The sequence below is a fragment of the Monodelphis domestica genome, chromosome 5, assembly GCF_027887165.1.
Source record: "Monodelphis domestica isolate mMonDom1 chromosome 5, mMonDom1.pri, whole genome shotgun sequence".
Lineage (NCBI taxonomy): Eukaryota > Metazoa > Chordata > Mammalia > Didelphimorphia > Didelphidae > Monodelphis > Monodelphis domestica.
In genome coordinates this window covers 1,028,625-1,312,540 of record NC_077231.1, presented here as the reverse complement: position 1 = coordinate 1,312,540, position 283,916 = coordinate 1,028,625, and the positions used below count along the sequence as shown (strand labels likewise).

The 283,916-nt window shown below is 49.0% G+C and overlaps 3 protein-coding genes and 1 long non-coding RNA gene across 14 annotated transcripts; 2 read left to right on the top strand and 2 right to left on the bottom strand.

Annotated features, from left to right (window-relative positions):
- Positions 1–65,258: 65,258 nt before the first annotated feature.
- LOC103106857 (uncharacterized) lies at positions 65,259–68,581 on the bottom strand. Its single transcript, XR_472219.3, has 2 exons — positions 68,449–68,581; positions 65,259–65,565 (listed from the first exon to the last, which is right to left on the bottom strand). It is a non-coding gene; the product is annotated as an uncharacterized LOC103106857 (long non-coding RNA).
- On the top strand, positions 67,958–102,223 carry AMN1 (antagonist of mitotic exit network 1 homolog). 5 transcript variants are annotated; one of them, XM_056797368.1, is made up of 8 exons: positions 68,019–68,129; positions 76,887–77,001; positions 77,429–77,561; positions 79,175–79,319; positions 81,389–81,606; positions 82,088–82,144; positions 87,381–87,492; positions 97,140–102,223. In XM_056797368.1, the coding sequence occupies exons 3-8, from the start codon at positions 77,508–77,510 to the stop codon at positions 97,211–97,213; spliced, it is 660 nt and encodes a 219-aa protein (XP_056653346.1). In that variant the 5' UTR covers positions 68,019–68,129; positions 76,887–77,001; positions 77,429–77,507; the 3' UTR covers positions 97,214–102,223. The 5 variants fall into 5 exon arrangements, with proteins under 5 accessions (XP_001376799.2, XP_056653344.1, XP_056653346.1 ...); XM_001376762.5 differs by lacking the exon at positions 76,887–77,001 and having other exon boundaries at positions 67,958–68,129; XM_056797367.1 differs by lacking the exons at positions 68,019–68,129; positions 76,887–77,001 and adding an exon at positions 68,680–68,808.
- Positions 102,224–103,988: 1,765 nt separating this feature from the next.
- Positions 103,989–138,936, bottom strand: ETFBKMT (electron transfer flavoprotein subunit beta lysine methyltransferase). 5 transcript variants are annotated; one of them, XM_056797370.1, is made up of 5 exons: positions 138,806–138,936; positions 138,305–138,389; positions 124,670–125,008; positions 119,502–119,632; positions 103,989–112,797 (listed from the first exon to the last, which is right to left on the bottom strand). In XM_056797370.1, the coding sequence occupies exons 3-5, from the start codon at positions 124,993–124,995 to the stop codon at positions 112,454–112,456; spliced, it is 801 nt and encodes a 266-aa protein (XP_056653348.1). In that variant the 5' UTR covers positions 124,996–125,008; positions 138,305–138,389; positions 138,806–138,936; the 3' UTR covers positions 103,989–112,453. The 5 variants fall into 5 exon arrangements, with proteins under 5 accessions (XP_056653348.1, XP_007502595.1, XP_007502596.1 ...); XM_007502533.3 differs by lacking the exons at positions 138,305–138,389; positions 138,806–138,936 and adding an exon at positions 130,403–131,160; XM_007502534.3 differs by lacking the exons at positions 138,305–138,389; positions 138,806–138,936 and adding an exon at positions 130,487–131,160.
- Positions 138,937–149,996: 11,060 nt separating this feature from the next.
- Positions 149,997–268,387, top strand: DENND5B (DENN domain containing 5B). 3 transcript variants are annotated; one of them, XM_007502530.3, is made up of 21 exons: positions 149,997–151,477; positions 183,074–183,183; positions 197,089–197,755; positions 207,214–207,401; positions 216,047–216,577; positions 219,902–220,133; positions 229,107–229,248; positions 236,027–236,120; positions 240,909–241,040; positions 241,399–241,551; positions 242,092–242,170; positions 246,197–246,278; positions 249,456–249,584; positions 249,665–249,786; positions 250,983–251,128; positions 257,998–258,116; positions 258,473–258,663; positions 259,073–259,155; positions 259,555–259,681; positions 265,633–265,807; positions 266,382–268,387. In XM_007502530.3, the coding sequence occupies exons 1-21, from the start codon at positions 151,363–151,365 to the stop codon at positions 266,563–266,565; spliced, it is 3,801 nt and encodes a 1,266-aa protein (XP_007502592.2). In that variant the 5' UTR covers positions 149,997–151,362; the 3' UTR covers positions 266,566–268,387. The 3 variants fall into 3 exon arrangements, with proteins under 3 accessions (XP_007502592.2, XP_007502591.2, XP_007502593.2); XM_007502529.3 differs by having other exon boundaries at positions 151,015–151,477; positions 246,194–246,278; XM_007502531.3 differs by lacking the exon at positions 149,997–151,477 and adding an exon at positions 172,253–172,496 and having other exon boundaries at positions 246,194–246,278.
- Positions 268,388–283,916: the final 15,529 nt, after the last annotated feature.

The window sequence follows — 283,916 nt, the reverse complement described above, 5'->3', positions numbered from 1 at the left end:
GTGACGCGGGACTCTGGTCAGAACCAAAGGCCTCGCACCTCCGAGTGGCCTCCTTTCTGGCTCAAAAGAAGTGTCAGGACGTCTGGATGGAGGTAAAAATAATGCAGGAAAAAGGGAAGTGGGTCCTTGCAGAGGTCAGTCACGTGGGGTTGTGGGAGGTCAGGCGCCCACGTGCAGGAGCAGCCTGACAGTCACAAGGCGGATGCTTGTGGTGGACGCGTCCCGCGGGTTCAGGCTCCCAGCTCAGGGATGGGCGTACTGAGAGGCGGTCAGCGCCCAGGCCAGAGCGGGGGCCTCAGGAGAGCCTTTATTAGGTCTGGTGACACGGGCCAGGAAACAGAACAGTCCTCCCCATAGGCGGGTCCTAACCCCGGCCGCCTGGGCTCAGTGAGCTGCAAAGGGTAAAAGCACCACCCGGGCGGAGGCTTATGTCTATTATAGAGCCGACCTTGGCAAGGCGGACAATTGGGGCGTCATGTTGGGAGTCAGCGGTTGGGTGACTAATGTCTGGCCCGACAGCAGCCCTCCACCTCCTGTCTGGCTGCTCTGCCATGCAGAGGAGGAGGATGTGGGCTGACCAGAAGCTTTGGGGCTCCGGGCTTACCGTCAAAATGGCTGTCAGCCCGATGGGGCTGCGCCTGAGCTGCGCTTTCTTAGCGAACGCTTACAATCCACGCAAACGAACTGTGTTGCTTGACTCTTGACTTGCAGCTAATGACGGTGTTAGGATCACCCAGAGGCGTCCTCACTTCCCACTCCCGCGCTGCAGGGCTGGGGCCATGGTCAACAGAAGCACCATGTGAAGAAGGCCGACCTACAGAGTCCCTCGGCTTGTCATTTGCCCGGCAGGGAGGTGGGGGACACCCAACCTGAGGACAGTCGGGGGGATCAGCCGTGGAAGCTCCCGCAGAGGCCCATCTCCATGAGGTCACTGACCGATGCCTGTTGCTGGAGTACCTCACGCTAGCCTGGGCGGGTGAGGCTGAAAATGAACAGCATGTCAAGATGGTGAACTCTTCTTCCCTGGCCAGGGCCAACAGAGCTGCGGGTTTCTCTGCCCTCCATTGGGGGAGCTTTTTCCTGGGAGAGAAAAATAAGGCTGCCAAAAGGACATTTTGTAAATGTATTTATTTTGAAGTATTTTCTCATGATTCATGTTCTCTCCTCCCAGTCTTCTCTCCCCTTTCCCAGAGCTGACCACAAATTCCACTGGATTATACGGGTATCATCACTCTATACCTATTCCCATGCTTTTGTAATAGACTCGGCTCAAAAAGGAAATTTTGAAGACGGCAAGTAGAGATAATGCTGAATTGTATTTTTCCTAGTGTCTCTACATCCTGGCAGATTGAGGTTTAAAATGAATGAATCGGGGAATTCCTTTTGAGGCATGATTATTTTCTAGTTGTGAGCAGCGCCTTGCTCTGCTATTAAATCATGATTTAAGGGAAATGTTTTGCTGAAGACAATTGGTAAACAGAAAACTGGGTAGGAGAGGTAGTTCCCCATCTGGAGTTCCCCTCTTTTATCTTGTCAGAGCCTGTTTCCCTATTGGAGGTTCCCCATTCCTGTCATGGGCTGCCATAACTTGCCCTTGTAAAATATTCCATTAATCAATACTGTGAAATTTAAATTTATCATCAATAATTGGTTAAGAACTATATCTAATCATAATACATGAAAAACCCAATGGAACTGCTAGTCAACACCTGGAGAGGTGAGGGAAGAAGAGAAGGAGACAACCCGAATCTAGTAACCTTGGAAAACTTATGTGTAATTTATTACTGGAACAAAATAAAGGAAAGAACCCCAGAAGAATATATAAGTAACAACAACAAAAAGAATCCTATCTAATCAGTGTTATCTGAGTATATCTAATTAGATTGAATATTTGTGAACCCTTAGATAGGCCAAGTCCAACCACAAAAACTCTTTTATCTGTGAGTCTTTACTGATCCTAGTGGGGAGAGTCCATCTGGTGATATGATGTTTGCCTACCAAGGAACTTCCCAGGGTGAGGAGATCAGAACTGAGAATCCTGTGATGACAAACATGGTCAAAACTGATCCTAGTGAATAATGAACTGGAGGAATTCCATGCGAATGGGAAAGATCTCCAAGAACTGATGCAGAGTGAAAAGAGCAGAACCAGGAGAACATTGTACACAGAGACTTATACACTGTGGTACAATCAAATGTAATGGATTTCTTTACAAGTAGCAATGCAATGATCCAGGACAATTCTGAGGGACCTATGAGAAAGAAGCTCTCCATATCCAGAGAAAGAACTTTGGGAGCAGAAACAGGAGGAAAATCATTTGCTTGATCACATGGTTTGATGGGGATATGATTGGGGATGTAGACTCTAAACCAGTGATGGGCAACCTTTTGAGCTTGGTGTGTCAAAATCTGCCCAAAAAATGAGCATAATTCAGGTGGCGTGTCACTTGAAGAAAAAATATATATATAATTTCACAATATTTATAGTTTAAATAACAAAAATGTATAATTGTAATATATAATTGTATTTAATAAACCAAAAACTAATTATTTAACTTACCTGCTTAGTGACTTATTTGTTCATCTGACAGTTGGTTTCTTTTATTGGTCTTGATATTATTTAACTTTTGTGGGGTGCCATGAACTAAGATAAGTGAGGAGGAGGGGAAATTCTTTAACTAACCTGCCTTTTAGTGATGTTTTTGTTGTTGAATTTCATTGGCTAAATCTTCAATTGAAGGTTGGTATTTTGTACACTTCAAGCCCAAGCAAGCATTGCTAACTTCATCTGTCAATCTGTTTCTTTAGTTGGTTTTGATATTATTTAACTCTGAGAATAAGGTCTCACAAAAATACATAAAGGGAAAAATTGTGTGTAAAGACATTGCTGTATTTTTCAGGGTGCTAAAAGTGTCTGGTAATCATTTCCAGGCACTCCTCCACTGCACTTGGACCAGAGCCCTGCCCAGTCTTCCACTGGCCCAGCTGTGCCCCTCCTCATCCCTCCCTCGGCAGCTGGCTCAGGGGCAATGTGAGAGCAGAGGCTGCTGCCTGCCAGCCTGCCTGCCCGCATGCACACTCCTCCTCCCCACCCCCATGAGAGCCCCACGCACCCCAGTTGCCTGGCACACGCTGCCCACCACTCGCCCCCCTGCCCCCAAGGCCAGGCCAGGGCATGGCCATGGCTGTGGGCATGTGGCTCCCCAGGCAACTCCTAGGCCCTGAGGTGCACTGAGCCCACACGTGGCCGTGTGTCATCGAAAATGGTTACACGTGTCAGTGCTGATAAGCATGTCATAGGTTCACCATCACAGCTCTAAACAATCACACTAGTGCAAATATTAATAATATGGAAATAGGTCTTGATCAATGATATACGTAAAACCCAGTTGAAATAGCTTATTGGCTATGGAAGGGGCTAGGGATGAGGGGAGGGAAAGAATATGAATCATGTAAGCATAGAAAACATTCTAAATTAATAAAAAAAATTTTTTTTTCAAAAAAAACTGATCCTAGTGGCAATGGTCAAGGAACAGTTAAAGCAAGATATAATGGCAAAGGCAATTTTCTTGTTGTGGCCATATTAGGAATCTATAGGATTAATAAGTACTGAAACCTTCAATAAAAGAACTGATTTGGGGTTTAAAGGCTAAATTCAGGAGGTAGGAAACACGTTTAATTTAGCTCTCTCAAAAAGGCACAGCCTCTGCAGCTTTGTTATCTACATAACATACATACCACCCTCACAGCAGGAAAAGGACACTATAGATAAGATCCATTTAGAGGAAGCTCAATGAGGCCCATACAACAGCCATACTTTCCAGGAAGCATCCGTATCTTTTGTGCCACATTTCCAGGACCAAAAAAGTTATGAATGAGCAGCCCGCCAGCCATTTCCCTCCTGGGCTCAGAACCCAGGTGCGTATGTGTTGTGTGGGCCGTAGCACCAGGAAACGTTAACCAACTCTGTGACACTGTTTTTCCTGCCGCCCTGAGTTCTGAAGGAACCTGTTCTGCATGGGATCAAGCAGAGCCCATCCTCCACCTCGGGGTCAAACCCGTCGCAGGTTCAGATGTGATTCGTGACATCAGACTATTTTTGTCCCCTGTGCGACCTCTGCATCATCAGTCACATGAAAAGGCTCCTGGGCCTGTCAGATGCATCCATGGATACCGAGAAGTCTTGGATCTCCTTTATTGGGGTCTATTAACCACACTAATAAATCGATTGTGCTTGGACTCTAGTGCTGCCTTTCTTGATTGGAGCTTTTCACCGTGAAAATGCCTCTATCTATGGGGTGTTCAGAGAAAAGTAGTACCTCTGGAGGGAGGACTTGCCAAGCTCTTTTAGTGGCCACTTTCCTCCTTTGCTGTCTACCTGCCACCCAACTCTCATCTGTGGCTCCAAAAAGCTGTAGCGTTCCCAGTGGCCACAACATGATAAAATTGTCTCAGCAGGTGGGCTAAACCGGGGTGAGGCACCCCTCAAACCCACTGGGGAATTAGGGAGTGGCTGCTCCAAGCATGCGAAGACTTCTGGTGGAAGTGGAGGGTGAGAACAGTTTGTTCCAATAGCCAAGAAGGTGGTGGAAGCAGGTGCTGTGGAGCTCTTAGAGCTCAGTTAGACATCAAAGATTCCAGCATCATCTGCTGCTTTCCAAGCCGTCACTAGTCATTTTGACTCTTGTCTTGCCATTGGACTTGGACGACTCTGGAAGAGAGAGTGAGGCTGTCTTTGTGCAGCTCTGTTCACTTCATGCAATTTGTGCACTAGTCAAAAGATATCACCAGGGGGAAGCTGGGTGGCTCAGTGGATTGAGAGTCGGGCCCAGAGACTTGAGGTCCTGGGTTCTAATCTGGCCTCAGACACATTTCAGCTGTGTGACCCTGGGCAAGTCACTTGACCCGCAATGCCTAGCCCTGACCACTCTTCTGCCTTGGAGCCAATACACAGTATTGACTCCAAGACGGAAGGTGAGGGTTTAAAAAAAAAAAGATATCACCAGTCACGTCATTTTGGTCCTTTGGTACAAAGGACAACCACTAGCCCACCAACCTATGTATCAGTCAATCAGAAAGAAAGACTGCTTGCTTCTCAGGAGCCAAAATAATGTTCTAATTCCTCATTCTCTCCCTAGTTTGGAAATAAACTAACATTATTAACTTCTATCCAATCAGAAAGCTTCAAAAACAGGTTATGCAAGATGGTGTAAATTAGTTTATTCCTCATTATTAAGAATGCTCTGTATCTGATCAAGGGCAAGCAATACCCAATGAAATCGCACATGGGCTCTGGGAAGGGTGGGTGGAGGGGAGGGAGGCAGATAATGTGATTATTGTAACCAAGGAATAATATTCTAAATTGACTAAATAAACTAATTAAAAAAAATAGAATGCTCTGTAAATGCCCAGCTGATATTCTTGGTTCCTTGGATCTCCTTTAGTGGCAATTGCTAGCTTTATTAATAAATTGATCATGCTCAAACCTCTGTCACCTCCATTTATCTTGATGACAAATTTCAATTGCAACAGTAGTACAAAAGAGATCTAATGTATGATCATGCCAAACCACACACACAACCATTTAATACAGATTCCTTAACTGGGAATTCATAAGAATGGCCAAACATAATTATGTCTAAGCCACCCCCGTCCCTAGCACATAGTGCATCAAAGGTTAAACTAGGAACTTTGCCTCCACTGTGCTAGAAGGTATGTACTGTGAATCTTAAGAACTACTAAGACTGTACTTTAGAAGAGTTGATTTAGCTATTCCTTTATTGTAACAATGGAGATACTTGGTCTAAGAGAATCAGGAATGTCTTGGGAACTTTACATTACTCCACCCTACTTAGACCATACTTTAGGGGAAGATAAAGTTGTAAGCTCCTGATTGAACAATGAAGGTACTTAACTCATACCTTATAGTGAAGCTAGGGGTGTATGGGGTACTCAGGGAGGAGTAACATCTTTGGTATGGAGGGCTTGTCGTGCCCTCCTAGGGCAGCTCTCCAGCCTCGGACCCTCACCTGACACCCAGCTCTCACTGGTGGCTCCCAGTAGCTGCTAGCATGCGGCAGCGGCCACACCCCGGGCAACGGCTTTGACAGGCTGGCTAAACCTTGTGAGGGTAGCCATCGGGTCATCGCCGACCCCTGGTGAACCAGGGCTTTGCTCACCCAGCACATGAAGACTGCTTTGGCTGAACAGATGGAAGAATCCAACAAGAAGGTTCAACGGCTGAGAGGGCGACGCAGCAAAGCACTGTGGAGTGCTCAGGGCGGGTTGGAGCACAAAAGACAACACGGCCATCCCATGCAGCTGAGGAAGTCTCCAGGTGTAATGATTCTTCGTGCCACTGGACCCAGGCTTCCAACGCCGAGTGTGGGACTGTCTCTGTGCATCGACTTTTCCAATTAAATCTACAAACACAGGTGTCTTTGTGCACAAAAACACACGAAGACAATCGTCATCCTCGGTTACCGAGAGACTACTACCACCATAGTGAAGCTAGAACTTTAAGCTAAGTCTATTTTTAGATCTAATATAAAAGGGTGTTAAGTATCTGTAAAGGTTAAATTAATCACAAAAAGGTCAAGTAACTCACAATAGGCAAGCTTAACAAAGAAGTATGAAATACTCAGAAGATATAATCTAACCAGAGAAGGTGAGAACTAAAGAGTGGTGAGAACTAAGAATGAGCAGTCCTGGATAAAGTGTCTACTGTGATTGGTAGATGTAAACATCTAGGGGAGGTGACATAAGAGAAAATTCTCTTTAAAAGGAGGCTAAAATTCAGTTCGGAGGGGAATTGGATTCAGAACTCAGTTCAGGAGACTGAGTTCAGTGGAGGACTGGAACTTCCTTGGAGACACGGTTTTGTGGTGAGTGGTAAGACTGACTCCCTTTCCTTAGTCTCAGGAAGGCCACTTTGGCCAAGGCCTTTAACTACTGCCTGGCTCAGCCTGAGCCAGAGCGCAATTTAAATTAATTAATTCTCTCTGTCTCTGTCTCTGTCTCTCTCTCTCCCCCTTAATTCCTTCTCTCTATATTAATTAAAATCTCCATAATTCCCAGCTGTCTTGGGCATTTTATTATTTGGGAATCATCCCTGGTGGCCAGTTTTTTAGATTTAAGACAAAACACTAAAATTAGCTTTACAGTACTGTGTAATTTGACTCAGTTATGCTGAAGATTATGATCCCCAGCAAAACTGTGATTCCCAGCCCCCTACTCTCTTCCTGTCGTTACATGCTGAAGGAGACAGGAGATAAATTTGATGGATTTCATCTCTTGGACTCTTTTTCCTTCCTGTGGTGGGAGCAGGCAGAAAACTTAGTCACGTGGTTCTATTTTGTCAGATAATAAACTTTATAAATATAATACTTGAAATATTGCTCATTCATTTAGCTCCTACAGAACTGACTCCAGGAAGCAAAGCAGGGGGACAGGTAACCACTCCACAGTGGAAGAAAGTTGTAGAGCTGGATTCTGAGAATCTGGGTTCAGCTCCAGTGCTTACTTCATCCCCCTGGGCCTTAGTTTCTCGTTTGTAAAATTAAGAAATTACATTCTAAGATCCATCCGGCCTCCTTTGACTAGAAGCCCTAAGACAGCTGGTGTCTAGTTCTGACTCTGCCCGGAATTCATGCTGTTGAACCTTTGGCCATATACTCTGACACGCCTAGAAGTCTACTCCAAGCCCTAATGGTGTGGTGGCCACAGTCCTAGGTTTGCTGTGTCAGTAGGACACAAGCTCAAAAAGCTGTGAGTTTAGGGCTGGTATGGATCCAGAATGATGGCAGGTTTGGGGCCAGTGCGGCCAAGTTCAGAGAAGTTTCTCAACAGAAAGCTGACAGCAGTGAGATGAGTTTTCCAACGTTCACGATGCTGGCAGACTATCTACTAATCTGTCCAGGATTTTCAACGAATGGAATCCCCAGACTGGGTTGGCAAAGATGTGGCGATGGGCAGAGCTGGCACTCAGGAGCTTCTCTGTCCCCCTCTTCTCAGCTCCAGAGGACATTTTTTTGCATGCCCAAAGCAAACCCTCCCTCCCTTAGTTCTCTCCAGGAAGGGGGGAGGAGGGAAAGGTTCACCAATGCTATCCTAGACCAGGGAAATCATGAAGCCTTGCAATGCTGAAGTACTTGGTCTGGACGTGGGCAAATGGCCCAGCTTCTCGGGGTCTCAGGGTCTTCACTTGTAAAAGGAGAGGACGGGCTTGCAGGGTCTCTAAAGCATCTGCCCATTCTAAGACTGGTCCATGCACATGTAAACCTTAAAATTTCTTAGACTTATGAATGTTGGAAATTTCCCCATTGGGAAATTTCATACTGGAAAAAATTTCCTACTGATAGTAAGAAACTCTATTGGAATGTGAAACCCTAGGCATGAGAGGATCCTTCTCCTCCCTACCTAAGACTACTTTAGGACAGAAACCTTTTGCTAAACAATGGAAAGGGCTTTGACCTATGCTTAAGCATAGAACAGGAAGTTCTTTGAGTCATGATTGATTTTAGAATTGATACAATAGAGATACTTGGAATGACAGAACCAGGTCTTGGAACTACAATCTCCACCCTACTCAGAGTAACAGGATTTAGGAAGGGCTGTAGCAAAAGATCAAGATTTAATTATTTGAGAATATGACCTTCAACAGACATGTGCAAAGGGGCCAGACCTCTGGGTGGTCCTGGGTTAAGCTAGAGCCACCATTGGCACAGGGAAGACATCGACAGTGATTGGTAGATGTGAGAATTGAGGGGAGGGAACTTAGATGGTTTCCTTAAAGATAGTGGGGTCTGAGGACTGAGGGGTTGGAGAGGTTTTTGTAGCCTCCCGGCCTGCGAGAGGCTGCAAGGGGTGAAAGAGAGGATAGAGATAGAGTAGAAGTATTGATCCCGCGAAGGGCGTGAACGAGCCGACTTTAGAGATGTGAATAACCGAGTCAGTAGACAAATATTATTTGTATGAGCCACAGCTAAGCTCCGACCACTGAGTGTGACTATTCAGGCTAAAACCACCCAATGATCTCAACTTAACACCATACTGGTCAGAGGATAAAGCTAGCTCAGATGGAAAGGAGATCAGAAACTACAGGAGGTAGATAATGCTAGGTAGCATTAGGAGAAAGAGAGGAAGTAAGGCAGGCCTGGCCTAAAGGCCAGGCCTTAGTGAGAAAGATAGAGAAGAGAGAGAGAGAGACAGGCAGGGGAGAAGATCTCCAAGTGGGCGGAGCTGGCTTTGGCTCGTTTATTTATAGTCTTGACAGCTCAATACATATTGAACAGTTATATGATACCTCAATACATATGGATGAGTTACCTGGGGTATTCCCATTGGATAATGCAACTTATGACAAGGTGAAGGTGGGGTTATTATCCCCGGGAGAGTGAGACAAAGGAAAGCCAGGTTTCGCGCCTAAACTTCAGCCACGCTGGCAATAAAATTTATTGCCATGCACAGGATGGCCATGAGCTCACTCACATTCCTTGTCTCTCCATAATGCCTATGGTCTGGACTGCTACAGTTTTGCTCTGAGAGGTTGTGCTCTGAGTAGTTTGGCTCTGAAGGAGGCTGGAGGTGGAGGCCCCTGAGATTGTTTCTCCATTTTGGTCATGTGAGTGATAGGGACTGATCTCTTTTCTTTGCCTCAGCTATCTAAGGGCTTGGGCCTTTTGGCCCAGCCTAAACAGAGGGGGTATTGAAGCCCTATTCCCTTCTCTCCCCTTTCTCTCTCCCTCTCTCTCTCTCTATCTCTAATACCTTTCTTCCTCCTGTTTGTAATTAAAAACTCCATAAAAGGTTGACTGCTGACTTGAGTTTTCATTTAGGAATTACATAGCTGAATTCCTTGGTGACCTTAAATTAATACATATCAGTCTTTTAAAGTGATTTCCTTGTCACACACACAATTAACTTGTCACTGCCCAGGCACTTCTCTGGAGGCAAATGAGGTCGAGATAGGCTCTGGTCCCTCTTGTGATTTCTGCTTTAGTGATGCTCTTCTTATACTTGAGGTATAATTGAGTTTGGAGCTGAGCCCTCGAAAAAGAGTCGGCAAGAAACACCCCCGGCCCTCAGGAGGACTTGGACTTGTGTGTGGGCCCAGAGAGCAGAAAGTCTCCAAGTTCTGGGCCCCCCACTCGGCCCGAGGGATGCTTTGTGCCCCCAGTGGAGGATTTCCAGCTGGCTTAGAGGATCCACATCATGCATTTTAGCTCTTGCTGCACAAGAGGCAGATGCAATGGCCAAAAGCTGAACAACAAATAGCATGGTGGAGAGAAGAGCTGGATGTCTTCCTTCATCAACTCTTCACTTATCGCAGAGCTTTCTTTTACCGTTGGCTCAGCAACTACGCAGAGGTCCCGAGATAAAGCAAAAGAGTCTTGATTTGGCTAGCCAGGTGGAAGCCAGGTGGGCACAAGGTAAAGGCCCTCCTCTATGGCCCACCTTTAGAAAGCGTTCTGCAAGAATTTAGGCCTGTCCCCGCAGAAGTGGGCTTTGCTAAAGTCAGCTGGATCTCAGGACCTAGCCACCACTCTGAGGGCCCTGGGAAGCCTGTTTTAGGAACGGGCATTCCCTCCGAACTTGAGGGTGTGTGCGTGTGCATGTGCATGTGCATGTGTGTGCGTGCGTATGTATGTGCGCATGTGTGTGCACGCGTGTGTGCGCATGTGCGTGTGTGCGCGTGCGTGTGTTTACATGTATTTATTTATACACCTTGGAGAGTGTAGACAGAGGCACGGTTCCATAAAGGGTAGGGACGGAAGATGGTCAGAAGCTCGAATAACGAGGAGTGGGCCTGGACACCAGAAGAGAAGCTAAGAAGACAAAGGGGGACTACGCAGTTGGTCGTATCTGCTAATCCTCCGGAGGGTGACAGACGGCTGCCTGGCGGCTAATTCTTCAGGCTGAGATGAGGATCTGACGGGTCCATAAGCGCCCCCCGGACCCACGGAGGCGAAGGAGCCAGAAAGGCCACCTTTGCAAGGCTTTACGCCAGCCCCTGGGCACGGCAGGCCACGGCCCTTGTCGGGGCAGCCGGCCTTGGACTCTACTGGGGCAGAAGAGCCCGCACTTCTCCTGTCCGCGCTGCTGTACACTCTCCGCCCCGGAGCTCCTGACCAGTGACCAGGAGCTTCGGGGGACGTGGCAGGGACGGAGGGGCCTTCTCTGCCCCGCCACCAGCCCGCCTGACGTCTCGGGGAGCCACCAAAGAGAATCTTGGCGTTGATGAATGCGTTTTCTCCCTTGTGAGGCTGCCTCCCTTCACTGACTTGCATATGCTGGTAACGCAGCACCGTGTAGAAAGCGAGCGCATGATCTGTTCCAGCCTCCGGCTTTGTGTGACGCTCCTGCCATTCTGTTGGTCCTCGCGCCCCATCCCTGGGGCTCCTGCTAGTCGGACGCAGTGGTTCTCCGCGTGTCCGTCCGTCCGTCCGTCGGCCTCTGGCTCGTTGGCCCCCAGGCACACGCCTCTCGCCCAGAGCTTAGCCTGCTCCAAGAGTCGGACGCCCCCGTGGCTGTCCGAACAGCCCGGCGGAGGGCCAAGGGTCCCTCGGGATGATTGGCGATTAGGGCCGATTCGAGGAGGTTGTCGCCTTCAAGGGGAGAGCGAGGAGCTGGGAATCCCATCAGCTGAGCTTCCCTGTCCTTTGCTCCGCGAGGACATCAGGCCCCTCCAGCTCCTTGGAAAACCCCGGCCTTCCCGAGCCCTTGTCCCGGGCGGCCAGATCGGGGGTGCCGCTCTTGTCCCCACTAAGGACTCGCCCCTTCGACCTGCTCCGGCGGTTCTGCGCCTTCCAAGGCCGACATCGCACAGGCGGCTGTAAGGAGCTTGGGCTGCTTCTCCCCTACGGAGGCGAACCTCGCCTGCACCTGCCTTTGTGGGGGGGGGCGGGGGGTGCTCCCACCACAAAGCTAGGCCGCTGGCTAAGACTAGAAGGACCCTGAGCGCTGTGAGAGACCCCAAAGAATCCGTCAACTTTTAGGCCGGCACAAAGACAGCCCAAGAAAAGAGTCCCACTCGTGCAGGAGCAGAGCCACCCGGAAGCAAGGCCCGTGGGTCGGGTCGTCCAGGAAGCACCCGGATTCAGCGAGAGAAGCCTTTGGACTTGGGAGTCACAGGATGGATATGGGGGAGGGGGGAGGCGGATGTCCCCAGGCTATTGACTCAGTGAGGAGAGTGAGAGTGGGCGGTGATGGATAGTCCCTGAGCCAGGCCTCGGACCCATGCAGAGGCCAAGGGAGGGGAGGATGCATCAGCCGAGAAGGGCGGGGCTGACACCAAGGCCCAGGCTAAAGCGTTGATTTGCTGAATTCAGAACCGTAATTCTTAGACTAGAACATTCCCCCAAAGCCTGCTAAACCTTCCGATTAGGATGAACGCGGAGCGACGGCTAACAATAAAATCCGGCCCTCGCGTAAGGGGCCGAGGGGTCTTCTCTCACACTTTTCCAGCCATTCACTCAAGAAATTCCTGTACTTTCAAGATGCATTGGCTGACTCATGTAAAACCCAGTGCAATCGCCTGTTGACCAACGGAGGAGGGGAGGGAAAGAACACAATTCATGTAACTGGAAAAAGATTCTAAATAAATGAACTTTTAAAAAAAGATGCAGGGGGCCGCTGGGGGGTTCAGTGGATTGAGTCAGACCCAGAGAGGGGAGGTCCTGGGTTCCAATCTGGCCTCAGACACTTCCCAGCTGGGTGACCCTGGGCAAGTCCCTTGACCCCCATGGCCTAGCCCTGACCGCTCTTCTGCCTTGGAGCCATTACACAGTATTGAAGGTGAGGGTTCTTTAAAAAAAGATGCATTAGAGCCTAATAATTCTTTAAGAGAATGGTTTCCTCAGTGAACCAGGTACCACTGAGCTCTCCCACAACATCCCTATTAAAGATGTAACTGTTTTCGTGGTTCTGTGCTTTTCCAGGTTGACACTAGCTTGGTGACAGAAGATCTCACATAACATTCAGAGGAATGTTGAACCGTGTATCGTGGGAGAAATGTCTTCTTTTTTGAGTTCAGGTCTTTGATGATTGCTACAGAATTAGAGAAGTACAAATTTGGGCTTTATTATGCCTAAGCATGAAGTAGAGTAAACAAAGTAGGTGCACCTATGCCTTCACTCTCTAGGAAACTGCTCCAGGCCCACAAGTTAGGTAACATGTAATTAGAATCTAAGTAAGATATGATTAAATGTGTGTGTCAGGCTGGTGAAATGAAAATCCTTCCTTGATGGATGGGAGATGATAAAACCCCACCTAGGTAACTCCCCAGGGTCAGTAAAGCACAGCCCTTGAAATGATTTTAAAAAAAGTTTATTAAGGGTAGGGAAATGATAAAAAAGTCCAAATCTACACAGCTATAGCTCCTCCCACCAACCTACACTCCCCCTCACAAGTGTAAGGGGTAAACTTGGGTTTTTTGACTGAAATATACATTTAATTGGTTGCCAGGGATTAAATTCAATCCCAATAAAAATACTCAAGTCAGTTTAGAAAATTATGGTGGTTTAATTAATATAGAGGGAAGGAATTAAGAAGAAGAGAGAGGGAAAAGGATGTAAGATTTCTCTGGCCTTTCCAGCCACAAGGCCTCCTCTGAGATGAGGGGCCTCCTAGGAGGATGGTGTTTTAGGAAAGGTAAAGGAAAAAAAGGCATCAGCCTAAACTCCAAGAGAGCTCAGGGAAGATGCCTCACCTGAACTACACTACTAAGTTTCTCCCAGTATTGTATCAAGGACACTCACCGCCAATCCCAGACAATAGCTGCAGGCACACCAAGATGCCAAGATGCCCAGCATGCTGCCACCAGCCACCTCTCTGCCAAAAAAGAGCTGGCAAGAGGAAGTCCCACAAATATATGGACTTTTTAAAAATCACTTCCTGCATCTCACATGTACCCATGGTAGCTTAAGCTTAACTTTGGACATCCCAGGGGGTCTGTCAGTTGTTTCTTATTTGTCACTTGCTAGCACATGTTGTTCATAGGCCATCTTCCTCAACACTTAATCCTTACATAGGCGTGTAGACACTCCTTTTTTGTTAGACTAAGCAGGGTGGAGTAAATCTAAAATTCATACAGGGTTTGCTCTTCTGATCTTCTCAAGCCCTTCCTATAGCTCCCTTCTCTTATCTAAGACCCCAAAAGTTATCTGACTATAAACTAACCTAATTAAGATGGATTATCAAAAAGATAAAGAAGGAAGGGCTCAAAGGTATATTTGAGTCCTTAGCTAAAGTCTGGGGTTGGATTCACTAGGTAACCAGAGTCCCAGGTGACAAACCCTTGGGATTACCTTAGCCAAGTGTATTTCCAGCAAGAGAGTTTCTGTGCTTCAGGGAAAAGCAGTCCACTCCAAGGCAAACTCTCAAACCAAGGAATCACTAACCTCTCCACAAGATTAGGATTGTCAAGGGAAAATGCCAGAACAAAGACCTCCTTCCAGCTCAGTCAAAAGCAGGAGAGAGTGACTGTTAATGCCAGTAAATTCCTACAGTCCTTTTCTCCTTGTCAGAATCTTCTCCCAGGGCTTGTTCCCAAATTCTCTTCTTTTCCTCTTCAAGCTATTCCATGAAATGTACTCTATCCCTTACCTACATTCCTACAATGGCATCCACGTTACATCTGGATGTAACTTGTCAGGTTGGAATGCAAAGTAACATATGGCTGAAATATGTTTGAGTGGTATATGGAGAAATAACATCTGTTTTTGTGAGATAAGGTTTCTTTTGCTAAGATATACCTTATGTGGAAAGGAATGTATGGTCTTTGTATCCTGCACGTTTGTAACCCTATAGAAACCGACTTATAACTTCAGTCCAGTTCAGCTTCCACTAGGGGAGTCTGTCACGGCTGGTAGACTCCTTATTCATCGATAGATCAATAAATAACAGTTCCAGTAATTGAACGTCGGGGTGTCCAGACTCACTTCATGAAGTGCCCCACTTCAAGCCTAGGTTCAGATCTGAGATCAAATAAAAAAAAACTTTGTCAACATGGAATCTAGAAACCCCGAACTTGTAGCCTAGTGAGATCTGATGGACCCCAAGTTTTAGGACTAGCTTGTAAGTGGAGACCCCAAAGCTTGTCCTTGTTCCCTGTTCCTGTGAGAATCCACCCTGAAGGGAATCTCAGGCTAGCAGTTTCAGACTGAATAATGGATCCCAAGGTAAAAGACAATCAAACCACTTGAGGAAGAGGCTAAGACCAAACTGAGTGACTCTTTAGAGCAGCAGGCAGTGTGTCAGTCTGGAAAGCTGAAAGTCCTGAGGTTGCTCTCAGAAGGAGGTTGTGATATGCCGGGAGAGGCTTCTGGAACCAAAAAAAAGATTCCCTTCAGGGTGGATTCTTACAGGAACAGGGAACAAGGACAAGCTTTGGGGTCTCCAAATCTAGTCCTAAAACTTGGGGTTCATCAGATCTTACTAGGCTACAAGTCTGGGGTTTCTAGATCCCACGTTGACAACCTGAACCAAGATTAGAATTCTCGCAAGGCCTCCGATAGATAAAATTACATCAGAGACAACATTCTTTTACATACTGCAATAGGACAGAAAAGTTCAGGAAAAGACGGATTCATTATCCCCTGCTTCTTTGAATGACATCTAAACTGAACAGGCCTAGTTAGGCAGAGTCCTGGTCTCCACCTTCCTGAAGGAAACGAAGTCAGGTCACAGATTAAGCTATAGTAAAGGCTTCACACGTCTACCCGTTGCCAAGGAGTCTAGAACAGCTAGGACAGTAGATGCTTCTAATCGAAGGAATGTTCCAGGTTTGAAGTAAATTCTCGCTGCCCCATTATTTTGTCGGAGGACCTACCTTATCTGGTGGGGGAGAGTGCTCGCCTAAGGAATTATCAGGCTCCAATAGAATCCTCGAAGATAAAGTGCCGGTGGAAGCCGCCTCGGTGAGGGACAGCGGGTGCAGCATTGTTATACCTTCGAGCCTACCTGACCAGAAATAAAGGTGAGAAGGGGGACAAAGGAGGACGGGGAGGCATTCAATGGCATTCCTGTGCCAGGTGGCGTCCGAGCAAAGGTCCACTCTGTACCGTTAGGGGAGAGCTGTCCCGATGATTCTCAAGGATTTCCCATCAAAGAACCACAGAGGTGCCCCAATAAAGTTAAGAAGGTTTATTAGTGAGGGACAATTGTGTTTTATGGGACCCCCAAATTTACCTTTGTCCCTTGGGAACTCTCAGACTGACCCTTGTCCCAGACTGAACAGAACACCCTGAAGAGGAGTGAGTAAGAGAGTCCACCAAATCCTTTTTTTGTCTTGGAAGTTTTAGCCATTGTATCTAGGCCTCTCCCAGCTAGTCCAGTCCTCCTACCCTAGTCTCCATGCAAGTCAATGAGTGATCCAAGTTCTTCAGTTCCTGGGGAATTCCCTTGATGGACATTCCTGTGAGCGACTAGAATAACAAGAACTGCTTAGGATAAGCCAGCCTTTTGTTCCCCTGAGGAGGCAGTAGAGCATCTTTCTCTCTTCTGGCTGCTCAAAGGGCTACAGGATCTGTAGAGGGATAAGACTGAACTAGGCCTGAGAGAACCTTTGCTCGGATCGGTTAAAGGGCTAGAGGCTGACTGCAGAGAAACAGGATTGAAACAGTCCCTATTCGGACGGAACAACTCACTTGAATAATCAGGATCTTTGGTGCGTGTAAACTGCATGTTCTGATTGGTTAGCTTTCGGGATAAGTCTCAATTAGTCGGCCAATGGTAAAGAAGGAGAGGACCATTTCTGCATCAGGGACCAGGATAAAAGAAAGGGCCGGGAGCCAGGATTTTGCACTTGCTCTTGACTGTATCTACACTGCCTAGACTGACCTAGAACGCCGGTCTAGTGAGAATGAAAGAAACGATCCTTTGACACATTGAGCCTGCGTTGAAGATTTCTTTGAGCGGGTGGACAGTTCCTCTCACGCCCAATTCCTCCTTGTAGTGCTGTCTTCCTTGTCCTGATTAAGGACTTGTTTTTCTTAACTGCTTTAGTGGTTCTGTGTTTATGCAGGTTGGCAGGAGATTGATGGCCAAGAGGCAGCTCCCCAGTGGGAGTCTGCCTGCCTCAAGTGACAAAAGTGGGGTTTTTATTGGTTTTATAGGAGAGCTAAATACTTGACAAGCAAGGGGGCTGGAGACACGTGATTTATGGGTGACTTGGAGGGGAGAGCTGGAGACCGTGACTTCTGGGGTTTGGGGAAGGGCTTGAGGTTGACATGGGACCTCAAGGATGGCAAAGGGCAGGTCACTGGGGACAAGGTCTGGAGTTAAGGTTGTTTATCAGGAGATGGTGGAACTCGCCTGCCATTTTTATCCATTATCCCTTTAGAGATGGTCTTCTCTGGTTACACTGCGAAGCAGACAAAGATCTATAAGGCTTGTGCTTAATATAGCCTATGGTCTGTACCTCCACAATAGAATGTATCCCAATTGACCTGAATGTCTAATGGCACATCTGCTTCTGTCAGAAAAAGCTTGCTTGCTTCTGCAAACCCAATAAGGAAATGTATGTAGGAAAATGTTTGAGTCCACCCGTTTCCTGCCTATCCAAAGTCCTATAAAAGCTGCGTGCAACTTCCGTTCAGGGCACTCCTCACTAGGAGAGAACCCTAGTGAGCAATAAACAAATAATTAAGTAAAGGTTCCAATAATTTAAACTCCTGGGTGTCTGGATGTTGTTGCTTGAAATGTCCCACTTCAATCAGTTATGGGGAATCCTTCATTTGTCCCTTCAAACTTCTGGGCTTTTGGCACCCCGCAACATTACCATCTTCATGAAGGTACCTATCCTGCTTAAGTTCTCATCATAAACGTGAGGGAAATGCATATGTTTGCGAATTTTAGATTTACTCCACCCTGCTTAGTCTAGCAACCAGGAACGTCTACACCCCTACTTAAGGATTAAGTGTTGAGAAGGATGGCCTATGACGGACATGTGCTAGTAAATGACAAATCAGAAATAACTGACAGACCCCCTGGGCTACCCAAAGTCAAGCTTAAGCTTGGTACATGTGAGACACAGGAAGTGATGTAAAAAAAAGTCTATATATTCGTGTCACTTCTTCTTGCTGGACTCCCTTTTGGTGGCAGAGGTGTTGAGCTTGGGGTCTCACTCTCAAAGACTTTGGGTTCAACTTGCTGTGTGGCTCGTGGCAGCGTTTTGGCATCTTGGCGTAGCTCAGATGAGGTGTCTTCCCTGAGCTCTTTCAGAGTTTGGGCTGATTTTTTTTCCTTGACCCTTCCTAAAACATTATCTTCCTAGGAGGACCCTCATCTCAGAGGAGGCCTCCTGGCTGGAAGACAAGGTAGATTCAATCTTGGAAGAGACCTTGTGACTGAGGTCTCTGAACTCCACTTGGCTCAGGCTAGGCTGGAGAAATCTTGTACTCCTTTCTCTCTCTCTTCTTCTTAATTCTTAATTCCTTCCCTCTATATTAATTAAACCACCATAAAATTCCCAAACTGACTTGAGTATTTTTAATTGGTATTGAATTAATCCCTGGTGATCATAAGCATAATATATTAGTCAAAACCCCCTAAATTTACCCCTGACATGTTGAAGGATCTATTGATATTTAAGGTACAAACAGCCGGGCTGAAGGCCTCATCATAAAAGCAGGGAAATGCATGTCTCTGAGAATCTCTTGATCTTGTGGTTGTCTCTAATTGCACCACAGTCTTCTTCCTCCCCTCCCATTCCTGGGGTTAGGGCCAGAGGAGTTTCTTTATGGCCCAGGGTCTCTCTAGTGACTTGGGGGTCTTCAGTTTCAGCCAACTCAATAACTTCCTAACAAGGAGAAATGGCTCCAACCTCCCCAAATAATAAAAATTAATGACAGGCTAGAAAGGATCCAAAATTCCCCAAATAAAAGGAGAGAGATCCCAAGATATAGCCTGAGTCCAGAATTGAGTGAGCAAATCACTATCCCATTCTCCCCAAAGGTGCACTCCCCATTCTTTGGGGTGAAATAAAGAGATCGCCTTCCCTCCATTGAGGTGTTGAAGGACCAGCCTGGAACCTATTTTCTCCCTGACCCCCTTGCTCCTAGAGCCCCTGCAGCCAAGTTAATCAAGAACCAGTTACCATACCTGGAAAGTGCTAGGAGCCATAATGACCCCCAACCCCAGGAGTTTCATCCTTGGGCTCAATAACCAGGCACTTCAGTCAGAGTTCAATCCTCGAACTCTGTGCAGCCGTGTGTGGCGCAGCTGTGTCAAGGCCTCCTAGCGCTGAACCCCTTTTTGCCCTAGATTAAAGAGTGATTTTGACTCGTCAATGGTTCTGTGTTTTTTCCCAGGCGACATGACTCTCCTGGTCTCCAGAAGCCTTTCCCAGTATATCACACCCTTCTTCCGAGGATCGAACTGGGGACCTTCTGCTTGGAGACTGGCAGGCTACCTTCTGTGCCAAATCTTAGTCTGTTGTTAGTCTGAGATCAGGGAAGGAGGACCTCTCCTGCGACCAGCTCTAACCTGGGGTTTCTGCCTCCCAACTAAATAAACTGGGGTTCACCAAATCCCTCCAAGCTACAAGTCTGGGGACCACTAGATTCCCTGTTGACAGGCGTTATTAGCAAGCTGGCCATTTAAAAAGCACCGCCGCCGCCTGAATCTTCCTTAGATCCCCAGCTGGGTAAGGAGGTTTGGGAACTGTAGCCCCTAAACCTTATGGAAAGGCTAAGGGAGCCACGGAGAGGGCGCTTTGGCTACTAGCAAGAGTTACATCATGACTAGTAGGGGATTCTTCTGGAGGATGCATCCCAGAGAGAATTACATGGTGTGGCCCTTCCTTATACTCCCAACCTATATATGGAACTGCTGATTTCATGAATGTGTGATTTTATGGCAATTGTGGATTGAACAGCTTCACAAGTTCTTCACACTGTGCAACTCGTATTCATAGCTTTTTGTTTATTCTTGAAAGGTCCAGAGAGAAAGAGAAGGAAGGGAAGGAAGGAAGGGAAGGAAGGGGGGGAGGGAGGAAGGGAGGGAGGAAGGGAAGGAAGGAAGGAAGGAAGGAAGGAAGGAAGGAAGGAAGGAAGGAAGGAAGGAAGGAAGGAAGGAAGGAAGGAAGGAAGGAAGGAAGGAAGGAAAGGAAGGAAGGAAAGGAAGGAAAGGAAGGAAAGGAAGGAAGGAAGGAGGGAGGGAGGGAAGGAAGGAAGGAAGGAAGGAAGGAAGGAAGGAAGGAAGAAAGGAAGGAAGGAAGGAAGGAAGGAAGGAAGGAAGGAAGGAAGGAAAGGAAGGAAGGAAAGGAAGGAAAGGAAGGAAGGAAGGAAGGAAGGAAGGAAGGAAGGAGGGAGGGAGGGAAGGAAGGAAGGGTCCCATGCCATCAAGAGGAGCCATTTGCCCAATCCTGTTCACTGTCTCTGAGATGAATTAGTGTGAGGCATTACATTGTTTTGTACCTGTCGGGGACCAGCCCCTTACGACCCCTAGAAGGGAAAGGGGGAAGAGAGAAAGAGGACACGGACAACTCTCACATGGTATGCAGAGAGGAGTCGTTTATTGAGGCAAAAGCATGGTATATATATACTGTGGCTAGGGGAAGTAAGCATATCCTGGCTAGGGGGAAGTAAGCAGGGGGAAGTAAGCATATCCTGTTTTTAGAGGGGCCCAGGGAGATGGGTTTTTTGTGAATTTTACTAGCATCTGGTTCTAATTTGGGGGACAACATCCTGTTCTGAAGGAGGGGGGTAGGGCATGTTGTTTGCACAATTTCAGTCTGTCACCAGGTCCTGTACAATTCCTCCCTTTTTCTTTTTTAAAAGAGGGGAGAGAAGGGGGGGGGGCTATCTAGTATAGTATCACAGGGAAATAACCCGACTCCTTGGCATCCCTAAAGGATCCTTCCGATCGGAAGGAAGGAAGGAAGGAGGGAGGGAGGGAAGGAAGGAAGGGAGGAAGGAAGGAGGGAGGGAGGGAGGGAAGGAGGAAGGAAGGGACGAAGGGAGGGAGGAAGGGAGGGAGGGAGGGAAGGGAGGAAGGAAGGAGGGAGGGAGGGAGGGAGGAAGGGAGGAAGGAAGGAAGGAGGGAGGGAGGGAGGAAGGGAGGAAGGAAGGAGGGAGGAAGGGAGGGAGGGAGGAAGGGAGGAAGGAAGGAGGGAGGAAGGGAGGGAGGAAGGAAGGGAGGAAGGAAGGAGGGAGGAAGGGAGGGAGGAAGGAAGGAAGGAAGGAAAGAAGGAAGGAAAGGAAGGAAGGAAGGAAGGAAGGAAGGAAGGAAGGAAGGAAGGAAGGAAGGAAGGAAGGAAGGAAGGAAGGAAGGAAAGGAAGGAAAGGAAGGAAAGGAAGGAAGGAAGGAAGGAGGGAGGGAGGGAGGGAAGGAAGGGAGGAAGGAAGGAGGGAGGGAGGGAGGGAGGGAGGAAGGAAGGGACGAAGGGAGGGAGGAAGGGAGGAAGGGAGGGAGGGAAGGGAGGAAGGAAGGAGGGAGGGAGGGAGGGAGGAAGGGAGGAAGGAAGGAGGGAGGAAGGGAGGGAGGGAGGAAGGGAGTAAGGAAGGAGGGAGGAAGGGAGGGAGGGAGGAAGGGAGGAAGGAAGGAGGGAGGAAGGGAGGGAGGAAGGAAGGAAGGAAGGAAGGAAGGAAGGAAGGAAGGAAGGAAGGAAGGAAGGAAGGAAGGAAGGAAGGAAGGAAGGAAAGGAAGGAAAGGAAGGAAGGAAGGAAGGAAGGAAAGAAGGAAGGAAGGAAGGAAGGAAGGAAGGAAGGAAAGGAAGGAAAGGAAGGAAAGGAAGGAAGGAAGAAAGGAAGGAAGGAAGGAGGGAGGGAGGGAAGGAAGGGAGGAAGGAAGGAGGGAGGGAAGGAGGGAGGGAGGAAGGAAGGGACGAAGGGAGGGAGGAAGGGAGGGAGGGAGGGAGGGAGGGAAGAAGTCCTTCTAGTATTCAAAGGCATTGCTCTGTTTGTGGACATATTGTGGACATCAACAGAGTTCACACTCTGTTTTTGTTATATCTCTTTCTCCTGTTATAGTCCGTCTCCTTTTCAAGTTCTACACGTCTTTGTCTATTTTTTGTTGGTAATATGCTGCAACATATTCATCCCGGCCTCTCCATTGCCCTTCGTGTGACTTTCAACTGGAAGCCTTCAGAGACTGATATTCCAAGGTTTTTGATGCTCTCTGGGAGCCTTAGTTTTAGTAAAGTTGGTATCATTAAGGCATCAGGCCATTTCCCTGTTTAATTCTTGCTTTACTCCACTGAGCGGAATATGTGTACAAATGAATACATACGCATATGAACACACATGCATATATACTGATGATGAACCAGTTCTCTGTTGGTTTTTCCAACTGCACAACACAGCCTGGTGTTCTCCATCTCCTTTGTTTTTCCTATGCAAATAGCTAGATGGAATCCTTTGCGATCCCTATGTAGCTTAGGTAGAAGGCTCCTGGCCTTGGCTGAGTATGTTGTCTGAGAACAGGAAAACTGATTTACTCTCCTTTTCAATCAGCATCCCAAGTTATTAGCGCCCTACTGTAAGCAGAGACGTCCTGGCTGGCCCTGCATGGCATAGCTTAGAGCTTCATTGAGTTATGTCAGCCCCTCCACTGTGACAAGGCAGTGGGAGAAATTCAGAGAAGTCAATAGGAGCCACTGGATCAGAGAAGATCAGGTTATGTCCCAAATCTACAAAAGGGTAATGCCAAAGAACGTGCCAATTGCTGAATGATTGCATTCATTTCACGCGCTCACACGGTTATATACAGTTAAGATTCTGTAAGCGACGTTTCAGCAATATGCGATCTGAGAATTGCCACAAGAAAGCCTTTGACAAAATGTGGCGAGTGCTCAGAGAAATGGGAGTACCACATCATCTTACTTGTCTTGCAAGGAAACTGTGTGTCCGTAGAGAAGCAGTAGTTCCAACTAAACTTGGAACCATTGATTGGTTTAAGGTTGGAAAAGGAGTACAAAAGGCTCTCTATTGTGGGTGATAACAGGAGGAGCTTGGAGAATAAGAGGAGGTAAAAGAGATAAGGAAGAATGAGACCCAACTCGCCAGTATGGTAAATAAGAGAAAGAGGTTGCTCAAAGACAACTTACATGTGGGTAGTCCATGATGGCCTACCTGTGGACAAAGTGGATCCCCCTGCCCCCTACTGTAAGAAGCACCTTTTTATGGGAGGGAGGAACAAATAAAGCATGCATGAGAGAAACCAAGGATGCCCACATGTTTTTGAGATTATGCTGACAAGGATGTTCTAAGAGCTGGCAAGGACAGTTCCAAGGCAATCAAGATACGGCAAGGTGTCTGAAGGAGGTACATGCATAGGTAACTTCCCTTTATATGATGGGGCAAATGGGAGGTCAGATTTCTTTGTGTGACCTGGCCATGTGGCTAAGGCCCTACTACTTTACCATCTACCCCTGGCTGGGTCGCCTTTCATACTTTCTGATTTACCTTTCAAAAGGTTCTCCAGACATACAAGAGCATATTGTAACAACATTCCACAGAGATAATACAAAGAACACATGCCAATGATTATTAAAATTACACAAGCAAGTGTGGCCACTCCTGAGGGCACATTGACTGCTTTGGACAAGAGTATTGCTAAGTAGATGTGTCGCCATTCAATAATCTTGATGTTACCAAGTAATTATAAACATCAAAAAAGTCATTAGAAATCTATTAACCCTTAACATTTCCCCATTACCTCAACACAATGTCTTTGGCCAAGAGGCTATTTGCCCCATGGCTAAAAAAAAAAGCAGAAGAAAAACTTGATAGGACATAGTTTTTGGTCACAATCCATTGTGATAGCCACGATACATTAAGAAACAAAAGAACTTAATGTATAACTACAGTAAAGCAAAAGGTCAAAATAATATTTTAATGAATATCAACATTAACATCAAGTCTTTTTGCATTTTTGCAGCCCATTCCCAGTGTCTACAAATTTCATTTCAGATGTCAGATGTCCTTTGTGATTGTTTGATCTTCAAAAACGTTTTCCTTGGGCATCTCAAGGGAGGTCTCATCTCTTTTAGATGTGCTACTTTGGTTCTACATTGCTTGTAAAGATTCCTCCAACAAGTACAGTTTTAAAATTTTTACGTCTTCAATAATGAGTTGAGGTAGTAAAAACCATCTAAAACTTTGTGTTTCTGATCTTATTAACTATAACAAATCGATTAAAATGAATAATTTTAGGTTTTTATGTCCATGAGAATCATTTACATTTAACATGTAGAATGATCTAATCTGTTGCTTTCTAGGAGGGTCAGATGCTATTAGGGGTCTAATCCTATAGATTAAAACATAAACAACAACACTTTTTAAAACCCTGACCTTCCATCTTGGAATCAATACTATGTATTGGTTCCAAGGCAGAAGAGTGGTAAGGGCTAGGCAATGGGGGTCAAGTGACTTGCCCAGGGTCACACAGCTAGGAAGTGTCTGAGATCTGAACCCAGGGTCTCCAGTCTCTAGGCCTCCAATGCCCCCCAGCCAACAACCCTTTTTTGCAAATAAATTTCTCCACTTAGGTTCAATGATTACACAAATGAATTAACTTAACAGAAACTAATTATGCTCCAACTGAAAGGAAATCTTGGGATGGGGTACAAATACACTTAAGTAATTCCCAGTTGTATAGTGAGAGCAGTGCATACCAAGATGGTTTGCCTATAGTGTAAGGGGGGAAAGGGGCTAATTTTTAAGGGGTTGGAATTGATTATTTAAAAGTTTGGTCACCAGGGACTTAATTAATTCCAAAGAGATTTTATTTATAATTTATTTACAAAATGTAGAAAGAGTAAAGCAAGAAATCAGAGAGAGAATAAGGTAAGGTATCTGGCCTGAACACTAATTAATTTATTCCTGGCCCCTCTGGGTAGGGAGAATTAGTTTCAGCTGGCCTCTGCAAAGTCAAGGACTTGGGAAGTCTCTTCAGAAAAATCCAGCAGTTCAGAGTCAGCTTTTACTCACCAAGTGTCAGTCCAGTCAGCAGATCCTTCTGCCCCTCTTCACCAGCCTCAACTCAAAAGCATGAAGAATTGAATTCCAGCAGAAGTGGAAATCCAAATTGAACTCTGCTCTTAGAATCCCAAACTCTGTAGTACTGTCTCTTTTAAAGGCTTTTTCTGTTGCATCACCCCCCAGTTGATTCTGATTTGTTACCCACTATCGCATATGTGAGTCACAGACCTCCTAGTTCACAATTAAGTGGGATATTTGCACTTTTGGTGATTGAATCAAAAAATAGGCAGATCTCCATATTTAACTTTTAAGTATGTTGATTACACTTAAGGGCATTAAAATCTAAAAATAGACATGAGTTACAATTTAAATCTTCACAATCAGGGAAGAGCTAAGTGTTACAATTGTTACAATCAGGGGAGAGCCAAATCCAATCTTCACAACAGTCAAACATCCAAATGGATTTAATCTAATGAACTAGCCAATGACAAGTCCAAATACTAAGTTGTTTGGGATGTGGAGTGACTACACATTCAGATTGAAAATAGCTTACACAGTTGCACTGTGCTCCTACCTTCTATTAACTACTTGCTCCAATTATAGGAAGTTGCTCTAAAAGAAAAAAGCAGGGACAGGATTCTAACAGCATCAATACGGGTCCCTTAAGGCATAAGCCTTAAAGGCACAGAGTGAGTCATCACATGTACAGCAGCACCCTCAACTCCCTTTAAGTTCAGGCAAGAGTAACAGTGGACAATCGACCATGCAGTAACAATTCCACGTCCTGGCCAGACTCGGGAATAATGGGGTGGGAACATGCTGACTCCCATAGGTTGGAAGGAGCCCATCTCAGCCGTGCTCCGGGCGCCCTCTTCACTTTCCCCGGAAAAGGAGCTTCATGTGTGCCAGCAGATCACAGTCCTTGGTATCCTGAGACTTTTTCTCTTACGGTGGCTTCGTGAATGAACCAAGCTGTCTCTACCTGAATTCCCAGTTCCCAATACTGTCAGTTCGGGTGCCAGAGCTTAGACCTCCAGTGGCCGATTTCACTAACCACAGCCAAGGGCTGAGTACAATGAAGCTTCCTCTCCTGGAGCGGCAATAATGAGCTAAGCGCATGGGAGAAATTTCACTTTGTTCTCTCTCTTCTCTTCTCCTTAATCATAAAACCAGTCAGGTATCATTTCTCTACTAGCGAGAGGCTGGCCCACTCTCAGTCATCAGTTTCAGAGTTTAGAAATTCCGTAATCCCATCAAGCTCCCCCCCACAGGGCTGGCCATCTTGCTTACACAGACAGAGAACTAGCAGATAAAGGAATCTACGCGGGGTGTGGGTGTGGGTGGGTGGGTGTGTTTAGCTTGTCCACACAGTTAATTATCCATTTTCTTTCTTCTCTCTTTTCCCAAGATTTTCCAGGCCTTAAGGAGTCTCATCACTCACTAGTGGACCTAAATGAGAGGATTTGTCAACACTATTAACATTGGTCTGTCTTGGATTTCTGAGGAGGGCTCAGGCTTTGCCCTTCTTTTTCCTTAAAACAAGTCTTTTGCAAAGTAGGGACACTAATGCATTGCTGGTGGAGTTGTGAACTGATCCAACCATTCTGGAGGGCAATTTGGAACTATGCCCAAAGGGCGCTAAAAGACTGTCTACCCTTTGATCCAGCCACAGCACTGCTGGGTTTGTACCCCAAAGAGATAATAAGGAAAAAGACACATACAAGAATATTCATAGCTGCGCTCTTTGTGGTGGCCAAAAATTGGACAATGAGGGGATGCCCTTCGATTGGGGAATGGCTGAACACATTGTGGTATCTGTTGGCGATGGAATACTATTGTGCTCAAAGGAATAATGAACTGGAGGGATTCCATGTGAACTGGAAAGACATCCAGGAAGTGATGCAGAGCGAGAGGAGCAGATTCAGGAGAACATTGTACACAGAGACTGATGCACTGTGGTACAATCGAAGGTGATGGACTTCTCTATTAGTGGCGGTGTAATGTCCCTGAACAATCTGCAGGGATCTAGGAGAAAAAACACTATTCACAAGCAGAGGATAAACTATGGGAGTGGAAACACCGAGAAAAAGCAACTGCCTGAATACAGAGGTTGAGGGGACATGACAGAGGAGAGACTTTAAATGAACACTCTAATGCAAATACTATCAACAAAGCGATGGGTTCAAATCAAGAAAACATCTAATGCCCAGTGGACTTACGCGTCGGCCATGGGGGGTGGGGGGAGGAAAAGAAAATGATCTATGTCTTTAACGAATAATGCTTGGAAATGATCAAATAAAATATAATTTTTAAAAAAAACCAAGTCTTTTTTTGGAGCGGGGAAATAAGAACGTTTGTAAAACTGCATTAACTGACTCAAACACTAGGTCAGAGTTTACAAATGAGCCCTCGCTCAACGCTTATGTCAGCACTGAGAGAACATTCAGACTTTTCAACCAGAGTACCACCGAGTCACGGTTTTTCTCAGAATGCCGCAGGTTAAAAATTCCTGGCCTATCCTGTCCATTTTCTGGCCAGAGCTGCCCAGTTGGAGAGCTTTCCATGCAATCAGTCAATGGTCCACAAGGCACGGGTACGGCGTTCTGAGGTCTCGGGCTCATGTCGGACAATCCACACTCGGCGAGGTAGTCTTCCTCTATCCCGATTAGGCCTCCTCTTCGGAGCACAGCTACGTTTGGTTCGGATCTAACTCTTGCTTTCGGGGCGGTCCTCACTCAACACACTTTGCCCCTAATGATAGCCCCAAACCAAACCGCAATCCTGAACAGGACTGTGGGGGGAGCGGCGATGGCTGCAGAACCCTTTGCTTTGACCCGAGACCCTGGGCTTTGTACGTTAGCAAATACCGCAAAATAGGAGGAAGAAAGCCCCAGTCATGTGCTTTGTACCCCTGAGACGCCACCCTGGGCCCTCCCTGGGCCTAACATTCCAAACCGTAGAGGAGAGTGAGGGAGACACTTAGCCGTTCGACAGGTGATGCTAAGCCACTGAACGTGCTCCATACTCCGGAGGACGATGCCGTGAGGGCCAATTCCCCAAACATGCACTCGCACTCTTTGCCTTGGGTGTGGGTGCGTGTCCTAAATCCACCTCATGAGGGGGGGACCCTCCAGGCCCCGCCTGAAAGAGTCCCCGCCCCCAGGTTTTTATCCTGGAACCTTCTGAAACACGGAGGAGAGGAGAATTGTGAGAAAGAGCGCAGAATTCCGAGCAGGGGACGAGGCAACCTCCCTCGGAGACCTCAATAAATCTCGAAACCGATCTGTGGCCTCCTTGAACAAACACTTCCATGGCTCCGGATGAATAGAGTCTGGCTTTCCAGTTCACCGGGCAAGCACTTGCTTTCATGTTTTGAAGAATAACACATGCATAACCCAGTGGAACTGCTTGTCAGCTCCAGGAGTGGGGAGGGACACAACACGAGTCATGGCACCATGGAAAATAGCCTCAATAAAGCATGTTTTTAAGATAAAAAAAGAAGCTTCCTTCACGTCCCCACACCAAACCCACTGTCCCACAGCGGTACTGTTCCCGTAACACAAACACATTCCATGCCGCACTTGCCCAGGTCGAACCTTCTTCCTTCAATGGTACTCCTCTCAGGAGCCTTTCCATGAGCCGATGGTTACTGGTCTCCTTCCTCGCAAAGCTGCTGTACAATCCTATCTTGTGCCTTGTCTCACTTCCATGCTCCACGATGGGATGGAAGAATCACCAATCCCTTAAGGACCCTTCTAGCAAATAGAAAGACCCCTCAAAGAACAATGAAGTTCCCAAAACGCATCACCTGCAGTAACAGGAAAAGCTTCTCTGGGGAAACATCACACGTGGCTGCCGTGGCCCAAGTTGAACACAGGCCTGTCCCTTTAGGGGAAGAAATTCCCAAGAGTATTTAAGAGCCGTGTGACTTGCAGCGAATTTTCTGAAAAATTCAGGAGCCATTTCTGCTTGTGGGGAAGCGGGGGAAATGTCCTTCGCTTGTCATCCCCAGGCCACACAAGCCTTTCCTGAATATTTCTGCCAAGTCCCAAGAATGATCTGGTTTCCTGGCTGTTAAAACAGAAAATGCAGTATTCTGAGAGAGTCTATATTCCCCTCTCAAAATCTGTTACTACTGCTAATTAATTAAACTAACTGACACCCTGAGGAGCTGGCCTTTCCTCAGTTTGAGTTTAAGGAATATCAATTCGGAATTCACTGCCTGATGCCTCCAATTTGAGGATTTACGGCTTCCTCCGGGAGTTCTTCTTGATCCCTTATCTTGCCTCAGCATCTCAGCCTCCAGCTATGGTCAGCATTCAGGAATGCCCTGGGGAGCCCGGGGAGAGCTCGAAAAGCAGGCCACAAAGCACAGAGGCCGGCTTTCCTAACATCCTAGCTGGTGCACGTAGGCATGCCAAAAGCCAGATTCATTTTGAAGTGAATAAGATGCTTTATTTATCTGGAATGCCAGCGTTTGAGGAAAGGCAAATTGAAGAAAGATTAAGGAGGGGAGTGAGGCCTTTTGTGGACAGACTAGACAGTCTTTGGAGTTTGAGCGTCCCGATTCCTTATCACGCTTAATTGTGTTCCAAAACGTCCAGCTTTACATTTCCCTGGGCAAGGGCCCAATCTCTCACGTGCCCTTTAAGTTTTTCTGTCACAATCGCGGACATATTTTGGCTCACAAATGCAATTAGAACGAAAGGAGAAACGGGAGAAGGTTTTTCCGAGGTAATTGGGCCATATTTGGCAGGAAGTCCATGCGGCAACTGGCCTGAAGCAAAGCCAACATGTGGTTACTGTGGCCTGGCAAGCTTCAAAACAGAGCGAATGGCAATCCGTACCTGAAGATAGGAGGAAAATGTCTGAATTAATCCTGGGGCAAACCACAGATTTATGAAGACAGACACAAAACAGTTCATCCTCTCCCAAGACCGACTTGCCTGATTTACTATTTCTTAGAAAAAAATTTGGCTGGCCATTTCCACAGGCTAAAACAAATTTACACAGAGACCCAGACAGACAGACAGACAGACATGAAACCAGGGTTCGTTTGTTTTTATTTCCAGGATTAATGAGGGACAGAGAACAAAGTAGACCCCAGTGGGGAGGCAAATAGAGGTGCTTACCAGGAACACCCATCTGTTTTCTTGGAATTATTCTGACAAGGATGTTCCCAGGGCAATAGCATATGGGGATGTGCCTGAAGGAGGTGCGAGCACACATGCCTTTCCCTTATAAAATGAGGTGAATGGAAGGCCATGTGGCTACGCCCTAACATTCCCCATATTGTTACTGTATTTATTTAGATTATACGCAGAATACGTCCTGCATAATGCCAGGCTGGATGACTTAGAAGCCAGAATCAAGGTGGCTGGGAGAAATAGCAATCACCCCAGGTATGGAGAAGACATCACTGATGGCAGAAAGTAAAGCAGAATTGATAAGCTTCTGGATGGAGACGAAGGAGGAGAGCATCAAGGCTGGTTTGAAGCTTCACGTGGAAAGCCCTAAGATCATGACCACTGGTCTGTCTCATCACTTCCAGGCAAATAGAGGGAGAAGAATTGGAAGCAGTGTCAGATTTCTTTGATGTTCTTGGGCTTCATCGCAGATGGAAACTACAGCCATGAAATTAAAAGATGCTCGGATGGGGGTAGATAGGCGGCTCAAGGCAATGAGCCTACTTTCAGTGCTACTTTTGGCCTGGGACTCATATGATTCCACTTCAACTCTTCATTATTACTGACAGTACAGTTTATTTCTTTACTTCTGACAAGATATCAATGATCACACAATAGTGTGATCCACCTGTAGTCCAAAAAGGTCTCCCATATCGAATAATCTTATTGATCCTATCAGAAGTATTCTTTTTAGGGGCAGCTGGGGAGCTCAGTGGATTGAGAGCCAGGCCTAGAGGCAGGAGGTCCTGGGTTCAAATCTGCCCTCAGACACTTCCCAGCTGGGTGACCCTGGGCAAGTCACTTGACCCCCATTGCCTAGCCCTTACCACTCTTCTGTCTTGGAGCCAATACACAGTATTGACTCCAAGACGGAAGGTGAGGGTTATTTAAAAAAAAAAAAGTATTCTTTCTCCTTGGCTTCTTCTGAGCACTCTATCACTTGAGCCTAGTGCCTGCACCAGAATGAGGAGGATAGCGAGTCAGTCTTTATCACTCACCACAAGATCATCTCCAAGCAAACACCAGTCCTCCACCAAATCTCCTGAACTGAGTTCAGAGTCTAACTCCACACTGAATTCAATTTGCAACTCAATTCAAAAGCTCCTCACTTCAACTCAGAACTCCAACCCTTCCAAATTACCTCTTACTCCTTCCTTTTAAAGAGAATTTTCTCTTATGTCACCTCCCCTAAATTTTCACATCTACCAATCACACACAGTAGACGCTTTTTCTCAGGACTGCCCATTCTTAGTTCACATCTTCTTTGGTTCTCACCTTCTCTGCTTAGATTAAATCCTCTGAGTACTTCACACCTCTTTGTTAAGCTTGCCTTTTGTAAGTTGTTTGACCTTTTAGGTACTAATTTAACCTTTATAGGTACTTAGCACCCTTTTGTATTAGATCTAAAAATAGACCACCTAGCTTAAGGTTTTAGATTTACTATAAGGTGTGAGTTGGGGACTTTTATTGTTCAATCAGGAGTTTATAACTTTATCTACCCCTAAGGCACTGTCTGAGTAGGGTGGAGTAATTTTAAAAGTTCTCAATACATTCCTGACCAAGTATGTCCATTGTTTAAAGTGGGGAATAGCTTAATCAAATATTCTTTTTTTTAACATCAATTTATTTGGTCGTTTCCAAGCATTATTCATTGGAGACAAAGATCATTTTCTCCCCCTTCCCCCCACCTATCCCATAGCTGACATGCGATTCCACTGGTTATCACAAGTGTTCTTGATTCGAACCCATTTCCATGTTGTTGGTATTTGCATTAGAGTGTTCATTTAGAGTCTCTCCTCAGTCATATCCCCTCCACCCCTGTAGTCAGGCAGTTGCTTTTCCTCGGTGTTTTTATTCCCACAGTTTGTCTTCTGCTTGTGGATAGTGTTTTTCTCCTAGATCCCTGCAGATTGTTCAGGGACACTGCATTGCCATTACTGGAGAAGTCCATTATGTTCTCTTGTACCACAGTGTGTTAGTCTCTGTGTACAATGTTCTCCTGGTTCTGCTCCTTTCTCTCTGCATCACTTCCTGGAGGTTGTTCCAGTTCACATGGAATCCCTCCACTTTATTATTCCTTTGAGCACAATAGTATTCCATCTTAATCAAATATTCTAAAGTAGAGTCTGAGTAGTTTTAAGATTCACACCTCCTACAGGAAGCCCCTCTACTAAGTACATCCACTCTGTTAGCATCAGGAATTTCCATCACATGAGCTCATTGCCATCTAATAGAAGGAAACCGCAAACAGATAATCCAAGCCCTCTTTATTACTATTTTACGAGGAGTATATTTCACTATTCGACAAGCCATAGAACACTAGGAGGCCCCATTCATAGTCTCTGATGGGACTTATGGCTCAACATTCCTTGTAGCCACAGTCTTTCATGGCTTACATGTCGAATCTACATTCCTAATCTTACGCCTCTTCTACTCCTTTTGACTTCAACGTACCGTTTTGCTTTGGAAGCAGCAGCTTGATGCTGGCCCTTTGTACGTGCTCCATAACTGTTCCTGTACATCTCCATCTCCTGATGAGGCTCGGATCATTAGTGCCACTGATCTCCAATCATTCCGTTCTGGGAAAAACCAGAGAATCTCATTGTTACACTGATTACCAATTCACTTCCAGCAACATTGTAGTTATCGCCGCCTTCACCCATCCCTGGGGAAATCCAAAACTACACTGACTGGACAACCGTTACGCGTTGAGATAGAGAAGGTAAACTGAGGGGAAACTGCTGTTCTCTGGCTTTGACTTGAGAGGGCTGCTACTGGGACTTGAACCTGCTTATTGGTAATGGATGTAAAACAAGGAAATGCCGAGGGAGGCCACCCCACAGATGCTCTGGGGTTTACTCTGGTCTTTGCCCTGGGGTTTACTCTAGGGTTTATTCTGGGGTCTGCCTATTGATCCCTACTGATGGCTGATGGATCAATCTACTTCCGAAACCCTTTGCTCCCTCACTCCCTCCCTTACCAACCTCTCCCTTTTGCCTCCCTCACCTCCCAGATCTTCCTTGAAGCCTTTGCTTCTTCCCTCCCTCCTGAGTGAACTATAAAGAGACTCTAGTTGCTTTCTCAGTCAAGGGGTTTATTGGGATAACAGGACGGGAAACCGAGGTAAGAGGGATGAGGATTTCCCTAATATAAATGAGGCAAAATTGAGGGTTTGGGGAGTCACAAGCGTGTCTCCTAGACAGTTAAAAGATGGAGGTCAATGGCTTTTCAAGCTCTTCCTTCTTCTTCTTCACAACTCAGCCAGATCTCTCAGTTCAAAGTCTCTCAATTGCGTCTTGGCCGGCTCAACTCTCCAATAGACCACCAACCCCAAAGCTTCTCCCCTGGTCAGCTCCCACTGCTCCGAGCCAGAGACAAAGTCCAAAAGCCAAGCCAGCCTCACAAAAGGCTCTCAGCCAGCTTCAACCTCCAGAGAGCAAGTGTGTGTCCCCCAGTCGGAGGCCCAGAGACCAAAAGCCCCCACCCCCGGAGACCAAGTTCAGGAACCCAGTTTGCCCCTCCAAGTGTTATGCAGTAAAACATCAACTGGCCCTCACTCTGGAAGGGACAACAGAATGTTCCGTGCAAGGTCCCAGGAACTACAGGGCCCCTGGGGGTGCCAGCATCCCCCACCTGTTATGCTAAACAGCCAACATCATTAACAGAATGTTCCAGGTGTCCCCCCCAAGTGACTCGACTCTGACTGCTTTAGCCAATATAAACTCCACTGCCTCTGCCTCTTCGGAACCCCTTGCTTGGGCTCCCCCAGCGCTGCCAGGAATAAACTTCCCCTTGCCTGAACTGCATGGTCTCCGTGTGCTCCTTGGGGTGGTCTTCCACTCGGACCCCAACATAAGGTCCTTTCAGCCAGCTTCAAACCTCCAATCAGAGACACAGAGACCAGCAGCCCCTCCCCCTGTCAGCTCAACTGCCACCAACCGGGACACTCCGTTGGAATCCTGGCTTTTGCATCGTTTGCATCTTGGTCCACAAGTCCGGCAAAGCTCTCTCTTCCTGGCTCTCTCACACGGAGTCCCTGTGAATGTGCTTTTGGCCCACTCGGTTCAGCCCAGCCACCATTCTCTAGAGTAACAGTAACACCCCTCCTATTGGATCTGGAAATTGCTCTTCCCACGAGCTCCGCTCCGCGACTCCCAACCCAAGCACCATATTACCATTGGCATATTACCTAATGAATCCAAACAGGCTTAGAAGAGACTGAATAGGTTTTCAGTCTAATCTAGAGAATTGATTTTGACTCAATTAATCATATTTTAAATCCATGAATTCCTTAGAGCACCAATTCACCTTAATTTAACTATAGCCTTTATTTTGCTCTAATAGCAGTTCTTACCTATCGGGCCCACTTAATATTCACTTTATTATGTCTAGAAGGTATAATACTATCACTATTTATTTATTTATTTAAACCCTTACCTACCTTCTGTGTATTGGTTCCAAGGCAGAAGAGTGGTAAGGGCTAGGCAATGGGGGTAAACTGACTTGCCCAGGGTCACCCAGCTGGGAAGTGTCTGAGGCCAGATTTGAACCTAGGACCTCCCATCTCTAGGCCTGGCTCTCCCTCCACTGAGCTACCCAGCTTCCCCCTACACTATTTATTCTTATTTTTTTAACATTATTTTATTTGGTCATTTCCAAACATTATTCATTGGAAACAAAGATCATTTTCTTTTCTTCCCTCCCCCACCACCACCTCTCCCATAGCCGACGTGCAATTCCACTGGGTATCACATGTGTTCTTGCTTCGAACCCATTTCCATGTTGTTGGTATTTGCACTAGAGTGTTCATTTAGAGTCTCTCCTCAGTCGTATCCCCTCCACCCCTGTAGTCAGGCAGTTGCTTTTTCTCGGTGTTTCCAGTCCCATAGTTTATCCTTTGCTTATGAATGGTGTTTTTTTTTCTCCTAGATCACTGCAGATTGTTCAGGGACATTACACCGCCCCTAATGGAGAAGTCCATCACCTTCGATTGTACCACAGTGTATCCGTCTCTGTGTACAGTGTTCTCTTGGTTCTGCTCCTCTCGCTCTGCATCACTTCCTGGAGGTTGTTCCAGTCTCCATGGAATTCCTCCACTTTATTATTCCTTTTTGCACAATAATATTCCATCAGCAACATATACCACAGTGTGCTCAGCCATTCCCCAATCAAAGGGCATCCCCTCGTTTTCCAATGTTTTGCCACCACAAAGAGAGCAGCTATGAATGTTCTTGTACAAGTCTTTTTCCTTATGATCTCTTTGGGGTACAAACCCAGCAGTGCTATGCCTGGATCAAAGGGCAGACAGTCTTTTAGCACCCTTTGGGCATAGTTCCAAATTGCCCTCCAGAATGGTTGGATCAGTTCACAACTCCACCAGCAATGCATTAATGTTCAACTTTGCCACACCCCCTCCAGCATCCATTACTTTCCTTTGCTGTCATGTTAGCCAATCTGCTAGGTGTGAGGTGATACCTCAGAGATGTTTTGATTTGCATCTCTCTGATTATAAGAGATTTAGAACACTTTTCATGTCCTTATTAATAGTTTTGATTTCTTTAACTGAACACTGCCTGTTCATGTCCCTTGCCTATATGCTATTTATTCTTATAACCCTCTTAATTTCCCATATCTACATATTTTCTACTTCTATAACACTTCTAATCCTACTAGTCTTCTCCTATAAAGTAGTATTAGGACTATCTCTACTGTCACCGTTAGAATGCTTATGGAAATTATCATATTCAAAACCTTAACCTTCTACAATGCTAAAAAATTTCATCCCAATGTCTGTACAAATTCCACTAATCTGGTACTCCAAAAAACCCTGAGTATGAATTAGCCCAATAGCTCATAACCTTATAATCAGCTTTATCAGCCTATCACCATTATATTACAACACAGATATAGACTATAACTTTAATAACTCCTTCTCTTTAGTCATACTATCAGGCTCTCTACTAATCTTATAGGCCCAGAGATGGGAGGTCTTGGGTTCAAAACTGGTCTTAGACACTTTCTACCTCTGTAACCCTGGGCAAGTCATTTAACCTAGCCCTTACCACTCTTCTGCCTTGGAACCAATACCCAGTATTGATTCTAAGATGGAAGGGAAGAGTTTTTAAATTTCAATCTGGAAAGAATGCTCCATCAAATTCAGATAGCATACTGAAAGGCAGAAATATCACCTTATTGACCAAGTTTCATTCAAATAGAGAGATCAATGTTTTTTTCCACTGCAATGTATGACTGTAAGAATTGGATCGTAAGGAAAGCTGAGTAACATGGAATCAATGCTTTAAAAATTATGAGCCAAGAGAAGACTTTTGAGAATCCCTTGAGCAGTAAGGAGATCAAATCAGTCATTACTTAAAGAAATTAATTCAGACTATTTACCGCATAATTGAATTCCATAGGTAAAGCTTAAATACTTTGGCCACATAACGAGAAGACAAAACTCATTGGAAAAGAGCTGATTTGGGGAAAGACCAAAGACAAAAGGATCTGAAAATGGCAAAGAATGAGATAGGGATAGTGTCATGGAAACAATGAAAATGAACTTGGATGGAAAATGAAAGATAGTGGAGGCCTGGCATGCTATGGTCCATGGGGTCACAACGGGTTGAACACAACTGAATAACTGAACAACAAAAAAATAGCAGATTCGGTTGGTATGTGATATTCTTTATGAACTCCTGTCAAAACTCTTTTGAGAATATCCCAATATTATCTCATTTTGCATCCTTAAAAAAAGTTGTATGATTTTAATATATTCATGGGACACTGAATCAAATGTTTGAAAAATAGTCAAGAATAAATACTAAAATGAAGTGGAGCCAAGGTGGTGAAGTAGGGCACAGGTTCATTTAAACTCTGCAAATTCCTCTCCAAACAAAATTAAAATGATGCCTCAAAATGAATTTTGAAACAACAGAACCAACAAAAGGATGGAGTGAAATAATTTCTAATTCAAGACAACTTAGAAGTTTGGCAGGAAAGGTCTATCTCACTAGGGGAGACACTAAAAGTAGAACACAGTCCAGCAAATTCTGTGCCCAGGCAAGCCAGCATCAAGCTTTAGGAGCAACTGAATTAGTTGTGATGAGTTCCAGATGTTATATTTAAAATAGTTTTGAGCGTTAAATAGTTGTAGATAAGATAAATTAAAATGTCTTAAGTAGGGAGGAGAAGGATCCTCCCATGCCAAGGAGTTTCATATTCCAATAGAGTTCTTACTATCAGTAGGAGATTTTTTCAAGTATGAAATTTCCCAATGGGGAGATTTCCAACATTCATAAGTCTAAGAAATTTTAAGGTTTACACAGAGTTCTTAGCTCAGACTTAAAGAAGACAACTAGCAGGAGCAAGGGTTCTAGTCAAAGTTCTAGGGTAGAGAGTCCTTGTGGGTGTTCACAGACCAGACCCCAGGCCAGGAGAACAGTGATCACATCTCTCCTTACATCATATGATCCTGGAAGACTTAAAAACTTATAAACCACTAGAACTAGTTCTGAAAAAGTTAATAGGAAAAACCTTGAAGCTTGGGACATGATCCCCTCCATTCCAGGGGCAGAACTCAATTTTAATATAAAAAAATAAATAACTTGACCATAGGAAGTAACTTGGGTGATAGGGAAGATTAAAATAAAACTCAGAAAAAGACAGCAGTGTCAAAACAGCTACATCTAAATCCTCAGAGAAAAATGTGTATTTGTCCCAGGCCCAAAAAGAATCCCTGGAAGAGCTCAAAGGGGATTTTAGAAATAAGATAAGTAGAGAAAAATTGAAATAAGATATGAGAGAGATGCAGGAAAAATAATGAAAAAAGAAGCAGAAGATTGATAAAGGAGACACCAAAAAAAAATCCTGAAGATAATACCTTAAAAAACAGAATTTGCTAAATGTTAAAGAGGCACAAAAATACTTCAAAGAGAAGAATTCTTTGAAAGAAGAATTGGTCACACGGGAAAAGCAGTACAAAAGCTCACTAATGAAAAATAATTCCTTAAAAATTAGAATTGAGTAAATGGAAGCTAATGACTTTAGTGGGACATCAAGAAACAATGAAACAAAACCAAAGGAATGGAAAACATGGAAGAAAATGTGAAATATCTCATTGGAAAAACAACTGACCTAGAAAATAGATCCATGAGGGACAGCTAGAAGGTTCAATAGATAGAAAACCAGGCCTGTAGAAGGGAGATCCTGGGTTCAAATCTGGTGTCACTTCTTAGTTATGAGAACCTGTTCAAGTCACTTAACCCCAATTGTCTAGCTCTTACTACTCCTCTGCCTTGGAACCAATACTTTGCAATGATTCTAAGACAGAAAGTAAGGTTTGTGTTTTTTGTTTTGTTTTTTTTTAAGAAAAAGAAACTAGATTTAGGAGAGAAGATTTAAGAATTTTTGAACTACCTGAATGCTATGATCTAAAAAAGAGCCTAGAAATCATCTTTCAGGAAATTATTAAGGAAAACTGCTGATATTCTAGAACCAAAAGTGAAGTAGAAATTGAAAGAATCCATTGCTCACCTCCTGAAATAAATCCCAAAAGAAAAACTCCAGGGAATATTATAGCCTGATTCCAGAGCTCCTGGGTCAAAGAGAAAATACTTCAAGGAATTAGAAAAAAAATAAGTCAAAGTTTGTGGAGCCACAGTCAGGCTGACACAAGATTTAGTCGTTTCTACGTTAAAGGATTGGAATATGATATTCCAGAGAATAAACCCACCAACAAAACTAATGACAATATTTCAAAGGAAAAATGAATATTTAATGAAATCAAGGGCTTTAGAGCATTTTTGATGAAAAGACAAGAGCTGAATAGAAAATCTGTCTTTCAAATATGACTCAAGAGGAGCATAAGAAAGAAAGAGAAATCAAAAAAGATGGAATATAGGTAAACTGTTTACATTCCTCCTTAGGATTCCTAAGTACTTTATCATTATTAGGACAGTGCAGGAGTATATGTAGATGGAGGGCATGGGTTTGAGTTAAATATTCTGGCATGTAACCAAAAAATAAAATAAAGGGGTGAGAAATGATAAAGCAGTGTGAGATGGGGGAAGGGAGAGGCAGAATCGAGTGAGTTCTCTCACATACCAGAGAGACAAAAACGCTCCTACAGTGGAGGAGGAGATGGGCGTGGGGCAGTCCTGGTAGACAGCACTTGAACCCTAATCTCATTAGAACTGGCTTAAAGAGGGACTAACATCCACATTCAGGTGGACATAGAAATCTCTTACCTCTCAGAGAAATAGGAGCAAAGAGGATAAGAGAAAGGGGGTGGGGGTGGGGGCGGCAAATCAAGAAAGCCGGCTTAAAAGCCAAGTACTTTTGTGGAGGGACACAGGGAAAAGAGAGAGAGAAGGATGAATGGGAAAACAAGATGGAGAAAAACGCCCAATTGGTAAGAGCTCACTCATTAAAAGGAAGCAGGTAGCCAAGTGGATTAAAAGCCAGAATCCTACCAAAACCTGGGGGGGGGGGGCGATTTAAAAGAGGTTTCTCACATAAAGACCGAACTTCTCAAATACATGAAGAACGGAGTCAAATTTCAAAGAAAAAGAGCCCTCCCCAAATTGAGAAAAGGAGACAAGAAGGCAATTTTCAGATAAAAAATCAAAGCCAGCTCGAGTCATATGAAAAAATCGTAAAGCACGGCATTGAGACGTGCCTGTTTAGACGATTCTGCAATACCACCTCCCGGCTATCAGAGTGGCTAATGTGCAAACGGTAGATGTTGGAGACGACGTGAAGCGATTGAGACACGAATGCCCTTTTGGTCGAGTTGTGAACTCATCTGACCATTCCGGAGAGCTACCTGGAACAGTGTCCCAAGCACTAGAAACCTGCATCCCTTTTGACCCAGCAGCACCACTGCTAATTCTGTATTCCAACGGGAGAAAAAGAAAAGGAGCCCCGAGTACAAAACTAGCTGGAGCAGCTCTTTTTGCTGTAGAAAGAAAGGACAAAGAGCACTAAGGAAACAGTTAAAAATGCAGCGCAGAGCACTTTCTTTCTTCCATCTCCCGCCTCCCTCTCTCCCTCTCTCCTTTAACTCCCCGCCAAATAAAAGCCCTCTCTTCCAACTAATACAAATAGTTCAACAAAAACTATGTTTGTTTTGAATAACAGGAATTGTCTCTCTCTTATATCGCCCTAAATCCTGTTCGAACATTTTTTAACTGTGAGGACGGCTTACAACTTTCTTTGCACTTCAATTTCCTGTTAGTCAGAAAGTATTGCCATGGCAAAAATAGTAGCCAATCAAATCCGAGCACGCATTTCCTTTCCTTTTTAAAACAATCATGATTTTACCTTTAAAAAGTAAAGGCTCTGACTGAGCCTCTCAGATCATCTTAGTGTACGTTTTTCTTGCTTTTTAGCACGAATCCGCCCTTGGTGACCACTTTGGAGTTCTGTTCCAAATCCCACAATGGCGCCGTAACTGTCTATTTCAATGAATTGTCTGACTATGAAAATATAGTAGACTGCACAATATTGTTGGGGAAAGGCTTTCCTTTTCCTTTTTCATAGCTTCAACAAAAACGCTCTTCCCCAAGCGAAAGATAAAGAATTGAGGGGGCAGCTGGGTGGCTCAGTGAATGGAGAGCCAGGCCTCGAGATGGGAGGTCCTGGGTTCCAATCTGGCCTAGCACGCCACTTAATCCCCATTGCCTAGCTCTTACCACTCTTCTGTCTTAGAACCAATATTGGTTCTAAGACAGAAGGGAAGGGTTAAAAAAAGAAAGATCAAGAACTGAAAGCCATCCTCTGTAAATCTGCTGCCGCCATTAAGTCCCCATATAGCGATTGGAGAGAACCCATGATTTCATGAGTAGTAACACTCCCAGGAAGGAAGAACTCCATTTACCAATGCAAAGTAAGAACTGTGCAGCCATCTGAGGTCTTGGAGAGTTGGCTGGAGCCCTGAATAGTAAGTGACTTATTCAGTGTCCCAGGGCCAGGAAGCCTCTGAAGTACGCCTCGAATCTGGGTCTCTCTCGGCCTGAGGTCTAAGGCCTTTACTTTGCCAACATGCCCCTCATTGGCCTGTTCTACAGGCAGAGGTGAGCAGCGTGTCAAACTTCGCTTCGTTGTCACCTAAGCAGAAGGTCTCACCCTGCTCTGATCCAATGGAAGCCGTGCAGGGCCTTTTCTGTGGCAGATCTAGAGAGCGTCGGACCAGCCAAGCCACTGAGGCCCTCCAAGAGAGCTCACTAAAGGGCAGAATAGCCCCACACTCTCAGTTCTCCTGCCATCTGTCAGTAGCCCAACCACCTGGGTATCACATATACCCTTCACATCTTCCTTAGTTATCATCAGAGCTTCAGTTTCACATACCTTTGGGACAGATAAGCTGAACCCAAATTACTTTTACTTGTCCAGTGTGAACTTTAGATTTACTCCACCCTGCTTAGTCTAACAAAACAGGAATGTCTACACCCCTACTTAAGGATTAAGTATTGAGAAAGATGGCCTATGACAGACATGTGCTAGCAAATGACAAATCAAAAACAACTGACAGACCCCTGGGTTATCCTAAGTCAAGCTTAAGCTACCATTGCTACATGTGAAACACAGGAAGTGATGTAAAACCCTCTATATATTTCGCATCACTTCCTCTCTCTGGTTTCTCTTATGGTGGAGAGTTGCCTCTGGCAGCAGCGTGCTGAGCATCTTGGCATCTTGGTGTGGCGGCAGCTATTGTCCAGGTTTGGCAGTGAGAGTCCTTGATACACTACTGGGGAAGCTTAGTAACCTAGTTCAGGTGAGGTGTCTTCTCTAAGCTCTCTTGGAGTTTAGGCTGATTCTTTTCTCCTTTATCTTCCAAAACACTATCCTCTTAGGAAAGCCTCTAATCTTCTGAAGAGACTTCATGGAGAAGGTCTTTGAACTCCCCCTGGAACAGGCTAGGCTGGAGAAATCCTAAACCCCTTTCCTCTCTCTTCTCCTTAATTCCCTCCCTCTAAATTAATTAAACCAACATAAATAAATAAATAAATTTCCAAACTGACTTGGATATTTTATTTGGGATATTCCCTGGTGACCAATTAAATTTAGATTAAGTCACAACCCTAAAATTTCCCCTTACGCCAGTAGAATACAATATACTGAATTTTGAGTTGGCTAAAAGAACAAAGCCTTTATGCAGTAGCAAAATAACCCAAACTCTGCTCCTAAAAAGGACAGATTCAAGTCTCTCCAAGCCACGGCGCAGCGTGAGATCAGGAAGATGCAAGACCGATGGTGGGAAAAAAAGGCAGAAGAAATCCAGCGCTTTGCTGATACGAAAAACTACAAACAATTTTTCAGTGCCCTCAAGACTGTCTATGGGCCATTAAAACCCACCACCACTCCCTTGCTATCCTCTGATGGTGACACTCTCATAAAAGATAAAAAAGGCATCAGCAACAGGTGGAAAGAACACTTCAGTCAGCTTCTCAAACGATCCTCTTCAGTCAACCAAAGCGCCCTTGACCAGATCCCCCAAAACCGCTCCACTGAACAACTTAATGTCCCTCCTTCAATAGAGGAAGTCCAAAAAGCCATTCAACAAATGAGTGCAGGCAAGGCACCCAGTAAAGATGGGATCCCAACCGAGGTGTACAAGGTCTTAAATGGAAAGGTGCTCCAGGAATTCCACATAGTACTGACCAGCATATGGGAAGAGGAAGACATACCCCCAGAACTCAGAGATGCCTCCATCATAGCCCTATACAAGAACAAAGGCACACGAGCAGCCTGTGACAACTACAGAGGCATCTCACTACTCTCCACTGCCAGAAAGATCCTCACCCGTGTTATACTCAACAGACTCCTGTCATCTGTTTCAGAGCAGAACCTGCCTGAATCACAATGTGGCTTCCGACCAGATTGCAGCACCATCGACATGGTCTTCACGGTGAGGCAAATGCAGGAAAAATGCCTTGAGCAGAACCTGAGTCTCTACATTGTCTTCATAGACCTGACAAAGATGTTCGATGCAGTGAACAGGGATGCATGGTGGGTGATCCTTAGCAAGCTTGGCTGCCCAGCAAAATTCATCAAACTGATCCAGCTCTTTCATGTCGACATGACATGGGAAGTCCTATCTGGTGGAGAGACTTCCGATCGCTTCAACATCTCCAATGGTGTGAAACAAGGCTGTGTCCTCGCTCCAGTACTATTCAACCTATACTTCACCCAAGTATTATGACATGCTATGATGGACCTAGACCTGGGCATCTACATCAAATACCGACTGGAAGGCTCACTATTCGACCTTCGCCTCCTGACCGCAAAAACAGACAACAGAGAGACTCATCCTGGAAGCTCTCTTTGCAGATGACTGTGCTCTCATGGCCCACCAAGAAAATCATCTCCAAACCATTGTGGACAGGTTCTCCACCGCAACAAAACTGTTTGGCCTGACGATCAGCCTCAGCAAAACAGAGGTGCTGTTCTAACCTGCACCAGGGAGGCCAACGAACCAGCCGTGCATTACAATCGACGGCACGCAGCTTTCTAACGTCAACACTTTCAAGTACCTGGGCAGCACCATCGCCAATGACGGGTCCCTAGACCATGAGATCAATGCCAGGGTCCAAAAGGCCAGCCAGGCACTCGGGCGGCTGCGCTGCAAAGTCCTCCAACACAGAGGTGTAAGCACTGCGACGAAGCTCAAAGTGTACAATGCAGTGGTCCTCAGCTCGCTCCTGTACGGTGTGAGACATGGACACTGTACCGGAAGCACATGAAACAGCTGGAGCAACTCCACCAACGCTCCCTCTGGTCAATCATGAGGATCCGATGGCAGGACCGAATCACCCACCAGGAAGTCCTCGACAGAGCCAACTCCACCAGCATCGAAGTCCTGGTCCTCAAAACCCAGCTATGATGGTCTGGACACGTCATCTGCATGGACCCACCGCGAATACCAAGACAGGTATTCTATGGGGAACTGTCAGCTGGACTCAGGAAACAAGGCCGACCAAAGAAAGGATTCAAGGATCAGCCAAAGTCCAACTTGAAGTGGGCTGGCATGACAGCAAAGCAACTAGAACTCGCTGCCTCTGACAGAAGCAGCTGGCGAACCCCCATTCACCATGCCGCCTCCATCTTTGAAGATGAGCAACGTCGACGTCTTGCCGCTGCGCGTGATCGCTGACACCAGGCCACAGCCGCACCTCCCGTAACAACGGGCGTCCCAGGCCCCGTGTGCCACAAACTGTGCGCCTCAGCCTTTGGACTTCAAAGCCACATGAGGGTACACCGTAGATGAAAATGCACAAAGACAATCGTCATTCTCGGTCACCGAGAGACTACCACCACTATACTATACTATTCTAGCCCCTAACTTGACACTCTTCAAAATACTTCAGGAAATTAATAGCTCACGCTTGCTATTTCAATTCATACGTGTGGGTTTAACTTTGTTATGGCTTAGTGAGACTTGCGAGAACTAAACTTTCTACTGGAAATAGCGATTGGTCTCTGGTGCCCATCCTTCTCTTGCTATAGCATTGCTACCAATGTAAAAATAGACTCGAATTCAGGACTTCCATCCCCAGAATCCTTTGCTCCACTTCCCCAGAGTGCTTTGTAATGACACTGAATTCTCGCCTGGGTGAGAACACAAATGATTATTTAAAGGAGTTCTCCGCCTACTGAGGGGCTTTTGGACTTCCGTTTTGGAGCAGAGGTGGCTCATTTCATAATGTAGGTGAGGTTGTGTCTAGGCCTCTCTGTGGCCTAGACACGTGTTTTCTTATTCTGTATTTTCTTTAATCCTTAATCTTTAATAAACCTCATAAATATAGAATACTCCTTGCAGAGAGAAACTAATTTCTGCCTGCCTCAGTTTCCCTAATTTTAATCTTGACACCAAGTCCTCAAGAACCACTTCTATGTATAGGACAAAAGACGTGTACGGATATGCACAGGTCAATGCCAGTGTATGTGTAAGGCAGTCAGCGAAGTCTTTCAACGTTTGTTTATCTTTGCCCATCTGCTGGTTTCCAAAAGGCCGCGTATATTTAAAAACATTTTAAATGTAACATGCATTTGATTTTCACAGACTTCTGCTTTCTCTCTCCTCCCCTCCGCCACGCCAAGATTGCATAGCGCCCCTCATCTCATCCTCTTCCATCATTTGTAGCAGAGGGCGCCCACCTTCTAGCACCCTCATTCCATCTCTCACTTTTCAAAAACAATTTCATTGGGTTTTGTTTTTAGAGTACTGAAATCATCCCGCACTACACAAGAACTCTCTTGTCATGAAGTAAACAGTCAGCAAAACTGATGAGGCAGTGACCGTTTGGAAGCCCGCGCAATAATCCACGTCTGTAGCGTCCTTTGGCTCAGCCAGAGGGCTACCTGGTGCGAGAAGTTCTTCCTTTTTCCTTTTCCTCTGCAATCTGAGTGCCTCCTCTAAGACTCTCCGTCCCTATTTTATCTAGGACACGTCCTGCTTGGGCTAAGCTGGCTCCTACTTCTGCCCCACGAGGCTGTGAGCTCCTTGAAAGGAGGACTGCCCTCGCCTCTCGCTGTATCTCCAGCACTTAGCTCAGTACCTCCATATGGGAGATGCGTAGTGATTTTTGCTCACTGATTTGCTTTATCTGCGTAACCCAAAGATGTGGGTTAACAGATTTCCTCATCTTTTCTCCCAGTTTCCTCTGATCTATTCTTACTCCACTCTTCCTTTTCCTTGATGAGTCTTCAAAATACCACAAAATGATTTGTAGATCTTCTGTTTCAATTGACTACCCATACAACCTCTTACGATGTCAGGGGGGTTTATGTCGGTGCTAGATTTGGAAAGAACCCTTGGAACATCCTGCCTTCTATTTGAGGGAGCCCCAAGCAGGGAGCTACTCAGTACAACACGTATCACTGTAGAGCATCTGGCCAACAGACCCCTGTCAGGGAACATGGACGTGTCAACACCCAACACGTAGATTCCAGGAGAAACTCGTACCGACGCCCAAAACATAGATTCCAGGAGAACTTGTGGGCCACGTATGGTGGCTGGTGATATGGTGTCAGGCTTCGGGTAGAAAAGAGTCTGCACTCACAACTGCAGGCGGAACTCCTGTGCTGAGCTTCCCCTGGCGCGTACCAGAATAAAGGACCCTTCTGCTTAATTGCATTGTCTGTGGGTCTTTCCTTGGTGGTGGGCGACGTACTGGACCCTAACACTATTAAAATATAAGCAATTCATTCATGTGAAGCCCCTTTTGATTGGTCCCTTGTTTTAAACTTTTCCTTTTCCTTTTGACTCCTAATTTCTCCTTTGATTTTTAGGATTTCCAATTTCATTTTTATCTGAGGATTTTTAATTTGTTCTCTTTCTAGTTTTTAAGTTGCATGCCCAATTCCTTGACCTCTGCCCTCTCTGATTTGTTGATATATGCGCTCAGGGATATAAATTTCCCCCTGAGTACTGTTTTGCATCATTCCACAGATTTTTATTTGTTGTTTCCTCGTTGTCATTTTCTTCCATGAAATCAGTAATTGTTTCTTTGATTTGTTCTTTGACCCACCAGTTTTGAGGAATTTGATTATTTAGTTTTCAATTAATTTTAAATTTGACTTTCCATAAGCCCTCATTGGTTATGATTTTTATTTTATTATGTTCTGAAAAATCACATTTATTATTTCTGCTTTCCTACATTTCATTTAGTTTCCTTACTTCTTTTTGTTTTTTGGTTTGATTTATCTAGTTCTAGAGCGGAAGGTTGAGGTCCCCCACTCCTATGGTTTTCGGTTTTATTTTCTCCTTAAGCGTTAGTATTTCTCCTTTAGGAATTGGAATGCTGTACCATTCAGTGCACACGTGCTTAATATTAATATTTCTTCATTATTTATACCGCCTTTCATCAAGGCGGAACTACCTTCTTTATCTCTTTAATAGTATTCCATCACCAACACACAGCACAGTCTGTGCAGCCATTCCCCAACGGAAGGGCAGCCCCTCCTTTTCCAGGTTTTTACCAGCACAAAGAGCGCAGCCAGGAATATTCTTGTACAACCATTTTTATTTCTCTTTGAGGTGCAGACCAGGAGGTACGGGAGGCTTAAAGGGCCTGCAGCCTCTCAGCGCCCCTTTGGGCAGGACTTCAAATCGCCCAGAAGGCTGGAATCTGGAATCACGGCACCGCTATCTCCTCTCCAAGGTCATGTGGCGGTAACAGCTACCAAAGGTCTGTTTGTCGAAATTCATAAATGACGGCAGTGTCAGGGCCCGAGTGGACGCGCCGCCCAAAGGAGCCCCGGGCGGTGCAGCAGGCAGCAGGGACAGGTTCATTCCGGGTTCCCCAAAAGAACCGTCCTGGGGCAACCCGAGAGTGCGCGTTTATGGAGAGCAGCTTGATGGGAGGACTCAACCGCTGCCGCCTGGGCAGTCTTACAGGTTTCCTAGGATACCTGGCGCCACTGGCGGCCGGCACTTTTCCCAGGACGCCCATCTACTGGAGCTTGGGCGTTGGGACCTGGTGCGGCCCCTCCCTTCAGAAGGACCAAGGCAGGTTGGTTCACATATTTAAGCACTGCTTCAGAGCCCAGAGACCCAAACACTCAGGACTTCTTAGAGGGAAAATGATGCTTATCTGCGCTTCTTGGGCCATGAAGGCTAGAGATGAGAGACTCATAATCCTCCCTCCCTTCAGTGCTATGAAGGGGAGCGAATTTGGGCGAGTCGTAATCTCATTCATGCTAAGCTCAGGCTAAGAAGCTCCGTCAAGTAAAGTTTACCAGCTAAGTACATTGAAAGGGTTCACAATAGGTTGGTTGGGGAGGAGGGGGAGGGGGAGGAGGAAGGGGAGGAGGAGGAGGGGAAGGTGGAAGAGGAGGGGTAGGAGGAGGAGGAGGAGGAGGAGAAGGAGGAGGGGAAGAGGAGGGGAAGGAGGAGGAGGGGGAGGAGGGAGAGGAGGAGGAGGGGGAGGAGAAGGGGGAGGAGGAAGAAAGGAAGGAGGAGGAGGGGAGGAGGAGGGGGAGGAGGAAGGGAGGGAGGAGGAGGGGGGGAGGAGGAGGGGAAGGAAGAAGAGGAGGGGGGAGGAGGAGGGGAAGGAGGAAGAGGAGGAGAAGGAGGAGGGGGAGGGGAAGGAGGAGGGGTAGGGGTAGGAGGAGGAGAAGGAGGAGGGGGAGGGGAAGGAGGAAGAGGAGGGGGGAGGAGGAGGGGAAGGAAGAGGAGGAGGAGGAGGAGGGAGAGGAGGAGGGGGAGGAGGAAGAGAGGGAGGAGGAGGGGGGAGGAGGAGGGGGAGGAGGAAGAAGAGGGGGGAAGAGGAGGGGGAGGGGGAGGAGGGGAAGGAGGAGGGGGAGGGGAGGGAGGGAGAGGAGGAGGGGGAGGAGGAAAAGGAGGAGGGGGAGGAGGGGAAGGAGGAGGAGGGGGGAAGAGAGGGGGAGGGGGAGGAGTCAGGAATACTTGAGATTCTTTTTCTGGCTTCTTATCTAAAGAATGTTTGAGGCTCTTAAGGAAATTTCCCCATCCTCTGGACAGGTTGTGGTTGGATGAGGTTAATATTAACTAAAGAAGAAGGATGAATGGCCCTGGGCAAGTCCCAAAGATAGTTCCAATAAAACCACAGGGGAAGCATATCTGTTCTCATCCACGCAGGAAGTGGGGTTAGGCAACATTGTTCGTGGATGCGTGGGACGTATAGACTTTGTAGCAAAGATGTTCATTTTCACGGAGAGACCCACCCTGGAGACTGGGGGAGGGGACAGGCTTATCTGTGTATCCCGAAAGGGGGGAGGGGACCTTCAGGGTTAGGTAATGAGAAACTTCTCCCCATCAGTCTTTGGGAGTGTATGTAAGGAGGGGCTCCGAGAAGATAAAGCGGAAGCAAGGACCCGTTGGACGCTGGACGGGCTATTTGCCCAATGGCCACAAAAAGAGCTCTTTGGTGGAACACAACTAGCCACGATGTCCAAGAAAACATTCAGAAAAAGAACTCACTACCCAAGGGCAGAGCAATACCGGAATGAATCTTAACATTAATCAACATCAGCCCTTTCGGCGTGGAGTAGCCGGATCCCTCTATCCAGAAAGTCCACGCTGGGTCTCAAACATCCTGGATGCTTCAGAAACACCTCCTGGACCTCTTGGGGCAGGTCTCCTCCGGACCGCCTGTGCTTCTTTGGTTCCAAGTTACTTGTATATTTATATATATGCTTAATATAATTAATAAAATAATAATTATTATCATATAATTAATATACTTTGCATAATAATATACTTAAATGTTTCTGCTAAAATAAAAACAAATTAAAAAATAACAAGCAGATCTTAATACAATTATTTCAACTCCTAAAACATTTTGCCTCATCAGAAACTAGTTGGGGTGCTGGAAACCATTCAAGAGTGTGCTTCTGGTTCTAGTAGCATTAGAAGAAGTCGTTTAAAATTCTGCGAGTTGAGGATTTTAGGTGCCCCTTGGAATCACTTACATTCAACCTTCAGGATTATCCTCCAACTTTTCCCAGATTTCCCCCCCTCCACCCATGACAGTGGCTCCTCGTCCTTCTCAGGAACTTGCGGCTTTTTCTCTTTTGCTCAATGCCTGACGTAATGATCCATCAGAGGACTCGAGCTGAATTCAAAACTCAAAACAGCATTCCTTACCGTGGCAGGAGATAAAAAATGATAAGAAGTGCCCCAATCAGAAAGGAACCCAATCCCAGCTGTGTGCCCCTGAGTAAGCCACTACAGCTCCATTGCCTGGCTCTTGCCGCTCTTCTGCCTCGGGCTCAATATGTTGTATGGAATCTAAGGTGGGAGGTAAGGGTTAAAAATAATTTCTTAAAAAACGAGCCCAAGTGCCTCTCTCCCTCGAAGAAGCAAGACCTGGAGTCAGGAGGCTCTCGGGAAAAGAGGCTCGTGTGTTCCCTTCATGGAGGAGAGCACTTCAGTGACGGGCCAAGAAGTGCTGGCTGTGGACCAGGCAGCAAACAGGCAAGCTCTACCAGCTCCCCACACAAGGCTGAAGGGAGGAGAATGAAGTCATTGACCGGAAATCCTGTTTTTCCCTGGGAAAGTGGAAATCAGACCTGGGCTTTCCTGTGAGGGTGAATCAGCTCAGAACCAAGACAAGGTACAGTCATGCTCCGTAAGAAGGTAACTCCCAGGCCAGGATGCGATCTACAATGGAAGGTCCCGGACCCCACGCCACGGACCAGTGTAGCTTCTGGACAATAAGGCTGCTCGCTCCATCAAGGTTAAGTCTCCTAATGAACATGGTTTGCTCTGAAGCTCGCGCCCTCTAAAAACTGCCTCGTAACTTCAGTCCGGTGCAGCTTTCACTAGGAAGGTTGCCGTGGCCAGTAATAAATGAACTTTGGTTCCATGAATTTGAACTTCTGGGTGTCAGGACTCGCTTCATGATGTGCTCGATCCCCAACCCCGTGTGCTGTGACAGAGGCACCCACGTGCCGAGGGACCACATCCTGAAGGTGCTCGCCCCAACCTTACTTCCCAGAAGACTGCCTAAGCCCTCGTGCTTCAGAAATGTCCCCTGTTCTGAGAAATAGCCATTTCCTCCACCTCCGAGCTTTAGAAATGCAACACCTGCATCACCGCATCCCTTCGCTTGGGTAGCCTCACACTTCCAGGAAAAGCAGAATCTGGGACTCGACCCGTCTGCTGACATCGTAAAGCACCGCAGCCCGGCTTTGAGAACGTGTCCATGCTCTGTTCTTACCCGGCGAAGGGGCTACTCTCTGAGAGCAGGGGCAATAAAGGAAGCTCCAACCTGGGTCCGTGTGGTGACAGACCAAGTGGCCCCTCACATGGCCTTCCAAGCCAGGTCACTAAGGTAAGGGGAGCCACCAAGTTATTGCCAGAAAGTGGCCCTGTCTGTCCTGCATGAGCTTCCCCCTCAAGCTTGTCCCCACGTCCTGGGTCGGCAAACGGTAGGAAAGTAGCCTTGGTGAGCTAAACGTTCTCGCTGACACCAGCTCTGTTCCGCTCATCTTCCCAAGGCTTTGACCTCCAGAGCCCCGTTTCCCCACCGAGTTTCGGCCGAACACAAAGCTTACTCTCGTGGCATGGCGCCCATAATCAGAGTTTGCGGGGGCTCACACAGAGGAGACGTTTGTTCTGTTCTCTTCTTTTGCATTATAAACTCATCCTGGAGCAAAAGGTTGTTAGGGTCCGAGGTGTAGCCCACCAAGGAAGACCACCAGACAATGCAATAAGGCAAAAAGGGTTGTTTATTAACTGGTGCGCGCCAGGGGAGCTCCATATACACTCCCTGCTAACACCCGCAGCCCTTCCTGGAACATTCTGTGGTTTCTTGTTCTGCCTAGGGCCCAATGACAGGTGTTTGCAGCTCGGGGGAAAGGGCCGCTGTCCTAGCTTCTGGTCTGTAAGGGTAGCTGCTCCCTCCATTCCCCACTTCTTGTCTTTAGGAGGCCTATACGTCTCGGGTTGGGGCTCGACAGTGGCTAGGGGTTGGTACTGCTGGCGTAGGGTTATACTTGCATGGCATTTAGGCGATCCTTTACCCAATGGACGAGGTGGTCGAGGATGCAGCGTCCAAAGGTTGGAATCCAAACTAGGAGTAGGACGGGCCTATTAGGGATGAGACCGAGGTGGTAAGCCCAGGGGAGGAGTGAAAGCTGGGCGTACCAGGGCTGGCAGTTTCCCTCTCCTTCTTACGAGCCTCCGGACCTTCCGTAGTGTGGCCAGGGAGTCCCTAATAACCCCTGAATGGTTGGCGTAGAAGCAACATTCCTCGCCCAGGGCCGCACAGAGGCCTCCCTCTTTAAGGAAGAGGAGGTCGAGGCCACGTCAGCGAGGGAAGCGTGGGGTTTCTCTAGCAGGGCCATGGAGGACTCCAGCCTGGCAACGTCCTCATCAGTTGTTTTCCGGAGGCGAGACAGACCTTGGGCCTGAGACGCCAGGGCGGCCCAAGAGGTGGCCACAGTAACAGCGATAGTAACTGGCTGTCGCTTCCAACGTCGGGACGATGTACGGTCCCGTGCCCGGAGGAGGTCCTGACCAGAGTGGTAGGTCCCCCGGGGTACTGTTTGGACCGGCACGCAGAATTCCCGACGGCTAGTCAAGGAGGGTGGGGAGACACAGGGCTGTAGGCCCGAGCGGGAATAAAGCCAGTGCGCTCCTACAGCTGGGATAAGGCACTTTCCGCTTAAGGAGTGGGCCGTGGTTGAGCAGAGGCGGGGATCGGGGGGCTGGAGCTTCCTGCGCCGCGGTGGTGGGGCCCGATGACTGCAGACATGGTCAGCGGGGTCCCGGGGCTCGAGTCGCCCCAGCGGCACTGCGGTGGATTGTCCCCTGTGAAGCACTATAAGTAATATCCAGACTAATAGGGCGGAGATGCGACAAGGCAGAGCCAGCGGTGTTCGGGGAGGTTAGGGGAGCAGTGGCCGAGGGCTGCAAAGGAGGCTCGCAGCAGGGGAAGAGAGAGCTTGCTTGCCATAGGGTGCTCGAGGCCGAGGTCCAGGGGTAGTGGAGGGAGGGAGGGTGGTGAACCGGGGCTTGGCGGGGGAGGGTGGGGAACCCCTGGGTCAGGAGATAGGCAAGCGGCCCTCAGGGGCATGAGTGGGCCTAGCGGGGTTGGGGTTGCGTATGGGGTTGGGTCCCAAGGATACCGGGGTGATGGCGGGCTCTTTGCGGATCATGAAGAAGCCTCCCTGCTCGTGTCCGGACTCCTATCTGCGGACTCCCCAGGTGCGCCCTAAGAGCCACTGTAGCATCCCGAGCATATTCACATCCATGAATCATAAATGACTGTATGGCGACTGTCTCCAAGCATGAGGTGATACCAAGGAGGCTTGTGAGTGTAACCTTGACCTGGCCATGCGGCCCTTGGCTCACACAAACTCATTAACATGCTCGGGCTCAATTCCCCGGGAAAGCGCGGTTTCCCATCTACACGCCCAAAGGTGTTCCCTCTACCTTGCCACCCAATCTTAAGTGTCTATACTTTGTGATGTGGGTACTATGGGCTTGGGAGAACTGCCCAAGCAGGACATGAATAAATTCAGAGGCAAACCCATGAACTTCCTCTTGGCCTTTCTCCCTTCCATGGAGCTCCACTGGGCTCCTCAATGACTCTGTCTCTCTCCTCTTGACCTTCTCCTTCCCGAGGCTGTAACCATCTCGGCCTGCATTCCCTACCTTAATCTCCTCCTCCTCCTCGTGTTCCTTTGTGCTCATACTCTCCTATCAAAGGGAGTATCATAGGGGTTGCCTGCCCTGTCCAACCACTGACTTGTCCTTGTCTTTCATTTCCACCCTGGTTCTCGGTTCCTACCTCTCCTCGGGTCCCATCACAAAGGGGAGCCCCTTCCCTTGTGGGACCCTGCTGGTCAGGGAAGTCTATCCGGGACCAGCCGGATACTATCGCAGGGCCTGTAGAGCAGCCACCTAAAAGACCATAGGGGGAGAGAGGGGAGACCAAGCACGCAACAAAGACAGAGTCAGTCTAATGGTGTCAAGGCTCCTTTACTGCAGAAGCAGGGTAAGAATTTATACGTTTGAGATGGGGAGGGGCGGTCAAGGAAGGAATGTAAAAACTTTTATGGTTTTTGGCCGTTGCTCTTGCCAGACCTGGTTCCGGGCTTGTTAAACAGATCTTAATCATTCGGAAAGTCCCTTTTCTAGTTCCGGGTTCTCATGTCCTGTTCGGTCTCTGACAATTCCCCCTTTTTTACTTTATTAAAGGACCACGCTGTGTCCTGGGGGTAATTATCAGGACAGCAGTGACGGCCCCTGTCTTAGGCTACACAGGGGGAGTTGCACGGTCCCTAAGGGGCCAAGGACCCGTGCTATTCCCGTCATTGGGTAGCCGCCCTGCCATTGAAGTGGAGACGCTCGCCATTTGGCCGCGTGTATGGTTGTTCGATATCTGATATCTCGACACGGTGGTACTGAACCATGGGGACCTTAGTAAGGGCCTATTTGTAATAAACCCGGTCAGGCGCCGGAAAGCCCAAGGGCCGAAAGTAAGAACTAGGAGAAAAATAATAAGAGGGGCAAGGATGGCGGGGATTAGGGTAGAGAGCCAAGGAGAGCCTCTCAATAAATTATTAAGCCATCCTTCCTCGGCTTCTGCCTCCCTCTTCCTTAGAGCAAGGCGTTCTCTTAGCTTTGCCATGGATTCTCTGACAATACCGGTGTGGTCAGCGTAGAAGCCACATTCTTCTTTGAGGGCTGCGCAGAGCCCTCCTTCTTTCAGAAAGAGGAGGTCAAGACCGCGCCTATGTTGGAGAACCACCTCTGAAAGAGAGGCGAGAGCGCTCGAGGGCTGTGACAGATTTTTCAAGAGCCTCCAAGTCAGCTGTCATGGCCGTTTGAAGGGCGGTCAGATGTTGGGCCTGTAGGAGGGCGGTAGTACCGGTGCCAATGCCGGCGGCTAGACCGCCGACCCCAAGTAGAATGGCGAGGGCAGTGAAGGGCTCGCTAACCATCCTAGGGGCTGAGGAAAAGAGTGAAAAAACACTGAGGTCCGTACGGCAGGAGACGCGGGGCCACCATTGGACAAGGACGCAAAATTCCGAGGAGGTATTGAAAGGCTGTAAAGAGATGCAGGGCGTAAGGTGGGTGTTACAAGCCCAAAAGGTGTTATTGGGGGCTTCCAAATAGTGAGGGGAGTGGGAGATGGGAAGGGTAGCATTACAAAGATGGGAGTGAGAGGAAGGGGGTGACCTAGGCAGAGGCCTTTGCCGGAGACTTCGGCAAGGGTGAGGCGGTGGGGGGAGGGCACAGCGAGGGGAAGGGGCAGAGGTGCTGTGAGGGTGATCAGTAAAGACGATTCCTTCATAGTAAGGGGGCTGCGGGCAGAGACACAGCCAACAGCTGATCGTAAGGTTCGGGGCGGTAACATTCAGGGCTAAATAGGAGCTGTCAACAAGGTCGAGAAGTCTATCAGTTGTGCCAGGGGCCTCGGGGACGTGGGGTAACAGGGAAACGGGAAGAGGAATTTGTAGAGAAGGGATGTGACAGGGTGGGAAGCCTGGGGGGTAGTGGCTGAGGGCGTTGGACAGAGGGGTGACGCTGGTCAGTGAGAACAAGGTTAGGACCCACGGGAGTGGTTATAGGGGTCGCCCGTAATCAGATAGTAAAGAGAAGGACGTCGTCAGTGCCGGTCTTATAGAGGCGCAAACCCCAGGTGAGCCCATCTGTCCAGCGAGTATCTGCTTTCCCTTTGTTGGTAAACCCGATAATAAGGGGGTTACAATTGGGGGGATCAAAGGAGCAGGTCTGAGGGCGGGAGGGATTTCGGGCGATGGTAATCAAATCTTTGTTGGTGATCCAATAAGCAGTACCAAAGGTCTCACAGCCCCAGGTGGCACAGAATCCATCCGATTGGCCCCCACAGCGGTCTGGCTGGCCGAATCCAGGGAAGCTGTATAGAGGGAACTGGGTATATTGGGCCCAATGGTCCTGAATCGCGAGGTGGGCACATTCGGGGCGCAGTAGTGCACTGATGACTGGTACGGGATGCCGAGGACACAAAGGTCGATGGCGCGGCCACTGGGAACTGGAGACAGAGGCAAGAACGGCTTGATTAACTGGATTGACCATCTCCCATACTTGATGAACGGGGATGTGTGGACTTCCTGATCTGGCGGCTGGTAGCAGGATACAGATGAGGGTTACTGTCAGAACTGTCGCCATCTGTTCCGTTGTGAGGTAGCTGAAAGAGAACAGAAGACTTCTCAGGGATGGGCCCTGGAAGGTGGTTAAGGGGAGGGGATGAGCGCGTGGGGGCATTCGTGGTTTTGATCAGTTGAGACGGGACCCAGCGGGCGTTGTTCTCGGAGGGTTCTCATGTCCTGTTCGGTCTCTGACAGAAGTCCGTTAAGGAAAACCCCACATTTGGCACCCCGGATTTGGGAGCGAAATTCCTTTGTCCCAGGCATTCGAGCACGTGCAACTGGAGGAGCGACCATCGAGGTACGGAATCACAAAGGCGTGACCTTGCAGGTGGCCTCTGAAGGTGAGAGACGTCTTTTATTTCAATTTCTCATCTTAGAAATTATCTAGAGCCGGGTCTATGAGCCTCGTCATATACTCGTCACCTCAGACGGTTACTGTCTCTGACTGAACAGAAAGGTATTGAGGTCTCTGAAACATTGCTTAAGTGGGCACTGAAGCAAAGCCTGAATTCCCAGCAAGGGGAGTCCCCAACGTGCAGCTCTGAGATCTGATGGGTGCAAGAAGAAACGAGGCCGTGTCAGAAAGAGAGACAGAAAGTATCGCAGGTCAGCTGGGACACTTGGGACACTACAAGGATGGCCTCGAGGGCACAACCTGTGCAGACTTCAGGCATCACAGGGGCTGGAAAGCCAAGCCTCAGTCTGACCCTAATTCTCAGAATGCCGAAGGTCCCTCCACCTGTGGAGGAAGAAGCCTTTGCTCGAACCCATCTCTTAGGGCAGATGGCCGAGAGAGCGCCATGGGCACATCTAAAGCTTTCTCCTAATCTTTTCACGATGGAGGATTCCATTCTAAAAAGTGCCAAAGCCATGACGTTCCATGCTTTTGGCTCACGGCTCCCTCCTCTACCTTTTAAAACGTGGGAAATGAGGCAAAGGGCGTTCAACGCAAAGCCATGTCAGCATCCCGATCATGAGGTAGAAGAATCTTTCCAAACGCAAGAGGAAGTCCCGTCCTCGGAAGCTTTCAGCCTTCTCCAGCCACCTTCATCCTTTAGGGCTTCTTGTCTTGTGCAGCCCGCCCCCTCCCCCGCAGAACTCTGCAAGCCAAAAGGGCAATAAGGAGGCCACAGAGAGCCCCCTGCACAGGAGAAGCAGGATTTCTAGATTGTGCCAAAGCATGCAAAAATATGGGAAGCTCCCAGCATTGCAGAGCTGATCAAAACTCTTTAGCAACAAATTCTACACCAGATGATTGGACATTAAGACAAATATTACCTGCTAAGAGCATGTGGATTCTGATTAAAGTGCTACATTAAACAAGGAGGATTGACTTCTCTCAGTCTCTTGCCCTTCCTTTCACTAAAGATACTAACAATCTACTTAACTCAGTTCCTTCAACTGACTGATCTGTCCTTGCTATCTCTCCCCTGTCTGTTGCTGCAGAAACAGACAGAAATATTCAACGTCAACCTCTGCCTCCACCCCTGCTCAATGTAGTATTATGACCATTTTAAATGTACAGAAATAAGCAGGTAGAAATGGTTCTCCTACAAAACTTAGAAATGATTCCAATAGCACAGACGGAAGTTTAATTCAGCCTCTGGCCATTGAAATCCCGACTCTTATAGAAATCCAAAGCAGAGTATGGAGCTTCTGGCTAAAGCATACGGGGCTAGAGAAGACTAACACTGACAAGTCCTAGAACCAAACCGTTCTCATCAATTAAATATAAGTTCATGGCGAGAAATTTCTTTACTTAAACATTGCTTATTGCAAAAGTGAGGCAAGAAAAAAGCCAAAAGTCATAACTCTGTGCCATAACACTGTCACCTACCAGAAGTTACCCGGCACAGGTGAATGGGGAAAGCTCAATGAGCAACGCTTAAACTTAGAGCAAACCTTTCATCACGTTGGGCTACTAGCGTAAGGTTAAAGTGCTGTGAGGAGACGATCCCTCCCATAAGGACCATAAGATCATATCAAAGCATGAAAATATTCCTTAAGCACCTAAAGGAAGACCAGTTTAAAAAGCAGAGCACATGTTTGCCCTAACTAGGAAGCAAACAGACATTTTGCTCTCATGAGGACAAATGGAGCAAAAAGACTTTCTTATCAGCAAACCTCTCCACCAGTTTAGCATTTCTAAAAGGAACAGGCCTTTTGAAGCAGCACCAGAGAAGGCAGGAGGACTATTATTTAAATGTAAAGGTATAAACCAGCTATGTCTTTCAAACAGATCTTTGCTAAGAGATGGTATTATTATGAAGCAAAATTTAAAAATTAAATTGTCTTAATTTGGATTGGACATGGCAAAATCACATAAGAAGGTCCAATTGTATTTCTTATAAGGTAAAGTTTTAAAGTTAAAAATCTTTCTCTGACTTTTGTCATGCTTCAGGAGATATTTTATCTGTAATAATATTTTTAAATGAATTATTGTATAACGGTAGGCCAAAAACCAAGGTATAAACACAAATTTATCAAGGTTTTCAGAGGTAAATCCTCATGGACTCTTGCAACCATGTGACTCACTACCAAAACTATTTGGATCTGGAAAGGAAACTTAATTCAGCAGTTTCATCAATTGATCCTGCCATATAGAAGGCAATGCATCTACACCTCAGGCTACAAGTTTTTATGGTAAGTATTGAATATTATCAAAAGCAAAATGAATAATCAGTGCAATTTTTTAATTGACTAGCATCCATTGGCATATGCTTTAGAAAACTTTCCTATATATTCCAATTTTAAAGATGTAGGAATCATTAAAATTTTAAACAGGACATAAGGTCAATGGGGATAAAAATTAGCAGCCATTATTTAAAAACCTGTATAAAGTTAAAAATTGTATGTAAAGCACATTACTGCTACTTTATCCAAAAAGCAAATTAATTAGAATGACTCAATATCAAAATAATATAGCATCAATTCTAAATAGGAGACACATTCTCAGCATTGCAAGGCATCAGAGTAAAAACAGTGCTGATAGGATTCAAATTGTTAATCAGTAGTAAATTGTTAAGGTTATTAATTAATTTGTTAACCAGTAACAGTGACCTATGTGTGGTTTAGAATGGGCAACACCACCACTCATTCAAATTGCATATATCAATCCTGATCATTACTGCAGTATAAAACCAATTACTAGTGTCCAAGCTCAAATGTTACTTGCACAGCGTGGTCCATTTTGGCAACAGAATCTTATAAAACTCTTAGGTAAAATTGATAATTCCATTCATATTATCAAAATCCTTTCAGTCATGAATTTAAATTTGACAGTTTAAAAATAAAAACATCACGGCAATCGCTATGCTCACACTTACTGCATCTATTTAGGGTCCAGCAGATATTGATGCCTGCACAGCATAAGTTGATACAAAAGCAAAAGCTACATGCAGACAGGCTACTGCTCAGGATCACAGCACAAGCTGGTAAAATCGAATGTGATGTATGGTATAATGCTTTTATGAGTATGGGTTCAGAACGTGAATATTAAACAGCTACGCAGACCTCATTGCAAAGCCAAGGTGGAATCATTCTCAAAGGCAAATGGCCTGGAGGACACGGCTTTGGGCAGACACAGATCACTCGCACTCTCTGACACATCAGAGTGCCGCGTCCAGCATTCCTCCATAGTTTATGCACACAAGTGAAGTTACCGACCAGGGCAAAATCCTGTGAATGTTATCATGTCACTCGCGCACCTCAAACAGGTGTCCGAACTGGACATTGTGGACTAAGGGAGGCATTACTACGTGCTCCTGTGGTATAAAAACCTAAAAGCTAACATGTGATGGGAGACAATCACTCTCCTGACGTACAGGATCAAGCTCAAAACGATAAAGTGTGCAAAGTTATTACAGATCTTTTAAATAATTGGGCATCTCTAACTATTCCAAAACAATTGTGGAGTAACAGTGCTTGTAACAGCAGTACATGGGCTGAATGGGATAATCCATGGCCTAAATGCAGGCAATTTCAAAAGGGCTCAAAGGAATGGATAAGCCCCAAACTCCAAACACAAGAAGGAGATATTTTCAGCCACTTTCTAATTTAACAAGACCCAATAAGGCTTTCTGCTCGGGTCGAGATTTCTGTTTATTTTCTCAGATACCAGAAGTCCATGGAGGAAAACTGAAATGATCCAGCTGAAAGACAGTCTGCCCAGAAAGTCAATGCAGACGTGCCTGGCACCATCCACAACATGGCACCGACGCCAGACAACAGGAAAAGCAGCCAATGAACTGGGAAAAACCATCTATAGGCAGGTCTAATGCAATATCCACACAAATGTACTTGTATGAAAGACAATACCTAGAGAAAAATATCATTGTTACTCACAAGCACTCTATTATGCCAGTATATGGGTATTTGTTGTAAGATCTGGGTTGATCATGTACCTGAAAACTTCACGTGGAAATCTGACTCCCCTGTCTGGATTGATCAGTGGCCTTTGACATCTGAGAAGGTTCAGGCTGCCATAACGCTGGTGCAGGAGCAACTTTCCTTGGGCCACCTCGAACCTTCTACCTCCCCCTGGAACACACCCATTTTCGTCATCAAAAAGAAATCTGGGGCATGGAGGCTCTTGCAGGACCTAAGAGAGGTCAATAAGACCATGCTTCCCATGGGGGCTTTACAACCAGGCCTTCCATCTCCAACTGCCATCCCAAAAGGTTTCAGTAAAATAGTCATCGATATCAAGGACTGTTTCTTTCCCATTCCCCTTGACCCAGCCGACAGTCCCCGCTTTGCATTTTCTATCCCCGTAGTTAATCACATTGGGCCCAACCCTCGGTTCCAATGGCGTGTGCTCCCCCAGGGCATGGCTAACTCCCCCACCTTATGTCAAAAGTTTATAGCCCAGTCCATTGACCCTGTAAGGACACGATACCCTTCAGCTTACTTCATCCATCATATGGATGATCTCCTGATAGCAGCTCCATCCTCCCCCTTAGCACAAACTATAGCTCAGACCATCGTATGCGCACTTCAGGCCCGCAGCTTCAGAATAGCCCCTGACAAGGTCCAGACCCAGTACCCCTTCACCTTCCTGGGGTTCCACCTTGAGCTTGACTCCTTATTTTCACAGAAGGTTTCACTCTCAAAACCCTTAATGATTTCCAGAAACTTCTAGGGGACATTAATTGGCTCCGCCCCTATCTACAACTCGCCAAGGCGGACCTTCGCCCTCTGGAAGACATCCTTCGAGGGGATGCTGACCCCTCCTCCCCTCGTTCCCTGACCCCAGCAGGCGAAGCTTCCCTTAAGAAAGTAGAGCAAGCTATAGCTACACAGAACATTGGGTATTTTTCTCCCCACCTTCCCCTTTACCTTCTCATCTTTCCCACTGAATTCTCCCCCACGGGACTTCTATGGCAAGATCCCTCTCCCCTCGTTTGGATCCACCTCCCTATGTATAACCAGAAGATTCTCACCCCTTATCCTGACCTGATTGCCCGATTAGCAATGGTGGGCATCCGTCTCTCCACCTGGCATTTCGGCCGCTCCCCTGACCATGTGGTTTCCCCCTATAACAAGGAGCAGCTTGACTGGCTCAGATCTCAAAATGATAATTGGGCTATACTCATCTCTACCTACCAGGGCATCTTGGACAACCACATGCCCAGCAATAAATTGTTGCAGTTTTTCACCCTTACCCCCTTCATACTCTCACGCCAAACCCGATCCTCGCCTATCCCGGGGGCACCCACGGTCTTCGTGGACGGCTCCAGGACCGGCCTTGCCGCCATAGTCATGAATAACCACCCCCGCTCTATCAAAACCCCCTATGAGTCTGCATAGCTGGTAGAGCTTTATGCTGCTCTAACTGTCTTCCATTCCCTGCCCGATACCCCATTTAACCTCTACTCGGATAGCAGATACGTTGTTCCATCCCTGCTCCGACTCGCGATTGTTCCCTCTGTTCAGCCAACAACCGCCACCTTTTCCCTTTTTTCCCAGCTTCAACAAGCCATCAGACGGTGGTCCCGACCCTTTTTTGCGGGTCACATACGTGCCCACTCCGGCCTCCCGGGCCCTTTGTCTTTCGGGAACGATCTTGCGGATCAACACACTCGTTTAGCAGCCGTGGTTACTGCGACTACCCCCTCTCCCCATCCCTCAACCGATCCTGTCTCCCTCGCAACAGAGGCACACAGGCTCCACCACCTCAACTCTCAAACCCTTCGCCTGGCCTACAAAATCACCAGGGAACAGGCCAGGTCAATCGTTAAAGGTTGCAAGAACTGTGTTACTCTCTTGCCTGAACCCCATCTGGGGACCAACCCCCGAGGTCTTCTCCCCGGCCGCCTATGGCAGATGGACGTTACCCACGTCCCCTCCTTCGCCAGACTCAAGTACGTCCATGTCTCCATCGATGCGTTTAGCGGCTTTCTTTTTGCATCTGCGCAACCCGGCGAAGCCACAAAGCACGTCATCAAACATATGTTCCTTGCTGTGTCCATGATGGGGAAACCCCTCTCCATCAAGACATAATGGCCCCGGCTACACCAGCCAGGCCTTTAAACAATTCTGTCCCCAGTTAGGCATAAAACATGTCACGGGTATCCCTACAACCCACAGGGACAAGGCATTGTCGAACGAGCTCACCAAACCCTCAAGAACACCCCTCTCAAACTCAAGTCCCAGGAGACCCTTTACCCACTGTGTGGCAATCAGACCCTGCTCCTCGCACATGCACTTTTTGTTCTTAACTTCCTCACTCTGGACGAGGAGGGGCGCTCCGCCGCGGATCGCCACTGGCATCCGCACACCACATCTGATCTGGCAAAAGTCCTTTGGCGCGACCCCCTCACAGGCCTTTGGCAAGGCCCTGACCCTGTCCTCACTTGGGGAAAAGGCTCAGCTTGTATCTTTGATGCCAAGGTGAACAACGCCCGTTGGGTCCCCTCCCGTCTGATAGAGACCTTTGACTCCCCTGCCCCTTCCCCTAACACACACCCTCCAGGGGCCTGCCCCTGAGATTTCTTTTGTTTGTTTTCAGGAAAGTGCAGAATGATCCCGATCTGCTTGATCCTGTTCCTGAGCATCTGCCCCTCGTCAACGAGCCCTGAGAGCCCTCATCTTCTCGTACACCAAACATGGGAACTCATTAACCCTATTAATCAACTCACCATCACCTCCGTCTCTTCCTCACATTGGCCGCGTGGACGCTGGTTCCCCGATAGCACAGCTGATCTTTGTACCCTCGGCATTCCCTACATCTCGTCACTTCATTATTGTTCTCCCCTCCAGATTCAGGATCAATGGGCCCAGCATACCCAATTCCCACTATACGGGTGCCCTGGCTTTGGACAGCCCGCTCACTGTGGGGGTCACTCAGATGGATTCTGTGCCACTTGGGGATGCGAGACAATTGGCACAGCCCATTGGATTCCCCAAAACAAGGACCTTATCACACTCCACAAAGGCTCCAAGCCCAAACACTGTTCTTTCAACCTGCCCAATTGCAACCCTCTTATTATTAAATTCACCAACAAGGGTAAAACGGATCCCCGTTGGACAGATGGACTCACCTGGGGACTGCGCCTTTATAAAAGGGGCCCCGATGATGTCCTTCTCTTTACTCTCCGACTGCGTGTGACCCCTGTTACCACCCCCGTGGGTCCTAATTTTGTTTCTACAGACCAACGCCGCCCCTCATATCGGTACCCTCAGCCCCCCCGACCCCTCTCCCCCACCCGATTCCCCTCCTCTACTCTCTCACTTACCTCTACTCCCAGAGTACCTCCTGGGACCGCTGATAGACAACTCAACCTCATCGATAGCTCCTATTTGGCTCTGAACGCTACCGCCCCGAACCTTATGATCAGCTGTTGGCTGTGTCTCCACCCGCAGCCCCCATTCTATGAAGGAATCGCCTTTACTGATCACCCTCACAACACCTCTGCCCCTTCCCCTCGCTGCGCCCTGTCCCCCCACCGCCTCTCCCTTGCCGAAATCTCCGGAAAAGGCCTTTGCCTAGGTCACCCCCCTCCCTCTCACTCCCATCTTTGTAATGTTACCCTTTCCATCTCCCACTCCCCTCATTATTTAGAAGCCCCCAATAACACCTTTTGGGCCTGCAACACCGGCCTCACCCCCTGCATCTCCCTTCAGGTTTTTAATACCTCCTCCGAATTCTGTGTGCTTATACAATTGTGGCCCAGAATTACCTATCACTCAGACACCGCCTTGGGTAAACTTTTGTCTCCATTCCCTCGGGTTGTGCGGGAACCCCTCTCTACTCTTGCCATCATTCTAGGTATAGGGGGTCTTGCTGCCGGCATTGGTACCGGCACCACCGCTCTGCTGCAGACCCAACACATCGCAGCTCTACATTCTGCTATGACATCTGACCTTGAGGCCCTAGAAAAGTCTGTCTCTGCTTTAGAGAAATCCCTATCCTCCCTCTCAGAAGTTGTACTGCAGAACAGACGCGGCCTCGACCTACTTTTTTTAAAAGAAGGGGGATTGTGTGCAGCCCTTAAAGAAGAATGCTGCTTTTATGCTGACCACATGGGCATGGTCAGAGAGTCAATGGCAAAATTGAGAGAACGCCTAGCCCTTAGAAAAAAGGAGGCCGAGGCCCAAGAAGGATGGTACAACAACCTTTTGAGAGGTTCCCCTTGGCTTTCTACCCTAATTCCCACGATACTAGTTCCCTTTATTATCTTCCTCCTAATCCTCACCTTTGGCCCTTGGGCTTTCCAATGCCTGACTGGATTTATCAAAGGATTTATCAAATCAAACATTGACTCAGCCCTTGTCAAGTTCCCTACGGTCCAATACCATCGTATCGAAATAGCAGATACTGACGAACCACACACCCCGTTTGATACTGATCGTCTCCAATTTACTAGCAGGGCGGTAACCCAATGACGGGAATAGCACAGGTCCTCGACCCCTGATGATCGAGTAACTCCCCCTGTGTAGCCTAAGACAGGGGCTGTCGCTGCGGTCCTGACTTAAAAACCTTCCCTCTAATAAAAAAGAAAGGGGGAATTGTCAGAGACCATGTGTGGGGAAAAACTTATGACCAGGAACAAGATAAGGGTTTCTGAGAATCTGAACAAACAAGTTACCACCTGGAAACTGGCGTCGTTAGACCAACGGCCACAAACCATAAAAATTCTTCACATTCCCTCCTATTACAACCCGTCCTTAATCACCACCACCCCCCCCCAAGTGTATATATTCTTGCCCTGCGCCTGCAATAAACGAGCCTTGACACTATTAGACAGACTGTCTTTCTTGCGTGCTTGGTCTCCCCTCTCTCCCCCTATGGTCTTTTAGGTGGCTGCTTCACGGACCCCACAGTTGTAAGATTGATGTGTCTTCCTTTTGGTGCCTGGTTGTCAGGACAACCACCCCTCCCCCTTCCCCTTTCTCCCCTATATAAGCCAGGTCTAAGAAAAGCTCGGGGTCTTTCACTTCTTGTGGAGACCTAGGCTATAGCTTGAATAAAGTATCTCTTGTATATTGCATTACCGTGTGTGTGTCCTCCTTGGAATCAGAACCAGAACTGGACCGAACAGTGGAAGTTACAAGCAGTTTTTTATAGTGTTTCACGGATACAAAATGCAGTGTAAGCTCAATGAATAGAGGGACAGCGAATGATATATTGCCTTATACAGTTACATTAAAGGAGGGTTGGTGCCTTGAAGTTACGGAAGCAAGTCTTATCTTCCAGAAGCCAGATGTGTCTTTAGCATTGGAGTGCAGGACCTTCCATAGCGTAGCTTCTCCTATGCCGGATTCATCTTTTCCTGTTAGGAAAGGAACATGTTCCCTCCTACATTGGCCATATGTTGTTGACTGGCTTTCCCATGAGAAAGTACATTCCTGACGTCCATAAAGAGAAACAGGTTTTCTGAGTATGTTAACCAATGGATCAATGACTCAGTTTACTCAATTTCAGTCTGTTCTCACAAACAACACTCTTTGGATAGGTGAGTTTATTTCCCTTTGGAGTTGGTGGATCAAATCCAAGCAGAAGCTTTCCTTATAGTGTGGAAGTTAGCTGAGGCTTCTAATAATTTAATACACATGATGGACTGCTTAGGAGTAAAAGAATTTCTGGTTCAGCTTCATGATAACTATGTGGGAGGGGGATGGATACCACCCTTCGTGGAGATCACCTCCTCACAATAGAAATTCAGAGTCCCAAGGTATGAGCCTAAGAGAGAGCTCTAATTTCTTTCTCATGAGAAATGGTATTACCCTCTGGTGGTGAGCAAAATGTAGCCTGTTCTGGCTGAACTCGGCCTTTTAAGGACTTCATCCCAAAGCCACCCCCCTCTTCAACGTCTGCCCTCCAGAAGCTGGTGAGCCAGAACTTACAATCTAATGAAAACGTTTTACCCAATCAGAAAATAGTATAAGCACAACTTTTAACATCTGTAGCATAATTGGGCCATACTCAGGCATACCCAGCAAAGGGGTGGGGGGTGTATGTCATGGTTAGGGGTTTCTGGGAATGACACACCTGTCAACATGCTTGGAAATAACATATTGCTTATATTGTGAGAGTAACATATTAACCCACTCCTCACATAACTACTACCTGGATAGCTGTAAATTCCTAAATAATCCCTTTTGGTTCTATTGATCGATTTACAACCTGACCTGATTAGAAAACAATTTCCTCTCCATTTGTAAAATATAAATTTTATACGATTAACTTTGAAATGTAAATCTTTCCTTTTCCCTTTTGGCAGCATCAAATCCCAATTGTATTATTTTGTGTTGATGTGATCAGAGTCTACATGAGTTACAAAAACTACCTAGTAGCTGGAGGTTATTTGGATATCATTTTTGTTCAGACCTTTCGCCTCCCTAGAATAGCGAATGCTCTTTTCTTCATCTTCCTATTCCCCACAAAGAACAGTGTCTAGCAAGATCAAGAATGAAAGTGAACTTCTTGATTAGAGAAATGCAAATTAGAACAACTCTGAGGTCCCACCTCACACCTATCGGATTGGCTAATATGACAGAAAAGAAAAATGACAAATAATGGAGGAAGTGGGAAAATTGAGCCACTAATGCACTTTGGTGGAGTTGTGAACTAATCCAACCATTCTGGAGAACAGTTAGGAACTCTGCCTCCAAAGCTATAAAACTGTGCCTACCTTTTGATCCAACAATACCACTACTGGACCTGCATCCCAAAGAGATTTTGGGGGAAAAAAAAAGGACCAATATGTAAACATGTGTGTACAATGTATTTACAGCCGCTCTTTTTGTGGTGACAAAGATCTGGAATTTAGGGGGGTGTCCACCCATTGGGGAATGGCTGACACGTTGTGGTACATGATTGTGATGGAATGTCAGTGTCTTATAAGAAAAACTGAGCAGGATGTTTTCAGAAAAACCTGGAGAGACTTACAGGAGCAGATGCAAAGTGAAGTGAGAAGGAGCAGAATATTGTACGTAGAAGAGAGAGTGCAAGGAAGATAGCTGTGAATGCTTTTGCTATTCTCAACAAGCAAAGATCCAAGACAGTTCTGAAGGACTAATGATAAAAAAGGTTCTCCATGTCTAAACTGATCTCTGAATGCCACTTGAAGCTTAGTATTTTCTTTCATGCTTCTTTTTTGCTGGGAGGGCCCAGTCTGAATTTTCTTTGACAACATGACTCGTATGAAAATGCTTTGCGCGACTACCTGTGTAATCTATATAAAACTGCTTGCCTTCACAATGAAGGGGAGATGAGAAGAGGGAAGGAATTTGGAACTCAACATTTTTTAAATGAGTGTTGGAATTGTTTTTACATGGAATTGGAAAAACCCCACCTAAAAATAAAAGTGAACTTACATACTGCTCCCACACAGCCTTATACTATCCTTGGCTCATCATTTATTTCTGAGTACCTGCATTGCTTGTACAGTTCGTGCTCTGAGCATATAATAAACCAATTATCAAATTATCTCCGTGTGTCAACAAGTATGATCGGTATCAATTCTTATCAAAAACTTTGTGAAAATTTCCAAGTAAATCCTTCTTCCATATTGCACCATAGTGTCTTAATTTTTGACCCCCGTTGTCTCTAAGATAAGCAACTTGTGAAATGGACCAATGATTTAATAAGATGGAGATTCAGAGAAAAGTACTCGGGCAACCAATCTCACGGTTTCCCTTGGGTAGCCCTAGGAGCGCAGGCCCAGACTACAATTCCCAGGAGCCTTTGCGAGGGCTGGGCTAGAAATTGTCCTGTCCTTTGCGCAGTCTCCGCCCCTTCCCCCCAGCTGAAAAGAATATCACTGACGTCACGGTGGGAGGGGCGGGGCTTCAGGGCCGCGGCCGGGTCCCTGGAGAGTCAGAGGAATTGGATCCGAAGAGCCGGGCCAGGCGCGGCTTCTTTAGGCCGCCATGCCTCATTCTCGGCGGGTCAGCCACCTCCTGGACCTGTGAGTGCCTTTTCTGTGCTCTCCCTAGTGCCTGATGCTGCGTCTCCACCCCACCCCACCCCGGTCCCGCTGTTGTTAGTCCGCCTATCCCCCAGGACTGGCTCAGGTCTGTCCCCGGGGGCCTCTCCTCCAAATATGCGCTCTCCCCCGGGACTGGCTCCGCCTCCTCTCCTTCGACCCGACCCCGCCCCTTCCCTGGACCGGCTACGCCCGCACCGACCCCGCCTCCCCCTCCGGGCTGGCCCCGCCCCGTTGTCCCCGCCTTCCCTAGCTCCAGCCCATTTCCGAGCCTCCTTCAGCTCCCCCTCGCTCTTGCCACCTTTCTTTGTGCGTTCGGCATCTGTTCCGATGCAAGTGATGGTCCAGCACCCTAGGCTTATGCGCCCAGGCCGTGGGTCACTCCTTCACTCACACAGGGAACTCTAGGCGCCTACTGTGTGGGAAGGTGTTCGCCCTTCGGGGCGGCAGTTCCGCGGCTGCAGGAATGCACGCATGCGCACGGGAACACTCATTAGCAACGGGAGCATTCCGGTGCCCCGTGAGTTGTGCAGAAACGGGCACAAGCATAGGACTACCCCGGGCGATCTCCGGCCGAGGCACAGAGCTGGAAAGCCCCCTCACCCCCGCCGCCCTCCTCGGCTCTGCTGTGGCGGCTCTGTGAACTGAGGAAGTGGCCTGGGTGGGTACCGAAGGGTGGAACCCGGTGGGGGGAGGGTCACTGCGGGATGGGGAGAGCCTGAGTGAGCGCAGCCCGGGCTGGTGCCACGGAGCGTTTCCCTGCGCACGCCGACCCCCGGGAGTGGGAGGCCGGACACCAGGCCCTCCTTTCAGTCAGTTCAGCCCTTTAGAGTTGTTTGTTTTCATCTCGCAAAGCCACTAAGGGGATTAACTAAGATGCTGTGGTCAGGTCCTGTGCCCCATCCCGGAGCCCTGGGGCAGAGTTCTAGATCAGACCACAAGTCCACCAACAATGCATCAGTGCCCCATGCCCCCCTCCGCAGTTACTCTCCTTTTCTGTCTTTAGTCAGCCTGCGAGGTGAGAGGCGAATTCCTATGACCGAAAACTGCCAGAATGACTCGTTTTTATAAATGTGAGTTAGTTCTATGTTTGAGAAATGAGATCTTGACCCAAGATAGTTGGCATGCCCCTCCCCCAGCTTTCTCTCTTCCTTCCCATCCTGATTGTTTCAAATCTTTTAACTTACGGAAGTCCAGATTCTCCACTTTACATCTCTCTCCGTTGGGTCATAAATTCCTCCGTCCCCTGTAGATCTGGCACGTAAACTGTTCCTGGCCCCCTTCTTTATGGTCCGAAAGGCCCCTCTGTCTCCAGGCTAAACCATTGCCCAGTTTTGTCGCCAGTTTTTGTGCTGGTTGTGGCCCAAAGAAGTGCCGCTCAGACCCCTCCATCTTAGGCCGGAAGTGTTTATTCGAGGATAGGGGAAGTGCCCAGGGCAGTGGAAAAGGCCATGGTGGGGGCTTCCAGATTTCTTCTTATGGGTCCAGGGTCTCCCCCTCCTCCTGTCCCGGCAATTCTTGACCCTCCCTCAAATGATTCCTCCTGTGGAGGTTCCTAGGGGCGTTCCCGCCCCTTCCTGTGGTCAGGCTTGAGGGCCCTTTCTCCGCCCTGCAAGCTCTTGTCAACTGGAGGGACGGGCATCAGGAAAACACAGTTGTCTGCTCTCTGCTAACTAGTAAAAAGCAGGAGATCCCCCAGCACCCCTTAGCACTGCCCACCCACGAGTTCCTGTCCCAAAGGCTTGGATCTGATACGAAGCTGCCCCGTTATAGATGGCGGGGATGGGGTGCCCAACCTACTCCGCTGCCGCCCCGCTCCTTCTTAGCCAGGACCGCCAGCTCTTGGGATGCTTCCCTCTGCGGAACACAGCTGTAGATCTGGGACTGCCGGGCTACTTTCTTTGGCATTTTTTCCTATTCATTCCCTTGATATTCTTGACCTTTTTGTTCTTCCAGATGAATGTTGTTATTAGCATTTCTAATGCTAGAAAATCATTTTGGGGCAATTCAATTGGTATGACATCGAATAAGTAGATTCATTTAGATTGAATTGTAACTTTTATTGGCTCGACCAACCCATGAACAATTCACTTTTTCCAGTTGTTTAGGTCTGACTATTTGTGTGAAAAGGGTTTTGTCACTGAGTTCACACAGTTCCTGGGGTAGTAATATTTAGTTAATTTAAGTAGAATTTCTTTTTCTCTCTTGCTGGACTTTGGGGTCACATATACCAATGCTAATGATTTATAGGTGTTTATTTTAGTTACATCCTACACCTTTGCTAACATTGTTCATTATTTCAACTAATTTTGTAGTTGATTTTCCAGGATTCTCCTAAGTATACTCTCACATCATCTGCAAAATGTGAGTTTTGTTTCTTCATTGCCTCTTCTCATTCCTCCAGTTTCGCTTTCCTATTGCTCTAGCTAGCATTTCTGTACCGTGTTGAATAATAGTGGTGATCATGGGCATCCTTGTTTCACTGATCATCTTTTTGGGGGAAGGCTCCTAGGTTATCTCCAGTCCAGTTAGTGATAGAAATCGGCCCAAATAGATACTACATATCATTTTAAGGAAAGCTCTATTTATTCCCATTTTCTCTAATGTTTTTATAAGGAAATGAGGGTTGTATTTTGTCACATAATCTTGCTCTTCCTTTATTTAAAAATTTTGCATCAATATTCTTTAGGGAGATTGCTCTATAGTTTTCTTTGTTTTTTCTCTTCTTGGTTTAGGCATTAGCACCATATTTGTGTCATAAAAAGGAATTTGGCAGGATTCCTTCTTTGTTTTTTTTTCAAAGTATATAGCATTGGAATTAATTGTTCTTTATTTGGACATGAAATTTTCTGATCAGGTCTGGCCTTTTCTTCAGGAATGCTTGGAATTCTTCCTTTATTAAATGGCCTGACCTTTCTCTGAAAGACTATAGTCATTTTTGATGGGGAAGTGATTCTTGGTTATAAATCCAATTCTTTTGCCTTCCAGAATATCATATTCCAAGCCTTCTGATCCTTCAGTAGAGAAACTGCTAGATTCTGTGTAATACTGACTGGGGCTCTATGATATTTAAATTGTTTCTGTATGGCTGTTTGAAGTATTTTTTTCCTTGACCTGGGAGCACTTGAACTTGGCTATAATATTCCTGGGAGTTATCATTTGGGAATTTATTGCCAGAGATGATCTGTGTATTCTTTCCATTTCTGTTTTGCCTTCTCACTCAAGAATATCAGTGCAGTTTTCTTTAGTAATTTCTTGTAATATGGTGTCATGGCTTTTTTTTTTTATTATCATAACTTTCAGATAATTCAATAATTCTTAGATTGTCTGTCCTGGATCTGTTTTCGAGGTCAGTTGTTTTTTCAACAAGTTATTTCATATTTTCTTCTATTTTTTCCTGTTTTGATTTTGTTTTCTTGTTTCTTGATGTCATATGAAATTATTACCTTCTATTTGCCCAATTCTAATTTTTAAAGACTGATTTTCATCCATGACTTTTTGATCATCCTTTTTCATTTGGTGCATTCTACTTTTCATGGAATTCTTTTCTTTTTTTCTAGATAATTATCTTTATTTATATTTTCATATTGCAATTCATCAGAATGCAAACTAGCCTAGAATTAAGCTATTAAGGTAGTGTTGTAAGGAAGTACAATGCAAACATATGTTGTTTCTTTAGAAATAAATTACAGTTAAATAACTTTAGAACTCTTTTCTTCATTGGATTTTTTTACCTCTTTTTCTAGTAGGTCAATTGTTTTTTAAGAAACTCATTTTTTCCCCATTTTTTCTTCTACCTTTCTTATTTGATTTTTGGATTTATTTTTTCATTCTTCCAGTACTGGAGACAAATTTTCTTTTTTTTTTTTTGAAAGTTTTTCATGTAGTTGTTTTGATCTCATCTTCCTCCACTGAAAAATGTTTCTCTGGTTAAGTGTTTCTTTTGTGGTGTGCTCATTTTCCTAGCCTTTTTTTTTTTTGGTCTGTGGTTTGGGAATTCTGAAAACTGCTGATTCTGTCTCCTCTGTTAATGGCTTTCAGGACTCAGCACTCTGAGCTATTTTCCCCTAGGGCTTTGGGGTTCAGTGTAGTCTTAAAAAGGTTAAGCACTGTGGACTTCTGGGCCTCCCTGGTATCTGGGCTTGGGACTTCAAGAAGTGTGTGAAGAGTGCTCTGCTCTTGGTTTAGGCAGGGTCCTGAAGTGGGCCTTTGCCTAGGCTTGGAACCTGGTGCAGAAGGTGAGGGGTCCAGCCCTCCTCTGTGTGCAATTTCACGTTCCCCCTTTTCCCCTGAAAGTTGACCTTCTCTGTCTAGCCTTCCAGTTGCTTTCTGCAGGAGAGCCTCCTCCCTCCATCTTGTTGTTGGTTTTGTGACTCTTGTCATTTTGAGGGGCTACGTTAAGGTCTTTTTGGAAGGATTCTCAGAGAGGTTTTAGCTTCCACTTCTACTAAGCTCCGTCCCTCCTAATTGTTCTTTAAATGTTTGGTAGGATCCTTGTGGTCCCGGGGAGCTCACTGACAGTGCGGTCTGTTTCTTTTTCTAAGTTGGGATTGATTTCCTCTTCTGTGACCCAGACAGTTTAGATTTTTGCAAGCGTTCATCCCTGAAGCACTTAGCTTCTCTCCATTGGGTGCAATATGCTCAGCCGCTAGGTCTCAGCCTAGAGAACTTGGGAAAAAATGAGAGGCTTAGCCAGGGGCCAGTGAGGGTCCTGACTTTCCTGATACTACAGAAGCATACAAATACAAAAGTCCGACTATCCCTGCTTAAGGAGCTCCTATTCTCCTGAAGGGAGCCTACACAGATTGGTTTCAGGGGTGGTTTCGCTTCCCCTGAAAGGAATTCAAAAGACAGACAAAGACTGAAATGACTATGAATTGGTGAAAGGAAGGCCCTCCCCAAGCCTCTGGCTATTGTGCTTCTCCCAACCCTTGTAATCTTGCTACTGATGTTATCCCCCCTTCCAAAAGCCTACAGATCCCCCTTCTGTCTGTCTCAGTGGGGACCCCAAGGGCCTTGGCGCTTGGTGCTGTGGGGGAACCCAGAATGCAGTCTTTCTGACCACTCTTCCAGAGTGAACGTTAAATTAATCACTCAAAGGTCAGGCAGGCTTACAAGAGCTGTGACGTTTCCGTCTACCCAGAGAAGGCGAGAGCTAGAGAGGACGTGAATCGAGAAGGGCCAGGCCTGTGGAAAGCGTTTGGTTTTCTTGTCTCGTGCCGTTTATTGAGTTCCGTTCATCAGACAAAAAAGGAAGGATTCTGGTTTGTTACAGAGCGAACTGTGCTCATTTCAACCACGTAGAGGTACTGACTGGTTGAGTGGAGGGGGAAGAACCACCTGTGGAGCCCAGGGAGGAGAGAAGGCAGGGCAGGGGGCAGAGACCCAGTCCCTGCTTTCTGGCTACGCCGCGCCTGGTTAAACTCACTCTTCACATGTGCACGACGCCCCTTCTACCCCTTCACATAAAATCCTGCTATCCAGGGCAGACACAGAGTGCCTTGAAACCGTCTGGGCATTGCTAGCCTCAGTAGTAAATTCAGAGCAGGTCAGAGGCTTCCCTGCTAAAACAAACAGCAGGAGACGGGTGGCTAAATCAGCCTGGCACAAAAGGCAGTTGCGAATGGAGACTAACACCCTGTGCTGGCTTTGAGCCTAGGCTTCTGCCCAAAGACCCATGCTGCATTCCTAGGGCATAGGAAAAAGAAGAAGGCCCTTTTAGGTGCAGCCTCGGCAGGCCCTAGGCCTTTTCCTACTATTTCCTCTTACTCTGTCTCTCTTCCTTCCCTTCATTCCTTCATTCGTATTAATTAAAATCTCCATAAAACCCAGCTGACTTGGCTATTTCATATTTGGGAATTTTTCCCATGGCGACCACTTATTTTTGATATAAAATCAAGACGCTAAAATTATTTTTACAGTTTGGGCAATTCACAGTCATTGAACCCACATTTTCACGGTCACAGCGCGTGGCTCAGTGGCTCGGTCCCAGGTTCAAACTTGGCCTCAGACACTGCCCAGTTGGGTGACCCTGGGCGAGTCACTTGACCCCCATTGCCTCACCCTGACCACTCTTATGTCTTAGAACCATACACAGTCTTGATTCCAAGATGGAAGGGAAGGGTTAAAAAAAGAAAAGAAATTTCTATTATTGTAAAGAGCTACAGTGGCGGATTGATGGAAAAAATCTTTGGCATCCCCAAGGCTTAGAATCATCCTTTAAACAAGCAGGACAAACATGGCAAACACTCCAGAAGGTTCTTAGACAGCATTTGGGAAGAAGCTTTGACCAGGGACAAAGGCCCCTCCTCCCAAACCCATTTCCCAGCCACCTGGATCCTTGTGCTCCTCACCAGGTGGGCCAGTTGGCCGGCTGTCTGGTAAAGAGCTTTGTGGATCTCTTCAGGAAATCTGGTGGGTGAAGGGTCAAGTGGCCAGTTTCATGCCTCTGGGCCTTTCCCCACCACTTCCCAGGCCCCAGCACTCCGCTTGGGCGCAGCAAGGACCCCCACCCCCCCTTGGGCGCAGCAAGGACCCTGCCCCCCCTTGGGCGCAGCAAGGACCCTGGCCCTCGCTTTGGGTGCAGCAAGGACCCCGGCCCCCCCTTGGGTGCAGCAAAGACCCCGGCCCCCCCTTGGGTGCAGCAAGGACCCCGGCCCCCCCTTGGGCACAGCAAGGACTCCACTCCCCCTTGGGTGCAGCAAGGACCCCGCCCCCCCCTTGCGTGCAACAAGGACCCCAGCCTCCCTTTTGGGCTCAGCAAGGACCTCGGCCCCCCCCTTTGGGCACAGCAAGGACTCCACTCCCCCTTGGGTGCAGCAAGGACCCTGGCCCCCCCTTGGGCTCAGCAAGGACCTCGGCCCCCCCTTTGGGCACAGCAAGGACTCCACTCCCCCTTGGGTGCAGCAAGGACCCCCGCACACCTGTGGAGTAGCCAGCCATAGCAATGGATCAGAGAACTCAGTCCTCATGGCAGGTGGATGGGGAGGCCGCTGAGATCAGGAATGAACAGTTCAACAGAAGAGGGGAGAGAAGTTAGAGTCAGCAGGCTTGAGGGTGAGGAGGAGCCTTGGGAAAAGGCCTTCAATGGGACCATAAAGGAATTATGAGAGTTTTGAGGCAGCTGGGTGATGCCGGGGAGAGAGGGCCTGGGGTCAGGGAGATCTGAGTTCAAGTCTAGCCTCGGACACACTGGCTTGTGTCCCTGGGGGAGTCATTGAACCCTGTGCCTCTGTTTCCTCAAATGTAAAATGAGCCAGAGAAGGAAATGCAAACGACTCCAGTAACTTTGCCAAGAACACCCCAAAGGGGATCCTGGAGGCCTGGAGGTGACAGAAAACGCTGAAACGCAACCAGCGTTGGAGAGATCCCTTTCAGGCGCTTTGGAGGAGTCCTGCGGAGGAGGCTGAGGTGTGGCTCTGACTTGCCCAGATTCCTTTAGAGGGCGTCAAACTGTTAAGATGGGATTTGGGCTGAGGAAAGAACAATAGGGAACATATAAATAAGTTCAGCTTTAGTTTGGGAAGGAAGGAATAAGGGTTTAGGAGTAAACTACACTTATAACTAAGCTATATTACTAAGCTAAGCATTAACTTCCAATATCCAAGTCTCACTCCTGTAAACCTTAAAATTTCTTAGACTTACAAATGTTGGAAATTTCACCATTGGGAAATTTCATACTTGAAAAATTTCCTATTGATAATGGGAACGCTATTGGAATGTGAACCCCATTGGCATGGGAGGTTCCTCCTCCTCCCTTCTTAAGATTACTTTAGGACAGAAACCTTTTGCTGAACAATGGAAAGGGCTTTGACCTATGCTTAAGCACAGAACAGGAATTTCTTTGAGTCATGATTGATTTTAGAATTGATACAATAGAGATACTTGGAATGACAGAATCAGGTCTTGGAAAATACAATCTCCACCCTACTCAGTCCTAACAGGATTTAGGAAGGGCTGCAGCATAGATCAAAATTTAATTATTCCAATCTCTACCCTACTCAGGGTAACAGGATTTAGGAAGGGCTGTAGCAAAGGATCAAAGATTTAATTATTTGAGAATATGACCTCCAACAGACATGTGCAAAGCCAGAGACCTCTGGGCGGTCCTGGGTTAAGCTAGAGCCACCATTGGCACAGGGAAAATGATGGACAGTGATTGGTAGATGTGAGAACTGAGGGGAGGGAACTTGGATGGGTTCCTTAAAGATAGAGGGGTCTGAGGACTGAAGAGTGGTTGGAGAGTTTTGGCTCTGAGTGGTTGGAGAGGTGCTCTGAGAAGCTTGCTCTGAAGGAAGCTGAAGGTGGGGGCCCCTGAGACTGTTTCTCCATTTTGGTCATGTGAGTAATAGGGACTGATCTCCTTTCTTTGCCCCAGCTATCTAAGGGCTTGGGCCTTTTGGCCCAGCCTAAACAGAGGGGGTATTTAAGCCCTATTCCCTTCTCTCCCTTTCTCTCTCTCTCTATCTCTAATTCCTTTCTTCCTCCTGTTTGTAATTAAACTCTATAAAAGGTTGACGGCTGACTTGAGTTTTCATTTAGGAATTACATAGCTGAATTCCTTGGCGACCTTAAATTAATATATATCAGTCTTTTAAAGTGATTTCCTTGTCACACTCCCGGAGTCCGACCACATAGGGCCAGGATGCCAAGTTGGCAGATGTCCAGGCAGGCCCAGAGATCTTCTCACTGATGTGGCCAGCAGCCAGATCTAAACCCTCTTTCCTCTGCTGGTCACAGGGAGAATCCTCTTCAAGCCGTAGGTCCTTCCAGAAGAGCAGACTGTTGAAGCAACTGTTGGGCACAGAATTTCCCCAGATCCCCAGGCTCAGGCTCCTGTCAATCACTCTCTGAGGTTTGCACTCTCAGTTTTTGCAAACCTTTCCTCCTTTATCCCCAAACTGAGACAAGATGAGGATGACGTGGCTGGCTCAGGCTCTGGCAGTGAGTATGAGGCCAGATTGGAGCTTCAGGGCTGCCCCCTGTGGAAAAAGGGGGAGCGCGAGCTGCGGGTTTTTTTTCTGACGTCCTGTTTAAGACCGTTTGTTGCCGTTTTCTCCTTCACACTAAGCGTCGCCAGTCTTTAAGAGAAAACCAATGAGATACGCCCATCATGAGGGGGAGGAACTCGCCCGGAGGAGCACTTGTGTGGGGGTCCTGGGAGACGGGGGGGGGGGGGGGGGTGGGGGGGGGCGCTGGACCATCCTGCAGCAGGGATTGGCTCTGAGGGGGAGCCCGCGCTGGTCCCCCGTGGTGAATCTGTTCTGCTCTCTACCTGGCAGGTGCCTCTGGTGCTTGGTGAAGAATATTTCCAGATACGTCACAGACATTAAGCTTTTGCCTCCCAATATCAAGGACAAGATGATCAAAATAATGAGTTTTCAAGGGCGAATCACAGATTCCAATATCAGCGAGGTAAGAACTCCCTCTCGTCAAAATTAAACCCATTCTCGATTACCTGTTCTACATTGGGGGAACAGAATAGACTGTCTGTACTCTGCTGGGGTGGGCTCTGTGGCATGTTATGTAGACATAGGATGTACATGGGAGTTCATTCTAGGAAGGATCGTGCTTAAAATGTAGCAGGACCTCCATTTTCCTGTCGCCTCAGCAAAAGGGTTCCATTTCCGGCTATTCCCACATTTCTTCCACTTGTTTCCCCGACTTCCTCAGACCCCACCGCCAGGCGTCTCCTCCCCACATCACTCACCTCAAGTCCCGAGTCCCTGCCCCAGTTCTGGAAAGCCAGCGGCTCCTTTGGGGGTGCCCTGTTGTGTGAAAGAGGCCATGGTCGTGCTGGCCCTGTTTTTCCGGGGGGCCTTTGACGTCCACCTATTTTATCTGTCGATCTATTGTTTGTTTATTTTATCTCTTTATTTTTGTTTCTGCTCTTGCTGGGGTCTGGTTCTGTAATCTGGTCCTTCTGCTTTCGTAGCTCTTGAGAGCATAGCCATAGCTCACATGGTAACATAAACCCAGTGTTGCCTCCCCCAGTTCTTGACTTAGACATGACTCCATTTCCTGCTTTGAAATCTGTGCCCACCTCGCTGCCTCTTTGAAAGGAGGCGGCGCTGGCCAAAGCCCAAAGCTTCGGGAAGGGCGCCTGCCCCCCAGAAAGGGAAGAAGCCAGAGAGAGGGAGCCCCCCCCCATGCCAGAGGCTCCAAGGACTCCCGTACCTAAAAACAGCCCTTGGTGCCCTCTCCGGGGGACTGGGGGGGACAGGGCAACTAGGAAATAATTGAGAGGAGGCAGTGCTGGAATGAAGAGGGAGGCAGCCTTAGTTCTGCAGAGGCCTTCTCCATTATCAGGCTCCTGGGCAGGGGCAATCCCCACCTCCCCTCCCCCAAAAGAAACTGCCCCTGCCCTCCAGGATCTCTCTGTCTCTCCCCTTCCCGGCAGTCTTTGAGTCACTGCTGTGGGCTGGCCATGGCGGATAGTGAAGTGACTGGCCCGGGGTCCACCGCTAGGAGGCGTGGGGAGGGGCAGATTGGAACCCGGGACCTCCCTCCCCTGAGCCCCCCAGCTGCCCGCAGGACCTTCGCCAGCATCGGAGCGGCCCAGGGCAGCTTCGGCGGGAAGTTCCCGTGGATGGTAGGGCGGCTGCTCTTGGCTGGGGAAGCCCCTCGTGAATGGCTGGGGGGCCACTGGACATCCCCCATCAAGCCTGAGCCAGGCGGGGCTTTCCTCAGAGCCACGCAGCAAGCCGGCAGGTCTGGGGAAATCCGTCCTTCTTCACTGTTATCCCGGCTGGCTGTGGGTCCTCCTGGCCTCCTGGATCTTCATCTTTATTCTCATATTTTAAGTTTAGAGACTTCAAGGAATCTGCCTCGAGGGTCCTTCTCTGGCCCCGGGGTGGGGGTGGGGCTGGCCAGCATGGTCTGTGGCGGCAGAGGGGGCGGGCCTTGGTCCTGCTCTGTGCGCATGCCTAGAGACTAGCCCCGCCTCCGAGGGCACCTGCCTGGCTGCTGGGGCGGGGCCCTCTTGGTGAGGCCAAGGCGCCGGGAGTGAGAAGAGTCTCTTTTTCTAGATTTTGCACCCCCAAGTGGAGTCTCTGGACCTGCGAAGCTGCGACGTTTCCGATATCGCGTTGTTGCAGCTCCGCAACTGCAGGAAACTGAAGAAGTTGAATCTGAGCTCCTCCAGGGAGAGCCGCAGCGCCATCACTTCGGAAGGTGCGTGTAAGTGGCTCCGCGGGCGGATCTGGCCGGCTGGCCTCGGGGATCCCCCTCTCGGGTCGTGGCCGCCCCTCCCTGGCACACGAGGGAGCCTGGAGCAGCCCTGGCTCAGCGGCCCCCACCTAGGCCTGCCTGTGGCTCTCCCGGCTCCTGGGCCCGAGCCTAGGCACACGGGGGGGGGGGGGGGGGGGGGAGGGGGAAGAGACCCTGATCTGGGGGACACAAGAAGCAGTCTTTGCCGAAGCAGCTGTGAAGGCGCTTCTTTTGGTGCAGACAGAAGGTGTCAGGAAGGGGAGGTGAACAGGCCGCCCTGCCAGAAAACGGGGCTGGTCTAGGCCGAGGCGGAGGGCCAGACAGAAGGGCGGACCCTTTGTATGAATGAGGGCACTTTCCAGGTCCAGGCCCCAGACAGCGCTTGAATGTCCCGGTTGTGTTACTGTCAAAGATTTTATAGGAGGACAGCAGGGTTCTGGTCTCAACCCGGAAAGGGCCTCAGAAGCCTTGAATCCGGCCTTCCCTTCCATTTTACAAATGAAGAAACCGAGGCCCAGAGAAGGCCCAGTGGTTCCCGGCTGGGGAGGGGCGGATTCTAGCAGCACCGTTGAATCCCGGTTTTTGACTCCAGAAGCAGCGCCAGGAGAGCAACGTTGGAAGAAAAGCCTCCCACTCTAAATAGGCCTTCTTGGAAAAATGCTTCGGGGGCAGCTGGGGAGGATGGGGAGGATCAGAGGATGGAGATCCAGGCCTAGAGACGGGAGGTCCTGGGTTCCAATCTGGCCTGCAACACTTCCCAGCTGGGTGACCCTGGGCAAGTCACTTGACCCCCATGGCCCAGCCCTTACTGCTCTCCTGCCTTGGGGCCAACACACAGTATTGATTCCAAGACGGCAGGGGTGGGGCTAACAAAAGAAGAGAAAAATGCTTCCTTGTTTGCCCAGCGTCCATGGAGCCCCCTGGGCTGTAGAAGGCCTCTTGAGGCAGAGTGAGAGCATGATGAAAACGGTGATGCTGCAAATGCTTAACTGGACCAAAGACAAGTGTTACACAGTGCAGTTCAACAGACAGCGTTGACATTTCCTCCGACACTGAAGCCAAGAAGCCAACAGAACAAGTCAGAGCCGGCTTTGTGGTATTGAGTCCCTTCCGAGGTGTAGACAGGCCGTGGCTGGCCTCAGGTCTCTGCACGGGAAGGTGGTCTCTCCTTTCCATTCCCGCTCCAGAGGGCGGAAAGAGAACACCCGACTTCCTGGGACAAACACGCCGAGCCCAGCAAAGACGTTCTCTCAGCGATGGTCCCCCTGAAACCGGCTTCCTCCCCGGCCTTCTGGAGCCACGAATCGGTCGTCGTCGTGATTAGGGTCCTTTGTTTCAGCGTGCTGGGTCCGCCGATTTCTGTCTTCTTTAGTTTCAGAAAGTCCTCAGAATGGTGTCTTTTTGTCACCTTGATGCAGCAGTGGGACTTGTTCTCTGGCTCTGCGTACTGTATACATCTTCAGGAAGTCGTCCGTTCTCCCGTCTTTTAAAAACTCTCACCTTTTGTCTCAGGCTTGATACTCATTTCTTAGCAGCCCAGTCCAGGACTGCCAGCACTGACATATAACAAGCCCTTCGGAAGTGCTCGAACGTAGTTGTTTTATGTGATAAGAAATGTGATTGTAAAGTACAGGAAAAAGTCATTTGTGAGACACCAATCGGAGCTCGAGCTTGAATTGACCGTCGTCCCATTTGTACTTGGAAAGCTGCAGGTTTCTTCCAATTCTAAAGAAAACTGGGAAATTCTTCTTGTTGAATGACCTTCAAAACAAGTTGAAAAGACCCCAAATAAGTGGGCTTTGTGGTGGCGTTAGTGTGGCGTCTTCATTTCTTTACCAGGAAACGCCCACGTGCCACGTTCTTTGTTCCTGGTGAGTAGCTGGGCCGTGGGGACATTGGCATCCCCAGAGAAGGCCCAGGCTGACTGCTTTGCTTCTTGGCGTTCTCGGTCACGTCTGGCAGCGTTTGGGCTCTTTGAGCTCCGGCCTCTCGTGGCGTGGCCCGTGACGCCTCGTCTCCCTTTTGCCCACCAGGGATCAAAGCCGTGGCCTCGTCTTGCGCGTTCCTCTACGAAGCCTCCTTGAAAAGGTGCTGCAATCTCACAGATGACGGCGTCCTCGCTCTTGCCCTCAACTGTCCGCTGCTGAAGATAGTGGACTTGGGCGGCTGCTCGCGTCTCACGGACGTGTCCTTGCGGGCCCTCGGGGAGCACTGCCCGTCCTTGCAGAGCGTGGACTTCTCCGGCACTCAGGTAAGGCGACGGGAGCTCCGACCACCGACCTCTCTAGAACCTGCGGCCCGTAAGTTCTTCTTCCACTTGTTCGTTTCCTCTGGCTTTACACTGAAGACGTAAATGTGCTCAGGCTTTAGCCCGAAATGGAAACAAAGGTATGAATCGTATTTTCTCAGGAAAATGAAAGAAAACTCTCCCAAGTGCTTTCTGCAAAGCCTGGAGCTGTCTAAAATGGGTTCAAGGAGGACCTCAGACACTGTGTTCTGTCCAAGTCACTCCACCTCTGTCTGCCTCAGTTTCTTCAGCTGTAAAATGAAAATGATAGCACCTGCCAGTGCTGTTGTTCGCGCAGAGGAGATCTTTATAAGTGGCTCGTGCCGTTCTGAGCACCTCCTAGGCGCTCAGCAATGGCCCCGCCCCTTCCCTTCCTCTCTCTTTTGAAAGAGCAGATAGCCCTCATCTTTCCCCTCATAATGGAATTCTCTTTCCCTCTGCCTAGGTAACTGACCGTGGGGTGGTTTCACTTGTGAGTGGACTCTGCGCTAAGAGATTAGAGGTAATTTTTCACCTATTTGAAGAGATAAAACAAGATTTTTTTTGAGTTTTGCATCATTATTTATCTATTTTTTGAGGATGTTACTGAGTCCATTTAGAACATCATTCCTTCGTTACCAGGATCCTATTCCTTCCCTCCCTCCCCTCCCCCTTCCTGTGGCCGACACGCAGTTCCGCTGGGTATTACGTGTGTCCTTGATCAGAGCCCATTTCCGTGTTGCTGGGGTGAAGCAAGATCTTTGAAAGAAGAATTCTAAAATGTGTGTTAAATGAAATGAATGGTAGATGAAAAATGAGATAAAAACTGCGGAATAAAGAATCAGAAAGGGAAATAGCAGCTTGTTGTAAAGCGTACACAGCCTTTCGCAGGCAGCAAACTCTTGGAAAACTAGAATGGACTAAATTGAAGCGACCGCGACTCAACGAGACAACAAGAAATAGTAAAACAAAGGCTCCAATACAGAGCAAAAGCAACTGGCCTGGGAAACAGGTGAAAGAGAAATAATGCAAGACTCACTGAGCCATTGGGGGTTTTCTTGGCAGAGATCCTTGAAGTGGGCCATTTCCTTTTCTCGCTTATTTTACAGATGAGAAAACTGAAGCCGACAAGTTTAAGTAACTTGCCCAGGCTCACTCAGCTAGTAAATGTTCGAGGTAATATTTGAACTCGGCTCTTCTTGACTCCAGGCCTGGCGCTCCATCCACTGTGCTGTCATACTGTAAGAAACGACTAGGAGAGATGCTCAGAAAAACAGGACAAGACCTCCGTGAACAGATGCAAAGTGGAGTGAGAAAAACTGGGCGCCCATCGGGCACAGTAACAGCAACGCTGTCATGAAGATCACCTGGGAAAGAGTTGGATCCGTGCCATGATCCAGAGCACAGGGAAGAAAACGTTCTGTGCCCGCCAGAGAGGAAACTCCGCTAATGGAAGCATAGCTTTGTTTGTCTTTATTCTTGCATGATCTTTGCATCATTGATCATTTGTTTGCTGGGCAGGGCCGGGGGGGGGGGGGGGAGGAGAGAGTCTGGAACCCAGAATTTAAAAGGAAAAAGGGCTAAACATGGAACAAAAGAGCAGTTGAGCCTTTCTTTCTACATTGACTTTCCACCAGAACAGAATGAGAGTTCCTGGAGGGCAGTTGTTTTTCTATAAGGGCTAACAGATGCTTTTGTCCCCCATTTTGCCATCCTTTAGGCTGGCAGAAGGAAGACCAGGTCACTTTGCAGATTTCCATGAAGACTATTCCCCTTCAGCAGCCTTTGACGTGCACTGTGCTAGGCCCTGAGGACACAGATCCAAAGCAGGAGATGTTCCAGGCTCCCAAGGACTTTACTTTATCACAGGGAAGACAATAGGTACTGCTAAATAGCCATACAACATGGCGGGAAAGAAAAGACTTCTATCAGTGTGCGCATGACAATATGTACAAAGTGGTTCAATGCCCAGGGAGGGATCACAAAAAGCTTCCTGGTGAAGATGGTGTCCAGGGAGAATCTTAAAGGCAGAGACAGGAGAAGAGCCAGCGGCACCCAGTCCCTGAAGAACTGAGAAGCTCCGTTTGGCTGGGTTACTGAGTGCAGGAGAGAGGTTCACCCAAAGAGGTTGGCCAGGCGGCTTGGAGCCTGGCTGCAGAGGCAGCACGAACTGAACCAGGGTGCTTGTCGTTCATCGAGAGGCAAGAGGAAGCCTCCAGACTTAGCTGGTTCTAGTCAGGCTCACCTGGTGAAATCTTGGCTTATGGCAAGTACTGTGGCAGTAGGGCAGAGATGAACCGGACTGGGGAAACAATCGAGATGGGGCCACCAGTCAAGGGACTGTAGAAGGAATCCGTGTAGAAGCGATGGCCTGGGTGCCTCCACTTCCCTTCTTCCCGCTCTCAGGTCTCTGCAGTCCGGCCTCCAACTTCATCCTTCAGCCAAAGCTGCCTTCACTCTGGCCAAATCTGATGAACTTTCTCCCTCCTCGTCACTCTTGGCCTCTCTCCACTCTTGGACATCGCTATTGTTCACCTTTTTCTTGAAATTCTTTTCTCTTGGGTTTGATGATGCTGTTCTCCCTTGGTTCTTCTGCCCCTGACTCTTCCTTGCCATTCCCTTTGTCCAGATTAAGCCTGTTAACCTAACCATGGGTGTCTTCCCAGGCTCTTTCCTGGGCCGCCTTCTCTTCCCAACTTCATTGGCTCCCATGAATTCCAATTTCGTGTCTTTGCAGATGTCTCAGATGTCTTCATCCTGACCTAGCTTCTTGCCTTCAGCTTCACATCTGCCCACGACATCTTGACCAGGAGGTGCTGTGGCTGTCTTAAACTCAATACATCCCAAAAGGAACTTCTTATCTGGCCAACTATCAGCCTTCGAACCAAATGGGCCGCAGGTCTGCTGCCATGACAATGGCATCAGGCAAACGGCTCTGCAGCAAAGATGTTTAGTACCATTGGGAGAGAGGGAGAAGTCACCCACCCGTGTGGGGATTACGTGGACCTGAGCCCAGGGAGGAGAAGATGACGGATTTTATAGAATTTCAAGAAAGAAGCAGACGGGCTCCAAAAGATTGGGAGATGGGGAGCAGCCACTTGGAACGTAAACCAAGATGTAGCTTTGATGACAGAAATGGGGCACTGTTCAGGACATGCCGACCATTTCTGGGGCAACATGATGGTTGTATGCAGAACATATAGCAGATTGATCCTGATCTTCTCAGGCAATTCTCTGTGTGTGTGTGTGTGTGTGTGTGTGTGTGTGTGTTTTATTTAGACAAATTTTCCTTGGTTATATAATTCATGCTCCTCTCATTCCCCCTCTCCCAGAGTTGACAAGCAGTTCCACTGGGTTATCCATGTATCATGGTTCAAACCCTATTTCCATGTTATTCATAAGTGCAGTAGAGCGATTCTTTAACATCACAACCCCAATCCTATCCCCATTTAACTACATGATCAATCCTATGGTTTTCTAATGCGTTTCTGCTCCCACAGTTCTTCCTCTGTGGATGTGGATGTGGATACTTTCTTTCTCATAAGTCCCTCAAGATTGTCCTGGGTCATTGCATTGCTGCTAGTATCAAAGTCAGTTACATTCAATTGTGCTACAATGTATCCGTCTCTGTAAATGTTCTCCTGGTTCTGCTCCTCTCACTCTGCATCACTTCCTGGAGGTTGTTCCAGTTCACGTGGAATCCCTCCAGTTCATCATTCCTTTGGGCACAATAGTATTCCATCACCAACAGATACCATAATTTGTTCAGCCATTCCCCACTGTAAAAAAAGCTGTTCTAAATATATTTGTACCTATGGGTCCTTTTCCTCTTTTTTTCCTCCTTTTTGGTGTATAGAACTAGTAGTGGCATCATTGGGTCAAAGGTTATATTCTGTTGAATGAATTTTTTGACGTTTTCCCAATTTCTCTTCACAATGATTGGACCAAATCATAACTTCACCAACAAAGCATTCGTATGCCTGTTTTCCTACAGCCCCACAAATAGCAGTTATCTTCCTTCTTTGTCAACATTACCAATCTGATGATTATGAGACAGAATCTCAGAGCATTTTCATTTCCTCCAATGAAGCATTCATTCATATGTTGTCGGTATCTTGGATCATAGTTTTCAGTAAGCTGAAAGACTCCAGCAGGGACAACCAAGTGACTATCAGTTCAATAACAGAATCCTTTTATGGTTTCATTTGTATGGCACTGAAGAAGTACATTAATTTAGGTTCATTGTCAGTTTAATGATGATAAAACAATGGACGTTTTTTCAGTGATTTTGATCCGTATTTTGCTCAAGAGTGTTTTGTAGTTCTAGCCAGCAGATATTTCAGACATTCTGTGGTGAGTTTGAATGAAATCTCAGATCCAGGCTCTCGGGGTGAGCCCCCTCCTGGGTATGTTGAGGCAGCCCCCCATGTACCGTCCTGATGGAAACCCTCAGAGAGGCAGAGTGCATTCATTTTGCTAGTCACAGTCTCCATCTATTCGGTCAGCTCCCAGGGAATTGTGCCCAGAAAGCTGGTCACCGTTTAGCTCCACATCTGCTCTGGAATAATCGGGATTCCCTTGTTAGTCTAGAGCATCCCCCCAGGGTGTCCCCAGGAGAACCTTCCTGATCAGAGCAGTCCCTGAAACAGAAGATTCACAGTCTTCAGTGTGGAATATGACCTCGCACCCATCTGAAAACCATGACCAGCTACAAAACAAAACGTTCCCAAAGAAGAACGTGGCACTGGCTGGCTTGGAATGTTGGTGTGGAAACGTTTACCGGGGTTTGCACTATTATTCAGCTCGATGCAGTTGCGCTTGTGAAGTCGATGCTGTCGACAAAATCAGAAAAGAAACTCCAGGAGCCACGGAGGGAAAAGATCCATTCAGTCAATAAACATCTATAAAGCTCGGGCGATTCCCAGGCACTGGGCTACGGTAAGACAGCCTCTGCCCTCGAGGAGCTCACAATCGACGAGCCATAACATTTGAATTCCAGCGGATAGACACCAGTCAAGAAGACATGAGTTCAAATTCAGTCTTAGGTACTCATTGGCTGGGTTGCTCTGGACACGTCACTGACCACTTTGCCTCATTTTTCTCATCTGTAGAATGATGATGATAACAGCCTCCGACTCCTAATTACTATGAGGACCAAATGAGATAGTAAGTGCAAACTTTTAGCCCCGTGCCTGGCACATAGTAGGCCCTAAATCAGTGTTAGCTCTTACTGGTTTTTTAGCTCTTACTGTTTATAATGTGTTCCTATTATTACGACCTGAGCGCGGGGGGCTTTTACCGTCAACGTGAAGCGGCGCCGGGCTCGGTGCTTTTCTAGTACTAAACACACCTGTGTGAACCCTGCAGGTTTTTGCTCTCGTGCCAAAGTTTATCTAACTTTCCCCCATCCAGGGCACAGCTAGTTGTCATGACTGAATACGTGGAGATCGTTATTGCGCTTTTCTCCTCCAAGAACGCTTCCCCGTGCAGGCGTGTAGCGGCTTCTTTGGGCCCAGGGTCTGTGCATAAGCCCTCCGTCGAAGGAGGACGGACTTAGATGATGAGTCGGCTTCTGAATGGTCAGTCGGGGCTGCACGGGCTGAGTGTTCCACTGGGATTAAGTTAATTAGGCGGTTTGTACTGACGCCTAAGGGGCCTGCGCTTCTGTCCATGTTTATTCAATAAGAACCGCCCCTGGCTTCCATCGAGGAGCCACCTTCACTCTAATTTTGTCGTCGTTCTTCCCGTTTCTGTCCTAGGAGATTCACATGGGCCACTGTGTGAACCTGACCGATGGTGCTGTGGAGGCTGTCCTGACTTGCTGCCCTCAGATACACATTTTGCTTTTTCACGAGTGCCCCCTCATCACAGGTGAGTGTGCTGGCGCTGCTCCGGCCGGCTGCGTGGGATTGCCTTTCACGATCGGTTTTTGTCCAGCGTCCGTGTGCCGTTGGGACGAAAACCGAGAAATGTCGATCGACGGTCCCTGTCGGCTTTTGTTGATCGCAATGTCGTCCATGCACCTCGTGTAAACGGAGCGAGGTCTCGGGCAGAGCCGCCGCCATCCTTCAGGCGCTCCCGTGGGCCGCAGAAGAGCAGGCCGGCGTCTGGCCCCCGCCATCTCTCAACGTGTGCCCGCGATCGCGCTCGGCGCCCCCACGTCACCATCGGCCCCCTCTGCCTCTCCCACCGTCGGGGTCTTTCCATGAGTCTCGGCTTCTCATTAGGGAGCCAGAGGACTTAAGCTCCGGGGTTTGGCCTGAAGCGGTTACCGACCGGGTCGCCGGGCCGGCCCTTTCCCGCGCCACACTTCACAGGCATCAGTTCTGTGGCTCCCAGCATTCCTCGTAGCCCAACTCTGGCCGCCAGACGTTGCTCCAACGCGCCGGGTCTTTGTCCGCAAGTGACGTCTGCGCTGTTAAATAGGCTGCCTCGCCTTGGGTCCGGGAACGCCCCTCCTGGTCTGGACCCCAGAGAGATCACACGAAGGGGAGAACCCTTCTAGCTGCTCCTTCTGTGATGGCAAACAGTTGGCAGCTGAGGGGAGTCCATCCTCTGAGCCACGACCGAAGCGATCGGGGCCGTGCGCCAGCTGGTGCTGGAAGAAATGGCGAACAGGCGGATTTCGGGAAAAGCCAGCGAGAGCCGCAGGCCCAGCTGCGGAGGAACTAAGCAGAACAGACCCATGATACGGCGAAAGCGCGGCTCCTGTCAGCCACGCGTGATCGATCTGGGACAGCCGTGAAGGGCTGGTGCCGGGGATTCCCCCAGCCTGAGAGAGAACTGCTGGCGTCGGGTGGCTGCCGACCCAAGCAGGCGCGGTTTGTGCTCTTATTGGGGCTTTGCTGTTGTCTGGATGGCCAGCCTGGAAGTGATGAAAAAGCGCGAAGGACCCGTTCCCACGGCTCCCCGGCTCCCAGTGGGGGAGGGGAGAAAGGGAAGGAGACCGTCTGGATCTGATCGTTTTGGGGAATGTATATTGAAAATGATTATTACCTGTAACTGGGAAAACAAAATGTCTTTGGATTTGAAGAAAATGCTATCCACATTTGGCATCGCTTTCCTTCCAAGGAGAGAGCAGTACTAAGCCAGTGTTACTTGCATTTTTCTCTTTTAACCCTCACCTTCCACCTTAGAATCAATACTGTGTATTGGCTCCAAGGCAGAAGAGTGGTCAGGGCTAGGCTATGGGGGTCAAGTGACTTGCCCAGGGTCACCCAGCTGGGAAGTGTCTGAGGCCCGATTGGAACCCAGGACCACTGAGCTACCTAGTTGCCTCTCATTGTATTTATCAAAGAAAAACTTCAAATACAGCACCCAAAAGTTTTTCCAGCTGGCACCCGCCTTCTGAGAGTCACTGTCACCTTCTGTTTTAAAGCAAATCCTGTCTTCTTCCAAACAGAAAGTCACCTCTTTAAAAAACTTAAACCATGTAAAAACAATGTCTGGCGTTCCTGTTTTTAATGTGGCGGTCCCAGCTTGCGCCCTCTCGCCATCCCTTCCCACAAAGGCTGCCTAGCTGCCTCACCCTGTTCCCTCTCAGTCAATCAGAAAGCTCTTGCCTGGCCCGGAACCTCATCGCAGAACTGCCTACAGACACCAGAATGGCCAGACGTCTCCCGTTCTTTGTGTCCGCTCAGAGTCCCCTGTGATCTGTCTCTGAGCAGTTGTCCAGCTTCCCTTCCATCTCTGGGCAGAGGTCTGCTGCCTGCGCTCCGGGCCAGTGTTCCAGTTCTGCACAAGTCCCCAAACTCCTCTGCTTGTCTGATCTCGCCTCTTTCTCTCCTGTGCATTAAACATGTTTCTGTGGCCACCCTTTCTTAAACAAAGTTACCGGTGCAGAGAGAATCCATGGTGTGGCCGTGTCCAACAATGTATGTTTCTTTCCGACCTTGCGTCTGTCATCCTTCTATACTTGAATTTTGAATAGAACTTTGTTAGCAGATTTTGTCTTTTTAAATGTTTTCTGAACTGAATTAGAATTTTCCTAATATCATGAGGGCCACATCCGCAATTCATGAGTTAATTAATAGTCACATGAAATAAGACGGGTCATGTAATGGATAGTTGCATGATATGAAAGTTTTAAGTCAAACATATATTTTAAATTTTTGTTGATGTTTCTGTATAGTTTCTTATAAACTATGTACTAAGTATCTATTCATAAGTTCTTTTCTTTTTGTCCTATTTTCTTATGTTTTATGTGACATATTGAAATTGTCTTCTCCACTAATGTTTATTAAACTTTTGAATTTTTGAATTATTTGAATTTGAATTAGAAGAAAATGTGATTTTTCTTATGATTATTTCTCCTGAGGTTTATTTTATCAAAGATCTAGTTAGTGACCATCTAGGAAAGGAAATGTGATTACAGAGAGCCAGCTTGACTTCCTCAAGAACCAGGCATGCCAGACTAACCATTTCTCCTCTTTTGACAGGGTTATTACTAAATCAATACACAAATGCTATCTATAGCAACAATATATATAGTTTACCTAGATTTTAGCAAAGTTTTGGGAAAGTATTTCCTAGCATTCCTATGGGAAAGATGGAGGCCAGTGGACTAAGTGATCACAATTTTTGGATTCAGAACTGTGTGAATGACTAGATGCAAAGAGATGTTAGTGGTTCATTGTCACCTTGGGAGGAGTTCTGTAATGGACTATTCCAAGGATCCAGGCTTGGCCCTGAGCTGCTTAACGTTCATTTGTCTGTGATTTGGGCAAAAGCATGGATCAAATCAAATCTAACCAAGCTAGAGGAGACAGTTGATACATCGGATGTCAAAGCCAGTATCCAAAAAGGTCCTCAATGTATGGAGCATTGAGCTGAGGCCAATAACGTGGAATTCAAGAGAGGAATGTAAAGCTTTCCATGTGGTTTAAGGAAGCTGAGCCGTAAACTTAGAGTTTAGAGTATCGGAGGAAAGCTGAGCCGTAAACATAGAGTTTAGAGTATCGGAGGAAAGCTGAGCCGTAAACATAGAGTTTAGAGTATCGGAGGAAAGCTGAGCCGTAAACTTAGAGTTTAGAGTATCGGAGGAAAGCTGAACCGTAAACGTAGAGTTTAGAGTATCGGAGGAAAGCTGAGCCATAAACGTAGAGTTTAGAGTATCGGAGGAAAGCTGAGCCGTAAACTTAGAGTTTAGAGTATCGGAGGAAAGCTGAGCCGTAAACTTAGAGTTTAGAGTATCGGAGGAAAGCTGAGCCGTAAACTTAGAGTTTAGAGTATCGGAGGAAAGCTGAGCCGTAAACTTAGAGTTTAGAGTATCGGAGGAAAGCTGAGCCGTAAACGTAGAGTTTAGAGTATCGGAGGAAAGCTGAGCCGTAAACTTAGAGTTTAGAGTATCGGAGGAAAGCTGAGCCGTAAACGTAGAGTTTAGAGTATCGGAGGAAAGCTGAGCCGTAAACGTAGAGTTTAGAGTATCGGAGGAAAGCTGAGCCGTAAACTTAGAGTTTAGAGTATCGGAGGAAAGCTGAGCCGTAAACGTAGAGTTTAGAGTATTGGAGGAAAGCTGAGCCGTAAACTTAGAGTTTAGAGTATCGGAGGAAAGCTGAGCCGTAAACGTAGAGTTTAGAGTATCGGAGGAAAGCTGAGCCGTAAACGTAGAGTTTAGAGTATCGGAGGAAAGCTGAGCCGTAAACTTAGAGTTTAGAGTATCGGAGGAATGGAGATACAGCCGATTGTCTGACTGGAGAAAAAGGACAGACTGTAAACTCCCAGCTTGTAAGGAGCTCACGTTCTCACCCAAAGACAAAAAGAACCATCAAGGAAGACTTCTTCCTGGACATCAGGTGCCCCAGCCTCTAGAACGTCATAGGCACCGTCCATCGTCATGGCATAGAGAGGACAAAAACGACAGTCGATACAGGAGAGAATCTGGTCAGGAGGCAGTGTTCAAGCGTCTCTAATAGATGCTATGAATAATAGACCGACATCATCAGACTCAGCTCGCTCTGCTGGCATGGGAGGAGGCTCTTTCGAGCAGACTGTCACCACCATAAATCCTAATCAGAGCAAACGTGACCAGCCATAAATTCCGTCTTCTGCACTGCCTCAAAGACCATTCCCGTCCTCTGTGCTAGAGATCAGAGTTCAGCCGAGCTGCCCTGGGCATTCTGAGGCCAAGAGCAGAAACTCAATTTATCAGTACCAGTAAATTCCAACACACCCCGTTAGGCGCTCCTGAGCTGGTGTGCTTCCACACCCTTAATGTAAGCACTGGGACGACTTTAATAAAACCACCGTGCCGCTGGCCTCGCCGACACCACGATGATTCTTTGGGACTCTTGTTTTCATAAGTGCTGATCCATCAAGGCAGTGCAACAAAGCCCCGAGCACTTACAAAGCCCTTGTAATGCATCCGGCGTGGTGCTGAAGGCTGGTAGACAAGTGGGGTCCTCCCTCCAGGGGAGACCCCATGTTGGGAGGACCGGCCAGGCTGGTCTCGCCCATATGGTGCCCGCAGAGGATGGAGCCCCATGGTCAATGCTTCTCCATGGCACCCTTCGGAAGGTTTAGCCCCAGATTTCTGAGGATATTCTCAATCCTTTCAAAAAGGTAATAGGATGCTAGGGCTGGAAAGGACCTCACCCACCATCCAGACCAACCCTCTCATTTACAGATGAGGAAACTGAGACCTAGGAAGGCTAAGTGGCCCAAGGTGGTAAGCATCAGAGATGGGATCTGAACCAAGGTCATGCAAACCCTTTTTTTAATTTCTCAGTCTCCTTTCTGGAAGCATGTGATTTAGGGCTCTGGAATCAGCATCTCGCTATCTATGTGACCTTGGACAAGTCACCTAACTATTGGGGTCTCGTTTCCTTATGTGTAAGATGAGAGAGATGGCTTTTGAGGTTTCTTCCAGCTGTCTTTATGATCTCTGAGCTCACGAACTTCTGTGTAAAATGAATATATCATTTTTCTTCATTATAGGAGGCATATGTTTTCCCTAGACAATACTATTCATCTTGATATTGTGTCAAGATCCTCTAAAGAAAATTCTGTAGTTTAAGAACAATGTGTTGAAATAGATTTGTATAAAAAGATTTTTTATATCAGAAATGATACATTTTATTAAAATTGGAAAGAATTGCCAGAGCCTGGGGGAAATCTAAGCAAAGGGGCATTAAATGCCTTTTCAGGCGCAGAGGAAAACATCCTAGTTATGTAGATGTTGCACACGTTTGTTTGGTTTTGTTTAACATCCAACCCAAAGCTTTCCTCAGCCACCCTTCAGACATAGTCCCATAGATTTCTACTTCCTGCTGCCACTTCCGCTTCTGCTTAGGAGACGCGACTTTCTAAAATCCAAGTAGGCTTTGGAAATGGCATTTTATTTCTTGTCGAGAAAAAGTGCATCTTGTGTGGCAATAAAAGTCATATTTATGTGAGATCCAGAAGAAAAAGGCCAGTCTTGTTTACGCAAGTCAGGGAGATTGTCTTAACAGCAGGCCTTGGATCTTTTCTCGGTTTCCTAATTTTGTCCTAATTTTGATCTTGTTACGATCTTTTGATTCTAATAGAGAAGTGTTAGGGTTATGCTGATAACTGATGGAAGAACGACTGCCACATTCATAGCAAGTCATTTTGTTTTGTTCAAATAAATCCATTACATTTTTGATGCTCTTATTCGCTGCTTGCTATATTCAGTACTTCTCATTCTTCAAGAAGATATTGGGGCCCTTAGAGTCAGGAAAACCCGAGTTCAAATCCAGCATCAGCCACTTAATTATCTGTGTAACCTTGGGCAAGTCACTTAACCTCAATTTCCTAACTCTTATTTCTCTCCTGTTTTAAAATGGATACTGAGAAGGTACAGGTTTGAGGAAGAAAAAGAAATTATTTAGGATGTATAGCCATGAGACATTTGTCCTCTCCTGCTCTTCGCTCTAGTCTGAGACAAGTGTGCACTCACTTACCCAGAGGCACACGCCCAGGGTCTTCCTGATTCCAGGGCCAGCTCTCTTCCCTGGGCTGCTTCGCAGGCACGCTCTGCCTTGTCTTCCCTGTTCCCTCTCTGCTTCTGTGGCCAGTCACTGGACAGGATTTGGCAGAATCGTTATTTGGCCCCACCAGAGAGCACATCCCTGGGGAGGGAGTACGGCCCTCCCTCTCAGAGGCAATAGAAGTGGGACGTCCAGGCCTCCCGATGGCTTCTCCTCCAAGCACGGGCACTAGTGTGCCGAGTACCCCGACTTCCCTGAGCTTCCCAGCCAGCAAGCAAGCCCCATGGAAGTCGAACAGCCCAGAGACCGACCTGGGGAGCATCTTTGCCAGCAGTGACAGCCTCAGCTCAGCATGTCCCAAGGGGAGGCCGCCATCTTTCCTCCTCAACATCCTCCTTCCCTCTTCCTCTTCTCTCACATCGTGGCAGTGGCTAGATCCTATAATGGTTCTCCCATCCAGTGCCCCCTCTCTGGTGCCCCCACTCCATCCAGTGCCCCCACTCCTTCTGGTGCCCCCCCTCTATCCAGTACCCACTCTGTTTGGTGCCCGCCCTCTATCCAGTACCCACTCTGTCTGGTGCCCCCTCTGTCCGATGCCCCCACTCTGGTGCCCCGACTCTATCCGGTGCCCCTTCTCTGTCAAGTGCCATCCTGGCCTCTCCACCAGACTCTAATCATCTTACGCTGGATCTTGCTTCCATTTCTCTGAACTCAAAAGGAATCAATTCCCCCAGCCTGGGCCACGTCCTGTGATTTTTCTGCTTTTGAGGTAGTGTCTCAGGTGTATCTGGCCTTCCCCACTCTTCCTCTCGGGCCTTTCTCTCCTGCTCCTCTCCAGCCTCGTCAGATGCCACCTGTGCCCTTTGTCCCCCCCACTTGGGGACGTTCCCCCTTCCCCCCTCCCCTGCCTCTCTTTCTCAGGCTCAGGGGCCCCTCCTTCAGTTCTTGCTTCATAAGCACGAGGCCTCTTGGCTTCTGGCAGGAGGCTCATTTTGACACTCCAGGTGACTCCAGGGTTTCCCCAAGTGTTCCCATTCTCTCCCTTGGCTCCACCTGTAAACCTTAAATTTCCTTAGACTTATAAATGTTGGAAATTTCACCATTGGGAAATTTCATACTTGGAAAATTTCTTACTGATAGTCTATTGGAATGGGAACCCCATTGGCATGGGAGGTTCCTCCTCCTCCCTTCTTAAGATTACTTTAGGACAGAAACCCTTTGCTGAACAATGGAAAGGACTTTGACCTATGCTTAAGCATAGAACAGGAATTTCTTTGAGTCATGATTGATTTTAGAATTGATACAATGGAGATACTTGGAATCAATCTCCACCCTACTCAGTCCTAACAGGATTGAGGAAGGGCTGCAGCATAGATCAAAATTTAATTATTCCAATCTCTACCCTACTCAGGGTAACAGGATTTAGGAAGGGCTGTAGCAAAGGATCAAAGATTTAATTATTTGAAAATATGACCTTCAACAGACATGTGCAAAGCCAGAGACCTCTGGGCGGTCCTGGGTTAAGCGAGAGCCTCCATTCGCACAGGGAAATTGATGGATTTTTGTGATTGGTAGATGTGAGAACTGAGGGGAGGGAACTTGGATGGTTTCCTTAAAGATAGGGGAGTCTGAAGACTCAGGGTGGTGGTTGAGGAGTTTGTCTGAGTGGTTGGAGTGTACTCTGAGAAGCTTGCTCTGAAGGAAGCTGGAGGTGGAGGCCCCTGAGACTGTTTCTCCATTTTGGTCACGTGAGTGATAGGGACTGATCTCCTTTCTTTGCCCCAGCTATCTAAGGGCTTGGCCTTTTGGCCCAGCCTAAACAGAAGGGGTATTTAAGCCCTATTCCCTTCTCTCCCCTTTCTCTCTACCTCTATCTCTCTATCTCTAATTCCTTTCTTCCTCCTGTTTGTAATTAAACTCTATAAAGGTTGACTCTTGACTTGAGTTTTCATTTAGGAATTACATAGCTGAATTCCTTGGCGACCTTAAATTAATATATATCAGTCTTTTAAAGTGATTTCCTTGTCACACACCTGAAGCCTGTGGCATGGACAAGGCCCCTGGCTGGGGGCTGAATTCTGTGTCTCTGAAGCCCAGAGTGGCTCTGTGGAGAACAGAAATAGAATGTAGACTCGGGTGTGTCATTTGTCTTCTGTAGGATGCTCCAAGTCCAGACTGTTGGCTGTTTGGGAATGAAGAACTATTTAATGCTCAGTTTTATCTTTGACTTTTATTTCTTTAAAAAGACTCTACAGGGGGCAGTGAGGTTGCTCAGTGGATCGAGAGCTAGGCCTAGAGTCAGGAGGTCCTGGGTTCAAATCACTTCTCAGCTGTGTGATCCTGGGCAAGTCACTTCACCCCCATTATAACCCTTACCTTTTTTCTGCCTTGAATGCAATACACAGTACTGATAGTACTGATTCTAAGATGGAAAGTAAGGGTTTATTGGAGGTGGAGGTGGGAGACTATATGAAGATGGCCACGCCTCAGAACAGCTTTGGATCTCTGCCATAAATTTAGCTTCTGGGGGCAGCGAGGTGGCCCAGTGAAGAGTGCCAGGCCTGGAGTGAGAAGGACCTGGATTCAAATTGGGCATCAGACTCTTTGGAGCATGACCCTAGGCAAGTCACTTACTCATCATTTGCCTAGTCTGTGTTAGAGTTGTTATGAAGAGAGAAAGGGTTTACATACTTTAAAAATGAACACTTTAACTTAAAAAAAAAGAGAGCCTCCCAAAGTTGGGACACTAATGCATTGCTGGTGGAGTTGTGAATGGATCCAACCATTCTGGAGGGCAATTTGGAACTATGCCCAAAGGGTGATAAAAGACTGTCTGCCCTTTGATCCAGCCATAGCACTGCTGGGTTTGTACCCCAAAGAGATCATAAGGAAAAAGACTTGTACAAGAATATTCATAGCTGCACTCTTTGTGGTGGCCAAAAATTGGAAAATGAGGGGAAGCCCTTCAATTGGGGAGTGGCTGAGCAAATTGTGGTATCTGATGGTGATGGAATCCTATTGTGCTCAAAGGAATGATGAACTGGAGGGATTCCATGGAGACTGGAACGACCTCCAGGAAGTGATGCAGAGTGAGAGGAGCAGAACCAGGAGAACATTGTACACAGAGACTGATACATTGTGGCATGATCCAATGTAACTGACTTCTCTACTAGCAGCGATGCAACGATCCAGGACAATCTGAGGGACTTCTAAGAAGGAACACTGTCCACATCCAGAGAAAGAACCGTGGGAGCGGAAACACAGAAGAAAAACATGATTGATCACATTGTTTGATGGGGAGAGGATTGGGGATGCAGCCTCTAAAGGATCTCCTTAGTGCAAATATTAATAATATGGAAATAGGTCTGGATCAGTGACCCATGTAAAACCCAGAGGAACTGCTGACTGGCTATAGGAGGGGGTGGGAGGAGGGGAGGGAAAGAACATGAATCTTGGAACCATGGAAAATAGTCTAAATTAATAAATTTAAATAGAATAAAATTACATTTTAAAAAAGAGCCTCCATCCCCTGTGCATGTACAAACTAACGCATGTGATCTTCTTTTCCAGATCATTCCCGAGAAGTCTTGGAGCAGTTAGTGGGCCCGAACAAGATCAAACAAGTGACGTGGACTGTGTACTGAGGCTTCCTCGACCCTCCAATGACTCAGCCACTTTCCCTAGAAAGGACGGCCTGGGGAAGCTGGCTTTTCTTCATGTGGGCCATATTGATTTGTCTCTGTTTTTAGCCGACTCCGCATGACTCGCTCTGTCTGTAGATACCTTGTTTTGGCTTTCCTGGTAAAAGGAAGCCCTTCAAGAATGCAAACACGCTCCCCATCCTCTGTATTTCCCCTTAGAGTCGCTATTTAACATGTTCTTCCTCGGCCTGGGCCATTTTGTTTTTGTTTTTACAATAAAACCCTGTCTGAAGGGCGCCTGCATTTAAAGTGACCCCCTCTCCCTACAGCACGAGTGTTGGCTCTTCCTTCAGGCCGTCTTTCCTGATTCCTGCACGCCAAACAACCCGTCGGGTCCTGAGCTCTGAGCGTTTTCTTCTGAACTGGTTCTTCGCCATCTAGGATGACGCCCCCATTCTCGTCCGAGTGACTGGATTTCCCGGCTTTCCGTGCCATTCAGCAGAGTCGCACTGGGGCTCGGTTTCTCCAGCCGTCCGTGGGTTCCCTCCTCAGAGGGCTGCTGACCCTTTTAGAGAGGATGAAGATGCGTTTTTAGAAGGAGGAGCCAGATGGGGCTCTGAGAGCCTCCATGAGTTCATGATTCCCAAGGGAGACGGCTTTCCCCTGGTTGCAGAGGATGGGGCAGAGAAGTACCATAGGAACCACTCAGAAAATGGAGGCGTTCTCAGACCCTGGGAGCCAAGGGCCTCTCTTCCTGCCCTTCCCACCTCCCAGCCCACTTGCCCCACGCCGGTGTTCTCTGTGCTGCCATCTTGAGGCCCCGTTACCGTGGTTCCACGAGGGAGGCCCCCAGCGCGAGCTCACAGGGAAGGGGAGGTCAAGGCTGGGAAGGGCCTTTCCCCTGGCCCAGGAATTTGTTTCTGGCCACCTGAGAAGGGGACCTTGTGATGGATAAAGAGCCTGCAGCCGTAAATAGGCCGTGGCTTGTGGAAATGGGCCGATTCCAGATCATAGGACAGAAATCTTAAGGCTCTTTAAGTGGAAGCCTCTCCATTGGGGCGATGCCCCCCATGTTCTTCAGTTGTTCCGGAAGAGGAAGCTGTCCTCGACTACAGATTCGCCCCCAGCTTTGAAATGGGACTCTTCTAGGCATCTTTCCCAAAGAAGAGGCTTCCTACAATCCCCTTTTTTGGTCCTTTGTTCACTCATTCTTTGTTAAACGCTTCCCTTCCGTCTTAGAGCCATGCTGTGTCCTGGTCCGGGACTGCAGCGCCCTGTGGCCTCCCGCCCTTCTCCTTGACTTCTCCCCTGAACCCCCAGGCGGCAGAAACCAGCTGCTGAAGGCTGGGGATGACGGCAGACCATGGCCAGAAGGATGGGCCGCCCTGGAGGTCTAAGCGGAGCACTGCGCCGTCCCCCATCCCCCCTTCCCAAGACTTGGCCAGACTGCCAGGGATCTGGCTTGCGCTTCTCCCAGCTCTGCGCCTTCTCACCAGTCTGCCAGGGAAGCGAACGACCGACCGGCGCGTCCTTTTGGGTGGAAGCTGGGGGGGGAGGAAGAATTCCATGGAGGGACCCTTCCTGGCAGTGCCACCCACAGCAGAAACGAGCTTGTGTTTTAAAAAGATGCCAAGGGCGGGCGCTGGGTGACTCCGTGGATGGAGAGCCAGGCCTGGAGACGGGAGGTCCTGGGTTCCAATCCAGCCTCAGACCCTTCCTTGCTGGGTGGCCCTGGGCAAGTCACTTGACCCCCATGGCCTAGCCCTGACCTCTGCTTTGCCTTGGAGCCCATCCACAGTTCGGATCCTAAGATGGAAGGACTTAAAGAGGGCGGCCGCCACGTGCTGTGGCCACCGCATGGCCTTCAGAGTGTTGTGGCCAGTCTCCTCGGGCCTGGACGGCAGCCCCTCCCCCTGGGTGCATGCGCAGTTTGGTTTCCAGTGGCCGCCCCTTGTATGGCGGATGTGGGCCAGTGCCGAGGCTTCCCCCGCCATTGCGCCTTGCAGACCCTGCGCGTTGACCGGAGAGACTTCACCTGCTCCAGCCTCGAGGCCAGCCTCCCTTCCCGGAGTCCCTCCCTGGGTGTGACCTGATATTCCTGATGGAGCTTTGGGCCGGCTCTGCGCTGGGCGCCTGGGCGGGGCGGGGGAGGAGCTTCCTCTGGGCCGCCCAGAGAGAAGGCTAGGAAGGAAGAGGATGGCTTGGGCGGGGCCATGGCCCGCATACAGCTTCCCCTCCCCCAGCCAGTGGCGGGGCCAGGAGGCCGGGGGTGGCCCTGCCCCCTCGGAGGCATCTTCAGTGGCCTTTGGGACCCTTCTCCGGGGACGTCTTGGCGAGCCCAGGCAGGCCCCCACCTGCTTTGGCTCCCTGCGAATGAGGGCTTCTTGGCGCCACAGCAGGAAGGCGGAGAAAAGAAGCCCCCAAAGGGGTCGGCAGGCCCTCAAGCACTAGGTGACACCCTGGTTAGCCCTCGGGACGTGGTGAGGAAGGCCTGAATTCAAATCCTGCCCTGGTCACTTACGCTGTGACTCCAATATAGGGATGGGAAGAGCCCCGGGAAAGGGGGGAAAGCGCTCATTGATTACGTTAAACACGTTACTGGTAGGGCCGGCTAAGGACTTCCTAAATATCTCCTTCACCCCTACAAGGGCCCCATCCAGCGGCCCAGGAAACAAGCAGGCAGGCCGGCTTGGAACTCGCGAAGGGCTTCCGGTAGAAGGTGGGACTTGAGCCGAGTCTTAAAGGAAGTAAGAAATCGGCGGATGAAATACGGGCCAGGCACACCCTGGAGGCTCAGAGCCCGGGGAGGGAGACCCTGTGCAGCCGTCCGCAGAGCACTCTCCCCGGGAGGAGCCCCGGTCTGCAGGGTCTCAGCAGAGCCCGCCTAAAGCGGGCGAGGGTTTCTGTCGGGTCCTAGAGTGGATGGGGAGGCTGGGGGCCGGGCCCGGCCAGCCTCACAGCACACAGGGACCGAGGCCGAACCCAAACCGAAGGCCACCGCAAGGGCCGGGGACGAGGGGTCAAGAAGTCCGAGTTCAGGGCAGAGGGAGTGGGGGGATGGGCGAATGGTCCCCTATCATTAATGGGCTCAGGGGCCCTACTGCAGCCAAACCCAAACAGCGCTGCCGCTGCCGGGTCAGCTGCAAGGAGCGATAACTTGGTCTCCTCCTGGCCTCTTTTGATGCCTCCAATTGCTTTTTCTTCTCTACTTGCTCCTGCTAGTGTTTCTAGTACAATGTCAAATAATAGCAGTGATAATGGGCATCCTTGTTTCCCTCCTGATCTTATTGGGAATGCATCTGGTTTATCCCCATTGCAGATGATATTAGCTGTTGGTTTTAGATATATACTGTTTATTATTTTTAGGAACGACCCTTCTATTCCTATGCTTTCCAGTGTTTTTAATAGGAATGGGTGTTGTATTTTATCAAAGGCTTTTTCTGCATCGATTGAGATAGTCATGTGGTTCTTGCTAGTTTGCTTGTTAATGTGGTCAATTATGTGGATGGTTTTCCTAATATTGAACCAGCCCTGCATCCCTGGTATGAATCCTACTTGATCATGGTGGATGACCCTCCTGATCACTTGCTGGAGTCTTTTTGCTAGTATCCTATTAAGATTTTTGCATCTATATTCATTAGGGAGATTGGCCTATAGTTTTCTTTCTCTGTTTTTGACCTGCCTGGTTTTGGAATCAGTACCATGTTTGTGTCGTAAAAGGAGTTTGGCAGAATTCCCTCTTGGCTTATTCTGTCAAATAGTTTGTATAGTATTGGGGTTAGCTGTTCTCTGAGTGTTTGATAGAATTCACTGGTGAATCCATCAGGCCCTCGGGATTTTTTCTTAGGGAGTTCTTTGATGGCCTGTTGGATTTCATTTTCTGATATGGGGTTGTTTAGGTCATTTATTTCCTCCTGTGTTAGTCTAGGTGTGTGGGATAAAATTTGTACATTATTCCCCAATATACATTGATTAGCATTAGTAATCATAGATTGGCAGCTTCCTATAGAAAATAGTGAAGGGCCCTCCACTAGGGAACATCAATCTCTCCTTGTGAAGAGTAGAAGAAACTCCCTCCCCAAGCAGCTTTATACATATATATTAATACAGACCTTTAATATACTTTTTCAGCTGTGGCTAGGAGACCCCCTCCCCCCCATCCTTTTCTTCTGTTCCCAGGGGAAGAAGTTTGGGTGCCCTAATTCCAATTAGAGAAATCTCAAAACTTACAAGTTATAATCGTGACTCCATGTCCCCAGAAATGTTGCAATGCTGCGGCCCAAGTAATGTTTCAAAAAGTGTTTCCTGAATCTGATAAATCCTTGGACAGGCCTAAAACCCCAACTCAATTAAAAAATGCAAACCCAAGGCTGAATTGTTGCAATCTGGTAAATCCTTAGACAGGAAGGAAGATAGAAGGAGGAGGATACAGAGGATGTGAAAGTAGAGATGGCATTACATTGAATCCCTATAAAATCTGAGTACACCTAGACATCGACACCCACTGTTTCTGGGACCTCAGACTGTGGAGCCTGCTTCTCTCTGTCTCTGTCTCTCCCTCTCTCTGTCTATCTCTCTCTCCCTCTCTCTCTCTCTGACTCTCTCTCTCCCTCTCTGTCTCTCTTTCTCACCCACCCCAACACCTTTTGGTCAGGTATTCCCTCACTGTACACCTCCATGCCTTGTGAGTGTGCTACTTGTGCCCAGGTAGCCTTCCCTCCTCTTCTGAGGATGCTGTCTAAGACTCAGACAATGTCCTTTGCTCTATACCAGTGGTTCTCAACCCTTCTAATGCCATGACCCCGCACTACAGTTCCTCATGTTGCAGTGACCCCAAACCAAAAAATTATTTTGGTGGCTACTTCAAAACTGTGATTTTGCTACCATTATGATTTGGAATGTAACTAGCTGATATGCATTCTGTATTCTCATTGCTACAAATGGAGAGGTGGAGAACCGCTGCGCTATGCCCTTCCCACACCTCTGAATAAAGCCACGTGAACTCTACCAGCATCAAGGCTCTTGTCTGCTCATTAGAGTGATTTGGGGGGTATGAGCCCCCTGGAATTTCACTCCACAAATAGGCAATTTATATTTTTGTAATTATTCATCCATTTCACCTAGATTGTAGAATTTTCTACTCTGAAGTTCATTTCTTATTTGATTTTCAGTTCCAGATTCTCTTCCTCCCCTCAGCTTGTCCCCTACCCAGGAGGTCAGAAATACAAAAACCATTACAAATATGAAATCCTGCAAAACAGTTTCCCATTAGGCATACTCTGAAAATTTTTTAAAAAGAGAGAGAAATACAGGAAAAAGGAAGGAAGGAAGGAAGGGAGGGAGGGAGGGAGGGAGGGAGGGAGGGAGGGAGGAAGGAAGGGAAGAAGGGAGGGAAGGGAAGAAGGGAGGGAAGGAAAAGATGGATGTTTCCATTTGCATTATCCAGTTTTCTTTCTGTGGAATGGACAGCCTGAGTTTTTTGGAACTGTGGTTGGTCAGTGTGTTGAGCAGAATTACGGAGTCTTCCACAGCTGACTCTCTTTACAATATTGCTGCTGCCCGTGTGTAAATGGCCCTGGTTCCCCTCATTTCATTCTAGATCCGTTTACCTAAGTCTTCCCAGGTCTTTTTCTGAAACCAAACCCTTCATCGTTTCTGATAGCACAGTAGTCTTCATAAACCACAACTTCTTTGGCTATTCCTCGACAGTTAGGCATCTTCTCAGTTTCTAATTCTTTGCCACTTGAGAAGATTAAAATCGATCCTTTATCATTTTCTTATTGATCCTATCTTAGAAGTAAATGATTTTGTCCTCTAACTGCTCTGGCCCGTTGCCTCTGAACTTGAGCCAGAGATTCAGCTTACCTGTAATGATGTGACAGAAGCGGATATCGATAGCCAGTTCTGAATTCTACTTTTTATTCCACTCTCTAAGTCTACTCTGGAAGCATCTTGTATATTCTATGTAATGGACCTTAACCCTCTCTTTGTCTTTAAGCTCTGCAGCTCCTAAATTCCAAAGGTCTTCTCCATGGATTCCCCCAAGCATGGCTAATTGAGGAGAAAGCAGCAGCATGATCTCCACAATATCTGTAATATCTGCAGCCCGCCAGGGCAGGTCTATGACTTCACCTAATCTGAATGATGTCAATGTGCCATCCTGAGAGCCAGACCAAGTGGACCCCATTCCATGTTCTGCCCTGGGGCTTGCTCATCCTGTGGCCAGGAGCCTCCATGTCTGATAGTCCTGTCAGGAGACCCTGAACACTGCCAGAGGCATTCCTGAGAGAGAAGTGGGTTTGTTCTTTTGGGTGCCCATGCCCACCTTCATAACCCTTAGCTATTTATCAGTTGGGGAATGGCTCTTGGTCTTATAAATTTGGCTCAGCTCCTTATATATTTGAGAAATGTGATCTTTCCTAGAGAAACTTGTGGCAAAGATTTTTGCCAGTTTCCCACTTTTCTTCTAATTTTAGCTACATTGCTTTTGTCTGTGCAAAACTTTTTGTAATAAAAATTATCCTTTTTCACTTCCCACAGACATCTCCTTCTTGTTTGGTCTAAAGCCTTCCTCTCTCCATATCTGAGAGAGCTTCTTTTATGCTCTACTAGTCTGCTTGTGATATGTAAAAATTAAAATTAAATCTCAATAATAAAAATATTATATTTTAGGAGATTTATTAATTGCAAGACTCCTCTACAGGGTCGGCCAGTCCTGTGAAGTCTTGCCTGGGGTAACGAGAAATGAAGAATAACAAAAGAAGAGATGGACACTATATGAAAGAGAGAAATAGTGCCAATTTTATTTGCTTCACACAGAACTTTCATAGGTAAAGACTACTTAGACAAAAAACCTACAGGAATGTACAACTCTACATTCCAGAAACCCTAATCTTGATCAAGGGATAGTCAGGTGTTCAAAGGTCAGCCTACATTCTTCCTTTAATGCAAATACAAACAAAGGGAAGAGGGGCAGACGAGGGGAGAGGCACCCACCTAATCGCAATTTGCCCTTCATAAATGTTATCCCGCAACCTTCATGTTTACTGTTCCATCCTTAGTCCCAAGATGGGCAAAGGTCAATCCTCATCTTTGTCTGAAGCAAAGATAAGTAAGTCCACAACTTTATCTTAGGCAAATACAAATAAAGAAAAGAGGAGGTAATCCTCGACTACAATTAATGAACATTAGAAATAAAGGAATAAAGAGAATACAAAATAAAGACCAGGTGCCCATGGCTGATCAGCCAGTTCAAATGCCTACCTTACCACCACCAAGCTCGGGACAAGAAGTAAAGAGGCAGGACCTTCCATGTCCCCACCTAATATCCGCTGTCTACAGGAAATATGTAATGATAGGAAGTCAGTGGGCTCCTGGGAGATGTAGTTTTTTAGGGTAACAGAGTTTCAATTATATGTTCCCCCCCCCCCCCCCCCGCCCCGAGATCCATGGAAGACTAGTCTCTCCAACGGATCTTGTAGACATAACCAACTTTGAAATTACAATAATTTGAGGATAAGACGAAAAGAGAACAAAACCAATGATTGCTAGGTGCATTGACAAAAAGCCAGTTATGGGGAAGTCCCCTTTGGCATAAGAGTATACATACAAAACAAATACATTCAACTCCACACAGTTCAAATCACCACATCCCAAAGTTCACTCTGTATCTTCTAGTGCAGTGTGTGTTCTGGGGAGGCATCTTCCTGGTGCCTTCTCCAAACAGTTCACTTTCTGAATTCGGAGAGGTAGCATGTTTTTAAACCCAAAATTACTCTCAAAAGAGTTTAAACTTTGCATTTTAGAATAATTGTACATTGCCCCCCGAAGAGGGTGTTGAAAAACACAAGAATCACTTAGGGATGCATGGCTGAGTTATATGAATCAATTGATAAGATAAAAGAAAAAACATTTTAAAAAATCCAAATAAAAGAGAAATAATTTATGGATGAAATATAAACTATCAAAGTCTTATGTATAAAAATTCTAAGTAAAGGAAAAACAAATCTATAACAGGTCATTGAATCAGGGCCCAATTAAAGTGATTTAAGCAATTATGCATTTACCCAATCAGCAGCCAGGATTACAGAAAGTTTTGCCACACCATGAAAGACAGAAAAGGGAGTAAGATTGTAGGAGACAGGTAGGAGCCAAATTGAGATACTTGGTAGAATGTGGGACAAGGAAGACCTGCCTTTGACATGTCAAAACAGCCGCAACCTCAAAACCCAAACAAGTTCAAGTCCTCTTGTCTTGGCTCAAAATTTCATCAATCCCATTGGAATTGGTTGGTCTTTTTGACCTTGTGCTCAATTGGCACTATGCAGTTTAGCTTTGTGCTTTGGCACTGTGCAATGGCTCTTTTTGTATTCCCTTCTGGAATCAGACAAAATCATTAAGCAAAGTCCTATAATTTTTTTTTAAACAATCAATGGCATCATTTTTATAGTTAAACCTTTTTGGGTATGCATTAATATTAGAACAAATGTATTTTAAACTTATATTACTACAAAATAAAAAAATTAAAGAAAAATCTTCTCAATATTGTTGACATGTGCTTCAAATACAAAATGGAGAGAATAAGAAAACTCAGATACATTATCACACATGCAAGGAAAAACAATAATAAAAAACAGTTTTAAAAATCAAAAACATATAGCTTACAATCAGTGACACACTGTGTCAGCCAAGAAGTTTTTTTTTTTACAAAGGTTTCTCACAAAAAATGAGATCCATTTCCTTTTTAACTTAATCACTGTGTGAGTACAAACAATTTTCAGAATGAAACAGTAATGCACATTCAAAGAAGCACCAAAGTCCCCAAAATTGACAATAGCCCAGTTAATTACAATAGCAAACAAACCCACTATCACATTTCATATAAGCTGTTGTATGACAAAAAAAAACCAACTATGAATTGATGTATATTTGTCCCAATTTTTACAGATGTAGCAAATCTTTCAACCATGGCAATTTTTTTTAACAAAGTAAAACTTATTTAGGTCTAGAACATCACCAAGAAATCTAGATTGTTCTGGTGAAAGTAAATTAAACTGAAGAGTTTTGCAGGAGCTCTTTTTGGCTTCCTGCTTCATAGAAACACCTTGGTAGGAACATTTCTTTGTTTCTCTACCTTTAGTACAGCATTCTTCATAATATAAATATTTTTAAAATCATCCATTCAGAAACCACTAGTTAATTAAAATTATTTCTGAAGACCACTTTGAGTTACCATTTAAATTCTTAGCTCATTAAAATTTCCAAAGGTTGTTATCCAGGTTGAGTCCATCCATCATCTATGTGACAATTAACAATTGCAAAATGTAAAAAAATTAAAATTAAAAAAAAGCTGTCTATGGGCTTTTGCAATATTTTACAATATTTTGATCAGTGGTCATAGGGGAAAGTTAACAGAATATATCTAATAGTTAAAACAGTAGATTAAAATGATTCAGTGTAACAATAGTATTGATCAGGTTAATATATGAACTTAAAAGAACAAAATTCAATCTTAAAGCAGACAATCAGCCAAATACAATAAAATACAGAGACTTTCGTAAAACAAAGGAGTCTGAAGAGGCTTAAAATGTTCACCTCCAGTCTCTTTAAAAGTTCCTTTCCCTATCTGTTCAGATTCCTTTTGTCAGAACTGTGAGATTTACTATAACAAGAGAGAACATGGGTTTGAGGAATCCCAAACTAGATGAATCTTGGAGACTGGGCAGACCCAAATTGCAAAGGGTTGTAGGGAGGTGAATCTCCCATGAATCTCAGGCAAGCTAAGTGAAAGGATAAACGCACTCATGAATGGTAGAAACTGTTTGAAATAAGCAAGGTGCTGCTCTTTTCATAGAGTATTCCATACTTGCAATTTACTTCCTGTTTGGAAGAGTAACTTCCTTCTTCCCTCTCCCCCCCCCCCCAGGTAAAATGCTAGTTTCCCCAGCCATGTGGAGAGGGAATTCGCAGACTAATTGTCCCCTAAGGAAAATACACCCCAGTTTTAACAGTTGCCCAGAGAGCTGCTCCAAGAACTCAGTGGCAGTAATAGCTTCTCAATGGCAGCATCAGCAGCCCAGCAGGATTGGCAATAGTGATCGGGGTCAGATTGGAGGCCAATTCAGAAGCAGGAATAGGAGCAGAGCCAGAGATCAGGAGGAGGATTGCCAGAGGCAGCAGTGAGGAACTGAAGAACATAGACTCAAGCAGAGTCCTCCAGCTAAAAATAGCCCAGAGAGTGACCGGGCTAAAAGTAAGGAAAGAAAAAGGCAGCAACTCCAAAGAGAGTTCGAAGTTCTCTTGGACTTTGTGAGGGTGGGTGGGTACGTGGGGTGGGCAACAAGCCTTGGCAGGAAACATGGCTTAAAAAATTTATCTAGGCTATCTTTTAAAAAATTTGAGTTTTTTCTCATCCCTTCTGGTTACCAAAAATGTAAGAATTAAAATTAATCTCAAATAATAAAATGTTATACTTTAGGAGATTTATTATTGATCATTAGAAATAAAGGATTAAAGCGGATACAAAATAAAGACCACGTGCCCATGGCTAATCAGCCAGTTCAAACACCTGCCTTACCACCACCAAACTCGGGACAGGAAGTAAAGAGGCGGGACCCTCCACGTCCCCGCCTAATATCTCCTGTCTTCAGGAAGAACACAATGACAGGAAGTCAGTGGACTCCCGGGAAATGTAGTTCTTTTTTAGGATAACAGATTTTCAATTATACAGATAGTAGTACCATTTAGGTCTACATCATGTCCCCATTTGGAGTTTATTTGGGTATATGGCTCAAGATGTCTATGTCCTCTTACGGCCTCACAAGTAGGCTTCCAGCAGCATCTGCTCTGGAAGCTCTTATTTTTCATTTTTCAATAAACTATTACTTTGTCTACAGGACATCCAGTGGAAGATATTTAATAGGGAGAGTTACTTGGAGGGGGGCAGAGCCAACATGGTGGAGAAGGCAAAGAGACCCATCTGATTTCTACCCCATCCAAAAAGCAATTCTAGAATACCTCAAAAAAAAAAAATTCTGGAGTAGCATAGCCCACCAAATACAAGGCAAAGTCATTTTTCACCCAAAACCACCTAGAAGACTAGCGTGAGGGATCTGGTGCATCAGGTGGCAGTGAAGCATGGCTCACAAGGGCAGGCCCTGTTGAAGCAAAAGATCTGGGGCACAATTGAAGCAGCTGCCAAAGCTTCCAGAACTCTCACCACAGAGGTTGAGAAGGTTTGGGCAACTGCTTAGGAGATTATAGGAATCCCTTTGCTGCTCTGGGTGTGAGACTCTTGTAGCACTGCCCATAAAAGAACTGGGTTGCCGCCCTGGGGCCCAGTTGCAGGATGAGGAGGAGCACCAACTGACATCAGCACTGGCAGCCACAGAGGAGCAGGGAACCCTGTTCACAGTTCTGAGGGATAAAAGAGAGCAGAACACAGGCCTGTAGAGTATTGAACACAGCTCTCCTCACATCATACCACCTTGGAAGAACTGAAAGCAGATAGATCCCCAAAGCCAGCTCTGAAGGCAGCTGCCCAATGAATCTGAATCTTGGAACAGTGCCCCTCACCACAGTTATAGAGCCCAACTTGAACAGTTTTTTAAGTTAAAAGAAGAGAAAAAGCCTGGAAAATGAGCAAACCACACACACACACACACACACACAAAGAAACTCAATATAGAATGTTATTTTGATGACAGGGTAGACTCAGAAGACAAAAAGTCAAAGCCACCAAGAAAAATATGAATTGCACTCAAACCCAAAAAGAATTAATGGAGGAGCTTAAAATGGATTATAAAAATAGATAGAAAAAACTACGAAAAGAAATGAATGCAGAAAAATCATGAAAAAGTCAAAAGTTTGGTAAAGGAGGCACAAAAATATACTGAAGAAATTAATATCTTAAAAAACAGAGTAGGCTAATTGGTAAAAATGACACAGAAATCCAAAAAAGAAAAGATCTTCTTATAGGCAGAATCAGCTAGATGGGAAAAGATATACCAAAATGCACTGATGAAAAAAAAAATCTTCTTGAAAGACAAAACTGGCTCTTTGAAAAAAGAAGTACAGAAATTCTTTGAGGAAAAGAACTCTTTACAAAGTAAGATTGGCCAAATGGAACAGGAGGTACAAAAGCTCCCTAAAGAAAATTATGCCTTAAAAATTACACCTGGGCAAGTGGAAGCTAATGATTCTATGAAACATCAAGAAATAATCAAACAGTCAAAAGAATGAAAAAATAGAAGAAAATGTGAAATATCTCAGGAAAAACAAATGACCTGAAAAATAAATCCAGGAGAGATAATTTAAGAATTATTGGGCTACCTGAAAGCTATGATAAAAAAAAAAAGCTTAGATATCATTTTTCAAGAAATCGTCAAGGAAAACTGCCCTGATATTCTAGAAACAGCCAGCAAAGTAGAAATGGAAAGAATCCACCAATCACCTCCTGAAAGAGATCCCAAAAGGATAACTCCCAGGAATATTATAGCCAAATTCTAAAACTCCCAGGTCAAAGAGAAAATACTGCAAACAGTCAAAAAAGAAGAAATTCAAATATTAGGGAACCAGAGTCAGGAAAACACAAGACTTGGTAGCTTCTACATGAAAGGATCAGAGGACAAAGGAACTAGTATGTCAATCAAGAATCACTCAGCAAAACTGAGCATAATTCTTCAGGAGAAAAAATGGGTATTCAATGAAACGAGGCTTTCAAATATTCCTGATGAAAAGATCAGAGCTGAATGGAAAATTTGGCTCTCAAATAAAAGACTCAAGAGAATCAAAAAAAAAAAAGGTAAACAGGAAAAAGAATTCAAAAGACATTTCAATAAGGTTAAACTTTGTACATCCCTGTATGCCTATCTGGAGAGATAATGTGTTTAACACCCAAGAACTTTATCTTTATTAGGGCAGTTAGAAGGAGTATACACAGATAGAGGGCAAGTGTGTGAGTTGCATATGATGGGATGACATAAAAAAATAAATTAAGGCATGAAAAAGAGAAATGCATTGGGAGGAGGGAGAAGGGGAAAATAGGATGGGATAAATTACTGCACACAAAAAAGGCAAGAAAAAGCATTGACAATAGGGGGAGGTGGGCTGAAGGCTACTCTTATCAGAATTGGATTAATGAAGGAAGAACATACAGTGTCAGTTGGGTAGAGAAAGCTATCTTACCCTGCAGGAAAATAGGAGGGGAGGGGGATAAGAGAAGGCTGGTGGGCTGATAGAAAAGAGAACAAATTCCAGGAGGTGACGGTCAGAAACTAAACAGGGCTTACTAGGATGGAAGGTAATACACAGTAAGCATAATGGTGCAAACACTTTTTACAAGTCTCTAATAAAGGTCCCGTTTCTCAGTTATGCAGAGAAATGAGTCAAAGATATAAGAACACACATCATTCCCCAATTGATAAATGGTCAAAGGATATGAACAGGTAATTTTCAGACTAAGTAATCAAAATAATCTATAATTGTGTGAAAAAGCGATTAGAGAAATGCAAATTAAAATAACTGAGGTACTACCTCATGCCTCTCGGACTGGCCAATATGAAGAGAAAAATGGCAAGTGTTGGAGGGGACGTGGGAAAATTGAGGCCTTAAGGCACTGCTGGGAGAGTTGTGAACTGCATGAACCATCCTGGGGAGCAATTTGAAGCAATCTCCAAAGGTTATAAAATGTAGATATAAAACCCTTTGATCCAGCAAAACTACTAAGTCTACATCCAAAAGAGATTTAAAAAGAAAAAGGAAAAAGGATCTATTTGTAGAAAATATCTCCAGCAGCTCTTTCTGTGGTGACAAAGAATTGGAAAGTGAGGGGCTGAACAAGCTGTGCTGAATGCTCGTCAGAGAACACTGGCGGGCCACAAGAAAGGACAACGGGGCGGTTTCAGATCCCCCTGGAAACCGCCACAGGAAGTGACGATGCAGAACGAAGAGAGAACCAGGCGAGCCCTGGGTAGAGACAAGCACCGGGCAGGGCTTTGCCCCTGATCCAAGACCGTCCCAAAGGCCTGAAAAGCGGGATCTCCCTCGCGAGGAAGCGTCCTCGGTTTCGCTTCTTCGTTTGTTTGTTTCTCTGCGTTTTCTGCCACAACGGACCACTAAGGAAAGCGTCTTCCTTGAGTGCATGCGTACAGTCTGTACTGGGGGAGGCCGCTTAGGGGATACAGCCAGGCCCAGAGACAACATATTCTAACGCGGGCTGACCACCGGAAGGGAAGCTGGGGACCGAGGGAATAGGGGCGCAAGGGTTTAAGAGGGACCCGAGGCCCAGCGCCTCAGGAATCTTCAGCGGAACGTCCAGCCCGTGCGGCCTGCCTCTGATGGTGTCAGCGTTGTGGCAGTCGGGGGGACCGGCGTTTGTGGAGGTTCTTCCGCGGGGGGTGCGAGAGAGATCATCAAAGAGGGGACCCGCAGCAGAAGCAGCCTCCTGTCAGTAATCAGACACGAGAGCCCATCCCAAGCCCCGTTCACGTCCCCTTCATCACCCGGATCTCTCATACAAGTGCTAAAGGAGAGCCTTTGACATTAGACAACCGGCCCGATGGGGAAGGCAATCATGAGAGATCGCAGAAACGTAGCCATAAGCACTTTGCTCGTTAGTCAGCTTTTCACTCTTTCATAATTGGTTCCTATCTGGAACCCTACACGGGAGGTCCTGAGTTCCAATCTGGCCTCAGACACTTCCTTGCTGGGTGCTCCCTGATTGCCTAGCCCTGACGGCTCGTCTGCCTTGGAACGATACATAGGATTGATTCTAAGGTGGAAGGGATGCATGAATAATGAATAAATCATCGAATCAACGAATCAAACTATCAGATGGTCAGAGGGAGGCTTGGGGATGGAGGGAGAATATCTGGAGCTCCAAATTAAATAAAGCCAAAAGCGAATGTTAAAAATTGCTTCAGCGTAATTGGAGACAAAAACAACAATCATTCTTACAAGGAGTTGTGAGGAACCCGCTAGGCTTCAAAGAAAAGCGCCCTCTTCCCGCTAATAGCGGTGATGGCCGAAGACCAGAACAGGCCGCGGGCTTGTGCCCTCCAAGTAGTAAACAATCCCTTGTGTTCAAGGAAAACAAAGCAGCAAACAAAGTGACAAAGGGCTGCCGCGGGCGGAATTGCAGCTGGGTACAAGAAAGGAAAAGCAGCTGGGACACATCTTGGAGGTCCTAAACGCAGTCCCAGGGACAGCGGCATCCACCAGTGCTCGGGGGCGCCCAATGGGAGTTCAGGGCTGGAGGTTCCAAACGGAGCTCGTCGTCAGGCTATAGTTTTCCTCCCCGGTGGGCTCCGGAAGCGAGTACGTAATTAGCTTCTCTAAGCGATTGTGGATGCCGAGCCCACAGAACTGGGGTCTCCCGGGGTCCCCGATCAGCACTCTGGTTCCGTGAGTCCACATGCATTTCCTCAGCCACTGAAGAAGTCTGTCCGCAAGGTCCGTGTCATAAAACATATCTCCCAGGACGATGACCTCCCACGGAGCCGGTTCTGAGTCCAAGAGGTTCTGTGCTAAGGTGGGAAGCGGGTCCAGGTTATTTAATTTGCAGTTCAAAGAGGCAGCCAGGCCTGCAACTAAGAAAAGAGCAGACAGTGAGCTCACACATTCTGAGCCATTTTTTTAAGCCCTCACCTTCCCTCTTAGAATCTTGGCTCCAAGGCAGAAGAGCAGTCAGGGCCAGGCCATGGGGGCCAAGTGACTCGCCCAGGGTCACCCAGCTGGGAAGTGTCCGAGGTCAGATTGGAACCCAGGACTTCCCATCTCTAGACCTGGCTCTCCACCCACTGAGCCACCCAGCTGCCCCCTGAGCCATTTTCATTCTACACGCCACAAGCCAGAGTCATTCCATCTTCAGCCAACCCCCTTCAGGGACGCTTCTCTTTTGGTTCCAATAGTGTTTCCAGGTCAAAAGGGCCCAAGGCCGCTCGCAGGCCAGCAAGCTTGCCCATCAGGGTCTGGCCACATCTTTAAAGTCTCCTGTTTCCGAAACAGGGTTCACAGAGGACTTCCTGACAGAGAAGTCGTATGTAGGAGGCAAGCATTCAGCGTGCGCTGAACACTTCGGGGCTGAGAAGTCCAGACGGTGCTTGTCTTCCAGCGCGTGTTTCCCTCCTTCGTAGCTCTCTGTGGGAACTCTCAGCGGGCTCAGTTTTAGCGTGTCCCACTGTTTTTACTAGAAGGGCTTCTTTTAAGCCAGCTGCCCCAGGAGGGTGTTTAATCATCAATAAGAAAGCAGACCTGAGAGAGGAGGTGGAAATGGGGCTTGTCCAGGTTTTCGAAGCTTCATGGGATACGTGAGCAGAACAGGGGCCATTTCACCACCTTTGACTTCCTGAAGAAGAAATGCGACGGAGTCAAGAGCAAAAAGCCTTCCTGACCAGGAAACAAGGGCCCTAAGAGAGAATAAGGAATTGCATCTTGCCTCCATCCCTTCCCCCTGACTTTCCAAAGGAAGAAATAGGGAGGAGGAGGGAAAAAAGGAAGACGTGATCCTCGTGACTTCTGGCAGAGATGGCACCGTTTGAGCCGAGCCCAGCTGCCCTCAGAAATACCAACAGGAAGCTGTAAAAGGGGACAGCCGATGGAGCAGCGATGTCCAAAGGAGAGCCAGAAGCCCTGGGAAGCTCGCTCTCTGTTCAGCACTGCACGGGAGGACGCTCTGAGGCCTGCGGCCTGGGGCTGGGCACATGCCAAAAGGGAAAGAGGGACTTCCAGCCAAATGAGCTCCTTCGATGGAAGCAAACACTGCAGTTCCCATATACCTACTTCAGCAAAAAATGACACAAGACCAAATGATGATCGAGAAAGCCGATGAGAAGTTCGCCAGTGATGGATTCCACCAGAACGACCCCAAGGTCCAGCCAGAAGCCCCTGGCCAGGAGGAGCAGAGACCCCAGCAAACCCAGGAGCAGCCTCTCGGCATGCCCGGATATGCTGCCTAGAAGGCTCGTGGACGGCGTCGGGGAGAATAAAGGTATCCCCAAGCCAAGTCCCATGTTGTTGGAATCCTGTATTAGGGCCTTCCATGTGACTGAGAACCCCAGGAGGCTCCCACAACTCTGCTCTGAAGTGCCCCAGACCCATGAGCGTTGTCAACATCAGAGATCCAGAGAGGGTGCAAGCCCTGGAGTTAGAGGGGCTACCATCACCGCAGGGCAGCGGAGCCTGAACAGGGCACCCAGCTCCGAGTCAGGAACGGGGGCTGCAGCAGGTTAACAAGGTGACACTGACTGCCTGCCCAAATTCTAAACTGAGAGGAGAGAATAACATTATAACTGTAAATGGAGACTCAAAGAAAGGATTTGGATTTTCCACCATGATTACACGAGTACCTAGAAGAAATGAAGCATGAGATAGAATAATCAGCTTAAGGGAAAGGGGCAAACCTTTTTAAAAATGGTTTTTGACTGGCAATTTTACATTGCCCAGATTTCCCCCGTGAGCCCTTTCCCAGAAACAATCTTTAAGAAAAAAGAATAAACAGAGGGAAATTTTTTACTAAAACTTCTTGACACATTGAAAAAAAATCTGGTATTTTTGCAATGTTCCAAACTCTTCGAGTCCCCCCCTCTGCAAAAGAGCAAGGGGTGCGTTGTCTCATAGCTCGTCTTTGGGGCCGGGCCCCAACATTCATTTCTATTGTTTTGTGACTGTAATCACTGGCCCTGCTCAAGCAAAGATCACTCTGAAAAATAGAATACAAACAAAAATAGAAATCAGTTACTCTGAGACAATCGGAAATATAAGAACGAAGGGTATACCTGGACAGTGACCAGCGAGTAAACTGAATAGGGTAGGGTGATGATGTCCAGAAAAATGAAATGAAGACATGCAAAAGAGGACTGCATGGAGAGAAGGGGGAAGGAAAAAGGAGAAGGAGGAAATTATTGCTCAAAGAGGCATGAAAGAGCTCTTACAGAGGAGTAGGAGCAGAAGCAGGAGGGAGCCAGGCTTTCATCCAAATCGGCTCAAGGGGGGAAGAACAGACACAATCAGTTAGAATTACCCCACAGGCAAGAGGAGGGCAAGGAGATAAGCGAAGGGGACTGGGCTGATAGAAAAGGGGTATGAATCTTAAAACTGCTCATACTCTACCTTAGAACATTTGGTTAAGGCTATTCCCTTATTGTAACAAATGGAGGTACTTGATCAGGAATGTATTGGGAATCTTAACATTACTCCACCCATACTTAGGCATACTTTAGGGGAAGATAAAGGTGTAAAATTCCTTACTGAACAATGAAAAGTCCCCAACTCAAACTTATAGTGAGGCAAAAGCCCTTAAGCTTGGTGGTCTGTTTTTAGATCTAATACAAAAGGGTGCTAAGTACCTATAAAGGTTAAATTAATCACTAAAAGGTCAGGCAGCTTACAAAGGGCAAGCTTAGCAAGAGGTGTGAAGTTTTAATCTACTCAGAGAAGGTGATAACAAAAGAAGATGTGAATTAAGAATGGTCAGTCCTGTGGAAAACTCTACTGTGATTGGTAGATGTGAGAACTTAGGGGAGGTGACATAGGAGAAAATTCTCTTTAAAAGGAGGCCAGGAGTTCAGAAAGGGCCTCTGAACTTAGTTGAGTTTGGAAGCTGAATTAGAGGGTCTCTCTGAACACTAGAGTCTTGCTTGGGACAAAATCTTGTGGTGAGTGGATAAAAGACTGACTTAGTTTTCTCTCTTAAAAAGAAAGGCCTAGGCCATTTGGCCTAGGCCCTAGGCCTTTTCCTACTATTTCCTCTTACTCTGTCTCTCTCCCTTCCCTTAATTCCTTCATTCGTATTAATTAAAATCTCCATAAAACCCAGCTGACTTGGGTATCTTATATTTGAGAATTTTTCCCATTGGCGACCACTTATTTTTGATTTAAAATCAAGACACTAAAAATTATCTTTACCAGTGTGGCCAAAACCTTAGTTTGGTCATTTACACATTTTCGCGGTCACAGTTTATGGCAGACCAAGAAGGTTGTAAGGAAAACCCTCAAAAATTTCTGGGAAATCTCTTTCCTTTCTCTCTTTATTACTTGCTCTGCCAGTCAATCTTTTTAAATGTACTAACTTGGCTTCAAAACACAGCTGCAAGAGTGGGTGAGTAAAAAAAATTTCGATTTCTTCTTAAATTAAATAGAACACAGCTGTTTTAAATCTTAGCAACAGGGTTCCTGGCTAGGAGAGCTGTTTCTAAATATCCTTTCCTTTAAGAAGCAACTGCCTAAATTAGGATTAAGAATTACCTTGGAAAAGCTTTTGGCCTTGTCCTGCTCCCCATGTGTTTACTTTAGAAATATGGAGTTATAGCCGGCTCACAACTTAGTTAGCAACTGGCTTTCCAATAAATACTTTGTTCTTTTTACAGTACAAGCATTAGTCTGCAACTTACTTAACAGCTGGCTCATCAGCTCCATGACCAAACTTGTAAATATAGAATTCTTTGTCTATCTGAAATGGCTCATCCCTTGAAATTTATGGCAAAGTCTAATCGACATACTACTTTCCCTTGAGTTTTTGATTGTTGTAGCTGTAATATTGTATTTCCTTAAAAAACTCACTTCTCAGTCAAACCAACTGATTGCTCCTTCTAATATTCAACAAAATGCAGAATTAAGTACTCGGCTTGAGTTGTTAGAGATAAGTGTGGGGGAGCTCATAGCTTTTATGAAAAACACTAACCCTCCTAGCCAACCCACTGCTCCCCCTGCCAACTTGGCCTCAGAACCCCCTGCTTCTAACCAACCCACTCCTCCCCCTGCCCTTGCTTCCAATCCCACACCCCCCACTCTAAGTTCACACCCCACCCATCCTGATCATCCTAATGCCTCCACCTTAAGTTCACATCCTACTCATTCATCCAACCCTAACACCTCTGTATCCTTTCACCCTTCTTCCTTTGCCCCTCCTTCCCACCCTGCCCAATTCAATTCCCATATGCTTCCTACCTCTGATCCTTCTGGCACAATGGGACAATAACAAACCCTCTCCCTCAGTGTGCCCGACCCTTGTCTTTCTCATACCTACCCCATTGAGAATGGATTAAGAAGCTAGAAACAGAAACAGGAGTACCAAATAATTCAGATAGGTTATTCCCTTTAAGGGAAGTACCTACTTTTAATAAAGATGGGAACTTGGTATCTGTAAGACATCACACACCTTTTAACCCTGAGGATTTAAATAAATTTAAGGAAAATCTTCCATCATTTTCATGGTCACAGGGGCAAGTTGGGGGCACTAAACAAGGAGAAACAGGATGGAGAGGAATAGATGGCCATCATAATGGTGTCAGTGTCTCCTACAAAGGCCTCCTTTCTCACCTATGTAGAGAAAGGAGTCAAAGGTACAAGACTACAAGCCATTCCCTTATTGAAGAATGGTCAAACGACATGAACGGGATTAAGGCTCCTATAATCAGGCCCCCCAAATACCCTGAATTACTATTGATTAGAGAAATGCACATTGAAAGAAGTCTGAGGAGACTGAGTGGACTGACTCTTATGACAGGAAAGGAAACCATGGAGCAAGCTGGGGCAGGAATGCACTGGGGGGAAGGGGGGGTTCTTCTGGAGAGCACTTTGGACCCACCCAAAGAGCTATCAGACCATCCGTGCCCTTTGGTCCAGCCATACATTACTAGGTGTGTTTCCCAGATATCTGAGGCAGCTCTTTTTGTAGGAACAAAGAATGGGAAAATGAGAGGATGCTCATTCCTTGGGGAATGGCTGAATAAGCTATAGCATATGATTTTATTGTGCTCTGTGAATTTCAAAACTACTCCACCCCATTCAGACCATTCTTTAGAAGATGGGATTTAGCTATTTCCTGATCAATAACAATAAAGATACTTAGAATAACAGAATCAGGTCTTGGAAACTACAATCTCCACCCTACTCAGGGTAACAAGATTAGGAAGGGCTGCAGCAAAACTCAAGATTTAATTATTTGAGAATATGACCTTCAACAGACATGTACAAAAAGGACAGACCTCTGGGCAGTCCTAGGTCAAGCTAGAGCCACCCACCGTTGGCACATGTGAGACACAGGAAGTGAGGTAGAGGACAGCTCAGGAGTTCTCGGGACTTCCTATGAGGAGGGAGAGAGGTGCTTAGAGCCTGGTGCTTGGAGTAGGAGGAGCCCACAGACAGTTTTTCTCCAGTTTGGTCACGTGAGTCATAAGGACTGATCTCTTTTCTTGCCTCTGCTACCCAGGGCCTTGGGCCCACTTTGGTTCAGCCTGAGCAGAGTGGGTATTTAGCCCTCTTTCCTTCTCTCCCCTTTCCTTCTCTCTCTCTCTCTCTAATACTGCCTTCCTCCTGTTTGTAATTAAAACACCACAAAAAAAGTTGGCAGCAGACTTGAATGTTTCATTTAGGAATTACATAGCTGAATTCCTTGGCAACCTTAAATTAATATATATATATATATATATATATATATGTGTGTATATATATATATATATATATATATATATATATATATCAGTCTTTTAAAGGGATTTCAATATCACAGCTATAAGAAATAAAGAGGAGGAGGAGGAGGAGGAGGAGGAGCTCAGAAAAACCTGGAGAGACCTATGTAAACTGAAGCGGAGCGAAGTAAGCAGAACCAGGAGAACAGTGTACACAGTGACAGCAATACTGTACAATAAACATCAGTGAACAACGTGGCTATTCTAAACAATACGATGGGCCAAAACAATCCCAAAGGCCTCCTGATGGGAAGTGCCATGTGCTTCCAGAGGGATAACTGATGGAGTCTGAGGCCAGACCAAAGCAAACTTGATTTCTCTTTGTTAATTTTTTTGTTTGAGTTTCCTTCCACAAAAGAATATGGGGAAAATGTGCACACATAAATCTACAGGAGATTACTTACAAGAGACGGAGGGAAGGAATTCGAGACCTAAAACTTTTTTAAATGTTGGAAATTGATGTTACATGTTGGGGCAATTACATTGAATTAAAAAATGAAAAAGAAAAACATGGAAAGATTTGCATGAAATAATGAAAAGTGAAGCAGAACCAAGAGAATGTTATACATAATAAGAGCAATCCTTCTGAAGGATGACTGTGAGCATCAACTTCCAGAAGAACTGATCAACAAAAGCATAAAGGATGTGCTTTTTATGTATGTTATTGTATTTATTCTTATTTAGAATATACTAAAGAGTGCCTTCTCTAGTGAGCTGTGGGAGGGGAAGAGGAAGACAGCTCAGAAGTTAAAAGATAATTTTTTAAATTAAGTTTTAAAAAACAAGCTGTTTGAGCTAAAAGAACACATGTGCTAAAGTCTTACTAGGATCAACATCGTTGGCCAGTATCCTTGACGCCCCGCTCATTTTAGCGGCAATGGCTGTAGCTCCACATCCACTCCCCACATCTAGTAAAGATCTTCCCCTGACGACGTCAGGATTATCCAAGAGGTACCTACATAACAGAAGCAAACAACTTGGAGGTGAGCTGTGCAGGTGGACAGGTGAAGAGGGAGAAGAGTACAAAAAGCTCAAGGAATTTGGCAGGATAAAGATTGATCTGGCCTGGGAAGGGTGAAGCCTGGCTAGGATCAAGCTAGTAAGTCTAACACAGCTGCTTGGGGGAAAAACACTGGAGCTACGAGGGGAGGAAAGAGTGCTTAAGTTCTGCCAAAATTTCTGTTGTGGTTAAAAGTAATGGGTGGAATTCATGATATACTTTACTATTTATATACGATAAAATTTTATTAGTTACATTTAGTGTTTTTAAAAATGTTCTTGAGTTCCAAATTCTCTCCCTCCACCACGCCCTCCCCCAGCCACTGAGAAGGAAAGCAATGTAGCGGTTATCAAGGTGAACTCATACAAAGCATATTTCCATATTGGCCACGCTGCCCCAAAGACAAGGGAAATCAAAAGTACACGTCAGTTTGCACCCCAAAGTTCAACAGCCTTCTCTCTGAAGTTGGATAGCCTTTTGTATCATGGGCCCTTTGACGGTCTTCAGTCATTGTATTGATCAGACTAGCTACGTCCTTCACAGCTTATTATCTTATAATATTGCTCTTCTGTACAATGATTTGTTTCTCGTCAGCTTTTGTGATTATCCTTCAAGTGGTTCCGTTATATTCAACTTTTTATCACCCCAATTGGGGTTTTCTTGGCAAAGATCCTGGAGGTTGCCATTTCCTTCTCCAGGTAAAAAGTTGGCCACGTTATTCTGCATCTGTTCCTATAGGTCTTCCCAAGTTTTTCTGAAGCCATCCCCCTTGTCATGTTTATAGTGTTCCATCACAATCACATGCCCGAACTTGTGTAACATTTTCCCAACTGAGGAGCATCCTCATCATTCCTGATACTTTGACACCACCAAAGAGTTGGTATGAATATTTCCATATATACAGGTTCTTTTTCTTTGTCTTTATCTCTTTGGAATAGGACTTACTAGTGACATTACTGGGTCAAAGAGAATGCACAGTTTGATAGCTCTTTAAGCAAGGTGCCAAATTTGTTCTTCAGAATGCTTGGACCGGTTCACAACTCTACCAATAGTACATTAATGTCCCCATTTTACCATATCTCCTCCAGTATTTATCCTTTTTTCCTTTTCTGTCATCTTAGTCAATCTGATAGGTGTAAGGTAGTAGTTCAGAATTTTTTAAATTTGCATTTCTTTAATCAATAATGATTCAGAGAATTTTTTCTTATGCATATCGATAACCTTGATTTCTTGTGAAGACTTCCTGTTTATATCATTTGTCAACTGGAGAATGGTCTTATTTTTGTACATTTGACTTAGTTCCTAATATATTTCAAAAATGAATCATTTTTAGAAAAACTTGAAGAGAAGATAAAGAAATTGAAGGTATCAGAATAGGCAAGGAGGAGACCAAGTTATCACTCTTTGCGGATGACATGATGGTCTACTTAAAGAATCCTAGAGATTCAACCAAAAAGCTAATTGAAATAATCAACAACTTTAGCAAAGTTGCAGGATACAAAATAAACCCACATAAATCATCAGCTTTTCTATATATCTCCAACACAGCTCAGCAGCAAGAACTAGAAAGAGAAATCCCATTCAAAATCACCTTAGACAAAATAAAATACCTAGGAATCTATCTCCCAAGACAAACACAGGAACTATATGAACACAACTACAAAACACTCGCCACACAACTAAAACTAGACTTGAACAATTGGAAAAACATTAACTGCTCATGGATAGGACAAGCCAACATAATAAAAATGACCATCCTACCCAAACTTATTTATCTATTTAGTGCCATACCCATTGAACTACCAAAATACTTCTTCACTGATTTAGAAAAAACCATAACAAAGTTCATTTGGAAGAACAAAAGATCAAGGATATCCAGGGAAATAATGAAAAAAAACACATATGATGGGGGCCTTGCAGTCCCAGACCTCAAACTATATTACAAAGCAGCAGTCATCAAAACAATTTGGTACTGGCTAAGAAACAGAAAGGAAGATCAGTGGAATAGACTGGGGGAAAACGACCTCAGCAAGACAGTATACGATAAACCCAAAGATCCCAGCTTTTGGGACAAAAATCCACTATTCGATAAAAACTGCTGGGAAAATTGGAAGACAGTGTGGGAGAGACTAGGAATAGATCAACACCTCACACCCTACACCAAGATAAATTCAAAATGGGTGAGCGACTTAAACATAAAGAAGGAAACCATAAGTAAATTGGGTAAACACAGAATAGTATACATGTCAGACCTTTGGGAGGGGAAAGGCTTTAAAACCAAGCAAGATATAGAAAGAATCACAAAATGTAAAATAAATAATTTTGACTACATCAAACTAAAAAGCTTTTGTACAAACAAAACCAATATAACTAAAATCAGAAGGGAAACAACAAATTGGGAAAAAATCTTCATAGAAACCTCTGACAAAGGTTTAATTACTCATATTTATAATGAGCTAAATCAATTGTACAAAAAATCAAGCCATTCTCCAATTGATAAATGGGCAAGGGAAATGGATAGGCAGTTCTCAGATAAAGAAATCAAAACTATTAACAAGCACATGAAGAAGTGTTCTACATCTCTTATAATCAGAGAGATGCAAATCAAAACAACTCTGAGGTATCACCTCACACCTAGCAGATTGGCTAACATAACAGCAAAGGAAAGTAATGAATGCTGGAGGGGATGTGGCAAAATAGGGACATTAATTCATTGCTGGTGGAGCTGTGAACTGATCCAACCATTCTGGAGGGCAATTTGGAACTATGCCCAAAGGGCGACAAAAGAATATCTACCCTTTGACCCAGCCATAGCACTGCTGGGTCTGTACCCCAAAGAGATAATGGACAAAAAGACTTGTACAAAAATATTCATAGCTGCGCTCTTTGTGGTGGCCCAAAACTGGAAAACGAGGGGATGCCCATCAATTGGGGAATGGCTGAACAAACTGTGGTATATGTTGGTGATGGAATACTATTGTGCTAAAAGGAATAATAAAGTGGAGGAGTTCCATGGAGACTGGAACAACCTCCAGGAAGTGATGCAGAGCGAGAGGAGCAGAACCAGGAGAACATTGTACACAGAGACTAATACACTGTGGTATAATCGAACGTAATGGACTTCTCCATTAGGGGCGGTGTAATGTCCCTGAACAACTTTCAGGGATCCAGGAGAAAAAAAAACACCATTCATAAGCAAAGGATAAACTATGGGAGTGGAAACACCGAGAAAAAGCAACTGCCTGAATACAGAGGTTGAGGGGACATGACAGAGGATAGACTTTAAATGAACACTCTAATGCAAATACTATCAACAAAGCAATGGGTTCTAATCAAGAAAACATCTAATGCCCAGTGGACTTACGCGTCGGCTATGGGTGGTGGGGGGGAGGAAAAGAAAATGATCTATGTCTTTAACGAATAATGCTTGGAAATGATCAAATAAAATATATTTAAAAAAAAAAAGAAAGAAAAACTTGATGTAAAATTTTTTTATGTTCATTGTTTAGAGTACCTTTTAGTTAAATGTCATTTTCTTAATTTTGTCTTTTAAAATTTGTCTTTTAAAATTAAGTCTATTTTTGCTTTTGTTTTGCCCATGATTGCTACCCCTACCTTTTTTATCCTGGTTGAAACAAAAGATTCTATTCAAGCCCCTTATTTTAAATGTGTCTTTTTGTTTCAACTGTCTCATAAACATATTATTGGATTCTGTTTCTAATCCCTTTTGCTATAGCTGCTTCCTATTTTATGGGTGAGTTCATTCCATTCACAGTTATGATTACTGCATATTTTACTCAACCCTATTTTTTCTCTTTGTCCTTCTTTTTATCCTGCCCCTCCCTAAGTTTGGCTCTAGCCACTGCCTCCATTCATTTGCCCTCCCTTCTCACTTTGTTTTCTTTCCCCCTTCTCCTCTTTCAGTGCTCTTTAAGATAGGTTTCTACACCTACCTCTACATGTGTATATAATCCTCTTTAAACCAATTCCAATGAGAGTAGGGTTCAAATATTGCCTGCCCAACCCCCGATTTTTATCCTTTAATGTGAAAGCTCTTCCTTGCATGCCTTTTTTTTAGTAACACGTAGAAACAAATCTTGACCACAGTTTCCTTGATATTTTAGATTTCAAGTTTTCTCCCTCCCCTCCCACTCTCGCTGAGGCCACGAATAGTCCGATCTGATACAGGCTCCTTCTCTACTTTCATGTGATACAAGGGAAATCTCAGGGTGGAAGAGGGCTTCGGGAGCCTTTTCATCCTGAGTTACCGTGGCGACTGGCGTTGCGGAGAATGGTCTTTGCACAGCACTTGTTCTCCTGGCTCCCCTCACTTCACCTGAGTCTTCCCAGGCTTTTTGGAACTCATCCTGTTCACTGTTCTTTATGGTGCAATAGTAATCCATTACAACCACACCCCACGATTCTCCTGCTGATACATCGATCATTGACTGCCCAGAGAGATCAGAGATAAGGGAAAAGGACCTACGGGACCAACAGATCTTGAGCAGGTTGTTTTCTGGTGGCAAAGCCCTGGACAATGAGTCAAGGATCAATGTGTCGGCAGGAGAATTCCTGGGCCTGAGCCACAAAGGCCTGGCCCTCACCTTCTCAAACCTCATTAGAACAATGCGCAGTATTGATTCTAAGATGCAGAAGAGCGGTCAGGGCTGGGCCATGGGGGTCAAGGGACTTGCCCAGGGTCACCCAGCTGGGAAGGGTCTGAGGCCAGATTGGAACCCAAGACCTCCCGTCTCTAGGCCCGGCTCTCCATCCACGGAGCCACCCAGCTGCCCTCAGAATTGTAGAATTTCTGAGCGGAATAAAAATCACGTAGCCCAGCCTAATTATAGGATCAAAAGATTGAAAGCAGGATGGGATAATCAGGCCCTTCACTTTATGTAGACTACTGCAGTGGGAGAGGCAACGAGGGAAATCGCTGCCAATGGCCGTCCTCGTGTAGTGGGTTTAGGGGGAGTTCCGGTGGGCAAGTACCTGGTCAGGGCCTGGCCTCCTGGCCAGTAGATTGCCCAGTAGGGATCACTGTAGGGCCACAAGTCGCCTCTTTCCCGCCAGAACCTGCATCGAGGGGTCAGAAGCCGCAGCCGGATTTCTGGGGTGAGGTTGCCAGTGTTGGTCACTTCAGTGTTCTCTTCCAGGAAGGCCTGTCCTTCTGGGCCCAAGAAGCTGGTGGCGGCTCTGTAGAGGGGCTGCCTCCAAGGGGAAGGGGCGGAAGTGGGCCTCCTGGCCGTCCTCGGACAAAGGCCAAGAAAGCTGCAAGAAGGCCTCGGGGCAAGCGTCCAGCCTCGGCCCAACGCCATCGGCTACTTCTTCCTAAAAGGTGTTTTGGATATGAAGAGAGGGTTACTGGCATGGCGGCAGGGCCGGGCAGCCTCACCGCAGATGGAAGGGGGATTCTCTCCTCTTACGGTGGAAATCAAGGGACTTACACGGCAGCCGCTTCCCAGGATGAGGATAACGTCCTGTCATAAGGATGCCGCAATTGGGGCCCTTGGTCCATTTTTAGGCGTATTTTTTACGCAGCACTTTAGTTCTGATTCCTTCCCCAAAACAGGGCAAGTAAGTGCCAAAAAAGCAACTTGGGAAAATCGTGCATGGAGCAAAAGCAATATAACCAAAGAAAGAGATTTTTAGCATCAGCTCTGCCATTATATGGCCCTAGACAAGCCGCCACTTTACACCCTTGGCCTCAGTTTCTCCATTTGTAAAATTAGAAAGATACTATTTTGAAATGTATTTTAATAAAAATGTTCCCATAGAAAACTATTTCCAGGACTGTTGTAAGCACCAATTAGGATAAAGCGTATAAAGAGAATTGAGGTGGCCGGCAGGACAAGTGAATGAGAGATTGTAAAATAAGGAGAACTAGATGGTCAATGACTTTATCTAGCCCAGGCGATGCCCCAAAGCAGCCAGAAGCCCAAAGGCAATAGCAAAGGCAGCCCCTGGGCCTGGGCAAGCAGGAGAAAGGCACTGCAGCGTGACCGGAGCCCGGAGTGGTCACAAAGCTCCCTGGTGACTGCAGAGGCCACTGGGCGAGCCCAGCCGCAAGCCTGAGCATTCAGCCCTTCCCCCGGTGACTCATTTGTGAAGGCTCCCGTTCCTGATTCTCTGCAGGCTCAGAGGAAGTCGCCCGGCCCCAGCACCAAGCCCCATCGAGGGTGGGAGACAAGAAGGCCTCGACGCCTCCCACCCAGGGTGGCCGGTTCAATGTACAAAGGAAGGATACATGAAATGGACTGCTAGGGCGACATGACAGAACGGAGTCTCGAAGGCCTAAATTGGGCAACATGGAATTTTGCTCATTGAGGTCCCCCAGACTCGAGTTTGGTATTATTGGGAGTCCCTGGTGGAAATGGCCCGTGCTGCAGTGTGAGAACAACAGGCAGACGTCTGTCCTTGGGGAAAATCTCGGGCTTCAGCTCGGCATGGCCGCAGAGAGAGAAGCCTGGGGACTCGGTTTCCCCATTGTGCTCTTTCCTTGCCAATGCATGTCCGGACTTCATTCTGGGCCTGCCACCAAAGAGGGCGAAGGGAGTTTCTCTTCTGTTATGGTCTTATCGGGTCCGTCTGGGCCCTTGAAGAGGCGACAGTGGGCACTGTTGGCACTCCGGCCCTCCTCTCCCTCTCGTAGCCAAGCTCTGTAAGCAGAGACGAGGCCGACGCGCCACATCGTAGGCCAAGAACGCGCTACGCTGTGCATTGACAAGTGGGGAGCAGTCCCAGGACGAGGCCAGCAGGAGAAAACTGGCTCAGCTCTCTGGCTGCGTGGCTCGGAGCCGGGGAGGGAGCCTGGAGCCGACGTGCTCATCAGGCCGGCCGTCCACTCCCACTGCCGTCACCGTGCTCTTCACCTGGGAGGAAGTCCCGGGCCCCGAGATGAGGAAGTGGGAGGGAGGGAGGGCGCAGAAAGTCAGAGTCTGGAGGGGCCTTGGAGCTTCTCCCGTGGGTGGCTTCCCCACCTGTGCGTGCCGTTCCCGTTTGGCTGTCCCATTAGCAGGTGGGCTGAGCACCCCAGTGGCTCGTTCAGTTACGAGTTCTGTTTCACAAAGATCAGCCTACAGTGGGTCACACGCAGCCCCCGAGGCCATGGATCCGGCCCCCACCGCACTTCTGGAAGGGGCACCTCTTTCATTGGTGGTCAGTGGGAGGAGCACTGTATATGGGGGTGCCCCAAAGCGTGGCGTGGCTCACGTACAGCACTACTTCCGGTGACGTCATCCTTTGCTTGGCGCCTTGTTCTGAGAGTAACTGAACGAGAACGAGGCGCTGCACAAAGGGTTATGTGGCTGCACGATGGGAGACGTCAGCACGGGGAGCGGCGAGCTGGGGGAGGGGATTCCGCACTGTGTGTACTGCTGCCCGGTATAGGGGTGGCAGTGAGGACAGGCCCATCCCAGCCAGCGCTGCAGCCTCCGCTCTCCCAGACAGCCGTGCACAGTTTCTTTTTCTTTATAGTCCGGCCCTCCAGCGGTCTGGGGGACAGTGAACCGGCCCCCGTGTAAAGGCCCAGCGGCTGTCTATTCCCGATTCTGACGATCCCAGCCACGTCACGACAGAGAGATGTTTCCCGTACAGTATGACGCCGCAGGGCCTGCCTGGACTTCCCGAGTGTCCTCTTCCTGCTTGCGGAGTGGATTTTGAGAGCCGAGCGTGTGCCTTTTTGAGCTTGGTTCCTGCTTGGTGTGAACTTGAGAGAACCCGTGTCTACGACAGAGAAAAGATCTGCTCTAGATTTGGGGAAAACGGATTTTCGAAGCTTTCAGAGGAACAACAGGTCGGGTGAAGGAATGAATAAAAAAGGTTTTATGGCGATGAACGGTGACAGGACAAGCAGCTGTCAAGGGCAGGAGGCAAAGCGATCCATAGCCCAAGGTGAGATGCTCGCTGAAGTGCCTCCTCTCGCCCATCAGCTGAGTCAAGATGACCAAAAAGGAAGAAGAGAAGTGCTAGATGGGATGTAAGAAGAGGGGGGCGAATGCGTCCAAGCACTGCGTCAAACAATGTGCCCCCCCGGATGGCACAAGAGATCAAAGGAAGAAGTGCCCATCGGCGCAGACACAGGAAATCGAGAAACTGCAGGGACGCCCGCCCGCTGGACAACGACTGGACGCGTTCCGGGATATTGCCACGGATCCCTTCTGTGCCGCAAGAAAGGACAAGCACGAGGAGCTCGGAAAAACCTAGAAAGACTGACGCGGACCGAAGCAGGGAGGTAAGCAGAACCAGGACACTGGCCACGGCGTGATGAACGACTGGGAGTGCCAGCGGTTCTCAGCAGGGCGGTGATCCAAAGCAATCCCAAAGGGCCCCCCGCCTCCAGGGAAAGAACGGAGGGAGCCTGAATCCAGACCAAAGCAAGCCTTTCTCACTCTTTCTTAAGGGTTTTAGGTTTCCCTCCACAAAAAGATGCGTGTGGGGAAATGGTGTCACAACTGCACACGTCAAGTCTCCACTCGATGGCTAACCCTTTGGGGAAGAGGAGAAGGAGAGAGTCTGAGACCCAGAAGCCTTTTAAATGCCGGGAACTGCTTCTATTCTTTAGAGAAGCATTTATTAAGTCACAATCAGGAGCCAAGTACTGTGTGAAAAGCAGGCGGCGCCGGTCCTCCAAGGACTCACATTCTGGGGGGGAAGTTCATACCCCGAGCCCGGGAAGGAGAGGGGCACGTCTGGGAATGGGTGCAGTCCTGGCGATCCCCTATCCCAAATGAACAGAGAGATAGGAGGACGGGTAGAGTCCGGGCGGCAGGGCCGAGACGGGATCTGAAAGCACACAGAAGGGAACGGCCCGCTGGGGAGAAAAGGCAGGCAAGGTCTGCAGAGAGCGATGCACTGGCCCAGAGAAGTCACGGAGCGTCAGAGACGGAAGCATCAGCGGATGAGGATGCAGAGCCAAGATGAGTGCAAGGAGCTAAGGAGAACGGCAGCGAGAAGCTGTCTGGGAGGCAGGCCTTGAACCTGTGACTGAGCTGGGAGATGAGCTCTAAAGGCCCCTGACGGTGGCTGAAGCAGGCGCTCCCTGTCGGGCCTTTGAGCCTGGCCGGAGGTCCAGCCAGCTGTCCTGGACTCTGACGCCTCTGGAGAGCATCTGACCACTCTGCGCAACTCTACCTCCCTCGAGCCCAGCTTGGGAGCGGGACGCCTTCAGGACGAACAGTCCCTGTATTGAAGGGAAAGGAGGAAGGGGATTTGCCCAGAGCAGGCGCAGGAGTAGCTGCTAACAGACAAGAGGCAGAGCTGCGGATTAAGAGACAAAAGGAAGGAGGCAGTAGGAGAATGCCTGGCTGCCCTCCGGGAATTATCTCCAGGCTCTGGACCTGAACAGCATGCCTGGGTCCTGGAAGCACCAGGAAATGTCACTGTTGAGCTGTTAGCTTTTTCCCTTTGTAAACGAATTCTGGAAAAATGCTAAATAAAAGAAGCCTTTCTATTTCCAAATTAGAGCAGAAAAAGGAGGGCCACTTGAAGCAATGGATGGGGAGGGAGGGCTCATTACCTGCCTATGGGGGGCCGTCTGTTGCGGCTGTTGCTAGTGGATGGGGGGGGAGGGGGGGTCTTGGGTTCAAGGCCTGGCCTATCTGTTGAAGTTGGAGGGTATTTGGCAGAAATCTGAATCTGGGAAACTGGACCGAGGGTGGTCCCGACCCCAGAAATAAGGAAGTTCTCCATGTTGCCTTTGAAGCCGGCTCTGGGACACCCAGTGTTAGGTCCAGGATGGAGCAGAACCAAGGGAGGGATGGGGGAGGCCTGGGAGGGCTCCACAGCCTAGGAGCAGGGCTGCCGCAGCCACTGTGGAGTGCCTGGAGCTTGGCCCAACAAGGTCCCGCCGGGTCCCTGGGCTTTGATGCTTCCGGGGAGGCCTCTCAAACAACCCATCTAAAGCTGGATTAATCCTCTGCCTCTCCCAAAGCCCCCTGCTTGGCTTGGAGTCAGAGAACCTGGGTTCAAATCCTGACGGCTGCTCTGCCAGCTGAATGACCTCAGGCAAGTCACTTCACTTCTCTCGGCTTCCTTTTCTTCCTCTTTAAGGTGAGGGCTTAGCCCAGAACCCTCCGAAGTCTCTTTTGGGATCCTCTAAGCCTTAGATTACCTCCTCCCACTCTATAAACGCCAGCGAACTCCGGGAAGACCGCTAGAGCGCCTCACACCCTTCCCAGCCCTTCACCTCTCGTGGTCTCCCCGAGCGCCGCCGGAGGGGCTTCCCTCGGGGCTCGCTTCCGGCAGCGCACCCGCCTCCCAGATGGGTAACCCTGGTAACGCGGCGCCATTACCTGGATAAGCTTCTCCGGCCCCCTTAGTCAGGGGCCCCCACCCGGGGCCCAGCCTGGATCCAGGGCACGGACGAATCCCTTCCCCAGAATCATCTCGGGGGCGGGGTCAGCAGGGTGACTGCTCAGGCCCAGGACCGTAACGTCACTAGGGAGGGGGAGGGGCAGCGAGCTTCCCCGCCCCACGCTTTCCGTCAGGTGATGTCCGGCGCCCCTCCGCCGAGGCTCAGCTTCTTTCAGGCTGCCGCCTTCTAGGTTTAAAACGAGGGCGGCAAGAAAAAGAAACGCCTCTCCCTCCTCCCTCCTCCCTCCTCCCTCCTGCCTCCTCCCCAGAGCCTTCCCGCAATGCTCCATTCATTCAGAGGAGCGTGAAAGAAAGCGGAGGCGCGGAAGAAACCAAATGGCGGGGGGCTCTATCTACACATGAGTTTATCACCTCATTTTTCCTTTTCCTCTCCGAGAGAAGCAGCATCAGTTTCTCCAAAGGAGCGAGGAACCGTGAGCTTCCTTCTCGCCTTACCTCGCTCACAAACCTCCACTTCTAACTCTGCAACGCCGCGCTCTTCCCTCCCCTATTCCAGACACCCCTTGGGCTTCAACCATTTCCGCTTCCGGGCTGCCGCCCCCTCCCACATGTGTCCTTAAAGAGACATCGCCCTCCAACGGGTTCCAGATGCCAGTCTCCCAGGTCTCGGGCTGGCTTTACCCCTTGGGTCGGGGCCCCGGGGCGGGGCTCTGGGCATCACACTTGGGCCCAGAAGGAGACGCCGACTTCCAGATGCGTCTCTTCTTAAGCCCTGCCCTTCGGCCTAGGATTCGATGCCGAGGATGGGCTCCAAGGGAGAGTGACTTGTCCAGGGTCACACAGGCAGGGCGTAGCTCTCCATCCCCAGGGCCACCTGGCAGCCCCCCAGATACTCTTCTAGGAGTCGGTCCGCAAGAACTGGCTCTTGGTCTCTCGCTAGTATACGTTTGGTCTGAAGCCCCGCGGGCGCCTGTAATATTCCCATCAGAAGAGGCAGCACCACAGCGAGGGCTCCTCAGCGGGCTGCCAGATCTTCAAAGGGGGGCCCGGAGACCTGCAATGGGCCCATTTCTAGTCGCAGTTCAACCCCAGAGCCAGTTTCTCAGCCCCAATCCAGACTTTGCTGGGCCTGCCAGCTGCTTGCCTGGAACCTGGGGGGGGGGGGGGGGGCGGGGAGGAGCCGCGGTCCTGGAAGGCAGGGGGGCGGGTCCGGCCCCCGGACCGCTATTGACTGGTGGCCTCGACTGACGTCACAGGGGCCTCCCTGGGTACCAGACACAGGCAGGCTCTCCTGGCCGCTCCAGCAGCCCTTCTCCCAGACGCGGGCACGAGCGGCCACAGACAGCACTCGGCTTGCTACACGCAACTGCGTCCGTCCTCGGAGCTCTTGCTTCCATCCAGGCCTCTGGGGTACTCCTGAAATCCAGCCTGCGCCAGCAGAGGCTGCTTGGCCTGGGGGGAGGGGGGCTTCCTCTACTTCCGCGTTATTGTCTTCCCTTCCGGGGACCCCCCCCCCCCAGGGAGGGCCCCTCTAGTGGGCACATCCTTTGTTGCAGCACCATTGGAGCTTCGAGCGCCGGACCTCTGCCTCCGGGCTCCGGGACGGTTGTAGCCATTCCCGGGTGCCTTCTTCTCCAACTCCGGCATGCGCGTACCCGAGGCGAGGCGTTAGGAGGCTCTGACAAATCTTGGAGCTCCGAGAACTGTATTAGGAGAAAAGGGTAGATGGCCGAGGGAGGAGGCGAGCTCGGATACTCTGTGGCCTGGGGGCCTGCTGGGATCTGGAGAGGCCCCGGTTTCAGGACTAGCTTATAGGTTGGGACCCCCAAGCTGGTCCCGGGAATCCACCCGGAAGGGACCCTCGGGAAGGAGGATCCTAGTTAGGCGAGATCAGCAGATGCTAAGGACCCTCTTTGTCTCCGGGAGCCCGACCCTTCCCCAAGAAGACCCCCCTGGGCTGGGACCACCCTTTAGTATCCCTCCTGAGCAGCCCCTTCCCTTGCCCCCTCGCCTCTGGCTGGGATTCCTTTCCCCAGCTGGATGGTGTCCTGTCAGTGTGGCTTGAAGGCTCCCCTTTCCTTGGAGCTCTGGTGATGTCGGGCATCTTTCCTGCCCCTGGACTCCCCAGAGGGTATGTGGGTCCCCCGGTTTCTTTTGTCCATCTAGGGCGGGGGAACTCCCAGGGGCCAGAGTTCAGTCCTGGGACTCCGTGGGTGGCGCAGCTCTGTGGGGAGGCCTCCATCCCCGAACCCCTTTTGGCCCTCCATTAAGGAGTGAGCGTGACTATTGGATAGGTTTTTCCCCAGTCAACACTATGGGGCGGGAGTGTAGGGAGAAGACGGAGAGAGAATTGGAAAAGTGTTGGGGGAGCCTGGAAACAGAGGCACAAAAGAAGGGGGGAGCTATCCCACATTTGCATATCCTTCCAGTGTTTTCACATGCCGAGATGTGCCAGTCCTCCCTCCTTTTGTTGGCTCCTTCTCTGGGCCCAGGCCCTCCACACCCCCCTGGGACAGGACTGAGCCTGTTTGGCACAAAGGATTGATTTGCAGGAATTTGGATCCCTAAAGAACGCCTCCCTTTCTTCCCTTGAGAGCTGCCCATGCCTTCTCTAGTGGGCAGTGGCTCTTCTAGAAATGGCAATCCATTGCTTCTGAGTCAGAGAAATGAGCCCTGTTTCAGAGAAACTCCCAGCAAAGAGTTCATTTTAGCTGGATTACATAGGGCTGGTGAGGCAAGATTTACCCCCCAGGGTGCTCTAGCTGGACAGGAAGAAGAGCAAGGGCCACCTTTTCTCCCCAGAGGCTTCCCACAGGAGCCCTCTGTGGCCTCTCTGCCCTGACTCAGTGAAGGAGCCCCCGAAAGACCACAGATGGAAGTTACCCCAGACCAGGTGTTTCCTTCCCTCCAGGAGGACCAGATGTTTGGGGCAGATAACACAATGCTTTCTGCTCACTTTGGGGGGCGAGAGACAAGAGGAATTTCAGGATTATCAAAGGGCCAGGGAACTAGCATTTGGCTAAGTGAAGATCAACCCTCCTTGGTTAACAGCCCCATCCTAGTTCTAAGAAGTGTCCCTCCATCTCGGACCCCACATTCCCCTGTTAAGGTTTGTTTGTTAGATAAGAACTCTGCAGTGCATATAATCTGGTCTTGAATGTCAACCCTACGCAGTTTCCACTAGGGAATTCTGCCCCAGCTGGTCGATTCTTTCTTTCTCTCTTATTAATAAATGATGGTTCCGATAATCAATATTCCAGGTGTTTGAACTCATTGGGGAAGTGTCCCACTTCATCAGCACTGAGGCAAAGGCTAAAGGAACGCGGGACAGCCACAGAAGACCTGCAGATGTTCACAGTCCTGTATACTGGGTGGCCCACTGAGTTCTCAGAATGTCTACATGGACTCTAGAACTCCAAACTGGTGGCCTCAATGGGATCTGATGAACCCCAAGTTTCAGGACTAGCTTATAGGTTGGAGACCCTCAAATTTGTCCTTGTTCCCTGGGAATCCACCCTGAAGGGAATCCCAGGCTGGCAGTTTCAGACAGGGTGGGGGACCCTCAGGGGAGGGAGGATCCTAGTTGGGTGGGACTAAGCAGATGCTAAGGACCCTCTTTGTCTCCGGTGTCTCCCCTGTGGTATCTGACCCTTTTCCAAGAAGATCCACCCCAGGGCAGGAACCACCCTTTAGTATCCATTGGGAGCAGCCCCTTCCCTTACACCCTCCCCTCTGGCTAGGATTCCTTTCCCCAGCTTGACTGTTTCCTGTCCCTGTCCTTTGAACCCTCCTTTCTCCTTGTAGCTCTAGTGATGTCAGTCATCTTTCTTTGTCCCTATGTGGGTCCCCCAATTTCTTTTGTTCCCTGGAGTGGTCATCTAGCACCGTGGCGCTCCCAGGGGCCAGAGTTCGGTCCTCGGACTCCGTGGGTGGCGAGGCCTCCATCGCTGAACCCCTTTTGGCCCTCGATTAAGGAGTGAGTGTGACTAATAGTTCTGTGTTTCCCAGTCACAAGAAGCAGCTCCTTCAGCATCCATCCCCGTGGCAGGGAAGGAAGCACACAATCTTAGGACCAGGCACTCGCTAGCCACTCTCCCTTTCCTCCTCCCTTACAGGTAATGAGCGTTGGGGGTGGGGTGGGGTGGGGTGATGGCAGGAAGACTGCATTTGCTCTTTTTGTCATCACATCCTTGAACACAGTGCCTGGGACTCCCTCGGGAGGTGTGGTTCACTCCTGGGGCTGATTGTAAGGACAGAAGAGCTGACTGCCTTGTTTGAGTCCTGTCCTCGCTCCCAATGCAAGTCTGGGCATTCTTTTTTGGGTATCGGAGGCAGACAGCATCCCTCTGGGTTCTGCAAGATTGTCCACCTACAAGAGTGACCCATATGGAAATAGAGCCTGGGCTGACTCACTTGACAGCTTGGAGAGGGGGAGGGAGACAGCGTGGATCCTTGGACTTTGGGAAACTAGAGTGGTACTAAGAAAGGACCCCCAGCTTGGTGACCCTGGCAGCGTCCCAGCTAACTGTTCTCATCAAGGGAGGCACAGTCGGGGCTCTCCCTGCTGCAGGGAATCGTGGCCTCACTGGAGCTCTCTGCTCCAGGAGCGACAGACACACTGACGGGGCTTCCGCTGGACACCCCAAAGCACAGGGTGTGCCAGGAGAGTGGATGAGGGCGTAGCGTGCACGGCTCACAACAAGGATCTCTTCGGTTTCATTATTGGTGCTTTGTTTGAAAACACAACCTCGTGAGGAAATTCTGGAGAGCCTTCTGAAAGCGTCCCTTGATCGTGATGGATGCCCCGAGGAAATGGAGCAGTTCCAAAGGCGTCATCTTGTTCCCCTCGCAGTGCCGGGAGTGAGCATTAGGACTACTGGCACCTGCCAAAAGCAGAATGGAAGGGAGGCAGGCCCCTTCCAGGGCTCCTCGCCCAAAACTTGGGAGAACTCCTCCTTGGATGGTCCTTTAGTTGGGAGATGGACAGATGCCGCTGCAGGCGATGCCTCAGCTGTGAGGGTCGCCCCTAGGCCCTCAGGAGACCCCCAGCCCGTGCCTGAGCGCACACCACCCCGCAGTCAGGCCTTTCCTGCTGTGCAGAGGACAAAGACCCCAGAATTGATGGCACCTGGGAGCAGCCTTCCTTCCATGCCGAAGGATGGGTGCCCCTCGGGGGCGGGCTTCCTGGCCAGATCCTTCTCTCTGTATTTTTAAGCTAAGTTTCCGGCTCGCATTGTCGCCAAGGTGCGGGGCTTCCCCTCTGCACCCCACAACACAGAGCTAGTCAGTAGTCCGAAGGAGAAGGCTCTGCGCTCCTGGGGGTGCCCCGGCTAGCCGACTTCAAAGAGCAGCCAAGTGGGCAGCTCGAATCCCTTCCGTGGGCCCTGGGGCTGGGGCTGAGGCGGGGAGCAGTGGCTTTCCAGCCCCAAATGACGGGGCCCCAGCAAGGGCAGGTGACGCAGGGAAGAAGTGAAGCAGGTCCGGCCCTTCCTGCATCTCTGGGACAGACCCGCCCCCCCCCACTACCCCCCCCCCCAGCCTATGCAGGCTGCAGACCGGACTCGAGGTAGCCCGAGGAGGAGAATTGGAAGGCCGGGAAACAAAGGAGCATCAGGACCATCCCAGAGGCCAGGAGGGAAGGCAGGGAAGCCAGCGCTGCCTAGACGTGGCCGAGTACGTGTGGAAGTGACCTGAGCGCCGTCCACTCGTGCCCGAGTCTGTGAGGAGGGCTGTCGGACCGTCCAGTAGAGCCTGCGTGTGAAAGGGACTGACTGTCTGGGGCCCCACGGAAGCCCCCTGCAGGACGCGTGCTCCATCCCTAAATAGCGGCTCCGGGTGTTGGATCCTGGGCGTCCGCCTCGGGGAGGAGGCGGCCCCCTTCCCCAGCACAAAAACAAAATAACTAACAAGGAAAGGGAGGGGTCCCAGAGCCCCAGTGAGCGGGCCTCCCTCCCCCCCCCCCCTTCACATGGCCTCCCCCGCCTGCGCAAAGGGGGCCCCCCAAGCCCTTCCTCCTCCTGGCTCATGGCCTCCATTCAGCAGTTCCAGGGTCAAGCGAATGAGGGAGGAGGCCGCGGGCAGCCGCAGAACTCCGATCGAGAGTCCCGAGGCAAAGGCTGAGACTCCCAGAGGCTCTGGAATCCTGGGTCAGTTGAGAAACCCTCCCAGGATTCCAAGAGAGCCCAGGGGGGAGGAGCGCGGCCCGGGACTCCTCCCAGCCCATGTGTGCTACCGGCTCCTCCCTGACAGGGTCTCCTGACTGCTCCGAGTGATTTCTGGGGGTGCTCAGCCCCCCCCCCCAAGAGAGGCACGGGGCGGGGCTCTCTCGGAGCTTTGGGGCCAACCAGGTGTCCGAGTGCAGTGCCAGACCCGCCCCCCAGGGGGCAGTGCCGAGCCTTCAGCTGAACACCTTCTCGGTGCTTAAATCCCTGGAGCCCGAGCTCTCCGCACTTCTGAATTTCCCCCTTTGCGGCCCTGGATGACTTGGGAAGCCTGCGGTCTCTCTCCGCCTCCTGGCCTGGGCAGATCCTGCGCGCCCCCGTCTGGTGGCTCCGGAGCCTTCAGACCCGTCTTTCTGGGGAGCTGGGGGTTAGCCCGCGGGGCAGTTGCGGGATGGCCTGCTTCTCCGTCCGGTTCCTAAAACTCTTTCCAGGGCCCTGAATCCGCTTCGGGTTGCCCGCGCGGGCTTGGCGATCCACAGCTCCTGCCCCCAGAAGCCTGAGGATAATCCCCGAGACTTAACGGGAAGGCAAGACCAATGATCGGGAAGCCCTGGATGCGTGCAGGAAGGGGCCTGACGGGAGGCCCAAAGGCCCCGGAGAGCCTGCGAAGAAGGCCGGGTGTGGAGCATCCAACGCAGAGGCCACGGGCAGGGAGTGTAAGCGTTGTCTGGCCTCCCGGGCTTGAAAGAAAGCTAGGAAGGAAGGGTGAACGTTCCAGTGAAGGCGGAGAAAAAGGGATGCTTTGTGGCTCCCCAGACCCACTGGGGAGATCAGGCACAGGCATTGCGCCCCCCAGCCATGGGAGTGGGTCAGGCAGGGCAAGCTCCCTTGGGTCCTTGTGACTCCTCCCCCAAAACGTCTGATAACTCCCTAAAGACCCCCAGGATCCTCCTCCTTGGATCGTCCTTTACATGGACATGGACGGGATGCACCTCCTCCATATCATCAGCCACATGTCCGTGGCTTTGCGGGTTCAATGCCCTGCCACAGCCGCCTCCGCTTCCAGGTTACCCCTTCAGCCATGGCTCACAAGTTCCTCCTGCCCATATTTTCTTTCTTTCATTCTTTTTAATCCTGGCCATCTAACTGAGCATCAATTCTAAGTCACAAAAATGGCGAGGGCTAGGCAATCCCCAGGAAATGATTTGCCCAGGCTCACAGTCATGTGTTCTTTGATTGTCCACACAAAACACAATCCATTCCAAGGTAAGCCTCCTCATAAAGTAGGCGAATAAAAAAAAAAGCAACAAGTCATCCCCCAACTGGTCATTGGGAAGAACAAACCACCTGCAGAGGCACATGTGAAAGACAGATGGAGCAATGATTCCTGGGAGGGGGACTGATCTGAGAATCCACCCACACTGAACACCTACTGCATAGATGCCGGCATCCTCCGAAGTCTTCTGGGACACACAAAGCAGCCAGGAGGTTACTGCGGGGCTCAGGTACTAACTGAAGTGCTCTGGGGATTGGCCACTGAGAGCCGAGTTTCTTTCAAAAGTCAGTCTTCAGGGATGCCCGCTTGGTTTGGGTTTTTTAAACCATGATCTCTACTAGTCCATGGGGTAGCAACATCTCAGGCACCCATTTGCCCAATTCCAAATTGTTTCCCAAAATGGCTGTACCATGTCCCAGCTGTACCCCCAGTGTGTTGGTGGGCTGCTCATTCTACAGTCCAGCCACCTCCCCATTGCCCTGTTTGGTCAACCTCGCCAAATTTTCAGGGTGTGAAGTGAAGCCTCTGATTTATTTGGATTTGATTTCTCTTATTGTTAGTGAAGTGGAACATTCTGGGAAGTGGTTGTGTGTACTTTCCGATTATTCATAGCCCTTTGAGCACTTATTTATTGGGCAATAGGTATTAATTCTATGCTTATGGAAATAGAAACATTCATTGTTCATACATTTAGCCAATCAAATCCTTATGAGAGAAGTTTAAAAGAAAGATTTCCCCCCACCACTTCCCTCCATATCCATATGGGCCCATATGGGCGTTGCACCCCCAGAAACTCAGGCAAACTCTTATCAGGGAAATTCCTTTGCTCCCTTCCATCCTCGGGACTCCTAACCCCAAACACCAATAAAGCCTGACCTGATTGTCCTCCTTTGATCCTCCTTTAGATTTAAGATGGACAGAGAGGCACCTCCAGGCTACACCCCAATACTCTGGGCTGTATCTGTAAGAGATAGATTTCTGAGGGTGTAGATTGATTGATACGGGATAATTAATGGATCATTGTTTGCCCACCCTCCTCCCTATTTGCCTCCCTTTTTCTCCCTCTCTTCAGAAGCCTTTCAGCTTCCCCTCCCCCTTCCTTCCCTTCTGATCACTCAGTGTGAACTATGATACTTTAGGGGAAAATACTCTTTTCTCTTCTTTAACTCAAGTAGGGGTTTATTAGGGAAGACGGGACAAGGATGGAGGGCAAGGTAAGCGGGATGGGGTTTTCCCTATTCTCTACAAGGAACCTTGGTTTGGATGATATTGAACCAAAGTCAGTCAGAGAGATAGGAGAACAACTATCTATCTTCTTCTTCTTCTTCTGTCAGTCAGCCAGACCAGTCCCAGACATACAAATAGGTTCTTCCTCACCTCTGTCAGAAGCCAAAAGCCTCAGCTTCTCCACCGACAGCCACCAGTCAAAGCTTAGTTCAAAAAACCCTTCAGCCCAGTTCAGCCTGGCTTGGCGCCAACTGTCTTTCCCAGTAACATTCCAATAGAATCTTCACTTTGATTGACAGCTTCTGTCCTCAACTTTCTATCTTGCATGCATTGTAAATTCTCTTCTACATATCTCAGACATCTGTCTGTGTCCTAAAACTAAGGAATCTTCTAGGAGGGTCATTTCCTGTGTCTCCAGGCAGACCCCAGTCAGGTGACCAAACCCCCACTGAATGCCTGAGAGGCTCCCACTCTAGTCAAGTCCACACCATGTGTTGTAAAGAGTATCAAATCCCCAGAACTGGCTGGTCGGGGGCAGCCTTTCCATCCATGCTGTCCTCCCAAGGAGCAGCCTTCCATCTTGCTGTTCCACCAGCACTATCCTGGCCATTGTCAACACTACTCTCTGAATGAATAAATGTCTCTTTTTATTTTAAGCTCATTTATTTTAAGCTATTTTGGAGTCTTGCATTCTTGCAGAAAGGCATCCTTCTCGAGCCCCAGGGGTGCACCTCCGCACCCCCACAACACTAGCTGCACACATTTTTTCTGAGCAGAAACTTTTCAGTTTCTTGTCATCAGAGTTCTCCATTTCAACTTTTAAATTTGCTTTTCTCTCTCATTTGGTTAATGAGACATTTCCCACCCATGGCTGTGAGGAGTATTCTCTTCTCTTCCACACTGTTTTTAAGAGCATGATGATCGACAATGAGAACGTCACACACATCACCATCTAGGATGGGTTATGGAATCTGACCAAAGACGTTGGTCTTAGTAGAATTTCCACTCAAGTGCTTCCCAATTTTCCCAGTACGTTTTTTTTTTAACAAATAGTCTTTGCTAGGTAATTGATATCTTCTACTTTGTCAAATTCGAAGTCACCGCATTTCAGAAGCAGAGAAGGTTTGATTAGCACATACATGCAATTTACACATTTTTCCAAATGTGGAGTTTGTGGTTTTGGCACATCATTTTTTGTGCATTTATTTAAACTTTTTTTGGCAGTGGCCGTGGTGATTAAATAAGTAATCATTTAAAAAACAAAAAATCCAAAGTCATTGAGTTTCTGATTCTCTTCTGTCTAATCTATTTCATCAATCTTTCTATTTATAATCATTACTGCTTGTTTTGATTACTGAGGACTAGAGGTGCTATTCCCCTTTCTTTTCAACATTTTCCTCAACATACTATGTCTTTTGCTTTTCCAAATGAATTATTATTTTCCCAAGTTCTATAAAGTATCTCCCCACTAATCTGATTGCATAGCATTGAGTGTAAATTAAATGTAGTAGTATTGTCATTTTTTCTTGTGTTGGCATGGCCTAGCCATGAGCACCGAATATTCATTCCTCTGGCTACATAAGTTGCTCTTTCTTTAAAGAACACTTTGTATTATAAGCTCTAGCTAGTCTTTTCTGTCCTTTGGCTGATCAATCCCCAAATATCTCATGCATTTGTAGCAATTTGAAATGGAACTTCCACCTCTGCTATTACTTTTTGCATTTTGTTATTCTCATACAGTGGATTTTTGAGGATTTATTTTGTAGCCTGCTAATGCTCTTAATTATCTGAACTCACATCTTTGTTGATTTCTTAGGATTTCTAAATATAACATCAGATCATGCACAAATAGGAATAATTTTTCTCCCCATTACCTATCTTTCGGCCTTCCAACTTTCTTTCTCCTCTCCTATTGGCATTACTAGCATTTTCCGGAACTATATCAGATAATAATGGGGATGTGGGCCTCCTTGTTTTACTCCCCTCTTCATTAGATAAAAGTTCTAGCCTAACCCCCTTACACAGACGGTAAGTCCTGCTTTTGATTTGCATAGAGTTTTTATGATATTAAAAACAAAACTTCCTCTGTGCCTTTTCCAGTTTGGGGGGGTGTCCTAATGAGGGTTCTTTTTCAGACAGATGGAAGGGGGACACCCATTTTGAAATGTTTAATCAACATTTGAAGATAAGAACTGGAGGTGAGCAGGCTAGGGTTGAATAAGCTGATCTAAGAATCATGAGCCTAGATAGAATTGAGCAGAAGGACAATATAGACGGAGAGGACCTGGGACAGAGCCATACACTACTATGGTAGTGAGCATGCCCTCAGCGGGAATCTAGAAAAGGACACAGAGAAAGAATCATCAGACAGACTGAGGGAGAGCCAGGAGAAAGGATCCTGTAAAACCCTAGAAGAAAACAGTATCAAAGAGAAGCGAATCGTGCTACAGTCAGGAAGGATGAGGCCTGAGAAAAGGCTGTAATGTTTGGGTGTTAAGAGCTCATTGGAGGTGGCTAGGTGGCCCACTAGATAGAGGAGGAAGATCCTGGATTCAAATGTGACCTCAGACTCTTCCTCTCTGGATGACCCTGGGCAAGTCTCTTGACCCCCATTGCCTACTTCTTATTGCTCTTCTGCCTTAGAACCCATACCCAGTATTGATTCCAAGACAAAAAGTCAGGGTTTAAAAAGAAGAGAAAAGGCTGCCTATAGGAGGTCCTGGATTCAAACGTGACCAAAAGAGAGAATTGCCCTGGATCATTGTATTGCTGAGACTCACTAAGTTTTCACAGTTGATCATCATCCAATATTGCTGTTACTGTGGACCATGTTCTCCTGGTTCTATTTCTTTCACCCTGCTTTAGTTCATGGAGGTCTTTCCAGCTTCTTCTCAAATCATCCTGTTCAACATTTTTTATAGCACGGTAGTATTCCATCACCATCACAGACCACCATTCATTCAGCCATTCCCCAATAGCAGGGCAGCCCCTCACTTTCCAATTCTTTACCACCAAGAAAAGAGCTGCTAGAAATATGTTTGTATCAGTAGGTTCTTGCCCCCCCCCCCCTTAAAAATCCTTTCCTGGTATGGAGCTGGCTGGGCATGATTGAACCAAAGGCCATGCATGGCTTTATAGCCTTTCGCACTTAGTTCCAAATTGCACTCCAGAATAGTTGGATGACTTCACAACTCCACCAAGGGGGCCTTAGTATTCCAGTCTTGTCACGTCCCCTCCACATGCATCACTTTCCTTTGCTGCCATATTGGCGAGCCTGCTAGGTGGCAGGGGGTAGCCCAGAGTGGTTTGGATGTGCATTTCTCTAATCAAGAGGCACTGAGAACCCTTTTTCAAGTGATTATTGATGGCTTTGATTTCTTTCTCCCTCTGAAAACTGCTTGTTCACACCCTCAGACCACTGGTGAATTAGGCAAAGCCTGGAAAGCTTCTAAATTTGACTTAGTTCTCTACACATGTCCTGTTTTGTAGCCTGTTGGACATAGGTCCAACTCGCTCTCCACGTCACCATGTTTTAAGGAAAAACTAAACTAACCTCCATGGGGGGATGGGTTAGGATTTGGCTCTGCTGAACTGAAAAATGAAACCATTAGCTGTTTAGAGCAATAGTAAACAGATTGGAGAAGGAAAGTTGGCAGAAAAAAAAAGAAAGCAATCATCACTCAATTCCATTACAAGGTCATTTGTTTTCTTCCCAAGACCGTTAACCCTGTCAATCATTGTTTGAACCTGAAGTCCTTTTCCATCCTCAGTCCTAAGGAAAGAGTTTCTTTCTTTTTTAAAATCATGTCTCTCCTTTCAAAAACACATTCATTTTAACAAACTGAGGAAAACCAATTGCTTTCCAGAAATCCACCTGCAGAAGTAGATAACAAGCATCTAAAAGCACATTTTCTAGGAATCAAATTTTTTTAATTGAAAAATTTTAATTAAGAATATTTTTCCATGTTCTTTCCCCCCCGCCCCAAGCTGACACACAATTTCTCTGGATTTTTTATGTATCATTGATCTAGACCTATTTCCATATTATTAATATTTGCACTGGGGTGATCATTTAGAGTTTATGTCCTCAGTCATATCTCCCTTGATCATGTGATCAAGCAGTTGTTTTTCTTCTGTTTCCACTCCCACAGTTCTTTCTCTGGATGTGGACAGTTTTCTTATAAGTCCCTCAGAATTGTCCTGGCTCACTGCATTGCTGCTAGCAGAGAAGTCCATTACATTTGATTGTGCTACAATGTATCAGTCTCTCATTGTATATAATGTTCTCCTGGTTCTGCTCCTCTCACTCTGCATCACTGCCTGGAGGTTGTTCCAGTTCACATGGAATCCCTCCAGTTCATTAAGGAATCAAATTTCTGAAGAGTTTTTTTTTTTTGTTTTGTTTTAAGACTTTCCTTAAAAGCTTAGACCTACAGAAATGTCTCAAATAGTCAATTGTTAAAACAATTATTTTCTTTATTCTGTCTCAAAACTCTGAGAGTTTGATAATGAAGGTTTTCATTTTAAATTGGAGGCCTTCATTCAGAGAGGCTAGGGGTGAAATGAGGGCCAGGTTGTCACTGAATGCTCTCTGTGGACCCTGTCTTGTCCTGGGCGATAGAGAGCAGAATGATGTCTGCCCCCAAGAGTCTTACTGGAGAGACTGATATGGAAAAAAATGCAACTCTGTGCTAAATGGGGGGGGGGGGCATTGGTTTAATATAGAGAAGCAATTTAACTTGATCTCGATGACAAAATAAGGAGCACGATTCCTAACAAATTAAGTGTCTGAGACTGGAATGAGCTAGCCCAAAGGTAATGAGTCTCCTGTCAGTAGAGGTCTTTAAGCAGAAGGTATGACCAGTTACTGAGAATATTTTTAAAGCGATTTTTGTTCTAGATGGAGCCTGGGTCAGATGAACTCTAAGATTCTATGATTACAACTAAAAGTACCAGAAGAGCCGAGAAAAGGGAGAGATCAGTGTGGACTAGACAGGCAATAGGTGTTAGAAACCTGTGAGCTTGGCACTAAGCCCATGAGTCAGAATCTGGAATGGAAGTCAAAATCTCCTAGACAGGCTTCTCTCTCTCTTTTTTTTAAACCCTCACCTTCTGTCTTGGAGTCAAGACTGTGCATTGGCTCCAGGGCAGAAGAGTGGTCAGGGCTAGGCCATGGGGGTGAAGTGACTTGCCCAGGGTCACACCGCTAGGAAGTGTCTGAGGTCAGATTGGAACCCAGGACCTCCCATCCCTAGGTCTGACTCTCAATCCACGGAGCTACCCAGCTGCCCCCAAAGTTTGAGATTTTTAACACACATGTTAAATTCAACCTAATTGGTAGGTATTGCACACATACCCCTCAGAACTTCCTTGGACCCACCCGAACCTTTGTCTTAGAATCAAAGTTTTGGTACAGATGAATAGTAAGGGTTAGGCAATGGGAATTAAATGACTTGCCCAAGATCAAACAGCAAGGAAATGTCTGTGGTCAAATTTGAACTCAGAACCTCTGTCTCTAAGCATGAGTCTCTATCCATTGAGCCACCTAGCTGCTCCTCTCTGTGTTATTTTTTTTAAAGTGTTTCATTGCAGGTCTGTGTGTGTGTGTGTGTGTGTGTGTTTCATTCAGTTCTTCTGCTAAATCTGTCTCCACTTAATAAAAATCATCCTTTATAACAACAAAAAAGTAGGGAAACAAAAGAAACCCACACTTTGGCCACGCCTCAGGCCATGCCTATCATTCTACACCTCCATCGCTGACACCCAAATTCATCGTCAGTCTTCTGGAATTACACACTTGGTCACCGCATCAGTCACAGCCCTTTTTCCTTTTTTTAAAACATTATTTATTTAAAATTTTAACATGTTTACGTGGTTCATTTTCTTTCTTTCCCTCCCCCTGTAGCCTACCAGGCATGGAAGCATGGCTGATGTACTCAATACCTGATCAGAGCAGTCAGTGGTCAATGTATCTAAGGCAGTTCTAAGGGCCTGAGCCACGAAGGCGTCGCCCTCACCTGGTCCAGCCTCCTTTCTCGGAAAAGCGCCTGTCGGGCCAGTCCCCGCCTCCTCTGATCTTGTCATTGTCTAGGCTACCAATGAGAATCAACTATGCCTTGTTAGGTATTCATTCATCCTCTCTATCCTCAATAAAGCCTGGGGTCAAGGCGTGATCCCTCCTCTTGTTTCCTGCAACCTTGAAGCTCTCAATACTGTCTTTCTCTTTCTCTTTCCTAAGGCCTCTCTTGGCCACGTGCTTTCTGTCTCGGAATTCTTACTTCCACGTGTCTGCATTACTTCTCACATTTTCCTTTAATTCTCTCTCCAAGGAAAATGTCCTCAGGGATTCACGCCTTCCCTTCCAAAAAATACTGACTTGTCTGTGTCTCTGTTCTTCACCCATTTTCTCAGACTCCTCGCTCCCTCTCGAGCCCAAAGCCACAAAGGAATATCCCTTTTATAACAGCCGCTGGACGCCTGTTATACCCCCTCCCAGAGCCAACAAGCAGTTCCCCTGGGTTGTACAAATGTCATCCCTTGATACCTATTTCCAATTATTCATTTTTGCTACAGAGCGATCTTTTAAAGCCAAATCCCCAAATCGCATGCCTATATAGAGGAATGATAAGTTATAACTCATGGTTTTCTTTTGTGTTTCTGCTCCTCCAGTTCTTTCTCTCCACGTGGTCAGCATTCTTTCTCATAAGTCCTTTAGGAGTGTTCTGGATCGTTGCATTGCTGCTAGCACAGAAGTCCATTACGTTTGATTGTGCCTCAGTGTGTTTGTCTCTGTGTACAATGTTCTCCTGGTTCTGCTCCTCTCGCTCTGCATCACTTCCTGGAGGTTGTTCCAGTCTCCATGGAATTCCTCCACTTTATTATTCCTTTGAGCACAATAGTATTCCATCACCAACAGATACCACAGTGTGTTCAGCCATTCCCCAATCGAAGGGCATCCCCTCATTTTCCAATTTTTGGCCACCACAAAGAGCGCAGCTATGAATATTCTTGTACAAGTCTTTTTCCTTATTATTTCTTTGGGGTACAAACCCAGCAGTGCTATGGCTGGATCAAAGGGTAGACATTCTTTTATCGCCCTTTGGACAGAGTTCCAGATTGCCCTTGTAAATCTTGAAATCTCTCAGACTTGTGAATGTTAAAAATTTCCCCATCGGGGAATTCTTAATTGGAACAAATTCCCTACTGAGAAACATTCCCCATTTTGATGTGAGAACTCGCCAGGATCAGAAATGGGAGGACCTCTACTCCACCCGTCCTTAAGACTGCTTTAGGAGAGAAAACTCCTTGCTAAACAATGAAAGTACTTGGACCCATGCTTATAATAAAGCAAGGAGTTCTTTGAGCCAGGCCTGTTTTTAGAATTGATACAATGGGGTGCTAGGTACCTAAAAGGGTTGGGCAAGTTTTGTCTTAATGAGATTAGTTGACTCAGCTGTGTTTTCACTGGTTCAGACTTACTGAGGAGATTGGTCAACTTAGCAGGAATTCAGATGGGCAGTCCTTTGGAAAGTGTCTACAGTGATTGGTAGATGCAGGGACTTAGGGGAGGTGACATGGGAGAAAAAACCCCTATATAAGAAAAAGCAGAATCTCTTGAGGAGATCCTTTTGGAGGAATTCCTTTTGGAGGATCTCTGATGAGGATCGCTTGGGAAGAATCTCTTGAGAGAGGCTCTGGAGAAAGGCCCTTTGGAACAGTCTCTGGCTGGAAGGCTCTCTGGTGAAGTCAGCTGAGATGGAGTTGGCCTGGTGTCACTAGAATCCTTGTTTAGGCAGACCTTGTGGTGAGTGTTAAAAAACTGACTAATTTCTCTCTTAAGGCTCAGGTCTAGGCTATGTTGGCTTGAGGCCCTTCATACTTATTCCTTTCTCTCTCTCTCTCTCTCTCTTTCTTTGATTATTCATTGTATTGTTAATTAAAATCTCTATAAAACCCAATTGACTTGGGTATTTGAATAATTGGGAATATTTCCCTGGTGACCACCTTATATTTGATTTAAAAACCAAGACACTGTTGTGAAACATATTTTCTGCAGTCAAATTTACTCACCCTCTCTTATATCTATCACAATTTATATCTTCCACCATTTTAACTCACTACAGTTTAAGACCTCAACCATTTTAAATTTCACTTCCTCCAGAATGGTTGGATCAGTTCACAACCCCACCAGCAATGCATTAATGTCCCTACTTTGCCACATCCCCTCCAGCATTCATTACTTTCCTTTACTGTCATATTGATCAGTCTGCTAGATATAAGGTGCTGCCTCAGAGTCGTTTTGATGAGCATTTCTCTAATTAGGAGGGATTTAGAGCACTTTTTCATGTGTTGATAGTTTTGATGTCTTAATCTGAAAACTGCCTAGTCATGTCCCTTGACCATTTGTCAATGGGGGAATGGCTTGATTTCTTGTACAATTGACTTAGTTCTTTGTATATTTGAGAAATCAGACCTTTGTCAGAGAATTTGGTTGTAAAATTTTTTCTTAGTGTGCTGCTTCCCTTCTAATTTTGGTTGCATTGGTTTTGTTTGTACAAAACCTTTTAAATTTAATATAATCAAAATTATTCATTTTACATTTTGTTATTTCTTGCTTGGTCTTAAATCCTTCCCTTCCCCAAAGATCTGACAGGTATATTATTCTGTGTTCACCTAATTTGTTTATAATTTCCCTCTGTATATTTAAGTCATTTTCAGTCACAGTTCTTAAGCCCTTCAGGTTTCTCTGAATCTTCCCCTTGGTGATTTCTTGCCACGGAATCCCACTGCTTACACTCATTTACTCTTCTATAATTTGTTCAGCCATTTCCCAACGGATGGACGATGATTTTGTTTCCTTTGTTATTTTTGCTCTAACAACACGTTTAGCTAAAACATTTTCATGCACAGAGATCATTTCTCTTTTTTGTGGCTCTTTTAAGTATGGCTTATTCAAAGGTACCCATTCCAACTTGCCCGATTTGGGGATGCAGTCTCCAGCTGCTTTACGGATGATTCAGAGTTCAGAGCTCAACCAGGTAGTCTCATCTCCAACAAATGTCATTTTCCTCTTTTTGCCATCTTACGTGGGGGCTGAGATATCTCAATGCTCTTTTTGATTCTTCTTGTTCTTAGAAATAGTTTTACTCTCTTATGTATAGAAACAGTTTTTAGTACTTGTTTTGAGAAGTTTTGTGATTCACATTCTCCCCTTTCTCTCTCCCAAGTAATCGGATAGAGCTTTTGCACGTGCAATCACGCAATGCACATTTCCTATTTATCGTGTTTGTTTTGGAAGAAGCCACATGCAAGAAGAAGCTCGTGAAGAAATGAAGTGAAAAAACAGCCCGCTCAGATCTGTATTGAGACTCCATCAGTTCGATGGCATCCTGGGTCCCTCGGAGTTGTCTTGGATCTTTGCATTGCTGATATTAGTTGTCATTCGCGGCTGTTGCTGATGCTCTCCTGGTTCTGCTTACTTCCCTCTGCATTACTTCATGTCAGCTTTTCCAGGTTTTCCTGAACTCGTGCCATTCTTCTTAGAGCAATCCCATGCCGCAACTCTTGGCCATTTCCCAGTTGATGAGGTCCCCCTCCGTTTCCAATTCTTTGCTGCCACAAAAAGAGCTTCGGTCTCTATTTTGGTGCAGGCAGGTCCTTTCCCCTGTCTTTGATCTCCAGATCCCCATCTAGAAGTGGTATTGCTGGGTCAGGTCAAAGGGTAAACACAGCGTCATAGGTCTTTGGGCTTGGGTCCAAAGTGCTCTTCAGAACGTTGAGATCAGCCTCAGCTCCACCAACAATGCTTCAGTGTCTCAATTTCCCCACATTCATCCCTTTCCTTGACTGTCATATCAGCCAATCGGCTGGGTGGGTCTCAGAGTTGTTTGAATCTCCATTTCTCCCATCAGTAGTGATTGGGGCATTTTTTCATGTCTCTAGCCAGATTGTTTGGCGTTCTTCCCCGAGAACTGCCTGTTCACATCCTGCGACCACTTACCAGCTGGGGAATGCGCGGTTGTTCCCTACGGAGTTGAGGAGGGAGGTCTTGCTTAGAGATATTTATTTGAGGTCATGCCTTTCTTCCAGTTTTTTCCCCTTCTGCTATTGGCTGCATTGGCTTTGTTGGTGCAAATTTAATGGAAACAAAACAATCCGTTTTTCACCTTATCTTCCTCCCCCAGGCCACAGGTCTGACCAATCCGGGGCCCTGGTAGTCTGTGCCCCCAGCCGGACTGCAGCTTTGTCAATAGTCAGTTCTCTGGCCATCAGCGGGATCTCGGGGCTCACCAAAGGCTACGTGGCCTCTTCTCTGCTCTCAGCCAGTGTGGGCCCTGCCCGCCTTGGCTAGTGGCCCAGCCAGGCCTCCTGCCTCCATTTTGTTTTCGCCCCTTCCCCGGACGTGCTGCCTTCGGTTTTTGTTTTTTTTTCCTAGTTCTGGGGGACCGAGCCTGGGTCGTTGGGTAAAGCCATTTGGGCCGCGGTCAGTTGTCCTGGGCTGCCCAGGCCGGGTCGGCCCAATTGTTTACACGGGGCGGTTTAGCGTTCCTGGGGCCGTCCTGGCAGCCATTTTCTGTCAGGTCCAGGGAAGCGTCCCGGCCCCCTCCGGGGCCGACAAGCCCTCCACTGGCGCTACCCTATCTGGGGGGAGAGTCTCTTTCTCGCCTGCCTTTGCATTTGTTGGGAGCGCGGAGAAGGGCCGCTTCTCCATCAGTGTTCAGATCGAGGCTCCCTTTCCACTGCCGGATCCCCCTTGTCCCTTCACGAAGTCCAGGCGGGCATCCCGGCGACTCCCAGAGCGCTCGGTGGCCCACCGCGCCCTTGCCTTTCCCGCTTGGGCTCCCTCCCGTTCGAGAGCCTTCACGAGGAGGTCCTCAAGCTCTTCCCTGGTGCACTCGGTGTCATCGGCCGAATGGGGGCTGGCTAGGAAGAGGGAAAGCCTGGAAGCCAGGGAACGCCCCCCGCGCGCCCCCCGTGTAACCGCGCGGAGGCCAGGCACTGTCTGGGCGGGGAAGGGGGCACCAGGGAGAGCCCGGCTGGCCCGGCTGGCCAGCAGCTTGGATGTGGGGGAGGGGAGAGCCAGGGCTCCACCCGGGTATTTGGGAGGGCCGGGAAGGTGGTGCTGAACCGGGGAAATGTGGGTTGGGGGAGGCAGTGACTTTGGTCCCGGCCGGCCTGCTCCGCAGCCAGTCTGGGCTGGACAGGGTTTCTGAGAGGGCGGCCTAGTAACGCGGCCCCGGCGGGGAACAGGAGGCGCGGGACCAACCCCCAAGGAGGGCATGATTTGGAGGAGGAGACAGCGGAAGAGTCTGAGGAGGAGGGAGGGAGCGAGGGGGAGGCCGGGCCAACCAGGTCACTAGTGATCCATGTCCAGGTGCCGCGGCCGCTGGCGGGGAGAGACCGAGGGGTGCGCCGCTCTGGGGCTCAGGCCGCTCTTTGTTCCGTTCCCCCTCCGAGTCCCAGAGACCCTCCCGGGGAAACAGAGGCAGGCTTCGTGGCCCGGAGAACGGCATCGCCGAGCCCGTCGCGATAATTCTCGGGCAGCTTCAGTCCGTCCTGGCGGCCTTCTCTGGAGGGGGACTTGTCAGTCTGGGCTCTCCATAGCCCCCGGGAGCCTGTGAACTTGCCTCCCTCGGGAAAGGCAGCCCCGGCCACGGGGTCTGGAGTGAGGTCTCTGCTGGGCTCTTCCCGGGTTCCTCTGCCTTGGAACTCGACCTGGGGGCGGGGGAGGGCAGTCTGGACAGCTCCCTAAGCAAGCAGTGAACTGTGGGCCCAGCAGGGAGAGGGTCCAGCGCACTCTGGGTGCTCTCGGTCCCATGTTCTCCTCGCTGCGTCTTTGCAGTGAGTCTCCCCGAGATGGTCACGGGGAGCGCGGGGAAGGGCATCCCCAGCCTCAAAGCCCGAGCACGGAGCCCTGGAGCTTGGGGTGCCCCAAAGGAGAAATGACTCCGGAGGGTAGGTTTCGGGAAGACTCCCCCTGGCGTTTCCTAACTAGGTGACCTTGGCTGAGTCACTTCGCCTCTTGGTTTTGAAGAACTCCCAAGGACCGCCATTTGTGGTAGGGGAGGGTGACTTGGGGGGAGCCTGAGCCAGTCCCTTCATTTTCTCAGGCACAGAGCTCAGGGGGCCTAGCGAGTGGCGCTTTCCCACTCTACAGTCTGGTGTGTCCGTGCCGGGCTCTGCCCACGCACGTGCCAGGAGCTCGGCCTGCTGGTTGCTCCTCTGGGCCTCAGGCTTCCCATCTGCAGAATGGCGAGGCTGCCCTGAAGTTGCCCCTCCCTCCCCCTCTATCTAGGACGTCTGCATTTTCCTTTTCTCCTGGGCTCCTCCAGGGGGAGCTGCGGGCCCTTCAGTGACTGTCTCCTGCGTAGCCGCGAGCCGCCTCGGCAGGAACTCTCCGCCCGCCCGCCATCCCGCCGCAGCCGCCGCCGCCGCAGCCACAGCCACAGCAGCCGCTGGGCCGCAAACTCCCGGAGCTCGGGACAGCGTCAGGCGCGCTCTGGATCTGAGCCTCCAGTGCGCGCACGCGCTCCTTTCCCCGCCCCCGCCGCGCAGCGCCGACCCGAGGCCTGCGCTCAGCTGGCGGTGGAGGCAGTGGCGGTCCGGACTGCTGCCAGGCCGGAGCGGCGTCCCAGGCATCTCAAGCTGCCGTCTATGGAGGCGCCGCGGCCGCCCTAGGACCAGAAGGCGCCGGGCCCCCGGAGAGCATGAGCGGGAGCGGCGCGGCTCCGGGCCCGGGCCCGGCCCCGAGCCGCTTCGCCCATTACTTCGTGCTGTGCGGGATCGACTCGGATAGCGGCCTGGAGCCCGACGAGCTGGCGGGTGAGTGCCGGGCTGGGGGTAGGGTGGGGTGGGGGAGGGGAACGCTCCTGCCCCTGACGCCGCCGCCGCCTGCGCCCCTCGGGCCCGGGCTGATACCGCCGCTGCCCCGAGGCGGGGCGGGGTGGAGCGCCGCCGCTTTGATTCTGGGCGAAGTGCCCCCGAATGTGGTGCCGGGGGCCGGCCCGCATCGGTATCCCCTCCATGCACAGCCGGGGCGACCTTCGCCCCCGCCGCCGCCAGCCCCGGGCCCGGGCTGCTGCCGAGAGCGGGCGGCCGCCTTTGGGGCTCTGTGGCGCAGTGCGGGCCGAAAGGGCCCGAGGCTTCGGCGCGGGAATGGCCTTGGAGCCCGACCTCCTCCCGCCTGCGCCCGCCCGGAGACAAAGGTTCCTTCGCGCGTGACCGTGGCCTGCCACCTTTGGCCTTCCGCGGGGCCCGCCTCGGGCACTTCCCCTCGGGGGACCCTGGCCCTGGCCCCCCTCCGCTCCGGAGCCAAGACGGAAGGGAAGAGGTTAAAGAGAGCCCGGACGGAGGAGGGCACAAAGGAGACCCCTCCTGGGCAGGCTCCCGGAGCTCGAGGATTCCAGGCCCCGAAGCGGGGGCACCGGGCACCGGAGGGGGCAGCCGCGGGGGCTATTTGCGGGGGGACCGCTGAAATGGCCGGAGGGCACGTTGGGGGGGGCGGCCGGCCGGTGCGAAGGCCGCCGGGGGGGAGGGCCGGCTTAGCAGCCTCCTGGCCAGATGTGGGGGGAGGGGGAGAGGGAGCGCCAGATGTGCCGGGCTGATGTGAGGAGGAGACCTTGTGGGGGCGCCTCACCCGAGCCGCCAGCCTTTGGGAGACCCCAAGTGTCGCCGGAGTCAAGAGAGGCCAGGAAAGACTTGGTTGGCCCGAGGCAGAGCAGCCTCCTTCTTGGCTTCTATTTCACAGGCAGTCCTGGGATGTTCCGGCCCTTCTCACCTTTGGAGGCAGTGGAGGACCCCCGCCTCCCCAGCGGGCCCTTCCCCCAAGCCCACCCCATTGGCGAGAGAAAGGCAAATAGGCAGCAGAGCAAAACAGTTCCCTCCAAGGCAGTTGTAATTCCCTCTCTCTGTCTCTGTGTGTCTGTCTCTCTCCCTCTCTTGTCCTCTCTCCCTTCCTCCATCTCTGTGTCTTTGTCTCTTGTCTCCCTCTCCCTCCCTCCCTTCTCTCTCCCTCCCTCTGTGTGTGTCTCTCTCTCCCTCCCCCCTCTGTCCCTCCCTCTCTGTCTCTGTCTCTCTCTGTCTCTCTCTGTCTCTATCTCTCTGTCTCTCCCTCTCTCTGTCTCTGTCTCTCTGTCCCTCTCTCCCTCCCTCCCCCTCCCCCCTCCCTCTCTGTCTCTCTCCCTCCTCTCCCTCCCTCTCTCCCCCTTCCCCCTCCCCCCCTCCCCCGTGGCACAGAATCAGCCGTGGGTGCCTGTTCTAGCCCTGCGGTCTCTTTTCTGGCTCGGGCAGAGGCGTAGCCGGCGTGAGCGGGCTGCCGTGTTGGGCTGCTTGTGCCCCTCCCTCCCGGGTCTGGCAGTGTGCAAGGCGCTCAGCTAACGGGCCTCCCTGGAGCCGGGTCTCTGCTCGCTCCTGCTGGCTTCCTTTCCTTCCCGTCCGCGGGCGCCTCTTTTGCCCTTTCCGCTGGCCCGGCGGCTCGTCCTGTTGGTTTTTGCGGCCAAGAAGGGAGCTCCGTCCGTCCCCCTCCTGTGCGCGGGGAGTCAGAGGACAAGCCGGGGAGAGGCTGCGCGGGGGACGCCAGCCCCGCCTCGGCTCTCCTTGTGGCCGGGCGCCTGCTTCGCCCGCCCTGCCCGCCGGGGCTCTCTCGAGGACGGCCCTCAGGGGAGCAGCTTGCAGGCCTGCCGAGGACGCCGGCACGTCCGTCCGTCTCCCCGCTGGCCGGCTGTGACCGCCGCTCCTGGAGCCTGTCCGAGACCTGTTGGGGGATCCCTCCGAGGCTTGTGCGGTGGGGGCTTCCGGGCTTCCTCCCGGGCTCCAGGCGCTTCCTGGTGCCCGGGGCCTTCTTCCGCCCGCGGGGCCCTCGCTTCTGGCTCCGTGCCTGCTGTGGGGAAGCTGCCAATGAATCAGGCCTGGAGAGGGCGCTGCCCTTGAGCGGCGCAGCCTGGCCCCCCGCCGGCCTCCCCCATCTCAAAGAGTCTGTGGGGTAGGCAGCAGGGCAGAGCACTCGGGCCGCGCCTTTGCCTGAGCCCCCCTGGAGGGAATCTCCACACCAGAAGTTCTCCACGATGGTGGATCGCAGTGGGGGGGCTCGGGCAGGTATCTGCCCCCCTCGGAGGTCCCGGGGTCAGCTTCCGGAAGGCGGGGTCAGCTTCCGGAAGGCCCGAGTTCAGATCCAGAGCGAGCTGCTAGCGGGACCCCTCCGTTCTCTGCCCCGTGCCTCAAGGGCGCAGGGAAGGAGGTGGCAGAAAACACCCGGGCCCCATCGGTGGCCGCCAGCCCTGTTCTAAGCCCGCTTCCGTCTCTGACCAGCCCACCTTAGATGCCGGGTTTGGGCCAGCTGCTGAGAAGGAGGAAGGCCCTGGGTTCGGGTGCTGCTTGGGTACCATCAGCGCGTGCCCGGGCAGGTCATCACGGATGTCCCAGGCACCCAGGAAGTCACAGGCTCGGGGGGAGGGAGGACCAGACGGCTTCGGGGGCATCTTCCTTTTCACCCAGTTCCCCAAAGCTCCGGAGGAGGCCCGACGGGAGGGACCACTAGCGTGCGGCGGCTCTTCTGGGGTCCGGCTTGTTTGAGGAAGTAGAGGCGGCGGCAGAGCAGGGGGGGACTGATAGTCGCTTTGTGGGAGCCCGGGTGCAAGTCCACGTGCAGGGTGACCCTGGGTGGCACCAGGGATTGGTCCCCATTGGAGGCTCTCCGGGCGCTTCCCTCTTCTCCTCCGTCCTCGCAGGACCGGTGCCTGAATCCGGGCGGACACGTGGGCCGCATTCCTTGGCCAGGCTGAAGGGAACGTTGAGACGGATGAACAAGAGGAAGGCGGGTGGCTCGTCTGTGGTTGGCCAAGCCCAGGGGTTCAGACTTCCTTTTTGGCAGCATCTCCACGGTCTGTCTGTCTGTCTCTCAGTCTGTCTCTGTCTCTCTGTCTCTGTCTGTCTCTCTGTCTGTCTGTCTGTCTGTCTCTGTCTTTCTGTCTGTCTCTGTCTCTCTGTCTCTCTGTCTGTCTCTGTCTGTCTCTGTCTCTGTCTCTCTGTCTGTCTCTGTCTCTGTCTCTGTCTGTCTCTCTTTCGGTCTTGAATGATGTTAAGGGAGTGGAATGGGGGGACAGACGTGGGATGGAGGCCCCTGGACCCGACCGGACGCCAGGCCTTCCTGCTTCGGCTCTGGTGGCTCCACACACGTCTGGGGTTCTGTCCTGTCTCCTCCTTCCACGCTTCCCCTGCCAAGCCCCCCTGTGGCCCTGCGGTCTAGCGAGAGCCCCCTTCCGACTGTTAGTTTTTCGTGGGGCAGAGAAAAGGAGAAGAGGGAGAGCACTGGTTCCTGTTGTAACCTGCGGGCTCACAGGGGTGAGGGCTAGGGAATGCCCCGAGGAGGGCCTGGAGATGAGCTTTGTCCACAGAGCTCAGCTCGGTGTCACTCTTGGGATCATGGTAGACTCTGGAGTGAGGAGAATCGCTTTGTCTAACGCGTAGCTATTATTTTGGGGAGATTTGAAGCTCGTGAGGTTTGGAGGAAGCAGACGGTCATCATTTGTTCGTCATTCCAGTGTGGAGACCTTCTTTCTCCCCTGATTCCTCTCCTGTGGCCTCCCAGTGTTTTCCTCCATCCTCAGACAGTCCCTTGACCAAACGACCGTCCCTTTAAGCTTGTCCTGCATCTTTCCCTCCCCTCTGCCAAATTCCTAGAAGAAGCTGTTTATAATTAATTGTTGCCTTCACGTTCTTACCTCCCACTCACGCACTGCGCTGCAGCCTGGCATCTGTGCCCACCATTGAATTGAAACTCTTTCTCCAGGGGCCTCTTCTGGGCTTTTCTTTATCAGCTGACCCCTGCAGATTTTGGCCCTTCCTTTGCGTCCTGGCCCTGTGCTGGAACCATCACTCTGTGTCTCTTTCACAGGATCATCGTCTGGCTTGTCTTCTCTGACCACTTGTGCCTGCGCGCTCTACGCGGGGCCTTGAAGATGGGGGTTTCCATGACCATGTCTATGGAGATAATTCCCGAATGTTATTTATCCCTCATTTCTCATCTGCGCCCCAGGCCAAAAGTGCTGGCTGAACATCGCGATCTGGATGTCCTGTTGGCCTCCAGACTCCCCACGCCTGAACTAGAACTCCTTCCTCCTAGGTTCAGTTTGTGGATGCTTTCCCTCTTTTTTGGTTCTAAGACAAGTGGGTTTCCTCGTCCTATTTGTTAATTTTTAAAATTCCATTTCTGTGCCATGTTCTAGAGAGAATTTCTTTCACTCGTTCTTTTTGAATTCATCTTCTTTCTTCTCGCCAGTAAACTGACCTCTGCTTCATCCCACTTACACTTGTCTAGTCCAGATCTAGTCTCTACATTCCTCATGGAGCCAGAACTCCCAAGATATCTTTTGGGGCCTCTTTTCTTTAGTGTTTTCTGCCACTGCTTTGTTGAACTTACCTTACCCACAGGTTCCTCTTTTCTTTCATTTCCAGAAAAATGCAAGTGTGTGTGTGTGTGTGTGCTTAAACGTTTTTTTTCCATGGTTACATGATCCATGTTGTCTCCTTCCCCTCTTCCCTCTCCTCTCCCCTCCCGGAGTTGGCAAGCAATTCCATTGGGTTATCACTGATCCTATTTACATATTATTCATTTTTGGAGTAGGGCAATCTTTTAAAACCCAAACCCCAAATCCTATACCCATATGAACAAGGGATAAATCGTGGTTTTTCTTCATTTCTGCTCCCACAGTTCCTTCTCTCAATGTGGAGAGCATCTTTCTCATAAGTCCCTCCAGATTGTCCTGGGTCATTACACTGTTGTTAATAGCAGAGTCAATTACGTTTGATTGTGCCACAGTGTATCAGTCTCTGTGTTCAATGTTCTCCTGGTTCTTCTCATTTTGCTCTGCATCAATTCCTGGAGGTCTTGCTAGTTCGTAAAGAAATTATCCAGTTCATCATTCCTTATAACACAATAGTATTCCATCACCAACAGATACCACAATTTGTTCAGCCATTCCCCAACTGAAGGGCAGCCCCTCGTTTTCCAATTTTTTGCTACCACAAAAAGCTCAACAATAAATATTTTTGTACAAATAGAATCTTTCCCATTTAAAAAAAAATCTCTTGGGGATACAAACCTAGTAGTGCTATTGCTGGATTGAAGGGCAGGCATTCTTTTAAAGCCCTTTGGGCATAATTCAAATCGCCTTCCAGGATGGCTGGATTCATTTACAATGTCAGCAGCAATACATTAATGTCCCAATTCTGCCACATCCCCTCCAACATTTATTATTTTCCTTTGCTGCCATATTGGCCACTCTCCTAGGTGTGAGGTGGTACCTCAGAGTTGTTTTGATTTTCATTTCTCTGATCAGGAGGAAAGATTTAGAATGTTTTTTTTCACATGATTGTTGATAGTTTTGATTTTTTCATCTGAAAACCGCCTATTCATATCTCTTGACCAATTTGTCTATTGAGAAATGATTTAATTTCTTACAAATCTGACTTAGTTTTTTGTATATTTGAAAAATTAGACCTTTGTCAGAGGTTTTTGTTATGAAGATTGTTTCCTAATTTGTTGCTTCCCTTCTAATTTTGGTTCCATTGGTTTTGTTTATACAAAACCTTTTTAATTTAATGTAATCAAAATTATTCATTTTATATCTTGTAATGTTCTCTATCTCTTGCTTGGTCTTAAATTCTTTCCCATAGATCTGACACCTATACTGTTCCATGTTCACCTAATTTTCTTATACCACTCTTTATGTTTCAATCATATACCCATTTTCAACCTAATTTTTGCCATACTGTTTTCCAATTTTTCCAGCAGTTTTTGTCAAATTGTGAGTCCTTACCTCCAAAGCTAGGATCTTTGGGTTGAACACAAGATTGCTGAAGTTAATACCAGTTCTTGCAAGTAACAATGAGGACATTGCCCCCACGGCAGGACCCCTTCCCCAATGCTCCAGTGCTATACTTTCCTCTGACCTCTACCCCCCCCCCCCCCAGTCACCTTTTTTTCCCATTAGCCTCAGTCAGTTGCCGCTAGGAGTTTTAACTCCCCACTCCCAACCAAGAGAAGTGGAAGGGACTTTTCAAGCACCAAATCTTAGCAAACAGCACCCAGCATACAGCCCCCATTTCCCTTCACATCTCATCCTATTTTATTTTTAACATTTATATATTTGAGAAATGAGACCTTTGTCAAAAATAGTTGCTGTAAAATTTTTCACCAGTTTCCTATTTTCTTTCTGATCTTAGTTGCATTCGTTTTGTTTGTGCTTAAACTTTTAAATGTAATGTAATCAAGATTCTCCATTTTGTCAGCTATAATGTTGTCTTTGTTTGGTCATAAATTCTTCCCTTATCCATTGATCTTACAGGCAAACTATTCCATACTCCCCTAATTTGCTTATGGTAGTCTAAGTCATGTATCCATTTTGACTTTATCTGAGTATGTGGTGGGAGATTTTGGTTCATATGTAATTTATACCAAATTTAGAAAAATAACCATTCCCCAGTTGATAAGTGGTTGAAGGATATGAACAGGCAAAGAAAACAAAGCTAGCCATAGTCATGAAAAAGTGCTCCAAATCCTTATTAATTAGAGAAATACAAATTGGAAAACTAAAACAACTGAAGTACCACCACACACCCATCAGATTGACTAATATGGCAGAAAAGGAAGATGATAGATAAATGGGGGTAATGTGGGAAAATTGGGTCACTCACGCTCCATTGATGGAGTTGGGAATTGATTCAAACATCCTGGAGAGCAATTTGGAACTCTGCCCAAAGAGCTATCAATCTGTGCCTGCCATTTGGACCCAGCAATACCAATACTAGGTCGGTAGCCCAAAGAGATCAACAGAAAAGGAACAAGGACCCTTAGCCATATTTATAGCAGCTCTTTTTATGGTGGCAAAGAAGGAGAAAGTATGGGGATGCCCATCACGTGAGCAATGGCTGAACTGGTTATGGTAGGGCTTGAAAGAGATTACTTTTGTGCTGTAAAAAATGGTCACCAGAAGGATTTCGAAAAACTGTTAAGACTGCCCTGAACTGAGGCAGAGTGACATGAGCAGAGCCAGAAGACATTGCGCACAGGAACGATAATATTAGAAGGTGAACAACTAGGAAAGCCTTAACTATAATTCTCAGCAACGCAGTGATTCCAGACTATCCCCCAGGATTCCCCATGAAAGTGCTCCCCACCTCCAGAAAGAGAACTGACGTTGTCTGAATGCAGAGCAAAGCTGCAGTCTTCAGTTTGGTTGGGTTTTTTAATGTATCTTCTTCCAGAACATGAAGACTTCTGGAGATGTGGTTTGTGTGATAGCCCTTGGATAACCAGTACCAAATTGCTGACTGTCTTGGGGAGAAACGGAGAGAATATGGATCTCAAAATGTTGCAGGGCAGGCCACTGGGCTGCTTCCTGAGTTCTATTCTCTTTGGAGTACTTCATTTCATTCCATTTTATGATGGATCTAGGACAGTCTTGTGCTGTTTGAATTTCTTTTCCTTTGCATTTAGAAGTCAATTCTCATGGCCACTTACAGGGGTTGTTTCCAGATTAACCTCTATGTACCCTGTGATTTGCAGCCTTGGTTGGTCTTGGTTTTCCTTTTCAGCAAGTGATTCAATCCATTCTTTCAATTGGTGTTTTCTGGGTTTAAAAGTTTTGGGCAGATTTCTTGTGTTAGTTCTTAGACTATGGGGTATAGTGTTCAGTTTACTGTTTTTGTTTTGCTTTTTGAATTTTTTTCCTGGAATTTAATTCATGCATCTTGGCTTCAAGATCAATGTGTATATTTCCCTTAAACTGAGATCATTTTGCTTCCCCCTCCCCCTCCCAAGTTTATTCTTTACTTAGTATTCATATTTGCGATCAAGTATTCATATTTGCGATCAAGTATTCATATTTGCGATCACTTCTCTCTTGTTTTTATTTGTTTATCCTGCCTTTTATCAAGATGTAATTACTTTCCTTATCTCTCTTTTTTAAATTTAAATTTATTTATTTGGTCAATTTCAAACATTTTTCCTTGGTTACAAGAATCACATTATTTCCCTCCTTCCTCTCCTCTCACCCTTCCTGCAGCTGTGGCACAATTTCATTGGGTATTCCATGTGTCCTTGACCAGAACCTATTTCCATGTTGTTGGTTTGCACTAGGATGTTCTTTTAGAGTCTATATCCCCAGTCCTATCCCCCTTGATTCATGTGATCAAGCAGTTGTTTTTCTTTTCTGTGTTTCTGCTCCCACAGTTCTTCCTCTGAATGTGGATAGTGTTCTTTCTCGTAAATCCCTCCCGGGTTGTTCAGGATCACTGCATTGCCACTAATGGAGAAGTCCATGACATTCATTTGTACCACAGTGTATCAGTCTCTGTGTACAATGTTCTCCTGGTTCTGCACCTCTCACTCTGCATCACTTTTATTTTTAAAATGAAATTTATTTAATCAATTAATTTAGAATATTTTCCTATGGTCACATGTATCATTGATCAAGACCTATTTCCATTTTATTAATATTTGCACTATAGTGATCGTTTAGAGTCTACATCCCTAATCATATCCCCATTGGCACATGTGATCAAGCAGTTGTTTTTCTTCTGGGTTTCTGCTCCTACAGTTCTTTCTCTGGATGTGGAGAGCTTCTTTCTCATAAGTCCCTCAGAATTGTCCTGGATCACTGCATTGCTGCTAGTAGAGAAGTCTATTACATTTGATTGTGCCACAATGTATCAGTCTCTGTGTACAATGTTTTCCTGGTTCTGCTCCTTTCACTCTGCATCACTTCCTGGAGGTCCTTCCAGTTCACATGGAATTTCTCCAGTTCATTATTCCTTTGAGCACAATAGTATTCCATCACCAACATATACCACAGTTTGTTCAGCCATTCCCCAATCGAAGGGCATTCCCTCGTTTTCCAATTTTTTGCCACCACAAGGAGCGTAGTTATGAATATTCTTCTACAAGTCTTTTTCTCCATTATCCCTTTGGGGTACAGACCCAGCAGTGCTATGGCTGGATCAAAGGACAGACAGTCTTTTATCGCCCTTTGGGCATAGTTCCAAATTGCCCTCCAGAATGGTTGGATCCATTCACAACTCTACCAGCAATGCATTAATGTCCGGACTTTTCCACACCCCCTCCAGCATTCATTACTTTCCATTGCTGTCATGTTAGCCAATCTGCTAGGTGTGAGGTGATACCTCAGAGTTGTTTTGATTTGCATCTCTCTGATTATAAGAGATTTAGAACACTTTTTCTTGTGCTTATTAATAGTTTTGATTTCTTTGACTGAAAATTGTGTATTCATGTCCCTTGCCCATTTATCAATTGGAGAATGGTTTGATTTTTTGTACAACTGGTTTAGCCCTTTGTAAATTTGAGTAATTAGACCTTTGTCAGAGGTTTTTGTTATGAAGATTGTTTCCCAATTTGTTACTTCCCTTCTAATTTTGGTTGCATTGGTTTTGTTTGTACAAAACCTTTTGAATTTTATGTAATCAAATTAATTATTTTACATTTTGTGTTTTTTCCTAGCTCTTGCTTTGTTTTAAAGTCTTTCCTTTCCCTAAGATCTGACAAGTATACTATTTTGTGTTCACCTGATTTGCTCATAGTTTCCTTCTTTATGTTCAAGTCATTCACCCATTTTGAGTTTATCTTGGTGTAGGGTGTGAGATGTTGATCCAAACCTAATCTCTCCCATACTGGCTTCCAATTTTCCCAAGCACCTTATCTCTTTTAATCAGATCTATTTTTACTTTGACTTTGTCAGATGTCATGACTATGACTCCTGCCCTCTTTTTCTTAGTTGATGCCCATTAAATTCTGCTCCAGTCTCTTATCTTATGTGTGTCTACCTGCCTCATGTGTGTTTCTTGTGGACAACATATGGTAGGATTCTTGTTTCTAATCCACTTCAGTATCGGCTTCCGTTTTATGGGTGAATTCATCCCATTCACATTCAGAGTTATAACTACCATCTGTGTATTCTCCATCATTTCTCTCTCTTTTTTTTAAAAAATGAGTCTTTTCTATTGAAACATTTATTTTTGCTTTGTAGGCCATAAATTCTACTCTCCTAGTTCTCATTTCTCTGGCAATCTACTCAGAAACAGTATGTTCTCAGATTTTATAGAGTCCTCTGCTGTATTGTGTTCCGGATAATTTCCCTTGGTTTTACAGTATTTATTCATCCTTGTTTACTAGAACTATAGACCACATTTCTTTCTGCTGCTAATATTTTCCCTGTTGATTTATCTGTTTTTTTGAATCCTTTTATTTTTATATTCATTTCTTTTTTTCCTGTTGTTCACCTTTTGACTGATTGGATCTCAAAGCTGATCAGTCTCTTCTCACACTAGATCAGTGATGGGCAACCTTTTGAACTTGATATGTCAAAATTCACCAAAAAAACCCAAGTATAACTCAGGTGTTGTGTCACTTTGAGAAAAAACCCATAATTTTGTGATATTTATAGTTTAAATAACTAAAATGTCTAATTGTAATCTATAAATGCAAAACTAATTATTTAACTTACCTGCTTAGTGACTTCTTTGTTCATCTGTCAGTTGGTTTCTTTTGTTAGTCTAATATTATTTAACTTGTGTGGGGTGCTGTGAACTAAGATAAATGAGGGAGAGGGGAAATTCTTTAATTAACCTGCCTATTAGTGACATTTTTGTGGCTGAATTTCACTGGCTAAATCTTCAATTGAAGGTTGGTATTTTGTACACTTAAAGCCCAAGCAAGCACTACTTACTTCATCTGTCAATCTGTTTCTTTTGTTGGTTTTGATATTGTTTAACACTGAGACTAAAGACTCAACAAAAGTTCATAGAGGGAAAAATTGTGAGTAAAGTCATTGCTATATTTTTCAGGGTCATAAAAGTGTCTGGTATCAGTTCTAGGCACTCTTCTCTTGCATGTGGGCTGGAGCCCCACCCAGTCTTCCTCAGGTTCTGTCCTGCCCCATCCCAACTGGCTGGGGGGGTGTGTGCCATGAGAGCAGCAGCTGTTGCCAGCCTGCCCCTGTGTGTTCCTCCCCACCCCCATGGGAGCCCCGTGCACTCCAGCTGCCTTGCTCTCACCTCCCGCCACTTGCCCCCAACCTCTGCGGCCAGCGCACGGAGCAGTCCCCTTTCTCCTTCCTGGCCTGGCCGGGGCATGGGCACGTGATTCCCTGAATGGCTCCTGGGCCCCGAGGTGGGCTGAGCCTGCATGAGGCTGTGTGCCATCGAAAATGACTACGTGTGTCAGTGCTGACACACGTGTTATAGGTTCGCCATCATGGCACTAGACTCTTCATGACTCACCTGCCCAGGTTTCTATCCCAAGTGATTTTTGGTAGGACAGGATGGCCTTGGTAGGATGCTTTCCCTCAGACCTAGTGAGGTACCAGGTTCCCTACTTTTGTGGCCTGTCCTGGTGTCCTCTCCCTCACCTTCCATTTCTCAGTTCTCAGGCCTGCAAGATCCCAGCACTGCCATGCTGGCTCTATTGGAGCGTGAGATGATTTCTGACGACTGCGTTGGCATCTTTGAGTACCTGGGGTGGGACAGGAAGGGCAGCTGGAGAAATGCGGTGTGGACGTGAGCTCTGTTGTACCTAGTTCTCTGCAGATCTTTGTTGCTTAGATCACTGCCATGGTGCTAACTCCCAAGGCCCCAGCAGAGTCCTGCAGGCTCGAGCCCCACACCCACAGACTTGCTGCCCGGCCTGGGGGTCAGTGGGAGAAAGGTGCTGAATGAGCTCAAGGCTAGTTCATGCCTTGGTTTGTTTTTCAACTTCTGACCGCCAGCATCCAAGAATCTGCAGATGTCCCAAGTTGCTTTCTCTTTGGTCTGTCATTTCTGCTTCAGAGATGCCTGTGAGATTAGGGAATCAGAGGAAATGGCCAAGCCCCCCATCTCTCATTTCCCATTCTTCTAGGCTTCTACAAGCAGCTCTCTCTCCCTGGAGAGCAGGGCCAGGAACTTCAGAGTCTCTGTTGAAGGGTGACTTCCCTCTAGTACCTTCCTTGAGGGCAGAAACCATCTTTCTTTTGAATTGTATTTGTATCCCAGCACTGAGCATGGAGCCTGGCCACATGTTAAGGGCAAAATTAGGGTTGTTATCTGAATATATTATTTTAGTAGTCGCCAGGGATTTAAATTGAATCCAATAAATACTCAAGTCAGTTTGGAAATTTATGGTGGTTTAATCAATAAAGGGGGAAGAAATCAAGGAGAAGAGAGGGAAAGGGTATAGAAGTCCTCCGCCAGGAGGACTTTGAAGATGAGAGGTCTTCACTAAGAGGATAGTGTTTGAAAGGTAAAGGAGAAAAGAATCAGCCTAAACTCCAAGAGAGCTCAGCTAAGATGCCTCACCTAAGCTAGGCTACTCAGCTTCTCCCAGTATAGGTTCAAGGAAAACTCATCACCAAACTGGACAATAGCTGCCACCACGCCAACATGCCGACATGCTCAGCATGCTGCCAGCCAGAGACCTCTCCGCCGCCCAAGAGGCCAGAGAGAGGAAGTGATGCGAAATATATAGACGGTTTTACATCACTTTCCTGAGTCTCACATGTACCAATGTTAGCTTAAGCCTGACTTAAGACAGCCGAGCGTGTCTGTCAATTGTTTCTGATTTGTCATTTGCTAGCACATGCTGGTCATAGGCCTCCCCCCCAACACTTAATCCTTAAGTAGGGGTGTAGACATTCCTGGTTGCTAATTCTGAAATGCACACATAGGACTTTGTATAGTCAGTGTTTACTGACTGACTCTCACTTATCTCCATAGCTTATCCATTGGCAAGACCTGCCCATTCAACCCCCTCATCGTTTCCTGTAGCCATCCCCTCTCTCTTGAGATCACCCCTTTGGGGGCTCTCAGAATCTGGGACGATGGCCTGTCCTCCTGGGCTGCCCGTCTCTGGCCTCTGCACCTTTCCAGCTCTTCTTGGCCAAGCTGCCCAGGGGAGATTCTTCCAGTGTGGGGTGCTCAAGGACCATTAGTGCCTCCGCATTACTCCTGAAGCCAACCTCCTGTGGCCTTTCTGATCTTGCCACGGCTTCTATTTCCAAATAGATTTTTCCTACTCAGATATTAGGGTTAAAAATGGCTTGACTAAGTTGATGAGTTAAAAAAAGCTTGTTGTGGTTACTGTTTTTAAAAATCAAACTATGGAGTATGGCAGTAGCTTTATTACAACAAGGTAGAGATAGTAAAGGGGGAGACGCAGGAAGGAGGCAGAAAGTGCTGCCCGTCTGCGGAAATCCAGCTCGGCTCCGGTCTCCCGCCAGGAGTCCTGGGAGTGTCTTCGGCAAGTGTTTCCCGTGCAGAAGCCCTCCCTGCCCAAGAGCCAGCAGGGCCGTAGAAGCGACTCACAATGGCCTCTGCCGGCTGGTTCTCAGAAGCCGCCTGGTCCCCCTCTCTTCCTGCCTCTGGTTCCTCCCCGGGGCTCCTTAGACTGGCTAGGCGGTGAGCAGGGGCGCTTCTGGTTCCTGCTGCACTGACTCAGAGCAGGCAGCGGGGACACAGTTCCCTTTCCCAACCCCCCTGTGGTTCTATTGGGAGCCGGGCATGTTGGAATCTCCCACATTTACGTGCCTGGGCTCCCCAGGGAATCACTTCACATAACTAGCTTATATGTCTAACGATCTTCCAGCTAGAGGTGCCTGCAAGACTGCAGGAGTTGGAGATCAGAGGGAAATAAAAGAAAGAGCAAAGCCAACGAGGGGTGGACGCATTGGCCAAAAAGCCAATTGGGGGCAACCCTCTTTGGCATAAGAGGTCGCATGCAGAATAAGAGCCCCCTTGCGTTGGGTCGACTCCATCCCAAAGTTCATTCTGGATCTTCTGAGGCAGTGCGGGGCTTCTGCAGACTTCTCTCTGGCTTCTTCTTTGAAAGGTCACTTTCTCCATTCAGGGAGTTAGCGAGCGCCGTGCAAGCTTCCCGAGCCCTCAGGTGCTCCGGATCAAGAGGGTGCCCTTGAGCCCTGTACCTGGCAGTGCCCTCCTCTCCCTTCTTTATGGCGTGGGGACCCTGTACATGGGCGTGTGGGCTGTGTCCTGGAGGGCCCACTGTCTCTGCCTGGGGGCTGGCTGCACCCCGGGGCCGTGACAAAGTGGAGCACCAAGAAATATTCGCTGGATGATGCCAGCTTTTCATTTGGAGCTTGAGACACAAAAAGGGTGCTTCCGTATGGCCCAGGGGCGTGTGTCTGGGAGGCCGGGAGTTTCCATCTTATACTTTTCATTGTTTTACCAATGACATGCAATACACTTCTACAAGTTTTTCAAAGCGATGCCATTGAGCTTCTCTCCCTTCCTTCTCCCCCTCCTGGGGCTGGCAGGCGATTTGACCTACGTCATACATGTTTGGTCACACAAACATATTTCTGTATTGCTCATTTTAGCAAGTGAATCATCTTGTAAATCCCAACCCCAACCCTAAACCCAAAGAAAGAGTTCAAAATCACCGCATGTCATGTTATATTTTTTTGAAGAAATGATTAATTCCGCCCAGCCTGTTAAGAACTTCTTTTGGCTATTTTGCTTTCTTATGAACTTTCTTTTTTTCCTTCTTGGCATTTGAGAAAACGATCATTTCTATGACCCTCCTTTAAAAAAACACGATTGCCCTCCCTCCCCGGCTCCCTGTTAAGATGAACAATTTCTGGAGCCTGCGTCTTAATTTAGAATGATTCACTGCGTAAATTAAAAGGCAGAGAAAGAAAAGGCACCAGTCAACGCGGCTGGCCGTCCTTCCCAAGCCTCCTTCGCGGCCTTTCAAACCGAAGGCCGTCTTGGCTACTGAGAAAAGAAAAGCCATGCAGACTAGTGTTAGACTTTCACGGCCCCAAAAGAAGATTTAAAACCTGCAGCATGTGAGCCTAGTCAGGTCCAGAAAGACATGCGTTGAGATTGGCTCCAGGACCAGAGCCCTGGAGGCTGGGCAGTGGCTGTGATGACCAAATTACTTTCGGGTCCTTCATTTATTCACACTTACTTGAATAAGAGAAGACAGAGACCAGCATGTGGGTGCTCCCCTCTCTCTCTCTCCCTCCCTCTCTGTCTCTCTCTCTCTCTCCCTCCCTCTCTGTCTCTCTCTCTCCCTCCCTCTCTGTCTCTCTCTCTCCCTCCCTCTCTGTCTCTCTCTCTCCCTCCCTCTCTGTCTCTCCCTCTCTCTCTCTCCCTCTCTCTCTGTCTCTCCCTCTCTCTCCCTCTCTCTCTCCCTCTCCCTCCCCCCCTCTCTCTCCCTCTCTCTCTCTCCCTCTCTCTCTCTCTCTCTCTCTCTCTCTCTCTCTCTGTCTCTCTCTCCCTCTCTCTCTCTCTCTCTCTCTCTCTCTTTCTCTCTCTCTCTGTCTCTCTCTCTCTCTCTCTCTCCCTCTCTCTCTCTGTCTCTCTGTCTCTCTGTCTCTCTGTCTCTCTGTCTCTCTGTCTCTCTCTCTCTCTCTCTCTCCCTCTCTCTCCCTCTCCCTCCCCCCCTCTCTCTCCCTCTCTCTCTCTCCCTCTCTCTCTCTCTCTCTCTCTCTCTCTCTCTCTCTCTCTCTCTCTCTGTCTCTCTCTCCCTCTCTCTCTCTCTCTCTCTCTCTCTCTCTCTCTCTTTCTCTCTCTCTCTGTCTCTCTCTCTCTCTCTCTCTCCCTCTCTTTCTCTCTCTCTCTGTCTCTCTCTCTCTCTCTCTCTCTCTCTCTCTCTCTCTCTCCCTCTCTCTCCCTCTCCCTTCCCCCCTCTCTCTCCCTCTCTCTCTCTCCCTCTCTCTCTCTCTCTTTCTCTCTCTCTCTCTCTCTCTCTCTCTCTCTCTCTCTCTCTCTCTCTCTCTCCCTCCCTCCCTCTCTGTCTCTCTCTCTCACACACACTCTCGGCCTATGTCCTTTCACTGCTGCGTTCAAGGGACCAGAGAGAATGCCCTTCCTGGGAGCTCCTCTTTTATCTCTTCTCCTTTACCCCCGGATGCTGCCTAGGCCCGTGTCCTGTCTGGGACCCATGCTGGAGCACACTCCTGTGATGCGCCCCAGGACACCGGTAGGACCCCAGCACATGGGTCCCTTCTCACAGGGGGTTAAGGGACTCGCCCAACTAGTGGCAAGCTAAGAAGTGTCTCCAGGCCTGGCCCTTGGTCCACTGAGCCTCCTCCCTTTGTGCCCCTCGAGTGCACCCCCTGTTTGCCAGGGGGGAGGCAGGCAGGCATCACATTTCATTTTCAGATCAGAGTTCTTAAGTCTTCCCGAGTTGCTTTTCTTGGCGATGCTGCTCTCATAGACGCTGCTCGTCTCCTTGGGGTCGTTCTGCCTGGGCTCCTCCAAAATCGGCTTCTGCCTTTTTGTGGAACAATTAACACTTGTATTTTCTCCCTTAAACTGCCCCCCCCCCCCCAATCCAAAGAAAAGCCTTTGTAGGAAACATCCCACAGCAGACATTCCTTCATTGGCTTGTCCGCGAGTACATTTCCCACTTGAAGTGTGAGGAAGCAGCCATTCCGGCCGCGCGTGGAGTCCTTGACGGCTGGCTGGTCAGTCTGAGGAAGCCTTTCCACGACTGCTTTTCACACGGCTTTTATCGGCGACATCCATGTTCCGCTCCCTGAAGTCCGGAAGCCCATAGGGCTGGCCTGGTTTCCCCAGAACTGGCTCTTCCGTAATTCCTTCTTGGGCTTCTGTCCAGACTAGGCTCCCGGCAGCCATTCTTCAGCCCATAAGCATCCCTTTAGATGCCTGCATCTCCGCCCTTTGGTTCTTTCCCTTTTAATTTCCCTTATCGAGGGCCTTTTCTGTGCCAAGCATTGTGCTAGGATCAAGAGATTTCTTTTGCCGGAGCCTGCCCTTTCCTTCTCCCGCCAGTCCCCATCCGTTTCCCTATTGAGCTTGCTGTGTTTCTGTGTCCAGCTATATATATATATATATGTATAACCCAACTTGTTCCCTGTCCTTTGCCTTTCACACAGGAGCGCCGCTCCTGCCAAGGACCCCCACCCTTCCCCCAGGTTCTCGAGCGTCCAAATGATGAGAACCAGCAAGGCTCGGCTCGGCTCCTCTTTCTACCCCAGGATATTCCTTTCCTTCCTTCCTTCCTTCCCCTGTTTTGGAAAACGGGATTGAACCCCCGGCCCCCAGTTCTCCCTTGTTCCACTAGATCCGAGGAGTTTCCCATATTTCTTGAAAAGAGTCTCATAGTTTGTTCCTTTAACTCTTTGTTTTCATGGTGGCCATGAATTCTTTTTCTTAAGCCCTGACCTTCCCTCTTGGAATCAATACTGTGCAGTGGCTCCAAGGCAGAAGAGTGGTCAGGGCTAGGCCACGGGGTCAAGGGACTTGGCCAGGGTCACCCAGCTGGGAAGTGGCTGAGGCCAGATTGGAACCCAGGACCTCCCGTCTCTAGGCCCGGCTCTCCATCCACGGAGCTACCCAGCGGCGCCCCCCCTCCCCCCTTAATTCTTAACAGATCTTTCCTTGACTTGCTTTCTGGTCACTTTTTTACAGCAGAAATTGTCCATTTTCCAAGACCCTCTCCTATGCCTGTCTGACTACTCCAGGCCTCCCTCCCTCCCTCCCTCCCTCCCTTCCTCCCTCCCTCCCTCCCTCCCTCCCTCCCTTTTTTTCCTTTCTCAGCACGTCCTTTGTAGGCTCCAATGCTGTGCTAAGCCCCAGGGATAGGAAAAGGCAGAGAGCAGCCCATGCTCCCAAGGCGGGCCCATTCTGGGCGGAAGATCCAGTTACAGACAGTGGCTGGGGGGGGGAGGGGCGAGCATTCCGAGCCTGGGTGGGGACAGCCCGGGAAAGACCTTGGAGTTCTGGAAGACCGAATGCCAGGCTGAGGATCTCTAGTCATGCTGCCCACCCTAGTGAGCAGGGCCTGCCCCAGGGAGCGCTCTGGGAGTGTAGGGAGAGACAAAAGACTGGCTTCAACTGAGTGTCTGGTCTTGGCTCGGAGGGACCCGCGTTTTCTTTCCTTCTGGTCTCTCCTGGGGAAAAGGGGCCATCGGGTGCCCTGGACTGCCTGACGTGGACTCCCCGGTGGCCCCCAATCCACGCCAGAAGTCCATGAGAACCAGCCGGCTTCCTGCCGCGAGTCCCCTGGAGAGTGAAGACGTGATTGGGCGCAGATGAACGTTGGGGAGCCTTCGGGCTCCCGGGCCAGTTCGGTTTGGTTCTCCAACGGACCCAAACCTCGTCTGTCTGTGAGGAAAAGCAGCGGCTGGCCGCGCGCCTGACAGGGTCCGTCTCTGTCTGTTCCTGAAGAAATAAAGGGTGCGAGCCAGAATGTCCTGGATGAGCTCCGAGGAAAGGAGCCTCCGGCACAGGGACCCCGAGGTGATGAGCCCAGTAGAGTTGGATTTGTGCTCCTTTTGAGCTCTTGGTCCATGCGGGACCCCCGCTGTGCTCATTTCCATTCGACTCCGGCCCGGGGGGAGCCGCCTCCGCTCTAAACGTTCACGTTTCTTTTCACTTAGGCGGGTGATCCTTGGAGGGAACGGAAAGAGCACGTACATGTGCGCTCGTGCCTGCCCCAGCGTGTTGTCTTTATGGCGGACTCGGCCCCCACGGCAGCAGCAGCCCCTGGTGGCGGGGTGGAAGCGCGGGAGCTGCCGCCTCACTGTTGGTCCGGATGGCCCGTTTTAGAGAACGGCTCAGCCCAGAAGCCGGGCCTCCTGCCTCCCGGCTCAGGGCTTGGCTTTCTCCTCTCCCTTTTAGGCCATGGATGTGATGGCTACAGCAAGGGTTGTGTGCGAGGGTAGTCCAGGAGCAGTTCCTGGGTCTGTCGCCCGAGAAAGGGGAAAGCCGCACCTCAGATTCCTTTTTGGAAGTCTGTTTGGGCAGAGGCCTAAAACCAAGATGTCTCTTGAAGGAATTCCCATCAGGGCTACGTGATGCGTCTTAGAGAGGTCCCGGCTCTATCTGAGAGTCAGTGTCCCGAACAAAACTTTTTTGGTGAGCTGAAGCAGTATGGGAGGAAAGGAAGGCGACATTGGAAACTTTGGGCTTTTTTTTTTGAGAATAAGCAGTGATTTGGAAATGTTCCTTTTTGATTTGGGACTTAGAAGGAAAGATTAGAGAGTAATTGTGGCTTCGGTAATTAACTGTAGGAATAATGTTTGGACAAAATGAAATCCAGCTTCCTCTCCAAGTATACAAGTTTATCCTTTTCTCTGACCTTTTAATTTTGCTGCCTTAAAATGGGATTTCATTTTATTCAACTGGGAAGTTTTAATTAATTTAGAATATTTTTCCATGGTTACAAGATTGGGGTTTTTCCCCTCCCCTCCACCCCCCCAGCTGACGTGTCCCACTGATCAATACGTATTGCACCAGGCGATCCCTTGGAGTCTCCATCCCCCTCGACCCATGTGAGGAAGCCCTTGTTTTTCTAGAAATGTGATTTTTAAAAAATTACTCAACGTGGTATTGGACATATTTTTCAGATGGGAAAGATAAGGGAAGGCCAGAGTAATGCAGGAAGGGGTGTCATTAGTGAGCAATACCTCTTGTGATCCCTCTTTCCCCGTTTATTGGTCAGACCCCTCTGAAGTGTGGGACTAAGCGGTCTGATCGCTCCCAGCTCCCGGGGACATCTGCTGGGGAAGCGTGCTGAGCTGTCCCGGAGGCCCATCAGTACCGGCTCCGCGTCCTTATCCTAAACTGGACAGGACCTCTCTGTGCACAAGCACTCAGGGCAGCTGTTTGTGGGGGCCCAGAACTGGACACTGGAGGGATTCCATCCCCCGGGGAAAGGCCGAACAGGCTGTGGCAGGAAAAGGTCGCTAGAAGAAGCGACAAGGAGGCTGATTGCAGAAAGATCGGGAGAGTTACCCACGAGGTGAGCAGGACCAGAACGTTGTCCCTGCGGGGCACTGATCTGAGACTCCTGATGGAAAAGGCCAAGTGCCCCCGAGAAAGAGCTGGTGGCAGGTTGAATGAGGACTGAATGCAGGGCTAGAGAGATCCCCCTCCTCCTCCTGCTCCTCCTCCCCCTCTTTCTCCCCCTCCTCTTACCCCTCCCCCTCCTCCATCTCCTCCTCTTCCTCCTCCTCCCCCTCCTCCTCCAACTCCTCCTCCTCCATCTCTAATCTCCATTTCTCTAATTAATAGTGATTTAGAATATTATTTCCTTGGGATTTCTTCTTCTGACAACTGTCTCTTCATATCCTTTGACCATTTATCAATTGGGGAGTGGCTCTTACTCTTACACATTTGGCTTACTTTCCTATATATTGGAGAAACATAAAACTTGCAAAATTTTCTCCAGGTTCCTCTTTTGCTTCTACTTTGCCTATGTTAGTTTTGTTTGTTCAAACATACGTTTTCATTTTTGTACTTTTTACTTTGTTGTGGATGCCGCGTCCGTCCTTTGGTGACCTGAATGAAATGCAACGCAATCTGTTCATGAAGGATCATCAAACTCTGTACTACCTGCTTAACAAGTACCAGCAGCTTCTGTTATCTTTGGACGTGGAGACTGACTTGTTTTTGTCATTAAATTCTCAAAGTTGCATTTACAAACTCGGAGCCCCTGAGAAGCCGCCCTTTGCGGAGTGGCTAGTTAAAATTTCATCCACAAGAAAGCGTTTTGAGGTTCAAGTGAGAGGCTTTTAAGCAGTCTTCCTCCATTGCGTGTTTGCAGAGGGGCTAACTGATGCCCCCTGTGAGGGAAGGGATGGAAAAGGCAGGCAGGAGAGCTTTTCGCCAATGGCAGGCGGCCTTGTTTGTTTCCCCTCCTCCGCCGGCACTGTGGTGCCGCCCCTTGTTTGGCCGCACACGGGCTTCTAGGAAGTTCTCTCTTCCCTTTAGCGGGAGAAGGAAACGGGATGCATTTGTCAGGGTGGGCGTTTGATGGGCAGGAGGAGCCACTGGGCACCTTTTAAGCAGAGCCGGATTCCTGGTAGGCTGCCCAAGGCTTGGAAAGCTTGTGCTGGGGCCGGAGGAAGGGGGGATGGGTCCAGGGAACTCCTTCCCCGTTCTTCACGGCCGTCCCCTCCGGCGTGGTTATCTTCCCTTCCTGCCTGTCTGCCCCTCCTAGTGGCTGGCCCTTCTTTGCTGTCCTTCATGGGCGTCCCTGCTGGGGATCTGAAAGACCTCATTGCAGCCTTGCATGGACACTGCATGGCTTGGGCCGGACGAGGTTCTCCGCTTCACTTCCGTGTTTGTTCCAGCTTCCGCCTCTGGAACGAGCTTTGGCTCCGCTCGCTCGTGTTGTGGGTCCCGGGGGAGGACCAGGGCAGGGGCTGGGGGACAGCAAACGGGTTTCCTTATTTGGTGGGATGGAGGCCCTCGGGGCCACCCCGGGCTCTTCCAGGCCCTGTTCCCTCCTGCCGCGAGGCTCCAGGGGATGGTGGGTAAAGGGGTGAGGCGCCCCACCTGAAGTTACCAAATGACCGGAGCCAGAGAGCAGGGACGGAAGCAGCCCTTCTCCCGCCCCAGGACAGAAGGGGATGCGAGCCCCGCCTTTGGCTGCCCAGCGGCCTGGCCCTGCCCTTTAAACCAGGGCAAGAAGGGCAGGCAGGCAGGCAAAGTAGGATCCCGGAGGGCCGGCCTCCTGTCAGCGGCTTCTCCTCCCATCTCCCTTCGGGAGTCCCACTGGTTGGCCTCGGCCACTGCTCCTCCCTCCTGGCCTGGCTGCTTCTCCTCCTCCTGCCAGATCTCTTTTGTGCCCTCCAGGGGCCCAGGCGTGCCCGCGGGCCACTGGGAGGAGCCTCCGGAGGGCGGCCGAGGCCCCGCCTGCTCTCTCGAGTCCAGGACTTCCTGAGCGGCCCGCCCCACGGCTCTTACCGGGCGTGCGGGCGTGCGGGCGTGCGGGCGTGCGGGCGTGCGGGCGTGCGGGCGTGCGGGCGTGCGGGCGTGCGGGCTCTTCTTTAGGTGCGCCAGGCCCTCTGCGAGGCTGAGCGGCGCCAGTGGAGGCCGCCTTCTCTGCGCGGCCCCTGGCCTTGCGGATGCTCTGGTCGCAGTCCCAAGGGAGCGGCCTCCGCCTTTCTCTTCTGGCCTCTTCATTTGCCTCATGGCAGCTCCACAGCTCTCCAGCGTGCCTTCCTCCTTATCCCAGCCCGGGGCGCGCCTTCTGGCTCCTCATCTGGCCCTCTACTGTTGTGGCTTGGCATGCTCTGGGGGCCACCCCAGGGCTCATCTTCTCCAGAGTGCGAGGAGAAACACTTAGTGCTCTCTGCAGCATTCGCCCCCCAACTCAGTCAGGCGCTCTTGCTCCTCTGCCTGTCTGTCTCTGTCTCTCTCTGTGTCTGTCTGTCTCTGTCTCTGTCTCTCTCCCTCTCTTTCTGTCCCTCTGTCTCTGTCTCTGTGTCTGTCTGTGTCTGTCTGTCTGTCTCTGTCTCTGTCTCTGTCTCTGTCTCTCTCCCTCTCTTTCTGTCCCTCTGTCTCTGTCTCTGTCTCTCTCCCTCTCTTTCTGTCCCTCTGTCTGTCTGTCTCTGTCTGTCTGTGTCTGTCTGCCTGTCTCTGTGTCTGTCTGTGTCTGTCTCTCCCGTTTGCTTACAATCAGACTCAGGCTTGCACTGCACATGGGCTAGTCCCGGGGTGGGAAGAGGCCGTCTGGGCCAGCTGCTTGTCTTGCGGGCTGGTGACACCAGTCTTCTTGCCAGCTAGCTGGCTGCTCCCGCCGCTCGGCCCTCTGTGGTCACTTATATTCTGGGATGTTGTCTAATTTGGTGGAAGACTCCCAAAGTTGCCGGTGGGGGCAGCACGGCTTTTGCAGGCCTTTTAGCCAGAGGTTTTGGCTGGGAAGTGACAGCGTCTTCTGTTCCATGGGCTTCTCCAGTCAAATCAGCATCTCCCAGAAGAAGTCCTGGCGCCTTCCTGACGTGGGGGCATTTGGGGCCAGCCTGGGAGGAGGTCGGTCCCTCTTGGCTTTGTCCTCTGGCAAGCTGGAGGGAGGAGGCGCGAGGCCCCTCCTGTTCTCGACTCTGGTCAGTACAGGCTGGTTCTTCAGCTGCTCTTACTGTGGGGCTTGAAGGAGGCTTCCTGGTTTTGGGGTGGGCTGCAGCCAGTCCCGAGGTTCCAGGCAGAATCAGCCTCTTGTTTCGCAGTATTGTATTAATGCGTGCCTGCTTCTGTAGTAGAACTCTGTAAGCGTGTGCTCAGATCATTCCGTAGGTTTGTCGGTTTGATGCAAATGTAATTTCTTACACTCGAATCCGTTGTTGTGCGTCAGGAAGAATTGGATTTGGAGTCAGACGGCTTGTTAAACGTATGAATCTGCCCCTTCATGTGACTCATCTGAGCTTGTTTCCTTGTCTCTTACATAAACATAACGATCCTTATGCCACTGACCTTGCCGATTTATGAGGAGGAGCGCACTTCTCTCCCTAACTCAGTCTCTCTGCCCGCTTCCCTCCCTCCCGCCTTCTCCCTGTCTCTCTCTCACCTCGGGCCTGAAATGTGTCATGTTGTCTCATCACAGGGTGGGAAATCATAACTCTTCACACCTTTCACATCTGTATCCTTCTTTCCAAGGCATGCGGCAACACCTCCCCACAATAAACAGTTACGAAGCTTCCTGTATGCAATACTGTGCCAACTCCTTGGCACACAGAGAAAGGGGTGAAAGACATTGTTTTTTCCCTTGAGGAGCCCAGATTCTAATGGATGAGATACTATAAAAGAACTCTGTACAGAGAGACACATGAAGTGGAGTCTTGCAGGAAGCCTAGGAAGAAGGAAGTGGGGGTGGGAGGGAGCTTGTTCTAGGCACGGGGAACAACCAAAGGAAAGACAGGGACTAGGACTGTGTAGTACTGCGTCGAGGGAATGGAGGTACACTAGTGTGGCTCTTGTAGATTACCTGGAGGAGGGAAATGAGCCAGGCTGCCCTGGACTTTAAATGCTGAGTCTGATCCTCCAGTGAATCTGTTGAGCAGAGCCTTCTGGACCTGTCCTGGAGGCTGAGTGGAGGCTGGGTTGAAATCTGGAGAGACTTACGGTGGCAAGCCTGGAGTGCTCTGTGCTTCCCAGACTTTAGATGGCACAAATGACAAGATTTGCACCAGATATATGCAGCAGAGGTGCCGAGTCTGTTCCTGAGGAGATGCCACCCTCAACAATAATAGGAAAGTCAAGAGGACAGGGTTGGGGGGCAGAGATAACAACTTCCAGTTTGCAATGCCTCAACTGTCTAAAGACAGCAAGGGCTGAGAGAGATTACGGTAGGCCGTGTGGATCTGGGAGTCATTTACGTGCAGATGATGCAAGAGAGCTTAGATACCGAGATAGCCCAGAGTCGAGGTTCTTATGTCACAGACTCTTTGCAGTCTGGTGAAACCTGGGAAGCCCTCCTTAGAATAGTTTTTAAAAACTAAACTGTTTTTCAATGGTCAGACATCTATTTTTTCTCCCCCACTCCCCCCTTTAAATTTCACTAGGGAAAAAAGTGAAACAAAACTCTCCCAATAACTATATGGGTCAAAGTGAATCAACGGCAGCAGCTAAACCAACTTTAAATCCCCAGGTAGCCTGAAAGTCAAAGGAGAAGCGAGTAAAATGGGAAGTATTTGAATTAGCCATTGAAACCCATTGAACTGATAAAGGACCCGGTTTTGTGACAAAAGCCATAAAATAGATCAACCATTGGTTAATGTGATTGAAAAAGAAGGGAGAAAACCAAATTAGCAGTGCCTTTTTTTCAGTGATCAGATACATTTTTTCTCCTCCATGTTTCCATTCCTCACGGGGAGGGAGGAGGGAGAAGAGTAAAAGGGCCGCTAACAAAGCGCGCTGGCCGAGCCCACTGCATACCTTTCTCTGCCAAGGTCCTGTGGAACCCTGACAATCGTCCATTGGACCTTCAAAGGTCTTCATTCCTTCCGCGTTGTTCGTGCCTGCGCTTCCCAATCGGCTCTCTTCCTTCTCCCCTCCCATACAGCAGTGCAGCGTCCATCCCTTCGTAGGACGTTGCCGCACCTCTACGGAGGTCCTGGTACACAAGATCCTGTTCTTCCTGGAGGGCGCGAGCTGGCACCAACGCCGGCCTTTCCCTTTCTGTCTGCTTGCCCATCTCATCATTTACTTTTACTTTCTCCGATTCTTCCTATGGCTGAGCTTCCTGTTCACAGCCTTCAAGCATTTGTCCACTAGGAAATGGCTCTTGGTTTCATACATTTGAAGTGGCCTTCTGTCTCAGAAATGTGACTTTATCAGAGAAATTGGCTGTAAAGAATTTCTTCAGTTCTGGTTTCCTTCTGCCCTTTGCCCTTCGTTTTGTGTTGTCAGAATTGCCGGCTCTGCCTTTTGAGATCTTTTTATCATTTGCTGCCCCTGTTCGTGGATTCCAAAGGTAGTTTCCTTGATGTGACCTTTTAGGGCTCCGTCACATGTTTTATCCGTGTCAGACCTCCCAGATGTAACACAAGGAAGGGAGAACACAGTCTAGTTTTTACAGACGCGGCCTTTGGGGAATCCTAGAGTCCAGGAAGGAATTACAACAATGACTTCCGCAGAAGTGGTCAACCCTCAAAGAAGTCTGTGGAAATCAGCATTCCAGAGGAAGGCATTCGTTGTGTTCAGAAGAACCAGAGAAGTGATGAACTATTTAGAGGCCTCCGTGCTCAGGAACGCTAGCAGCTTGAAGCAGTAGCATCAGAGGGACCCCAATACACGGATTGATAGGCTTATCTATGCTATTGGAATCAAAGGATGTTTTTTGAGCAAGAAAAATAGGGAAGAGCAAAAGGTCACGGATCTCAAGGGTAATAATGCCGACATGGGAAGAAAGGGAGCCCAGCAATGTTGGGTTCCACCGAACTCCCAAGCAAGTCACCCCCCAAAGATGTGCTGCGACGCCCAGGAGAGCAGAGGAGCCGCACAAAATAGAACAGGCCCCCTCAGGGCTCACACCCAGAGACCTGTTCCTGGGGGAGCATCGGGCAGAGGTCCATGCCGGTATGCCCTGTGCGCAGACAGAAAACACTCGTCTTTGATTTATGGGGTGACGAGACCAGGGTTTTCCCCCTGCCGCTTCCCTGACTTCTCCCATGCAGCCTGATTGGTCTGAGCTTCCATGGATGGTGATGGAAGAGAGCAGGCCAGAGCAGTCTTGGTCTCTCGGGTTCGGTGGGTGCTTGCGACCCCGATGACTGACTGAGCAGACAGTTTTCACAGAGATGGGTAGATATTCCTCAACTTATTCAGGACACCACGGTCTTCTACCCATTTTTAAAAAGAAAAGGGCAAATGTGAGCTTTTGTTTCTTGGGAAACGATGTGAAAAAAGAAACCTACGCAGATTTTTGAACCCACCGTCACATGTTTCCCGGGTCTGGTGGTCACCCTCCTCCCAAATTCTAAGGCAACTAATGTTTCTACACTTAATTTCTGCTTTTTCCCTTTTATGGATGAGCTCTGAGGCCCCCTGCTTTAATAAACACTATTTAGTAAATTGGAGATACTTTTTCAAATAGAAATGGGAGTCATAGGTAGAAAACCACATATTAACATTATGTTTTATTGTATTTTTATTTATTTTGTTAAATATTTCCCAATTATATTTTAATCTGAGCACCTGGGAGATGGGTCTGCAGTCAAGAAGACTTATCTTCCTGAGTATGAATCGGGCCCCAGACCTTTACTCGCTGTGTAACCCTGGGCAAATCACTTAACTCTGTTTGCCTCCGTTTCCTCATCTATAAAATGGCCCGTAGAAGGGAAAGACAAGCCACTAGTATCTTTGTCAAGAAAACTCCAAATGGGATCACCACGAACTCGACATGACTGAAATTACCGATCAACACATCTTCATCTGGCGTGGGCCCCAACTCAGAATTTGCTGCTTGCCACCATGTTTTATGCCTCTCATTTATACCATATTTAATCAGCTCTGATAATCTGGAGTCAAATATAAAATAAGTAAATTCTGAAGTCTTCTTAGGTTGTGTTGAAAATTCTTTATAATTAAAAGATTTCTCCCACCTGTAATATCTTAGATTTTATTTCCTTGTCTTTTGATCAAGTGATAACATCCGAAAGTACTTCTATATGAACATTGGCAAATATTTATAGCGTTCCCCTTAACATAGATGGGCAGGCGGAGCGGAAGCAAGGTCAGAATTCTGGCAAGGGAGTAGTTCTGTGTTTATGTCCAGATTAATGCTTCAAAAAGAAATGAAGAGGTTTTTCTTTTCCTAGTCTGGGGGGGAAATGGGCAATTCCTCCCTCGTTGTCCTCGCCCCGATGCCCGGTTACTTTGATTGTAAGAGACTCAAGTTGGAGAACGATTTCCTTGGAGCGTTGGAGAGTCTGCAGCCACACGCGTGGGCTTTGGGGTGTGGGGATGCTCGCTGTGCTATCTCCAGGGCCCTATGGCTATTGGGGCCAGGGTGGTCTGATTTAGTCAGAACGGACATAGGATTTTAATGAGGCTTTGCCAGAATGGTGACGGATCCAGATAGGATTGCTCTGGGTCTGGGGGGAGGAAAGGGCATTCCTCCCCCGACCACAGCCTAAGCCAGCAGGAGCAACCTTACGCTTGCCCTGGTTTATAGTTGTCCCGTGGAATGAGATAATGAATAAAATAATATTAAAACCTTGTTTTCTTGACGTACTGAGGATGTATCCCAAGAAGTCGGAAGTATGGAGACAGCAGCCTTCTTTTGTTGCCGCCTGTATTACTAATGAGCACTTGGGCAAGCGATGTGTCTCTGTGTCTCTTTTCTAGTCCACATCTCTACCTAATGGTGTAAAGTCCTTTGATGATAGTGTTTGTTTGGCTTCTGAAGTTTCAAGTAAAATTAGCACCGCTTCATTGTCTTTCCTTCATGTGAACAGCAGAAGTTTCACACCATCGGTATTCACGGCTCCGGTGTTGTGTTGCGTCCTCTATCCGTTGTTTTCCCCTTGTTTTCATTCCCCTTTCCCTAGTTTATTTTGGTTCTCTTTTGGTTCACGCGCTCCTTTTTGTTTCTGATGTTGTAGTTTTGTACCAATGGCTAGAAGCGCGTCCTCATGGCCAGAGCCAAGATGCAGTAAACACAGTTTCAGGTTAAAAAAAAAAAAGGTGGGATTTAACCGTCATCAGCCCACGAATCCTTTGTGGCAATGTCTCTCTATTTAAGTTGGCTCAAATAAACTTTTGGATATGGTTGAGTATTGCTAGTTTTTTATTTATTAATTTTCTCTAAAATCTAACTTTATGTTGACTGTTTTTTCCTCTTTGTTTCCTCAGTATTTTGCACAATTCAGTGGCACATAGTAAGTTCTTATTGATTGATTAATTGGCCTTCAGTGACATGTATTCAAGAGGAAATAAGCTCATTGCATATGGAGTCTAGTCAAAGAGTCTAATTAGGGTTTAAATCAAATTTGATCTCTGTATATTATCATCAGTGTATTTTGCAAATATGCATGCAATTGTAATCCATATTTTTGTTTTGGGCTTTGCATGTGTTTCTTTTGCTTTCGCTGCCCTCTTCTGTGTGTGTACCTTGCACTTAGTCTCCATAAAGTCTTTAGGGTTTGGTGCTTTTTTGTTTATTTTTTCTATCTAATTATAGGTAGACTCTGTTTTTTGGAAAGTTGAAGTACCCTCTTAAAAATTGATGCTATTTTCAGCTTATTATCTGGATTGTTATTAATTTACCTGATGGTCTTGGGCTCTGAGAGTCCCCTTCCCCTGCTGATTCAATTGACCCTTGAGATGCTGATAGCTTAAAGACTTTCCTCAGGCTTGGGTGTAAGCTGTTGATCTCACTCTGAACTTGATCTGGTCAGGGGTTGATCAAATTCTAGCCCCAGGCTTAGGCTCAAGTTTTTGGTCCCAAGGTGTTCTTGATTCAATCAGGTACACCCTTGATTGCTCTGTCCTCTGTCCTTAGTTTTGGGCAAAAAGATGGGGGGGGGCTCCCCCTGAGAGTGTCCTCGACCCAAACCATGGATTATGTCCTCATCCCAAGCCCAGACTGGGATTCCTGGCTTTACTCTGGGCCACACAGATCAGCTGCCTTCAGCCCAGATTGCGCTGGACTGAGATTCCAGATTTCTCCACAGGTTTGAAATTTCAAGGGTGTGAGTTGGCTTGGACCACTATTTGCCCAGGCAAGATCCCAGGGTGTGAATGTTAGCTAAGGCTTAAGTTTGGAAGTGGTAGAGCAGATGTGGGAAGGGGAAGGGGGTTGTGGTTTGCGGTTGGCTTGCTCTTCACTCCCTGCAATGCCTCCTGCTAGCTTTGCCTCCCCTCTCACCTCAGTTCCCCAGATGGTCTCTGCCTACCTTTTGGGTTTTTCTTTTCTTGAAGGTCATTTTACTCTGTCTCTTTCTTACTTCTTTCACTCCTGTATTTGTTTTGTGGTGATATTTTACTCTTGGTCAGAGAGGATTTTCGTGGTGACATGGAGCTGCTGTCTTAGGTACTTCTCCATCTTTGCTGTGGATGTTCTTGATATTTCTTTCAGGAGGTGACAGTGGATTCTTTCTGCTTCCGCTTTGCCTTCTGATTCCAAGAGATCTGTGCATGGTTATGATTTCTTGAAATCTGATGTCTGTGCTTCCTTTTTGTTCCTTTGGTTTTTTGTTATATATGGTGCTCAGAGATCCAATGATTTTTAAGATTTGCTTCCTTGACCTATTTTGCAGGTCAGTTGTTTTTTGCTTTGAGGTATTTTATCCTTTATTTATTCACTCACTCATTCATTTATTTATTTAGCTGCTTGGCTTTGTTTTAATATTCCTTGTTGCTTTCTGACGTTCTGGCATCTGTTGAGTTTATTCTAATTTCTGAAGTGTTTGTTACTTGGGCAGAGTTTTGTACTTCATATGCCAACCTGTTCACTTCCTTTCCAGTTCTTCTACAACTCTCCTTTCTTTCCCATTTCCCCTCATGTTCTTGTTCTATTTATAAAAACATTTTAAATTCTTTTCATAAAAAATACAAAACTTGCTCTTTTCCAAGAATTCCAGTTGAGTTGGTGCCCATTTTCTCTGAGTCATTGCTTGTTTATGAGTTGAGCTCCATTCTCGTCTTGCGTATTTGTCTTAAGCATTCCTGCCTCCATAGTAGTTCATTAGGGGTTTGTTTGGAGTTTTTTGACTCATTCTTCTAACCTACTTACTGACTTTGTATAGGATGTTGGGAGCTCTCCCACATGTGTGGAGGGACGTTCTGGGCTCATCTTGTTGCTGTCAAGTTCTTGGGCGTTACTCAGGAATGTCAAGGGCAGACTGGGCACCTGCAAGGGTTCCGTGCTCCCACAGTGGTCTAGGCCAGGGCAGAGTCTGTCTGCTGCTCCCCTTGGCTGAGCTCTGCAAATTCGATTCTAAGACAGAAAGTGAGGGTTTAAACTAAAAAAAAAAAGGACAAGCTGTGGTTGGAGTAGAGTAGTAAACTGCAGAAATGGCGACATTATCCCACATTCCTCTCTTCAATGCAAGCTTTTAGTGAAGCTTTCAGTTTTTTCCCCCGCTAGATCAGGGCTTGGTTACTGAGGAATAGACTGACAAACCACTTCATGGGAAAGGAAAGAAATCTAGTCCAGTTTTCCCACCACCTATCCGGGAATCCTTCCTGCTGCTTGACTGACAATTGCTCATCCTGCTGGAGTGTGAACCTTCACTAATGGGGAGCTTCCTAGGCCCACTTCCTCTCTAACTTTTCCCTTCTTGCTTCCTTTGGTAAACATAATTTTTATTCTGAATTTAAATGTCAGCTAGAAGAGCCAAGCTGCACTCTTCTTAGAGCAGGCCTTTCTTTTTAAGGGATCACTCTGTTTCCTTAATAGATTTTCTACTTGTTGGCCTAACTGGCCTGGCTTTGTTCTTTTCCCTCTATGTAAAGAGGAAAAAGATGCCTTACTACCTTTTTTTCCCCCTCCTCTGGCCATATAGAGTCATATACTCCTCTACCCTGGGGGCAAGAAAACAAAAGCAAATGGGACTGCCCAAACCCTCTGCTCCCTAAGTGATTGTCCCCAACATCATGCCAAAGTCCATACACAGTAGGAAAGGAGACCCCTTCCTTCCCTTTGGCCCCCCTCCAGACACAGGGCCAGCACAGATTTAACCTGCATATCCTCTGCTCTGTGGGCAGGGTAGGCTGCTGCAATATCGTTGTTCAGTAAACTCTGGCTTGGTAGAGGCGCTCTTTCCTGTTTCTCTTTGGATTTCTTGATGACAATTCGGTCTGGTATTGTTTTTAGATGTTTGATGGAGGCCATGTGTGCCTCCTCTGTTAAGGTTCACGTAGCCTCCTCTAGATGATCTTTCAATGGCGGTATTTGTTGAGAGTGATACCAGTCCATAACTCAAGGAAAACCACTTTCCTTTTTAGTGTTACGTGTCTGTAATCAAATGGGTTCAGGATTATGGGGAAATAGACCAAATTTATAATGAACTCATTTTCTTTTATTATTCATAAAATTCAATATAAATCTGTCTATAAAAAGTCTTGAAAAAACCCCCTCAGTCATAATAGAAGCAATGCCAAAGTATTTTAAAGACTCTAGTTACTAAATCTTAGTTGTTTGTTTCCTTCTAGGAGAAAACTTCGACCAAAGTCCTTTGAGAAGAACTTTCAAGTCCAGGGTTTTGGCCCACTACCCGCAGAATGTAGAATGGAACCCCTTTGACCAAGATGCAGTAAATATGGTGTGTATTTTTCTTCTGCCAGTCAGTGTCTGCCAAGTGCTGGCAAGAGGGGTTGGGAAAGACTTCCTGGAGGAAATGGGATTTAAGGAAGTGATGTGGTGAGAACTGAATAGAGGTTGGACTGGAGTGGCTAGAGACCTGCACCAGAGGGGTGGCGCATCTGATAAGGGGGTGTATTGGAGGGGAGATGTGAAGGTGGAATGGTCAGAGCTCGGTAACAAATTGGATTTGGGGGAAGTGGGCTGGGGGTGAGAGGGAGGGAGGATTCCAGGCTGACCCCCAGCTTGTGAACAAGGACTGGGAGGGGGTGTTGCAGCAGTGGCAAAGGGTTTGGGGGTTAGGATAATGAGTCCAGTTTAGACATGTTGAGTTCAAGATGTCCACTGGAGAGCCAGTTTCACCTTTTTTGAAGCCATAACTCTTAGACTGCTGCCTTCTGGGAGTTTACGTTAATTAACATGTAGATGCTGTCATCATGCAGAGCTAATCAGTTCATTTCAGGGAGCCATTAGTGAGCGCCCATTATGTGCCAGGCTTTGGGCTGGATCCTGAAGATAAGTTAACCCGAGGCAGGTCCTGACCTCGGAGATCTTACCCTCCCCATGGGCATTCAGCACGCACGCACGCACGCATGCACACCTCCAATGGGCCAATGACTCCGAGGGAAATCAGAAAAGACTTCTTGATTGCAAATTGCAGGGAGCTTCCACCAGTTGGGGAATGGCTGCACCAATTGTGGCCCGTGTTGGTGGAGGAGTGCTGTTGTGCAATAGGACATGATAAGCAAGATGATTTCAGGAGAAGCTGGAGAGGTCTTGGGGAAGTGGCGCAGAGTGCAGTCAGCAGAGCCGGGAGAACGCATCGGACGAGGCTGATGTGTCCGGGCAGCGCCGTGATCCGAGGCCACCCTGAAAGCCTCGTGATGGGGACGCCCTCCCCCCGCAGAGAAAGCGCGGCGGCAGTGGTCCGGCCCATCTGTTTCAGGGTTTTGGTGCTGTGTGAGGCTGCTCTTCCAGCCAGGATGAATACGGAAGTGGGTTTCACATGACAATAAAAAAAAAGTTAAAAAAGAAAAGTCTTCCTGTAGAAATTGGTCCCTGAGTCCAGAAGGAAGTGTGATGGGCAGCCCTGAAAGAGGAAGAGTCTGTCAGTAAAGCCAGGGAAAAGCCAAGGAGCTCACAGCCTTGCAGGGCCCGACGACAGAGAAGACGACGCTAGACGTGGGGGGACAGAACCGAGTCCTGCGGCCCGATAGGACTGAGGAGGAGTGAAGAGCAGAGCCAGTGCGATCCAGGAAGTGGGCAGAGCGGCCTGGTGGGAAGTGCAAGGGGGAGCACCATTTTAGGCACGCAGACAGATCCTATTGCTGGGGAAACAGGGAAAATGTCCTGTTGGTAACGCAGACGTCTCGTGTGTTAAAAACCTCGAAAGCTCCGTTGGAGCAAGATGGTGAGGATTCTGGATCCCAGAAGAGGGAGTAGCAATAAGAGTAACTGGTTAGCGGGCAGAGGGGGCATCACCCGGGGGTGGGGGATGGCGCCCCGGGGAGGACAGAAGGGAAGAGGAGGCGCTGCTTGCTTGGGAAAGATCGTGACGTCCAGACACGCTCCTTTTGAGGCGCTGCAGGGACATCCCATCTGAGGGGATCGATTCCAGGAGGAAATGGGATTGGAGGGGCTGGTTCCGAAGTCAGCTGCACGCAGTCAGAGTTGAGGGCGCGTCTTATGCCCACCACTGTTTCCCGGAGGTCGCTTCTTCTCTCCTGTTCCCCAAATGAGGAGCCCCCTGAAAGGGAGCAGAGCCTCCCCCAGGACCTGTGTGGGCTTCCTGGCCCCTGTTGGGCCTGAACGGTCCCAGCCGGCTGGAGCCCGACCCCTCAGACGTGGCAGATTCCTAAAGATGGGGAGAATCAGCCCGTCCTTCCCCCTCTGCTGCCCGGATGACCCAGCGCGTTTCTCTGGGTTCGGGCAAAGTAAACCGTTTGGTAAAGGGACTTGTGAGTCCCTCATTTCCTCGCAGCAGTGAACGTGGTGCCGGTGTTGGAGCCACCTCCATCCCCTTGAGCTACGAGCTCAGAGGAGAGGGCTTAGGACAGAGCTCTGCGTGGGCAGACGGGGCCGAGTGCCAGGCCTCGACCCTGGATTCGAGTCTGGCCTTAGAGACTTCCCAGCTGTGTGGTCCTGGGCAAGTCACTCTTCTGGACCGAGACCTCAGGCAAGGCTTCGTTTTCAAAGGAATGATCAGACGAGCAGGAGGAAAACCTTTGCAAACAGCGTAACTTGGAACTCTGGAAGGCGCGTGTCCGGAAGGAAGAGGCGGCAAGAAGAATCAGAACCAGAAAAGGTGGCCTGGGAAAGAGCAGCTTCTGCTCAGTAGTGGGAGTGGAAGCCAGATTGCAGCAGGCCGCCGCGCCAGGAGATTTTGAAGGGCTTTGGGCGGCTCGCAGCCCGTGTTTCAGTCACTGGCATGCGACGCGGCCGCCCCTTCTCCCTCTGAGCCGGTTTGCTGGTCACCCGTGCCTCCCTGCACGGCGGCCTTCTCAGATCCGGCAGGGACCGCTCACACCTTCAGGGTCGGGGGGGGGGGCTTTGGGGGTGATCTCCCTCTCCTCCGCCCAGCATCCGTGGCTGGCATGCCTTCCCCTTGACGCAAAATAAGTTCACCACAAGGATGATTTTATTAGTAGTGTCAGTGACTTATTAATGAAGATTATTTTCTTTAATCCTATGTGTTTGATTCTTTTTAGCACTTATTGACATTCTTTTTTGAAAGTGAGTTCCAGATTTCCCCCCTGCCCCCCTCCCCCTTGAGAAGGCAGGCAGTGTGATATTATCCATGTGAAGTCATGCCAAACACATTTCCACATTAGTGATGTTGCCCAGGGACTATCTAGAAGGTGAAGAGAGACGCTTCCGTCTGCACTCGGAGTCCATCGGATTCCTCGGAGCTAGAGAGCGTGTTTCCTCGGGAGTCCTTTGGGACTGTCTTAGATCACTGAGCAGAGTTGACTGCATTGCTGTTCTACGTGTTCAGGACGCCACTTCCTGTGGTGGGAGAACTGGCGCCCTGGGCAGGACTGCTTTCCTCCCTGGCAACCACCTGCTTCCCACCTCTCGCATGCAGAACAGCCCCCACCGGGTGAACCATCCACCAGCGGGCTGAGCGTAACCGGCAGGCTCCTGGGCAAGTGGGGCACGTGAAGACGTCGGCGGGCCACAAAAGCTGCCGAGTCATCACTGGGCGTCTTGACTTTGACTGGCCTCCAGACAGGGACGGTGGTGGAAGAAGCTGAGGATGCTTTCAAGTCTCCCTCACCAACGTCTGTCGTTCTGGGCCTGCTCAAGCTGTCGCTGTGTATGCTGTCCTCCTGGCTCCGCTCACTTCCTGTGTCTTGTAGCGCAGCAGCACTCCCTCCCCGGCGGCACACCTGTGTAGCCCCCAGTGCGGGAGCATCCCTTCACGTTCCAACTCTTCGCCGCCACAAAGGGAGCTGCTAGCAGTATTTTTGTGCCTCCAGGTCCTTGTCCCCACTCTCTTTGGGATACAGGCCTAGCAGTGGTGTTGCTGGGCCAGCGGTGTGCAGTTTTGTAGCCCTTGAGGGGATGCCCTTGTGCTCCATCTCCCCTGCCACATTTATGATTTCCCTTTACTGTCCCGGAAGCTCATCTGCTAGCTGTGAGGACAGCTCAGAGCCATTTTCATGTGCATTTCTCTCTCCTTGTGATTTAGAGCATTTTTTTCAGTTGACAGTAGATAGCTTTTATTTCCTCTGAAAGCTGCCAGGTCTGCCCTTTGACCATTTATCACCTGGGGAATATTTGTCTCTAATTTTTATAAATTGGGCTCAATTCCCTATATATTTGAGAAATGAAGCCTTTATCAAGGAAACGGACTGGACAATTTTTTGCCAACCATTAATTCTTAAATCGAAAACATTTGCTTAGTAATGAGGCAAAAGCAATGATAATATATCACAGTCATTCACTCTAGAGAAAATGCAGTAGGGGCAGCAGGGTACAGTGCATGGTGGACCAGGTCTGGACTCGGGAGGATCTGGATTCAAATGTGGTCTCGGGGATTTAATTTAATTGGAATGGCATTGAATAACTAGATTAGGCTGGGTAGTATTGTCATTTTAATTTCAAAGCCAGGAATTGCATGAATTATAAAACACCTTTTATACAAATAAAATTACATTTAAGTAGTTGGAGAAATAGTAATTGTTCCTGAATGGGCAGAGTCAGTCCACCTCCAAAGAAGGAACTGATAAATAGAAATAAGTATGACATACTTTTATACATGCATATATCTTTTTTAATTGAACATTTTTATTTAGTTAATTTAGAATATTTTTCCATGGTTACAAGAGTCATGTTTTTTCCCTCCCCTCCTTCCACCCCCTCCCATAGCCTATGAGAAGTTCCACTGGGTTTTACATGTGTCATTGATCTTGCTTAGAGTCTACATCCCCGATCACATCCCCATCAAACCATGTGATCAAGCAGTTGTTTTTCTTCTGTTTCTGCTCCCACAGTTCTTTCTCTGGATGTGGGCAATGTTCTTTCTCAAAAGCCCCTCAGAATTGTCCTGGCTCATTGCACTGCTGCTAGCAGAGAAGTCCATTACATTTGATTGTGCCACAATGTATCAGTCTCTGTGTACAATGTTCTCCTGGTTCTGCTCCTCTCGCTCTGCATCACTTCCTGGAGGTCGTTCCAGTCTCCATGGAATTCCTCCACTTTATTATTCCTTTGAGCACAATAGTATTCCATCCCCAACATATACCACAGTGTGTTCAGCCATTCCCCAATGGAAGGGCAGCCCCTCATTGTCCAGTTTTGGGCCACCACAAAGAGCGCAGCTATGAATATTCTTGCACAAGTCTTTTTCCTTATGATCTCTTTGGGGTACAAACCCAGCAGTGCTGTGGCTGGATCAAAGGGCAGACAGTCTTTTATCGCCCTTTGGGCATAGTTCCCAATTGCCTTCCAGAATGGTTGGATCCATTCACAACTCCACCAGCAACGTGCATATATCTTTGTCAAAGTGTGCCTTCCCTAATTAGGGGGAGAGCAGGAAGGGAGAGAGTTAACTGGGTCTTTTAATGTATCAAACAAATAAATTTAAATTAAAAAAATCTTGCACTCCAAAATTTTCCAGCTTTGTGACCCAGGGCAAGTCATTTAACCCTCTTTGTCTAGTCCTTTCCCTTTTCTCTAAGATTTGTTCCTAAGACAGAAGGTAAGGATCTTTTTAAATTGAGAGAAAGCAGTAATGATCAGTGTATCACAGTTAACCCGTAAACGTCCGTGCAGGAGCTGTGGGGAAGAGTGGGCACTTACTCATAGAAACATGAACGAAGGCTCCGGGTCACTTGCTAATCTGGTCTGCAGCTTTGCTGTCCTTGATCCCTTTGTGAGCAGTCCTGGCCATAGGAAACTGTTTCTCCGCTAACTGCGCCTCTGTTGCTCCTAATCTTCTCCAAGAGCTCTGAAATCCATGAAATGGCAACAAGTCGCATTTACCCAGAAAGGGCGCTGAGAAAGTGCTGAGCTATGTAATGGCAAGGGGTTGCCTTTAACAGAGAATCGCAGCGCATTTTTTCCTGAAGTCAGTGTGCAAAGCAATGCTTTTCCTTTCTCCTCAGTCTGCCAAGTTGATCCTGCTGGACCTCAGCTGCCTTTTTAAGGGCTTTTCTCCCGGAATCTTCGGTGTATCCAAGGGTTCTCCTCGGAGCCTCCTCTTGGGTGTGAATTTACGTTAGGAGGGAAAGCTCAGAAGGAGCTCTCCCACTTTGATTCTCCTGTCCTTTCCAGGTTGCTCTCTGACTTGCCACTTGGTAGTTTTACCCTCAGGAACCCTGACCGCAGTTAGAAGCCTGTGAACTGCTGCTTCAGTCATTTCTCTTATTCAAACACGTCCTCCGAGGTCTCTGTTTAGTCCTTTTAACCTATGTCTGGCCCCCATTTTTTTCTGAAAAATATTTTCTTTTTGTATTTGGATTTTATCAGAGTTTTCTTGGCCCGTTCTTTTTTCATCTCCTTTCACAAGGGTACTATTCATTTAAAAATGAAAAACAACCCTTCTCGGCCGCATTTGATAGACTGGAGATCCTCATCCTGACGGGCGCTTGGCTAGTTTTCCCTAAAAGGCAACAAAACTGTCCCTGGAGTTTAATTGGCCTTTATCAAACTGTTGCCTCCCTGTAGAATCTGGCCGTGTTGACATCGCTTCCTGATTAAGTTCATAAATTATCATGCAAAGTCCCAGCTAGATGGAGTCAGATCCTTTTGCCCTCACGAGTCCCCGGCCGTGGCCTCCTCTGGGTTGGGCATGTTTTCATCTACCGAATGAACTAAGTGCCTCTGTGCCCTCGTGGAATGAGTGGTGGGGAAACCTCCTCTGTTAGCTGTCATATGACCTCTGAGCGAGCACATGGGGTTTGGCTGAGCGTGGGCCCCATAGTAAATCTATCCCGAGCCAGGGTCTCTTTACTGCTTCGACAGTGAACGTTCTAGCCCTTTCAACAAGTCAGCCTGCTTTTTTGTTGTAAAAATTAAAATGAAATCTCAAATCTCAAATATATTTTAAGAGATTTATTAATGACCATTAGAATCAAGGAATAAGGAGGATACAAAATAAGGACTACGTGCCCATGGCTGATTAGCCCAGTTAAAATCCTTGCACTTAGCGTACCAACTCCACCATGCTGGCTGCAAGCCCAGGAAAGAGGCCCAAGAGGACTGCCCACTCCCTAATATCCTCTGTCTACAGGAAGTACATAAGGTCAGGAAGTCAGTGGGCCCCCAGGAAATGTAGTTCTTTTTTAGGGTAACGGATTTTCAATTATACAATGTGACGAAACAGCACTCGAGGAAGGTCTCTGAACACATGGGTAAGGACATGTTAAAAATTAAGGAGGCAGAGGAGGTAATTAAAGAGAAAGGCTCCTGCAGGAGATGGGGGTAATGAATCAAAGGTGTACAAGCAGGAGCTGATGTTAGGATGAAGGGACATTTCTTCCAAGGCTATAGAGCAAAGGAGAAAAGAATGAGAGATAAGAGAGGTGTGCTTTGAGGCATAAAATTAGGGAGAAGAGGGAGTTTATATTGATGGCCCCCATTTTGCAACAATGCATAATAGCAAGGTCTTTTCCTGAACTGGGAATGGTGCAGGTGAATGAAAGAGAGGAGAGAAGGTTTGGAGCATACTGCAGAAAACAAGGCAGAGAAGAGTTCCTTGGGGAGCATGCAGCAGTGGCTGCACAGGTCACCCTGTATGATAGCAATATAGTGAACTGGAACAAAGTTAGGCGACTTCCTCTGGGGGTGTTAAGCAACAAAGATATCAAATATTCAACTGGATACCTCGAGGGAACTTGGCTCCATTCTCTCTATGTTTGAGAAATGAGACTTAACTCAAGAAATTTACCGTAAAAATTTCTCGTGTTTTCTGCTTTCCTCCTAGTCTTGGGCTGCTGCATTGGTTTTGTTTGTTTAAACCTTTTTTAATTTAATGTAATCAGAGTTGTTCATTTTATATCCCCTAATGCTCTCTTTATTTGGTTATAAATTCTTTCCTGATCTGTAGAGCTGACTGGTAAACTATTCTATTCTTCCCTAATTTGCTTATGTTCACACTGAAAATTTAGCAGTCACCTCTCCTGAGCTGAAGTACACCCCCCAAGGACAGGCCCTTCACTTTGTAAAAATTATATTTATATCTCTAATAATGAAATTATATTTTGTGAGGTTTATTAAGGATCATTAGACATCAAGGAATAAAGAGGATACAAAATGAAAACCACATGTCCATGGTTGGTTAACCACTATCAAATTTTTCCCACCTTACCACCATCACTGCTCATGCTACATCATGCAAGAGGAGAGAGAGAGAGAGAGAGACAGAGAGAGACAGAGAGAGACAGAGAGAGACAGAGAGACAGAGAAAGAGAGACAGAGAGAGAGAGAGAGAGAGAGAGAGAGAGAGAGAGAGAGAGAGAGAGCACGCGTGAGAAGTGTTACTGCCAGTTAAATACCGATGACCTGCTCTTGCCAATGTGGGGACACAGGAGAGATTATAGGGAATTCTGGGAAATACCAAGGACTTCTGGGGAATGAAGTCTTAGGTTCACAATCTCCATTTATACATTCCCCATGAGACCCACAGAAGACTAGTCTCTCCAGTGGGTCTTGTAAACATACCAGCTATGAAATTATAATTATTTAAGGATAAAAAGAAAAGAAAACAAATCCAGTAATTGCTAGGCACGTTGACAAAAAGCCAGTTAGGGGGCAGTCCCCTTTGGCACAAGAGTATGCATACAAAACAAGTTCAAGTCACCATATCCCAAAGTTCATTCTGGATCGTCTATGCTAACTGCACTGTACAGTTTAGCTTTGTGCTTCTTTGGCACTGTGCAATGGCTCTTTTTGTATTCTCTTGTCCTGGAATCAAACAGAATCATTAAGCAAAGTTCCATAATTTTTTAAAACAATCAATGGCATCATTTTTATAGTCTATAACTTTTTGGGTATGAATTGACATTATAGCAAATATATTTTTAAACTTATATTACTGCAAAATCAAAAAAGTTAAAGAAAATCTCAATACTGGTGACATGTGCTTCAATTATAAAAAGGAGAGAAAAAATAAAAAACTGAAATAGTATATTGCACATGCAATCCAAAACAATAATAAAAGAGTTTTTAAAATAAAATACATGGCTTATAATCATTGACACACTGTGTCAGTTAAGGAAATGTAGAATACAAAGGTTTCTCACCAAAAAAACGAGATCCATTTCCTCTTCATACCTGACCATGATGCACTGTGGGTACAAGGAAATGATTTACACAAAGTAACAGTTTTTTATAAAGAACAATAGTACATGTAATGCACATTAAAAAGTATCAGAATTCCCAAAGTAATAATAGCCCATTTAATGACAATAGCAAACAAACCCACTATCATATTTTACATGAACCTGCTGTATGACATTTAAAGAAAAAAAACTTAGAAGCTAATGGATACTTGTCACAAGTTTTCAGTTGTAGCAATGTTTCAACCTTGGCTAATTTATTTTTTAAAAATTCTATTACTGACATCATTACAAAAATGTAGCAGAGGGGTCTAGAAAAATAAAAACCTCTGAACTGTTTATGTTGGGTCTAAGAATGTCACCAAGAATCTAGAGATCATTCTGGTGAAAGGGTAGAGTAAGCTGAGGAGTTACAAATGAGAGATACTCCTCTTTTGGGAGCCATCCAGGGGTACCATGCCCTGGGATCAACTTCCCAGCTCCTTCGGTATGAGACTGTAATATCCCATCGCGAGGTGGGGATTATAATTGTACTTCACTTCAGCTACTAAAATGGTCCTTACCTCCTGTTACAGGTAGGCAAAATGATCAGAGTTGTTGAAAAAAATCTAAAAATCATGTCTAAAGACCCCTTAAAATCAATTTGAGATATTTAACTCATTAAATTTTCCAAAGGTTGTTATACAATTGTAACCAGTTTTGATGAAATCCATCCATCCTCTCTTTGACAATTTACAGAGTCAAAATAGAAAAGAATATGTTTTTATATGGACTTACTCAATAATATTTGTTCAATATAGTTATAGGGGAAAAGAAACAGAATATATCAGTAGTTAAAACCCAGTACATTAAAATGATTCAGTGTAACAGAATAGTATTGAATACATTAATGTATGAACTTAAAACCACAAAATTAAATCTTAAACAAAACAGTCATCAAAATACAATAAAATACAGAGACTTATAAAACATTGGAGTCTGAAAAGTCTTTAAAAATATAACCTCCAGTCTATAAAGGTTTTTTTTTTAATCTGTTGAGATTCCTTTTGTCAGCACTGTGCGATCTCCCATATTGAAGGAGGACATGGGTTTTAGGAGTCTCAAACTGGGCAGGCCCAAATGGCAAAGAGTTGCAGGGAGATGAATTCCTCACCTGAATCTCAGGCAAGATAAGTAAAACGATCAGTGCCCTCATGAAAAAAACATCCTAAAGCTGGAAGCACTGCTCTTTCATAGAATACACCATGCTTGTACTCAACTTCCTATTCAGAAGAGTATCTTCCTTCTCATTCTCCCCCCCACCCCCACCCCAAGTACTCTGCCATGTGGAGGTTAATTGTTGCCTAAGGAAAGAACACCCCAGTTTTTAACAGCTGGTTTGTGATTCTGAAGACACAGTGGCAATACCAGCAGCCTGGGTCCTGGGGCTAGACTTGGGGTTGGATGAGTAATCTGGGTCAAGAAGGTCAGGAATGGATGGCTGGAGGCAGGAGAGGGCAGCAGGTGCAAGCTGAATCAGAAGTTGCTTTGCGAGGGTGGGAAAAAAGCCTTGGTGGGAGAAATGTGGCTCAAAACAATTATCTAGGCTATCATAAGAAAAATTTGAGAAGTTCTTGTTCGACTTGTGGTTGCCAAAAGCTGCCAGAAATATAAAAAGTTATATTTATATCTCTATTAATAAAATTATTATATTTTATGAGGTTTATTAAGGATCATTAGAAATCAAGGAATATAGAGGATACAAAATGCAAACCATGTGCCCATAGCTAGTTCGCCATTTTCAAATTTTTCCCACCTTACTGCTATCACTGCTTGTGCTACATCATGCAAGAAGAGAGAGAGAAAGAGAGAGAGAGAGAGAGAGAGAGAGAGAGAGAGAGAGAGAGAGAGAGAGAGAGAGAGAGAGAGAGAGAGGGAGAGCATACGCGTGGGAAGCATTACTGCCAATTAAATACCAATAATGTGATCTTGCCAACATGGAGACACAGGAGAGATTATAGGGAATTCTGGGAAATACCATTCTGAGGAATGAAGTTTAAGGTTCAAAATCTGCATTTATACAACTTCATGGGCCATCATTTTTTGACACCAGGGCTGTTCTGATCCACAGACATTCAGCTTGTCTCATCTTACTGTCTCCTTTGCTGATTTGGAGTAAGGCTTCCTCTCTTTCCTCAGGAAACAGTAATTCGATGTAAAGTCCCAAAGGGCCCACCCTCAACTATTATGGACTTTTGCCAGGCTAGAGTACAGAAGGTAGGCTAGGGTGGGGGTGGGATTGATTGAATTATTGGGGTTTCGGGAATCACAGAATGAGTGATGGGGAGATTTGGGAATTCCTTTAATGAATAGACCAGACCTGTGACTCAGAAAGTGAGGGGTTGGAGCAAAGGCTTAGGACAGTGTACATTAGGAATAATTTGTTATTTTTAAGAATTTGTTTGTTACATTAAGATTTCTGGCTAGTTTCCTCTCCTCTCTGCACTAGAGTAGCCATCATTTGGAGAAATGATACATGATAAAAGGACAGCCAGATGACCCTGTAGATGGTCTGGAATTGGGCAGTCCTGGGTTCAAATGTTGCCTCAGACACCTTCTAGATATGTGACCCTGGGCAAATCACCTAACTTTGTTTGCCTAGCCCTTACCCTTCTGTTGTAGGGTTCTAAATGTAGGGATTAAATTTATGGTTGGACTAAGAGAATGTGTTTGCCTATTTAAAAGTAATTAACACGTCTCAAGTCAAAAATGACTCTTTAGCAGCTTTATTTACAAAAAGAGAAGAAAGGTGAACTTAAGAGAAATGTGAAAAAGGGTAGAGTAAGATATCTAACCTAACACACTAAATATTTGCTCTGGCCCCAGGCTCAACCAGAGGATCCTCAGCTGCAGGGCCCACATGACCTCCTCCAAGATGAGGAGGCCTCTCCAGAAACTAATCTTTCCAGAAGCCAGGAAAGGAGTCAGCTTTTTACTTACCAAAGCAGTGGCTCCAAAGGGAGAAGATCTAAGAGCAGTCTTACCAGAGTCCCCCAGTTCTCTGTGCTCCAGATTCAGCCTGAAAACCTCCTGACAGGAAGTTTCAGCTTCTTTTAAAGCTTCTTTTCGTATCGTCCCTTCCTGTCCCTTCCTGCACTTTACAGGGTTAGTCTTTAATTTTGTTTAGCACTGCCCAGGGAGCAGTCAGTAGCTTCTGGAAGTGTACACCACTTTATTGGGTGGTTTGTGGACCTCCCCTACTTAACTTACGTAGAAGTATCTTCCTTTTTGGTTGATTAAATTTTAAAAGTAAGAAGGGGAGAGTTTTTCCTATCTTCAGAAAACAAGGGTTTGTGAGAGAAAGTGTTTCACTTGTTTCTCTTGATCATTTCTTTTTCTGGAGGTGGATATGTGCACTATTCTTCATACAGTATTTCTGTTCCTATTGATGATGCACTCTTGCTTCTTCTTTTGTTCTCCTCCTCATCTCATGCAGGTCTTTCCAGGCCTTTAAAAATTTGCCCACCCGTCATTTCTCCTGGCACGGCAGTACCAGGGGGCAGGGAGGGTGTCCCGGTTCATGAGATTGTTCTTGCAGCAGGTGACTGACCCAGAGCACTGGCCTAGCTCAGGCTTGTTATGCAGAACAGAACTGATTTTCTCCCCATTATTCCTGGATTGTTTAATGAAGGATTCATAGTACATAGATGTTCACAGAAAGTAACTCGCTTGGCCTCCAGCCCAGGTAGAGGGAACATGCGTGCTTTACTTGTTAAGAAGACCAATATCATAGTCATCCGTTTGGAAGGGGACGTTCATGTTGCTCCTTCTTGGTCTCCCCATTGCCCCACCCTGGCTCCTCTCAAAACAAAAGCAGGTCTTGGAAAGGGGGAGCAGGGAGCCATTGCTTGGGAATGGTTGGGACTTTCTGTCCGGCCCGAACTTGAACGAAAAGCCCGTACTACTAGTGGCAGAGCTGGCTGTAGGGATGAGCCCGGGGGAAATAGGGCAGAAATAAGAAAAGTACATCGGGAAGAAACCTCCCCCCCCCCCCCCCGCTTCTTTCTGTCTAGCCCCTAGACTGCCACGTTTCTGTTACTGTTACTGTCCTGATGTGGCTGGAAATTCTGTTTGGATGGTTCCTGAGTAGCAAGTACAGAATGCTCATCACTCCGGGAGCAAAGCCATCCTTAACTGCTCATTAAGACCAACATTTCATTGTAAAAGCGCCCCCGCACGCACATCCCCCAGCCCGGAGCCCTCCCTGACGCAGGTTCGCTCCTGCGGGACCTGTTGTGCCTGGCCCGTTCACGGCCGCGCCCGAGGGCCCTTTCCAGAGAGAGGCTCGGCACTCCTCTTCCCTTCTTTGATTCTGTGTTTCCTTGCTTCATTCTCTGAGCTCACTTTTCAGGAAACAAGTTCCGGACGGTCGAGAAGCAGGAAGCAAGGCTTCCTCAGGACCTCGTCTCTGTTCCGGGGGAAGCTCAGCCTGGGTTCTCTCTGTACTCCCCGGGCGCTCGCAGACATGTCCAGTGACCCCAGCCAGTTGTGGGGGTTACAAATGGTCGACTAAGTTTATCAGTGAAAAAAGAATTCTTGTGGTCGCCGTTGATGAAATGACCTTTTAAGTCAGGAGGCTGGTTAGTCGCTTTAGGACCGCGAGGTAGAGATCGTGACGAGGGAGACGCAGGAAGGAGGCAGAAAGTGCTGCCTCTCGTTGCCCGTCTGCGGAAATCCAACTCGGCTCCGGTCTCCCGCCAGGAGTCCTGGGAGTCTCTTCGGCAAGTGTTTCCCGTGCAGAAGCCCTCCCTGCCCAAGAGCCAGCAGGGCCGTAGAAGCGACTCACAATGGCCTCTGCCGGCTGGTTCTCAGAAGCCGCCTGGTCCCCCTCTCTTCCTGCCTCTGGTTCCTCCCCGGGGCTCCTTAGACTGGCTAGGCGGTGAGCAGGGGCGCTTCTGGTTCCTGCTGCACTCACTCAGAGCAGGCAGCGGGGACACAGTTCCCTTTCCCAAAGGGCTGAGGCTGCGAGGGGAGCCCCGTTGGAGTGCGCTCCCGGCCGCTTTTGTTCCTCCTGCCTGACCTGACTTTGTCTTCTCTCCTCGCAGCTCTGCATGCCCAAAGGGCTGTCCTTCAGGACTCAAAAGGACAGCAGAGACGCTCAGTTCCACTCCTTTATCATCACCCGGGAAGACGGCTCGCGCACCTACGGCTTCGTGCTCACCTTCTTCGAGGAAGTGACCAGCAAGGCCATCTGCACGGCCATGCACACCCTGTACCAGATGCACAACGCCGAGCGCGGCCGCGGCGCCCGCGCCTCCTCCTCCGGCAGTCTGGACTCCCTCGGCGGCGGCCCGGACGAGGGAGACGCGACGTCCCTCGCGAAGCTGCAGCGCGTCGACTCCTACGACATCGGCCGGGACACCCTGTACGTCTCCAAAAGCATTTGTCTCATCGCCCCTCTGCCCTTCATGCAAGCGTGCAAGAAGTTCCTCCTCCAGCTCTACCAGGCCGTGCGCTCCCAGCAGCCCCCCCCGCTGCCGCTCGAGAGCTACATCCACAACATCCTTTACGAGGTGCCCCTCCCCCCCCCGGGAAGGTCGCTCAAGTTCTACGGGGTGTACGAGCCGGTCGTCTGCCAGAGGCCCGGACCCAACGAGCTCCCCCTCTCCGACTACCCCCTCTGGGAAGTCTTTGAGCTGCTGGGCCTGGAGAACCTCGTTCAGCTCTTCACGTGCGTTCTCCTGGAAATGCAGATTCTCCTGTACTCGCAAGGTGAGTCCGCGCGGCCGCTGGCGCCCTTCCGTCGGGCTTGCTCGGACCTGACTCGCTGGCGGCGGAGACAGTGGTAGGGCTGCCCCTTTCCTGCTCCCGCGAGCTTGGGTGATCTGGCCGGACGCCCTCCTTCCCGCCTTGAGCTCTGGCGTTCTCGCCCCGGGGCCCCTCATCGCTTCTCGGTGTGCTGACTCCGGGAAGGCCCTCGCTCGCACATCAAGGGAAATTGTCTATAAAAAGACTCTCTGAAAAGGGTCTGCCGGACGTGCCTTCGGACGTGCCGCTCGCCTGCCCGGAGGGAAGCGCGCTTCCGAGTGGGCCCTGGCACGGGCCCGCGAGGCCGTCAGTCGGTGGCCAGCCCCTTGGGCCGCTCTTTCGGCACCGTGCCCGAGCTCTGGCGCTCTCCTCGGCGCGTCTCTCATTCTTCTCTATTGCATTCCAGTAACAAGCGCACTCCCGAGGTTCCCGAGGTTCCCTGACTCCTGCAGCCTCCCTCCCCCTGTCTTCCCTTCCGGAGCTGACAGGCGAGTCCTCTGGGTTACTAAACATGCAGCATTGCTCAAAACCTGTTCCTGTATGAGTCGTTGTAATCGAGCCCCACCCCCAGCCCTGTGCCACCGTGACAAGGGACAAGTCACATGATTTCTCCTCCCACAGTTCTGTTCTGGGTGCGGCGTCGGGACTGACCTGGCTCACGGAGTCAGTTTCCCCGATGGTGCTACACTGTATCCATCTCTGCTTGCGTTCCTAGAGCACAGCAGTATTCCATCCACAGGCGCCCATTCTGAGCCTAGTGATGCTGCTTTAGACCGTATTTGGTTCGCTCCCCACAGGTGAACACCCCGTCGGTTCCCAGATCGTTCCTTCTCTCTCTTCTGCCTCTCTAGGGTTCCTTTGGTGGCTTTTGGGATGCCACTCTAAGTTGTTTTCCAAAGTCCCTGAACCGTCTCCATCTCCCGCTCAGGTGTGCCAGTGCACGAGGCAACCGAATTCCGCTGAGAAACACGGCTTTCTCCTGTTCCCGAGGACACTCCGGATGGCACACGCGTCTCTGAGTGTGGCCCGAGTGGCTTGGTGTGGCCAGAGAGGCTTCTGGGATGGGGGAGGGGCGTGATGGAGGCGGCGTTTTGGGCTAGTCTCTTCCCAGGGCCACATCCTCAGAGGCCCTTTGCCTTTGGTTGTGTCCCGGTCTGGTGGGGCCACGGAAAACCTGAAAGCCTTTCTCCTTGGCGTTTCCTGTGCCGCTGACTTCACGGACAGTCGGTCCCTTCTGCCCTTGGGCTCCTCGTTGCGCACTTTGTTGGCAGCTACGCGTCAGGGAAGCGTGACGGTGCCGAGCCTCCTGGAGAGTTCTCAAACACGTGCCGTGTCTCCCGCATGTTACGCTTTGTGTGTGCTTGGAGAGCCGGCCTGGGGCAGAGGCAGTTTGTCATTAAGAAAGGAAGGAGCCACCGTGTGGCCGGGAGCCTCGGGCTCTTTCTCCAGGCAGGAGCCCTTGGGAGGCACCAATGAAGGGGAGATGGTGACGCTGGCAAGTGGGTGGGCAGGCGAGCCCTTCCCCCCGTGCCCCGCAGGGCAGGCACTGTGCACACGGCTCACCGCTTCGTAGATGCTCCTGCCAACGGGCTTCTGGTTGGGAAGGGCTCAAAAGGAAATCTGGACTAAATCGTCGTCGTCCAAATGGGTTCCTTGAGCCAGAAGGACGTTTTTGATCGCTTATTTACAAAGGGAGGCCGAGGGAAACGAGGAAACGCGAAGAGGCTACAGGCACGCTCCGGCCCCTGGCTCAGCCCAGGACCCGGTGATGAATAAAGCAAGGCCTCCAGCCGCACAGCCACTTCCACGGCGGGGCCTCCCTGGAGGCTGCTTCTTCCACGGTGCCAGGAAAGGAGTCGGCCTTCCTATGGACCCGTGTGGTGGACCCAAAGGCAGGTCCAAGAGCTGCCCCCCCACTGTCAGAGTCCCCCTCAGGAAATGGCACCTGCTTTTAAAGACGCCTCTTTGCATCACTTCCTGTGCCTTCCTCCACTTCATGGGGACCAATCACCGTCTTCGGATTTTCCTAGGACTGCCCAGCAGTCTTTTCTGATTTGTCACCCACTTTGAGCACTTGTGGGTCATAGACTTGCCCCACTCAAGTGAGATGTGAGGACCCCCGGCGCCCCCTGACCCTTTGGGAGACGGGGCTCCCCCATGGACCATTTGGCACAGTCACCTTGCACCCCAAACGTCTTCTGAGCCAGGTGTATTGCCCCTTCCCAGAGGGAACCACCACGTAGAGAGAGGGGGGCCCAGAAGAGAGCCCGAGCACCCTGCCGAAGCGCCGGCTGGGGCAGCTCTCTGGCGGAGAGTTTACGTTCAGCACGAATGTGGCCAAGGCCCTCCCGTCCGCTCATCTGTGCCCCGGCGTTCGCTGCGGGTTCTGCGGCTCGTCGTCTAGACTCCGGCGAGCCTCTTTGCCGGAGTTTTCTCAGACGAGGTTTCCAGCCACGGATTCCGCACTGGCTCGACGTCTCACGCAGAGAACTGAAGGAGCTTCCGGGGCGCACGGCGGGGCTCTGCCGAAGGCGCACTGGCGGTGCGAGAGGCGTGAGATGCTCCCGTGCAGAGCCCGTCCCGGACGCGTGATTTACCCCGGACACCGCTCGGCGCGATTCTCGTCCCTGCCCCGTCTGTCGGTGACACGGCACCCGTGGGGCACGGGACACGCAGAAACACGGCTCTCGGGCAGCGGGGGGAGAGCGGCCTGTGCCAGCCGGTCTGGCCGGGCGCCCCGTGGGTCCTCCTAGATGGCCCCGCCTGTCCGGCCCCCCCCAGGGGAGACGCGGCCCTTTCCTGCTCGGCGCCACGGAAGGCCCTGCGATAGGCGTGTGCGTGTCCCTGCGGCCCCTTTTCTTCGGGCACTCTGGAAGCCGACCCCCAATGAGAGTCGTCCTCGTCCTGGCCCTCCTGACGCGGCCCCAACAAGGGCAGGTGACGCAGGGAAGAAGTGAAGCAGGTCCGGCCCTTCCTGCATCTCTGGGACAGACCCGCTCCCCCCACTACCCCCCAGCCTATGCAGGCTGCAGACCGGACTCGAGGTAGCCCGAGGAGGAGAATTGGAAGGCCGGGAAACAAAGGAGCATCAGGACCATCCCAGAGGCCAGGAGGGAAGGCAGGGAAGCCAGCGCTGCCTAGATGTGACCGAGTACGTGTGGAAGTGACCCGAGCACCGTCCACTCGTGCCCGTGTCTGTGAGGAGGGCTGTTGGACCGTCCGAGCACTGTCCACTCCTCGCCCGTGTCTGTGAAGAGGGCTGTCGGACCGTCCAGAAGAGCCTGCGTGTGAAAGGGACTGACTGTCTGGGGCCCCACGGAAGCCCCCTGCAGGACGCGTGCTCCATCCGTAAATGGCGGTCCGGCCGGCGGATCGTGGGCGTCGGCCTCGGGGGGAGGCGGCCCCCCCCCCCCCCCCCCCAGCGTTCCATTTCTGAGGACTCTCGCTCGGGCGCACGTGCCCCTCGGGGCGTCCCTGACTGCACCTCCCAAGGAAGCTGGCTTTTCCCAGAGAGTGATCCGAGAGCGCGTGCTGGCTGCTGGGCCGGGCGGATCCGTCCGGCTGCTCAAATCCAGGGGCGGCCCCTCGAGGGCGGACCTCGCCCAGGACTGCTGTTGAGGCCGCAGTCCGACGGGCCTTGGCCGCGGGCCTGCGTCTCCCGTTTCCCTTTTCTCGGAGGAGCCCCGTGGAGTGTGCGCGGGAAGGCCCGGCGGCTGGGCGTGCTGGCAGCGCTTGGAGCTCGTGGACAGCCTGGCTCCCAGACAGCTGGCGATGTCCGGGCGCGTCTGCTCTAGGGCCTGTGTGTCCTCCGGGAGAAGCTGCTCCCGAGGACCAGCCTGCGCTCTTCCTTTGCCTCTTGTATTCGCCTTCCACGTCCCGGGTTGGGAGTCGCTCCCCTGGGCGCCCTTGTCTTCTGTTGCTCTGGGAAGCCCCAGCTCCCTCAGCCGTGGAACCACGTCCTTCTCGGAGGGGCTCCTGCTCTGTCTCTCCGGCTCTCCCCCTCCTGTCCCCGGCCCTGCTTGACGCTTCCCGAGCTCCTGGTCTGGGGACGCCTGCTTCTCAGCACGTAGTTTTTCCTTGGGATATTGAACCACAGCTTGCTGGCTGCCCCTGTTCTTCCCCTGGGGGCGACGCGGCTCCCTCTGCTCCCCTCTGCATTCCAAGGGGCACCACGAGCCCCTCCCTGGCGTTGTGGACCCGCCGCTGGAACCTGGAAAGAGACTTGCTGAAAAGTAGAGCCAGGAGGATGGTCTGAGCAGCGTCTTCTCCAGCCGAGTGCCTGCTTCGCCCCAGAACACACACGGTTCCTCAGAGAGGACGGTCCCTGCCCCCAAGCAGCTCACCTGCCTGGGGAAGGGAAAGACTGGAAAGGGGAGATCCCAGAGAAGGGGGCGCATTTCTTGGAGTTCAAACCCGGCACAGTGCCAGGTGGAAAGTGGAGAATTAGCTGGAAGGTCAGGGCCAGCCTCAGGGGGAGCTTTGAAGGGTCCGAGCACCAACCAACAAGGTTTATGCAGAATATGTTGGAGAGGATGCCCGGAGGGAAGGCAGGCTGGGGCAGCTTCTTGTGGCATTTTCCTGGCCACTCCCCAGGCCAAGAGGAAGCGTTCTGTGCAGAGGGGCTGTCCCTAAACATCTCCAGGGCTGGGAGAGCAAATGTCTCCTTCCAGGGCCGGACTCCGAGTGGAAGACTCTATGGAGAAGGGGAGGTTTAAGGCGGAAGAGAACTGAAAAGCTGGGGAGCTCCAAAAGCGAAACAGGATTTCATTGGATCCTGAAGGTAATAGGGAGCCACTGGTGTTTCTTGAACAGAGGGTGGTGCTTTAGAAAAATCACTTTGAAAGCTGAATGGAAAATGGACTGGAATGGGGAGAGACTTGTGGGAGATTGACCCATCAGCAGACTATTGCACTGTACCAGTGTGGTGGCACTATGAGACAACGATCCAGAAAACTTGAGTTCCTGTCCAGCCTTAACTACTCACTAGCTGCGTGACCCTGGGCAGGTCTCTTAACCTCTCCTAGACCTCAGTTTCCTCATCTGTGAAATGGTTGTAATCAATAGCTCCGAACTCCCAGGGTCGTTATGAGTATAAAACAAGATATTTGGAAAATGCTTTTCAAACTTCAAAGCACACTATGAAAGCTAGTAATTGTTGTGATTTTTAAGAAGTCTCCTCTTCTGTGTTCAATAGGCATGTGGTGGACTTGCTTCCTTCCACCTTGAGTATGCAGAGGGAGCACGAGCTTATTCCTTACAATGTCTTCATTTGAGACATGCAACCCAATGGATCACTTTGTCCAGGGATTCTCTGATACTCGAGATTGTAGAGGCTCCTATCCCCAAGCTTCCTTAGTCCTTGGGAGCCAGTGCCTGGTGCCCAGTTTTCTCTCTACCTCAGCCCTTGCTCTCTTACTACAGTCCTTCAGGCTACCTGTTGATGCACCCCCAAAGAATAAAATTTTCACAAAGGTGCCTGCAACAATGAAGGTACTTAGCTCCTCCTTTATTGGGAAGATTGAATTGTAATCTCCTGATTGTAACAATGAAGATACTTAGCTCCTCCTTTTTTGAGAAGATTGAATTGTAATCCACAATCTATTTTTAGATTTTAATCCCCAAAAGGTGGTAACTCAGTGTTTGACGTAGATCCACCCATTTTAACCACAAGAAGGTGTTAAGTAACTACTGTTATGGTAGGATTTGGGGTGAGGAAATGAGAAGAGGGAAACATATAAATAAATTCTGATTTATTGTTTGGGAAGGATAGGAAGGAATAAGGGTTTAGGAATAAACTTATACTTGATTTAAAAGCTAATATCTATAACTAAGCTATATTACTAAGCTAAGCATTAACTTCCAATATCCAAGTCTCACTCCAGGAGTCTGATCACATAGGGCCAGGATGCCAAGTTGGCAGATGTCCAGGTAGGCCCCGAGATCTTCTCACTGATGCGGCCAGCAGCCAGATCCAAAACCTCTTTCCTCTGCTGGTCACAGGGAAAATCCTCTTCAAGCTGTAGGTCCTTCCAGAAGAGCAGACTCTGTTGAGGCAACTGTTGGGCATAGAATTTTCCCAGATCCCAAGGCCCAGGCTCCCTTGGGACCCCCAGTCACACGCTCCTGTCAATCATTCTTTAAGGTTTGGGTCTCTCAGTTTTTGCAACAGTTTTTGCAAACCTCTCATCCTTTACCACACTACAAAAGGTGAACTAACCAAAAAAAGGTGTTAAGTAACCCAAAAGGTATAATCTAAGCAAAGAGGGTGTGAACTAAAGAGTGGGCAGTCCTGGAGAAGAGCATCTGCTGTGATTGGTAGATGTGAAATTTAGAGGAGGTGACACAAGAGAAAAAGATCTCTAAAAAGAGGACCAGAGGCCAGAAGAAGAGATAATCAATTTGAGGAGATTTGGAAGAGTTCTGACTCAGAGGATAGACTGGAAGGTAGACACTTGAGGAGCGACCAGAAGACAGACACCCAGACTTCTTTTCATTTAGAAATTCACCGTCAGTGAGGGACAGGCTGACTTAGTAACTCTGCCTTTCTTGGAGGTAAGGCCCATCGGCTTGAGACTCTTTTCCCTGATTAGGGCCTTGGAATTTCTATCTGGCTCAAAAGAAGTCAGAGTTCTCTCTCTCTCATTCCTTAATATCTTCCCTCTATTGTAAATAAACTATCATAAATTCCATTTACTTTAGTAATTCATTTTGGGATTTAGAAATTAAATCCCTGGTGACCACCTATATAAATATTCAGAGTCCAACCACAATTAAATTTAATATGCTCCATGGCCCCCCTTTGCTTGACCCCTTCCTTCTACCCCTGCTGTTGCTGCCATTTACTTCCATGTTCACAGGCTAGAAATCCCTTTGTTCGATCGTAGCCCTTCAGTATTCTAGAACCTTTCTCTCCTTCCATCCCTCCATTCTTTTCCCAGACCGTGGTGTCTGCACCAGTGTGAAACCTCGTGGAATCTGTGCAGTGTTCTCCCATCTGCTCCCCATGATTTCTCTGTGGCTGGTTATTCCTTGCCAAATTCCATCCTTGAATTCTTCCCAACATTTGTCTCCTTCCTTCCTGTTCATGTCCTGCCAAATAGAGCTGTAGGAAATCAGAAGTTGTTCTTGGTAGTTGTGGAATCCCAGTTGGGCCCTCCACAGCTGTGGAATCCTTTTGTAGCTCCCTAATAAATCACTGACTTACTGCTCACAGGGACTTAGGCAGATACTCTCACCTCTCCTTTAGCTTAGCCCATCGTACAGCTTCCCCCCCAGCTAAGGGCCGTATCCTCACTCACCGGAGAGCTGCCTCTTTTGCCTTCTTCCCTAGCTCATATCATGCACATGTCTTCCTTCGCACTTTATTCAAAGGAGCTGATCCTTCTGGCCATCTTCCCCGGCCAAATCTAGGGGCCTTTTCTCCACCTTCCCTTTTCCTGACTGTCTTATAATGCAGTGCCATCAGTCATTCTCCCAGACGTTCTACTCCCACCTATCTGGCTGCTCTTTCCTGTTCTCCTTTGCTCACTACTCCGGGTTCCTGGCCTCTCATTATGGTTCTTTCTGGGACCTGAAGTCTTTAGCATCTGGTTGGGTGATGTAAAGGGTGAATATTATGGTTGAGACTGAAAAAATCTAAATTTAAATGGTCACCAAGGAAAATCCCAAATAATAAAATGCCCAAGTCAGCTGCCAAATTTTTATGGTGATTTAATTACAACAAGAGGAAGAAAATATTAGAGGGAGAGAAAGAGAGGGAGAGAAGGAAAGGAGTTTAACTCAGAACCACTCTGGCTCAGGCTGAGCCAAAGCAGGCGTTAAGCCTTAGAAAGCCAAGGCAAAGAAAGGGGTCAGTCCTTATCACTCACGTGACCGGTCTAAAGGAAAGCTGTCTGCGGGGCTCCTCCACCTCAAGCTCCAGGATCGAAATGAACTCTAGCCCTCCTCTTAGGAAGTCAACAGAACTCCAGAGGCTGTTCTCTACCTCACTTCCTGCGTCTCACATGTGCCAATGGTGGCTCAAGCTTGACTTAGGACTGCCCAGAGGTCTGTCCTTTTCTTACACATGTCTGTTGAAGGCCATTTTCTCAGATAATTAAATCTTGAGTTTAAAGCAGCCCTTCCTAATCTTGTTACCCTGAGTAGGGTGGAGATTGTAGTTTCCAAGACCTGATTCTGTTATTCCAAGTATCTCTATTGTTATTGATCAGGAAATAGCTAAATCCGATCTTGTCAGAATGGTCTGATTAGGGTGGATCAGTTTTGAAATTCACCATGATCCTTGAGCTCATGATCATGGAGGGGTGGAGGATTCCCCCAGCTATATGTCCAGCCTTGGACATCTCCAGTTGGCTGTTTCCCAGGCTTCCGGCCAAATAGGAATCCTCCTTTCCCCAACTTTCCTGTGACTGCAGCCACTGCCAGGATTGCCCACCGCCGCCGCGCCCCTCAGCCTTCAGCCTCCCCCCCCCCCCCCCCTCCCAATCTTGTGGTGTGAGAAAGGGCGAGAGCGATGGGGTGGAGCCAGGAGGTCGCAGAGTGCCCCTCCCCCGCCTCAGCAGCCGGCGCGGGCTGTCTTCAGAGAGGCTGCCTGCAGCATGTGGGCTCCTTTCTGGAGGGAATGGTCTGGCTTTGGTCCCCAGGCCTCAGGCCTATCCCTGGATTGAGGCAGGCCCCGAGCTGAGGAGTAACGCTGGAGGCTAGAGAGACGTGGGAACTAGGCGGTCCCAAAGGCTCACAAGGGGCCCCTCCCTGGGCACGGACTCGGGGGCTGGGTGGCCCGAGAGTCCGAGGCCTCCCCTCCTGCTCCTGTCAGCTGCATCCACAGGAAGGAAGGGGAGGTCCAGGCTCAGAAGCCTCGAGAGGCTCCCCAAAGGAAGGGGGGTCCTTGCTGTGAGCCTTCTCGGCCTTCTGGTCTTTGCCAGGCTGCTGTCTTCCCCGCTCCTCCCCCGCATGGCCTGCCCCCTCACACGGCGAGCGTCTCCCCTGTGCGCCCCCCTTGCATCCTGGCAGGGCCTTCTGGGGGGTCCCGTTGCCTCCGCCGGCTGCCGAAGCAGTTTTCCCAAGGCCGGAAGGACCGGCTCCCTCTGGCCCTGGCTCAGTGCGGAGACGCCCTCCTTGGCCCGGGCCTCTGGCTCTCTCCGTGTCCTGCGGCCCGGGTGCTCCGGCCGGTTCCTCGCTCCTCCGTGCCCGCCGCGCCGCGCGTGCGAGACACGACGAAAAACAAGGCCGGGCTGGCTCTGGCGAAGCAAAATGATCCCTGCCATGCAAAGGCGCGGAGGGCCTTTCTGGGAGCCCGCAAGAGCCCGGCCAGTCGGTCTGCAGGCCTTTCCAAAGAGGGGAAGCCGGCGCCGGCGCCTGCGATGGCGTCCGCCCGGAGTCCTCCCCCTGCCGTGCTTGACCTTCTCCCTCTCTTTTTGCAGATTATCAGCGCCTGATGACCGTGGCCGAGGGCATCACCACCCTCCTGTTCCCCTTCCAGTGGCAGCATGTCTACGTGCCCATTCTTCCAGCCTCCCTCCTGCATTTCCTGGACGCTCCCGTCCCGTATCTGATGGGCCTCCAGTCCAAGGAAGGCACCGACCGCTCCAAGCTGGAACTTCCTCAGGAGGTACCGTCCGTCGTGATTCGTCACATTGTGCTTGGGCGCTGGTTTACGTCACGTGAAAATGCCCACGTTCCCCCTCCCCCTTTCCCTTTCGTGCACGCGGTTCTGTACGCTTCCAAGGGCGGAGCCCAGGGAGTCCCGCTGGCGCCGTCTCTGTGGTCGATTTGCCGAAAGCCCTGAACGGTCACGTGACCGGAGCCCAAGTCTGTCCACTCTGCTGCGCCTCTTTCCTGTCCTGTGCGAGAAACGAGATGCTGCCCCACAGCTGCTGTGTGTGCGTGTGTGCGTGTGTGTGCGCGTGAGCATGTGTGAGTATGCGTGCAAGTGTGAGTGTGCGCATGAGCATGTGTGTGAGTGTGCGCGTGCAAGTGTGCATGTGTGAGTGTGTGCGCACAAGTGTGCATGTGAGCGTGTGAGTGTGCGCGCACAAGTGTGCCTGTGTGTGAGTGTGAGTGTGTGCACAAGTGTGCATGTGAGCATGTGAGCGTGTGAGTGTGCGCGCACAAGTGTGCCTTGCATGCGTGTGCCTGTGTGCGGTGGTCAGTCATTTTTCATCATGCCCGACTCTGTGAGCCCATTTGAGGTTTTCATGGCAGAGATAGTGGAGGGCGTGGCCATTACAGATGAAGAAACTGAGGCAAACGGGGAAGTGACTTGTTGAGAGTCAGCCAGCGAGGAAGTGCTTGAGGCCGGATTTGCACACTCTGCGCTGCGCCGCCCCGTGTAAGAGAGAGAATCCGATCCAGCAGTGCAAAGGAGCAGCCCCAGTGGGGGGAGGGCAGGAAGGGAAGGCTGACCCCCTCCGGCGGTCCTTACGGCTCTCTGGCCCCAGCCCAAGGCGGCCCCCGTAGACGGGACGTCCGCTAGCAAGATTCCTCCCCATCCCCCGTTGTCCTGCACTTCCATCTTAGCCTGATGAGCTGAGGAGGAAGGACAAAGCCAACCACTGGGCAAAAGGAGGGGCGGCCGGCAGCCTGCACCCCTCGGGATTCAGGGGATCCCTGTCTCCCCCCGCCTTGTGAGACCCCAAGAAGAAGGGGTTACCGCTTTAGGCCAGATGGGGGCAGTGAAGACTGGGGAGAAGCAGGCCTCCCCCAGGAGGAGAGCGAGCTCCAGAGCAGGGCTGAGGGGGACGCAGGGAGAGTCGAGGGGCAGGAGAGCTGCCCTGCCCTGCCAAGACCGAGAAGGGGGCAGCGCTCGCCTCCGTGTCCCTGGGGAAGGCAGTTTGGGCCCCCCCATTTCTGCAGGTGACGCCCGTCTGGTCAGGTGGCTCCCACGTGGCTGGCCTGTCCGGGCACTCTCTGGTCAGCGCTCGGTCCCTAAGGCTGGAGTGAAAATGGCCGTCGGCGCGGGTCGGGCCACGGAGGGAGCAGCGACTCCTCGGAGCCCTTCCAGGCCTTCCGTGCCCCTAGAGCGGCAGCCCGTGGCTCGGGCCTGGAGGCGGGAGCTCAGACAGCAGCTGCCTTGTGCTGGCCTCCCTTCCTCCTCGGCGGTGCCGCTTTGTCCTCCCTGCTGCCGCCGCGGCTCTGGGCTCCGGCTGGCCCTTCTTCCCCGGGGCTCGCCGCGGCCTGTCAGCTGTCTGAGACCTTCCTGCGTTTTTCCAGGCCTGATTTCGCTCTCGCCGGAGCTCGTTTGGAACCTTCGCCTTCCTGGGAACCGGCTTCTCTCGGGCTGCTCGCCTTCGCCTCCTCCCCATCTTTGGGTCTTCTTTACTTCCTGCGTCTTTATTTCTGGTCTTCCGGATGGTCCTGGTGGGAACGCCTTCCTCCCGCAGAATCTCTGCCATTCCCGGTTCAGGAACGAGGCTGGCCGGAATCACTGGCACTCAACGTGCGCTCCGCCGCCCACGTTTGGGCTGGGGGATGGGCTCTGGGCGCCGCGGCCGCTCCAGGGTGGGCTTGCGGTTCAGAAGGAGGGCTCCTCCAGACCCCAGGGCCGGCCGGCCTCGCTGCCTCTGCCCCGGCCTTTGCCACAGAACTCTCCACCCCTTTGAAGGCGGAATCCGTTAAACAGTGTTGAACAACAGATGACATGAGGGAGGGCTTTTGTTACAGCCGCCATATCAGTATGTCTGATGGGCCACACGGCGCAGAACTCCAGGCAGCCCTTGGCCTCCGCTCTCGGGACGTCTCTGGGCGCCCACCCTGGAATCTGCCTGGATTGCTCCTCCGCCGGGGTCTCAACCTCTCCTTGAGCCGGGAGGTTTCCGGGAGGGCCATTTTCCCTCCTCCTCCCACCCCACGTCCTCTTCCCGTGGATTGTAGGCTCCGTCAGGGCACCAGCGTCTTCCTTTTGGCTCCTCTTCCGGGCCGGGGCTTCGCGGAGGCCTTGGCACCTAGTGAGCCTTTAATAAATGTCTGTCGATTGCATTTGAAATCGTTATCGACAAATAGATACATTTTAGCGGGTTTTAAAGTTTGTGAGTTGCGTTCCATTTCAGCCCCTCGGCTTCTAAGTCTTCGCCGCTACAGGGAGCTGCGATCAGTCCTCTGACACCGACTAACCCTGCCTGAAACCTCTGGATAGCGACCTAGAAGGACCGTTGCACAGTTCCACATCGCTATCCACAGTGGTTGGATGAGTGTCCCAGCGTCGCCACATCCCTCCACATGGATTATTTTCCTTTAGCCAATCTGCTCGGGGTGGGGGATACCTCAAGGTGATTTTAATTTGCCCCTTTCTGATTAAGAGCAATTTGGAGCATTTCTTCATGTGATTTGATATAGGTTTAATTTCTTTGTCTGAAAATTCTCTCTTCATATCCTTTTACCATCCTTCAATAGGGGAATGATTTGTATTTTATGAATTTGAGTCAGTTCTCTATGGAACCATTTTCCCCTGGCTTCTTCCTCTTCATCTAATTGTGCTTGCATTGGGTTTGTTTGTGCAAAAACCTTTTCATTTAATAGGATCAAAGCTATCCATTTTATATTCTGTAACGCTCTATCTCTTCTTAAATCCCAAGTTCTTCTCTTATCCATAGATCTGACAGTCGACTATCCATGTTGACCCCATCTTGGTATAGGGTGTGAAATGTTGGGCTTCACCCCGTCTCTGCCATGCCTTTCTCCGGTTGCCCAGTGGTTATTGTCACCTAGTGATTTCTTGTCCCCAAAGCTTGAATCGTTGTGCTTGTCAAACACTAATAATCTGGTCATTTGCTATTATGTATTGTGTAACTAATCCACCCCACTGGTCTACTGCTCTGTTTCTTAGCCAGTCCCAGGCTGTTTGATGAGTACAGCTTTCTCGCACTGAGATCCCATACTCCCGGCCACCTTCTTTTACAGTTTTTTCATGAATTCCCTTCATAGTCTTGATCTTTTCTTTTTTCATATGATTTTTTTAATTGTTTTAATTCAATTAGTATGGCACTGAATGAGTACATTAATTTGGGTAGATGTCATTTTAATTATATTGGCTCTACCCATAAGCAAAAGACATTTCCCCAATTGTGTCGATCTGACTATAGTTTGTGGGAAGTGTTTTGTGAATGTTCATATAATTCCTGGGTTTTGTCTCTCCTTTAATCATCGACAGTTAATTTAAAAGGAATTCCTTTTAAATCTTTTGTTGCTGGGCTTTGTTGGTCTGTCTGGTCACGTAAAGGAACGCCGATGATTTATGTACATTTATTTTCTCTTCTGCAACTTTGCTCAAGTTAGTTCAACTAGTTTTTCAGCTGACTTCAGGATTACCCAAGTATATCCTCAGATTACCTACAAAGATCATGGTTGGATGTCTTCACTGCTAATTCTAGTTCTTCTCATTCCTTTTTGTCTTCCTACTTCTAGAGCTAATATTAAATTAGAGTGGCGATGATGGGCATTCTTGCTTCCCATGGCCTTATTGGGAAGGCGTCTAGTTTATCTCTGTTACAGTTGTGTTAGACAGATAATATTTGTCACTTTAAGGAACGACCCATTCATGCCTGTGCTCTCGGATGCTTCTAACAGGAATGGATGTTTTACTTCGTCAGAAGCTTCCTCTGCATCTGTTGAGAAAACCGTATGGTTGTTGTTGAGGTGGTCAGTTGTGCTGCTGGTTTTCCTAGTATTGAACCAGCCCTGCCTCCCTGGTGTAAACCCCGCTTGGTTTTAGTGTATGGTCTTCATGCTATATTGCTATAATCTCCTTGCCAGTATTTTATATAAAATTTTTGCCTCAATGTTCATTAGTGAGATTCGTCTCTGTTTTTCTCTGTTTTTGCTCTTCCAGATTTAATTATCAATATTATGTTTGCGCTTTAAAAAGAATTTGGTAGGATGCCTTCTTAAGCGATTTTTTCACATAGGAGGGGGATGGGGGATTCACTCCTTAAATGTTCGATAGAATTCAGTTGTGAATCCATCTGATCCGGGGCCTTTTTCTCATTCATTGACGGCTTGTTCAGTTTCTTTTTCTGAGTTGAGATTAATTAAGTTCTATTACCTCTTTAATCTGGACAATTTGTATTTTTGTAAATATTCATCCATCTCACTTAGATTGTCAGATTTGTTTGCATGTAATTTGTAAAATAGCTCCTAATAATTGTTTTCATTTCTTCTTCATTTGGAATGCATTCATCCTTTTCACCCCCCCCCCCTTTTTTAAATAGTCAATGGGGTTTAAGTGACTTGCCCAGGGTCACACAGCTGGGAAGTGTCTGAGGCCAGATTTGAGCCTAGGACCTCCCGTCTCTGAACCTGGCTCTCCATCCACTGAGCTGCCCAGCTGTCCCCTTTCCTTTTCACTGTTGATACTGGTAATTTGGTTTTCTTCTTTCTAGCTCTCAAATTAATCAGTGATTTATGTATTTTGTTGGGGGGTTCCTAATTAAATCAGGTTTTAGTTTCATTAGTTCAATTATTTTCTTTCAATTTTATGAACTTCATCATTTATTTTCATGATTTCCAATTTAGTGTTTAATTGGGGATTTTAAATGTGTTCTTTATCTAACTTTTTTAGTTGTATGCTCAATTCATTAATCTTTTCTTTCTCTATTTTATTGATGTAAACAATTAGAGATATGAATTTCCCCCTAACCACTACTTTGGCCATATCCTTTAAATGTGCTATGTGGCCTCATTGTCGTCATTTTCCTTAATAAAATTATTTATTGTTTCTATGATTTGTTCCTTGATCATTTCTTCTTTAGGATTAAAGTATTTCGTTTCCAATTACTTCTTAATCTCTTTCAATAGACTTCTGTTGAACTTTATTTTTATTGCATTATGGTCTGAGTGCATTCACTATTTCTGCTTTTCTGCATTTCATTGTGAGGTTTGTATGCCCATATAGCACACAATGATTTTTTGTGTACGTGCCATTGTTAAAATTAAAAGTATTCTATTTTATGAGGTTTGAAGAATACAGAATAAGAAAAGCACGTGCAACCTACTCACAATGTCCTGCCTGCTAGGTAGAGAGACGTGCATGCCTAGAAGCGGAAGCAGAGAGAGAGAAGTAGGTGGTACAGTCAGGTTAAACTCCCATTTTGTTCTCGGCCCAGGTGGGTATCTCCAGTGAGATTATAGGGAATTCTGGGAACTACCAAGGACTTCTGGGAATTGAAGTCTGAGGTTCAAATCTCCATTTTTACATCCCTCCGTTTGATTCTTTGGGAAAAGTTTCCCCAAAAGGATCATGAAAACATAATCAACGGAAAGATTACAATAATTGGAGGATAAGAGGAAAAAAAGAACAAAACCAATGATTGCCGGACGCATTGACAGAAAGCCAGTTAGGGGGCAGGCATGAAAGTACACATACAAATAAATGTTCAGTCAACCACACCCAAAGCTTGTGGTCTGGAGGCTTCTTCATGGTGGCGTCTCCAACAGTTCAGCTCTGGATTCAGAGAGGCAGCATGTTTCTTAACCTAAAATTCTTCTCAAAAGCAATTTAAACTTTGCAGTTTAAAATAATAATATTTTTACAAAGGCCAATCATTTCTAACTTTTCTAAAATTCTTTTCACTTCCTTTTTTTTTAATTATTAGAATTATCTAATTCTGAGAGGAAAAAGTTGAAGTCCCCACTAGTATAGTTTTATTACCTATTTTCTCCTGTAATTCATTTAACTTTTCCATTAAAAATTTGGATGCTACACCACTTGGCACATATATATTTAGTATTGTTATTACTTCATTATCTATGGTACTTTTTAGCAAGATTAATTATGTCTAACATGATGATTGCTCCTCCTTCTTTTTTTCTTTTTATTAGAAACACAATAGAGTCTACTTCAACCTTTATTCCGTAAGTGTGTGTACTTCAAATGTATTTCTTGCAAACAGCATAATGTAGGATTCTGGTTTTTAATCTATTCTTCTGTTTGCTTCCATTTTATAGGTAAGTTCATCCTATTCACATTTACAGTTTTGATAATTAGCTGTTTATTTCCTTCCATCCTGCCTTCCCTCTGTTTATTCTTCTCTTTCTTTCTTTCAACATATCCTGTTTTACTTCTGAAGTCCATCTTCCTTTCTATAGGTACCCCCCTTCCCTTTTCCCTGAGCCTTTTTGCCTCCTTTTAGGGTTTTTCTCTTTTCTTCTGGCTTTTAGGGACATGTAGATTTCTACATTTAACAGAATACGTACTTTATTCCCTCTGAGTGAAATCTGATGAGAGTATGGTTTAAGTGTGGTCTGCCCCACCGCCATCTTGCCCTTCTACGTAATATTTTTTTCAGCTTCTTTTATGAGATAATTCATCCCATTTTAAGTCTCTTCCTTCCGTCTTCTTCCAGTGTAGTCTTTTTTATGTTCCCTTAATTTTTCTTTATATCTTCCCATTACAGACAATTCACATCTGTACCCTTTTAATTGACCTAAATATTGATAAAGATCACAGGAGTCAAAAGTATGATCTCATATAAAATTAAAGATCGTTTAACCATTTAACTTTATTGAATCCTTACTTTTCCTCTTTCCCATTTACTTTCTTATGCTTCTCTTGAGTCTTCTCTTTGACTGTCAAGTGTTCTATGAAGCTCTGGTCTTTTCATTGGGAATTCTTGAAAGTTCTCGATGTCATTAAATATTCATTTTTTTCCCCTTGAAATATTATACTGAGTTTCTCTGGGTTGCTGATTCTAGGTTGTAATTGTAATTCCTTTGCCTTCCAGAATATCATATTCCAAGCCCTGTGATCCTTTAAGGTGAAAGCTGCCAAGTCTGCTGTAATTCTGTTTGTGGCTCCATGATATAGGAATTGTTTCTGGCTGCTTAAAATACTTTTTTCTTTGTTCTGGGAGCCCTGGAATTTGTCTATCATATTTTCTAGATTTTTCCTTTTAGGATCTCTTTCAGGAACTGATAAATGGATTCTTTTAATTTCTATTTCACCCTCTGATTCTAAGATATCAGGGCAATTTTCCTTGATAACTTCACTTAGTGTGATATGAAGGTTCTTTTTTTGCTTTTGGTTTTCAGGCAATCCAATGATTCTTAAATCATTTCTCCATGATCTGTTTTCTAGGTCAATTATTTTTCCAATGAGAAATTTCATATTTTCTTCTATTTTTTCATTCTTTTGCTTTTATTTGATTGTTTCTTAAAACCTTATGGAGGGGGCAGCTGGGTAGCTCAGTGGATTGAGAGTCAGTCCTAGAGATGGGAGATCCTGGGTTCAAATCTGGCCTCAATTACTTCCCAGGTGTGTGACCCTGGGCAAGTCACTTGACCCCCATTGTCCAGCCCTTACCACTCTTCTGCCTTGGAGCCAACACACAGTATTGACTCCGAGACGGAAGGTGAGGGTTTTTAAAAAAAAAGCCTTATGGAGTCATTTTCTGCTTGTCTAATTCTAATATTTAAGGAAGCTACAGTGAGCTTATGTATCTCCTTTTCTATTTGGCTAGTTTTACTTCTAAAAATGTTTTCTTTTGTGCCTCCTTTTTTTTCTGTTTGGTCGATTCTACTTTTTAAGTAGTTGTTTTCCTTAGCACATTTTTCAATATCTTTCTCTTTTTTGTGTTTCCTTTACCAAGCTCTTGATGCTTTTTTCCCGTGGTTTTCTTCCATTACTCTCACTCTTCTGCCTCCCTCCCTCCCTCCCTCCCTCCCTCCCCCATTTTTCTTCTTACTCTTTTAAAGTCCCATTTTGAGCACTTTCATTAACTCTTCTGGAGAATGAGACCAATTGACACGTTTTCTTTGATACTTCGCATGTAGCTGTTTTGTCAATGCTGTTTCATTCTCTAGTTGTATCTTGAACTTGGAGTCAGGTTCGTTTTTTGTCACTTGATGGTATTATTGTTTTCTTACCGTATATTGCAGTTGAGCTCTGTTTGTGAATTGGACAGTGTTGTCCCGTGGTTTTTGTGCCGAGGCTTAGAGCTGCGCTTTGATTTGCACCCAGCCCTCTCCCTGAGCGGCTTTCACTAGTAGTGGACCTCCCTGCTGGCTTGTACTGAGAGCAGTACTTGATGCTGACCTCCCTGCTGCCTCACACTGGTAGGAGGCCTGCTGGAGCTCTGTAGGAAGCAGAGACGCCCTGCTGGACAGCTCCAGGGCTGGAGCTTGGCCAGAGGCAGAGCCTCAGCTCCCGTGGGTCCTTCTGGGGTGGGCTTGGCCAGGGCCGTGCTCCTTTGAAGAGCTCCCCAGCTCTTGCGGTTTGTGACTGGTGAGTTTTGAGGCTGATACGAGTTTTCCTCTCCCTTTCAGGCAAACCTGTGCTTCGTGGACATTGATAATCATTTCATCGAGCTGCCTGAGGAATTCCCACAGTTCCCTAATAAGCTGGATTTCATCCAGGAAATCTCCGAAGTCCTCCTTCAGTTTGGAATCCCCCCTGAAGGGAGCCTGCGCTACAGCGAGAGCAGCCTCAGACTCAAGTCTGTGGTTCTGAAGGACTTGGCCAACGACAGGAAGAACGGAAACGTCTCTGCCAGCACGGCCCACGTGTACGAGTTCCTGAAAGGCAACGAAACCATCGCCCGCCTTCAGGCTCTCACCAGGAGGACGGGCGTCACCGTGGACCCGGCGGCCCTCCCCCCCTGTCTGAGCGAGAAGAGCTTGAAGCTGCAGTGCGAAGAGGCCGAGATGCGGGACTACAAGCTCAACGTCCAGCTTCGGGAGGTCTTCGCCAACCGCTTCACCCAGATGTTCGCCGATTACGAGGCCTTTGTGATTCAGACGGCCCAGGACCTGGAGTCGTGGCTGACCAACAGGGAGCAGATGCAGAACTTTGACAAAGTAAAGAGCTCTCTCTTTTACTCTGATCCCCGGGAGTGAGGAGGGGCCCTTGTGCGCCGTCAAGATTGCCCTGTTACTGCGAGAAAAATGCCTCCAGAAACCCGACGCGCTGCCCGTTAGGCCCTTACGCATGACCCACGTAGGGAGTCGGCAGGGCTTCCTTTTCCCCCAGATTCCCAGGCCAGACCCCTGAGGGTGCGGATGCTTAGTGGTCGCCATCCGGGAGATCTCCTCACGGCCTCGAGCACGACTTCTGTTAAACATGCAGCCAGAAGTGCAGCTCCGGGGCCCAGAGCCCACGTTTCCCTCCTCCCCAGTTAGGGAATCAAGATGGGGTTTGTCCTGCTCCTTGTCCCGGGGAGAGCCGTTCCCGAGGGCGATGCTTCTGGGGGCTCAGAGTAGGAGTAGCTGGACAGCCGTTGCCTCTCCCACGTCGTGTTGGCGGAGAAAGCCCAGGGAAGCTGTCTCCAGGGGAAGGTTGATGAGCAGGACTTGGCCTCTAGGAAACAATGAATACTTGTTCCCTCCCTGGTGGCGGGCTCTTGGGCTGGGGTCACGCCGGGCTTAGGCCACTGTCATTTTCACCCCTGACCTGGCCAGTGTCGAGGAAAGACGAGGGACCTCGGGCCACATTAGGAGGTGGCTGCAGGCAGTGTCAGCCCCCAATTTGGCCTCGTTTTCCTACTCTCCCCCGAGAACAATCCTGGGTGTTTCAAGCCTTGAGCAGTTCAAAATGTGATTTGGATAGCTCCCTTTCTACTATAAAAGGGTTCATCATCTGTTTTGGCTGTAAAAGTTACTTTTTTTTCTAATTAAATCTGTTCTTTTTCCAGTTTAATCTTATAGGAAAGTAACAGTTTCTCTTTGTGAAAGTCAGTGTCCGATTGGCTTTGAGTACAGAATGTTGACTTCATTGGAGGTCAAAGAGGAGGAAGAGTTAGATTGTTAACAAAACTCCAGGATTCTCATCAGAAATGCGTAATCAAGCAAGGCAACATAGTAGCCTCAGCTTTCAGCTTTGCAAAGCTAATTATCAGTGTGATACTTTGTGAGAACCTGTCCGTCTGTTTCTACCTTGTGTACTATGTGCTACTGCTGCGGGGAAGAAGGCACTTGAAAAGCTTAGGGTATGGCGCAGTCCTCCAAGAATGGAGGGAGAGATTAAAGAAATCACATTTCTGCTTTTAGACACGGCTGCTGCTCCCTAAATGACACCCCGAGGCCTTTGAAGTGCGTCCCAAAGTGCCTGCTCCATCTTCTTTGGAACATCCTCGTCTTTGCCAAGCACTGGGCACGAGCACTAGGCATGAGGATTGTTTCCAGGGGGATGGATACTGGACGACCTTCTGTTTTTACTTTCTTATGTATGAGAACAACTTTCATGCGTGGTGGCCAGATTTCAGCTGCCCAGAAATCTCCCAGAGCTGGCAACATTTAGCATTTCCTTTTCAGCCTTCCTTTCCGTTTAGAGTGGATGCTGAGTCTTGGGTGCAAGGCAGATGAGGGGCAGGGGCTAGACAGTTGGGCGTAAGTGACTTACCCAGGGTCATGCAAGTAGGTAATTGCTGAGGCCAGATCTGCACGGAGGTCCTCCCATCTCCAGGCCTGGCTCTCTCCACTGAGCACACGTCGCTGCCCCTTCCGTATTTCTTAATCTTGTCTGTCTGGTGTTGAACTTGATTATTTTGATGCCTGTTCTGTGAAGGGCGGCTAGATAACACAGTAGATCAAGCCTTGGCCCAGAGTCAGAAGACCTGAGTTCAAATCGGCCTCAAACGTTTTCTAGCTGTGTAACTAGACAAATCTGCGGCCCTTTCTGCCCCCATTTCCTTGTTTGTCAAAGAAAAGGATAATGGCTAATATCTGCTAAAATGAGGATAATCCCCCTCACAGGGCCCAAAAGAAATGTTTGCAGAGTAGTGAGTGCAGTGCCCGGCACCTAGTAGGCATCTAAGACGCGTTCATTTCTTTCCCGGGGATTTAGGAGCTGGTTTTTCTTCCTGAGTCTTTGGGAAGCTTGACGATGAAAATGGATCCTTTTTGGGTCCTTCCTGTAGATGTGAAATCTGAAGCCCTCCGTCAGTCATTGGGCCCAGGTGTGGGAGGGCACGACAATGATCGGGATAGCCAGCACTTCCCCCGAGCTCGTGCGCTTGGAAAGCCTGCCGAGGAGGACGTCTCAGCGCCAGGCTGAGGTGTGCAGCAGCCGGGGAAGGAGGGCATCCCCAGCATGCGGACACGTGGCCGGGGCAAGAGCACAACGATGGAGCAGCTCGTCCAGGGCGGCTGGACCACGGAGTCCAGGGGGGAGACGTGTGGGAAAGGCTAGGAAGGGGCCCAGGAATGCATCTGTGACCCGAAAGACGGTGCCGGGCACGTCGAGCTAAGACTGGTCAGAGCCGGGTGGACCTTGCAGGAGGAGGCCAGGCCAGAAGCCCTGAGAGACACGGAGGCAACGCTCAAGCCTGGGTCTGACAGGGAGCTTGGGGCTGCCATGGGCCTCGTTCATCGTCCAGAGGAAGGGCCTGGGGCGAAGGGCGCAGGAGAGGGGGAGCCCGGGGCGACGGGGCCTGCAGAGAGGTCCAGGAAGACAGGAACCGCCAAGGAGCCCTTTGCGTTTGATGATGAGCTCCGGAGCTAGATCACAGAGACGGTCGAGGGGCAAATATCTACGTGAGGCAGATGCGGCTTTCTCAGGGAATTCGGCGAGGGGGAGGAGAACCATCCGACGGGAACGTGTGGCGATCGTGGGGGTGCAGGGAGCAGCGTGGGGGGGCTGCACGAGAGGGACGAGGCAGGCATCAGCCTGGCCTGAAGAAGGACAGGGGGGAGGAGGGTGTCCGCAGGGTGCGAGATGAGAAGGGCGTCTCCTGACAGACGGACTCGGGTTTCTGCGTGAGGAGAGTTTGGGGAGCAGAAAGAAGGGGTGCAAGCTGTGGAGAGAGATGGAGAATCGGTGAAGGAGCCGCCGTCGGATCGCCTTGTGGCCCACCGGACATCCCCGAGCGCGCTGAGCAGAAGTGGAGGAGGAGGGGGTGACCGCGGGACTGGCGGCAGCAGTCTGAGAGGAGGGGATGCTCGGGGAGAGCAGCGTTGCTTAGACGGCCCGGAGTCGGGCTAGCCACGGGACGCCAAAAGGAAGAACTAAGTGACAGATGATGACGCAAGAAAGGGACCTTTGAGCCCCTCCAGTGGACGTGCCATGACGGAATCCACGGAGCGCCGGGGATATGGGCGGGGGGCGGGGGCCCTCGGAGGCCGGACCCAGCGACGTGTGAGCCAGTACCAGGGCCCTCCTCACTAACTGCCTCTTCTCTCCTACAGGCCTCCTTCCTGTCCGATCAGCCCGAGCCTTATCTCCCATTTCTCTCACACTTCATTGAGACGCAGATGTTTGCCACCTTTGTGGACAATAAGATTATGTCCCAGTGGGAGGAAAAAGACCCTCTCCTGCGCGTCTTTGACTCCAGGATCGAGAAGCTGAGACTGTATAATGTCAGAGCCCCGGTTCTGCGGACGTCCATTTATCAGCGATGCAGCACTTTAAAAGAAGCAGGTATGTCCAGTTTGTCACTGGCAACACAGTGTCACGCCTAGTCCTTTTTCTTTCTCCGTGGAATTCCCATCATGCATCTTCCTTGTTTCTCCCAGCGACCCGTGTCTGATGACATTTTGGGACTGAGGGGGAGGGAACAAAGACCAGGATGTCTACCTTTCGTTATTGCCCCACCCCCCGTCTTCTGGGGAACAGGTGCAAACATTCCCTCTTTTGCGGACGTCTCAATTTCGGGGAACACATAATGAAGCATGATTAGAGTCAACTAAGTGCTGAGGTCCCAAGATGTTCGCTTCTGTCTCGTTATTTATGCCCCCAAAGACGTATTTCTCCACCACTTTTCCCTGGATCATTCCGCACATCTCGGCTCCCACGTAACAAATCTGAGATGCCTCCTGACTTATAGATATGTAGTAATACCAATGGCCAAAATGACGCACACACAATACCACAAATAACAGTCTGAGTCCTAACCGCCGTGAATAAGAGGCATTGAAGGCATTGAAATGAGGGATTTCCCCCCTTTTGTCATTGTATTCATGGCCGAGTTGAGGCTTGATTTTTCTTTTAGAATGTGGCAGTCCTTTAATATGGGCACACAGAATTGGGGATATTTTACTTAATAGTAAGCTATTTGCTGTGGACAAATGGCACGAATTGAAACTCTTGACTCTTAGCAGGACCAAAACGTACACCTAGTTCCAAATCCTCAGCGAATTGCAAAGTGAACTCTTCAAGAAATTCCATTTAAATCACCCGAGACAATATAAAATACTTAGGAATCTGTCTGCCGAGACAAACCCAGGAACTATGTGAACACAACTACAAAACACTCTCCACACAACTAAAACTAGATCTAAACAACTGGGAAAACATTGATTGCTCATGGGTGGGACGAGCTAACATAACAAAAATGACCATCCTACCTAATAAGTACCTAATCTACTTATTTACTGCCATACCCATTGAACTACCAAAAAACTTTTTTACTGAATTAGAAAGAACAATAACAGAGTTTATTTGGAAGAACAAAAGATCAACAATATCAAGGGAAATAATGAAAAAAATGAAAAGAAAGTTGGCTGAGGAAGTGACCTCAGCAAGACAGTCTATGCTAAGCCCAAAGATCCCAGCTTTGGGGACAAAAATCCACTATTTGACAAAAACTGCTGGGAAACTTGGAAGACAGTGTGGGAGAGATTGAGGTTGGATCAACACCTCACACCCTACACCACGATAAACTCAGAATGGGTGAGTGACTTGAACATAAAGGGGGAAACTATAAGCAAATTAGGTGAACACAGAATGGTATACATGTCGAGATCTTTGGGAAAGGAAAAACCAAGCAAGAGCTAGGAAAAAAACCCCACAAAATGTAAAATCAATCATTTTGATTACATCAAATTAAAAAGGTTTTGTACAAACAAAACGAATGCAACCAAAATTAGAAGGGAGGTCACCAATTGGAAAACGATTTTCATTACAAAAACCTCTGGCAAAGGTTTAATTACTCAAACTTATAAAGAGCTAAACCAGTTATACAACAAATCAAGCCATTCCCCAATTGATAAATGGGCAAGGGACATGAATAGGAAATTTTCAGTCAAATCAAAACTATTAATAAGCACATAAAAAAGTGCTCTAAATCTCTTATAATCAGAGAGATGCAAATCAAAACAACTCTGAGGTATCACCTCACACCTAGCAGACTGGCTAACATGACAGCAAAGGAAAGTAATGAGTGCTGGAGGGGATGTGGCAAAGTAGGGACACTAATGCATTGCTGGTGGAGTTGTGAACTGATCCAACCATTCTGGAGGGCAATTTGGAACTATGCCCAAAGGGCTATAAAAGACTGTCTGCCCTTTGATCCAGCCATAGCACTGCTGGGTTTGTGCCCCAAAGAGATAATAAGGAAAAAGACTTGAACAAGAACATTCATATCTGCGCTCCTTGTGGTCCTTAGGGTACAGCAGCAGTCATGGCCTTTTTCCCTTTAATTCCTTTTAGTTCTCTTTAATTCTCCTGATTAAAAACTGCATCCGTTTCTGGTATTGAATCATTGATTGAACCTTGGTGGCAAAGATCTCCGAATTTCCAGTCACTGTTTGGTCCCAGGAAGCAAGGATTACACCATCTGTAGAAGTAGTTGTCTGTTTTCTGTCTCCACTAGAGCTGATTCTCTCATTGAAGGCTTTCAGGTCTGGAAGCCCAGCTCGTAGTCTGGAGATGTGAGTGGAGGGTTTCGGGGTTGGGGGGTCTTTGGCTTACTGTCCTGGGCATTGGAGGATGAGGGTTATGTCGGTAGCTGCCCTTTGTCTCAGGCTGCCTTAACACTTTAGCTAGGCTGACTAGCTTCCCACCTGTGGCTCTCTTCCCCAGAGTAGTTACTTTCCTGGGAAGTGGTTGTGGGAGTTGGGTTGGAAGCAAAGCCAGGGATCGGGGGCGGGGGGTAGTGCGCCTCTAGGATTCTTTGCCTTTAGGGGCTGTTGGTCTGGAGGGTACAGATATTCCCTGGGCTTTTGGCTTAGGTTCTTGGGCTTTCACCACCTTGATCTAAAAGGAGTTAGTCGGCGAGGTAGTTATGGTTTCAATTGCCTGAAACGTGCCATCTCTCGTCTCACATTGAGGGTTACGGTTGGGTTGGATCAGCCTTCCTACCTTCTGAGTAATTCTCCCAGCCTGTTTTCTAACCTGTAAAAGAGAGTCATACGTTAGTTAACATGACTGACCCACAAACTTCAGGGCCTTCCCTGGCAATTCTCCATACCCAGTCTTTCTCCCTTAAAAAGTGTTGGGGTTACTTGAATGTCATTGATTCCTGTGAAAGGGGGGGAAGGAAACTGTTCACTCCTGTGTGGAGTGGAGCGGAGTTCTGCACCCCAAAGTCACTCTGCTGAGCACACAGGACACTAGATAAGATGCTGGCAGAGAAAAGTCGGCCTTTATTAGGAAGACGAGAGGCCAGGGGCGGCCCTGAGTGGTTGACCCAGCTGCAATGTCCAAGGCTATACAAGGAAACTCAGAACTGATAGGAAGTTAACACAATGCTTCTCTTTTAGTCACCCACCACCACCTGGGTACAATACAATGTCTGTATGTGTTCTATTTTCTTTATCTTGTCCTATTCTCTGAAACTCATGGGTGCCTTCCTCAAGGTTGCAATATCTAAGTCGAGTCAGAGTTTAGACATGGCCAAGGTCTTTTGTACTGAAACATTTGATATAGGGAGTCAAGATTATTTTTAAAAATTCATTTAGACTATTTTCCCATGGTTCCATGATTCATGTCCTTTCCCTCCCCTCCTCCCACCCCCTCCTGGAGCTGACAAGCAATTCCACTGGGTTATGCATGTGTCATTGTTCAGAACCTATTTCCATATTATTAATGTTTGCACCAAAGTGATCATTTAGAGTCTCCATCGCTAACCCTATCCCCATTGAACCATTTGATCAAGCCTTTGTTTTTCTTCTGTGTTTCCACTCCCCCAGTTCTTTCTCTGGATGTGGAGAGCATCTTTCTCATAAGTCCCTCGGGATTGTCCTGGATCATTGCATGGCCGCTAGTAGAGAAGTCAGTTACATTTGATCATGCTACAATGTATCCGTCTGTGTACAATGTTCTCCCGGTTCTGCTCCTCTCACTCTGCATCACTTCCTGGAGGTCGTTCCAGTTCACATGGAATCCCTCCAGTTCATTATTCCTTTCAGCACAATAGGATTTCATCCCCAACATATACCACAATGTGTTCAGCCATTCCCCAATGGAAGGGCAGCCCCATATTTTCCAATTTTTGGCCACCACAAAGAGTGCTGCTATGAATATTCTTTTTTTTTTTGTTACAATCATTACTTTATTTCCCTCCCCTCCCCCCAATTCCACTGGGTATCACTTGTGTCCTTGATCCAGACCCATTTCCATGTTGTTGGTCTTTGCACTAGGATGTTCATTTAGAGTCTCCATCCCCAACCATGTCCCGTCAATCCATGTATCATGAATGTTCTTGTACAGGTCTTTTTCCTTATGATCTCTTTGGGGCACAAACCCAGCAGTGCAATGGCTGGATCAAAGGGCAGACAGTCCTGTAGCGCCCTTTGGTCAAAGTTCCAAATTGCCCTCCACAATGGCTGGATCCATTCACCACTCCACCAGCAGTGCAATAGCAAGGGAGTCAAGATGATAGCTGTACGTGTAGGACTTTTCCCAGGGGAATTTTCCATCACCGTTTCTCAGTTTCTAACCGCTTTTTTCCTTTGAATCCTGGCTCAGAGCTATTTGGAATCCATAATAAGGAAAAGGAGGCGTTTGGGCCACATTCAAAAAGAGTGAATTAAAGGTGTAAATTTATAGAAAGCTGCCTGGGAGGGCATTTCTCTACTCTTCCTAAGGAGAGATCGGACTCTCACTCATGGGAAGTTGCCCATCTAGAATGACTAATACTAACTAATACATGCTGTAGGGTAGCCTGTGATCCCCCCCCCCCCCCGATGTCATTTGCCTCTTATCTTCTGTTTTCCTCATGCCGACCCAGAGTGCACAACTCGTAGGTCATTGAACCTCTGCTCGGAAGCCGCGCAATTCTAGGAGCTGGAAGTATTTCGCCGTCTTCCGTGCAGATGACCTTTTCCAGGAACCTTTAGGAGAGATCTCAGACCTTCTGAGGCTGTCTTGGTAGCCCAAGAATCACCTACCGGCGGCGCCCAAAGCTCTGAGGAGGTAGCAGAGCGCATTCAATCCCTTTTGCTGCCTGCCGTCCATGGTCCTTTGGGGACATGCGTCTGGCCAGTGGAAGTGCCTCGTGGCGCCGCTAACACTCCTCATTTGGACCCCGTTCAGAAGGCAAAACTCTTGGCTTTCATTCCATTCGTTCAGCTTAAAAAACAATCACCTGCCATGTGGTTGCTGCTGGGAATACAAAGGGAAGCGTGAAAAGCAGGCCCCATCCTCATCCGTGTCATCGTCCCGGGCTCCCTCCCACACCCTCTCTTCCCTCTCGTTCCCTTTCCTGCCTTCTCTCCTTCCCCTCCTATTTCCAGAGCAGTTTCAGCTTTCACTGCTCCTCAGCCCGTTTCTGTGTAGACTGAAGTGTATTTCGAGATCCTGCGTGTGTGCGTGGGTGTGTGTGGGTGGGGGGGGGGTTTCTTTCTTTTGACCAGTTCAGATGAGAATCAGGTCAAGGGTCCGCTGCTCCCCACTACCATCTCCTCCTTGTGCACTCAAATGAGGTGTGATATTCCCCCTCTTCTTGCATCTCCTTCCCCCTACCCCAGTGTCTTCCTCTTCCCTGTCCTGAAGATCACTACGACAGAACCAAACCCGTCCCAGGCCTCGTCTAATTGGATTTGTTCAGAGAGAGCCTCTGTGTCCCCTCCCCCTCTTCAGTAAAGGTCTCTCAGCCCTTCAGCTCAGTCTCTTCGTGGTCGCCTTTTGATGCGCCACTTTGTTCCTGCATTCAGCGTTTCTCCTCAGCTGAGCTCTTCTGATCAGCCTTATTCAGACATCGCTGCCTCCTGGAAGCCCCTTTTTCCTGCTCTGGGGTCCGCTGTGGTGAGGACGTTCCTCTGGCCTGTGAGGCTCCCTGTTCCATGTTCTCTTGTGGTGTGGGAGCGGCCTGTCTCTCCTCGGAACTTGAATTCTTCCTCTGCTTGCCTGCATGACCGCTGTCTCTGCTCGACCTCCTGGCCCTCCGCGGTCGGGCCGCTCCCAGATTTCTTTGGCCTCCGTGTTCGCATCGTGCCTTCCTCCCAGAACGTTTTCCTCTTCGCTCAGGCCTTGCGCGTCATTTTTGCCTCCCCGCATTTCTTCTGCCCTTTTGGGCTTTTCAGAAAGGCTTGCTTCGCACGCTTGGAGTTGCATACGTGTCGCTCCCAGCCGACTCTCATCCCCAGCCTTGTGCGAGTGCTCTTGGAGCCGTGACCAACATGGACGTGGCCCGCGTCAGACTCCTTCCCAGCCCTGTGGGGGGAGGGGAGGAGCCTGGCGTGCTGTTTTCATTCTAGAAGACACCTGGGAAATTCATGGCATTCGTTTCTCTGAATTTAACAGCCGGCCAATAGGAAGAGGAAGGAAGCAATTCTTGTTCTGTCCTGCCGCCATTGGCTCGCCCTGACCCATCTCCAGGGCGTTTGTGGCTTCCTTCCTGGCGCGTTTCTCTTCCCTTTTCCCCCCAGCGTTCTCACTCGGTGACCCCCGCGCGCTTTCGTGCTTGCTCTCTGCCGGAAGTTCTGGTTGATCGGGCAGCCCCGACCCTGGCGGTCCACGGTTGTGGCCGCGCTCTTCGGGCTGCGCCTCGAGCGCTCTTTCTGCCGCGCCAGTCGTGGATGACGCTGGGCTTCTTGCTCTCTCCTCTTCCGGCCGGCCTCTGCCGTGCTTGTGCAGGGAAGCTCTGCGGTTCTCCTGTGACTTCTGTGGGGCGCTGAGTGGCCTCCGGCAAAGCTGCGGCGTCGCAAGTGTTCAGGGATTCCCAGCTGGGGCAAAGGCTGTTCGTGGCTGCCCTGCTCTGCGCTCCCGGAGGGACTCTGGGCCTCCACAAGAAGAGGCCGCGCCTCGATCGCGCCCTCTCCAAGCCCCGGCATCGGCGGCCTCCCTTCGTTCTGGGCCGCCGGCCGGCGCCTCTCTCGTGCCCGAGACCTGGAGCCGGGCCCCACCCAAGGGTGCCTCCTTATGCACAGCCGCACACTCCGGCTCTCTCTGGATTTCTCCATCAGGATACAGTTAGAGGAGAGCCCACCACAGGGCGCTTTGCCCCCCACCCTCTTGTCTAGCCTCTTCTGGTCCGATCTTCACACCCCAGAGGGAGTCTCCTCGGGACCCTCCCCTTGCTTTGGAAGCCCTCCACCCCTGGGCCCTGGCAGCCTCGGGCGCCATCACTCACTGCCCTTCCCTGTCCTGTCCAGCGGACGCGGCCCCCTCGCCCTCCCCCCTCGCTTGTCCCCCCTCGCCCTCCCCCCTCGCTTGTCCTCCCTCGCCCTTCCCCCTCTTCGGCGTGTAGGCCCAGGACAGGAGAGACACCGACGACCGTCCACAGCGGGGGCTTGTTTGGAACTGGCCTTCGCGGGCCAGAATGGAGGCCAAAAGGCCGATGGACGGCCGGGCCTCTTGGGATCTCGCGCGAGGGTTTGTGGCAGCTCCTCGGCCCGGCCCTCCGGCAGAGACCCGCACACGGCCTGTGGCCACACAATGGGCACGAAAGCCTGGATGAGGCCTGGCCCAGGCGTGCTGCGCGAAATGCAATTTAATCAAGGTTTAAAGGGAGCCACAAAAGCCAGAGGTGAAGAGACAGACAGACAGGGGAGAGGGAGGGACAGACAGACAGAGATGGGAGACAGAGAGACAGGGGAGAGGGAGGGACAGACAGACAGAGATGGGAGACAGACAGACACGGGGGAGAGGGAGGGACAGACAGACAGAGATGGGAGACAGAGAGACACGGGGGAGAGGGGGAGGGACAGACAGAGATGGGAGACAGACAGACAGGGGAGAGGGAGGGACAGACAGACAGAGATGGGAGACAGACAGACACGGGGGAGAGGGGGAGGGACAGACAGAGATGGGAGACAGAGAGACACGGGGGAGAGGGTGGGACAGACAGACAGAGATGGGAGACAGACAGACACGGGGGAGAGGGGGAGGGACAGACAGAGATGGGAGACAGAGAGACACGGGGGAGAGGGAGGGACAGACAGACAGAGATGGGAGACAGACAGACACGGGGGAGAGGGTGGGACAGACAGACAGGTGGGAGACAGACACGGGGGAGAGGGGGAGGGACAGACAGAGATGGGAGACAGACAGACAGGGGAGAGGGAGGGACAGACAGACAGAGATGGGAGACAGACAGACACGGGGGAGAGGGGGAGGGACAGACAGAGATGGGAGACAGAGAGACACGGGGGAGAGGGTGGGACAGACAGACAGAGATGGGAGACAGACAGACACGGGGGAGAGGGGGAGGGACAGACAGAGATGGGAGACAGAGAGACACGGGGGAGAGGGAGGGACAGACAGACAGAGATGGGAGACAGACAGACACGGGGGAGAGGGTGGGACAGACAGACAGGTGGGAGACAGACACGGGGGAGAGGGTGGGACAGACAGACAGAGATGGGAGACAGACAGACACGGGGGAGAGGGAGGGACAGACAGACAGAGATGGGAGACAGACACGGGGGAGAGGGAGGGACAGACAGAGATGGGAGACAGACAGACACGGGGGAGAGGGGGAGGGACAGACAGAGATGGGAGACAGAGAGACACGGGGGAGAGGGAGGGACAGACAGACAGAGATGGGAGACAGACAGACACGGGGGAGAGGGTGGGACAGACAGACAGGTGGGAGACAGACACGGGGGAGAGGGTGGGACAGACAGACAGAGATGGGAGACAGACAGACACGGGGGAGAGGGAGGGACAGACAGACAGAGATGGGAGACAGAGAGACAGAGGGGAGAGGGAGGGACAGACAGACAGACACAGGGGAGAGGGTGGGACAGACAGACACGGGGGAGAGGGAGGGACAGACAGAGATGGGAGACAGAGAGACACGGGGGAGAGGGAGGGACAGACAGACAGAGATGGGAGACAGACACGGGGGAGAGGGAGGGACAGACAGAGATGGGAGACAGACAGACACGGGGGAGAGGGGGAGGGACAGACAGACAGACACAGGGGAGAGGGAGGGACAGACAGACATGGGGGAGGAGGGAGGGACAGACAGACAGACACAGGGGAGAGGGAGAGCCAGACAGACACGGGGGAGAGGGAGGGACAGACAGACACGGAGGAGAGGGAGGGACAGACAGACACGGGGGAGAGGGAGGGACAGACAGACAGCTCATTCCAGGTGTGGGGAAGAGCCAGAGCCAAGGCCTGGGGCGCGTGAGCCGCTGCTGCTGCGAAGGTGGGGGCTGCGGAGCAGCAGCCGCGCTTTGGGCCTTTCTCGGGGGGTCTTTGATGGCGCCTCTCTCCCTGCAGCCCAGGCCATCGAGCAGCGGCTGCTGAAGCTGGACCACAGCGCCGTGCACCCCCACTTGCTGGACATGAAGATCGGGCAGGGCCGATACGAACCGGGCTTCTTCCCGAGGCTGCAGGCGGACGTCCTGACCACCAACAATAAGTAAGCGGGCGGCGGGCCACGGCTCCGCTTGGGCCTGGCGCGGGTCCTCGGGGGGGCCAGAAGAGCTTTTGTCCTTCTCCACTAGGATGCCCCCCCATTGGCCTTGGGGGCTCCCGGCTTTGCGTGTTTGTGACATGGGGGGGGCTCCAGGAGGGGGGGTCTGAGGAGGGCCCAGGGCTTCGGGCGGAGGGGGGGCAGGTCCTCTGGCCCCAAGGCCAGAGCTTTCTTAGGGAATTAGACCCTTTTTCTTTGCTTTTTCGTGAATTCAGTCAGAAAAGCCCCCATGAGCTCCTGTGCAAACACCATGAAGAGGGTCCTCCACGAACGGTGAACTCTTACATGAACTGCGTTCTGAAGGGTGTCCCCACCCGAGCATCGAGTTTCCTTCTCCTGCTGTTTTCTTTCAGCGGTCCGGGGTGGGGGGCTGTCATTTCCCTCTGACTCCCCAGTGAGGGGAAGCTGTTCCTGGCCTGCAGTCAGGAAGGCTTCGGGTCCCCTCTGAACTCAGACTCTTCCTCAACGTGCGACTCTAGGCAGGTCACTTTCTCCCATCCGCCCGCGTTTCCTCATCCGTAGAATGAGCCGCAGAAGGACATGGCCGCCGCTGCAGTGTCTTTGCCAAGAAAAGCCCCAGTGGGGGCGGGGAGCCTCGGACACAGCGAGCTGGGCCTGGACTCTCGCCAGCTCCGTGCCCCGACCCTTCCGGGATTCACGCAGGAAGCTCAGACCCGGCTGACCCTGGCCGAGGCAGTGCTGAAGGCGGGATGCGGCCAGGAAGGGAGAGCACCGGAGGCGACCGGAGTGGCCAAGGCCTCCCCTGCCGGCCGGCTCTCGGCCATTTGTCCCGCAGACAGACAGACAGACGCTCTCTCTCCTGGCTCGGGAGGGCCCCGTTCATCGCCGGCGACAACGACAGAGAAATGCCTTCTAGGAAGAGCGAGCGGTAGGTGCGCCCGCTTGTCGTCTGAAGGGCTGCCAGATGTCGAGAGCGTGGAGGGCCTGACGCACGCGTGACTGGTCTGATGCGATTCGGACCCCAAGTTTGGGCCGAGCAGGCGGGATCCCCCTTGTGAGCGAAGGGCCCGAGGCAGGTGCAGGCGAGCCAGCAGCTGCCCATGGCGCGTCTGGAGCTCTGGGGCCACCGACGGCAAGGGGGTGGGAAAGCTGGCCGGGAGGAGGTCGTGGGACACCCTTGGCCGGCCCTGGTCCCAGCGCCCCCCGTGGCAGAAGTGAAGCTTGCACCCCCTGCGCCCCAGAAGGAAGAGCCCCGCGGGAATTAGAGTTCCAAGAAAGGCCAGAAACAGGCAAAGTCAACACACCAACTCCGAAGAAGTGGGACGGTGAAATCAACGCCTTGGGGGAGGGGGATAATGGGCCTCGGACCCAGGAAGAACTCAGAAACGATGGTAAAGATCCCAAGAGAGGCGGAGGAAAAATGAGGAAAGACGTGAAAGTAATGCAAGAAAGAGTCCACGGCTTGATAAAGGAGGCGCCAAAAACACTTTAAAATCAGAAAGAGGCACAAAAACCCGCCGAATTGAACTCCTTAAAAAGCAAATTGGCAAAAGGAAAAAAGATTCCCTGAAGAAAAGAACTCCTCATTGTGTGGGTTATTTATTGCCGCTTACCTGTATCGGTCCATTTCCACGTACGTTTTCAAGTCGTATGATCCAATTTGTCTCCCTTCTGTCCGCATTTTGACCTGGGGTGTACACAAGTGTTATCATACAAAACATATTTCTAGTTTGTAAAAGGACCCTGTAAAATGCTGAATTGAGGACGACTTATCCAGTGAGGAGGAAATTAAAACAGGGATGAAGCATTAATTTGCCCAATGACATAACAACAAATTTGACACTTTGTTGTTGTAAAATAGGTGAATATTTTAAAATATATATATATAAGCAGTTCCAATCTGGCCTCAGTCACTTCCTAGCTGGGTGACCCTGGGCAAGTCACTTGACCCCCATTGCTTAGCCCGGACTGGTCTTCTGCCTTGGAGCCAGCACAGTGTCGAATCTAAAAGGCAGCGGTTTTTAGCCCCTTCTGTGGGGACAGAATTGGGAAGTGCCTGAACAGGTTGTGGTCTGTGAGCATAAATGCACCCCTGTTGGGAGACACGCGGAGCAGGATGTTGTAAGGACAGCCGGCCAGGAGGGACTTCGGTGAACGCAGCCGCGCCACAGCAGTGGTGATGCACAGCTTGACCCCCTCTAGGCTGAGGACGCGTCGTCTGAAGGCCGACAAAGGCCCCTCTTTTCCACTTCGTTTTCCGTGTTTGGTAAACCTGCTTTCTCTCTTCCACCACGTGCCTACCTGGGAACTGTACTTTGCACGACGGGCCTGACTAGCCCCTGTAGAATGGCTCGAGGACTCCAGGAGGGCAGGAAAAGAATCCAAATGAATGAAAAGGCCCTGTTGGAGATACCACGAGGAGACGCACAGCCTTCTCCGCGGGCCTGCAGTCAACAGAGCACGCCGGAATGGAATGGAGTCTGTTTCCCTGTCAAACCCCCTCTGGGTCCACGTTGAGCCAGTTTGGACGTCCAGGAACTTGAATGCGGATGAGGCTGCATGACCCTCGGGGTTGCCAGTTCTCGAGTGGGCGCTGGAGGTGGCGGTCCGACATCTCGCCGACCGTTGGCGGGCATGGCCGGCCCTTTCTCCAGAGGCGCCGGGACGGCGCTGCGCCGCCGCTCGCTGACTCTTCTTCGTAGGCCCCAGCACGTAGCAGTCTCCGCTTCTTGGCATGGTGACTCTGTTCCTCTTATACACGATGGTGACGTGCAGATTCTGAGGGCACTGATGGCCGCGGAGGCCAGATGTGTGAGGGGAAGAGCCAGGAGAGGCCCCGCTAGGCCCTGGCGCGCTGGCACTCGCCGTCGTGGCGGAGGTCCGTACCCAGTCTCTCCCCAGAGCAGACGGGACCCCTGATGGGATGCTGGTGGGGAGCGAGGGAGGCCTCGTTGGCGCTCCCGTTTTCCCAGAACACCGGGGCTCTGGCATGGGGCTCTCTCCCCTCTTTCCTGCCCCCGTGAGTGCCATGGCACTTCCATAGCTTCCAGGCCTGGGGCAGCGTGCCTGATGTTTGCAGTTTCTCAGCTGAGTCAAACCCGAGGCCTGTCCCAGGTTTTTCGGGCTGCTGCGTGTCTCAGACTGTCAAGATTAGAACCTGTGAGCTTCGAGATTTCCAGCCTTGTTCTGGGGGCGGGAGGAGGGGGCAGTGCATCATTCGGAGGTCTCCACTGATGGATCAATGATCCCACAGGAAGCTGCTGGGGAGGGCCCCGAGCTTTTACTGGTTTCCACTGGAGGTCGCCAATCCAGGATCAGGAAAACTAATTGGAGTATATTGGCGAGGCGGCTCCATGTCATCCCGTGCACTTACCCATCCTCGATGCTTGAATAAGCGAAACAGAGGAAGTGAGGAACGAATGAGGAGGCCAGAAGGCAGGCCCGTTAATGTCTGGGCCCCGCGTGCTGCCTCTGCTTCCCTGGTCTCTGTCACACACAAAGAGGGAGTCTGCTTCCTGCCTGGGGCCCTTTTTCTCCTTGACGAATGTTCCTTCCAGAAGTTCCGATTTCAGGACGGACTGGAGCAGACACTTCCATTCTCCATACTTCGCCAGCATGTCTCTGCCCCCAGGTTCACTTTTCTAGTGGCAGGCGTTGAGGATAGGAGAGAAATAAAGGCGCGATCGTTTTAAGAAATCAACTTTCAACGAGAAAAGAGGACTAATTCTGCTGACGTGAAGCTCAAGTTTCTGCCCAGGCTAAATGAGTGTAATTAGAACCCCAAGGGAAGCGTTTTAGGAGAGATCTTCCCCCCTTCCTCTGAGCAAAGTCTGCTGTTGGAGATAGATCCACTCCAGAAGCATAGGGGGAATAAGAGGTATTGTTCAAGAGGCAGGTGGTGCCCGCGCATACAAGCAGGCAGGTCTCCATCAGCTGCCAATAACTGTTCTGTACGACTCTCCAAACAAGGCTGATGGCGGCGATCGCCACAGACAACGTAGATGGTTTGGATTGCTTGGACTTGATGGACAACCAGGGACGATCTACAAAGCTAACAGTTATTCCCCAACGTGCGTAGCCAGTTTCTAGGAATAAATCGTCCCTAAGAAGAAGAAGGTACAAGACTTTTAGCGATGTGAAAGCATGTTCCAAGTCACGACCTATAAGAAACATGCCAACTAATATGACCCTGAAGTTCTCTCGCACTCAGCAAATGGGCAGAGACGAAAGGACAGAAATCAAAGATGGAGAGGATGGACAAGACAGGCACACGCATAGCACATTGCTGAAGCCATTTGTGGTGTAAACATTCTACATAGCGCTTTAGAATCATGTAGATAAAGTGGCAAACATGTCTGTGCCTGTTATCCTAGAAAGGCTACTGCTGCTATTTCCTAGTGTCATAGAATTACTGACAGAAAGAAAGGCTCCGCATATGGCACGGTATTTCTCTTTTGTGGTAGCACAGAACGAGAAAAAGGCAAAAAGAGAGATTCCAATCGAGTCCACGGGCATGGCTGAGCCCCTTGTGTGGTGAATAAATCAAGCACAGAACAATCAGAAATGAAGAGTACACAATTATCAAGACGATGGTGGCCCCAGCTGGGAGATTGCAGAAGCCGGAAGGCTGATGTTCCACAAGTGTGGAATTCTGCTCTTCTGTTAAAAAAAAGTCATTTTTTTAAGGGATGCTTTTCTAGAAGTGGGCGGAGAAGGAGAGGGAGACAAGTGAATTGAGACAATGTAAAAACAAAAGTTATCAACTGAAAATTTATTTTAAAAAATAGAAATGATATCCAATTCACTAATAAGAAAAACATACGTTATAATAACCCTAATGTTCTACCTGTCCCCCATGGGATTAGCCAAGATGAACAAAGACTAAAACAGCAAATGTTGGTGGGACTGTGGAAAGGGAGGATACTAGAGCTATGAAGTGGTTCAAGTATTCTCTCAAATCATATGCAACTATATCTAAAAAAGGCACTGAAAACCCCTGTGTACAAAAATATTTATAGCAACGCTTCTCATGATAACAAAGAAGTGAAAACCAAAGAAGTTCGTTGGCGAGTATCTGAACAAATTTTGATGTATGAGTGCCACAGAATCGAATCGTGCCTGAAGAAATGAGGAATGTGATGGCTTCTGAGAAAGTGGGAAAAAATTACATGGACTGATGCACAGTGAAGGTAACAGAACCAAGAGGACAATTCAGAGGTGCCCATAGAAGTCATATGAAAGGACTTCTGGAACTCCGATCAGAGCAGTGCCAAATGGCTTCAAAAGCCTGAGAAGTCCGTGTGTCTTATATACCTTGGCAGAGGTGGTGGGCTAGAAGGCCACGAGGTGGGCGTTTACAGGTGTGGCCAGTGGGACCTTTTGTTCTGCCTGATTGTGTCCCTTTTCTCTAAAGGAGCCCCTGTGTTTTGGGGGTTGGAGGACAGTATTCCTTGGGTAGAAAAGGGGAGAAGTATGATTAAATGAGCTATAAATGACTACTAAAATGTAGGCGGTTGTATTGATGTTTCATATTGTTTTAATAAAACATTGCTTCAGATGTTTGTGTAGGTAAAGAAGTATTTATTATTACATATTTAAAATACGATTGTAAAGAGAAGCACCCTGAAGGTTCCAGAGAAAGGGCAATGAAACATGCTCCCCTGACAGTAGGCTCAGGTCAGCAAGCGTCAGGAAGAGCTCCTGGGCGGGCACACATATACCTTGTCCAGCGAAGTTTCTGTATTTGTCACAAAGGTGGTGGATTGGTGAGAAATGACTGATGGAAGGGCACCAACTTTGAACGGGTGATCATATTCTGTACACCACAATGAAAGGAGAGGGATTCGTGGCTGCGTGTAAAAAGCCATCGGCCTTGAACATTACACGCACATAGAAGTAGTAGCAGTATTCTCTCGGTAACCGAGGAAGACGATCGTCTTTGTGCGCTTTCATCTGTGATGTAGATGAGTGTGCACAAAAACACTTGTGCGTGAAGGAGATTTAAGTGGAAGAGTCGATGCACAGAGACAGTCCCACTCTCTCGGCGTTGGAAGCCTGGATCCAGTGGCACGAAAAATTGTTACGTCTGGAGACTTCCTCAGCTGCATTGGATGGCCGTGTTGTCTTTTGTGCTCCAACACGCCCTAAGCACTCCACAGTGCTCTGCTGCGTCGCCCTCTCAGCCGTTGAACCTTCTTATTGGTTTCTTCTGTCTGTTTTTTTCACTTTTCATCTATGATACTATTAATTTGATTTTCTTCTTTCCTTTTTTTATTAGATTGACCAGTACTTTGTCTATTTTGTTTGTTTTTTCAAAATACCAGCTTCTAGTCTTATTTATTAATTCAGTAGTTCTTTCACTTTCAATTTTATTAATTTCTCCCCTAATTTTTAGGATCTCTAATTGAGTTTTCTTCTGGGGATTTTTAATTTGTTTGCTTTCAAGTTCTTTGATTTGCATGTCCAATTCATTGACCTCTGCCCTCCCTAATTTAATATAGGAACTCAAGGATATAAATTTTTCCCGAGTACTGCTTTGGCTACATCCCATAGATTTTGAAAGGATGTCTCATCATTTTCTTCAATGAGCATGTTGCATTTCTGGTCACGCTGGGGAAAGGCCCTTCCGAAGGGCTGGCTCAATAGTGACGGCCTCCAGCCGCCGCGGGAGAGTGTGTGCGAAAGAGCCGATCGTGTCTTTTTCTCACTGAGAATGGAAACTGCTCTCTTCTAACCTGAACCTTCTTGCGTGTGATTATTTCAGTCGCTGGGTTAGCCGGAGTGCCACAGCGCAGCGCCGGAAAGACCGCCTCCGCCAGCATTCCGAGCACGTGGGACTAGACAACGACTTGCGGGAGGTATGGCTGCCTCCAGCCTTTACGCCTAATGTGGTTTCCCTGTAATACATACCTGAGATCCAGTCATCTGCTTGTCACTCAATTATCTGTATTTTAACCCAAATAGGCATTTTTAGAAAGCAATTGAAATTTGTCAAAAAACATTTTATGCCCATGCTTGACACAGAAAAACGGAACGTTCCTTTTTCTTCTTAATTTTAAACATAAATGAATCAAATCTCAAAAAGAGACAGAGTTTCTGTCCAGGTTCAATTCAGTATGTTTGCTGGAGAAAGAAAAGTGTGTTCCCTGAGCATTTAGCACATAGTAGGTACTCAGGAAATTCATGTCGATTGATCAATTAATTCATGAGAATTGCTCAGAAATGTCTGTGCATCCTGAAAGCATTGCCTTTCGCTTTTCTCCCTAGGATCCTTTTTCTTTTTTCTTAATTCTTTCCAGCCCTTACCTTTGTCTTAGCGCTCTGTCAATAATAAATATTAGTTCCAAGGCAGAAGAGCAATTAAGGGCTAGGCAGTGGAAGGGCTAAGTGACTTTACCAGGGTCATACACCTAGGAGGTGGCCCACATTTGAACCCAGGACCTCCTCTCTCCAGGCCAGACTTTATCCACCGAGCCACCCTTCTGTCCCCTACCATAGATTTAAAAAAAACAACAGTTAACTACAGTCATGACTCTTACGCTTTATGCTACTTGAAAATAAAATCATCCTATACTAGCCCTCATAGCTAACTAATTACATGTTGATTATCACAGTAAAAAGATAAAGAAAATAACCTTTGGTAGATTGATTAATTAACTCCTTCTAAATCTCAGTGTATGGAAGTAATGCCAGATCTTGTCCTTCTTAAGTACTTATTGCTGTTCGCTTCATGTGGCCGTGCAGATAGCATCCGAAACACTGATGCTGATGCTCCGTCAGCTCCGGCGGAACCTGTTCGGTGTTGCGCCTTGTCCAGGACCCCCTTTCCCTGGCTCATCCCCATTTTTTATGCTGTCGATCGATCAAGCGCATGCTTTTCTTTTTCTTTCTCTTTTTTTTTGCTTGTCTTTCTGTCTGTCTGTCTCTTTCCCTCTCTGTCTCTGTCTCTCTCCCTCTCTGTCTCTCTCCCTCTCTCCATCTGTCTCTGTCTCTTTTTCTCTCTCTCTCTCTCCGTCTGGCTCTCTCTCTTCCTCTCCCTCCCCCTATATATATCGCTGTCTCTCTCTGTCTCCCTCTATCTCTGTCTCTCTCCCTCTCTGTCTCCTTTTCTGTCTGTTTGTCTATCTGTCTCTTCCTCTCTCTGTCTCCGTCTCTCTCTGTGTCTGTCTCTCTCTTTCTCTTTCTCCCTCTCTCTCCCTCCCTCTCTCTCTCTCTCTGTCTCCCCATCTCTCTCTGTGTCTCTGTCTCTCCCTCCCTCTCTCTATATATATCCTCTGTCTCTCTGTCTCTTGTCTCTCTCTGACTTTCCTCTCCTCTCTCTCTCTCTCTCTCTCTCTCTCTCTCTCTCTCTCTCTCTCTCTCTCTCTCTGTCTCTCCTCTCTCTTTCCTCTCTCTCTCTGTCTCTCTCTGTGTCTCTCTCTGTCTCTCTCCCTCCTCTCTCTATCTCTCTCTCTCTCCCTCCCTCTCTCCCTCTCTGTCTCTGTCTCTCTCCCTCCCTCTCTGCCTCTGTCTCTCTCTCTCCCTGTCACTCTCTCTCTCCCCGTCTCTCTCGCTCTCTCTCCCTCCCTCTCTCCCTCTCTGCCTCTGTCTCTCTCTCTCTCTCTCTGTCTCTCTGTCTCTCTCTCTCCCTCCCCCCCTCCCCCTGTCTCTCTCGCTCTCTCTCCCTCCCTCTCTCCCTCTCTGTCTCTACCTCTCTCTCTCCTTCCCCCCACCGCCCCCTCTCTCTCCCTCCTCTCTCTGTCTCTGTCTCTGTCTCTACCTCTCTCTCCTTCCCCCCACCCCCCCCTCCTCTTTCTCTCTCCCTGTCTCTCTCTCTGTCTCTCTCTCTCCCTCCCCCCCGTCCCCCTGTCTCTCTCGCTCTCTCCCCCTGTCTCTCTCGCTCTCTCCCCCTCTCTGCCTCTGTCTCTGTCTCTCTCTCTCTCTCTGTCTCTCTCTCCCTCCCCCCCTCCCCCTGTCTCTCTCGCTCTCTCTCCCTCCCTCTCTCCCTCTCTGTCTCTGTCTCTACCTCTCTCTCTCCTTCCCCCCACTGCCCCCTCTCTCTCCCTCCTCTCTCTCTCTCTGTCTCTACCTCTCTCTCTCTCTCCTTCCCCCCACCCCGCCTCCTCTCTCTCTCTCTCTCTCTCTGTCTCTCTCTCTCTGTCTCTCTCTGTCTCTACCTCTCCCCCCCCCCCTCATTTCTGGCATTGGTCCTTGTCCCTCCTCTTAACCTTCCCAGGAACTTTTGGTCTGTCAGAATTCCGAGACATTTTGGGAGTGGGATCAGGGGCTGCCGCCTCCTACACAACTTCCTAAAAAATCCTTCTCTGAATGCTGCCTGGTATGTCCTTTGGCTGAGGGCTCTTTTTCCAGATGGTGACTCTTGCATGGACCTGAGTGCACGCAGCCCTCGCCTCTCTAGACCCTTTGCCCTTTTGCTTCGCTTGAAGTAGCACCGTGTATGCTGTGTTACCACTGGCTGCCAGTTGGCTATGGGTTTTCTAGCACATTTTCATTCCTTCGCTTGGGCCAGGAATGAAGGCATCTGACGTTTTGTCTCAGTGATCTTTTCTTGGAGAAGCCTGTTTTCATGATGCTGTCTCTCCCCGAACTTCAGATTTTTTGTTATTTTCTCTCCTTTCAAATTTTCTCTTCCCCCAAAATATCGCCCTGGTATCAATTCCTTCGTCCTTCAGACCAGTTTCATTCCTTTTTGTAGAATCACACAAAAATCATTCAACCGAGTTAGTGTATTTTCTATGTAGGAAAAGATCTTTGTTTTATTTTTTAGTTCTGGTTTAATCGAGAAACAAAGAAATATTCTCTGAGAAATGCTGATGAAGTTATTTTCTGAATTTAGAATGATCAGCGGGAGGGGAAGAGGATGCCATTTAGTTAAAAGTTGGGGAAACCCCCTTTTTTAAAAAAATCCTTTCCTTCCGTCTTAGAGTCAATACTGTGTATTGGTTCTAAGACAGAAGAGTGGTAAGGGCTAGGCAATGGGGGTCAAGTGACTTGCCCAGGGTCACCCAGCTGGGAAGTGTCTGAGGCCAGATTGGAACCCAGGACCTACCGTCTCTAGGCCCAGCTCTCCATCCACTGAGCCAGCCAGCTTTCCCCAGAAAACCCTTTTCTTAAAAAGGAACAGATCTTTTGGCATTGGCAGTTTCTAGATTTGGGCTTTAGCCATGTGCATATTGCTGGGAGGAAAAGAGCCACTTTCCCACTCTCAAAGCATGGTGTGTATGCATGGTGAGGGATTCTGAAGAGGAAAAAGAAAGAGAATTTGACTTTTTCCTCCTCAAATATCCTTTGTCTTCCCCTTAGTGGCCGTTAGACCTCAGATCGTCCCCTTTGGGCCCCGAGCTCGGAGTAACACACATGGCCTAACACTGCTAACTCTCCGGTTTGGGGAAAGAGTGTCCCAGAGCAGTGGCTGCCCGGAGTCCCATTCAGCCTTCTGCCTCCTGCCAGGCCTCCTTGACTCCCTCAGCCTCTGGGCCAGACGTTGGCCGTCACTCAGCGCCGCCCAGCTTTGAGCAGGACTAGCCAGTTTCCTCAGCAGGCAGCAGCCTTTCCCCGATTCGTGTGTCTTCCCAGGCAAAGCAGTGGCTGAGGCTTCCACGAAATTCGGGGTCTGCCATGCCCTCTTGTGGCATCTCTGCTCTTGCCCTAGAGGGAGGGGGTCTGGAAACCCCCAGCACGCTTGCCGTGTCCTCCCCACCATCCTGTGGGCCCTGGTGGGTCTCCGGCCTTCACCACTTGGCTAGGACGTTGCCTGCCAGTGCCAGAGGGAAGAACCCTGAGTGCAGGCTGAAGGGCTCAGGAAGCTCGCAGTTACTGCGCTTCCTTCCTCTGTATCTTTGGATGCCAGCATCAAGGATTCTGCTGTGGCATCATCGAAGAGGTCCCCAGAGAAGGGGTTGCTGTTCATCCTGTCGTGCCTGATCGTTCATTGATCCAGAGATCACTATTATGCATCATTATACCCATTTTACAGACTGTGGAGGCAGAGCAATTAGTGGATGGAAAGCCAGGCCTAGAAGCAGGAGGTCCTGGGTTCAAATGTGGACTTGGCTCCTTCCTACCTGTGGGACCCTGGGCAAGTCACAGAATGTGCTCTTCTGTCTTGGAACCAGTACCCGGTATTGATTCTGAGACAAAAGGGAAGGGTTAAAAGAGGGCTCATTAGTTCACATCATTAAAAAGAAGTTGGAACTCATTCCGAGTGCAGACTTGATGAGTTCTTCTGGAGAGAAATCCGGTCTGAAATGGAAGATGATCCGGGTTTCCCCCTCAGCCCTGTTATTGCTCAGGCGATGGGTGACTTGTTTAAGGAACCTTGAGGTGTGCCAGGGCTGGGGGCTCCTCAGATGGGGGTGACGGGCCCAGCTGGGCCTGGCGCTGGCCTCTTATTTTAGAGGGAAAAATTAATTGCCTAATCCCTACCAAAGACCAATAACACAAACTATGTAGAGGTCTTTGGGAGATATTTCCCGTCCCATTTTGGATTTCCAGGATTCGGAGTCCTGAGCCAGGACCAAAGGAGGCAAGATGCTTTCTGCCACTCACTCCGTAACCCCAAAAGCACTCACAACTAGCAGGAATCATGGTGAGCGGGATGCACTGGGCCACACACTCCGGCCTTCATCGTGCTGTTTCCTTTCTAGAAATACATGCAGGAGGCCAGGAGTTTGGGGAAGAACCTGAGGCAGCCCAAACTGTCCGATCTCTCTCCGGCCGTGATCGCTCAGACCAACTGGAAATTCGTGGAAGGCTTACTCAAGGAGTGCCGCCTCAAGGTATGCCCTCTACTTTTCTGTCCTGTGAGGCCCCTCCAGGTGCTCGTGTGTCCCTCGTGTGGCGCTGCTTCCCCCCTCCCCTGAGGAGCTCAGCAACACTCATTCCAACAGTCCCTCATCCACAGGCTTCCTCGGCCCTTGGCTGGGTTAGGGCTCCTGGCTGGGCGAAGGGGACATTTTCTCTTGGCCTCCTCTCCGTTAATTGCCGTGGCCCAGAGGATGTAGCCCCACGGGTCCTCTGTAGAGATTGAGCGCAGGCCCTGGGCAGATGCCGTCTGTGGCCTCCCCCTTCCTGGCCTGATTGGCTTGGGCGGTGCATGTCGGCGGCAGCTGGTCCCAGCGTGACTGACATTCACAGACGAAACGCATGTTGGTGGAAAAGATGGGACACGAAGCGGTGGAGCTGGGCCACGGCGAAGCCCACATCACGGGCCTGGAGGAGAACACGCTCATCGCCAGTCTGTGCGACCTGCTGGAGAGGATCTGGAGCCACGGCCTTCTGGTCAAGCAGGTAGCCCAGCCAGCCGCCACCCACTCCCGGGTCCGAGGCCTGCGCTGCTGGGAGGGTCCCTGGGCTCTCCCTGGCGCCATAGACGGAGCCTTTTACAATGGGAAAGGCCGCCGCGTCCTCCACTCGCCTCCTCTGCTTTCTCGTGTGTCCCCCCCAGAGCCAGAGAAGGCTCAAGGCCTGGGGGCACGACCCCCCCCCCCGTGTCCCAAGAGCCCCCAGGGGCATGGGGGGGCGGCCAGCCAGAGTCCCCCCCCCCCCCCCTGGAGCCGCTTCCTGCCTTTTCTTTCCCGCATGTGTGCTTGGGCAGGGACTGCACCGAGGGAATCGCTTACCCTGCCGTCTGCAGGTGGGAGGCAGCGCAGGGGCGTCCTCGGGTCCTGGGGAGAGACGGGGGATGGGAGGGCCCGTGAGAAGGGGCGGGGGGCGGGGGGACCCGGCTCCGCCGGAGGCCTCCCTTTCCTCACTCCCCGACTCCTCCCCAAGAGCGGCTGAAGCCCCCCGAGGGCTGCTGACACCAACCGTTGCTCCACTTGCTTCCAGGGCAAGTCGGCCCTGTGGTCGCACCTGGTTCAGTATCAGGACCGAGACGAGAAGCCGGAGCCGCCGGCGGAATCCCCGGGTGAGTGTGCGGCGGCCCCGGAGGGAGGGGCGGGAGGAGGGGGACGTCCTGCCCAGAGCGCGGCCGGCCTGGCACTTCCGGCGAGGCCGGGATCGCCCACCGCACGGCCCCTGGATCGGGCGGACGGCGACCTGCTCTCCGGGTGCTGACGGCCCGGCCTCTCCCGAGCCTCGCTGCTGGACTCGCCCCGTGGCCGACGTCCTGGCGCTTCCGGGGGACAGAGCGGCTTGCGGCAGGCCGTCCTCCGTCGGGGCTCCGCCGCGCCGTGGCCAACCACCACCTCGTTCCCGAGCCCTTCGCGCTCTTGGTGAAGAGAGTCTCCCGAGAGCGGACCCGGAATGCTCCTTCCTGCGGGTGGGGGAGGGGGGTCCCGGGGGAAAGGAGGCGGCCAGGGCCGAGGCTCCGGGGAAGCCGCGGACGCCATGATGGAGGGCGCCCAGGCTGGCTCGTTCCCGTGAGGAAGCAGGAGAGCTGCGGGACGGCGCCCGGGACGGTGCCGAGAGCGGCGCCTCCCACGGTCTGCGCGTGGCCTCGCCCCGCGTCCTCGTGGCACTTCGGTAAAGGCTTCCAAATCTTCAGAGGAAAGAGGTGGACGGCGGGCGCCCCGAAGGCCTGAAGGGGCCCGAACGTCCCGGCCAGCCCTGCCGGACGCGCCTCAACGTAGGCCTCAGCTCGGCCCGAGGAAATGGCCTTCCCCAGTACGGCCCGTGGGAGGGAAGAGCGCTCGGAAGGCCACAGCGACGTCGTGCGCCGGGCGTGCAGCTCAGGAGGCTCTGCCAGCCTCGCGGTGGCGCTTCCCCTCTGTTTCCTCTGCTGTAAAAGGGGGGCGGCGGCGGGCCTAAATCACCGAGTGCTGAGAGTCAGGAACAAAGCGTTGGCGCTCAGGAAGCCTTCGCCCGCGGCACGTCTGAGGGCGCGAGCAGAGCCTTACGTAGGGACGAGAAGCTGGACGTCTGCCAGGAAGGCCAGGCCTGAAGCGCGTCTGTCCCTGGCCTGGAGGCCGCCTCTAGATGGAGGGATGATTTCCTAGAGATGCCACGAAGATGAAAGGAAATCATTTCCAATTTCAGCAAAGCGTCGGCATGTCAGATGCACCGTCTTCCTCTATGTAGTCCCCTGACAAAACCAGCCGCCTGAAATAGCAGCAGCACGTCTCGAGCTCAGCGGTCCGGGCGTGGCTGTGCCAAAATGCACTCTAGAAATCAAGGAAGGCCTCTCGTTGGCCACAATTACTCGTCAGCGCAGGTGCCTGCAGGACGGAAACGACACCCCGTGGAAGGTCCCTCATCGACGGAGGATCCCGGCCATCCCGCTTCCGAGGACGCCGCGCACACGGACGCGCAAATCTCGAGAAAATACAGCGGCCGCGTGGGGAAGAAGAGCGCCCGGGAGAGCTCAGAAGGAAGCACAGGACCGCTAGCGTCCACAGCAATTGCTCCCGGTGTTTTGTGAGACCCGGCAGAGTAGATCACTAGGCAAGCGGACCCAGAAGCAATTGACCAAGAGTGACGTCGTGTTCAGTCTGCCCAGCTGCGCCCAGGCTGAGACCTCTGACTGGAGCCCCCGCCCAAACTAGCCGCCCTTCTGGCTCGACGTGGCTTTAAAGCAACATCTTACGATCGCTGCCAGTAAGAGCCCAACGTGTCCACGCACCAGAGAAGGGACAGAATTGGGGAAGGAAAGTTTCCACGGCCGTGGCTGAGTGGGAATCGTTATTTTTAACCCTCACCTTCCATCTTAGGATCAATACTGTGATTTGGTTCCAAGGCAGAAGAGCAGGAAGGGACAGGCCATGGGAGTCATAGAGCCAGGAAGTGTCCAAGGCCAGATTTGAACCCGGACCTGCCTTCTCTAGTCCTGGCTCTCAATCTACTGAGTTACCTCGATGCCCCTGGGAATAATTCTTAGTGAAATAAGACATCAGGATGGTCGGAGTAGATAAAAGGGATCATTAATCAACATCAATGCATTCCGTCAGATTTGGAATCGGAAGGGAACGTCATCACTCTGAAAAACCTTCACCGCCAACATCTCCGCTCGAGATGTCCAAAATAACCAGGAAACCGATAGAGGCCTGACTGGTCAGAGAATAGGAGCAGCTCTCACCAACTCTGTGAAAGAATCCTCCGGAACGCCAGGAGGAGAAGTGCACATTTTTGTGACGTTCCGCGCGATGCCAGCAAAAATGCCAGTGTTGGAGAGGCTGCAGGAGGACGGGCACAAATGAACTCTTTATGGCCGAGCAATGGCTTAGTCCAAGCATTCTAGAAACCTCTATCCCAAGTAATGCAACGAATAAGAATGGTCACCGTTATCTCTAACAACTATCCATTTACAGATAAGTTGAGGCAGAAAAATCATAACTCGCTGAAGTTTGCCCATCTAGTCAATAGCTGAGGCAGGATTTGAACCCAGGTCTCCTTCCATCTAAATCTAGTACTCTGAACACTACCACCTCACCACTTCCTACTAGTAGGCATATACGGAGGAACAGATTGCTGTGTCCCAAAATTCTTTTGGCTGGAGCAAGGAGCTGGAGGCCGAGTGGGCGCTGCTGCGTCGGGGGGCCGTTGGAGGGACTGTGGTGTATGAATGGGCAGCGTGACGAACAGGCTGTGAGGGACGCAGAGAAGCGTCGGGAGTCTCGGTGGGCACGTGACGGTCAGAGCCAGAGCAGTGTGCACAGGAAGCACCACTCAGAGCCTCCGCGGCTTCTCGCCCTCTGCCGGGGCGGCGCGCCGCGGCTGCCCGTTTTGTTTGTTCGATCACAGCCTGCTGAAGCAGGAAGGGCTCCCACTGGAGGTAGACTGGCGCCAGGGCGCAGCTTCACATCCACGAGAAGGCAGCAGGAGGCGAGCCAGGGGGCTGCCTTCGAAGCTCTGCGCGCCTCCCTTTTGTGGGTTCCCCGTCCTCGATCGGCTGCGAGCCTAGAGCAAGGCTCCTCCAGGCCGACGGTCTGAAGCGCTCCGAGGCTGCCCCTCTTGGGGACTTCCTTCCCCCAGAAAGCCTCGCTCTGCTCGCGCGAGTGAAGCCGCCCCCCCGGGCGGGCGGGCTTTTCCGCCCTGGGGCCAGATGGCACGACGTCGTGCGGAATAAGCCCGTGTTCGGGGCTCGCCCTGCCGGCCTTGCTTCGGGCCGGCTCGACAGAGCTGCTTGGCTGCCCGTGGAGACGAGCAGGAGGGCTGTGCACATTCAGTCCCCTCTCCCGGCCATTTCACGAGTAGTCTCTGGAGGCGTCTACACCCCGCTGACCCCAGGGACCCACGTGAATCGGAACCGGCTTGGCTCTAATTGGCCAGGAGGGAAGTCACAGGAAGTGACGACAGGAAGCGCCTTTGACGATGCCCGGAACTTCCTGGACGCTCTCTTGGTGGCCTTTCGTCTTCCTCTTGACTTTGGAGGGCCTCGACTTGGCTCACAACTACCAGGGGGCGGAGTGCGCAAGGCCGCCTCCTTTCCCGGATTTTCTGAAGCGTCTGGCCTCGGGAGAGAGGCTCCCGCAGGCAGGCCTAATTCGCCCGGCCTGGGTTGCGTCAGCACCCGCCACCATCTCCAGCCGGCCTCTCCTGGCGCTTAGCCTTCCTCTCCCGGTGCTCCTGTGCCCGGGCAGGCCTCACTGCCTCCTCCACCACGTACTGCGCGGGCGTCCGTCGTCCCCGGCAGCGGCCCTTCGTGAGCGCAGAGGAGACGCTCTGGCTCCTGCTCACGCGGGTCCTCCTGCCTGGGTGACGGGTGAAACTTGGTGGCTCGGGCCAGACTCTGGAAAAGGGGCCTCCGTCAGTAGAGACACCCTCAGGGCCTCCTTGTGCGTCTGGCGCGTGTGCAGGGGGTGTGCGCGCTCCTCCCCCCGGGCCTGGCCTCTCGGCTGCTTAGGCGGGCCGAGATCGGGTCGCCCTCGCCGCCCGGGCTCTGACGTGGCCCCTGAGCCCGACGGAGGCCGGGCTCGGCACACAGCGGGCGCGTGATCGCGGTCTGCGCCGGCTTGTGCTCCGAGTCTCCGCTAAGTGCTGCGCTTTCTCCCAGCAGTTTCCCTCGGACCAGAGAGAAGAAAGTCCGAGTCGGGGAGCTCGTTGCCAACCCTTCGGGTGTCTCTCATCCAGGACATCAGGTAGGTGACGCGCTCGCGCTCAGTTTCGCCGACTTCCCCCGGCTCGCGGCCCGTGTCTGTGTCTTGGGCTCGAGCCACTTCCGCCTTGTGGTGCTGTCTGGGAGCCCGCGGAAAGGGGTGCAGAGAAGGCGCGCCCCGTCTAGTGAGGCGCAGGGGAGGGAGGTCAGGCCAGAAACGTGGTTAGTGGTCCGGCGCCTGTGGAACGAGCGCTGCCTTCCTGTGGCTCCTCGGAAAGCCAAGACACGAGCTTGCCCGCGAGAAGATCTCTGCTCGCTCTTGTCCTCGGGGCCCAAACTGGGAGCCGAGGAGCTGCCCCGTCCCCGGGGGCGGCAGACCAGGACGTGGCGAGTCCTAGAAATGGTGACTGGCCAGCGCCGAAGACCCAGGAGACGGAGATCGAGGACAGGCTGGAGCCGTCGGGTCAGCTCAGGAGGAGCTGAACAGGAAGGCCTCCCTTCACTTCCTGTCGGGGGGGCGTGGCTGGGACGCAGTGTTGGGGGCGGAAGGGCGGCTCCGGTTCATGTGGGGTTGGGGTCACGGGTCAACACAGCTACGTCCTTTTCCAACTTTTAAAGGAATTATAGGTCTGGGCCCTTCCCTGCCCAGGATGTGTAGAGAAGCATTCCATAGAGAAAAACAATCTGTGTCTGGATGGATGGATGGATGGATGGATGGACGGATGGATGGATGGATGGATGGATGGGTGGACAGATGGATGGACGGATGGGTGGACGGATGGATGGATGGATGGACGGATTGGTGGATAGATGGGTGGACAGGTGGATGGATGGATGGACGGATGGATGGACGGATGGATGGTTGTGACGTACACCTTCTACACCACATGCCTTATCGTAGAGAATTCTCTAGAACAGGAAAGGTTACGTCCAGGACCACACAGCCCACACTTGTTAAGTCAGGATGTAGCTCTCGGGTCTTGCCATCTTTGCGCCTGGCTCAGCACTGCCATGTGTGCATCCAAACGCCAGGCCCAGGCCTGTGCCCGTGCTAGACGGCTTCACACCAGCTGTCCCGGCAGGTTTCACGCGGCACTAAGGCTCGGGGCCTCGACTGTGTGTGCAGTAGGGGGGCTCGCGGGCGCGTGTCGTGGGCGGCTTGGCCGCATGGTGGTGGGGGCAGGACCAGCGACGGGCGTGAGAGGAGCGGGCCCAGGCAATGGGGAGACGGGGGGGGATGAGCTGTGCTCTCCAGAAGGCAGCTGCCGCTGGGGTCCCCGAGCAGAATCCGGAGAGAAGCTCTGGAGGCTCGTGATCTCCCTGAGGACCCCTTTGGGGAGCTGCGGAGAGCGGAGAGAGGGCAGAGGACCGGCCAGACCCTTTCATGGCGGCCCCCTCCCCCGCCGTTGGTGGCTGGCGGTCAGCGGGGGGACCGAGCCGGGGGAGGGCAGCCCACAGCTTCGACCATTGGTCACGTGGGGGGAGGGCGAGGACAGTGTGTGCCATCGGCCCGGGAGGCAGCAGCGACGACGGCGCGCTCGGCGTCGGTAGGAGCCGCCGGGCAGAGGGACGGCCTCGGAAGGCATAACGAGTGCTTTTCCTCTCTGGCCGGGAAGCCTGTACGCGAGGCGGCTCCCGCGCCCTCCGCCGCCGCCCCGTGCGGGCCCCGCCGTGCTCACGCCGCTCCGGGCCTTCCTCCGGCCACGTGAGAGGCCTGCAGGCCGCCAGACGGCCTCCTGGTCGCTGCCATTCGCGGGAAGCCTCGGCCCGGCCCTTTGGCGCCTCCAGCGGTGCGGCAGGACTAGTGAAAGGGCCTTCGCCCTCCTCCATGGCCCGGCCCGCCCGGCGCTCCCGCAGGGCTCCTCCCTTCTCAGCTGTTTCTCAATACCTCGCGCGGCGCCCAGCCTCCCCGGAGTCTCTCGGAGCCTCGGCCGGGCCCAGACTGGCCTCCCCGACTCCCAGCCAGTGGTCCTCCGTAGCCTCGAGGCCTGGGGATCTTCCGTCCCGCATTCAGACGGTCACAGTGGCCCCCTGGCCGCTCTCCCTGGAATGGCCTCCGCCTCCGGATGGTCCTCGTCGCCTGGAATGGCCTCCGCCTCCCTGCAGTCCTCCCAGTTTGTCCTGCGCACACCATGGCAGGCGACGAGCGCCGCCGCGAGGGCCCGTCCCGGGAGGCCACGTGGGCTGTGCTTGTTTCTCAGATTGTTACACAGAAAAAGCGTCCGCAGAACCCAACAGAACCAGCCTGATCCGACCGTCGGCGCCGCCTGCTTCAGGGCCGAGCTTGCTGCGTCTTGTTCGCCGGCACTTGTCCCCTTTTCACGGCATTCGGCAGATGTCGTCCCGGCTCTTCCCGTAATGTCCTCACGGTTTTCTCTGCACGGATCGCAGCGGTCGTCTTGCCGTGTCGGGCATGGAGCCGCCCCCCGCCGACAGTGCTCTTTGCCTACCCAGAATGCTCTGCTCCAAGTATTCCGGGGAATACGTGCCTAGAGACGAGGTCTGACGGTCAAAGGCCGCGGACATTCTTGTCCAAACTGCCCAAACAGTTGGCCACAGCCGTCCACAGCTCCACCAACAATGTACCAGCGGGGCTGTTTCCCGATTTCCCTCCAGTATTGGAGTCTCCTTTTTGGCCATGTTTTTGGTGTTTTCCTGGCTGTGAAGTAGAAACAACCAGATGACGTGGATTAGCCCTTTCTTAGTCTTGGTGACGTCCGGCCTGTCCGTGGGCCACCGTGAACGCCGACTGGCACGTTCATGTTCGCGCTTTCTCTTGGGGAGTGGCTTGGGGCCCCTTTTCTTTCTTGTCTGTTTGCCCTGGACCCCGAGATTTTCCCTTTTGTTCCCCAACACAATTGTTTTGTTCCTACGCGGCTGACCACGTCTTTGTGAGTCCTCGCTGACCCTCGGGGCCTCTGGGGGTGGCCTCAGGGTTCTCCCCCTGGGCCGGAGCTGGGGGGGCCTCTGGGGGTGGCCTCGCGGGGTTCTCCCCTGGGCTGGGGGGGTCTGGGGGTAGCCTCGTGGGGTTCTCCCCCTGGGCTAAGGCTGAGGGGGGTCTGGGGGTGGCCTCGCGGGGTTCTCCCCGGGGCTGGGGGCCTCTGGGGTGGCCTCTCGGGGTTCTCCCCGGGGCTGGGGGCCTCTGGGGGGGCCTCGCAGGGTTCTCCCCGGGGCTGGGGGCCTCGGGGGGGCCCTCATGGTGTCGCTGCCTCTCCCGCAGGCACATCCAGAACATGAGCGAGATCAAGACGGACGTGGGCCGCGCGCGGGCCTGGATCAGGCTGTCGCTCGAGAAGAAGCTCCTGTCTCAGCACCTGAAGCAGCTGGGCTCCAGGCAGCCGCTGACCAGGTGGGGCCCCGGGCGGGCGGGCGGGCGGGCGCTGGGGGCGGGGCGGGGCCGCTCGAGCCGCTGGCCGCTTGCCTTGGCAGGAAGCTGTACAAGCGCTACGCCTTCCTGCGCTGCGAGGAGGAGAGGGAGCAGTTCCTGTACCACCTGCTCTCCCTCAACGCCGTCGACTACTTCTGCTTCACCAGCGTCTTCACCACCATCAGTGAGTCGGGGCGTCCCAGGCTCCGCCGGGGTGGGGGCGGCCTCGGGGACCCCGGCGTCGGCGGCCACCTTGCTCCCCTTGCCCGCCCCCCCGGCCTGCCTTGCAGGGGGGAGGAGGCTCCGGAAGCCCCCGCCCCCCCAGACGCCCCCTCCCCGCCCTGGGCCTCCCGCGAGGCGCCCCCACGTTCGGCCAGGATCCCCCCTGCCTGCCCGTCCCGCGCACCCTCCGAGCCTGGCCTTGGCCTGGCGCCTTCCCCGGGACGCCTCCTGCATGCGTGTAGGCGGGATCTTCGATGGAGAACAAGCGGGGCCTCGGCCAGGAAGGTGTCAGAAAGGCCTCATGGAGGACCAAGGGACAAAGGCAGCCAGAAGCCTTGGGTTCGAGTCTTACCCGATGGGTCATCTCCCACTAGCCACGCAGGCTGTAACGGGGCCTCCTGAGAGCCCCGTCCCCAGGGGCTGTGAGGGAAGAGCGCTCCGGCCAGCGCTCGCACAGCTGAGCCACCCTGGCCAATGGCCCCTTGCTTTCTCCCCTGGCGCTCTTGTCCTGTCCTTCCGAGGCCTAAGACCCAGCCGTCCCCCCACTCCCTCCAATGCCTCCACATCGGCCCCTCGGAAAGCTGACCCCCAGATGAACCGCTCTGACACGTCCCTGCACTGATGGTTCTGTTGCTCTCGGGCTCAGCCACTCGAACTCAAGCCTTTCCGGGGGGGGTCCCGGGGGGGGGGGGGCTCCAGCAGACCTCGTCCGAGCGGGACGGCACCTCCTGCTGGTCTTTTCTGCTTTACGCACGTCGTCGCGACGTGAAACTGGCCGGCGTCGGGCCGCACAGTGATGGAGGCCCTCATGAGCCGTGCTCTGCGCGAGCCAAGCTCCAGCCGCCTTTGTCTATTAGCCGCCTAATCCAGAGGCCTTTTCCTGGCAGGCGTCGCCTCGCCTCCTGCCTTAGGAGGCCCCCGAGGCCGGGCTGGGGGCAGAAGGGAGGCGGCGCCCAGCGAGCAAGTGCCGGCAAGCGGCCTGGAAGGCTCGAGGCCCCTGCTCAGGCCCGGCTCCGCCCCGTCACCGCTGTTTGGGGGAGGGATCGAGGCCCGCCCGTGAAGGGGGCGCAGGCGCTCCCCGTGTCGGCATCTCATCTCGCGGATGGGGAGGCGCAGCGGTCTGTGCTTTGCTCCTGTGACGCCTCGTTCTCTTTTCAGTGATTCCCTACAGATCGGTGATCATCCCCATTAAGAAGCTAAGCAACGCCATCACCACGTCCAACCCGTGGATCTGCGTGTCGGGCGAGCTGGGAGACACCGGCGTGATGCAGATCCCCAAAAACCTCCTTGAGATGACCTTCGAGGTGGGTTGGCTCCATCCCGCTCGCCCCAAGCACGTGACACCCCGAGGGAGAGGCTGCCCGCGCGTCCTGGCCCAAAGGGCACTGGGGGGGCTCTTTGCAGCCTGGGGATCGCCTCCCGACGGTGCTCGTCCCCATTGCCGACATTGCGCCGTGCATTGGTCTGGGCGTCCTTCCAGCGGGGTTACACGGGGCAGAGCGCTGTGCAGCTTCCTTACGTAGATCCTTCCCCGCAAGCCCGATCAGGGCCATGAAGGCGGGCTGGGGAGGTCGTCTCCAGATGGACCTTCGAGAGCCTGGGAAGAGCATCGGCTTCTCCTCCCCGGGTTGTCGTGGCTGGAGCCTGGCCATTGCACCGCAGGAATACAAAGGACCTGAGGAAGCATCTAGTCCAGGAAAACCATGAATCTTGACTTCCATAGAGCAGCACGGCGACGGAGGGCCAGAGGCAGCCATTTACACCTTACGTGCTCTAGAAAAGAATGGAGAAGACACTTGTGGTTTTTTCCCTCGTTTTTTTTTTTATTTAAGTTAATTAGTCAATTTAGAACATTATTCCTTGGTTACAAGAATTATATTATTTTCTTCCCTAGCTGACGCCCAATTTCATTGGGTATTACTTGTGTCCCTAATCAGAATCTATTTCCATATTATTGCTGTTTGCATTAGGATGTTCATTGAGAGTATCCATACCCAATCATATCCCCTCGACCATGTAGTCAAGCAGTTGTTTTGCTTCAGTGTTTCCTCTGGATGTGGAGAGTGTTCTTTCTTGTAGATCCTTCTGGGTTGTTCAGGGTCACTGCATTGACCCTAATGGAGAAGTCCATTACATTCGATTGTGCTACAATGTATCCGTCTCTGTGTACAATGTTCTCCTGGTTCTGCTCCTCTCACTCTGCATCACTTCCTGGAGGTCGTTCCAGTTCACGTGGAATCCCTCCAGTTCATCATTCCTTTCAGCACAATAGTATTCCATCACCAACATGTACCACAATGTGTTCAGCCATTCCCCAATGGAAGGGCAGCCCCTCATTTCCCAGTTTTTTGCCACCACAAAGAGCTCAGCTATGAATGTTCTTGTACAAGTCTTTTTCCTTATTATCTCTTTGGGGTACAGACCCAGCAGTGCTATGGCTGGATCAAAGGGCAGACAGTCTTTTATCGCCCTTTGGGCATAGTTCCAAATTGCCCTCCAGAATGGTTGGATCCATTCACAACTCCACCAGCAATGCATTAATGTTCAACTTTGCCACACCCCCTCCAGCATCCATTACTTTCCATAGCTGTCATGTTAGCCAATCTGCTAGGTGTGAGGTGATACCTCAGAGTTGTTTTGATTTGCATCTCTCTGATTATAAGAGATTTAGAGCACTTTCTCATGTGCTTGTTAATAGTTTTGATTTCTTTAACTGAAAATTGCCTATTGATGTCCCTTGGGTGTAAGATGTTGATTCAAACCTAAATTCTGCCACACTGTCTTCCAATTTTCCCAGCAGTTTTTATCAAATAGTGAATTTTTGTCCCAAAAGCTGGGATCTTTTGGGCTTGTCATAGACTGTCTTGCTGAGGTCACTTACCCAAGTCTATTCCACTGATCCTCCTTTCTGTTTCTTCGCCAGTACCATCTTGTTTTGATGACCACTGCTTTATAGTATAGTTTGAGATCTGGGACTGCAAGGCCACCTTCCTTCACATTTTTTTTTCATGATTTCCCTGGATATCCTTGATCTTTTGTTCTTCAAAATGAACTTTGTTATTGTTTTTTCTAACTCAGTAAAAAAGTTTTTTGGTAGTTTGATGTGTATGTCACTAAATAACTAAATTAATTTGGGTAGGATGGCCATTTTAATTTTCTTAGCTCTTCCCATCCATGAGCAGTCAATGTTTTTACAATTATTTAGATCTAGTTTTAATTGTGTGGAGAGTGTTTTGTAGTTGTGTTCATATAGTTCCTGAGTTTGTCTCGGCAGATAGATTCCCAAGTATTTTATATTGTCTTGGGTGATTTTAAATGGAATTTCTCTTTCTAATTCTTGCTGCTGAGATGTGTTGGAGATATACAGAAATGCTGATGACTTATGTGGGTTTATTTTGTATCCTGCAACTTTGCTAAAGTTGTTGATTATTTTGACTAGCTTTTTGGTTGATTCTCTAGGGGATCTTTAAGTAGACCATCATATCATCTGCCAAGAGTGATAGCTTGGTCTCCTCATTGCCTATTTTAATACCATCAATTTCTTTTTCTTCTCTACTTGCTCCTGCTAGTGTTTCTAGTACAATGTTAAATAATAGAGGTGATAATGGGCATCCTTGTTTCTCTCCTGATCTTATTGGGAAGGCTTCTAGTTTATCCCCATTGCAGATGATGTTTGCTGATGTTTATAGATATATACTGTTTATTATTTTTAGAAAAGGCCCTTCTATTCCTATACTTTCTAGAGTTTTCATTAAGAATGGGTGTTGTATTTTATCAAAGGCTTTTTCTGCATCTATTGAGATAATCATGTGATTTTTGTTGGTTTGCTTGTTGATATGGTCAATTATGCCGATGGTTTTCCTGATATTGAACCATCCTGGCATTCCTGGTATGAATCCTACTTGATCATGGTGAATGGCCCTCCTGATCACTTGCTGGAGTCTTTTTGCTAGTATCCTATTAAGATTTTTGCATCTATATTCATTAAGGAGATTGGTCTATAGTTTTCTTTCTCTGTTTTTGACCTGCTTGGCTTTGAAATCAGTAGTATATTTGTGTCATAAAATGAATTTGGTAGAACTCCCTCTTTGCTTATTCTGTCAAATAGTTTGTATAATATTGGGATTCGTTGTTCTTTGAATGTTTGATAAAATTCATTTATGAATCCATCTGGACCTGGGGATTTTTTCTTAGGGAGTTCTTTGATGACTTGTTCAATTTCTTTTTCTGATATGGGGTTGTTTAGGTAATCCATTTCTTCCTCTGTTAGCCTAGGCAATTTAATATTTTTGTAAATAGTCATCCATATCACCTAGAATTGCCATATTTGTTCCCATGTAATTGGGCATAATAGTTTTTAATGATTACCTTAATTTCCTATTCATTAGAGGTGAGGTCTCCCTCTTCATCTTGGATACTGTCAAAGTACCAGCTTCTATTTTTATTTATTAAATCAATAATTCTTTGACTTTCCATTTTATTAATTTCCCCTTTGATTCTTAGGATCTCTAATTTAGTCTTCATCTGAGGATTTTTAATTTGTTCACTTTTGAATTTACATGCCCAATTCATTGACCTCTACTCTCCCTAATTTGTTAATATATGAGCTCAAGGAAATAAATTTTCCCCCTGAGTACTGCTTTGGCTGCATCCCATATGTTTTGAAAGGAAGTCTCATCATCATCATTTTCTTCTTTATTGAATTTTTTTTTCTAAGATTTTTTTTTAATTTTTCTAAGATTTCATTCACTTCTCTTACCTCTTTCTTATTTATTTTTTGGTTTGATTTATCTAGTTCTGATAGAGGAAGGTTCAAATCTACCACTAATATATGTTTTCTATCTATTTCATCCTTGAGCTCCACTAATTTCTCCTTTAGAAATTTGGATGCTATGCCATTTGGTGCATACATGTTGATTTCTGATATTTCCTCATTGTCTATACTGCCTTTTATCAGGATGTAATTACCTTCCCTGTCTCTTTTAACTAGATTTATTTTTACTTTGGTTTGTCAGATATCATGATTGAGACTACTGCCTTCTTTTTATCAGTTGATGCCCAGTAGATTTGGCTCCATCCTCTTACTTTGATCCTATGCTTATCTACCTTTCTCATCTGTGTTTCTGGTAGACAACATATGGTTGGGTTTTGGATTCTAATCCACTCTGATATTCTCTTGCGTTTAATGGGTGAGTTCATTCCATTCACATTCAGAGTTATGATTACTAGCTGTGTATTTCCCAGCATTTTGATTTCTGCTCCTGTTCCTGCCTTTTCTTCTTTCACTATTTCCTTCTACACCAATGTTTTGTTTTTAATCAGTCCTCCTAGTTCCCACCCTTATTTTACTTCTCTTTCTACCCCTCTCCCTTCTTATTTCCCCCCTTATTTTCTTTGCAGTCATTTTAAACTACCCTTACCCTCTCCCTCCCTTGTACTGCTTCCCTCCCCACCAGTCCATTTGTTACCCTTCTACTTCCCTGTAGAGTGCAAATCAACTCTCTGCCCCAATGGATTGGATTGTTCTTCCCTCTTTGAGTCAATTTCCATGCATGTAAGAGTTGAGTATTTCCTATCTCCAACCTCTTTACCCATCCAATGTATTGATGTTCAACCCCCCTCCCGCCATGCACTTCTTTGCAACATATCAATTTACCCCCTTCATTTTCTTTATCCATTTCTTTTAGTAGTAATCTCTTTTTTTAGCTCTAGTTACATATATATACATATATACACATACATGTATTTATGCATACATATATCTATTTACATATTTATGTCTTGTTATTTCATCCTATACTGTTTGTCATCACTGTTTCCTCTAAGTGTAATTCTTCTAGCTGCCTAAGTTATAATAACAATTTTTAAGAGTTACCAATGACCTCCTTTCTTATAGGGATACATATTTTAATTTACTGGGTCTCTTTAAAAAAAAAAAAGGTGACTTTTTTGGTTGGGTTTTTTTTGTTGTTGTTTATCTTTTTTCCACTCTTTTTTAATTAAATTTTGATGATTCTCTTGAATTATGTGCTTGAACATCAAATTTTCTGTTTAGGTCTGGTCTTTTCTTTACAAATGCTTGGAATTCTTTTATTTTATTAAATGTTCATACTTTTCCCTGTAAGAATATAGTCAGTTTTCCTGGGTAGTTAATTCTTGGTTGTAGACCTAGTTCCCTTGCTTTCTGGAATATCATATTACATGCCTTTCGGTCCTTCGGTGTAAGTGCAGCCAGAGCCTGCTTTATCTTCACTGTGGTTCCATGGTATCTGAATGACTTCTTCTTAGCAGCTTGTAATATTTTTTCCTTGGTCTGATAGCTCTTGAATTTGACTATAATATTCCTGGGTGTTGTCAGTTGGGGATTAAGTACAGGAGGTGATCTGTGGATTCTTTCAATCTCCACTTTTCCCTCTTATTCTAGAATATCAGGGAAGTTTTCTTCATAATTTCCTGTAGTATGATGTCCAGACTTTTTCTTTTGTCATGGTCTTCTGGTAGACCAATGATTATTAAGTTGTTTCTCCTGGAACGATTTTCTAAATCTTCCATTTTGTGAATGAATGTGAATTCATATTTTCCTCAATTTTTTCATTCTTTAGGTTTTGTTTTATAGTGTCCTGCTGCCTTGTGAAGTCACTTGATTCTAGTTGCTGTCTTCTGGTTCTTAAAGACTGGATTTTATCCCTGGCTTTTTGGTCATCCTTCTCCTTCTGATCTGATTTTCTTTGGAAGTCATCTTTCATCCTCTTTACCTCATCTTTCATCTCCTTTGCCTCATCTTTCATCTTCTTTGCCTCCTCTTTCATCTCCTTTGCCTCATTTTCAAGCTGGTTGATTTTGGCTTTTAAGACACTATTTTCTGTTTCCAGATGACTTATCTTAGTTTTTAAGTTCTTTTCCCAATTTTCTTCAGCCTCTCTTAATTGTGTTTTGAATTGTATTTTGAGTTCTTTCAAACCCTGTGTTCAACTTGCTGTGTTTTCTGTTTTATTGCTTGATCTTCCCTCCTCCTCTGTTCCATTTGCTCTTTGTTCATTGCTAGTATAGAAGCTTTCAATTGTAATTTCTTTTCTCTTTTCCTGTTGTTTGCTCATATTTACTTCTGCTTTACTCCCTGCAGTTGTCTGTGCTCTTGCTCCTCACAGTTATTTTTTTTGTTTTGTTTTGTTTTTGTTTATTTCTTTTTTGGGTTTTGGGCTTTTCTGTCAGTCTTCCCTCCTGGAGTCTTGTCAGCAAGTCTCTCAGTGCAGTCTGTGGGGGAGGAGTATTGAAGCTTTTGCTTCCCTGCCCTCTAGAGGCTTTGATTCGATTAAAGTCCAGCAGTTGGTGGGGGATGGGGTGTTGGAGCTTGAGCTTCCCTGCCCTCTGAAGACTGTTGATTGGATTAAGTCCGCTGGGTTGCGATATGTGGCCTGAGGCCAAAACCTTCTGGAAGGGGAGAGCAAAATGGCGTGTCTCTGCTGCTGCAACTAGGCTGCCCTCTCTGCACGCCTTCTCTAACTCATTCCCTTCTGCATGTGTTTGATGCTCTGAGCCTGGCACAGCCCTGCCTGCAAGGTACTCACTCCAGACCAGCGCCTTTGCCTGGCCAGAGGTTCCCGCTGTCCCTGGAAGTTTAGTGTTCTAGCGGGGGGAGAGGGGTCTGGGGACCTGCCTTCTGCCTTCCCCTTAAGCCCGAGTGTTCTCGAGTTCCGGCTTTTGGGGGTGTATCTTTTGGATTGAGTGCAGCAGGAGGGCTCCTGGTCCCTGTCTTGCAGGTTAGATTTCCAGTCCCCTGGAAGCGTTTAGTTTGCAGGGTTTTCCGAGGTCTGACCGTTCGCTGCCTCTACGCTGCCCTCTTGACTCCCTGCCTCTGGGAAGCCTCTAAGCCTTTCTCGCTCCCGGAGTGGGTCTTCCACGTGAGGGGCAACGGCAGAAATCACTCGCTTCACGGCGAGGTTAGGCTTCTGCCCCGACAGCCCGTCCGCATGAGTGAGAGGTCTCCCCTGGCCCTTGTTGCCCTTCCTCCCCCCGCCTTTGAGCGGTGGCAGGCCGCGGCGTCAGAACAGACGCGGGCCGGCTCCGGCCTGTCCCCACCTGTGGGGCGCCGGCCGCTGTTAGCGCGACTGCTGGGCCCCAAAGCCCTCGGGGGCGAGCGGCGCCTTGTGACGGCCTCTTGTCTCCTCCCCAGTGCCAGAACCTGGGAAAGCTGACCACCGTCCAGATCGGCCACGACAACTCGGGCCTGTTGGCCAAGTGGCTCGTGGACTGCGTCGTGGTCCGAAACGAGATCACGGGACACACGTACAGGTGAGGGACGCGGGCGCTCTACGGGCGCTGAGCAGCCCCGCCCGGTGAGGGGAGATGTTCTAGCTGTGGGTTGCCGCCGGGCACCCCCGACGAGCAGCCATTCTTGCATCCGTCCCTGCCACGTCCCAGGCCGTCCCTTTTCCTCGCGCCTGGGTCGGGCTCTCACGCTCTGAACGGCCCGTCGGGCCTCTGCCGCACCCCCCGCAGCGCCGCGCGACGCAGGCCCCCCGCAGCGAGCCCCGCTAGCGCGGCCGGCCGCCGAGGCTGGGGGGGGGGCCTGGTAGACACCCTCCCGGGCCCGGCGCCGTCTGCGGCCCCCCCCGCCCCGGCTCTCAGCGTGTCCTGCGCCCCGCCAGGTTCCCGTGTGGGCGGTGGCTCGGGAAGGGCATCGACGACGGAAGCTTGGAGAGAATCCTCATCGGAGAGCTGATCCCGTCCAGCGCGGAGGAGGATCTGGGGAAGCAGTGCCGGACGCCCCCCCAGCAGAAATCGCCGCCCGCCGCCCGGAGGCTGAGCATCCCGGCTCTCACCGGCAAGATGAGCGGCCGTAAGTGGGCGTCCGGCGCCGGGGCTCCGTCGGACCAGGCAGGGGAGACAGCGACCCCCCCGGCCATTTAACATGGAGCGGCCGCTGGAGCGCCGGGAGGTCCCGGGTTCCAGTCTGGCCTCAGGCGCCTCCCAGTGGGGGGCCCCGGCAGCCATTTGACACCCCCCCCCCCCCGGCCTCGCCCTGACCGCTCGGCAGAATGAGTCTAAAAACAGACAGAGAGCGCTGAAACGACGACGAGGGGCCTGCGGACGCAGGAGCCCTGCGGGAGTGGGGGGGCTCCATGGGGGGCGCAGGGGGCCTCGCTCTGTCGGCGGCCGCTCCCTTTCCATAGCTATGGGGCAGGCCGAGGCCGGCTGGGCCCCCCCTGAGGCCTGTGCCTGTGCCGCTCTTCCCCGCTCCCTTCCAGGGCCCAGCGCCGGGCAGATCCAGGAAGGCATCGGGGAGGCCGTGAACAACCTCGTCAAACACTTCCACAAGCCTGAGAAGGAGGTATCCCGCCTTCAGCCCCCCCAGGGCCCCGTGTCCCAGCAGCGGAGGCCGCGGGGCTCCCCCCTCCCTGCACGCCGTCCCTGGGCTGAGGGCTGGCGGGGGGCGGTGGGAGCAGCGGAGGGCTCGGGGGGATGGCAGGCTGGGGGGGGTGGGAGCAGCCGCCCTCCTTTTGGGGTTCGGGGGGAGGGAGCAGCCGCCCTCCTTTTGGGGTTTGGGGGGATGGCGGGAGCAGCAGAGGGCTCGGGGGACGGCAGGCTGGGGGGGGCGGGAGCAGCGGAGGGCTGGGGGGGCGGCAGGCTGGGGGGGGCGGGAGCAGCCGCCCTCCTTTTGGGGTTCGGGGGGGATGGCGGAGGGCGGGGGGACGGCGGGCGTGGCTCCTCACTCCTGTGTGCCCCACAGCGGGGGAGCCTCACCGTCCTGCTCTGTGGGGAGAGTGGCCTGGTCGCCGCCTTGGAGCAAGTTTTCCATCACGGATTCAAGTCTGCGCGGCTCTTCCACAAGAACGTCTTCATCTGGGACTTCATAGGTAAAGGAACGTGTGTCCGAAGGTCCCCCTGGGGGAGGCCCGGAGGGCTGGGAGCCATGACGGGGGTTCTTGGTTGTTTTGACTGAAAAGGCCCTTTTGGCCGCTGGGCCTCCCAGTCCCTCCCCATCCCCCGCTTGGGGATCTGGCCCCGCCTGACGTCTTTCTGGGAATAGGAAGGCTGGCCGCGGGGCGCCGTCAGGGCGGCCGGGGGGGAGGGGGGGTGCGGAGGAGGAAGAGGCGATTCCGGAGGAGCTCCCCGATGGCCAGGAAAGGGGGGGCTTCCGAGCGGACGGAGCTGGCGCCTGGCCCCGGCGACGGCGGAGGGGCCGGAGGGGGCCGTCTATGTCGCCGTCCTCTGGCCAGGCGGGTCGAAGGCCGATGGAGCTGCTCGCTGGCGTGGGGCATCGAGCAGGGGCTTCTCCAGCGAGGGCGGCCCCTGGGCCCGAAGGAGAAAGCAAGGAGGGGGGACTTTGTCAGGACGCGCCCAGCTTCCCCGCTGCGAAGGTCGGTCAGTACCCGGCCACGGGCGAGCGGAGACCAAGGGAGTCCGTCTGAGGCATCGTGTCCACTCACTGGTCACTAAGAAGCGGCCGGGCGGGAGGAGGAAGGGGCTCCAGGGGGAGAGACACCAGCGCTCTGGCTGGGAACGTTAGGGGACGCGTAGGCGGCTCGTGGCCGGAGCAGCGCAGGCGCATCGCTGGCTCGGGTGTCCCAGGGCGTGGCCACGTCTTCACCCTCCTGGCCGCCTCCCCGGCAGCTTTCTTCTCCGGCTTTGCTTTCGGGCTCTTCAGGCCGCTGCCCGCCGATTCCGTGCCGCACCTTCGCCTCCCTTCCGCTGCTCCCTTGAGCTCCCAGGCGCGGCGCGGCCTCTGGAGCGCCCGCTTTGCAAGGAGACGCTCCTTCGGACGGCTGTGCTCGCGTGCGGCCCCGCGGGCCGGGCTGCGGATCCCCGTCCGCTCTTCTGCAGGCCCTTTGGTGCTCCGGCCCCATGGAGGCCCGAAGCTGCGACGCGGAGGATCCCGGGCGTCCCCCTCGCTCCAGCCTCCGAAGCCCGCGCGGGCGTCCTCGGACTCCTGACGCGCCTCCTCCAGGAACCTCCCCGCCTCGTCTTGGCGCACTCCGGGATCGTCCAGCCCTCTCCCTCGCGGCCAGCGGCCAGGAAGGCCCGAGCACGTGCTGCACTCTGACAGCGGCGCGGCCTGTCTCCGCGTTCCACAAAGACGCGCACTTTGTTTGGTCAAGTGAGTCAGTGGAGTGTTCGCGCTGGGGAAGCCTACCACGACCAGAACTGTGGCCGGGCTGCCCCACCGAGGGACAAAGGAGCAAGTCCGGCTGCTCTCCGGCCTCGAGAGGGCCAACGTGTTTGCACTGACTTTCCCGATTGCCCAGGCCGCACCCTAACCCGCACCGCCTCGGCGGCATCTGGCGCTTGGGGAGGCACCTCGCCAAGCTGAAGCAAGGAAGGGATGAGAAGGGGGCAGGACAGCCCGCTCCACTCCCGAGCCAGTGCCCTCCGCCTGGGACTCCCCACCAGCCCTATCTGGGACGCCTGTTCATTGCTCCCCCCAGGATCTGCTGATTTGACTTCAGATAATCATCTGTAGACAGCTAGCGAGGCGTAGAACGGCGCATTCTCTTTAGTCCTTTCAGGGCCTGGTGGAGAGATGGGGGTTGAGGAGGGAGGGAAGAAGGAGGGAAGGATGAAAGAAAGGAGGAAGGGAGGGAGGGAGGAAGAAGGGAAGGATGGAAGAAAGGAGGAAGGGAGGGAGAGAGGAAGGAAGGGAGGGAGGGAGGGAGGAAGGAGGGAAGGACAGAAGAAAGGAGGAAGGGAGGGAGGGAGGAAGGGAGGGAGAGAGAGAGAGAGGAAGGAGGGAGGGAGGGAAGGACGGAAGAAAGGAGGAAGGGAGGGAGGGAGGGAGGAAGGAGGGAAGGACAGAAGAAAGGAGGAAGGGAGGGAGGGAAGAAGGAAGGAAGGACGGAAGAGAGGAAGGGAGGGAGGGAGGGAGGAATAAGAGAAAGGGAGAGGGAGAGCAAAGAGCATGTTCCCAAATCTGTCAGATCTAATAAATGAAAGTATTTACGAGGGTTACACCTTCAGCCCCGTTGAAATGGACTAGATTAGTGAATAAGCCTTTGGAGGCAGCAGGGTGGTTCAGTAGATAGAGAGCCCTGGGTTTAGACACTTTCTAGCTATGAGACTCTGGGCAAGTCATTTAACCCTAAAGGCCTAGTCCTTACCACTCTTCTTTCTTGAAACTGATACTTAATATCAGTTCTTTTTTCAGAATATTTTCTTTTCCCAATTACATGCAATAACAATTTTCAGCCTGTTTTCCAAAAGTATGAAATCCAAAGTGTCTCCTTCCACCCCTCTCTGCAGGCTATGGAACCCGGGGTAGCCGTGTATGATCTCACCAAACTCCTTTCCAGACGGCTCACTGCTGTCCGGGAATATTCCCATAAAACCCTGACTAAACCAGTGGGAAAGCTGGTCCTGCATCTGACTCCTCCACAGTCTCTGGCCTACGTCCCTCACACAAGAGTCTTTGTATCACGTTCTAGGACAGAAGGAAAGGGCTGGGTTGGGGTTTTTAGTGAATTAAATAAAAAGGAAAGAGTGAATGAATTTGGGGCCGCTGAGTGGTTCAGTGGCTACGTGCCTGGAGTCGGGAGAACCTCAGGCACTTCCCAGCTGGGCAGCTGCACCCATCACTTAACAGCCCATTGCCTCTTCCTGCTCAACGCCTCAGAACTGATGTTTATACCAGTTCTAAGAGCAAAGGTGAAGGCTTAAAAAAAGAAGAATCTTCTGTAGATTCACTACTGGCCTGGATGCATTTTGAAGCAAACGACATGTAATTCCTTCTGCTTGGGGCCAGGGTACCTATCTGCATCCGTTGTGTTTCTGGGACAACGTATAAACAACCAAAGACTGATGTCACGTTTCTGAAGCCCAGGCTAACCCCCTTCTTCCTTCTCTTGGTGCTCCTATTTCCTCTAGGAGTGGGTTCCCTCAGTCATACTATCTGTCTCTTCTCCTTTTCACAATTCTGTAGATTGGGGATAAGAATATCCCCTCCCTTTCCCCCCCACCCCCACCCCCGAAGATTGTGGTGAGCTTAAAAAACCATGGGACACTTTCCTGTGTGGCCCTGGGCAAGTCGCTTGCCCCCAGTTGCTTGGCCCTTGCCACTCTTGCCTAAGAACTGATACTAGGATAGAAAGTGCGGGTTAAAACAATCACCTCCCACCATAAAAGTGTTCAGGACAATTATTGTTGTCGCCCTTCGTGATCTCATTGTAACCATTCTCTTTCCTGGGTGCTCTCTCCCCTTGATGTCTGTACTTGAGCTGTCTTGTTCTCTAATGTCACCTGGACCCACCTCTACATCGAGAGCTTTTTCCACAGCCATCTCTGCAGTTCCCAGCCTTGATCTCTAAGCCCTTTCCAGAACTCAGCCCCATCCTACCTCTTGCCCGTGAGACATCCTAAAGGCATCTTCTGCTCCTCACTAGCAAACACAGTGATTTCCAAGAGCCAGAATAGTGTTATGCCAGCCTAACCTTCCTTCCTGTCGTAAAGGTATTACCAAAGAGCTAATCAAGGGAATGGGGCAGGCTTGAGAGCCTGCCTAAACTGAATCAATTCTTCATAAACTGGAGGGAATCCACGTGAACTGGGACAACCTCCAGGAAGTAATGCAGAGTGAGAGGAGCAGGACCAGGAGAACATCGTAGACAAAAACTGATACATTGTGGCACAATCCAATGTAACTGACTTCTCTACTAGCAGCAATACAGTGAGCCAGGACAGTTCTGAGAGACTCGGGAGAAAGAATGTATCCACATCCAGAGGAAGAACTATGGGAGCAGAAACCCAGAAGAAAAGCCAGGACATCACTTATCACATGTCTATCTGGGGATGTGATTGAGGGTTTGGGCTTTTAAAACTTCTTCTATAGCAAAAATGAATCCTATGGAAATAGGTATCAAGTGACAACATTTGTACAGCCCAATGGAATGGCTTGTCGGCTCTGGGAGGGGGAGGGAAGAGCAGAGAACAGTCAGAACTGATCTCATGGCTAAACCTAAAGAGGAATCTCTCCTAGTTCAGCATCTACTTGAGGTCTGTGTCGAGCATTAGGGATGGATGCTTTCCAGGGTGCTCTTTGCCCAAATGTCAGAGGCACCACTGCCAGGGTCCCCGAAGTGGCAGGTGTCACCCAGTTGGCCATGGTAACCAGCAAACTGGGTGGCAAAGTCTACATCTAAGAAACATCTTAGGTTGGGCTAAATCTTGGAAGTCAGCAGAGGTAAATGTAAAATCTGGGTACAAAAAAAGCTGTGTGAGGCAAGATGGTGGAGTTACGATACGAGGAATATTTCTGGGGGTTCCGTGGCACGTGAGCTTGGTTTGAATGTGGCAACGATAAAAGGTCACGTTGTCGGGGGCGGCATTATAAGAAGCATCGTTCCCAGGAACAGGGAAGTGACAGTCCCTTGCTCAGGACATGCATAAGCGGAGTATTGTTTTCAGTTTGGGGAACCAGAGGGTTAGCCTCTTGGTAAACTGGAGTGCATAGCCAGGGTGACAAGAGGCCATTTTGTGAAGGAGTTGGGAACATTTATCCTAGAGAAGGAGCAGCTTTAGGGCCGAAAGACATAGCAGTCTTCATACATTTGAGAAGCTTTTAAAGGGGATTCAGCTCACTTTGTTTGTCCAGGAGCAAAGTGTGGAATTTGCAAGGAAGCAAATTTAGGCTTAGAAAAACTTGCCACAGCTTGAGTATCCCCAAGTGGAATGGGCTACTTTGCAGGTGATGTTTCTCCTTCCGTTATTCTTGGAGCTGAGCCGCCTATGGTGTCCGTTAGGGGTTCGTCTCCGACCCTGAGGTCCCTTCCAGAATTCCGTCAGTCGGTGATACTGTGCAGAGTGGAGCTTGCACGTCCCCCAAATCCTAATCTTCTGCCAGACCAGAGCCGACCCTCTCTTTCCAGTCAGCCAGGTTCTGAATGTACAAGTCACCCTGAAGCGTCATGCTCTCCCTGGTCGGTTGTCAGGTCGACCCGAGTTCCTAACCTGCCTCAGATACTTACCTGCGAACACTGTGACCCTGGGGAAGTCACTTCACCGCTCTCAGCCTTGATTTCCTTATCTAGAATGTGACGATAAAGTACCATAGTGTTTTATAAGCCTTAAAACGCCACATTTTGCATCTATCTAGTTTGTAGCTACAATTATTTTTTTAATTGAAAATTTTTTATTTAATTAAAGTATTTTCCCCCAGTTCCATGATTCATGTTCCTCCTACCCTCTTCTCCCCACCCCCATAGGCGATGCTCGCTTCCACTGGGTTTTACATGGGTCCTTGATCAAGACCTACTTCCCTATTATTGATCTTTATACAGGGGTGATCCCTCCTTTGATTTTTAGAGTTTCCAATGTAGTGTTTAACTGGCAAGTAAATGTGGGGGGTCGTTCCTGTTATTTTTAGTTGCATGCTTACTCGTTCATTCATCTGTTCTTTCTGCTTTATTGACGCCAGCATTTACAGAGACGAACGTTCCCCAGAGTTCTGTTTTGGCTGCGTCCAGCATAGAGAGTTTGGAACAACTTATCCCATTTATACTTCTTTTCCTCTCACACGCCCATGACTTTCTGAGATTATTTATCAGCTAGGCCGGGAGCAGAGTGGGGGGTGGAGGGCAGAGAATCGGAGAGTCTCCTCCCTCCTTATACTTTGTATTACTTTGTACTTGGGATTTATTTATTTATTTATTCACATATAATGCGATGTTTTCCCGGGAGAATGTCAGCATCTCAAAGACGAGGAACTTTTATTTTTTGTCTTTGGTCCCTAGAGCCAAGCCCAGTGGCTGGCACATAGTAGGAGCTTAAATGGTTATTGAATTGGTGTTCCTTCCAGGGTGACTGTGACCTTTTTTTACAGAGAAAGCAGTTGCTTATTTTGAAACAACTGATCAAGTTGAGGACAGTGAAGATGAAGTCCTTATCCAGAAGTCATCCTGCAAAACCTTCTGCCACTATGTGAACGCCATCAATACTGCCCCCAGGCACATCGGGAAGGACGGCAAGTTCCAGATCCTGGTTTGTCTTGGCACAAGGTACCTATTGGGGGTTCTTTGGTCTGTTTCTTGGCTTCCCCCTGACCTGTTTCCCTTTTCAGCACCAGCTGCCCAGAGCTGTAGAATCTGTGGAGACTTTATCCCAAAGTTCTCCCTTTATCCCTTTTCGTGTCCATTTTTGGCATGGGAGGGGGAGAGAGCCTGAGGTTCCGCTGGGACTGCTTTGACTGCATCTAGAAGCGTTCTTAGTGGAGGACTGTGGGGGCTGGGAGAGCGCGCCGTATTCTTGTTGTAAATGTGGTAACATGAAGGAGTCTTCCTGCACGGGGAACTCTCTTCCCTGGAGAATACGACTCTCTTGAATTCCCTGGCTCTAAAGTTGGCACGTCGGAGCTGCTCCGTCCACGAGCGCATCCCTCCAGTGGACCAGGAAGGGAGCTCCCTGTGGATGGGGGTTTCTGTGTCCGTAGAGCCGTCCCCGGACATAAATGTCCCTGGCTGGCGTCCCTCTTCGCACTTCCTGGGACGTGGCCGCTGCAGGGACGACACGCTCTGAGGGCTTCCCATCTCCCAGGGCCGCCCTTCTCACGCTGCTCTTGTTCTTGGCCTCTAGGGACCACCTGCTTCCCCAATGGATCCCGGTCCTGGCTGAGTGTCCTGCCATCACCAGAATGTATGAGGAAAGCGCGCTCCTCCGCGACCACATGACCGTCAACTCCCTCATCCGCGTGCTGCAGGCCATCCAGGACTTCCACATCGTCTTAGAAGGGTCCCTGGTCAAAGGCGTGGACGTGTAGCTGCTTTTCTCCTCGCTCTTTCCTGCTTCCTGGCCGGCGTCGGCCCTCCCCAGACGAAAGAAGGACAGCAGAGGGGGCTCGTGCATCCGGGGAGGCGCCCTGGCACCAGGCTTTTGTCTGGGGAGGGCCGGCTGTCTGGCCTCGCCGTGGTAGCGAATCACTGGAAGGACGCGTCGCCCTCCCGCGGAGGAGGCGCAGCCCGCTGGGCTTCCTCTTCTGAGTGGGGGTTCAGGGCTGCCGGAGCTCATCCTCAGCGGAGACGTGTCCAAAATAGAACACTTGCGTGTGCTGGCTGTGTCGGGAGCTTTCTGAGAACGGAGAGACGAGGAGCTTCGTGAAGGCCGGCCGCGGCGCGCCGCGGGACCCGCGCCAAGAATCCGGCCCTTCCTCCGCACCCCAGGAAAGTGGGGGTCCCTCGCATTGCCTTTGGGAAGCATCTGCACTGCTGGGAAATGGGCACCGCAGAGAGCCTCTCCGGGTGTGGCCCTTCCTGCTTTTTGGCGGAATAGCAAGACCTGGCGTTAGCGGTCGCCCTGCGCTCCTCCAGGCCGCCTCAGTCGCCTCGCGCTGACTCTGGGCCTCCGCACCCGCCAAATGAGCACGGATGCTCGGCTGGCTCGCAGGCTGCGGAACGGAAGGGCGAGAAGGCGGCGTGGAGCGCGCACGATGTTCCCATTGGCAGGACGAGTGATCCCAAAGGGCCAGAGGAGAGCGGGGGGAGCCCAGGAGAGAAGGGTCGGTGCCGGGGCGCCCTTTGAATGCGCGTCCCTCGTGCGCAGGAGCCAGAATGGGGCCGCTGGAAAGGGCGCCGGGCTGCCGCCTCCTTTCCCAGGCCGCCCCCGACGCCCCCACCTCCTCCTCTACCTCCTCCCAATCTATGCAGCTCCACAGTATTATTGGCCGCTTGACGGCCCTCCGGAACCATCGCCGCAGAAACGCAGCCCGAGAGGGCAGCCTGAGGTCCGGACTGAGCCCGGAGCCGTGCCACGACGTGGCGGCCACTCCGTTCTGTGAAACGTCTACTTGAAAATGCCTCCTTTCCCCTCCTTGAACGTGGCGGGAAGGGCCTGCGGGGAGCGGCGCCCCCTGGAAAAAGCAAAGGAAAGACGCCGCAGAGACCCCGTCCCGAGTCCCACCATTGGACCGAGCCATTCCCGGTGCCCGTCCCGCTTTGTTTCATCTCTGGCCTTCTGGAGGCGAGGCCTCCCCCCTCCCGGGGCACCCCCAAACCGATCCACAGGCGTCCTCTTGGCTCTGGAAAGGAGCCACGAAGTCCTGCGGGAAGAGGGCTGGGGCGAGCGTTTGCCTTCAGGGTCCCTCTGCTTCGTGGCGGAGTCTTCCCAGAGCCTGTCCTCTCCCTCCCCTTCCCTCCCCTCCCCGCTGGCCAGCGCACGGGGCCTCCTACGCTCTGACCTGGCGAGGGGCTCCTGGAGGCGGCCGGGGTTCTCGGGGCCCCCATGTAGCGTCCCCCGTCCTGGCACGAGGGCCTCGCCAAGCAATAAGGGAATTGTGGGTGTCTGGAGAAGGACCCGGATTCCCGTCCACTTCCGTGGCGTCACTTCTCGTTCGCTCCCCAAGCAGAAGAGAGCCAAGAGCAAGCGAGCGAGCGTCTGGCCTCCTCCCGGGGTCTCGCGGTGCCAGGAAGCAGCGGAACCAAACCTAGATTTCTGCAAGGGGAAGCGTGCTCGTCACGAGAAGACTGTTCTAACAAGCACTTTAACCTGCACATCTCAGACGCTGTCTTGGGTTTTTCAGATTTTGACGTACATTTCAATATGGCTTTTCATGCTATTTTCTTTACAAATAAAACTATGGATTAAAACTGCTGGGTCGTTGCATTATTCTGGAGGCCTCCGCCCTGAACACCAGGAAGCCACGAAGAAGGAAGGAAGTGGAAACAACATAGGGAGGAGCCATGTCCAGGGGCCCAGAGGCGGCACGTCCTGGGTTCAAATCTAGGTTCTGACCCTTCCTCACTGGGTAACCCTGGGTGAGTCACTTCACCCCCATGGCCTGCCAGGGGCCCCATATGTTGTATTGCTCCAAAGACAGAAGGGAGGGTTACCAAAACAAAATCCCGGGGTGAGCCCAAGTCCTGTGGTGCTGGGGGTCCTCTCGGGGAAGCTGCTAACATGGCCTAAAACCCAGCTCACCCCAGATGTGGCCACCCGAGGTGATTCCCGAGAAGAATGGAACTGGGGGAGGGGGAGGCTGCGCGTCTTCTCTGCCTTTGGGGGAATGAAGCCCAGCAAAGCTGCCTGGCAAGGAGGCTGCTGCTGCCCAACTTGCAAAGGGTGCAGCGGAGGCCCAGGTCCCAGAAGGGGGCGCCAGCTGTGGGAGACCATATCCATCCCAAAAGGGGAAAATGGATCTTCAGTGAAACAGGCTTTTCCCAGATTCCTGTTGAAAAAACAGGAGGAGGAATGTGGAACTGTAAATAAGGAAGTGAAGAGAACAGTCCTTACAAGGGAACAATGAGAAGAGGCTGTAAGGATCCCTTATTGACATTGCCATAGAGAAGAAGGAGCTTGAATAGTCTCAAGATCCTCTTAGTGAAGGTTCTTAATGGGAATCCTCTGAGAAAATAGCGTGAAAAACCAAAGGAGGCAGCTTAGTGGAGGAGTTTATTTTGTTTTATTTTTTACATCCATTATTTTATTTGACCCCCGTCCCAATTCCATAAAATAGAATACTTGAATTATATGAAAACTAGAAGTTTAGTGGCTGTCCCCCACATCTTACAGATTAGATCACTGAGACACACAGAGATTCAGAATAGCTTCCCTGACATCATGTAGATGTCAGCATTAGGACACATTCAATCCTACACTTTGTATGTGTTCCAGATTGTCTCCTTTTCTTTTTTCTTTTTTAAAAATTGGTTTATTTAGTCAATTTAGAACATTATTCTTTGGTTACAAGAATCCCATTATTTCCCTCCTTCCCCTCCCCCCACCCTTCCCACAGCCATGGCACAATTTCATTGGGTATTCCATGTGTCCTTGACCAGAACCTATTAACATGTTGTTGGTGTTTGCATTAGGATGTTCATTTAGTGTCTATATCCCCAGTGCTATCCCCCTTGATCCATGTGATCAAGCAGTTGTTTTTCTTCTGTGTTTCTCCTCCCACAGTTCTTCCTCTGGATGTGGATAGTTTTCTTTCTCATAAATCCCTCTGGATTGTTCAGGTCATTGCATTGCCCCTAATGGAAAAGTCAGTTACATTCGATTGTGCCACAATGTATCAGTCTGTGTGTACAGTGTTTTCCTGGTTCTGCTCCTCTCACTGCATCACTTCCTGGAGGTCCTTCCAGTTGGTAGAGGAGTTTAAATACAGGCTCAGATACTTGGTTGCGTGACCCTGGGCAGTGTTATAATTAACAATTCTAATATTTCTTCTACCCAGAGGTATATATTTTATAGTCTATCAGGATGGGTAGACAATCATTCCTAAGGAACCTGGCCGCATGCCAGCTTAGCCGGCCTATCTCTTTCTACTCCCTCCCCCTCCCCATCCTGGTCTTCTTGTTCATCTCTCCCTTTCTCTCCTCAGTCTCCTGATTCTCCCCAAAGCTTAGCTTTTATAACCCTGGCGCAACTGTGGAATGTCAGGAACGTTTGACCGACAGGTGAAGTTACTCAGGAAGGGGAAAGGAAGGGTTGGGGGTGCGGGGGAGCGGGGGTCAAGATGTCTTTGGGGAGTTGAGTATACACAGAATTATCTGCAAACACGAGTGGGAGGAGTGAGTGTTACATGAAATTCCGTTTTATCTAAACCAGTCAGCCCAACAGAGTCAGTGTAGAAATCTGTTCACCTCCACAGAGAAAAACAAACAGACTTGTTATTGTGACTTGTGGATCTTTTGTCTTTGGAACATCTCATTCCGTGCCTTCTGTTTCTCTCTTTAAAGTGAGGATTGCAGCCACGATGACCCTGGGCAAGTCTCCTGACCCTGCTATGGAGCCCTTACCTCTCTTCCTTGCAACCAAAGTACTGCATTGATTCTCTGAGGGAAGGGAAGGGGATATTCGATAAATAAACAAATGAATAGATGAATAAAGTGATCATTCCTAAGTCTTGATCCTGACTGACCCTTTTATACTTGAATTCTTTCTTCCAGGCTACTTCTACGAGTTTTTTTTTTCCTTTGTCTAGAAGTTCTGGATTTGGCCGTGATATTGCTGAGAGTTCTTCATTCTTGAGTTTCTTTTTGTCTTTCGCATTACTTCTTGTTCTAATATGTCCAGGCAACCTTATTGTGCTGTTTCTAGAAAGGCGATGCCCGTGTTCTTTTTTTCTTTGTGACTGTGGGTAATCCTGCGATTCCTAAGCTCTCTCCTTGATCTGTTTTTCAGGTCAATTGTTCTTTCCAGAAGACATCTAACTGTTTCCTCCATTTTCCCATTCTTTGGATTTTGTTTGAAGAATTCTTATGGTCTCCTTAGGTCATTCATTTCTTCTTAGTCCACTATCCTCTCTCTTTGTTTTACTTCTAATGGATTCTTCTCTGAATCTCCTCTCTTCCCATTTCTATTCTTTATTGTGTCAAAGAGGGAACAAAGCCATGACCAGGATGAGGAATCAAAAAGAAACTACAACAGGGGGCAGCTGGGTGACTCAGTGGATGAGAGCCAGGCCTAGAGATGGGAAGTCCTGGATTCAAATCTGACCTCAGGCACTTCCCAGCTGGGTGGCCCTGGCCAAGTCACTTGACCCCCATGGCCTACCCCTTCCCACTCTTCTGCCTTGGAGCCCAGACACAGTATTGATTCTAAGACAGAAGGTCAGGGTTTAAAAAATTAAAAGAAGCTCCAAGAAATGAGGAAGAATAAAGGTGGTTAATACAAAACAATTCTACCCAACTATATGCCAACAAAACAACAACTTCAATGAACTAAATGAATAGCTCCAAAAATACGTACTAGCCAAGTGAATAGAAAGAGAACCAGAGAGTTTAAGCAGCCCAGTCGTAGAGGAAGAAAGCACACAAGCCATAAGTGGATTTCCAAAGGAAAAAAGCTTTAGGCCAGAAGAAATTTCCAGTGAAGTCTATCCACTCTTCTAAGACCAGTTCACTCCAAACAGGAGAGGAATTGTTGGCAAAAATAGCAGAAGGGTTTCTACCAAATGCCTTTTATAATCCCGGTACGGACTTGACATGTAGACTTGGGAGAACCAAAACCAAGAAAATCTATAGACCAATACCTTTATTAAGCAGTAATTCTAAGACAGAATCACAGCAAAGGCTAATTAGGGTTAAGTGACTTGCCCAGGGTCACACAGCTAAGAAGTATCTGAGGTCACATTTGAACCCAGGACCTCCTCTCTGTAAGGCCTTCCATTCTACCTGCCCCAGGATTGCTCTTAATATTAGACAGACTGTGAACTTAATTATCCATATTACCAGGGTAAAATCACTTAAAATCATGATTCAATCAAAGCAGAAAGAAACTGGAGAAAAGAAGCATCTCTTTCTGTTTGTAAAAAAGCTGTGCTAGAATCTAAGCATCAGAATTGGTGGGCTTTTCCGTAAGCTGCTAAATTGTGTGTGACCAAGAGTGACCATTATTTGTAATGGAAATGAACTCAAAGCCTTTCCAATAAACTGAGGAAGGGAGCCAGCCATCCCCTATGGGCCGGTCTGAAGGGTTACACCGTGAGACGAGGAGGCCCCAGGGAAGGAAAAGGACCGGTAAGGAAGAAATCCGACGGCCACTTTTTGCCAAGGGCAGGATGGTGTACTTGGAGGGTGCTGATGAGTCAAGTGCTTCAGCGGATTGCCAGGACAGGAAAGAAAGCCACCAGGGAATGTGTGTTTCTGGGGCGTCCACCCCGGGCTAGCCGCTCCCCAAGTGCTGTGCAGACGTGATCTCCTCTGCTTGGCACAGCAGACCTGTAAGGCAGATGCTAAAGGAAACAGGTTAAGTGACTTGCCCAGGGTGACACAACCAGCAACTACCTGAGACTGGATTTGAGCTCAGGCCATCCTGGCTACAGCCACCAAGCCCACCTCGTGAGCACTTCTTGATAATACCAAGAAAGTGGAGCCCAAAGAGCAAGAAAGACGCATTTCCTTTTAAATTGCTTCAGAATCCATGAAAGCACTTAGCACAGTTCCTGGCACATACTAGGCTCTTTATAGATGCTGAACACCTGATTGATTAAACTACTTGAGAGTATGTCTTCCTTGATTCAAAGACTAGATAAACATCATGATGAACCGCCATTTGCAGAAATAAAAACAAATATAAGATTTGGGATAATAGTAATTGTTTGTTGGTAAAACGAACCAGTATCATAAAAATGATAATGCCAATGAATGAATTTACTTATTCAGTGCCAGACCAATCACACTGCCAAAAGATACTTCAGAGAACTAGAAAAAAGACTAAAATTCATAGAAGGAAAAGGTCAAGAACCAGAAATGAGAATTCAGGGGCAAGTCTTCTCCCCACCACGATGGCAAAGCACCCGTTCTGGGGCCCTCAGCTTTCCCTCTACTCCAGCTCTCCCAGAGTACATGGCTACCACAGGAACTGTAGCAACGTGTATCCTTTTCAGTGGCCAGATCCACCATAACTTTCCTTCCAAGAAGCAGCATCTTTTCACTTCATGGCTGCAGGGATCCTTGAGCCCTAGAATATCAAATCTGGCCCACTTTCATTTCTCCTCCCGCCATCTGCCAAGAAGTGATGGGACCAGTCACCAAGACCTTGGGCTTTTTGAGGTTATGCTTCAAGCCAGTTTTCACCTTCTCTTTCACCTTCTTCCGGAGGCTTCTTCATTCTTCTTGGCCATGCACTTTCTGAGTGGCATGGCCAACACATCTGAGATGGTTGCTGTTTCTCCCAACAACCTCAATTCTGCCTTTTAATGCATCCAGCCTGACATTTGCATGGTGCCTCCCAACTGTAAACCAATCAGTCCTTCCATATTCAGTTTTAAGAGCTACTTCTTGAGCTACTCCTTGACCCACATACCTCAGCAATAAGGAAGATTCTCCGACGCTCCCATCTCTTGGAGGACTTGTCCCATTTTGTTGTGAGCAAAGGGTATCAAACTTTTCACTTAGTTCTAGTCTGTTCTTTACAAATACTTGGAAATCTTCTATTTTGTTGAATGTCCATACTTTCCCCTGGAAGTATATAGTCAGTTTTGATGGATAGGTGGTCCTTGGTTGAAGACCCAGCTCTCTTGCCTTTCTGAATATCATGTTCCAAGCCTTGCAGTACTTTAGTGTGGAGGTTGCCAGGTCTTGTGTGATCCTGATTGGTGCTCGTTGGTATCTGAATTGTCTCTTTTTGGCTTCCTGTAGAATTTTCTCCTTAGTTTGAAAGCTCTGGGATTTGGCAATTACATTCCTGGGAGTTGTCTTTTGAGGATTTAGTGTAGAGGGTGTTCTATGAACTCTTACAATGTCTATTTTGCCCCCTTGTTCAAGAACATCAGGGCAGTTTTCTTGGATAATTTCTTCTAGCATAATGTCAAGATTTCTGTTTATTTCTGGCTTTTCAGGTAGACCAAATGATTCTCAAATTGTCTCTCCTTCCTCTGTTTTCCTGATCTGTCACCTTGTCAGTGAGATAATTTATGTTTTCTTCTAGTTTGTCAGTCTTTTGACTTTGCTTTATTGATTCTTGCTGTTTTGCAAGATCATTGCCTAATTCTGGTCTTTAAGGACTGGTTTTCCTTTTTGGTTTGATCTATCTTGCTTTTTGTGGCTTCCAGCTGTTTTTCCAATTGGGAGTTCTTGTCCTTTAAAACGTTATTTCCATGGGGGCAGCTGGGTAGCTCAGTGGATTGAGAACCAGGCCTAGAGACGGGAGGTCCTAGGTTCAAATCCGGCCTCAGCCACTTCCTAGCTGTGTGACCCTGGGCAAGTCACTTGACCCCCATGGCCTAGCCCTTCCCACTCTTCTGCCTTGGAGCCAATACACAGTATTGACTCCAAGACGGAAGGTAAGGGTTTAAAAAAATGTTATTTCCTTTTTGAACTATTTCCCACTTTTCTTGCCAGAAGGCTTCCATCTCTTTGATAAGCTCCAATTTAAATTCTTCAAGAGCTTGTGGCGATTTCCATTTTGGGGGGAAGGTTTTGGTGCATTTATTTGTATCTCCTCTTCTATTTCCTCTGTAGCCTGGGTTTTTCTTTTGTAAAAATTGTCCAGGGTCAACCCCTTCTTGTTTTTCTTGGTGTTGGGAAGTTGTTGTTCCTGGTCACTGCTTGCCATTACTGTGTTGGTTTTTCCTTCCCTTTCCAGTTAGAAATCTGAGTGAGATGGGCAGGCTCTCTGTGTATGGAGGTAAGGAGCAAGGATTTTGGCTGAGGCAAGCTCTGCAGCTTCCACTATTTGCTGAGCCTCTCTGTGCTATCTCCCTGCCGGCGCCCAGGGTCTAACCTCCTCAGCTTGCTGGGGCCTCAGGTCTAGTTGCTCTTGGGGGTAGATCATTGGAGGTCTCGGTCAGCTGCCAAGGACTCAGAGGTGCCCCTCACTCACTCACTGATTCTAGCACATGCTGGCTCTGACTGGCTCCGTAGCTGGGGTGGGGGAGGGTGGATCAGCTCATGTTTTGGTGGAAGCTTTTTCACCCCGTTTTGGTGTGGAAATGCCCAAATCCCACATGCCTTCAATGCTTCGCCCTTTGTTCATATAAATTTGGGGGAGTTTGACTTTTTGAGGTAGTCTGTATCGTCTGGTGGCAAGGAGAGGATGAGTCTTGCATCTAGACTGCCACCATGTTTTCTCAGAAGTCCTGTTGTGAGCAAAGGGGAGTCAGTGGAGTCAAAAGAAGATTAGGCACACAAAGAAAGAAACAAGTGTAGCTTATGGCCTATTCATTAGCAAACACAAAGAATCCAACTAGTGACATAAAGACCCCCCATTTTCATGAAAATGCTGGGAAAATGGGACCACAGTTTGGAAGAAGTTAGAGTCACGCCAATAATACAGTCTAAATAGTATCCTATACTCTAGGGTCACTACACAAAGCTAATTTCAAAATGATATGAGACCTACGGCTAAAGGGTATCATCTATAAATTCAGGAAATGTGGGGAAAGTCCCTGTCAAGTCTATGGAGAAAAGAAAAGTTCATGAGCAAACCTGGAATAGCCGCGGCCACTGACGAGAAGACAGATTAATGGGATTCAGTTCAAGCGTTCACATAAGTAGCCCTACTAAGCTGAGATGAAAATGAACCAACTTTCGCAGCAAGTTTCTCTGATAAAGGTCTTATTCTGAGAATACATAAAAAAGCCGACTCGAGGATATCCTCAAACAGCTTCGAAGGGAAAGCCCACAAGCTGTCTAGCTCTCCAAAAACAATTCTTCAAATGACCACTGATTAGAGGAATGAAATGAAAACAATTCTGAGGTTCTACCTCACACTTACAAGAGTGTCAAAGATGACCAAAAGATGAAAATGATCCCCGTTCTATGGAAAAATACAACTGATTCAACCATTCCGGGAAACAATTTGGAATTATACACAAGAAGGTACAAAATGTCTGTGCCTTTGACCCCGCTGGGCCTACACCTAAGGGATCAGAGAAAAAGGTCCTACGTGAACAAAAATATTGATAGAAAATCTTCTAATAAGAAAAAGGGGGGAAAAAGCTAAGGAAATACCCATCAATTGAAGAATTGTGGAATTACACGTGGTACGTGAATGTGATGGAGACCTATTTTGCCATAAGAAATTAAGAAATAAATTCTTCCAAAGTCCTAGAAATTCAGAGTAATCAGAACCAGAAGAATAAACTATTCTATGCCATCAGGTGAAGGGGTCAACGAAATAGAGACTTTTCAAGCATTCCTGATGAAAAAACAGTTGAATAAAAAATTTGATTCTCAAATACCAGACTCAAGAGAAGCATAAAAAGGTAAACAGGAAGGAGAAACCATAAGAGATTCAATAAGGCTAAACAGTTTACATCCCTCCATGGGAAAAGGATACTAGTAACATGTAAAAACTTGATCATTATTGGGGCAATTAGAAGGCGAATACAGAGGCAGCTAGGCAGCACAGTAGATAGAGCATTAGACCTGCAATAGAGAGGTCCTGGGTTCAAACCTGGCCTCAGACACTTTCCTGTGTGACCCTGGACAAGTCACTTAACCCAATTTGCCTAGCCCTTGCTGCTCTTCTGCCTTAGAATTGACACTGAGACACAAAGGGAGGGGTTCTAAAAAAACATAGACAAAGAACAAGGATACAAATTGAATATGGTGGGATGACATCTAAAAAAGTAAAATTAAGGAGAGAGAGAGGAATGCAATGGGAAAGGGGGTAAATGATCACATAAAAGTGACACAAGAATTGGGGAGATGAGGGAAGTGGAAAGGGGACAACTTGAACCTTACTGTCATCTGATTTGGCTCAAAGATACACAGTTGAGGATTGAAATCTAACTTATATGAAGGGATAAAAGAAGGAAGAGAGAGAGAAGGACAAAGCACTTTTGAGGACGGACTGGGTGAGAGGAGTATAACCAAGGAGAAAACAGGATGAAGGGTTTGCACAGTAATCATAAGAGTGAAAAAATGTTCAGGTTTCTCTAATAAAGGCCTCATTTCTCCAATACATAGAGAAATGGGTCAAATGTATAAGTCGTCGTTCTGCAGTTCATAAATGGTTAAAGGATATGAGCAGGCAATTTCCAGATGAAGTAAAGCTATAGTTCTGTGACAAAAGGCTCCAAATCACTGCTAATTATAGAAATCTAAATTAAAACAACTCGAGTTACCTCTTTACACCTGACAGATTGGCTAATATGTTAACAAAAGGGAAATGAATAAAACTGGGACACTGATACACTGTTGGTGGAGTTGTGGACTGATCCAATCATTCTAAAGAACAATTTGGAAATATGTCCAAAGGGCTAGAAAACTATGCTTACTGGGAGCTACTTGATGGCTCAGTACCCTGAGAGCCTGGCCTAGAGACAGGAGGTCCTAAGTTCAAATCTAGCCTCAAACAGTTGCCCAACTCTGGGCAAGCCATGGAACCCCCTAGCTCTTCTGCCTTGAAACCAAAATATAGTAATGGTTTAAAACAAAGCAAAACTTTCGACTCAACAAAATACTGGTACTATGTCTGTATCCCAAATAAAGGAGAAAGGAACCCCTTTTTTGGAGGGGTACAAAAATATGGCTGTTATTTTTGTGGTGGCAAAGAATTAGAAATTGAAGACATGCCCATCAATTGGGGAATGGCTCAACAATTGTTTTGCATATATATTTGACTATAATGTATATAAAGAATATGATTATAATGGAATATGATTATGCCATGAGAAATGATGAACAAAACAATTTCAGAAAAAAACTGGAAAGACTTCTCCGGACTGATGCAATGTGAAGCGAGTATAACCAGAACATTGTACACAGTGACATCAAAATTGTAAAATGATCCACTTTATAAACGACAACTATTACATGAGGGAATGAGGAAGAGAAAGAATTTGGAACTCAAAAAATGTTTAATGTTAAAAAATTGTTTATGTAACTGGGAAATATTTAATGAAATAAATAAAAAAGATAACTTTAAAGAATTAAAATAAAAGCCATTCCCCAATTGGTAATTGGTTGATGGATATAAATAGGCAGTTTTTCAGAAGATTTCAAAGCTATCAATAAGCAATGAAAAAGTTGCAGGATACAAAATAAACCCACATAAGTCATCAGCATTTCTATATATCTAACACATCTCAGCAGCAGGAATTAGAAAGAGAAATCCCATTCAAAATCACCTTAGACAATATAAAATACTTAGGAATCTATCTGCCGAGACAACCACACAACTATGAACACAACTACAAAACACTCTCCACACAACTAAAACTAGATATGAGCAATTGGAAAAAAATTAACTGCTCATGGGTAGGATGAGCCAATATAGTAACAATGACCATCTTACTCAAACTTATTTATCTATTTAGTGCCATACCCATTGAACTTCCAAAAAAATTTTTTACTGATTTACAAAAAACCATAATAGTTCATTTGGAAGAACAAAAGATCAAGGATATTCGGGGAAATAATGAAAAGAAATACAAAGGAAGATGGCCTTGCAGTCCCAGATCTCAAACTATACTATAAAGCAGCTGTCATCAAAACAATTTGGTACTGGCTAAGAGACAGAAAGGAGGATCAGTGGAATAGACTTGGGGTAAATGACCTCAGCAAGACAGTCTATGACAAACCCAAAGACCCCAGCTTTTGGGACAAAAATCCAGTATTTGACAAAAACTGCTGGGAAAATTGGAAGACAGTATGGGAGAGATTAGGTCTGGACCAACACCTCACACCCTACACCAAGATAAACTCAGAATGGGTGAACAACCTGAATATAAGGAAGGAAACTATAAGTAAATTAGGTGAACACAGAATAGTATACATGTCAGACCTTTGGGAAGGGAAAGATTTTAAAAGCAAGCAAGACTTAGAGTCACAAAATGTAAAATCAATAATTGTGATTACATCAAATTAAAAAGGTTTTGTACAAACAAAACCAAAATTAGAAGAGAAGCAACAAATTGGGAAACAATTTTCATAACAAAAACCTCCGACAAAGGTCTAATTACTCAAATTTATAAAGAGCTAAATCAATTGTACCAGAAATCTAGCCATTCTCCAATTGATAAATGGGCAAGGCACATGAACAGGCAGTTTTCAGCCAAAGAAATCAAAACTATTAATAAGCACATGAAAAAGTGCTCTAAATCTCTTATAATCAGAGAAATGCAAATCAAAACAGCTATGAGGTATCACCTCACACCCAGTAGATTGGTTAACATGACAGCTATGGAAAGTAATGAATGCTGGAGGAGGTGTGGCAAAGTCGAACATTAATGCATTGCTGGTGGAGTTGTGAATTGATCCAACCATTCTGGAGGGCAATTTGGAACTATGCCCAAAGGGCGCTAAAAGACTGTCTGCCCTTTGATCCAGCCATAGCACTTCTGGGCTTGTACCCCAAAGAGATAATAAGGAAAAAGACTTGTACAAGAATATTCATAGCTGCTCTCTTTGTGGTGGCCAAAAATTGGAAAATGAGGGGATGCCCTTCCATTGGGGAATGGCTGAACAGGTTGTGATATAGGATTATGATGGAATATAACTGTGCAATAAGAAATGACAAGAGAGATGCTTTCATTGATAAAAAATGAAGATCATGTACAAAATACAGTTAGTTCAGTGTAAAAATCAGAAAGACCAATCAGGTTCTGTTTCATAAACCAGATTCCATCCTGAATGGCTACCTGTATCGGCCCCATTTTGTTGTTTTTCTATTCTTCATCCATGGGAAACTAGATTCTGTGAACCATCCATTGTTTCATATATGCAGATAGATGTAATGAATCAACATTTTTTCAATTCATGAACAGAAGATCCCAATACCTGCTTGTCCTTGCATCTTGGAAAACCCCTAAACATTCTTCCAATTAAAAATTAGGTTACCTAATTTTGTATTCTGTTTGCATCCTGATTTATTGGTTTTTTATTAAAAATTAATTGGACTAGGGGGCATCTAGGTGGCTCAGTGGATTGAGAGCCAGGTCTAGAGATAGGAGGTCCTGAGTTCAAAGATGACCTCGGACACTTCCTAGCTGTGTGACCCTGGGTGAGTCACTTAACTCCCCTTGCCTAGCCTTTACTGCTCTTCTACCTTGGAACCAACACACAATAGTGACTCTAAGACAGAAGGTGACGGTTCTTAACCACAATTCGTTAGACTTGTGGCCTTAACATGATTTGTTTGTGGGGGCGTATAAAAATCTGCTTTATTTTATATTGTCTTTGTATTGACTGGAGAGTCCACTGACCCATCCTCGCTAACTCTCTAGCCAACAAATCACTGAAGCTCAGGTGATTTCTTCAGTTATTATGAATTACCCGTCGCACCAGGAAAACCTGGGAAGACTTCCGTGTACTGATGCGAAGTAAAGTGAGCAGAACCGAGAACATTGCAAGCAGTTAGCAGCAACATTGGAATGAAAATCCAGTGCAGAGCAGCTTAGTCCCCCGATCAATACTGTTAATGTAGAAAAGCCCGGAACCACGAAGTAGTTCCAAAGAACCTGTCTTGAAAGGGGGCAGGCGAGATGGAGCTCTGAGGCAGGCAGGCAGGCAGTTACCGCATCAAGCTAAGCTCGGAGTCTCTGGGAAAGTGCACCGCAATGAGAATCTCCTTCATGGGACTTTCCATGGAACTGAAGAACTTGGGGTCCTTCACACCCTTTGGGGGAATGAAAGGAAAGGAAGGACAACTGGAAGGCCAGGGAAGGATTCCAGCCAGGGGCTGGACTCCAGTGGGAGAAACTCCTAAGAGAAGAGGGTACTTAGGGTTAGATTGTATGGGCTAATCCTATTTAGGGTGGGATCTTTGGGTGCTGGAAGGGTTATTGTTCTGGCTAGGAGAAACCTAGAAATCCTACCCTGGAGGCAGGGCTTCCTGAAACTCCAAGACAATTGCAAAGGACTCCAGATCAAAAATATTATCCACCTCTAAAGAGAACCCTATCAACTTTTTTTTTTAACCCTGACCTTCCACCTTGGAGGCAATGTGGTAAGGGCTAGCCAAGGGGGGTTAAGTGACTTGCCCAGGGTCACTCAGCTGGGAAGTGACCAATCAACTCTTGAGTACCTGTTGAAGCCTGGTTTTTTCCATTTGACACTGTTTCACATGTATCATAGGCGTCATATCGCTTGCTTTCTCCATGTTTGGGAGAGGCTTTGAAGGAAGGGAAAGAATGTCAAACTCCAAGCAAAAATAAAATGAACTAATCATTTAAAAGTAAAGAATGAAAGACATGTTTGAAATTCAGAGGATTTCAGATTGTCCATCGTCTTAGCAGTGTGCAAGGACAAGCTGAGTGCAGGCAGCTGCAAAGCCCTCCAAAGGGCCCCAGAGGGGAAAGAACTCGAGTGAGAGGGAAGAGAACACTTGAGACAGCGAACAGGTTGGATTGATTATATATTTTACAGAAAATAAGGAGCAAACTGGGCATGCTGGAGATTCGTTGTTTCATTTGCAGTCTACGTTTTTGGGTTTCCTTTGTGGTTGTCAAGCTCAAAAGTCCCCTTTGTTTTAAGCCTGCCAAGCCAACTGGAGATGTCCCCCAGGGCCTGGGGCTGGAGAATTCACGCAGTTGCAATGGCTCCCTATCACTTCCGGATCAAAAAGAAAATCCTGCGCTTTCGCTTTTAAAGCCCTTCCTAACTGGTGGCCCGTTCTGGAGGGCAATTTGGATCTCTGCCCAAAGGGCCGTAACACCCTTTGATCCTGCAATGCCACTGCTGGGGCTGTACCCCAAAGAGATCATGAAAAGGAAAGGACCCGCCTGTACAAGTCTATTTCTAGCTGTGCTCTTTGTGGGGCAAAGAATTGGAAATGGAGGGGACGTCCCCCACTTGGCCAATGGCTGACCAACCGTGGCACGTGATGGTGATGGAATGAATCCTCTTGGGCTAAAAGGAATAATGAACAGGACAGTTTCAGGAAAAGCTGCAGAAACCTACATGAAAGGATGCAGAGTGAAAGGAGCAGAACCAGGAGAACGTTGTACACAGTGTCAGCAATATCGTGGAATGATCCACTGGGAAAGACTCCCTCCTCTCAGCAGTGCAGTTGTTATGGGGTGCAGAGGTGCACCCCTGGGGTTCGGGAAGGATACCTTTTGCAAGAATGCAAGACTCCAAAACTTAGCTTAAAGACAAAAAGAGAAATTTATTAGTTTAGGGAGTAATGTTGAGAATGGCCAGGACGATAGCAAGGTGGGACAGCAAGATGGAAGGCTGCTCCCAGAACTCATCAATTCTGGGGATTTTATACTCTTGATCATAGTGTGCACGTGACTCTAGAGTGGTCGTCACTCAGGCATTCAGTGTGGGGGGGTCATCTGACTGGGGTCTGCCTGGAGACACAGGGAATGACCCTCATAAAAGATTCCTTAGTTCCAGGGGACAGACAGATGTGTGAGATACAGCCCGATAGAGTCGAGGTGTAGCCTGGAGGTGCCTCTCTCTGTCCATCTTAAATCTAAAGGAGGATCAAAGGAGGACAATCAGGTCAGGGTCCTATAGGGGTCACTGGATGTTCTTAGGTTAGGAGTCTCGAGGATGGAAGGGAGCAAAGGAATTTCCCTGATAAGAGTTTGCCTGAGCTTCTGGAGGTACAGTGCCCATGTCATAGTGATCTGGGACAGTTTCACCACCTCCAGAGAAAGAGCCTTGGACTTGGCTTTCCCATCAGTGTATTTCCGATTTTATTTGGGCATATGGTTTTGTGTGAGTGCTCTTAAAAGTGACCAATATGGAAGTGGGTTTTGCCTGCTAATACATGTACGATTCCCCATCAAATTGCTTCCCGTCTCCCAGTGGGATGAGAAGAGGGAGAGAGACACTTTGGATCTTATAATTTCAGAAAATGCATGTTGAAAATTATCACCTGTAGTTGGGAAGATAAGAAAACAACTTTTGAATGATAAGTGAATGGAGTTGGGGTCTGGGGGTGAGGGGAAGCCATTCAGAACCTGGTCTCCTCCTACTTTTCTAGTTAGTATACTCACACTGTATTCTCCATCCTGCTGTGCACTTTATGATCCAGTGTCACTGGTTTCCTTTCTCTCCCTCCAACAAGACATCCCCAATCTGCCTCTTTTCACTGGCTGTCCACCATGTCTGTAATTCTCTCCCTTCTAAACTCTCTCTCTTGCTCACACCCAGCATATTGGCTAACATGACAGCAGAGGAAAGCAGTGAATGCTGGAGGGGATGTGGCGAAGTAGGGACATTAATTCATTGCTGGTGGAGTTGTGAATTGATCCAACCATTCTGGAGGGCAATTTGGAACTATGCCCAAAGGGAGATAAAAGAATGTCTGCCCTTTGATCCAGCCATAGCACTGCTGGGTCTGTACCCCAAAGAGATCATAAGGAGAAAGACTTGTACAACTTGCCGCGCTCTTTGTGGTGGCCAAAAACTGGAAAACGAGGGGATGCCCTTCCATTGGGGACTGGCTGAACACACTGTGGTATCTGTTGGTGATGGAATACTGTTGTGCTCAAAGGAATAATAAAGTGGAGGAATTCCACGTGAACTGGGACGACCTCCAGGAAGTGATGCAGAGCGAAAGGAGCAGAGCCAGGATACATTGTGGCACAATCGAATGTAACTGACTTCTCTGCTAGCAGCAGTGCAATGAGCCAGGACAATCCCGAGGGACCTTTGAGAAAGATGCTCTCCACATCGAGAGAAAGAATTGTTGGGATAGAAATGCAGAAGGAAAACATATGATTCATCACTTGTTTATTTGGGTATATGATTGGGGGTTTTGGTTTTAAAA

Bases quoted from the DNA above. Each gene is read 5' to 3' on its own strand.
- AMN1 (XM_056797366.1), top strand. From the start codon at position 68,092: ATGCCTCATTCTCGGCGGGTCAGCCACCTCCTGGACCT. The intron at 79,320-81,388 runs GTGCGTGTAAGT...TTTGCCCACCAG, and splicing joins CAGCGCCATCACTTCGGAAG to GGATCAAAGCCGTGGCCTCG. The intron at 82,145-87,380 runs GTAATTTTTCAC...TTTCTGTCCTAG, and splicing joins TCTGCGCTAAGAGATTAGAG to GAGATTCACATGGGCCACTG.
- ETFBKMT (XM_056797370.1), bottom strand. From the start codon at position 124,995: ATGGCGTTGGGCCGAGGCTGGACGCTTGCCCCGAGGCCTTCTTGCAGC. The intron at 119,633-124,669 runs GTACTTGCCCAC...TCTGTTATGTAG, and splicing joins GGAGGCCAGGCCCTGACCAG to GTACCTCTTGGATAATCCTG. The intron at 112,798-119,501 runs GTAAGACTTTAG...CTCTTTTCTTAG, and splicing joins GGCCAACGATGTTGATCCTA to TTGCAGGCCTGGCTGCCTCT.
- DENND5B (XM_007502529.3), top strand. From the start codon at position 151,363: ATGAGCGGGAGCGGCGCGGCTCCGGGCCCGGGCCCGGCCCCGAGCCGC. The intron at 220,134-229,106 runs GTATGTCCAGTT...CTCTCCCTGCAG, and splicing joins CAGCACTTTAAAAGAAGCAG to CCCAGGCCATCGAGCAGCGG. The intron at 241,552-242,091 runs GTAGCCCAGCCA...ACTTGCTTCCAG, and splicing joins ACGGCCTTCTGGTCAAGCAG to GGCAAGTCGGCCCTGTGGTC.